At 52.5% G+C, this 242,356-nt stretch overlaps 23 protein-coding genes and 1 long non-coding RNA gene across 54 annotated transcripts; 14 read left to right on the top strand and 10 right to left on the bottom strand.

Annotated features, from left to right (window-relative positions):
• Positions 1 to 20,118: 20,118 nt before the first annotated feature.
• Sapcd2 (suppressor APC domain containing 2) lies at positions 20,119 to 25,703 on the bottom strand. 2 transcript variants are annotated; one of them, XM_015999509.3, is made up of 7 exons: positions 24,775 to 25,703; positions 24,273 to 24,374; positions 22,329 to 22,441; positions 21,155 to 21,301; positions 20,894 to 21,001; positions 20,718 to 20,819; positions 20,119 to 20,628 (listed from the first exon to the last, which is right to left on the bottom strand). In XM_015999509.3, the coding sequence occupies exons 1-7, from the start codon at positions 25,469 to 25,471 to the stop codon at positions 20,500 to 20,502; spliced, it is 1,398 nt and encodes a 465-aa protein (XP_015854995.2). In that variant the 5' UTR covers positions 25,472 to 25,703; the 3' UTR covers positions 20,119 to 20,499. The 2 variants fall into 2 exon arrangements, with proteins under 2 accessions (XP_015854995.2, XP_006981096.2); XM_006981034.4 differs by lacking the exon at positions 24,273 to 24,374.
• A 4,530-nt stretch (positions 25,704 to 30,233) lies between these two features.
• On the top strand, positions 30,234 to 38,009 carry Uap1l1 (UDP-N-acetylglucosamine pyrophosphorylase 1 like 1). The gene is made up of 9 exons (XM_006981035.4): positions 30,234 to 30,847; positions 31,061 to 31,265; positions 31,474 to 31,649; positions 31,882 to 32,054; positions 32,169 to 32,362; positions 32,955 to 33,095; positions 33,640 to 33,825; positions 34,380 to 34,446; positions 34,795 to 38,009. The coding sequence occupies exons 1-9, from the start codon at positions 30,559 to 30,561 to the stop codon at positions 34,885 to 34,887; spliced, it is 1,524 nt and encodes a 507-aa protein (XP_006981097.1). The 5' UTR covers positions 30,234 to 30,558; the 3' UTR covers positions 34,888 to 38,009.
• Positions 38,010 to 43,615: 5,606 nt separating this feature from the next.
• Positions 43,616 to 48,058, top strand: Dpp7 (dipeptidyl peptidase 7). Its single transcript, XM_006981036.4, has 13 exons — positions 43,616 to 43,923; positions 44,010 to 44,123; positions 44,198 to 44,337; positions 44,429 to 44,592; positions 45,347 to 45,482; positions 45,556 to 45,637; positions 45,744 to 45,910; positions 46,110 to 46,170; positions 46,632 to 46,750; positions 46,840 to 46,996; positions 47,118 to 47,182; positions 47,554 to 47,624; positions 47,763 to 48,058. The coding sequence occupies exons 1-13, from the start codon at positions 43,827 to 43,829 to the stop codon at positions 47,878 to 47,880; spliced, it is 1,491 nt and encodes a 496-aa protein (XP_006981098.2). The 5' UTR covers positions 43,616 to 43,826; the 3' UTR covers positions 47,881 to 48,058.
• An 83-nt stretch (positions 48,059 to 48,141) lies between these two features.
• On the bottom strand, positions 48,142 to 68,037 carry Man1b1 (mannosidase alpha class 1B member 1). The gene is made up of 13 exons (XM_006981037.4): positions 67,675 to 68,037; positions 67,089 to 67,197; positions 66,185 to 66,300; positions 62,874 to 63,028; positions 60,324 to 60,433; positions 58,113 to 58,298; positions 56,070 to 56,218; positions 55,586 to 55,774; positions 52,240 to 52,430; positions 51,783 to 51,903; positions 51,081 to 51,278; positions 50,866 to 50,997; positions 48,142 to 50,071 (listed from the first exon to the last, which is right to left on the bottom strand). The coding sequence occupies exons 1-13, from the start codon at positions 67,783 to 67,785 to the stop codon at positions 49,868 to 49,870; spliced, it is 1,971 nt and encodes a 656-aa protein (XP_006981099.1). The 5' UTR covers positions 67,786 to 68,037; the 3' UTR covers positions 48,142 to 49,867.
• Positions 68,038 to 88,673: 20,636 nt separating this feature from the next.
• Grin1 (glutamate ionotropic receptor NMDA type subunit 1) lies at positions 88,674 to 115,070 on the top strand. 8 transcript variants are annotated; one of them, XM_006981040.3, is made up of 21 exons: positions 88,726 to 89,282; positions 90,663 to 90,797; positions 93,087 to 93,263; positions 95,390 to 95,452; positions 96,253 to 96,353; positions 100,777 to 100,898; positions 100,979 to 101,153; positions 103,987 to 104,131; positions 104,229 to 104,312; positions 107,717 to 107,858; positions 107,940 to 108,067; positions 108,337 to 108,501; positions 108,577 to 108,695; positions 108,823 to 108,935; positions 109,017 to 109,165; positions 109,273 to 109,430; positions 109,598 to 109,759; positions 110,100 to 110,209; positions 110,303 to 110,448; positions 111,716 to 111,826; positions 114,126 to 115,070. In XM_006981040.3, the coding sequence occupies exons 1-21, from the start codon at positions 89,025 to 89,027 to the stop codon at positions 114,192 to 114,194; spliced, it is 2,832 nt and encodes a 943-aa protein (XP_006981102.1). In that variant the 5' UTR covers positions 88,726 to 89,024; the 3' UTR covers positions 114,195 to 115,070. The 8 variants fall into 8 exon arrangements, with proteins under 8 accessions (XP_015854996.1, XP_006981103.1, XP_006981105.1 ...); XM_006981038.4 differs by lacking the exon at positions 114,126 to 115,070 and adding an exon at positions 113,762 to 113,989 and having other exon boundaries at positions 88,733 to 89,282; XM_015999510.3 differs by lacking the exon at positions 95,390 to 95,452 and having other exon boundaries at positions 88,674 to 89,282.
• Lrrc26 (leucine rich repeat containing 26) lies at positions 115,056 to 116,325 on the bottom strand. The gene is made up of 2 exons (XM_006981044.4): positions 115,582 to 116,325; positions 115,056 to 115,505 (listed from the first exon to the last, which is right to left on the bottom strand). Exons 1-2 carry the CDS (start codon positions 116,252 to 116,254, stop codon positions 115,186 to 115,188), a joined length of 993 nt encoding a protein of 330 aa, XP_006981106.1. The 5' UTR covers positions 116,255 to 116,325; the 3' UTR covers positions 115,056 to 115,185.
• Positions 116,326 to 117,054: 729 nt separating this feature from the next.
• Tmem210 (transmembrane protein 210) lies at positions 117,055 to 118,138 on the bottom strand. Its single transcript, XM_006981045.4, has 4 exons — positions 117,998 to 118,138; positions 117,701 to 117,836; positions 117,454 to 117,483; positions 117,055 to 117,292 (listed from the first exon to the last, which is right to left on the bottom strand). Exons 1-4 carry the CDS (start codon positions 118,083 to 118,085, stop codon positions 117,097 to 117,099), a joined length of 450 nt encoding a protein of 149 aa, XP_006981107.1. The 5' UTR covers positions 118,086 to 118,138; the 3' UTR covers positions 117,055 to 117,096.
• Positions 118,139 to 118,150: 12 nt separating this feature from the next.
• Positions 118,151 to 133,891, top strand: LOC143272852 (uncharacterized). Its single transcript, XR_013050440.1, has 3 exons — positions 118,151 to 118,271; positions 129,893 to 130,097; positions 133,433 to 133,891. It is a non-coding gene; the product is annotated as an uncharacterized LOC143272852 (long non-coding RNA).
• Anapc2 (anaphase promoting complex subunit 2) lies at positions 121,158 to 135,116 on the bottom strand. Its single transcript, XM_006981046.4, has 13 exons — positions 134,906 to 135,116; positions 134,035 to 134,657; positions 133,460 to 133,592; positions 132,502 to 132,676; positions 129,950 to 130,069; positions 128,782 to 128,899; positions 127,961 to 128,142; positions 127,106 to 127,247; positions 126,797 to 126,872; positions 126,511 to 126,714; positions 122,069 to 122,198; positions 121,592 to 121,827; positions 121,158 to 121,511 (listed from the first exon to the last, which is right to left on the bottom strand). Exons 1-13 carry the CDS (start codon positions 135,068 to 135,070, stop codon positions 121,299 to 121,301), a joined length of 2,517 nt encoding a protein of 838 aa, XP_006981108.1. The 5' UTR covers positions 135,071 to 135,116; the 3' UTR covers positions 121,158 to 121,298.
• Positions 135,117 to 135,131: 15 nt separating this feature from the next.
• Positions 135,132 to 136,563, top strand: Ssna1 (SS nuclear autoantigen 1). Its single transcript, XM_006981047.4, has 3 exons — positions 135,132 to 135,291; positions 135,471 to 135,670; positions 136,009 to 136,563. The coding sequence occupies exons 1-3, from the start codon at positions 135,240 to 135,242 to the stop codon at positions 136,114 to 136,116; spliced, it is 360 nt and encodes a 119-aa protein (XP_006981109.1). The 5' UTR covers positions 135,132 to 135,239; the 3' UTR covers positions 136,117 to 136,563.
• Positions 136,564 to 137,924: 1,361 nt separating this feature from the next.
• On the bottom strand, positions 137,925 to 145,706 carry Tprn (taperin). The gene is made up of 4 exons (XM_006981048.4): positions 143,741 to 145,706; positions 138,768 to 138,999; positions 138,573 to 138,679; positions 137,925 to 138,455 (listed from the first exon to the last, which is right to left on the bottom strand). The coding sequence occupies exons 1-4, from the start codon at positions 145,607 to 145,609 to the stop codon at positions 138,393 to 138,395; spliced, it is 2,271 nt and encodes a 756-aa protein (XP_006981110.1). The 5' UTR covers positions 145,610 to 145,706; the 3' UTR covers positions 137,925 to 138,392.
• A 5,263-nt stretch (positions 145,707 to 150,969) lies between these two features.
• On the bottom strand, positions 150,970 to 151,804 carry Tmem203 (transmembrane protein 203). Its single transcript, XM_006981050.4, has one exon. The coding sequence runs from the start codon at positions 151,587 to 151,589 to the stop codon at positions 151,179 to 151,181; it is 411 nt and encodes a 136-aa protein (XP_006981112.1). The 5' UTR covers positions 151,590 to 151,804; the 3' UTR covers positions 150,970 to 151,178.
• Positions 151,805 to 151,868: 64 nt separating this feature from the next.
• Positions 151,869 to 162,511, top strand: Ndor1 (NADPH dependent diflavin oxidoreductase 1). Of its 3 annotated transcripts, XM_076569261.1 has the most exons (15): positions 151,869 to 152,054; positions 152,333 to 152,410; positions 152,612 to 152,654; positions 155,664 to 155,761; positions 157,063 to 157,161; positions 157,241 to 157,342; positions 157,455 to 157,664; positions 157,903 to 158,024; positions 158,110 to 158,330; positions 158,411 to 158,518; positions 158,699 to 158,813; positions 158,960 to 159,106; positions 159,199 to 159,317; positions 159,389 to 159,483; positions 159,585 to 162,511. In XM_076569261.1, exons 4-15 carry the CDS (start codon positions 155,718 to 155,720, stop codon positions 159,727 to 159,729), a joined length of 1,527 nt encoding a protein of 508 aa, XP_076425376.1. In that variant the 5' UTR covers positions 151,869 to 152,054; positions 152,333 to 152,410; positions 152,612 to 152,654; positions 155,664 to 155,717; the 3' UTR covers positions 159,730 to 162,511. The 3 variants fall into 3 exon arrangements, 2 of the variants coding, with proteins under 2 accessions (XP_076425376.1, XP_006981118.1); XR_001578585.3 differs by lacking the exon at positions 152,612 to 152,654 and having other exon boundaries at positions 151,871 to 152,054; positions 159,228 to 159,317; XM_006981056.4 differs by lacking the exon at positions 152,612 to 152,654 and having other exon boundaries at positions 151,871 to 152,054.
• Positions 161,093 to 162,511, top strand: LOC107401690 (ring finger protein-like). Its single transcript, XM_015999515.3, has one exon. The coding sequence runs from the start codon at positions 161,093 to 161,095 to the stop codon at positions 161,744 to 161,746; it is 654 nt and encodes a 217-aa protein (XP_015855001.1). The 3' UTR covers positions 161,747 to 162,511.
• Positions 162,512 to 163,279: 768 nt separating this feature from the next.
• On the bottom strand, positions 163,280 to 164,077 carry Rnf208 (ring finger protein 208). The gene has a single exon (XM_006981054.4). The coding sequence runs from the start codon at positions 164,075 to 164,077 to the stop codon at positions 163,280 to 163,282; it is 798 nt and encodes a 265-aa protein (XP_006981116.1).
• A 3,498-nt stretch (positions 164,078 to 167,575) lies between these two features.
• On the top strand, positions 167,576 to 168,704 carry Cysrt1 (cysteine rich tail 1). The gene is made up of 2 exons (XM_006981053.4): positions 167,576 to 167,691; positions 168,040 to 168,704. The coding sequence occupies exon 2, from the start codon at positions 168,048 to 168,050 to the stop codon at positions 168,477 to 168,479; it is 432 nt and encodes a 143-aa protein (XP_006981115.1). The 5' UTR covers positions 167,576 to 167,691; positions 168,040 to 168,047; the 3' UTR covers positions 168,480 to 168,704.
• A 1,450-nt stretch (positions 168,705 to 170,154) lies between these two features.
• On the top strand, positions 170,155 to 172,837 carry Rnf224 (ring finger protein 224). The gene is made up of 2 exons (XM_015999415.3): positions 170,155 to 170,591; positions 170,900 to 172,837. The coding sequence occupies exon 2, from the start codon at positions 170,901 to 170,903 to the stop codon at positions 171,369 to 171,371; it is 471 nt and encodes a 156-aa protein (XP_015854901.1). The 5' UTR covers positions 170,155 to 170,591; position 170,900; the 3' UTR covers positions 171,372 to 172,837.
• A 225-nt stretch (positions 172,838 to 173,062) lies between these two features.
• Positions 173,063 to 177,893, top strand: Slc34a3 (solute carrier family 34 member 3). 9 transcript variants are annotated; one of them, XM_076569253.1, is made up of 14 exons: positions 173,078 to 173,135; positions 173,634 to 173,767; positions 173,878 to 174,001; positions 174,260 to 174,346; positions 174,826 to 174,954; positions 175,036 to 175,179; positions 175,259 to 175,370; positions 175,458 to 175,653; positions 175,812 to 175,901; positions 176,035 to 176,122; positions 176,200 to 176,367; positions 176,456 to 176,572; positions 176,648 to 176,772; positions 177,244 to 177,893. In XM_076569253.1, exons 3-14 carry the CDS (start codon positions 173,917 to 173,919, stop codon positions 177,706 to 177,708), a joined length of 1,806 nt encoding a protein of 601 aa, XP_076425368.1. In that variant the 5' UTR covers positions 173,078 to 173,135; positions 173,634 to 173,767; positions 173,878 to 173,916; the 3' UTR covers positions 177,709 to 177,893. The 9 variants fall into 9 exon arrangements, with proteins under 9 accessions (XP_006981113.1, XP_076425368.1, XP_076425375.1 ...); XM_076569256.1 differs by having other exon boundaries at positions 173,114 to 173,243; positions 173,634 to 173,792; XM_076569258.1 differs by having other exon boundaries at positions 173,114 to 173,243; positions 173,875 to 174,001.
• Positions 177,894 to 182,749: 4,856 nt separating this feature from the next.
• On the top strand, positions 182,750 to 185,170 carry Tubb4b (tubulin beta 4B class IVb). The gene is made up of 4 exons (XM_006981058.4): positions 182,750 to 182,934; positions 183,234 to 183,342; positions 183,420 to 183,530; positions 183,965 to 185,170. Exons 1-4 carry the CDS (start codon positions 182,878 to 182,880, stop codon positions 185,023 to 185,025), a joined length of 1,338 nt encoding a protein of 445 aa, XP_006981120.1. The 5' UTR covers positions 182,750 to 182,877; the 3' UTR covers positions 185,026 to 185,170.
• Positions 185,053 to 193,102, bottom strand: Cimip2a (ciliary microtubule inner protein 2A). 12 transcript variants are annotated; one of them, XM_076569267.1, is made up of 10 exons: positions 192,356 to 193,102; positions 190,541 to 191,469; positions 188,552 to 188,635; positions 188,191 to 188,305; positions 186,922 to 187,136; positions 186,561 to 186,823; positions 186,345 to 186,471; positions 185,952 to 186,046; positions 185,586 to 185,703; positions 185,053 to 185,249 (listed from the first exon to the last, which is right to left on the bottom strand). In XM_076569267.1, the coding sequence occupies exons 4-10, from the start codon at positions 188,244 to 188,246 to the stop codon at positions 185,161 to 185,163; spliced, it is 963 nt and encodes a 320-aa protein (XP_076425382.1). In that variant the 5' UTR covers positions 188,247 to 188,305; positions 188,552 to 188,635; positions 190,541 to 191,469; positions 192,356 to 193,102; the 3' UTR covers positions 185,053 to 185,160. The 12 variants fall into 12 exon arrangements, with proteins under 12 accessions (XP_076425382.1, XP_076425379.1, XP_015855011.1 ...); XM_076569264.1 differs by having other exon boundaries at positions 191,326 to 191,469; positions 192,356 to 192,484; XM_015999525.3 differs by lacking the exon at positions 192,356 to 193,102 and adding an exon at positions 192,068 to 192,180 and having other exon boundaries at positions 188,191 to 188,293; positions 191,326 to 191,469.
• Stpg3 (sperm-tail PG-rich repeat containing 3) lies at positions 192,206 to 194,112 on the top strand. Of its 2 annotated transcripts, none has more exons than XM_042275170.2 (6): positions 192,206 to 192,358; positions 192,445 to 192,602; positions 192,714 to 192,848; positions 192,937 to 193,025; positions 193,311 to 193,602; positions 193,711 to 194,112. In XM_042275170.2, the coding sequence occupies exons 1-6, from the start codon at positions 192,252 to 192,254 to the stop codon at positions 193,842 to 193,844; spliced, it is 915 nt and encodes a 304-aa protein (XP_042131104.1). In that variant the 5' UTR covers positions 192,206 to 192,251; the 3' UTR covers positions 193,845 to 194,112. The 2 variants fall into 2 exon arrangements, with proteins under 2 accessions (XP_042131104.1, XP_042131103.1); XM_042275169.2 differs by having other exon boundaries at positions 193,311 to 193,592; positions 193,711 to 194,106.
• A 3,039-nt stretch (positions 194,113 to 197,151) lies between these two features.
• Nelfb (negative elongation factor complex member B) lies at positions 197,152 to 212,800 on the top strand. Its single transcript, XM_006981060.4, has 13 exons — positions 197,152 to 197,459; positions 197,693 to 197,856; positions 198,019 to 198,118; positions 198,563 to 198,793; positions 203,228 to 203,413; positions 204,331 to 204,443; positions 205,270 to 205,372; positions 205,585 to 205,680; positions 206,089 to 206,231; positions 206,332 to 206,438; positions 210,283 to 210,424; positions 210,711 to 210,819; positions 212,016 to 212,800. The coding sequence occupies exons 1-13, from the start codon at positions 197,358 to 197,360 to the stop codon at positions 212,160 to 212,162; spliced, it is 1,743 nt and encodes a 580-aa protein (XP_006981122.3). The 5' UTR covers positions 197,152 to 197,357; the 3' UTR covers positions 212,163 to 212,800.
• A 5,704-nt stretch (positions 212,801 to 218,504) lies between these two features.
• On the top strand, positions 218,505 to 222,727 carry Tor4a (torsin family 4 member A). Its single transcript, XM_006981061.4, has 2 exons — positions 218,505 to 218,672; positions 219,363 to 222,727. Exon 2 carries the CDS (start codon positions 219,399 to 219,401, stop codon positions 220,665 to 220,667), a length of 1,269 nt encoding a protein of 422 aa, XP_006981123.1. The 5' UTR covers positions 218,505 to 218,672; positions 219,363 to 219,398; the 3' UTR covers positions 220,668 to 222,727.
• Positions 222,728 to 231,052: 8,325 nt separating this feature from the next.
• On the bottom strand, positions 231,053 to 233,584 carry Nrarp (NOTCH regulated ankyrin repeat protein). Its single transcript, XM_015999532.3, has one exon. It carries the CDS (start codon positions 233,200 to 233,202, stop codon positions 232,858 to 232,860), a length of 345 nt encoding a protein of 114 aa, XP_015855018.1. The 5' UTR covers positions 233,203 to 233,584; the 3' UTR covers positions 231,053 to 232,857.
• Between the last annotated feature and the right edge of the window lie 8,772 nt (positions 233,585 to 242,356).

Here is a 242,356-nt window from a genome sequence, read left to right on the forward strand (position 1 = left end):
AAGCTGAAATACCTTCAGTAGAAAAACATCCTCAGCAAGGCTCGCTTCCTTCCTTCCTTCCTTCCTTCCTTCCTTCCTTCCTTCCTTCCTTCCTTCCTTCCTCCCTCCCTTCCTTCCTTCTCTTCCTCCTGATCCTCCTTCTTTTAAAAAATTTACTTTTAGAGAGCCAGAGGTATGGATCAGGGTTAATGTCACACACTGCTTTTGCAGAGGATCTGAGTTCAGTTCCCAGCACCCATGTTAGGTGGCTCACAACCTCCTGGAATTCCAGTTCAGGGACCTGATGTCTTGGCCTTGGGCACCTGCATGCTTGTGCAAATACACCCACACACCTACACACATTCACGTGCCGCAATTAAAAACAAAAAATAAATAAATAAAATAAGAATTTCCCCTACTGCCAGGTGGTGATGGTGCACATCTTTAATCCCAGAATTCAGGAGGCAGAGATAGGTGAATCTTTGAGTTTGAGGCCAGCCTGGTTTACAAAGCAAGTTCAAGGACAGCCAGGGCTATGCAGAGAAAGAAACCCTGTTTCAAGAAAAAAAAAGAATAAGAAGGAGGAGGAGAGAAGAAGAAGGAGGAGGAGGAGGAGAAAGAAAAGAAAAAAGACTCTCCTACTGTCTTTATTTGATTTTATTATTGTATGTGCATAGGTATTTTACCTGCACGTATGTCTGTGCACCATGTGCATGCCTGATGCCCATGAAGGTCAGAAGTGAGCATCAAGTCCCCTAGTACTGGAGTTATAACAGTTGTCAGCTGCTGTGTGGGTGTTGGGAATGAAATCTGGGTCCTCTGGGAGAGCAATCGGGGCCCTTAACCACTGAGCCATCTCTCCAGCCCCCTAAAATAAACCAGTTTTAAAAATAACTATTTTCTATTTTATGTCTGTGAGTGTTAGATATATGGATATATGTATGGGCACAAAGATCTAGAACTGGAGCTGGAGAACCTTGTGAGCTGCTGTTTGGGTACCAGGAAGTGAACCTGGATCCTCTGCAATTGCTCTTAACCATGGAGCCATCTTCCAGTACCCACTTCCCCATTAAAAATTTTTTTTGGTGTGGACATGTATGTATGAGTGAGGTGTATATTTATGTGTGCGCACTGATTAGTCTAGGCTGCTTGGCCAACTCGCCCCAGGCAGAGCTACCTGGTATCTCCTCAGTGCTGGGAATTTAAGCACAGGCCACCATTGCCAGCTTTGCTGTTGTTTTTGTTTTGTTTTATAGATGCTGGAGCTCAAACACAGGCCCTCATCCTTCTGGTAAGCACTGCACAGACTGAGCTCCCTCCCCAGCCCAAGGACTTCTTTTCTTTATGAATCTATTCAGTCATTCAACAAATACTTACTGGGTCCAAGTGCAAGGCAAAGATAGGTTTAGGCATACACAGTGAGCCAAGCATGCTTGAACTTCAGGATGTGTGTATATGTGTGTGTGTATGTGTGTGTGTGTATGTGAGAGAGAGAGAGAGAGAGAGAGAGATATCTCCACCTATTCTGAAGAGAGTAGGCTTCACAAAAGCTGGGAGGGAAGGGGAGAAAGGCTGCCTTGTGAAATGTGGCCGGTTTGTAACTGGGTAGGTGGGGCCCAGGGTCAGCTGATAAGAATAACAAAGGTGGGAATTTGTGTGGAAGCACTCACATATTAGACACCTCCACCCCATGACTCTGTGCAGAGTAACCTTTCCCTGCGACAAGAACACACTCTTGACTCAGAGACCTGCCCCCGACTTTTCTTTTTGACCTACGCATCTCTAAATAATGTATTGGCTTCCTGGTTTTCAATTTGAAAGAGTCACTTTATCGTTTTTTAAGTACATGTATTGCATGTGAGTGGAGATGTCCTTGGAAGCCAGAAGCATTGGCTCCCCCAGGAGCTGGAGTCACACACAGGTAGTCGTGAGCTGTCTGACATGGCTCTGAGTTGCATTCAGGTCTTCTGCAAGGGCAGTCCATGCTTTTAGCTGCTGAGCCATCTCCCAGCCCCTGGTTTTCAATTTTATATTGACATTTGTCTCTAAGGCTGAAATGAAACACCATGACCAAACACAAGTTAGGGAGAAAAAAGTTTTTTTGGCTTACCCTTCCACATTGGAGTACATCATTGAAGGAAGTCAGGACAGGAACTAAAACAGGACAGGAACCCAAACGGGACAGGAACCTGGAGGCAGGAGCTGATGCAGAGGCCGTGGAGGGGTGCTGCTTACTGGCTTGTTCTTTATGGCTTGCTCAGCCTGTATTCCCAGAGAACCCAGGACTACCAGCCTGAGGGGCAGATATCCCCAACCACAGTGGGATGGACCCTCCCTCCATCAGTTAGTAATTAAGAAAGTACCCTGCAGGCTTGTCTGCCTCCAGCTAATCTCATGGAGGCTTTTTTTCAGCAGGGTTCCCTCCTCTCAGATGGCTCTAGCTTGTGTTAAGTTGACATAAAACTGGCCAGCACAGCATTGTTCTGAAGAGTGCTTCTTTCCCTCACACTGTGCTTTTGAAAGTAAAGCCCTGTTGACACTGAAGGTGTCGTTCATGAGTTCTCAGTGTTGGTCCTTTCTGATGTATGACTATTCAAATGGACACGGACTCGGAGTTGTTGTCCGGACATTATCTTGAGAGCGCCACCATTGCCCGACTCAGTTACTGTATTTTAGAGAGCCACTGAGGCTTTTTCTGAAGAGAGAACACACTCTATCCTCCCTTTCATGAAGCACCTACTGCAGTCTCCCATCTTCTTTTTAGGGATGGTTCATCCTGGCCTTCCTGACTTGCAGGCTCTGTGTGAAGCTCCCAAGGGGCCCACACTCTGTTCCAGGCTCACTCAGCTGGACTCATGTCTGAGTGAGTTACAGTGAGCTCATGGGATATTCCCTAAAGAGCTGCGCTTGGCTGATAGTGAGCCTTCCATCCATCTGGATGATGTTTGTGTGTGGGATGTGAGGAAACCATTCTAGTTCATGTTTTCCTGTGTGTAGAACTGGGTGTCCCAGCATCACTGTCACCCAGGCCTCTGTAGACTGAGGGCTCTGTCCCCATCCCCCAGCTCTGCCTGAGATCTGCTTTGGGGTCTCCAGGACTCTGCCTGTGTGCACATATGTGACCTGTGTGTACAGGCCTCTGCAGAGGCCAGAAGAGAGTGTTGGATCCCTGGAACTGGAGTTATAGGCAGTTATGAGCCACCATGTGGACATGGAACTGGACTTGGATCCCTGCAAGAGCAGTATGTGGAAATCAGAGAGCAGCTTTCTGGAATCAGTGTCCCGTGTCCGTCGTGTCCCGTCGTATGTCAGTGTCCCGTGTTGTGTCCCGTCCCCCCCCCCTCCCGTGTACTGTGGCCTACAGGAATAGAACTCAGGTCATCGGGCTTGGACAGCAAGCTCTTCTACACAATGAGTCATCTCACTGGCCCAACTCTATTTTTTTCCTACTATGTGGTACATGCAATATGTGTTCACCTTGCAGATTTTTGAAGTGGCTTCCAAATCATAACTGCTTTGATGTTTAAGCACGTACTAAAAGTGTTCTTGGTTGAGATACAAAAGATTTTAGATAGCCAACATTCTGAGCATATTAAATTGGTCTCAGCAGAATTTTCTTCCGATGAATGAGGTGTTTGTTTGTTTTTTGAGACAGGGTTTCTCTGTGTAGCCCTGGCTGTCCTGGAACTCACTGTGGATCAGGCTGACCTCGAACTCAGGGACCTGCCTGCTTCTGCGTCCTGAGTGCTAAGACGAAAGGCGTGTGCCACTGCCTGGCTTAGATGAGTTCTATAAGTTCAAAGCTTTGAAAAGTGAACAGGTTGTAGCAATATCAGGTTGTATTCCAGAGAACACTCATCATAGAGCCACATACATGCTTTTGATTCACAATGACTTTGGGAACCTCAGGTCACACTTGAAAGGGGCTTGGCACTGTGGTAGTCATACATTCTATTCTCATTTCCCTAATTTCTTATCACTAATGCTTCCTAAAACTCATGAGTGCTTTTAACAATATTACTTACAGCCAGGCATGGTGACACACACACCTCTAATTCTAGCACCCAGGAGGAGAAGAATCATTGCAGATTCCAGGCCAGCCTGATCTAAACAATGAATTCTAGACTAGTCAGGGTTACATAGCAAGACCCTGACTCAAAAGATTAGGAAAAAACTCATTTTCAGGTTTTCCATCAGGAACCTACCTTCTAGCAGGTCAATAGTAGTTTCTAGGCGGCCAGCCTCAGCTGCTTGTCGTCGTTATAACTGGCGCATTGGGATTGTCTGCATTAGCAGCAATGATTCTCCCCAGTTTCTGCTTCTCAGTCACGGCAATACTCCTTGAATGCTCACCCCGATTACTGCACCTTGTACACATGCCTTGCTTCCAAGGTTCACGAACATGAGTTAGAACATTGTCACCCTGAAATCCAGGACATTTGTTCCTGTGTCCTGGGTATTTTGTGTCTGAGGGATGGCCCTGAAGTTCCACGTTTATTTCTTCTAAGGGAACAGGTTTGCATTGTAAGGATTTCCTTTCTTTACATCATGTTTAATCAGATTTAAAAGACCTCTTGTTACAATCTCCATTTTTCTATTTGACCACCAAAGAATTTATTCACTGTGTGGAACACATTTTTTTTTTGCTCGTTTGTTTTGTGTTTTGATTTTTGAGATGCTGTCTCTCTATGTAGCCCTGGCTGTCCTAAAACTTGCTATGTAGCTCAGACTGGTCTTGAGCTCACAGAGATCCTCCTGTCTCTGCTTCTGGAGTGGTGGGATTAAAGTCACGTTCCACCATCCTGGTTCCACAAAAAAAAAAAAAAAAAAAAAAAAAAAACAGCCAGTGGTGGCACACGCCTTTAATCCCAGCACTCGGGAGGCAGAGCCAGGTGGATCTCTGTGAGTTTGAGGCCAGCCTGGTCTACAGAACGAGATCCAGGACAGGCTCCAAATCTACACAGAGAAACCCTGTCTCTAAAAAACTAAAAAAAAAAAAAAGGAATATGAAGTGGACAAACATCTTTCTCTTTTTCATATAAAAAACCTTTTAGATCTATTTATTTTATGTGTATGTATTGCACGCATATTTTATGTGCCTGTGTACCACATGCCTGCCTGGTGCGGGAGATCAGAAGAAGACTTCAGATTTCTGGAACTGGAGTTATAGGAGGTTGTGGACCACCACGTGGGTCCAGCTCCTCTACACAAGCAACAAATGTTGTTTGTTTGTTTGTTTCTTTCTTTCTTTTTTGGGTTTTTGGTATTTTCGAGACAGGGTTTCTCTGTGTAGCCCTGCCCGTCCTGGAACTTGTTCTGTAGACCAGCTGGCCTTGAACTCACAGAGATCCGCCTGCCTCTGTCTCCAGAGTGCTGGGATTAAAGGTGTGTGTCACCACTGCCCAGCTGCAACAAATGCTCTTACACGTGGAGCCGTCTCTCCAGCCCCCCCCCCTCCCCGCTTTTGTTGTTGTTTTGTTTGTTTGTTTTGAGACAGGGTTTCTCTGCGTAGCCCTCGTTCTGTGTGGTTAAGGCTAGTCTTGAACTCACAGAGATCCGCCTGCCTCTACCTCCAAAGTGCTGGGATTAAATGCGTATGACACCACCGCCCAGTCTCTTTTTCATTTTAAGGAAGCCTCTGAGACCAACTGTCGGTGCTGTGGGTGAGGCACCAATGTCACAGGGCCTGTACCCAGTGGATTTTTAATCTAACTAATTAATCTATCAACTAATTAACTTTTAGAGGGTCTTGATATGATGCCCAGACTACTCTCGAATTCCTGGCCTCGACTGATTCTTTGACCTCAGTTTGGAGTCACATGTATCAGTGCCGCAAGGCTGGACTTCGTAATCCTGATTGTAATCGCCACCTTGTTAGAGCCTTAACGATTCTGCTTTCTGTGTTTGAGTACTTTGCCTGCATGTATACATGTGCACTTTGTGTGCGGTGCCCTTGGAGTCCAGATGACATTGGAACCCCAGAACTAGAGTTACAGATGGTTGTGAGTAACTGTGTGGGTGGTAGAGACTACTTAGGAAAGCGGGGGGTGGAAGGAATTAGGGGAAAGTTGTGGATGAGTTGGTGTACTTGGACGCATACCCTCTTGATTGTATTAGGTGGTGGACACAGCTTCTGACTGGGGACTGTTCTCTTACCTAGTACTGAAAAACAGAAGGCATGTAAACTGCCCTTCAAATAGAACTAACTGCAGGCCCAGGGGATTCCTGTCAGCCCAATGTGCAGAGCAGGGCTGTGGGAGGATAGAGTCTCCATTTGGCAGCCTCAGTGACAGTTGCCGGGACTTCATGAAGAGCCGGTGGTGGCCGGCAGCAATTCTTGGGCTTTTGCTCTGGGACTGAGGGAGACTCATTGAGTGAAGGCCATGGTAATCCTGGAACTGAAGCCAGATGGACCAAGCTTCTTGGGGGATGTCAGGGGAACCCCGAGGGGACACCCATGTGCAGAAGGGTTCCACAGCAAAGGGGAAGTACCTGTGACTTGGGACGTATAAGCCAAATAAAACTTTGCCCTCAAGCTGCTTTTGTACAATCTTTCATCACGGCAACAGTAACTCTAACTAAGAATGCAAATTCTTGATTTTAAATTTTTCTTAAAAAAAAACAAACAAGCCAGGTGGAGTGGCGCACACCATTAATCCCAGCACTTTGGTGGCAGAGGCAGATGGATCTCTGTGAGTTCTGGGCCAGCCTGGTTTATGTAGCAAGTTCTAGCCTGGGCTATATAATGAGATACTGAAGGAAGGAGAGAGATAGAGAGAGAGAGAGAGAGAGAGAGAGAGAGAGAGAGAGAGAGAGAGAGAGAGAGAAAGAAAGAAAGAAAGAAAGAAAGAAAGAAAGAAAGAAAGAAAGAAAGAAAGAAAGAAAGAAAGAAAGAAAGAGCCAGGCATGGTAGTTCAGGTTCACGATTATAATATAAGCCCACGTGAGACTGAGACAGAAGAATTGCTGTGAGTGCAATTCAAGCCTGAGAGCTAAAGAGTGAGACACTGTCTCAAAAAGTAAACAACATAAAATGAGAAGCAAACAAGCTGGGTATGGGGGCATGCTCCTGAAACCCCAGCTCTTGGGAGGTGGACGTACAAGGTTCAGGAATTCAAAGCTAGACTCACCTAAACATGGTCCTGAGGGCCAGGCTGGGATACATGAGGGTTTTGGCTGTTTGTTTGTTTGTTTGTTTGGTTGGTTGGTTGGTTTGGTTTGGTTTTTTGAGACAGGATTTCTCTGTATAGCTTTGGCTGTCCTGGATCTCACTCTGTAGACCAGGCTGGCCTCGAACTCAGAGATCTGCCTGCCTCTGCCTCCCGAGTGCTGGGATTAAAGACATTCATCACCACTGCCCAACACATGAGGTCTCTTTAACAAGTAAATAAAGAAGATGAATTGAATTGACCTGGAAGCGGTTTTCTTTCTTTTTTCATTTTCTTCTTGTTGTTGTTTTGACACTTGCTTTTAGTAAGTAGCGATATTAAGAAGACACAGGAACGGCCCACATCCTGCCTTTTCGCATACAGTCTTCTGTCATCAAAGGCGCACGGTAACCACCAAATGACATCAATGCACCATCAGGAAGAGCCACCACCACACTTGGCTACTTCTTGTGTGTGCTTGGGATCCATCGTCACCGTGTCATACAGGAGGTGGGGCTCAGTGCTTTAAAGATCCCCTGGGGTCCTACTCTTGACACCTGAGCACCCAGCAACCTTGACCCTCTTCCTGTTTTCATAGTTTGGTCTTTTGTAGAGCAATGGTGGAGAGACCCATTCAATACACAGCCTGTTCAGATGGTTTGTGGCATCTTGACATGTATTTTTAAGTCTCTTCTGTATCTTTTGAATTGCCTAATAGCTCATTTATTTTTACATGTGTGTGTGTGTGTGTGTGTGTGTGTGTGTGTGTGTGTGTGTGTGTGTATGTGTGTGCCTCAGAGTGCATAAAGAGGTCAGAAGACAACTTCCTGGAGTTGGTTCTCTCCTCCACCATGTGAGTACCAAGCTCTGAGTTGAACCTGATGCTTTTCATGCACATTCTGAGGAGGTGATGGGTTTTCTTTTTTCTTTTCTTTTTTTCTTTTTCTTTTTTTTTTTTTGCCAGTCACCTTAGTTCGATCCTAATATATTATAAACACAACTTAGCTGGAAAATAAGTGTAGTTACTATCTTTCAGTTTACAATTAAAATACATGTTTTGAAAACAACACAAGAACAAAACTTGTAGGAATATTTCCTCGGTTTCTCAGAAAAGGCCCAAGTCCTCCACCTTCCATATTTAAACGCGTCTCCCTGTAGAATAGCTGACATCCGTTGAGAGCATTGTTGAAACACGACAACACTCATCGGTTTTAAAAACAGTTCCGTCTAACTTTACCGACTGAGACAGAAAAGGGCAGGACTGGACTTTGGAGAAGCATCCCCAACTCTGCTCTATTTACAATACTGTAGGGATTTCTTCAGGCACATACTGAGTATCACCTAAGCACCTGGACAGAACAGCGTCCCTGGTGATGGGTTTCTTCCCCCAATCATTAGTGTAATACATTACAACACATTGAAAAATATTAAAACAGCCCTGTGTTCCTCATGATTCATCACAGTTGAATGTATGTAGTCCATGCAGTTCCAGGATGGGCACGTGTACTTTCCCTTCTTTGCAGTATCCCTGTCTAGTTTTGATCAAGATCAGGCTAACTTTTTGATACAGGCCTGGCATTTTCTTGGCGTAAGATTTTAAACTATTATTTACTATCATTTCAGTTTCTTTGGTGGTTATATGGGTAGAGAGGTGTTCTATTTCTTCTTGGGTGTCGATTTTGTATTTTCTTAGATATTGACCAGTTGAATCAAATTATTACTTGCCTGGTGCCTAAGCAGGCCAGAAGAGGGCATTTGGATCTCCTGGAAGCAGGAGTTATGGACTGTTGTAAGCCACTATGTGGTTCTGGAAATCAAATCTGGGTTCTCTGGAAGTTGCCAGCGCTCTTAACCACTGAGCTATCTCTCCAGCTCCCCCTCTTTCATTTTTTAAATAATTCTGTATCCACAGGTTGAAGAGACTATGCCTAGTCCTGTGGCCCTCCCCAGCCTCACCGGAGCTGGCCTCTGATGTAGCTAGAGGGCAAGAATGAAGCTAAGAGATGGAGGAGCTACTTTGTCCCGGTCATGACAATGCGCACTTCTTATCACAGACAGAGAGGACAGAAAGGCCCTGTGCACACAGATAAGCCAGCAAAGTTAAACACACAGCTCTCCTCTTCAGTGGAATGAGGTGAGAAGCTGCCCTTCCTGGAATGCCAATGATGTAGTTTTACAACCTGGAGATCCTTTGCTCTCTGATGAGGCAGGCTCTGCCCTTATCTTCCAGAATTCTTGTTTTTCACTTATCCCAGACCCTTTCCTCCTGAATCCCCAGCATTACTTTTAGGCCATAAAACCCACTTTTTTTTTTTTTTTTTTGGTTTTTCGAGACAGGGTTTCTCTGTGTAGCTTTGTGCCTTTTCCTGGAACTCACTTGGTAGTCCAGGCTGGCCTCGAACTCACAGAGATCCGCCTGGCTCTGCCTCCCAATGGTGGGATTAAAGGCGTGTGCCACCACTGCCCGGCTCCATAAACCCACTCTTAGGAGTGATGTCACTTGTTCCTTACAACAGCCTAAGTGACTTCTGTGTTATCTTAGGGCCAGGCCAATCCCGACACCTCCAGGTGTTAGGTTTACCACAGTCAAACTGCCCAGACCCCAAATCTTGGCCACGATCTCTGAGTCAACAGTACCCATTCTTGTGAAAGGAGCCAGATGTACTTTGTAAGGAATCTCAGTGTAAACATTGTTGTGCACTTGGGACTGAGTTACTTGTTATCTGAATAGCTTTACCCCCAAAAAAATGTGCTGTGCTTAAATATTGCTAAAGTAAACTCATCTGGGCCAGATTCTAGAAGTCCTGGTGCAGCAACGATTACAATAAAATCGGGCTGATTTTATTGTAAAATGATTTCCCTGCCTGCTGTGAAGTCTGAAAGTGAATCATCGTGACAGCCTTGTACAACCATCACGCGCCCCCCCCCCCCCCGTGACACTCTGCAAGCCCATGCTAAAAGGCCTCTCTCACTACCCCTTTCTAGCCCAGCCCAGCCCAGCTCCCACTCTCCACTCGCGACGTCATTGACAGCTCCCTTTGTGTCTAATTATAGTATTTCAAGACTGTTACATAAATGCAATAATGCATATAACATTAATGAATACTGTGCCGGCTAGATTGTGTCAACTCGAAACAAACTATAGTTCCTCTGGGAGGAGGAAACCTCGACTGAGAAAACGCCTCCATAAGATTGGGCTGTGGGCCAGCCTGTAGAGCATTTTCTTAATTAGTGATTGATGGGAGAAGGCCAAGCTCATGGTGGGTGGTGCCACCCCTGGGCCAGTGATCTTGGGTTCTATAAGAAAGCAGGCTGAGCAAGCCATGTGGAGCAAGCCAGTAAGCAGCACCCCTCCATGGCCTCTGCATCAGCTCCTGGTTCCAGATTCATGCCCTGTCTGAGTTCCTATCCTGACTTCTTTTGATCATAAACAGTGATATAAAAGTGAAAGCCAGATAAAATCTTTCCTCTCCAACTTGCTTTTTGGTCATGGTGTTTCATCGAAGCAATAGAAACTCTAACTAATAAGACAAGTTGACACCAGTACTGTAGGGTACTGCCGTGACAGACCTGACCATGTTGTTTGGAGAAGATTGTGGAAGGACTTTGGAACTTTGTGCAATAAAAAGCCTTTGAGTGTTCAGTGTTGGTAAGGTCTTCTGTGAGAACTTGGGAGATAAGAATGTTGAGGTCGCCGGGCGCTGGTGGCGCATGCCTTTAATTCCACCACTCAGGAGGCAGAGCCAGGTGGATCTCTGTGAGTTTGAGGCCAGCCTGGTCTACAGAGCAAGATCCAGGACAGACACCAAAACTACATGGAATAACCTTGTCTTGAAAAAAAAAAAAAAAAAAAAAAAGGATGTTGAGGTCAATGCAGAAGATGGAGGCCTGGCTTGTGATACTGCAAAGGGAAGTTTAAAGACTCGATCAGGGCCACTTGTTATTTTAAGATTCAGTGGTTCAGCTGGGCAGCAGTAGCACACACCTTTAGTCCCAGCATTCGGGTAGCCGGGGCAGGGGAATCTCTGAATTCGAGGCCAGCCTGGTCCTGCTGATGGAAGGATTCCCACAAAGCTCTTGCTGGTTTGACACTGGCGTGTTAGCACCTAGCTTTGATGGCCTTTTGTGATTGCTACCCCATCTCCATACCTCCTGTTTGAAGTCTTAGCTGAGAGTTTTCCTCTGGGATCAAAGCCTATGCAAACTTGGTAATAACAACCCAGAAAACTGTGGCATTATTACTGAGAATTCGCATTTGTCATTGTCCCTCGGGGGCTTAGATCAAAGACTTCGGTATATGGAATGGACTTGCTAAAGGTGTGATGTGTATAACAATAAAAGTATCCTTTACTCAGTGAGGGTGGTTCAGTCCGGAGAGGCGAATCCACTCGGCAGCTGGAAAAGGCTAAAAGTTCATCCTTGGGGTGGCTCTGTACTTCTTCCTATGAACCTGCATGAACCTGCACCCACACCCGGTATACAACATTCTAAGAGTGAGTTCCAGGACAGCCAGAGCTACACAGAGATACCCCATCTCAAAAAACAAACAAAGAGGGCTGGAGAGATGGCTCAGCTGTTAAGAGCACTGGCTGTTCTTCCAGAGGTCCTGAGTTTAATTCTCAGCAACCACATGGTGGCTCCCAATCATCTGTAATGAGATCTGGCGCCCTCTTCTGGCATGCAGTTAGAACATTGTATACATAATAAATCTTTAAAAAAAATAAACAAACAAAAGTCAGTGGTTCTGGTTAGCTCAGGCAAGAGAATCAGCTGTAATTAACGATATACCAGAACTACTAAAGTGAAATCTTTCCTTTGCTGGGATACCTAATGCTCGTCAACTGATGCTGAGAAGTTAGCTATGATTAAGAAGAGATCAGCGGGCTGGAGAGATGGCTCAGAGGTTAAGAGCACTGGCTGCTCTGCCAGAGGTCCTGAGTTCAATTCCCAGCGACCACATGGTGGCTCACAACCATCTGTAATGAGATCTGGCACCCTCTCCTGGCCTGCAGGGATACATGCAGACAGGAAATTGTATACATAATAAATCAATCAATCAATCAATCAATCAATCAATCTTTAAAAAGAAAAAGAGACCAGCATCACTGAGGTGAAATCTTCTGGGAAGTGTTTCCTGAGAGTCAGCACACAGAAGCTGTGTTCCAGAGGCGGCCAAGGTTGTACCTCAGGCTGGCAGCTGGACTTGCTAATGTGTTAGAGTCACCCAGATGGTACAGGTTTTGAAGGCATGAAGGGGTCATGGAGAGCAGTTGAAGCTTGGCACTGAGAGGCCAGGAGAGGCCATTGGTGAAGGTGCAGCCTCAGTGGCAGTTGAAGGCCCAGGACTGAAGGGGTCATGCGGAGAAGTTGAGGTTTGGCACCACGAGGAAAGCCTATGAGAGACCATTGGTGAAAGTGCGGCCCAGCTGGAGCAGAGACCCCGGCATTTTGGAGATGCCAGCACCTGGGAAGACCTCCAAGAACAGCAGCAGCAGTGGAGTGGAGCCTGCTGGGGCTGTGTGTGCTGCAGAGGGCGGGGCCGGAGAAGTGACCCAGGCACTTCGGGGAAGCCCAGAAGATTGTGAGTGGATCCCAGACACTGGACACTCCATTGTTTACTCTTTGGGGGATTTAGATTTGCTTTGTTCGGATTGTGATTGTGTCCTGGTTCTTCCCGCTTGAAGTAAGAAAGTACTTAATTTGTTTTTGATTTTAGAGGAGTCCACAGTTGAGAGATTTTAACCTTGTTTAAAAAGAGATTTTGGAGTTTTACAGAGAATTTGGATTTTAAAAGAGACTGGATATTTTTAAGGAGTTCAATTTTGTAAGGCTGTGGGACTTTTACGTTTGTAAAGTGTTTTATATTGTGATGTGTTTATTAACGTGTGATTTCGGGGATGAACAAGAAAGGAAACGTTGTGGTTAACAGTGATGTGTTAGTGTTCCAAGTCGACAGGTCAGTTGTGTGGCTGGATTTGTGTCACCCTGACACAAACTGTAGTTCCTCTAAGAGGAGGAACCTTGATTGAGAAAACGCCTCCATAACATCGGGCTCTGGGCCAGCCTGTAGAGCAGTTTCTAAATTAATGATTGGTGGGGGAAAACCGAGCCCATTGTGGGTGGTGCCACCCCCACAATAGCCACAGGATCCAGGCTGGTGGTCCTGGATCCTAGATGAAAGCAGGCTGAGCAAACCATTTTTGTTGTTGTTGTTTAGTTTTTTGAGACAGGGTTTCTCTGTGTAGTTTTGGTTCCTGTCCTGGATCTCACTCTGTAGACCAGGCTGGCTCTGCCTCCTGAGTGCTGGGATTAAAGGTGTGTGCCACTACCCGCCCGGCGAGAATCTTATGTTTTAAGATCTTCACCTTAACAGGTGGCGCTCCTTCATGTGATAGAGGACACTGTGCTTTACTTAGAGCCCGCTGATTTAATATTAAAGCACTGTTTGACTAGATGGATACCCTACGATAGTCACGTTGACATACAATTAACACCATCACCCATAGACTAGGAATCCTCGTGAGTTTATTTTTAAAAGCCTTTTTAGTTAGTTAAGTATTACTTATTATTGTGTGTATCTATGTTATGGGGGACGCTTGTGCCACAGCGCATGTGTAGCGGTCAGAGGTCAGCTTTGGGGAGCTGGCTCTCTCTTCCACCTTCCCCCATATCCTGGGGGTGAAACTCAAGCAGTTAATCATGAGAAGCCGGCAGAATTCAGGTTGTCAGGCTTGCATAGGAAGTGCCCTTAACCACTGGGCCATCTCACTGACCCCAATTTTAATCTTGAAAGCAATTACCAAACTATTTTATGTGGTGGCAGCCGGTTCTGACACACTGAAAAGTCATACCACGTGCACAGCTGTGTGTAAGTGATGGAGTCCCTCAGCTTCTCACCGCCTGTGATGTGACCAGTGTATTTTAGGCATTCTGATTGGAGTGACAGGGCCTGCTGCTGTCTCCGTTGGCTCTTCTGTGTGGTTCACGGGCCGGCTCTTCATGTCTTCATCCCCTATCTGCACGTCCTCCTTGGATATGTCTTTTGTGTGCTCCAAGAGAGATTCCAAGCCCAGAACTGTTAATCTCTCCCTAAAGAATTGTTTCTTCTTTGTGGGTAGTTGTCACTTTTTTCTTTTCTTTTCTTTTTTCTTTTTTTGAGACAGGGTTTCTTTGCTTAGTTCTGGAGCCTGTCCTGGAACTCGCTCTGTAGACCACCAGGCTGGCCTTGAACTCACAGAGCTCAGCCTGTCTCTGAGTGCTGGGATTAAAGGTGTGCACCACTACCACCCCCTGGTAGTTGTCACTTTCATGATTAGTAACATCTCTTGCCTTAAAACCTATTTTGGCTGAGCATGATGGTGCATGCCTGCCTCCCAGCACTGTGGAGGCCTGGAACTCACCATTTAGCTTAGGTTGACCTCATGGACAAGCAGTGATCCTCTGCCTCCCAACTGCGGGCATTGCAGTGTGAACCACTGTGCCCCCCAATTGTGGGTATTGCAGTGTGAACCACTGTGCCCCCAAATGTGGGCATTTCAATGTATACCACTGCCCACCAACTGTGGGCATTGCAGTGTGAACCACTGTGCCCCCCAACTGTGGGCATTGCAGTATGAACCACTGTCCCCCCAACTGTGGGCATTGCAATGTTTACCACTGGGCCCCCAACTTTGGGCATTGCAGTGTGCACCACTGTGCCCCCCAACTGTGGGCATTGCAATGTATACCACTGTGCCTCCCAACTGTGGGCATTGCAGTGTGAACCACTGTGCCCCCCAACTGTGGGCACTGCAGTGTGCACCACGGTGCCCACTCTGATTTTTTTTTTTAGGTAAATTGTTTTCCTCTTCCTCCCATCTGCATCCCCCTTTGGAAGGCATACATGTAATTATTGGGATGGAACTTGGTTTGCCTAGCTATTTTAACAGGCATGCTTGGGACGTAACGGTAACTGGCACACTGTCCTGCTTGTGAACTACTTAAACACCCGACGTGCCCCGTGCCACCCCTACTTGCCACTGTTGACATTACTGTTTCATCTTGCATTTCTCCCACAAAACAGTACGGCTGTTATTAGCAGGGTTCAATTAGGTTTTCCTATTTCAACTACTTTTGTGTTCAAGTTTTAATATTACGCCTATGGATATGTGTGGGTGCATGTACATGTTCATGTGTTAGTTGGTGCACATAGGTGCATGTACCCATGAAGATCAGAGATTAACTTTAGGTGCCTCTTAGTGACCTAGAAATGACTAATTGGGCTAGACTGGCTGGTCAGGGAGTCCCATGGATGCCCCTGCCTCTGTCTCCCCAGCACTGGGATTACAAGCAGGCACCCCCACTCCCAGCTTTTTATGTGGCTGCTGGGGATTGAACTCGGGTCCTTGGAATGTGCAGCGAGCACTTTACCAACTGAGCCACCTCCCCAACCCTGTGTGCAGGTTTTCAAACACATCCACAGATTATTAGAGCCTGGGAAGGGTGGAGCCCAGTGCCCCTACCGCCTCGGTGCAAAGGATTAGGCTTTGGGCCTCCGTTTCTCACTCAGAGTCTGTTAGAGTGCCAGCAGTTACCTTGGTTAAAACATCATGCAATCCCAAGTCAGAAACCCACAGACGACCAAGATCCTCCTTAGCTGGGTGTGGTGGCACACGCCTTTAATCCCAGCCCTGGGGGTGGAGGAGTTAGGGTGGATCTCTCTGAGTCTGAGGCTAACCTGGTCTACAAAGAGTGTTTCCAAGGCAACCAGAGCTGTTCACAGAGAAACTCTGTCTTAAAAACCAAGAGAAAAAAAAGTTTTTTTGTTTTTTTGTTTGTTTTTTAAAACCATTGTCTGGGGTTCACTTGCTACACAACTCTGTCTTTTTCAATGAACCTTTCCTGAATTTTACCTTCCTCCTCATACACCTGTGGCTGCCATTAGTGATAGCTTTTTGGTGGTAAACTTTCAATTTTGTTTGAAAATGTTTTGGTCTGCCTGTGTTCTGGAGAGATAGCATCTCTGGGCATGGATTTTGAGGTGAATATATTGTTTTTAAATTAATTTTATGTTACTATATAAAACATTTTTTGTTTTTGAGACAGGGTCTCACTATATATCCCTGACTAACCTCAAACTCAGAGATCCACGCCTCTGTCCCCCAAGTGCAGGTAATAAAAGTTATGTGCCACCATATCTGGGCAGTTTATTACTTATGTGTATCCATGTTATACTTGTGTGCCTGAGTTGACATCTGGGTGCTGGAACTGAACCCAGGTCCTCTGGAAGAGCAGCCAGTGCTCTCAGCAACTGAGTCATCTCGCCAGCCCAAATAACAGATTTCTTTCAAGACAGTTTCTCTGTGTAGTGTTGGTACCTGTCCTGGATCTTGCTCTGTAGACCAGGCTGGCCTCGAACTCACAGAGATCCGCCTGGCTCTGCCTCCCCAGTGCTGGCATTAAAGGCGTGCGCCACCGCTGCCCGGCCATTAATGGATTTCTTAATGGCATTTCCATATATGCGCCACTGTACTGTTCTCATCATTTCCCTCCCCCAGTGCCCTTTAGTGACTCCTGTCCCGTCTGCCTCCTTCCCTCCTCAGTCTCCTCCTTACCTCTCGGTGGGTTTTTGACAGGTGACTTGTTTTCTGTCACTGCATTTTGTGACCTTGTAAAAACAACTGTGAGTTTTCCCTCCAAACTTACTGGGATTTGCTGGTGTTCTTGTCAGAACTGATGGCTGGCAGGCAAGTCCAACCTTCTGACATTGGAACATCTACAAGATGTTGTCATCCACAAGTTTCATGTTCCAGAACCACACAACCCCATCACAAGGCAAAAATAAATCATCTCAACAGCTGCAAGCCGCCATATTCAGGGAGGTATGGCCACACACAAAACAAAAACTTGTGTTTAGAGCAAGTCTACAGTTTCGTGTTGGGCACATTCAGAGCTACCCTCAGCTTCACACAGCCACACACAGCTCACGGGGCTGCAGGTTGGACATATTGAGCAGTTTTAGAAAGCTGTATGCCAGTTCTGTGTATGTCCCTATCCTGTTACGTCTCAGGAGGTCCAGCCTCACCCACCAGCCGAGGTCCTGCACCTGATTCATTCTTTCTCCATGTCCTTGCTTAGGGCTGTTCTCTGGATAGTTTTCTAACCTGTCTCAAAATTCACCTTTTTTCCCCCCTGCCCCCCCTGTCTGGGCTAAAAGTGTTCATCTGATGTTTAGTTCATTTGTGGAGACTTTCATTTTATTTATTATTATTATTATTTTTTTTTTTTTTGCGACAAAGTTCCTCTGTGTAGCCTTGGCTGTCCTGGAACTAGCTCTGTAGACCAGGCTGGCCACCAAACTCATAGAGATCTGCCTACCTCTGCCTCCCAAGTGCTGTGATTGAAGTCATGAGTCACCACTGCCTGGCAAGACTTTAATTTATAAATGCAATATTTTTTCACTTCTACAAGTTGATCCATATTGTTTGATATCTTCTTCTAATTCTATTGAAAGATAACACCTTTTGTAAAATAAAGAGTACAGTCCTTGTTCATGTGCTCAAGGACCCCTTCACTTCTTTAGCTGCATAGCGTCATTACTGTCCGCTGTGACCACTCTAGCACCTCGGTCCCCTCAGGTAGTTTTTGTTGGCTTCTGCGGCCTGTGACTTCTTTTTTAAACCTAGCGGAGCTTATCTCCTTGGAACTTCACACAAAATACTTTAGTCTGTTGTGTCTATGTTCTTCTCAACCAGGGGACAAAGTCTCCCTTGAGAACTGTGAAAGTCGTGTCTCTAGACAGTTGGAGTTGTCACAACTGGGAGCCTGTGTGCGCCACCAGCACCAGGGGAGACAGCAGGGGTGCAGCCAAGCTCAAACAAAACAGGTCAACCTGCCGCAGACACTTCCCTACTCCACAGCACTGTGGCTGGGGCTCCAGGGAGCACCCCAGCCTACCAGGACCACTTAAAATTCTCCCTTGATGGTGGCGGTCATGCCTGTAATCCCTGCACTTGGTAGGCAGATCTCTGAGTTCGAGGCCAGCCTGCTCTACAAAGCGAGTTCCAGGACAGCCGGGGCTACACAGAGAAACCTTGTTCCAGGAAAAAGAAAAAAAGTAAAAAAAGTTCTCCCTGGAGGTCTTTAGGGCAATCTGGCTCCAGGCCGCAAACTTCTAAGAAACTATAGTATATTCTAGAAACTAGAAGCAGATGTTTCTCACCCCGCTTGGAATATCGAGGCGATGAGGCCACGTCTGCTGAGTTCCCAGCTGTGTCATCTTGCTTTCATTTACCTCCTCGGATGAGAGGTCTAAAGAGTGTCACCCTAGAGGAGAGCCTGCCTCGCTCCATCTCCTACCTCCAGTCCTGTGATGATATGAGAGGCATGCAGGCCTTCAAGGTGTGCCGGACACTTCAGGGGAAAAGCTGCCCACCTAGCTTGCTGCCCATGTCTCTTCTGTGTGTGGAAGGGGTTTGAGACAGAGTGGCTCTGTGGAGCCCTGGCTGTTCTGGAACTCTATAGACCAGGCTGGCCTCGAACTCAGAGCTCTGTCCGCCTCTGCCTCCTGAGTGCTGGGATTAAAGGGGTGTGCCACCATGTCCATCTGCCACCTGTGGCTTTCTGTTGTGCCATGTGACCTGAGCAAACTTAGGATCTAGTGGACAAAACAGGGACTCTAGTAGATGGAGTGGCTTAGCCTGGGCAAAGCCAAGAGGAAAGTGAGCTTGGCAAGACCCAGAGACCCTGCTGAGACTGGTGTCCCCATGGGACGGGCAATCAGGCCTCAGTTCTGGTTGTCTCAGGCTGTGTCTGGAGAACCTATTAGACTAGTCAAGTGTCCTGAGGGACAGTAGTGCCAAGCCACGGAATGGAAGGGTACCAGGGAAAACCCAAGGAACGAGGCCATCTTGGAGAAGGTGTAGGGGCAGACCAAACCTGTTGCCATGGAGACCTCTCCCTGGACAGCACTGGTCTAAAGGCAAGGTGTTTGGAGCTCATGGAACACAACTGCCTTTTAGAACCACCCAGAAACCACTCTGATTCCTAACGTGGAAGGCTTGGGTGCTGGACTAGCTTGTACCTGAGCTGGGATGCTGTGTAGGCCAAGCACAGAGGGGAAATTAGACCCCATGGGTTATTTCACTGCCAAATGCTCGTACTCCATACTGGAGACTCCAGGCCCCAGCATTCACCTGTGATGTCTCAGTGCCTTGGGTAGCAAGCGCCTGGCCCCATCAGACCAGGCTGAACAGAGACGCCCCTCATCCAGTCTGTACCCATCCAAGCTGTCAGTGGGAGGTGTGAGCCAGGAAACAGAGCCGTATCCAAGGAAGCTAAGCTTCTCCCAGTGCTCCCTGGTTCACTTTTCAATGGCCACACTGTCGGACCAAGTAGGGCATTAAAAGATGGAGGTGTGAGCAGATCCCAGACCCAGGGAATCCCGCATGCCGTGGAATGGGTGTTTTCTGCCCACGGTGCACTCTTAACTTAGCTGGGAAGCCCACACTCACCCATTTGGGGGGATGGGACCTCCCTAGAGGAGGGCCACACCTGAGTTACCTTGATACCATGTACGCTGGACAGTTAGTTAAGGTAAGGCATACAGTAAGGTAGGTAAACTAAGCCACTGGCTTACTTCTAGGAACCAGACTGGCCTGGTCCAGCTGCAGCCAGATTCCTCCTTCCTCAGCCTCTGCTACACACAGACTTCTATCCCTGTGGCTCCTCCAACAGACACAAACAAAGCCCTCTATTAGAGGGCCCCATCCCCCTTCCGTTCCATGTCTCCCTTCTGCTCCCATCTGAGACACAATCACACTGTCTTATGCCCCCCGTGGAGAGCAGGAACTCCTAACCTCTTGGTCTCTGGGCCCCCTAGGCAACCCTCAGTACAAAACATCTACTTGCTCGCTCACTCAGAAACACCATGGTGGCGCTGTAGGGCACAGGACAGAGGGACCCAGCTCAGCCAGCGGCCTCTGCTGGGCATTTTGAGAAGTACAGCCCAGGGTGACCAGTACTTTTTACTAAATACCAGGGATCCCAGGGAGCCCTACAAGAGGGGACAGGACAACTGTAAACAAGCCCCCTCCTTTGTCCAGGGCTGCCTACAGTCAGATAAACCTGGAGGAACGATCCTCTGTCATCCACTGACAATAGAAGTAGCAGCTTCAGGCACGACAGAGCCCTATGAACAGCACCCGCTGTGTCCCGTCAGGCCAGCCTGGACCAAGCCTCAGGACAGTCCAGACTACCAGAGTGGAGGCAGGCGCCCCCTCAAGGGCTCTGAGGGCTAAGCCAGACGGCAGTCTCCAGTCAGAAGACAGGCTCACAGCAGTGCCACGGGGCCGAGGCTTGAGTCTGTGTGCACATCCTAGAGAGGTCCCAGCAGCTAGATGAAAGTGGAGTCCAGAGGCCCGGCATCCTGCTGACTGAGAGCCCGGGCCTCAAAGAGCTGCTTGATGAGCGCAGACTTCTCCTGCTCCAGCTGAGTGATGCGCTCGCTCTTATCCGTCACCTCCTGGGCGGGCGGGCGGGCAGGAGGGCGGGCGGTCAGGTGGTCAGGGCTTGCTGGGCAGCCAGCCCCAGCCCCCCCTTCCCACACCTCACCTGAGTGAGAAGCCGGTTCTGTTCTTTCAGCATGAGAATGGTCTGCTGCTGCCAGACTGGTGTTGAGGGAGAGGTGGGACCCAAGGAAGACGAGGGCAGAGCCTGTGGGAGTACACAATCAGGCAGAGCATCCAGAGCAAGGGCAAGGGGTGCCAGGGAGGCTCCAGGGCACTCACCCGGCCAGAACAGGCTGCAGTCAACAGCTCCCCCAGGCACCGGGCCACCTCCTGCACTTTGGGCAGCAACCTCCCCAGAGGGAGGGGACTCCCTGCAGTCCCGAAGTCCTGGAAGAGAGGCAGGGAACACCAGGCCATGAGGAGATTCCTGCACCGGGCACTCCTGTCCCGTCCCCCCCCAAGTTTCAGCTCAGAGTCTAGAGAGAGCCCACCCAAGGCAGCTTGGGTCCCGACGGCAAGGGTGGGTGGCCCCGCACTCACAGCACCAGCTCGGCTCTGGCTCAGGCGGCGCTGACGATCCCGCACACGCTGCAGCTGCTGCTGGTACCACTCCCGGCCCCGCGCCATCATCTCCAAGCCCTGCAGCAGCACCTCCTGCTCCTGCTCTAACTCCTTCATCTGCTTCAACTAGAACACACACGGGCACGGAGGGATGTACGCCTGCCGGCGAGCAGACTGGCATTCCGCAGAGCTGCACCGCCCGTGTGCTCCAGGAACCCCAGGGGTGGAAGCTGAGGCCTGGGCGCAGGCAGAGCAGCACACGGGCAGAGCAGCACACGGACAGACCGGCGCACGGGCAGACCGGCGCACGGGCAGAGCAGCACACACACAGGCAGAGCAGCACATGGTCAGAGCAGCACACACACAGGCAGACCAGGGCACAGGCAGAGCAGCGCACGCGCAGAGCAGCACACACACAGGCAGACCAGCGCACGGGCAGAGCAGCGCACGGGCAGAGCAGCGCACGGGCAGAGCAGCGCACGGGAAGACCAGCACACAGGCTCAAATACCACATCAGTGCAAAGACACACACGGAAGGAGGCACCAGCGGACGCAGGGAAGGTTATGCCTTGGAGAACACCACCCAGTTCCTCCTCTTTGGATGATGGTGGGAATGGGGCCTGGCCTCTCTCCCGCCCCTCTACTGACGCTTCCCCAAGGGCAATGGAGTGAGCGACCAGACTCAGCACCTTGCTCTCTGTGCACCAGACTGGCCTGCAGAGGTGAGCCTCATGAGGTAGGCGGGGCAGGGGCTCCAGCTGCCACCAGGCCTCCCTAAAGAACCTCCTCTCTGGCGCATGCCTTTAATCCCAGCACTCAGGAGGCAGAGCCAGGAGGAGCTCTGTGAGTTCGAGGTCAGCCCGGTCTACAGAGGGAGATCCAAGACAGGCACCAAAACTACACACACGAAGAAACCCTGTCTCAAAAAACCAAAACCAAAACCAAATTCCCCCCCACTTCCCCACCCCCAAAAAGAACTTCTTCTCCTCCCTCTACCTGATTTTGCCTGTCTTCCCTCTAGTAGATCCAAGCCCAGGAGAGAGAGATTCAAAGCTGACCAATTCTCCTATAGGGGTTCCCCAAGTAACCAGGCTCATGGTTTCCAACCTTCTGGACAACATAGAGAGTCCCTCAGAGTCCTGGCCCCTCTCACCAGGCCACAGTCCACACCGTTGGTGATGGTATGCCTTCGGCGTTCACCTCGGGCCCGTGGAGTCTGCCGGGCTTCACCTTTGCCTGTGTCCAGGGTCTTGCAGGCTGCGGCACCTGTAGCAGACAGTCAGGGTCATAGCTTGGCTCTGGGCCTGCCTAAGGGGCTCCACATCTCATCCCAGCTCCTTAGCCCTTCCAGGCCCCTCCAGCTAACTCTGATAATGCAAACCCCAGGGACCAGGGCTGTCCCGGGAACCTCTCTGTCGGTCCTGATCCCTGAGGACGCTTTATCGGTTGACTTTGGACCTGGCTGGGATTCCGTCTCCTCTTGCCTGTCCTGCTTCCCTGGCCTGCCCTAAGGAGGGCCCTGAGCTCCCTGAAGGGCTGGAGAGAGAGCAAGAATCCAGCTCTTTCCTGCACTCCTCCTCAGTGCCTGAAAACACAGCGGGTACCTCTCACGAGTACCAAAGGATGAAGAGTAAAAGATGAGACGGACAAGGTCATGACGTGGTGGCGCAGGCCTTTAGCCCCAGCACTCAAGAGGCAGAAGCAGGCAGATCTCTGTGAGTTCAAGGCCAGCCTGGTTTACACAGTGAGTTCCAGGACAAACAGAAGTATGTAGAGAGAGAGACCTTGTCTCAGAAAAACAAAACAAACAAACAAAAGGGATGGATCAGCAGAACACTCTGGCTCATTCCACGCCTTTCTCAACTGCCTGGGCCCTTCTGGCACAGCACCTGGTAGTGGAGAAACTCTCCATTGGTGGTGGAGACATCATTCTTGCCCAGAAGCAAATCACACTCTAAAGCAAGTTGTGCATATATGTGCCATAGACTCCTGTGAGCATCATCTAGAGGGCCTCCCCAACTACCAAAACAGGGCACAGCAGGGAGGAGAGGACCTTCCCCCAGCCCCCCAGCCCTATCCCTGGCATCAGGATCACTCCTGAGGCTAAGTCATAGGAGTAACAGATACATTAATGGTGCTTGGATGTGCATGACAGACTCTAGTTCCCAGCAGGCCCCAAAGTTCATGTCTCAGCCTGCAGTGTCAGGGTGAGACCATGGGAGGTACCCAAGGATACTGCCTCCAGAAGGTGGGGCCAGAGCAGGTCCTGGCAATGAGTTCTAGGAAGGAACCCTGGGACACTTGGACCTGACTAGCACAGGAAGGAGCCATACATCACAGGGTTCGGAATTTGGGGCCTTCCGTGTGTTGGGAGGACTTTGCTATGGGGGTGCTAACATGGCTCTGTGGCTCCTCCAAAGCCAGCTTTGTCCAGCATACCATAACCCTTACTGGGCCTTGGCTGACCTATAAAGGAGTGAGAGCTAGAGCCTACTAGCTTACAGAGCAGTGGGAATATTGCCCTGCCACGGGCCCTGAGCACATGACCTTCAGAGAAGTCACCGAGCCAGGGCCACACAAGGTAGAACAGGCAAACCCTGAGCCTGTTGATTACCCACAATCCTACCACATGGACAGGGAGTCAGGGCTGGAACAAGTAACAGTCTGTGTGTGTGTGTGTGTGTGTGTGTGTGTGTGTGTGTGTGTGTTTATATCAATTCACAAGGGAGGCAGGAGAGGTCTGGCGAGGCTGGCGGAGCAGTGGGCGGCCCTGCACCTGGCCGAACAGCGCACAGAATGAATGGGCTGCAGGGCTGAGAGAGCCTTGGGCTCCTGTGAGAACCTGCCTCCACGCTGAGCCATAATGCGGGTCCTGTTCTCAGGGCAGACAGGGGGCTATTCAACAGTCTCCTGTCCCTGCCAACTAGACCGGAAGGAGGGAGAGGAGCCTGGTGGATCCCCAGAGACTGTGGTCTGTGTCCGGCAGGGTGTCTGCAGCAGCTCAGCACAGCAGGTGCTATGGACACCCACACCCCTACACACACACACACACACACACACACACACACACACACACACACACACACACACACGACACCTCCTTCAGCACTTGTGCTGGGTGCTCCTGGGCCACCTCCTCGGCCTGGGTGGAGAAGCAGGCCGGGTTGCCTCTGCAGGGTGTCACACCACTGAGAACGATCTCCAGGACAGGTTAGAGGATGCTTGCTTTTAGGAAGAAACGTGTGCCCAAGCAGTCACACAGAAATGAGGATGGGGGCCCAGGTGTCCCCAGGTCTAGGGCAGGTACAGCAGGTACGTGCCTTCTCTCACCGCGGCAGGTGCTCAGGCTTGAGAAAGAGTGGGCTTCTCCTGGGTGTTCAGAGTCACCGACCTGCCCTTGGCCCTGGGCAAGGCCTCTGCCCGCAGCTCACAGGGGGACAGGCCGAAGTCCCTTTCCATCAGGTGGTCCCAACCTTGCTTTAGGCTCTGGGGCCTGCCCACAGTGGTCCCCATCTCCATCCCTCTGAGGAAACCCTGCCGATCTCGTTTTCAGCACGGGTCCCAGGAATTATGAAGGACTGGGGGCCGCCCAAACTCACCCGCGTCCGCGCTCGGGCTCCGCTCCAGCGCCTTATTCGGGGGCCGCTTGGGCTCCTCAGGAGAGGGCGCCGCCTCCGCTGGGACACACGGTAGCTCAGGGTTCCGGGAGGTGCTACTGGGGCCAGCAGGCGCGGGGCGCGCACTCGGGGGCAGAGGCTTCTTCTCCAGGACAGTCCGCGGCTCGTCGGCCGGTACGAACATCAGGCGCTGCTGCAGCAAAGGCTGGTCCCCAGATCGGGCAGCGACGCGTGCCTGATCCCTCGGGCGCCCGTTGGCGTTCAGCAGCGAGGTGCGCAGACCCGCCACGAAGCGCTCGAAGGTCAGGTAGCCATTGGCGGGGGCCACCTGGCGCAGGCCCTCGAGCACGCCGCAGGGCAGCTCGCGGGCGTCTGCACCCTGCCAGCGGGACTCGATCTCGCGCAGGTGCACGTAGCCGCGCTGCCGGTCGTCCAGGATGTCGAAGAGGGTGCGCAGGCTCTGGAGAAAAGCTCGCGGTAGCCCCTCCGTGCTAGGCGCGGGCGCGGCGTGCGGGAGGCGGCCACTCTCGGCCATCGCTGCCACGGCCATGGGCACCCAGCTTCCATCCGCGTCGGTCCCCACAAGACCAGAAGGCGGGACCTGCACGGCGCGCGCCCCGCCACGACAATAGTTGCTGTTTTTGAATGGAGCTCCCCTCGCCGCCGCGTCAGCGCTCATTAGTATTCACGGCGGCTATTGGTCGGAACTGGCGCATCTGCTCCGGGATTGGCTCGGCAACCACCAGTCCAGTTTGATTTTCCCTGCGGTCGGGGTGGGCGCCTCCGCCACCCGGCCAGGGAGTGGGGCCCCGGAGGTGTGACAAGGTATGAGCGGAACCCGCCAGAGTTCTCACCTCGGCTCCCACGATCCCCCTGCCTCCACGCCCACCATCCCTCCTGCCTGGGTAAAGCCTTTTCTCCCATCCATTTGTGCTCCGCCCTGCCAGCCACTTCTCTGAGGGGCGGAGCGTGGCGCCCTTTACAGCTCTTGTACCCAGGTAGCCTCACGAGTAAGGATGGGAGGGTTCAGCTCCTCTTGCTCCCTTCGGTCCTTTTCACTGAGGGGATGGGCTATGGGGCTCCCTTCCCTTGCATCAGGAACGCCCCAAGAGGATTAAAGGCTCCAGACAGTTGGGCGCTCTCCTTCACTGAGGCCTCTGTCTCTACAACTACCAGCTCTACCTTTGGTCCTTTGGGACAGTCTGCCTTGTCCCGCCAACTATAGGACAAAGCCAAGTTGTCTTGTGTCCCCAGATGCCCGTCCGGTGACCAGCTCCCTTGAGACAGGGTTTCTCTGTGTAGCCCTGGCTGCCCTGGAACTCACTCTGTAGGCCAGGCTTCCCTCGAACTCAGAAATGCATCTACCTCTGCCTCTCACATGCTGCGATTAAAAGCACGCACCACCACACCCGGCTTTCTGGCCTTTTCTTTTATGAATATCTCATCTAGCCATTATCCTGGCCCTCACAGCCGGGCCTAGTTTTCCAGTGGGACCACTTGGATTCTAGGCCTTCACTCTTGAGCCAGAAGCGCATCTCAAGGGTTGGCTAGAGGCCAAGCACCTCCCAGAGGCCAGGAAGGTCCTTAGGATGCCTTACCCCTCACCACCACCTACAACAAGTCCTTTGCTTGGCTCCTATCCTCCACCTGATCACCTTCCCAAACTTCTGAATGTCACAGAAACAGAAATGTAGCCCCTGAGAACAGTCCACATGTTAGCTGCTGCCTCTACACTGGGACACTCGTCAACAACGTTGCTGAGTGCTTCGGGACAGGCTCTTAACTCAGGACCTCACTCCAGCCCATCTGGGCAGGCTTCTGGCCAGATGACTCAGGCTGTGGAAGCAACTTCCTTGGCTCCACATTTCTGGGAGTTACCCCTTCAAAATTGCTTTTATTTGTTTTGTTTGTCTTGAGACAGGATCTTACTATGCAACTGTGGATGTCCTGGAACTTGCTAGTGGACCAAGCTGGCCTGGAACTCAGATCCCCTGAGTACTGGGATTAAATGTGTGCACTCCCACACCCATCTCACTCAGAGTTGTGGTTCAGTCCTGCTTGGGTATGCTGGTGGAGGTCTCTAAAGAACTATGAACCCCGAGTTACTCCCTGGAGCCTAGCTGCCACTTTAGGGGCAGACCTGGTCAAAGACCCTCTGAGGCCTAGGTGCTCCTGGCACAAATGCGTAGGTCTAGGAGTAGCCAAGCATCAAGTGAAACCAATGCTGCTCAGAACAGCAGAGCTAACAAGGCCAGGGCCCCGGTGAACCTGAGTCTACTTGGGGAGAAGATAAGAGCCTGTGGGTTTTGGGGAGGTGGAGCTCGTAAGGCCCCACCCCTTCCTAGGCAGCAACTGGCAGGTAATAGTTGCAGGGGGAGGGAGAGTCATATTCCTCAGCAGTGAAGTCACCAGTAATTACCTTTGCTCGCGTCAAGACCCTCCAACTGGTGCTCATGCTGGCGATTAAATGCAGAGGGACACACATGCACGCACAGACATGAAAGAATGAGGGGCCTTGTTGGGAAGAGGAAAGGGTTTGGAAGGAGGGAAAAGGGACTAAGAAAAGATAATGGGGGAATAGGATCAAGTACATTATATATGTATGAAGTTGTGAAAGAATAAATTAATTTCAAAAAAAAAAAAAAAGAAAGAAAGAAAGAAAAGAAAGGACCTAAGAGCCTCTTATTGCCCAGAGCTCAGCAGAAGGTAGCTGAAGCCCTGGGTCTTCCTTATGATTGATCACTGGAGAAAGTTCTGGAAGAGAGTGGAATCTGCCTAGCTCTGGGTGCAGGGCGAGAATCTGTGCACACCTGCATCTTTTCTGGCCTGAACCCTGAGCACATCCTCCTTCCACTTTTCTCCCAGCCTGGCCTGACACTCTCCCAGCCTGGCCTGACACTCTCCCAGCCTGGCCTGACACTCTCCCAGCCTGGCCCGACACTCTTCTGGCCCTGGGGCTCAGTTCTACTGCCACCCCCAGGGAACTTCCAGAATCCAAACCAGGTGTGACTATGTTCTCCCTGTGCCAACCATGATCCTTGGAGAGAGGTGTGCAGGGGTACAGACGGGGGTGAGGTTGGCAAGACTCCGATGCCTCTTGGTGTAGCTCCCAGCGATGTGGAGAGGGGCCAGCTGTGTTGCCTGGTTCCAGCCCTCCCTAGGTTTCTCTGGTCTCTGCTCTGGCCTTAGTCCTAGGCCCTTGACAAAAAAAAAAAAAAAAAAAGACAAATGGGAAGCCGCTCTGCAGGTGATGCAGAGGGTTGGGTCCAGCCGGACTTTTCCACCCTCACAGCTTCACCAGGATCCAGTGAAGTGTACCTTTGCCTGCCCAGGGAGGCATAGTCTCCTGGTCTTGGAAATGCTTTCAGCTATACACACCGGTGTTTCCAACCTCTGACCTTGATCCACGCCCACACCGTGAGGCAGGATTTAGGATCCATCTGACCGAGCAGGCTCATAGGTCATGCCTGACCTGTCTCCCAAGAGGCTCATGCCCTTCCTTCCCTGCCTAGCCCCAAAGGCGATAATGGCGGCCGTGGACTCTGGCCTGGGATGTGGAGCCTAGGCGACTCACCTGACTCTGTCTGTCTACTGTCCTCACTTCCCACACGTTTCCTGAAGTTGTCTGTTCATTGCCTGGAAGTCATACCAGGGCAGACTGTGTGCTCATTCATTCATTCAGCCAGCGGCACTCCCTGAACATTTTGCTGTGACCCCGTCATGGTGGTGCTTGGCTTGGGATCCAACACTCCTTTGTTCAGTAGACAAACATGTCCCTGTGTCTGCTATTCGTGGAGGAGACAGAGAGTAATGAACCAAACAGTATGCTGCCTGTGAGTTGACTTCTCATGGAGAAGTCAGGCAGCAGAGAATGTAAGAATGTAAGTGTTGTGCTCATGTCGTGAGACCCCCAAGCAAGACCACCACAGAGCCAATATCCAATGCAAATACAAAGGGATTTATTTAAACAAGCAAGCCCAAGCTTGGTCCACGTCCAACACACTGGCTGGCCAAGTGAAAGATGACGGCCCTGAGCTCTCAGAGTGAAGGTTTTTTTTTTTTTTTTTTTTTTTAAGATTTATTTATTTATTATGTATACAGTGTTCTGCCTGCAGGCCAGAAGAGGGCACCAGATCTCATCGTAGATGGTTGTGAGCCACCATGTGGTTGCTGGGAATTGAACTCAGGACCTCTGGAAGAGCAGCCAGTGCTCTTAACCTCTGAGCCATCTCTCCATCCCCCAGTGAAAGGTTTTTAAAGGGGAAAAAACACAAGCCAGGGGGTACAAGCCTTTGCATTTCAGGGTCACACTTCAGTTAACAGGAACATTTAGCCAAGAGAAGAACTACAGAAGACAAAATACAGTTGGAGACCCTCCCAGTACTACTGGAGACTTTGATGGATTAAGCCTTTGTCTTTTTTTTAGAACTGAGGACCGAACCCAGGGCCTTGCACTTGCCTGCTCTACCACTGAGTTAAATCCCCAACCCCTGGATTAAGCCTTTGTTTTAGCTATTTCTTGGCCAGCAGCCTACCCATCCTGGGGTGGGGGGTCACCTTGACCAAAGTCTTAGCTGAGTGTCTGTGTCTCTGAAACTTGGTTCAGCTTCTTTCTTAGTGCTCTTAGGAAAAATGGAGTTTGTCTTGCTCTCTCAGTGCTGTGAAGAAGGGTGTGAAAAAGATGGAAGAAAAGCCATTCATTGCAAAGGTTCTGAGGCAAGGCTAAGCTGTGGCTGTAGACAAAAACCCTTTCTGGGCCAGGAGAATTTGTGGTCTCCATTCTTGCTTTTGGATTGTTGGGTTTTGTTTTGGTGGAGTTTTTTTGTTTTTGTTTTTGTTTTTTTTTACAAGAGGCTTTATGTAAACTGTGTGTTAGGAGTGAATGCCTTTAATCCCAGCACTTGGGAGGCAGAGGCAAGAGGATCTCTGAATTCGAGGCCAGTCTAGTTTACAGAGTAAGTTCCAGGATAGCCAGGGCTACACAGTTAAACCCTGTCTCCAAAAGACAACACACACACACACACAGACACACAGACACACACACAGACACACACACACACACACACACACACCAAAAGGCTTTATGAAAAAGCAAAATAAAGCAGAGCTGCAGAACGGGTCTGGAAATCAAGTCCTTAGGGGATGCAGGTTAAAGCCAGCCTGGGTCTGGCCTCCTCACAGTGCGACAGAAAGATAGGCTGCCAGAGGCTTCTCGGTGAAAGCTTACACGATCAAACAGGCTCCTCAGGCTCAGACTCTACCAGGAGAGGCTCCGAGGCCACCCTCTCGGCTGTGGACACGCAGGAGGGTGGGTTAGGTCTGGCCAGCCCAAGAGAACACCCAACCGGCGCGACCTCCTTCCCTTCTCTGGGCGAGGACAGAACAGCTCCGCCCACATCGGAGGCGTGATGGTATTTAGGAGAGAAACGCCTAGGCTTGGGAGACCAGGAGGACTAGGAGGGCCTGGCTTGAGTACACCTTGAGTTTGGGGTCAGGAGTAGAAAGGACCTGGGTCGTGTGCGCAGCCTGGAGCAGAGTTACAACAGAATGCCAGATCTTGGGCGGGGGACTGTACTAAAAGGGATTGGAGAGGGGCGGAGCCAAAGGGGACCGAACTGAAGCTCTAAAGGAGAAGGGGGCGGGGTCCCGGGTGGAGGTGCTGCGCCCTAGGCCGGCCTCTCCGGGATCTGCACCGCCTGCCTGAAGTCTCGTGATGTTGGTCATAAGGTCTCCAGTGCCAGCTGGGCCAGCCGCCGCGGTTGCAGCATGGCCTCGGAGCAGGATGTGCGGTCCAAGCTGCAGCGCGCGGGCCAGGATCATCTCCTCCGCTTCTGGGACGATTTGGCTCCCGAGCCTCGAGCGGCGCTCCTAGCGGAGCTCGCCTCGCTGGAGCCCGATGTTCTGCGTGAGCACTGCCAGCGTGCCTCGGCCGCCTGCTCGCTAGCCCCGGGCCCTCTGCCGGACCTGGCGGCGCGCCTGCAGCCCCTGCCCCCAGAACGCGTAGGCAGCGCGACCCGCTGCGACCAAGAGACACGCCGGCGGTGGGAAGAGGAAGGTAGGCAGCACCGCACTGGGCGGGGGTTGGGCAGGCGCTGCCCATTGCGTCCGGAAGAGTTAGTTCCTGGCGGGGTGGGAGGGACTCTGGAAGTGCTGTGTGGAGTTATTTGCCTTGCAGCTCCTTCCTCTTGCGCTTAGTAGACCCCGAAGCTGTGCATTAGCAAGCCCTAAAGAGGAAGAGACCTGTCCTCACGATGCGCCTCCCCTCCAGGTTTCCGACAGATTGCTCTGAACAAGGTGGCTGTCCTGCTGCTGGCCGGTGGGCAGGGAACTCGCCTGGGCGTCACCTACCCTAAGGGCATGTATCAAGTAGGGCTGCCCAGCCAGAAGACCCTGTACCAGCTGCAGGCAGAGCGGATCCGGCGTGTTGAACAGTTGGCTGGCCAGCGACTGGGGACCCACTGCACCGTGCCCTGGTGTGTCCTCCCTGCCAACCTCCCAGAAAGACCACCCTTAAGTGACCCAGGCCTGCCCCACACCAAGACCTGAAACCCAGTCCTAGCACAGCCCTAGAGAGAGCCCAGCGCCTGCCCTTACTGAGCCCCATGAAAGGCTTGTTCCCGCCTCACCTGCCGGGGTGAGCCGAATTGCTCTGGAAGCAGCTCACTGCTAGGACATTTACAGGTACATCATGACCAGTGAGTTTACACTGGGACCCACCATCAAGTTCTTCAAGGAGCACGACTTCTTCCACCTAGACCCCGCTAACGTGGTCCTGTTCGAGCAGCGCATGCTACCTGCAGTGACCTTTGAGGGCAAGACCATACTGGAACGGAAAGACAAAGTTGCCATGGCCCCAGGTATGGCCCACACCTTGAATGGGGAAGGGTTGCCCTACCTGGACCACAGAGTGCCGCGGTGGGTCGGGAGGCCCGACTCCCAGGTAGGATGTGCTCAGTCTGGAGTCCTATCTGTCACATGATACAGTCACAAGGCTCTTGGTGGTTTGTGCTCCTGCTGCCTTCCTTCACTAGACCGAGCAGGAGATCAAGCTGGAGTCCATGGGAAGACTCATTCCTTTCTCCTTTGCAGATGGAAACGGGGGCTTGTACCGTGCCCTGGCGGACCACCAGATCCTTGAGGACATGGAGCGGCGGGGCGTGGAGTTTGTGCATGTGTACTGTGTGGACAACATCCTGGTGCGTCTGGCGGACCCGGTCTTCATAGGCTTCTGTGTGCTTCGGGGAGCAGACTGTGGTGCCAAGGTGAGCAGCAAGCCTTTATTTTCCTTGGCACTCGGCTCTGCCGCTTGCCAAACCCTGTCCCTCTTCTCGACCCTGTCACTCCCGGCACGCTGAGTCTCTCCCCGGTGGCTGCAGGTGGTGGAAAAAGCATACCCCGAGGAGCCAGTGGGTGTGGTGTGCCAGGTGGATGGTGTCCCCCAGGTGGTGGAATACAGCGAGATTAGCCCCGAGATTGCTGGGCTCCGAGGGGCTGGCGGGGGCTTGCTCTACAACACAGGCAACATCTGCAACCACTTCTTCACCCGAGACTTCCTGGATGTGGTCACCAGGTGTGTGGCAACAGGTGGCTGTGGCAGCCCAGGCTAGGCTGAATTTAAGAATGCTACGCCAGGTGGTGGTGGCGCATGCCTTTAATCCCAGCACTTGGGAGGCAGAGCCAGGTGGATCTCTGTGAGTTCGAGACCAGCCTGGGCTACCAAGTGAGTTCCAGGAAAGGCGCAAAGCTACACAGAGAAACCCTGTTTCATGTCTCGGAAAACAAAACAACAAAAGCAAAAAAAAAAAAAAAAAAGAGTGCCAGAGCAGCTTGAGCTGACCTAGACCGAGCTGGGCCACTATTGGGAGTGCACGGGGTTGGGTGGAGAGAATTCCTGTCACTACATTAATAAGCCAGATCCCACCAGAGTCTGGGCAGTTGGGATGAGCCCTGGTTAAGGCTGTCTCTTAACCCCACTGCTCATGGCTGCCACCTCTGGCCTGTCATTAGCCTGGGCAGCATTGTGGCTCGTGGTTCCTGGCTTTTGGCCCTGGGGATGCTGGGAGAAAACCTGTATCCTTCCCAGAGATGTAGCTAAGCATCACCTGGCCGGGTAGACAGAAGTACCCTACCTGAACCCACCCCTTTTGCCCTCTTGCTACCAGGGAGTTTGAGCCCTTGCTGAAGCTGCATGTGGCTGTGAAGAAGGTCCCCTACGTGGATGAGGAGGGAAATCTGGTAAAGCCGCTAAAACCGAATGGGATAAAGATGGAGAAGTTTGTGTTTGATGTGTTCCAGTTTGCTAAGTTAGTGGTAGAAGTCGCTTATTTTTCTCTTCTTCCCTCTCTTGGTTCTGGTAGTGGGTTCGGAGGTCCCGGAGGGCAGTAGGGAAGTGGGAGCTTGGTGAGGGGCAGGGGTGGGGGCAGGTGAGGGACTATAGGTTGGTTTGTCCCGGGGAAGTCCACAGGCTGTTCTTGCCCCTAAGAGCAAGAGCAGAGGTTCTGAGGGGACCAGGAGCAACCCCCTGAACCCCCACAATCCTGACCCAAGGTCGGATTTGCTGCGTGAGTCCCATATCCTCTGCCTCTGAACATGTGGCGAGTGGGCGGTGGAGGACTTGAGGCTTCTTAGGATCTCAGGAAAGCAAAGATGCTTTCTGTGCCTGTGGGGCCCTCCCAGACCACCGTACGCATGGAAACAACTCCCGTTTGGGGAAATCTGGCTTACCCTTGCCAGCCCAGAGCAGAGCAGCTCTGGGGATGCAGGGGCACGAATGCAAGGGGGCGGGGATGCAGGGGCATGAATGCAAGGGGGCGGGGATGCAGGGGCACGAACCCTTCTCTCCACCAGGAACTTCGTTGCCTTTGAAGTGCCTCGGGAGGAGGAGTTCTCCCCGTTGAAGAATGCGGACACAGCCAGCACTGATAACCCCTCCACCTCCCGGAGAGCTTTGTTGGCTCAGCACTACCGCTGGGCTCTGCAGGCCGGAGCCCACTTCCTGGATGCACATGGGGTCCAGCTTCCCGAGCAGTCTGGGTGAGGGGCTCAGAGGTTAGCCTGGGGCCTGTTGATGCTGCCACTGTCCAAGCTGGCTTCTAACCCAGCACCACACCACACGCAGGCTTCTATGTTCCCAGCCAGCGACAGCCTGCCTGCTGACTGTTGGCTCAGCCTCTTAGTCTCAGGTTATGCTCAGGGGAGGCAGGGTCTCAGATGCCCCCAAATGTATCCCCATAAGCCCCGAAGATGAGACCTAGGCCTAACCCTGGGGAGACACGGAAGGTCTGACCTTAGAGACCTTTGGTGTTTATCTCCTTTGTTGCTGTGCTGGAAGGGCAGCTCGGCCTGGCTGCCTGAGCTCTGTGCGAGGGCCCTGTGTAGTAATTTAATTTTCTTAGCTGAGCCAGAGCCTGTTACTTGGCAGATGGCGTGCGTGCATGGGTTTGGGCTGTATAGAGGGTGGAGTCTGCTGGGGAGACTGGTGTGTGGCATTGATGCTGGACAGGCACTTGCCTCTTCATGTCCGGAGGGTGCTGGGAGGGCCCCTGGCATTCACTTGAGAGGCGATGCTGACCATTGCTCTCCCCCAGCTTGCTCCCAAATGGAGACCCTCCAGCCATCTGTGAGATAACGCCCTTGGTGTCTTACTCTGGAGAGGTGAGTATCCAGGCCCTGTCCAGGATTTTGTGAAGTCTGGTGTGGGGGAACCGGAAGCAGAAAATGGGAGAAGCAGGCACCGGGCTGGACAGGTCCTAGCCCTGCTTCAGTTGGCCAAAGAGTGCCGTAGACTGAGGTCTGGAGGTCTGGAGGCCTTTGCAAGTCTTGGGAGGGCGTGGGGTACAGGAAAGGACTGAGGCTGAGACCAAGGTTTTGGGGCGTCTTCCTGGACACTAGCCCTCTTCTGACCCTGCCTGACAGGGTAACACTGGACTCCTGTTTCGGGTGGCTGGAGGGGGTATGGGCAGAGGAAGTAGACGCTTAGCCTCTCTAACCCTTTGTTTCTAGGGGTTGGAGATGTACTTGCAAGGCCGAAAACTCCAGTCTCCATTCATTCTGGATGAGGACCAAGCCAGGCTGCTGCAGCCACAGAAGTGCTAACCTGCTTGCTCCCAGCCTCTCCAGCCCTGGGGGCCTGTCAGATGCTGATAGAGCTCTGGCCCAGGCTCTGACTAGAAATGCTGGCCTGCGGGGCACAGAAGGGAGTGTGCTAGTTTACTTCACAAGGTTGGGACCTCTTGGGTCCCGTCCGTCCGTCCCCACCCCCCCGGGGGGGGGCGCTGTGACTGTCTTCTATGTGTGGTGTTTGCTTGTTTTGTTTTTGTCTCATTGCTGACTCTGGGACTCAGCTGATGGGCAAAGGGTTGGGGACCTTGGAAAATGCGGCTAGAGGTAGAGTGTGAGGAGGTGTTGTCTGAGAAGGGACAGGAGACGCCCTCTGTCATCCGCACAGGCCAGCCACATGCCCAGCAGACGGTGAGATGTGCCTCATGGGGATATGGTTAAAGGACCCCTCCTCCCAGTAGCAGACCCAGTAGCTGAGCACGTCACCCCATGTGCCTAGACAGAAGAAGCCTGATGCCCTGGTTAAAACTAGCCTTGAGAACTCTGATCCGCACACTGAGATGAAAGCAGTTCTCCGGGCCTTCCCCAGCTGTCTCCCACAGCCCCAAGTCTCCCAGTCGACACCCACAAGTGGGCCTGGCTGCTGTGTTCTTAAGTCTTTCCCCCCAGAGAACCGGAGGCCACACTGTTGACTCGGACTGGCTGCTGGTTCTGACCCAGTCCGGAGCACACCTCATCCTGCTTAGTTTCTTTTCCCAGAGCTTAGCGCTTAGGCTCTCCGCTGGAGGTGTAGCCTCTGTCTGTCTAGGTGGTGCTCAGCTCTGCCACCCAGCCTTGTTCTGTCTCTGACACGACTCCGTTGACTCATAGCCACTTTCCCATGTGGGAAAATGGTGACACTGGCCCTTCCCCAAATGTAACCGTGGTTAGGAGAGGCAGCCTGCTCCTCAGCCACCCAGCCCCAGATGTGTGGGCTCCTGCTCTCATCCCTGGCCGCTTTCCCAGAGGAGGTTTCTGGGAAGAGTATATTTACCATTCAGTGTGGAAACAGCGGGTCTGGACGTGGGAAAGATGGCAGGATTGGGCCCATGGCCGCCATTGTTGGGACTGACATGTCAAAGACAAACTGGGCTCTGTGGTCATTTGCTGTCGGCCCCAGGAGCAAGCTGTATTTTGGCACCCTTCTCTTGCTGCTCCACACACAAGCTGGGGTCCCTGGAGCAGGAGAGGGTCCCTGAGGGAGATCACAGCCTCAGGCTCCTCCTGAATAAACAATCAGTTGGGTGAATTCTTGAAAGGAGTTAAAAAAAAATTCAAAGAGGCCTCCATGTCCTTCACCCATTTCCCTGGTGAGGGTATCTTACATGATTATAAGACACTATGAAGCTGGCAGTGAGGGGGCGCAGTGTATAGAGCTTTCAGGGGGCTGTATTATTGTACCCAAATTGTTCCCTCACCCTAGAGCTCTCCAGGCACACCCCACCACTCCTAGACCCAGACTGCCCTGAAAAGACTGACTTTTGAGAGACTGGACATTGTTTTCACAGACAGGACATATGCAGTAAATCCCGGCCGGCCACGGGTTGGTTTGTCTTTTTTGGAGGCAAGGTCTTGTGTATCCCAGGCTGCCCTTGAATTAGCTACATAGCCAAGGACGACCTTGGACATCTGAACCTCCTGGATAAGGTGTTTAGTTTATGGGATGGTGGGAACTGAATCCAGGGCTTCCTTTGCGTGGTAGGCAAGCGCTCTACCAACAGCTCCAGCCCCAGGTGCAGTGTTTCATGGCATACAGACGGGGGTGGGTATATCCAAGGGACAGGGCCTTGGGAACAGGAGGCTGCCCAAGAAACCTTTCATGCTTCTATCCTGCTCTTCACTGGGGATTCAGAAAAACCCAAGACATAGGACACTCAGGGAAGTCCACTGGAGTTGGGCTGGAGGCTCACCCACGTGCACGTCCCTTCTTGATAAGCCTGTACTTAGTTACTTCAGGACGCACCGCTTGAGGGCATTGCTGGGACTACCTACAGTTATTTGTTGGAAGACAACCTGCAGGACACTGAATGGGACCTTGAGAAGGGAAGAGTCATGAGTCGTGACAGCACATGCCTTTAATCCCAGTACTGGGGAGGTAGAGGCAGGCTGATGTCTGTGTTCGAGGCCAGCCTGGTCTACAAAGCAAGTTCTAGGACAGTCAGGGCTGTTACACAGACACCTTGTCTTGAAAAACACAAAAAACAAAAGGGAAGGAGACAGACCAGGAGAGTTTTCAAATTCAGAGAAACCAAAGGCCAGGCAGGCTTGCCACATGGGGACCCCTTCAGGCACCCAGAAATGCACACTGTAAATGTGCAGCTGAAACCTGGGTGTGGTGCACACCTTTAGTGCCAGTACTATGGAGGCAGAGGTAGGCAGATCTCTTGAGTTCGAGGCCAGCCTGGTCTGCATAGCAAGTTCCAGGTCAGCCAGGACTACATAGCAAGACTGCATCTCAAAAACAAAAGCTGTGTAGCTGGGCCTGGAGCAGACGAGTCAGGGAGCTGCTTATACTCCACAGACGCTGCTCACACTCCACAGATGCTGCTTTGCAGGGTTGAGCTTGGACTTGGAACCATGTGTAGCAAACGTAAGTAGTTCATTGTGCAGCATAGCTCCCAAGTCCATGGACGGAGTGAAACTTCCCTGTTGGATCCCTTACCGATAGGGTAGGGTAGCAGGGAGGGCCAAGCAGTGTCCTTAGGTGCACAGGGCCCTGCTCTAGCTATAGTTACCTTATGAGGAAGCAGGCTGGGCCTGCTCTGGGTTCCCCACTATAAAAGACAACAGTCTTCACACTGAACCTTACATGGATTCACCCCATTTTATAAAGTAGGGATCTGCTGTATCTGCATCTCTAGTACCCATCAAACTCACTGCGCATCAGGAAGGCCGCCCAGAACACCATCCGAGCTGAGAAAGAACCTTTCTTCCATCTGGCCTGCTGTGTTCTGGTCTCTGTATCTACTCCCTGTTCTTGCTTTCAGCCCGGAACCCTTCAGTCTCTTTAACCTTTCCTAGTGGTTCTATATCATTGTGTGATACAAACAAAATATGTGATCTGAGAGTTGGCTGCTGTTAATAATTGAGATTGGAGTGGAATAAAGGAACCCATGCTTGCTGGTGGTCATGATTACCAAGGAAAATCAAGAGTACCCAGTGAAATAGAGCCAGTGAAATCCAAGTAGCCTGTGAATTATGGGAAGACATAACATGCTGGTCTCTGTTACTGGCTTAACTTGTATTCAATCACTGCCGTGATCAGCAGGATTCCATTCATTAGAAAAGGAATCTAGTAAGCCAGGTCTGATGGTGCATTCCTTTAATCCCAGCACTTGCAGGCAGATCTCTGAGTTCGAGGCCAAATTAGTCTACAAAGCAAGTTCTAGGACAGCCAGGGAAACAAAAGAGTCCTGTCTTTTTTAAAAAAAGAAAGAAGGAGAAAGAAGGAAAGAAAGAAAGAAAGAAAGAAAGAAAGAAAGAAAGAAAGAAAGAAAGAAAGAAAAAGGAAGGAAGGAAGAAAGAAAAAGAAAGAAAGAGAGAAAGAAAGAAAGGAAAAAGGACTCTAGTGAACATGATCCTTCCCCCTCCAAATAAGCCATTTGGTGGTACAGACAAAACACTACCAAAGGCTGGTGAACAGACCAAAGCTGCGTCTCTAAGCAAGGGTCTACTCACAATTATGTGATACACGGATTAGGGTGGCTCCTGACTTTGGTGTGGAGAGGAAGTGTGTGCCTCTGATCTGTGCAGATCAAGGGCCAAAGGCTTGAGAATCAGGAAGGTACATAGCATACACCAGGAAAGGTCTCAACTCATGAGGAATTGATTAACAAAAGAAATACCTGGGGGGGGCACATACCATTAATCCCAGCCCTTGGGGAGGCAGAGACAGATGGATCTCTGAATTTGAGGCCAGGTTGATATACAGAGCAAGTTCCAGGACAGCCAGGGCTACCCAGAAAAACCCTGTCTTGAAGAAACAAAAACAACAAAGAAATATGCAGAACCTAAAGCATCATGAGAGGCGTAAACTTCAGATTACACATCCATCATTACTCACGTCTCAGGTGGACTGTGGAATTATACCGTGTCAACACATAGTTGCATTATTTACACTGGAGGTATGGGCAGGCAGATCTCTTAAGAGTTTGAGGCCTACCAAGGTGCACAATGAGACTCTGAAAAACCAATAAATAAAATAAGTATTTGTTAAGCTTCAAGCTTGGTGGTGTTCACCTTGAACCCCAGCACTAGGGAGGCAGAGTCTGGCAGATCTCTGTAAGTTCAAGGCTAGCCAGAGCTACACAGTGAGACCTTGTCTAAGCAGTTCACCAACTGGGGACTAAGCATGAAAACATGAATCCATGGGGGACATTCTCCTTCAAACAATCATAGGCCGGGAAGCAGTACCATTTGTAAGACTACACAAGGCCATTCAAATGGTCTCGTAATAGCACATTCTTCCAAATGACTAAAACATAATTAACAATAAGGAAAAACAGGAGCAGAAAAGACACCCTAGAACTCAGAGGCAGGAGTGGATAATGAGGAAGGATAGGCCCCAACACCACTTATAAATCTTTAGGAGCCATAAGACCACCAGAAGGTAACAGACTCACATTGTGGCAATAGTGACCCCTGTATCTACATAAGAAGTGCAGACGCTGGGCAGTGGTAGCACACACCTTTAATCCCAGCACTTGGGAGGCAGAGGCAGGTGCATTTCTGTGAGTTCGAGGCCAGCCTGGTCTACAGAGTGAGTTCCAGGAAAGGCACCCAAAACAACACAGAGAAACCCTATCTCAGGAAAAAAGAAAGAAAGAAAGAAACAGATGCGTGACAGGCAGGAGAGACAGGATCATCTGCAAAAGTGGTAATGACCACACGCAGAGTATGTAATTTCTGGTCTGGTCTGTGACATTTGCTACCAGTGAGAAGTTTTTAATCAATAAAATCAGCTAAGGCAGAGCTATGCCTGCCCTCCCACGTGACCAAACCCAACTCATCATTTTTTTTTTTTTTTGTTTTTGCTTTCTTTCTTTCTTTTTTTTTTTTTTGTGATATATATTTTTTATTTTATAATACCATTCAGTTCTACATGTCAGCCATGGGTTCCCCTATTCTCCCCCCTCCCACGCCCTCCCCTTACCCCCAGCCCACCCTCCATTCCCACCTCCTCCAGGACAAGTCCTCCCCCGAGGACTGTGATCGACTTGGTAAACTCAGTCCAGGGAGGTCCAGTCCCTTCCTCTCAGACTGAGCCAAGTGTCCCTGCATAAGTTCCTGGTTTCAAACAGCCAACTCATGGAATGAGCACAGGACTTGGTCCCACTGCCTAGATGCCTCCCAAACTGATCAAGCCAATCAACTGTCTCACCTATTCAGAGGGCCTGATCCAGCTGGGAGCCCCTCAGTCTTTGGTTCATAGTTCATGTGTTTCCATTCATTTGGCTATTTTTTTTTCAATAATTGAGTAAAACTGAAATTTATTATATGCCACAGTCGTCCTAGGGACCTCCATGCTATATATATAGCCTCTATGGTTCTATGGGTTGTGGTCTGATTGTTCATTTTATATCTAGAATCCACCAATGAGTGAGTACATACCATAACTGTCTTTCTGGGTTTGGGTTACCTCACTCAGGATGATTTTTTCTAGTTCCATCCATTTGCCTGCAAATTTCATGCTTTCATTGTTTTTCTCTGCTGAGTAGTACTCCATTGTGTATATGTACCACATTTTTTTCATCCATTCTTCCGTTGATGGGCATCTAGGTTGTTTCCAGGTTCTGGCTATTACAAATAGTGCTGCTATGAACATAGCTGAGCATGTATCTTTATGGTATGTATCAGCATTCTTTGGGTATATGCCCAAGAGTGGGATGGCTGGGTCTTGAGGTAGTTTGATTCCTAATTTTCTGAGAAACCGCCATACTGATTTCCATAGTGGTTGTACAAGTTTACATTCCCACCAACAGTGGAGGAGTGTTCCCTTTGCTCCACATCCTCTCCAACATTGGTTGTCATTGGTGTTTTTGATCTTAGCCATTCTAACAGGTGTAAGGTGGTATCTCAGAGTCGTTTTGATTTGCATTTCTCTGATGATTAAGGATGTTGAGCATTTCTTTAAATGTCTTTCAGCCATTTGTAGTTCTTGTTTTGTGAATTCTCTGTTTAGCTCTTTAGCCCATTTTTTAATTGGACTGTTCAGAGCTTTGATGTCTAGTTTCTTGAGTTCTTTATATATTGTGGAGATCAATCCTCTGTCAGATGTGGGGTTGGTGAAGATCTTTTCCCAATCTGTTGGCTGTCTTTTTGTCTTATTGACTGTGTCTTTTGCCCTGCAAAAGCTTCTCAGTTTTGAGAGGTCCCATTTATTAATGGTTGTGCTCAGGGTCTGTGCTGTCGGTGTTTTATTTAGGAAATGGTCTCCAGTGCCAATGCGTTCAAGAGTGCTTCCTATCTTCTTTTCTATTAAGTTTAGTGTAACTGGATTTATGTTTAGGTCTTTGATCCACTTGGACTTGAGTTTTGTGCATGGTGACAGATATGGATCTATTTGTAATCTTTTACATATTGACATCCAGTTATGCCAGCACCATTTGTTGAAGATACTTTCTTTGTTCCATTGTATAGTTTTGGCTCCTTTGTCAAAAACCAGGTGTTCATATGTGCATGGATTAATGTCAGGGTCTTCAATTCGATTCCATTGGTCCGTATGTCGGTTTTTATGCCAGTACCAAGCTGTTTTTATTACTATAGCTCTATAGTAGAGTTTGAGGTCCGGGATGGTGATGCCTCCAAGGGTTGCTTTATCGTATAGGATTCTTTTAGCTATCCTGGGTCTTTTGTTTTTCCATATAAAGTTGAGTATTTTTCTTTCCAAGTCTAACTCATCATTTTCGTGGTAGGCAAGCGCTCTATCAACAGCTCCAGCCTCAGGTGCCATGTTTCATAGCTGTTCTTCCAGAGGACCTGGGTTCAAATCCTTATACTGATGTGGCTAACAACTATCTGTAACTAGTTCCAACGGTATTAAGTACCCACTTCTGGACTCCATGGGCCCTGCACACACGGCACACTGACATCCATGAAGGGAAAATACTCACATACTAAAAATGAGTACAATCCCAAACACTTTTACACCTAAAAGTGTCTAAGTAGGCATGCACTAGGAAGAAGTATAAAGGTGGAGGGTAAAATACCCAACTCGAAATTAAGGACACCGATAACTGCACATACCACTTTAAAACTCAGAGTGGGAGAAAATCGAGGCTGGAGAGTTGGCTCAGTGGTTAAAAGCACTTGCTGCCCTTGCAGAGGACACTGGTTTGATTCTCAGTACCCACGTGGTGGTTCACAACCACCTGTAACTCTAGCTCCAGAGACTTCAATGCCCTCTTCTGGCATGAAGGCAGCCAAACATGCATGTGGTACATACATGCAGGCGAAACACATCAAATCAAATAAATATATCTAATTTTTAAAATTAAAAAAGGGAGATGACTTGTGGAAAATTCCTAGGATGCCAAACCCTAAAATATAAAGGAAGAGAGCCAGCATTTGGAAGGCAGAGGCAGGCAGATCGAGGCTAGTCTGGTCTACAGAGCGAGTTCCAGGACAGCAAGGGCTACACAGAGAAACCCTGTCTCCAAAAAACAAGAAAAAAAGGACGAGAGAAGTGCATGTTAAAGAAGACTCATGTGTTATGCCACAGGAGAGTCTGTCTCTGGATTCAGAAGACGGACATATGGGAGTGGGCTGTATAAACGGACAGCAGGCGGGAACCAAGATGTAACACGGCATGGAACTCAAGGGGAGATGCAGGACATGAAGAATGTGAAACCTCACTGAAAACATTTCAATACAGATACACAAGCCACTTACAGTTAATACCACTCTGCAGACAGGACTTACCGGGCAACGCAACACCAACACCCCAGAAATACACAATAACAAAGGTAGGCATCTGTGCAGGGTTAGGGCCTCCCTCATCTGTGGCACAGGTTCCACAGCTCTAGGATGTGTGTCCCACTGGACATGTTCCCCCGATGGCTGAGCGGGTCCAAGTCCCATCTCCCGTGATCTCTCCCCTCTTCCAGGCCTGGGACTGGGTTTCAGGGAGTAAACTGGTTCTTTCTTTTTCCTGCACACTCCCTGCCACCAGGTGGAGGGCAGCTTCCAGCAGAAGCCCTGTCCCTCCATCTCCCCCATTCTGTCTGGGCATGGGCACGGTGCCAACAGGCAGGAGAACAGAGCAGCCACACATTCAAAGCTCAGAGATCCCTGACACCACTCAGACAAGCCTCTCTCAAAGACTTCTCTTCTGCAGCAACCCCCACCCCCCTTACCTTCCTGAGGCCACTCTCTTAGGGCAGACAGAACTGTCCCCGTTTCCCTGGCCCTGGGATTACGGGACTGTCACTGAAGTGAGGGTGCTGACCAAAACTGAGGGCTGGGGGCAGGGTGGCCGTTCTGACTGAGTCCATGTTGGTGATGCTCCAGCTCAGCTTTCAGTGCCCAGGGCACCGATGAGCTGACAGGCTGAATGAGTAGGTAGCTCCAGCAGCCGCCGGAAGATGTGGGGCCTGCGACACCCTGCAGTCTCCCTGTGTGGGAGGACCCTCCCATCACTCTGTGGTATTCAGCAACTGGACACTTGGGAGCCCGCACAGCCCTGACACGCCCTAGCCCTGCTGTCTGCCCCCTGGGTCTCCACAGTGATCATCTCTGTGAGAACACAGTAGGAGCCCAGGGAACCCTTAAGATTTGGGTCAAAAGCCCCAGAAGCGGATGCATGAGGGAGTAAAAGTGGTCTTCCAGCTAGAATCCAGCTACATTAGGACAGCCTTTCAAAGCTGTCATGTGATGTTGCCCCGCCTGCCACGTGACCTGGGTCACATGATCACCCGGCGCCCATCTCAGAATCAGGCATGAGCTTCCAGGCTTGTGTCCCTGCGGACCATGGGGTCCCTTCCTGGGTTCTGGTCCTGCTGCTGGCATTGGGACTGTGCAACCTCCAGGCCAGAGGTGAGTGTAGACTGACTGCCCTCCCTCGTCACCCTCCCGGATCCCCGGTGATCCTTGCCAGCCCCAGCCTCCGCATCTGCCCTCAGGTGACCGAGTTCTAGACCCTGACTTTCGGGAGAACTATTTCAAGCAGTACATGGACCACTTCAACTTTGAGAGTTTCGGCAACAAAACCTTCAGCCAGCGGTACCTAGTGTCGAGTGAGTGTTGTCCCCACAGTATGTCTCCTGCCTGCTTATCCCTGGCCTCACGGAAACTCACTTACTTCCCATAGATAAGTTCTGGAAGGTGGGCGAGGGGCCCATCTTCTTCTACGCGGGGAACGAAGGGGACATCTGGACCTTCGCTAACAACTCTGGCTTCATGGTGGAACTGGCGGCCCAGCAGGAGGCCCTGCTTGTCTTTGCTGAGCACGTGGGTATCGGGACAGTTCCTGGCAGTCCCTGAGCTGAAGGCGGTGGGGAGTGCGGAGCAGTGGTTAGCCATCCCTTTCTGCTTCCTGCAGCGGTACTACGGGAAATCGCTTCCGTTCGGCGTGCAGTCCACACAGCGCGGATATACGCAGCTGCTGACTGTGGAACAGGCACTGGCGGACTTTGCTGTGCTGCTTCAGGCCCTGCGGCAGGATCTTGGGGTCCAGGATGCTCCCATCATAGCCTTCGGAGGGAGGTGGGTCCGTGATTTCCCGTCAGGACAGAGGCATGTTTATCCAAATCTGATCCCACACCAGATCTGAAGGATCCCACACCAGATCTCTTACCCCTCCCTGATGCCCAACCTGTTGTACCAGGTGACACCCTATACAAGAAGGGCCAAACAGATGCCTCTCACGTTCTCCACATCCACTGCCCACCCCAGTGTTCCCGGTCTTTAACTTTTTTGTTGTTTTTGTTTTTTGAGACAGGGTTTCTCTGTGTAGCTTTGATGCCTGTCCTGGATCTCGCTCTGTAGACCAGGCTGGCCTCAACCTCACAGAGATCCGCCTGGCTCTGCCTCCCGAGTGCTGGGATTAAAGGTGTGCGCCACCGCCGCCCGGCCTCAGTCTTTAACTTCTTACGCGGTAGGGCTGGGTCCAGCTTTACTTCCCCCTTTACTGGACCTCATAGGCCATGTTTGGTATGTTGCTCACGCTAGTGGGACACTCCCCCTCCTGACTTCAGGCTGTGTCTCAGCGGTGGCTCATGCTGGGTCAGGGCAGGGCCTTTTCCCAGTGAAGGCTGTATCTGCATTGGCCCTGGGGTCAGAATTAGCGGGCCTAGAATTTCCAGGTCCTTCTAGCCACACGTGGGGCTTCAGAGCAAGGAAAGACCAAGGGGAGGGGAGAGGCCCGGCCTAGGACCCTCAGCCTGGAGGACAGGGTGAGGCTGCTGGCCTGAGCATGCAGGCGGCTTCCCACAACCGTAATCCTGTGTCCTGTCCCCAGTTATGGGGGGATGCTGAGCGCCTACATGAGGATGAAGTACCCCCACCTGGTGGCGGGGGCGCTGGCAGCCAGTGCCCCCGTTGTCGCTGTTGCGGGCCTTGGTGACTCCTACCAGTTCTTCCGAGACGTCACAGCGGTGAGTGCGGGTGCTTGGGTACCCCAGGCCAGGGCAGGTGTGGCAGCAACAGCAACCATGGTCTTTTCTCCAGGACTTCTATGGCCAGAGTCCCAAGTGTGCCCAGGCTGTGCGGGACGCCTTCCAGCAAATCAAGGACTTGTTCCTCCGGGGAGGTGAGGAGGTCCTTCTTCTTCGGCTGCCCACTTTGGGCACTCATTCTTGCCTGTCACATTTGCCAGCAGTTCCCTCAGCCTCTTCCCCTGGCCTCTCTCTTCCCAGCATATGACACCATCAGACAAAATTTTGGTATCTGCCAGTCGCTTTCCAGCCCCAAAGACCTGACGCAACTCTTTGGGTTTGCTCGGAATGCATTTACCATGCTCGCCATGATGGACTACCCGTACCCTACTGACTTCCTTGGGAACCTTCCTGCTAACCCTGTCAAGGTGAGACGGCTCTCCCTGGGTGCAGGACCCAGTGCAGACCTGGTCCAGGAGCCTCGTGGCCACCTGCTTTGGCGCCGTCAGACACTACTCTGCTGTTGTATCCATGTAGGCTAGCAGCCCTGACCCACATTCTGGGGCCAGGGAAGGTCAGGCTGGGCAAGGGCCTCTGCTGAGATATTCTGCTGCCCTTCTCTTATAGGTGGGCTGTGAACGGCTGCTGAGTGAGGACCAGAGGATCGTGGGCCTACGAGCACTGACAGGTTGGCCTATACTCCTTGGCCTTCATGGGGCAAGGGTGGAGACCCTACCAACAGAGTTGGGTAGGAAAAGGACCCAAAGCCCTGATCTGGGGCTTGGTCTTGTAGGCTATTTGAGATGTAGGAGGGGACTCAGTACAGCTTTTGAGAGGACAGGACCTGCATTTTGGGATCTGGGCAGAGGCTGAAATGGATGGCATGACTTCCCAGCAGCCCTAGGAACAGTCACAGCTAACCCCGAGGAGCACATTCCAGTTGCCTAGGCCTTTGGAATCCCCATCCACAAAGCTCTGCAAGCCTGTCCTGCCCTAGTGTGGGGCAGGGTGCTGGGAATGGGATAGGTATCTCTGGGCTGCCGAAGGAAGGGGCTAGGCCAGCTGGTGGTCCTTCCGAGGTGGGTGGGAAGTGGCCTGAGCATCGAGTGCCTGCCTGGCTGCTGGTCCCAGCACACTCCTCCTATCCAGGGCTGGTCTACAACTCCTCGGGCACAGAGCCCTGTTTTGACATCTACCAGCTGTACCAAAGCTGTGCTGACCCCACTGGCTGTGGCACTGGCTCCGATGCCAGGGCCTGGGACTACCAGGTTTGTGGACGGAGGGGAGCCAAACTGCCCGAGTGTAGGGGTGGGGGGGTGGGGGTCGCCTGTCTTACTTCACCTTGGGGCACCTGCAGGCCTGTACGGAGATCAATCTGACCTTCAACAGCAACAATGTGACAGACATGTTCCCTGACATCCCGTTCTCTGATGAACTCCGTCAGCAATACTGCCTGGATACATGGGGCGTGTGGCCCCGGCCAGACTGGCTGCGGACCAGCTTCTGGGGTGGCGGTAAAGGACGGGGGGTTGGGAGCTGGGTGCCAGGAAGGACCCTACCCTCTGTCCGGAGCTGGTTCTGCAGCCCCCAGATGCGCTCACAGCTGTATGCCTCCACTTACTGTGTTCCTTTCAGACCTTAAAGCTGCCAGCAACATCATCTTCTCCAATGGTGACTTAGACCCCTGGGCAGGGGGCGGGGTAAGTCCCGACCTGACAGCTGATGGCCCCACACAGGTATTCTTGGCGATGCGTGGACTGTCTGTTGCTGTTCCCCACTTTGCCAGACTCCTCAAAGAACCTTTGCCTTTTCAGATTCACGCTCAGGTTCACTCAGCCATTGTTGCTCTTCTCTTTTGTGTGCTTCTTTCCCTATCACTTAACGTAGTCTAACATCTGGCCTACCAGATTTCACCTTTTCTTACAAAGGAGCTATTTGAAGCTGCACAGTAAGCTCATCATTGCTTCAGTTGCATCCCACAGACACTGCCGGCACCCGTCAGTGCCAGGGTGGGAGAGGGGTTGCCTACCTGTGGCTTGAAGCACAGGCCACATGCCTGATCCCTCCACAGATCCAGCGCAACCTGAGTACATCCATCATTGCTGTTACCATCCACGGGGGAGCACATCACCTAGACCTCAGGTGCAGGGAGAACACCCACCTGGCTCCTCTCTTGAGGAGTCTGGGCCAGTGGTGGGATGTGGGCGGGATGGGCATGAAGCTCACTCACCCTGTATGCTTGCCACCTGAATGGCCCCTCCGCATCTGTCTGCTCCTCAGGGCCTCTAACTCAGAAGACCCTCCGTCTGTCGTGGAGGTTCGTAAACTGGAAGCTACCCTCATCCGTGAGTGGGTAGCAGCAGCCAGACTAAAGCAACCAGCAATGCCCTGGGCCTGAGCAGCAGCACTCTCCCAGCCGAGACACAGCAATTGTGAGCATTGTGACATGACAGCTTGCCTCACATCTCAAGGACTGTCCAGATCCATGGTGGCCTGCCTACAGTGGACTTCAAGCAAGTGGTACCAAGGCTGGTGGTAGACGGAAAGAACTGAATAAACATGGTTGTTAGGCTAGACGTGTCCTTGTCTGGCAGGGTCCTATGTGGAAGGATGAGATCCTGGAATGTGCTCTAGACAAGACAACACACAGCACACAGCCTGCTGAGACCAGTTAGACATTTAATTAAGCACAGACTCCAGCTCTCAGTTTCGTGCTTCTGGGTGACAGGGAGGGAAGTCTGCCTTCCTGGGGACCAGCCTCCCCTCCCAGGACTGTCCCCATGTTGTCTGCTCCAATGTGGCCACCAGCTCCCGGCTTTGTGGGCATCTTCAACCCAGTTATTCTGACCCATAGCAACTCTGGAGGGCCACGGGGCAGTTGTCCCCTTGGTACTGACCACACCCTCCAGAATACATATGGAGATCAAGGCAAGAGATGGAGAATACATACTTCTCAACTGCTGAGGCCTCAGCAAAGCCTAAACATGACCATTCACAAGTCTATGGTGCTCCTGGTCCAGAGGACAGCACAGGGAAAAGCCAACATCAACGGGAAGGGATACAACCCAGTGTGCCTCTAAACATAAGAATGAGGCCTAAGGACATGTCACCAGGCAAGTCCTTTGTAGACACCTTTGGGATTAGAGCTGGCTTGGGGGTACAAGTAGTTGGCAGGAAGTCCCTGGGGCAACTACTGTGCCTCAGAGGCACAATGTGGCTGCCACTGAGATGCTCCGAGCTGCAGATGGGGAGAGAGCATGTCAAACCTCCAGATCTTTGGGTGCACAGAGAACACAGGCCCAGGTGCCTTGGGTTCTGTCCAGTTTACCCTCCAATGCTTCATGGAATTACCCTGGTCTTGGACGGGGGAATCCCAGCCAAGGCCCAGGGACAGTCCACTAACAACAGATCAAAGACAGGGCCTACTCTACCCTCACGTCCATGGGCTCAGACACCAAGGCACAAACATCTCATTACGAGAAAGGGACACACTTCTGCTGGTGTTCCTCCCTCCATACAAGTACTCCTACCAGCCAGCAGGTGATCTTCACAGACCATTCTGAGAGCACAAACCAAGCATTCTGGCCTATTTGCAGAACGTCCCCCAAAGTCTGCTCTTCCCAGCTCTTCCGACCTGAAGTGGACAGCAGTTCTGACTTGAGGGGGCAGTTACTGCAATGTTACCCAGAGAACTTGCTGTCCCTTAAGGTCAGTCCAGACTTTCCAGTCCACAGATACAACCCCCACCCCAACACAGAACCCATTACAGTGGGACCAAGTCCACTTTCATCTCAGCTGAGAAATCACATTATACCAGGGTATCCTGGAAATAAGACATCTGCTGTTCTAACCCCTGTCAGCCCAGTAGGGTAGCCAGGAGGATCCCTGAGTCCAACCCGTAAACACTAAAGCCACAAGGCGCCTTGAGGTCACATGGCCCACCAGACATGTGGGTCAGGACTTGCACAGGCCACCAGGCCACGCCCGGCACCTCACTGACTTGGGCTATCACTCTGAACTCAACACAGGCACTGGGGTCCTGAGTGGTCCCAGGAGGTGATAAGATGTCTTGGGACTACCACGGGGCTGCCTGCAGCCAGCCAACAGGGTCATTCGGGCACAGGAATCAGGAGTCACGATATGAGTTTTCAAGGAAGTCAAAGGCTTCTGGTAGACTAGTCAGCCTAAATCCTAGAATCTCATACCTGCTGATTTGACTCTTGTTCCCCCCACTATCTTCATGAAAAGCTGAGACAGGAGGGGCCTAGAACCGGGCAAGAGTACCACACTTGATGGCTGCCCAAAACTATGTGGGCCCTGTGAAGGCCACAGAGCACTAGGCACACCTCAGCCCTCCATCAGTCCCCAGGCCAGGTGCCATCCTCCTAGGTAGGAGTCCAGATGGGTAGGGGATGGGCTTCGGTGTTGAACACACAGGTGTCCAGGCTGAGCAGCTCCAGGTCATCAGAAAAGAGCAGGTAGAGGTACTTCAGCGTTTCTCCCAAAAAGAAGCTCTCCATCTTGTCCCTGGGATTAGGCTTCTGGGAATCCTGGACGTTGTTGATAGAAGAATAGCCACCTGAGGAGACCTGCATCAGAGCCAAAGCCTTGATGACAAAGGGTGAGCATAGCTTGGGCCCAATATGAAGAGCCAAGCCTTGGGAAGAGCCACTATCCAGAGGTACCACCCAGGCTACTTGCTCAACCCCAGCATATATGACCCCATGGTAGGCTCAGGGCTAGTGACCATCTAAGTAATAGCCAAGGTCAACTACAGTTCCACAAGGACCCTGTAAAATGCCAACAACCCGAGAGGCCAGAAACCAACTCTGCAAGGGTATGGCCATAAGACATGTCCAGGGTCTAGCTTGTTATACAAAACCCAGGGCAGACAAAGGCAAAAAGATGAAGTTGTTAAGGTTTGGGGCAAAGAGCTGGTGTCATACCTACCACGTCTAGCTTCACCACCTTTCCTAACCTTTCCCAGTGAGAGGGCAAGGCAGGCCATGAACTCCAGGTAGGGATGGTGGGGGTGAGGGCAGTATTCTGGGTCACTGTGCACATGTTTAATAAACCATGAGCATCACAGGGCAGGAGAAAGAGACTCTTCTCAGAAAAGCTTGAGTTCTGAGAGTAAGCCCAGAGACAGTGGACATCTGTAAGCCTCTAAAGACAACAGAGCCCTTATGCCACTGACCTCAGCAGGATGACTACACTATCTGCGTCACACACACTTGGGGGGCAGCCGACTAGAGGCCCCAGAAGGCTGGCTCCTCCCAACCTGTGCCACAGCAGTCTCAAGGGTGGGCCTAGCCAGAGCTCTGCAGGACCCCAGCTGTTTCTATCACCAGCCAAGACCTCAGAGAGGTGCCTCGCAGCTCACCCGTGTGTACTTATTGAAGCTCTGCAGGATTTCCCAGCCCCAGTCCTGGTACTTGCGGTCCCTCGTGACACGGTACAGATAGAACAGGCTTTCCACAGTCTCCGGCCGCAGCAGGTTGTGCCTGTCAGCTGGCTAGGGGCAGACAAAGAGGATCAGGTAGTATCCACCCCTGCTAGCAGCACCCCTACCCAAATGCAGCCCAGGCCCAGGCTCACCTTGACCTCCACATCCTTATGATCCGCCCGAGGGTACATGTTGAAATGTGCAATCTCAGGGCTCAGACCTGTCTCCATCTGTCGGTTCATCTGGTAGCAGGTCTCCATGAGTGCCTGAGCCAGGTCCATGTGGTCAGCTGGCAGGCCATGATGGACGCCCAAAGCCAGTGTCCCTGGCAGGAAGCACACCAAGTGGTCCTGGAATCAGAGTGTTTCCTCACGTCTGGACCTAGGCCCATGCTGCCTGGCCAGTACTAAGTACACTTAGCCTAACTGGAGGGAAAAAGCCCCGGGGCAGTGAGGCTAAGCAATTCTTGTCATATCAGACTCAAGTCCAGGCAAAGCATTTTGTGCCCTAGAATCCAGGGGGAAACTACAGTGCAGGCTCCTATTGGGAGCCATACTGACCCAGGTGCTCTCGACCCCTTCAATCTACCACAAATACCTTCAGAGACCTGCTGCACTTCAGGAACCACAGAAGGCACCACAAGGAAGGCAGCTGGCCCTGGGGGAGCCTGTGTCTGCTACTGCAGGGCATGTGGGCCTCTGCTTGTAGGCTATCACGTGAATAGGCCAAGCCATGGCACACAGCCGTTGACCAGATTTCCTTGTTACTTCTGGCAAAAAAGAAAAACCTAAGGCTTTGGAAGCCACAAAGAAAGTAGTAGCTTCCTGAAGGCTCTGCCAGTCCACACAACTTACCATCTTGGCACTGAAGCGGCCATGGGCAAGTTCTCCCACGAAGGTGAGCTTTCCAGGCTGAGAATGCCGTATCAAGTGTGCTTTTATCCCCTCAATGGCTTTAACATAGTCTTCCAGCAACCTGTCAATAGTACAAGTCTGCTTACTCTGAGCATGGCCATGTACCGTCTTCCTCAGAACTACAGGACCAGGAGCTTTGCTCAGCGTGACCCATACATGAGCTCTATAGCCCTTGCCCTCCCTGGGGAGCAATACTGCACACACAGCCCAAGTCAAAGCTTGAGCACCTGCCGTGTGGGCACTGACGCAAGGCAGGCCTTGCTGAATGGCTCGTGCCATGTGGGAAGTAAGTTCACGGAGGGGAGCCGAACCACCTGCACCACTGCGGGCCCCAAGCAAAGGATGGGGACAGAAGCTTGGGGCTCTGCATCAAGGCAGTGAGTGGGTCAGGCCTCACTGTGTCTCCTTCTTGCCACCCTGGATCCACTGCTTCAGTAGGTATTCGTAGTAGCTGTCAGCCCTGGCACCCAAGGTGAACACTCCTGGGTGGGTGAAGAGGCCGGTGTTCGTGTTGATGAACATGGGCACCAGCCCGTCCTTCTTGCCCGAGAGTGAATGGATGTGCTTCGTCACTGTCTCCACGGCCTCCTGCAGCAGACAAGGGGAGTGTGGGCTTACCAAGGGCAGTCAGTTCTTCCCAAACTTCAGGAAATGGAAGGAGGGACACTTCCTGACCTGGCCCACAAAGCCAGCAATATCCTAGCACCAAAGCCACATGAAAGCACCAGCAGGAAGAAAACTAAAACCTAATTCTTTACCAACATGGAAGAAGAGATCCTGCAGACCATGCGAGTAAGGCAATTTAGAAACATATTAACATGTCAGGCCTCTTCCCTCAAAATGCAAGGATGGTTCCATTCAGCACATGAAAATCACTAAATGTCACAAAGATCAACAGGATGATCTCAATTGATTGAACAGTATCAGACTAACCAATGCATGACAGCTCAGGCCTGTAACTCAAGAGAATTGCATCAAGTTCAAGGCCAGCCTGGGCTGCAGACTGAAATCTGACTCAAACAAATGAACAGACAAACAACCCCAAACCATTAGAAGAAAACCAATTCTTTCTTTTCCTGATAAAAATATTCAACAAGGGCTGGAGAGATGGCTCAGAGGTTAAGAGCACTGCCTGCTCTTCCAGAGGTCCTGAGTTCAACTCCCAGCACCCACATGGTGGCTCACAACCATCTGTAATGGGATCTGGTGCCCTCTTCTGGTGTGTGTATACATAATAAATAAATCTTGAAAAAAAAAATTCAACAACATATTCAACCAATGAGAAATAAAAAGGAACTACCTTGAGTTAGATTGTTAACTTGGTAGTATCTAGTATGCATGGACCTAAGACTTGACTCTCCTTGGCACCACAAAAGACCAAATAAACCAAAAAAGGGACCACGTCAACATAACAAAAGCTGTATGCGAGAAAAATCACAAATATTTCATAAATAATAAAATGGGATACTTAGAAATCAATTACAGAAGTGCAAGACTTCCATAATAATGTATATCACAACCCCTGATATGAGTGAGGGTTTATACCTAGTCTTAGTGTATCTTGTTATGCTGTGTTTGGTTAATATCCCTGGGCTGGGAGACCTGCTCATTTCTGAAGGAAACAGAGGAGGAGTGGGGGAGAGGAAACTGTGGTCAGGATGTATTGTATGACAGAGAGCGAGAGAGCGAGAGAGCGAGAGAGCGAGAGAGCGAGAGAGCGAGAGAGCGAGAGAGAGCGAGAGAGAGAGAGAGAGAGAGAGAGAGAGAGAGAGAGAGAGAGAGAGAGAGAGAGAGAATGAGAATGAGTAAAGCTGGAAGACCCACAACCCCCACCCAAAACAATCCTAATCCATTCAGAAAGTGGACTAAGGGGCAATGCAAGATGCAGCTCAAAGTTGGGAGCATTTGGCAAGGGTGTTTAAGGCTCTAAATTTAATCCCTAACACTTAAGAAAAGGTGGCAGCTGGATGTGGTGGCACACCCCGTTAATCCTTGTACTTAGGAGGCACTCTTTGTGAGTTCAGGCCAGCCTGGTCTACAGAACGAGTTCCAGGATGGCCAAGACTACACAGAGAAACCCTGTCTCAAAAAACAAACAAACAAATGAGATGTCGGGTCAAAAGAACTCTACAGAGAAGTTATATAAGCACATGAAAAGACGTTCATCATCAGCAACACTAGGGAAATATAGGTAAAATCAGGCAGGGCAGTGGTGGCACACGCTTTTAATCCCAGCATTCAGGAGGCAAAGCCTGGTGGATCTCTGTGAGACTAAGGCCAGCCTAGTCTACAAAGTGAGTTCCAGGACAGCCAGAGCTGTTACACAGAGAAACCCTGCCTTGAAAAAGAAAGAAAGAAAATGGGTTGATATGGTGTTGAGGATGTGGGGAGACTTGTTATTCCTAGTGGGAAAGTAAAATGGTGCAGTCACAGTGGAGAGCATTATGCTGGTCCTTTGAAACAGTAAACACAGCATTACCCTGTGACCCAGCAATTCCAGTTCAAGTGATGAAGCTCAAGCAATTGAAAGTGAATCTCAAATAGCCACCTGCATGCCACATGCACGGCAGCGTTACTCAGAGAGCTAAGATCTAGAAGAACTCAAGTGTGTACACGAGCAGCAAGACCACAGGGAAGTCATCCATGTGGGATGACCACAGCAGGGCAAGAAAGGACCCCAACAACTGCAGCCACCCAGAGGAAGCTGAATGGAAAAAGCCATCAGGAGACAGCAGAGTGTGGCTTCTACCCACACACGTCCCTTTTGTACATACCCCCTCACAGAGACAGACAGCAGACTGGAGCTGTCAGGGCTGGGGAGCGGAAGCACAGTGTTTTTAATTGGCACAAGTTTCCATTTCACAAGATGAGGAGGCTATTAATAGCTGGTTTTATATAACAGATACTGAAAATCAGTGAGAACCAATCAGATGGCCCAGCAGGTGAAGGCACTTGCCACGCAACCTGGAGACCTGAGCTTGATCCTGGGAACCCATGTCTATAAAGTCAGAAAGACAGAATTGAGTCCACCTTGTCCTCTGACCTCCACACATGCACCATAGTAAGGACACACACACACACAAATTTAAAAGAAACAAAAACTGACATTCACACACACACAGAGCAATTAACTTGTGAGAAGCACTGAAATTGCTTTTTCTTTTTTCCCCTCTTAGATTTTAGTTTTGTTTTTTGTGTATGAGTGTTTGCCTGTATGTGTGTGCACTGCATGTAAGTCTGGTGTACACGGAGGCCAGTAGAGGGTGTCAGAACCCCTGGAACTGGAGTTATAGAGAAGTTTGTAAGAGGACTGGGTGTGGTAACTCACACTTTAATACCGGTACTCTGGAGGCAGACACAGGTGGATTTCTATGAGTTCCAGACTAGCCTGGTCTATATAGTGAGTTTTAGGCAAGCCAGAATGATTCAGTGAAACTATGCCTCAAATCAAACAAACAAATAAACAAACAAAAAAGCACAAAACAGAGGGTGCACTGGGCAGTGGTGGCACACATCTTTAATCCCAGCACTCGGGAGGCAGAGGCAGGTGGATCTCTGTGAGTTCAAGGCCAGCCTGGTCTACAGAGCAAGATCCAGGACAGGCTCCAAAGCTACACAGAACAAAACAAACAAACAAACAACAGAGGGTGGTAAGCCATCACCTAGTTTCTGGGAACTGAACCTGGGTCCTTCTACAAGAGCAGCAAGTGCTCTTAACCACTGAGCCATCCCTCCAGCCCTACCTGGAACTTCGTATCTCCAGTAAGACGAGAGAGTTCCCGGAACTCCAGCTGGATGCTCGTCACTTCTGCCACCGTGCTGTCCGATGTCCACTGGGGTGAGTGGGCAAAGCCAGTGCCAATATTCACATCGGAGTAGGGAATCTTGGAGGGCGTGGTGAAGGCAGGCATCAGCCGACTTCCAAAATCTTCCTAACATAAAAGCACGACAGATTCAAGTCTGAGAGCTTTTTCACATGTCACCCATCTGTACCCTAGTGGAGAAACATAGTTTGGTAGCCCCCTGATAACCCATCACACGGCAAAACTAGGCTACAGCACCAGCACGGAGGGACCTTCCTATACACCATGTAGCCAAACACAGTACCGTGGCAGCTCGTACACACCAATGCAGAAGAAACTCAAAGGTACTGGAAGAGGAAACTGGAAGTAACTCCTCCAAATTCCACACATCAAGTCATAGGAAACCTGAGCCAGGAACACTCACCGCTTTCCTCAGGAAGAGGCTGTCCCCCGATAGGTGGTAGGTACTCAGCAGGCCCCCTAAGATGCGGATGGTACTCTCAAACAGGTTGACATCGACGTTCTTCTTAAAGTCTAACTTCTGTGACACCCACTTCCTTGCTTCCTTAAACTCTGTGTAATGAAAGAGTGAAGGCAAAGGACAAACTTACAACCTGTCCTTCTACGAGGAACAAAGTGTGGTGGCACAGGCCTGTAATCCTAGCACGTGGGAGGCTGAGGTAGGACGACTTCCCAAAGTTCAAGGCCAGGGGCGACATAGTACCTTCCGGGCCAGCCAAAGCTGTATACTAAGACCCTGTTTTTTATTTTATTTATCTTTATGTATGTGGGTGTTTTGTGGTCATATATGTCTGTACACCATGGATGTGCAATGTCTGCAGAGCCTAGGAGAAGGTGTCAGATTCCCCCTAGAAGTGGGGTTACAGATGGGTGGTGGGAACCAAACCTGGGTCCTCTAGAAGAGCAGCCAGTGCTCTTAACCACTGAGCCATCTCTTCAGTCTCCCAAGACGCTGTTTTAAAATATATCTTGAGATTTTAATTTTATGTGTACAGATGTTTTACCTGTATGAATGTCTGTACAACATGTGGGTACCAGGTCCTCTGCAACTGAGGTTACAGACAGCTGTGAGCCGCCATGTGGGTGCTGGAAACAGAACCTGGTCCTTTGTGAGATCAGCCAATGCTCTTAACCACTGAGCCATCTCTCTATCCCCTCAAGACATTTTTTAAAAACCAAACCAAACCAACCAAACAAACAAACAAAAAACCCAGCCAGGCATGGTGTAGCATACCATGGAGGTGGTTAAGCCAGGCATGGTGTAGCATACCATGGAGGTGGTTATCTTCAGCTATACATGGAGTTCAAGGTCAGCCTATGCTACCCGAGACCTGTCTTAACAAACAGGATAGGTGAGGTGGTCAGTTACCCACTTACCACCAAGTCTGACTACCTAGGTTCAATCCCTGGAACCCACATGTTAGAAAGAGAAAACCGCCGGGCGTTGGTGGTGCACGCCTTTAATCCCAGCACTCGGGAGGCAGAGCCAGGCGGATCTCTGTGAGTTCGAGGCCAGCCTGGGCTACCAAGTGAGCTCCAGGAAAGGCGCAAAGCTACACAGAGAAACCCTGTCTCGAAAAACCAAAAAAAAAAAAAAAAAAGAAAAGAAAGAGAAAACCAACTCCCACAAGTTGGCCTCTGACCTATACATGTGTGCTGGAATACACACAGCACCCACACACAGACACACAAAAACAATACATTTAACAAACAATCCCAAAACAAAAGGTTTCTGCAGGGAAAGGCTCTCCCATGGAGCAGCCCTGGAAAGCATAAACAATCCCACCAGACACTGTGACACAAGGAGCCATGAGTGACTCACTGGTGGCTATCAAGCCACTCAAGCAATTAAGCAAATGTTTAAACTACCAGTGTGGGGCTGGAGTAATGGCTTAACAGTTAAGAGTACTTGCTGCTCTTGTAGGAAAGTTCTCAGTACCACAGGGAGACTCATAACTCTGTAACTCCAGCTCTAGAGGATCTGATGATGCCCTGGCTTTGCAAAGGCACCTGTACTCATATGCACATGCCTACACATGATTAAGAATAATAAAATCAATCTTTTAAAATAAAAAAATTAAAATAAAAACAATTATCAATTTAGAAATGGTTAAGGACCCACACTAACAAATTAAATAGGATCTGCATAACCTAAGGAGGACATTTTGGAGAGACAGCCAAGTCCAGCCCCCTTACTGCATCAGAGCAGACTGGATGAGATCCCAAAGCCTCCCTCAGCAATTCAGGAGACAAGAGACAGCTGCTCTGAGTGAGTGGCTGGATGAAAAACGGGCTCTGAACACACCAAGAACACTTTCCTGTACCCGGGACAAGAGAAAACCCAAGTCCACTGGAGTAGCATTCGTGGCCCACGTGGAACACTCACATACTGCTTTGGCTTATGTGTCACACACGGAAACGCAGTCCAATCAAAAAAGAGTCATACCTTGCTTCAGACCCAAAATCCACATGGTATCCAAGGCATCGATCAGGGTGAGGCCCAGGCCAAACCACTCACTGAAAGTTTTGGACACAGGCTTCAGTTCATCATGGCCCCAAGCGAATTTTCGGTAACCCTTCCAAGCATGGAGGAAGGCCTCAATCACCCCCTTCTGGCGCTCATTTGGGGGGGCTAGAGAGAAGAAAGCACAAGAGGTAGGGGACAGTCCCACTCTTGGGGCTGGCAGGGCTTCAAAGACCAACTGTGACCCCTCAGTTAATGAATTGAGACGGATACTGGCCAGAATCATTAGTGTAAAAAAGGGCAGGGTGAGTTACAGTGAAGCAGTGATAGGGGAGGCCAGAGCACAGCCCTAGACCCTCAGCGATATACACAGCGGCCAGTAAGCAAGCCTTCTAGAGGCCACACTCGATGGCACTAGGCCCTCAGGGCCCTCTCTGTTCAAGGGGAATAGGGCAGCATTCCTATGGTCCACCACAACACCACGGAGCAAAGCCCTTTGAAGCAGATGGTGAATGCAGAGCCTGGCCAGCAGAGTGTGGAATGTGAACTTAGGAAGAAGTTAGGAACCAGCAACTGGCACTGTGGCATATACACCCTAGGTGGACACATATTATCCAGCCAGATGAGCTTCCAGAATCCCATGGGGGCAGAGGCAGGGGCAGGGGCAGGTGCAGATACACCAGTACCTATATGGCCTCCTGACAGCGCCTCACCTCCATGGGGAGCTTTCCTCTCCCAAACGAGGCAGCACATAGCAGTCTGCAGGGTGCCACACCACATGCCTCTTCCCACCAGGTTCTAGCGTTCCTGTTGATGGACATGGCTTGACCACTCATAACACAGTGGTCTCTGTATGCCCCAACAAGTGGTACCAGGACTAAGAAGTTCAGCTTCCTGTAAGTGGGCCCCAGCAGGCCTAGCCAGAGTCTCAGTTTCTATATGTACAATGGAGCTATGTAGATATCTCTTACCTCAAAGAACATCGTAACATAAAACAAGCTAGGTACACTATGAGAATGGAAATGGGCTGGTACACACAGAGCTCTTAGCACAAGGCTAGGACCATGCAGACCTCAATAAACAATGCTACACTCCCAGTGACCCACAGACCAGCTCAAAGACCTATTAGGTCTAGAAATAAGTTGATACATCAAGGGACACTTGTGTCTCTTAGTTCCTTTTCTTTCTTTTTTTTTTAAATTTTTATTTATTTCTATTTTATGTGCATTGGTGTTTTGCCTACTTGTATGTCTGTGTGAGGGTGTCAGATCTTGGAGTTACAGGCAGTTGTGAGCTGCCATGTGGGTGCTGGGAATTGAACCTGGGACCTCTGGAAGAACAGCATATGCTCTTAAACGCTGAGCCATCTCTCTAGCCCCTCTTATTTTCTTTCTTTCTTTCATTATTATTATTATTATTATTTTTTTTTGGATTTTTTGAGATAAGGTTTCTCGGGTTGGGGATTTAGCTCAATGGCAGAGCGCTTGCCTAGCAAATGCAAGGCCCTGGGTTCGATCTTCAACTCAAAAAAAAAAGGAAAGAGATAAGGTTTCTCTGTTTTACTTTGGAGCCTGTCCTGGAACTCGCTCTGTAGACCAGGCTGGCCTCTCAAACTCACAGAGATCCGCCTGCCTCTGCCTCCCAAGTGCTGGGATTTAAGGCGTGTGCCACATGCCCAGCTTCTTTTGTTTCTTTAACAAGGCATTCATTTTATTGGTGCCCAGGTGGTGGTGGTGATACACATCTTTAATCCCAGCACTCGGAGACAGGCAGGTAGATCTCTCAGTTTGAGGCCAGCCTGGTCTACAGAGGAAGTTCCAGTATAGTCAGGGCTACACAAAGAAACCCTATCTACAAAACAAAACAAAATAAAAAAAAAATACTTTATTGAATCCTTATCATTAAAATGTATGACTTTAATCTTGTGTATCTTCTTATGCTAAGGAACAACTTGGCCCAGGAGCAGAATGGCAAAATTAAACTTCTCAATTTAAACAGCATCCTCTCTGACAGCTTAGTGCTTAGGCAAAAAAATCGGGGGAACTACGAAGCCAGAGAGTCACAAGAGCTGTACAAAGTACGTGGACAGAGCATGGATACTAAGGGTGAGCTGCACAGGGGTCAGAATGCAGAGTGTCAACCCCCAGGCTCTTGGGCACAGGCTCTGGTGAGGCAAGGGGCAGGAAAACTCACCTGGCTCTTTCCATATCCTAGGTGCCAGAAAAGGAGGTTTGGTGGAGGCTTCGGCTCTTTTTGAAGGGAGTTCAGTGGCCTGTTCAGGCTCAATCACTGCTCCCCGCCAGCTTCAGGGGAGCAGGGGAAAAGCAGTCAGCTAGATGAACCAGTTGATGTTTACACCCTCCAAATCCCACACTGCTCCCAGGGTAAGGCCTGCTCCCAGGGTAAGACCTGCCCCCAGGGAAAGACCTGCCCCCAGGGTAAGACCTGCCCCCAGGGAAAGGCCTGCCCCCAGGGTAAGACCTGCCCCCAGGGTAAGGCCTGCACCCAGGGTAAGGCCTGCACCCAGGGAAAGGCCTGCTCCCAGGGTAAGGCCTGCTCCCAGGGAAAGGCCTGCTCCCAGGGCAAGGCCTGCACCCAGGGCAAGGCCTGCACCCAGGGCAAGGCCTGCTCCCAGGGTCTGCTCTCTCATCTCTGTGGCAGCCACAGTACAGAGTGACAGGAAACCAACCAACCAATTTTGACACACAGTCACCTAGAACATAACTTCCTGGGTAGTCATCTGGACGTGGAGAAGACAATTCCAGGGCAGTATAAGGGAGAGCCTCGATCAGAGATCTAAGCAAGAGAAGCTCCTGCGATCTGAAGGGAATCTCAAGGAGCAACCCCGTGGAAGGATGCAGTGGCTAGAGGCTGAGGCTGAGGCTGCAAGGTAGTGCCTGTAATTTACTGAATAAACCCAAAGTGAAATTAGTCGGGTACAGGAGTCAGGGTAGCTGCCTTACTGGCCCTGTCTCTACTCACAGGCATGCCATCTGGAGAGTCCATCTGGGGTTCTGTCTGATGGCAAGGGACAGGCAGAGGTTTGCCACTGGACACCAGGTTGAGTGTGGACCCAAAGGCTTTCTCTTTTGTTGTTGCTATAGTGTCTTTCTTTTTCTGTCTTTCTGAATTTTTATTTTATGTATATCGAATGTTTGCCTGTATGTATGCATTTGTACCACGTTGTGTACCTGGTGCCCTTAGAGGTCAGAGGAAGAAGTCAGATCCCTAGGAACTGTAGTTATGGATTGTTGTGAGCCACTGTGTGAATCCCGAAAACTGAACCTGGGTCCTTTGCAAAAAAGAACAAGCGTTCTTAACCTCTAATCTATCCCCCACAGCCTTCTCTCTCTCCTTTTTGAGTAGCTTTGGCTGGCCTGGAGCTTGCTACTAAGTAGACCAGGCTGGCCTTGAACTCACAGATGTCCACCAGCCTTTACCTACCAAGTACTGGGATTAAAGGTATGCACTACCATGCTTGTTTTCTTTTTTCTTTTTTTTTTTTTTTTGTGTGTGTGGGGGTGTTCGAGACAGGGTTTTACTGTGTAGTGTTGACTATCTTGGAACTCACTCTGTAGAACTCACTCTGTGGCCTCAAACTCACAGAGATCCACCTGCCTCTGCCTCTCAAATGCTGGGATTAAAAGCATGTGTCACCACTGCCTGGCTTTTTTATTTTTTTATAACACAGAAGGCTTCACAGATTTGCGTGTTATGCTTACATAGGAACCAGACTAGTCTTCTCTGTCATTTCAAAGGATCTCTTCAACAACCCGAGCAGAACTGGGCCCAGGCTCAGCTGCTACTCCTTCATTCCTTCTGTCTTTAAGAGCACACTATAGGGTGCTGGAAAGATGGCTCAGTGGTTAAGAGCACTGGCTGCTCTTCCAGAGGACATGGGTTCTATTCTCAGCACCCACATAGCAGCTCACAACTGTCTGCAACTCCAGGGATCTGACACCTTCACACCAACATACACAAAATAAATCTAAATTTAAAACAAAACAAAACAAAAAAACTCCCAGCACATTATAAGCAATACCAAGCTGAAGTGAATTTTTTCTTCCTACAAACACAACCAAGAGCTTCTCCAGACCACTACTCTCGCTGGGATGTTTCTGCGCTGATATTCCCACACTGTCTCCTTTCCTCATGTGCTCATGAATCTAAGACTTCAGGGTCGACATCATCAGAACAGCTCCCCAGGCTCAGGACTTAGGGCACTCCTCCTGGTAGAGCCGCACCTGATGTTTTCAAGTGTGACACTGAGTAGGAAATGAAGCTGAAAGCCGCCCAGGACTGAGGCATCTGTGAGTCCTGCCACCAAAAGACGTGTTGGGTCAACAGGTGTCAGCTCAGTCCAGGGGACCAGGCCATGCCCTCTCATTCTGCTCACTGCCAAGCCAGAAGTAGCTAAAGTAGGAGGTGCCTGTCACCATTTGTCACCTCCACAGCTGCCTGCCACAGAAAAAGGCTGTCTCATTTCCTCCTTACCTCCATTCCTCTTGACCCTCTACCCTCACACTGCCTTGCTCTCAGATAGAAATGCACACCATGAGAAGGGCCATGGACCAAGTGTGGCTCTGAAATTTGACTGTATAATAAAACTTAACTGAAGCCATCTAGAATACTGTCTGTTTCAAATGGGAAATATGACATGGACAAAATGAATTCTCATTAAAATAAAACCAGATAGGCTGGCATCAGACACTGTATATTCAGACCCATCTCCTGCTATCGTACCTGATGATGGTTCTCTGTGTGTTTTCTTCCTGCTGAGCATTCTCCACGGCTGTTTCCTTCTCCTTAGCATCATCCTGTGTCCCATCCTTGGAGACTGTGTTGGGGGGTCTGATCTGCAGGTGGGGAGGGCCCCGCCGCAAACGCCTTTGCCGCTTCTAAACCAAAACAGTCACATGTGAAAATACATCACCTGTCATGGCCTGGGCGTCTCTAAATGCGTAAGATTCTGTCCCTCAAATGTGTATTCGTATCCAGAGAGGACAGTGCTCTATCAAGTCTCGTGGGAAATTGGTTTCACTTTAGCAGCCTGTAGGTTTGAGAGATGAGCTGCCTAGGAACTTGGAGAAAAACCAAATGGGCAGTACAGGTCTGGATACAGAGTTAAGAGCCCTGGTTGGGAGAGTTTAAGACTGAAACAGTCCCAGAGAGATAAGAATGACAAAGATAAAGACACCGTGGATGACAGCCAAGGTTCCTCACTCTCTATCTGAGAAAGTGTAAAAGGCCTTGGGCTCCCACAAATCACAGGGCTGCAAATGACAGAACCAGGTCCCCACGGCTACCTTCCCCCAGGGCAGGCCTGTCCACGGGACAGTGTACTTCCCAGACTCATTCTGTGCTCCCACAGGATCAGGCACAAATTCATCCTTAGCTTTATTTATATCCTCAATAATGATTTGGTAAATTATGTTAAATACACATGCAATGGATGGCCCAGCTATAAAAATTTACATGACAGAAGATACCAAAAACTCAGGATAAAAATGCACATGACACAGACCTAATTCTAGCACTCCAGAAGCAGAAGCAGGCTAGCCTATGAGTTCGAGGGCCAGCTAACTAACTAACTAACTAAACAAACAAACAAATAAATCCACATAATACCTAATCCCTAGTTGTGCTCAAATGTGTATATCCAAATTAAATCTACTAAGTACACCAAATATTACAACAACTGTCTTGAGTAGGGTGACAATGGATGCTTTCCTATTATATCTGTCTTAGCCTTCCATTTCTCCTTCTTATGACACTGGAATCAGTTAAAGCATCAACATGAGAAAGCTATCTCCTCCGTGCAGAGGAATGCCAGAGGCTCAGCACATGACCAAGTCCATAAAGCTGCACAGGGCAGCACACTGAACCACTGGGAAAAACTTAGAATACTTATCTCTTGCATCTGGCAATATCACAGCTTAAGGGAAAATCTAGAGCAGGAAAGTATGCACCCCCTGCTCCTTAAGCAGGAAGCCCCAAAGTGGACCAGATTCTCTCAGCCCTTCTCTGCCAGAGTAAGCAACGAAAACTGAGAGGCGCTGCAGTGAAGACCCTCAGAGAAGCCAAGCTGCAAAGACGACTGAGACCAGACAAGCTGCCTGGAAGAGGTTTAGATAAACTGAGGCACCTGCAAAGGACACTCTTGAACCTGCTGAGCTGCCTGCAGGCTGTGCACTGTGCTCCAGGTTCCCTGCTTGTATGAGCTGTCACTCATGTGGGGTGGGCTTTGGTGATACAGCTGTCTTTAGGTCACTTCTGCACGGTAAGTAACCTCAGTAAAAGTCATTGGTTCACCAAGTCGGACTTTGGTAGTATCCGTACTTTGGTCTGTTGTGAGATTCCTATCTCTGGAGCGAGCTAATGCATTGCATCTCCCCAGGAAAAGTTTTATCACACAACATGTTTGCATTCCCTCTTCTAGGAGATTCCACGAGCCAGAGGCCAAAGAATACAAAGAAACTGGAAGCATTACCACCATGGGAAACTAGCCTGTGCACACAGACCTGTCTAGAAGCCAGTCTGTCACCCAAAAGCTGCATCAACAGTCCTATAGGGATGGCACATTGATGGTCCTTTTCCAAACTCTACCCGCTCCCCATTATGACCTGACCAAGGGGCTTGCCAGCATAGGCCTGTCTACTCTCCCTGTACTTTCCAGTGAGCTCCAGCAACTTAGTAACAACAAGCTTTCTGAAGAAGAAAAAGTACAACACTCCTAACAGAAAGAAGGCACCCCCAAATTCACCAGGACTGACAACCCCATGCTTGGATGCCTGGCCAGTGTGTGTCTATTTCTTAACTCAGGAACCAGTACTAGGGAGGCAGTTCCCTAGAGTGGCTGTCAGCAAGGGCTTCCTGTTTATATGATACCCTACAGCCTACAGGGATATGAAACCTCCACCTGTGCCCAAGACTCCACCCACAGAGGAAGTTCAAGTCTTGCTAGGTGTAGTCTTGGCTATGTGGAAAAAAAAAAAAAAATTGATAGCCAAAGGCTTCAGAGGTGTAGAGGAAGTCAACTGCTGTGGGCAACTGCCCCAACTCTCAAGAAATCTGGGTCTGGCCCTTCTCTATCACAAGTCAGCTCTCAGCAACTGCCTCTTTGTTGCCTCTGACCTACCTCTAGGCTCTACTCCATCTTCCCCACTCCCCACAATACTAAGCTTCTCAGAGTGGGTACCCCAGGAGGAGGCTGGGCTGTTCCCAAAACCTCTTCTAGACAAACTATGCTGACTCTACCCAGGACTCCCCAGACATGCCTCCCCTGACAGGTGATTCTGATACCACCCACCCACAATGGCTCCAGTGTGGCCTCCTATATACAGCTACACAGCAATACATCAGTCAGATGCACCTCAGTGTTCCTACCGGCTCCCGCTCATTTCTCACAGGCCCCTCTGCATGGGGACCCTCCCTCTTTCCCACACCAGGACCTAGCTGTGCAGCGTCTTCCTCCACTGGGAAGCATCTCCACCTGAGCAAGGCCCTAGTCTCCCTCCTCAGAGCTTCCTGAGCTCACTGTCCACACCCCTCAGGCACCATAAGAACCACATTTGGACAGATCCCAGTCCCTACTCCCCAGCCTGGCTCCATCAGAAGGTCACTTTCCAATGGTCTACCTACTCCAACCATGCTCTGCCCACCCAGATAGAAACAGGGGTTTCATGAACATTTCCCCAGATAGCTCCGTCTCTCAGCACTCCGCCACGTGCCAACTGTCTGATCCTATTGGTTGCTGGCCTCTCACCTGCCCTTCCTATCAGTTCCTGTGGTTCCTCCAAAGAGAAAAATCTCTTTCCTCATAAGTGGGCAGCCAGCACCTAACACAGGAGCTGGACCACACCAGTGTTCAAAGAGAATGAAGCAAGTGTCTGCTTCTTCTTTCCCCAACTTTATACAGACGGCCTCAACTGAGTCAGCGTGAGGTTGAAGGTGATGGGGGGAAGCCTTCAGCCTCTCCGAGGCAGTAACTGCCAACTTGCAATGCTCCAGAACGGACCCCAGTGACAAAACCACACAGCCTATGCTGGAAATACCTGAGAGGCTGTGTCTGGGAACTCTTCTGGCTTAGCACTTTCCTTCTGAGGAGCAGGTAGGACCGGTGGGACTTCTGGCCTCATCTTCTGTTCTTCTGCAGGTCTGCCACTCAGGGCTGTGGGAGAAAACCTTTCACCTTAAGGCCAGTTAAGCTCCACATGAGATGCCTAAACAGGTGTTATTTGTTTCAGGTCAGTGAGATCTCCTAGAAGGTACTGAATGCAAGAAAGTCCAGAGGAATCAAATCTGTTACACACACACACACACACACACACACACACACACACACACACTTTTAAATGCAGGATTTTAGGTAGCTCAGGCTGGCCTCAAACTCCTAATCTCCTGCCTCTACTTCCCAAGTGCTGGGACTACAGCAAGGCTGAATCAATTTTTTTCCCAAGCATTTGGCAGAGTAGTATATCCTTAAGTCCAACATGCAAACCCCCAACCCCATCAACTTAATAGTGTCTAAACTGGAAAGAACAACATGGTGGTAAACAGACGGCTTGATCTGATCAATTTACGGCACTGTTTGGGTCTCGAAGAGCAGCAACCCTCGAGAAGCCCAGAAGGGATCCTCCGCATCCTCTCGGGAAATCTGCTGGTCTTTGGCAAACACACTGTACTAAGTGGTAGGGACGCTTACCTGAGTTGTGCTGATGCTCTTGACTGATAGGCTGACAGAGAGAGGCAGCATTGGCACCAAACACCTAGACAGCAGCCTACAGAGTCAGCCGCACAACCAGCTGGTCCTACTGACCTCCATCCCCTCCCCCCTCCAGCTGCATTTCTTCATCTGTCACCACGCATGCCTCCCGGTACTGTTTCAACTGGATTGCAAGAATGTATCTGACCTCAGCCTGCATCCCACTGTCCTAACACCACTGGTATTTCTGATACCTTTCCACTGGTCAGCCGCCTGGAGATAAGACAGGAATCCACAGAGAATCAGAAAGCCCAGGAGGAAGAGAATCACATTCCGCTGTAACCTTGAAAGTTGCTTCCATTTCTGAGGAAGAGCCAGAAATGACACTTGTCACAGATTCGGAGGAGAGCAATCGGAGAGACCCTGCGGTACGCCCTTACTTAAGGACAGGTAAGTTCCCTGTCAGCAAAGTTTACATTGCTGGGGCCGCACCAGAGGCGACAGAGCACACTAGCTCATACGTGGCAGAAGCACGGTTCACCATGCGTGCAGCTGCACGTGCAACTGTGAAAAACTCCTGAAATCACCATGATCTGGCTCAGGCGTCGACCGAACCCTGCATCTGGCTATATACATGCTGTACCCGTGCCCCTCAGCCCAGGACCACCAGGAACACCTGGCACTCGACAGGGAACCAACAAACAACATCGGGACCCAAGCCGCGGGAACCAGACGTGGCAGAGGAACTTCTAGAAGTTGCAAGAGACCCGGACGCCAGGGTCCAGACTCCAGCTGGACACCAGCCCCCGCAGGACGTCCCCTGCCCGGACCCCGCCTCACCCTCCAGCACGAGCGCCGCCGCCGGCTCTTGCTGTTGTCGTAGCTCTCGCCCAGGCTCAGCGTCACCGAGATGAAGTCCCGGTGAGGCGCCGGCGGCGGCGGTGGGTACATGACTGCGAAGCTGGCCCAAGAGACCTCGCTTGCTGGAGGCGTCAGGAAACCCAGGACTGGGAAGGACCGCGGGCTGCCATAGCGAAGGCGTCCACACCCCGCCCATCGCCCCGGACACCAGTACGCAGGTGCCGCGTCTCGGCGGTCATCGCGCAAGCGCACAGCCCCAGCCTAAGCACCGCGCAGGCGTACGGCCTGGAGCGGTTATTTCCTGGTGAGTCGCTTGCGTCAGGATGCCCGCCCCTGCGCCGCGCTGACGCGATTTCGTCGCGTCCTTACGTCACTGCACCGCGTCCACGTGCGCCGGCGTAGTCGTCCGGCGGACTCCCTGATGGGGCCGGGCCGGCTCCTGCTTGCAGGTGAGGTCCTCGTCGCAGTTCGGCCTCCCTGGAGATGAAGACATCCTGCCCGGAAGGACCCTCGGGGAGCTAGGCCCGGTGTCCACCTGCCGCGCCTGGAGGTGAAACGCAGAGGGAAGGGGCGGCCCTGCCGAGGCTGAGGCCTGGCCTGGCCCTGCGTCCTGAGGCCGCGGCCCTTTCTTTCTCGTCGCTGCGGCCGGAGAGCGGCCCTTTTTTCGACCATTCCACTCCGAGCCCCCACGGACTTGGCTACGTGTGTACAACGACTGCACTTGGCCGTGCGCGTGGTTCCCTCGAGGAAAACACCCAAAACGGCAGAACTGCCCGCTGTCGGGTGGGTGAAACTGCTGCTTCCCCACAGCGTAGCCGTGACATCTCAGGGTGTGTGGAGGGCCCCCTGCTCAGTGGGCATTTGGTTTACAGAAGACTGCTGATCCCGTGCCTCCTTCCCTACTCTGGTCTCGATCTGTCAGTTACAACAGTGCCCTCAAATGTTGGTTATTGAAATCATGACAAATGGTGCGATAATATGGAGGTCTGCATATCTTCCTAAAATTAAGGTGGAGTTCTTGAACCAGGTCTGCGTATTTCCAAGTGCTGCTGCTGCTGACCATGAGATGGCACTTGGAATCCCAAAGGGCTAGTTAGAGCTCAAAGTTAAAGAATAAACCTTGAGAGAGAAAATAGGAAGGAGGAGTTTTGGTATTTTGAGACAGGGTCTCTCTGTGTAACTTCCCTGGCTGTCCTGGATCTCACTCTGTAGACCAGACTGGCCACGAACTCACAGAGATCCGCCTGGCTCTGCCTCCCAAGTGCTGGGATTAAAGGCGTGTGCCACCACCATTGCCAAGAAGGAGGAGTTTGTTAGACTAATAATATGAATCTGTAGCTGAAAATATTACAATAAAAGCCAGGCAAGAATGAATGATAATCCATTGTGGGACAAATTCTTGTCAAGGTTCAGAATTTAGCATCAATTAAGGACTTGAGGGAGTTTGAGAGAAGAAAACCAAGTCGGCCACAGAGGGCAATGATAAGGTAACCTCAGCCTTCTCATTAGTACCCTAATGCCAGCAGCAAACAACACCCTTATCTGTGCCCATATATGGAGGGTGAGGAAGAAGGAGTGCTATAATTTCAAGGCTAGCCTTGAGTTCCAAGCCAGTGGCCACAGAATGAAACTTTGTCTGTCTGTTTGTTTGTTTGTTAATGTGCATTAGAGTTTTGCCTGTGTTGTAGTTCTCTGTAAGGGTGTCAGCTCCCTAGAACTGGAGTTACAGGCAATTGTGAGCTACCTGTGGCTTCCCCTGGAAGAGCAGCCAATGCTCTTAACCCCTGAGCCATCTCCAACCCAGTCTTTTCTTTCTCCCTTTCTTTATCCTTTCTTCCTTCCTTCCGTAGTTATTTGTTTGTTTTTCTTTCTTTTCTTATTTTTTTAAAAAAATATGTCAGATGGCCAGGTGTTGGTGACACATACCTTTAATCCCAGCACTCGGGAGGCAGAGCCAGGCAGATCTCTGTGAGTTCAAGGCCAGCCTGGACTACAGAGAGATCCAGGACAGGCACCAAAAACTACACAGAGAAACCCTGTCTCGAAAAGCTAAAACAAAAACAAAAACAAAACCCCCAAAAAAGTTAGAGTTGTGTAGCTTGAACTTCTTGTGGGACTCCTAACAGTGAAAGCAGGGGCTGGGGCTGGCTCTTTTGTCAGCTTTTGGGACCCTCTTCCTCAAACTGGGTTGCCTTTTCCAACCTTAATACGAGGGGAGGTGCTTAATCTTACCGAAACTTGATATGCTGTGTTTGGTTAATAGCCATGGGAAGCCTGCGCTTTTCTGAATAGAAATGGATAAGTGGATGGAGGTGCAGCAAAGGGCAGGTTGGGGGAGGGACTGGGGAGAGAGGAGGAAGGGGGAACTGTGGTAGGGATGGAGAAAAAATACATATATATACACACACACACACACACACACATAAAATAAATCATTTTTAAAAAAAGGCTGGGCATGGTGGCATTTGACTTTAATTTCAGTAGTTGGAAGGCAGAGGCAGGTAAATCTGAGTTCCAGGACTGTCAGGGCCCTGTCTCAAAAACAAAGCAAACCCATATACACCAAAACTATAAGACAAAACCTTACAGAACTTAAATAAGAAACAAACTTACCAAAACCAGTATTTAGAGCCAGATTCGGTTGTGCTCTGTGCCTGTAACCCTGACATTTGGGAGGTAGAGGAGGAGGACTGGGGGAATTCAAGCTCTGTTGAGGAAGAAACACACACACACACACACACACACACACACACACACACACACACACACACACACACACACACACAGCAGTTTGTCAGAGCATCCCGGCTGAGTAGCAGAGAAAGGAGAGAAAAGGAAGGGGAAGGGCTGAGAGAGAGAAAGGTGAGAGACCAGTCCAGTGCTGGCAACCGTTTGACCTGTCACACTGTCCTCAACAACAGGAAGCTGTACTTTAAGTGCACAGACATTCATCATAGGCCATAAGACCTAAAAGAAGTCCAAATAAATTTGAAAAGATTAAAATCACACAACTTATTTTTAGCTACAGTAGAACTTAAATTAGAAATCAATAAATATTTGAGAAGTTTAAATGAACACCATTCTAAATAAATCAGATTTTAAAGTCACTAAGACCAGGCAATGGTGGCACACACCTTTAATCCCAGCACTCAGGAGGCAGAGCCAGGCAGATCTCTGTGAGTTCGAGGCCAGCCTGAGCTATAGAGTGAGTTCTAGGACAGGCTCCAAAGCTACACAGAGAAACCCTATTTTGAAAAAAAAAAAAAAAGAAAATAACTGAATCAAATGAAAAAAAATAGGAGGGGCTAGAGAGATGGTTTCTCAATTGAAAGCATGTACTACTCCTGTAGAGAACCAGGGTTTGGTTCCCACTGTTGGACCCCAAAGTTTAGGGTTTCAAGTGGGCTCCCCAAGAACCCAGACTCCGGTCCAGTTGATGCAATAGCAAGAGGTTTTTATTTAAACTTCTATATAGAAGGGCAAACTCTGCTCCTAAGAGCAAGAGCCGCATCTTACTGCAGCCCCATGAGGGCTTTTTTTTTTTTTTTTTTGGTTTTTCGAGACAGGATTTCTCTGTGTAGCTTTGCGCCTTTCCTGAAACTCGCTTTGGAGACCAGGCTGGCCTCAAACTCACAGAGATCCGCCTGCCTCTGCCTCCCGAGTGCTGGGATTAAAGGCGTGCGCCGCCGCCGCCGCCGCCGCCGCCGCCGCCGCCGCCGCCGCCGCCGCCGCCGCCACCACCACCCAGCCCCATGAGGGCTTTTAAAGGAAAAACCCACAAGATTACAATTTCCATACAATTTCATTTCACAAGATAATGGTCTGATCACAGAGTGATCACGGAGGGGGTTCAGTTACATCAACAGGTACATTCTTCCTGAAACCTCAAGGGGGGGTGTCAAGGCAGGAGTGGAGTTTACACAAAGGTCACAGTGGTCCTACCTGGAACACCTGCAACTATCCCAGTCACAGTTGAGCACATCTCTTAACAGAAATCTTTTTACATTGTTATATGATTGCAGGGGAGATTGAACAATGGCTAAGTCAGGTTGCCCTTGGAACTAGATTTTTAGTTTCTCATTTCCTGGTGCTTGAAGTTTCTCCTTTCCTGAGGCTTGGGGGTGTAAGCCTGAAGGGCTAGGGTCTTTCACCACATCATGTACCTTACACCATCCTGTAACTCTAGGCCCAGGGTACCTGACGTCTCTGTTCTCTCTGAGCACCTTCACTCATGTGCCCACACACAGACACATATAATTAAAATATATATTGGGAAAAATTTAAGATGCAGTGAGGACTTTTAGAGGGGGAAATTTTGACTATAAACTTTCAAAATAAAAGAGATGGAAAGTCTTAAAATTTTCCACACTAACAAACTTGGGGTGGGACTAGCCATAACCCACACCTATAATGTCAGTGCTTAGGATTCAGACACAGAAGGATTTGAAGTTCAAAGCCAGTTGGGGAGGATGGAAGAGGGCGGGGAAAGAGAGGAAAAGAGGGAAAAAAGGAGAGGGGGAGGGAGAGAGAAAAATAGATAAGAAACTAGGACAAACTATACTCATGCATCAAGAAACTTAGGTGAACTAGGGAAATTCCTAATAAGATACAAGTTGCCAAAACCATCTCAAGAAGTGGAAAATGTAAAAATACCTATATGAAACAGTAATTTAAAATCTGGCAGGAATAATGGCACACTCCTGTGATCCCAACACTCTGGGGGCTAAAGCAGCAGGATTTTGAGTTCGAGTCCAAACTTGGTTGAGACAGGAGACTCACTGAGCTTGAGGTTAGTCTAAAGTACACAGTGAGTTCAGCGTCAGCCTGGGAGACATAGTGAAGCCCTGTCTCAAGCAAAAACAACCACCACCAACAAAAAGACCGTCATCCGATACATCCATCTCCCTTCTCATAAGGTCAAGCCAGTGTTCTTCCAGCTTCTCCGGCCTCTAAACTCTGGAGTTATTCTTGCGTCCTTATCTTCACATTCCACACTAGAAAGAAACACTTCCAGCTGGGCAGTGGTGGCACACGCCTTTAATCCCAGAACTTGGGAGGCAGAGCCAGGCGGATCTCTGTGAGTTTGAGGCCAGCCTGGGCTACAGAGCAAGTTCCAGGACAGGCTCCAAAGCTACACAGAGAAACCCTGTCTTGAAAAACAAAAAACAAAAACAAAAAAAGAAAGAAAGAAAGAAAGAAAGAAAGAAAGAAAGAAAGAAAGAAAGAAAGAAAGAAAGAAAGAAAGAAAGAAAGAAAGAAAGAAGATTCTCAGAAAATTAGGAATCAAACTACCTCAAGACCCAGCCATCCCACTCTTGGGCATATACCCAAAGAATGCTGATACATACCATAAAGATACATGCTCAGCTATGTTCATAGCAGCACTATTTGTAATAGCCAGAACCTGGAAACAACCTAGATGCCCATCAACGGAAGAATGGATGAAAAAAATGTGGTACATATACACAATGGAGTACTACTCAGCAGAGAAAAACAATGAAAGCATGAAATTTGCAGGCAAATGGATGGAACTAGAAAATATCATCCTGAGTGAGGTAACCCAAACCCAGAAAGACAGTTATGGTATGTACTCACTCATTGGTGGATTCTAGATATAAAATGAACAATCAGACCACAACCCATAGAACCATAGAGGCTATATATATATAGCATGGAGGTCCGTAGGACGACTGTGGCATATAATAAATTTCAGTTTTACTCAATTATTGAAAAAAAAATAGCCAAATGAATGGAAACACATGAACTATGAACCAAAGACTGAGGGGCTCCCAGCGGGATCAGGCCCTCTGAATAGGTGAGACAGTTGATTGGCTTGATCAGTTTGGGAGGCATTTAGGCAGTGGGACCAAGTCCTGTGCTCATTCCATGAGTTGGCTGTTTGAAACCAGGAACTTATGCAGGGACACTTGGCTCAGTCTGGGAGGAAGGGACTGGACCTCCCTGGACTGAGTCTACCAAGTCGATCACAGTCCTCGGGGGAGGACTTGTCCTGGAGGAGATGGGAATGGAGGGTGGGCTGGGGGTAAGGGGAGGGCGTGGGAGGGGGGAGAATAGGGGAACCCATGGCTGATATGTAGAACTGAATGGTATTGTAAAATAAAAAATATATATCACAAAAAAAAAAGAAGACCAATAGTGTTAAATCTTTAGAGAAAAGCAGAAACAAACATTTAGGAAGACATAAAATTTTTTAGCTAATATATAGCCATACGCCATTTCACCCTGTTTCTTGAGATAGATGATTTGTCCCTTTTCTTCAGTTGTCTCATTTGTCCAGTGTTCTTCAGATTCCTTAACCTTCATTCTCAAGAAAAAAAAAAAAAAAAAAAAAAAAAAAAAAAAAAAAAAGAAAGAAAGAAAGAAAGAAAGAAAAGAAAAACACTTCAAATACAAAAATAATATCCAAGACTTTATCCTAAGCTTGGTCCTTATTCAACTTCAGAGGAAACCCCTAGAAGTGCAAAGCATGGCCAATCCTCTAATAGTCCCTCAAACCTTACCAAACACCAAAGACTTCCTATGTGATAAAAACTCCACATTAGGAAAGTATGTAGCAAAGCCTTTATGAAGTCCAGTTACTGGAGACCAAATAGTCCATTCCAGAAAGTCTACAAGTGTGGTGGTTTGGATGGAGAAAGTCTCTGACAGTCTCAAGTATTTAACAATTGGTCTCCAGTTGGTGGGGCTGTTTGGGGGACATCGTGGAAACTTTAGGAGGAAGTCTTGCTGGAGGAAGTATGTTCCTGGGGGAGAACTTTGACAGTTCATAGCCTCACCCCACTTCACTTTGTTCCCTGCTTCCTGTGTATGGATGGAGATGTGCTCTCCTAACTTCCGCTCTGGCTGCCTGCTGCCAAGCCTCACCACTACTGCCAGGCCATGGTGTTTTAGCTGAGTAACAAAAAGTAACTGAGACATAAGCTATGGTCCTTAATAGTTATTTACACTGGATTCAGCATTAGAGAATTCATCCTGGGGAAAATCCTATGACCATAAAAAACATGGCAAGGCCTTTAAATCTCAATCCTTATTCAAGTGAACTCACATTTGATAGGAATTTATGCATGTAATTACTCTGGAATAGTAAGATATGAGAAACGTTTTACAAATGTAAGAGAGTAGCAAAACCTTTGCTCAGACCTCAGTAGCTCTCTCTCTCTTTTCTCTCTCCGAGGATATGGCCATTACTGTTGCACTTGTGGAGGCCAGAGGTCAATGAGGCTCTTCTTCAACTCTTTCTCCACCCTGTTTTTTAGACAGAGTCTCTTGCTGAACCTGGAGCTTGCTGATTCTGCTAGACCGGTTTGGTTAGTGAGCCTCCGTGGTCCACCTGTCTGCACTCAGCTCTGTAATTACAGACATATGCTGCCTTGCCAGGCTTCTTCTGTAGCTCTTGGTGTTACCGAGTTCTGACCCCTGGGAAAAGACTATAGACTCAATCCAAGTATAAGTAAAAGATTTATTGATTACTGCTAGACAACAATCTCTGAGCCAAACTTGAGACTGATGTGAGAAGGTGGACAAGGGAAAGATTTTCTTTTTAAATACATCTTTTTTTTTGAGATTTTTATTTATTTTGTTTTTACACTTGTGTTTCTGGCTGTCCTGGAACTTGCTCTGTAGACCAGGCATTTTTCTTTATATGTATATGGAAGTTTTGCAGGCACGTATGGACACCATTTGTGTGCAGTGCCCATGAAGGCCAGAAGAGGGCATTGTTTCTTCTGGGACTGGAGTTTCAGATGATTGTTAGCTGCCTGATGTGGGTGCTGGGACTCAAACCTGAGTCCTCTGGAAAAGAAATCAGTATTCTTAGTCACAGAACCATCTCTTCAGTCCCTGAGGGAAGTGTTAGTTATTATGTGGCACTGTTTACCCTGCGAGAAAAGCCACGGGGCACAACAAAACCCACTATAAGAGTTTATTAGGGCCAGGCATTGGTGGTGCATGCCTTTAATTCCAGCACTGTGGAGGCAGAGGCAGGTGGATCTCTGTGAGTTCAAGGCCAGCCTGGTCTACAGAGCGAGTTCCAGGACAGGCTCCAAATCTACACAGAGAAACCTTGTCTCAAAAAAAAAAAAAAAAAAAAAAAAAAAAAAAAAAAAAAGAAAGAAAGAAAGAAAAAAAGAAAAAGAAAAAGCATGTTAGTTATAACAAGTAGATGGTCACTGCTGTACATTTCTTGGTATGTGTGTGGTGGGGGTCACTGAGTCAGAATTACTGAGAAATTATCTTCCAGGGACTGGAAGTCAGAGAACAGAGACAAACAGCTAGTGGGTACCAAGATGGATGCCTAGGTTTTTGTTTTTGTTTACAAGACAGGGATTCTCTTTGTAGTTTTGGTGCCTGTCCTGGATCTCGCTCTGTAGACCAAGCTGGCCTCGAACTCACAGAGATCTGCCTGCCTCTGCCTCCCAAGTGTTGGGATTAAAGGTGTGTACCACCACCGCCTGGCGGATGCCTAGTTTTTAGCCATCATTGAGGGACGCCCCTCAGATCCACAGTGCTGCTCTACCACAGATCTATCTCCTCAGCCCCTCACACCTCAGTCAGAATATACATGAAGGGGTTTTTGTTGTTTTGTTGAGACGGTCTTGTTGCATGGGTCTCTTAGCTTCTGTCTCCTTGAAGGGAACAATTCAGCCGGAGCCGGGTGTGGTAGTGCACATCTTTAATCCCAGCACTTGGGAGGCAGAGGCAGATGGATTTCCTTTAAGTTTGAGGCCAGCCTGGACTACAATGTGATTTCCAAGACAGCCAGGGCTGCAGAGTGAGACCCTGTCTCAAAAAAAGAAAATTCAGTTGAAAGACACACACAAATTTAAGCATAAGTTTATTTAACAAATCAAAATCAAAGCAGGACATCCTAACAAATTAGAATGGGTTTCCACCAGGTGGAGGAGGGTAGCAACAGAGAATCCTGTTTGGATTTTTAAAAAGATTTTATGAGTATTTATGAAGTAGGTAGCAGTAGCATATTTGTGGGTAAGGTGATGCTTTTCTCTTGCAAGTCTTAGTGTATCCAGGGACTCCTTGACTTCTGAAAGCCTCACAGCTTTGGGGGTGGGGGAGATATGCACAAGAAATGAAGAATGAAACTTGAGATAGTGCCGAGTCTCTGCAATTCTATCTGGGTAGTGGTGGTGCACGCCTTTAATCCCAGCACTGGGCGGGGGGGGGGGGGGGGGGGGGGGCAGAGCCAGGCGGATCTCTGTGAGTTCGAGGCCAGCCTGGACTACCAAGTGAGTCCCAGGAAAGGCGCAAAGCTACACAGAGAAATCCTGTCTCAAAAAACCAAAAAAAAAAAAAAAAAAAAAAAAAAAGAATGAATTCTATTGACTGATAAACAGAGCTCAAAGGTAGGGCCTAGAGTAGCAATTCTCAACCTTCCTAATGACCTTTTAATACATTTCCTCATGCTGTGGTGACCCCCGGACTATAAAATTACTTTCATTGCTACTTCATAACTGTAATTTCACTACTGTTATGAATCGTAATGTAAATGTAAATGCAGGATATCTGATATGCGACCCCTGTGAAAGGGTCCTTCAACTCCTTAGAGGAAGGGTCTGTGATAATCATAAGGATAGATTCTGTTGGTGGAGGATGCAAAGTACGTGGGACCTCTCTCATAGGAATGTGTTCTCTTAGCTGCAGGACTAGGGCCTGAACATCATCAGGATATTGGGGCATTCAGGTGGAGGCTGGCTCCTAAGAAACTAGCAAAGAATCACCAGGTTGACTGACCACTTTTCACTCTGGCATCCCAGGTGACTAGGTGCCGTTTGTTCCCTTCCACCGAAGAACATAAGCCCACATGATTGACAACCCTGGTTTCTCCAATGCTTATTCTCAACTGTGCTTCCTACAATAGTGGGCCACTTAGATCTCCTTTCTAGGGTATATCTTCTGGTGGTCCGCCAGAAAACACTACACTTGGTGTAGTGCAGATCCTTCTTTAGTGCACGTGTGTGAGACAATATCCTGGTGCTTAGATTCTGATATAGCAGGAACAAAACATCTGCAGCTTCAGGGCCAGACAACCACGAAGGAGCCTTCTGACCCTCAGGAGACACAGACACCAAAACACAGCTGTAGTTTCCCATCTAACCCCTTTGTGAGGCTGCTTGAGGTCCCATGTTGGATTTCATGGGTGTCTGCCAGTGAAGAAACTTGATGCTTTATCATGAAAGCTGGTGTTAATCCCAAAGACAGGAGGAAAAAGACCACTGACCCAAATCATCATGGCCAAATTAATTAAAGCAAGCATTTTTATTCATGTACACGGGCTGCCTCCCTCTAAGGTAGGGTTTGAGAGGTCAGCATTGGATGTGAGAAGACAAGGCTCAGGGATAGGGGGTTTTCAAATGGGGGATTTGGTGGGCAAATTTCAAATGGGCAGGGTTATAGGAGCAGAACATAACAAGGTCGTCATGCAACATTTTGAAACAAAGTTAGAGTTGCAAGATGGTTATAAGCAATTTTTTAAACAAAGGCATGGTTGCTATTCCTGGACCAGGCCATACAGAACCATTTGTAGTTAAGGTTCCTGCTGGGGCATAGCACAATCCTTTTTTTTTTTAATTTATTTAATTTTATTTTATATGCATTGATGTGAGGGTGTCAGATCTCCTGGAACTGGAGTTATAGACAGTTATGAGCTGCCATGTGGGCGCTGGGAATTGAACCTGAGTCCTCTGGAATAGCAGCCAGTGCTCTTAACCACTGAGTCATCTCTCCAGCCCCAGCCCAATCCTTGAGAAACCAGAGGTTTAATCATAAAGGGGAATGAACCTAGTTTTTCTTTGCTATAAGATGGTTTTTAAGCCTGAAGGCAGTCTGGTTCTCACTGGGGCCAGTATTTTACAATAGCTCATCAGGTGTACAAAGAGGATGGGACGTTGGCAGTCTTAGGGACCTCATGTCCTAACTCTATCACTCATGTCTGTCTTCTACTTAATGGTCTCATGTATCCAAGGAGAGCTTCAGACTCCTGACCTTCTGCCTAAACTTCTGACTCAACTGCCTAACTGCTAAGATTACAGGTGTGGTTGCAAGAATTCCTTCCCTAGAGAGATGTTATTTACCCCTCCTTATAAGGTCCCAACAACAAACCAAAGTTCAATGCCACAAAAGTTTACCCTAGGCCAGGCGGTAGTGGCACATGCCTTTAATCCCAGCACTTGGGAGGCAGAGGCACATGGATCTGTGAGTTTGAGGCCAGCCTGGTCTACAGAGTGAGTTCCATGACAGTCAGAACTGTTTCACAGAGAAACCCTGTCTCAAAAAAAAAAAAAAAAAAAAAAAAGTTACCCTGGAGAACCAATGAGTTTGTTTGTTTGTTTGTTTCAAGACAGGGTTTCTCTGTGTAGTTTTGGTGCCTGTCCTGGAACTCACTCTGTAGACCAGGCTGGCCTCGAACTCACAGAGATCTGCCTGGCTCTACCTCCCGAGTGCTGGTATTAAAGGCATGCGCCACCACCGCCCGGCTCAAGAATCAATGAGTTTAATAGACTTGTAGAGCATGGATGAGGGGTTACTCTTAACAGGAGTGAGGGTGACCCCAAAGCAGCCGCACTGGAAAGTCTCTATCCTGCATGAATGAAGGTTTTCCACAGAGCTCCCTCCACTAACCTTCTCCTGTCTATATGCTTTAGCTCATCCTTGAGATCCCAGGGCCATGTACAGTTATGGCTGAATTGAATACAAATGGAAGGGAGGAGTAGCCGGATCCTCAGATGAGGATCCAATGACCCTCTCCATTCCCCTCTCCCTTCTATGAGAGATGTCAAGAGTCCACATGCCTGATCTTGATGGCTTCTATCAAGTAGACACAGATGATCTCATGACAATACCAGCTGCTTGGCATTAAAGACTATCACACTACCACACCTGGGATTATTGAAAAAGAAAACACACAAATATATGGCATGGAATAAAACTATAAACTATTACCTATAATTTACTGGACATCTTTGATTGATGTGGTTGGGAACGGGGAATGAATACCATAGATACCAGAATGATACAGATAGCTCCTCTCAGAAAGGATAACTTTGTTATAAATTCAAATGTCCCTTCACTTGAAAACTGTGTAAAATGCAATTCTTTTTTTTTTATTTTATGTATATGAGTGCTCTATCTGCATGTACGACTTTATGCCAGACAAGGGCATCAGATCCCACTATAGATGGTTGTGAGCCACCATGTGGTTGCTGGAAATTGAACACAGGACCTCTGGAAGAGAAGCCAATACTCTTAACCGCTGAGCCATCTCTCCAGCCCCAAAATGCAATTCTTATATCACTGTTTCAGAGGGGAGAAAAAAACTCTGCTTCCTGAGAGTTTGTAGTCTGTATTTTTTCTAGACCTGAAAGTTTATTATAAATCAAAATGTCAATAAACTCTGAAAAGCATTAAAGATGCTCTACACATACAAATATCCAATCTTTAACTAAGACTTAGTTAGTTAATAGTACTTTTTAATAGTACTGGCTGGGCATGGTGGTGCATGCCTTTAATCCCAGCACTTGGGAGGCAGAGGCAGGTGAATCTCTGTGTTCAAGGCCAGCCTGATCTACAGAGAAAGTTCCAGGACATCCAGGGCTACACAGAAAACTCTGTCTCAAAAAAACAAAATTTTAAAAATAAAAAGACTGTAGTTGATGTAAAATTTCTAGTTATTTGTAGTAAATTAAATGGAATGGTTCTATGAAAAATAAAAGGTAGAGACCAGAGCCGGGTGGTGGTGGTGCACATCTTAATCCCACCTACATGGTGGTACAACCATCTATAACTCCATTTCCAAGGGCTCTGAACTTCCTCACCTGGCCTCTGGGGGCATTGTACATTCTCTTAGTGCACAGACACTGTAACAGGATCCCAGATCTTAGTAGGTCCCCAGAGCTAAGAACAGCTGACGCTATGATGGAAATTCCATTCAGGCCATCAAACGCAGCATGTAGACAGCACCACCTACTAAAATGAAAACAAAGACCTAATCCATCAAAGTGCATAGTTCTGGGGAAGTCTAGAAATGTGCTAACCTTGCTTTTTGGCTTTTGTAGTCCCGCTCTGGCTAACTGTTCTTCTTAACTGAAGTATGGCAACCCATGTTATTGTTTTTGTGCTTAAAAGTCACCCTGAGAAAGGCTCAGGGCTCCACTGGGATCCTGAACACTCCATGCAGTTGACGGCTAGCTAATAATAAAGACATTCTTTTGGCTTAAATCCAGGTCTGAGCAGTCTTCTCTGGTAGATACCCCACAACAATACATGTTGGCAAAGCACTTATACACATAAAAATATATAATATATTTTTAAAAACCTATGAGTAAATAAATAACCTCAAAATATTGTGGCTAAAATAGAAAGGAAAGGGCTGGAATATAGTTCAGTGTTAGAGTACTTGTTTAACATGTACAGATCCCTGGGTTTGATCCACAGCACCACCAAAAAATTATAAAAAACAAAAACTAGGTATGATGTACGTCTATAATACTAGCACCTTGAAGATGGAAGCAGGAAGATCAAGAACTCAAGGTCATCCTTGCTACACAGCAAGTTAGAGGCCAGCCTGGGCTCATTGTGACTGTTTCAAAGCAAAACAAAAAGCAAGAAGGCATACAGTGGCTATCCTTTACCACTGTTCATTCCAGCAGAACCAAGTGGAACTGCCCCTCCTCCCGCCAGACTGCTAAGACCCAGCCTTAGCCCTCTGCTTGAATGCCCCTCCTCTGGAGCTTGCTTCACTGGCCACACCAGAGCCTTTCCTGAGTCTTTGGTGTTTCCTGTGGAACATATCCTGGGTAGGAGCCTCCCTAGCAGCCCTAGAGTTCGACCCATGCTTAGCCGTGCCGGGAGTGACTTTGCAGAGCTGTAGCTGCAGTCACTACAGGGCCACATGGTTTGTGATCATGAATTGACCTCCTGCTTAACCAGGGAGGGCACTTAGTGCTCCTAGGGAAAAAGAGGCTTGCAAACTCCCCCAGAGAGATGAAGAAATCCATGTGCTATCTTTTGTATAGGGAGAACTGACCTACAGGACTGTCTCACTTGACTGAGCATTATCCCCAGGTTACAGGGATAAGGTAGTGGTTTAAACACAGATTCTTACATTGGAGATGGGCCAGTAACTGAAGGGGGGGCTGTAAAACATTTGTCAAAAGTGAAAGGTTTCTGAATGTACAGTGACCAAAAATTAGTTCAAAATCAAATACATAATAAATTTGAGGTATTTTTGGTAGTGTTCCTCCATGTTACATAGTGCAAATTCACTGCAGGCTTGTTTAACAAAAACACAAGCACTTTGAATTTCACATGATGTCACAACTGAAGAGGCCTAACTTCACATTAGTACAGCCACTACAGGATGCAGACTAACAATATAGAGACTAGGCTTCACCCTTACAATAACCAGGAAAAGCCACAAACTGTACCCTGCAAGGGACCAATCAGAATTGAGACAAATAAGTACTAGATGCTCCAAGACATAAAGGATCGCTCACATCACTTGTATATAGGTTGCCAATTTCCTCTCAGCAATGCCAGTACCAATCCCTGTTTGACCAGACTTCTGCTGCCCCGCTTCTGCCCAATCAGGACTTCAACCCCATCTGAATCTGGAATTCCTCCATCCCCTCATCCTTTACTTCCTAAAAACCTTGCTTCAACTGAGCTGGAGGCTCTCCCTGATCCAACCGCTGTGTCAGAATGGACGGAGAGCCCAAGCTCAAGCTTGCAATAAAGGCTCTTTGCTTTTGCATACAAACTTGGACTCCTGGTGGTCTCTTGGGGGCTCATAATGGCGGGCATAACAACAACAGGTAGTACCAGCAGGCTGCCTGAAACACCTTGGCTCAGATTTGATGTTATGGATTTCAGGGTTTTTACTGTACACACCAAGCTTTATTTCCATACAGGAACATAGTAGTTTAATTCTGTAAAACAAATACTTTATTGTTTCACTACCATTATTTCTAAACATATATCAAATTTCCGTATCTTTTGATTATATCATGTAAAAAATGTTCTATTTTTTAAAGTTGGATTTAATTTTTCTTTTCTTTTTCTTTTTCTTTCTTTCTTTTTTTTTTAATTTTTTGAGACAGGGTTTCTCTGTGTAGCTTTGGAGCCTGTCCTGGAACTCACTCTGTAGACCAGTCGGGCCTCGAACTCACAGAGATCCGCTTGCTTCTGCCTGCCGAGTGCTGGGATCAAAGGTGAACACCACCACTTCCCAGTTTCTTTTTCTTTTTTTGAGACAGCATTTCTCTGAATAGTCTGGATGTCCTGGAGCTTGCTCTGTAGACCAAGCTGGCCTAGAACTCAGAGATCTGCCTCCCTCTCATTTCTAAGTGTTGGGATTAAAAGTGTGTGCAACTACTACCAGTTGGTGTTGAATGCCTTTGATCCCATCACTTAGAAGGCAGATGCAGGCAGATCTCTGTAAATTCAAGGCCAGCCTGGTCTGTAGAGAGAGTTCCAGGACAGCCAGGGCAACACAGAGAAATCCTGTCTCAAAACACACACACACCCCAAAAAAATAGTGTGCAACCATGCCTGGACTTCCATTTGAGTTTCAAAACAATTGTTAAGTGAATTTTGGCTTGGAATTCGGGCTGATTTCTGACAATTTCTAAATTAGCCCTAAACATACTTCTACCATTTTATATTACATTTACATGAAGCAGTAACCTCAGCATTGATGATTGTAAAATCAAAATGTCAAACAACTCTGAAAAACATTAAAGATGTTCTACATACTGTAATACCCAATATTCAACCAAGACTTAATTTTTTTTTTTGACACAGGATTTCTCTGTGTAGTCCTGGCTGTCCTGGGACTCACTCTGTAGACAGGGCTGGCCTTGAACTCACAGAGATCCCCCTGCCTCTGCCTCCTGAGTGCTGGGACTAAAGGTGTCCCAGCACTGCCCTGCTCAACTTAATTCTTTGTAAAGGGTTTTAGAACTACCATTGTTTGTTTATGGAGAACATCGTGGATGCTCTCTGCCATGGCACATATGTGGAGGCCGTAGAACAACCCACCGTATGGGTCTCAGGGATCATATTCAGGTCGCCAGTCTTGATGGCCAGCACTGTGACCCGCTCAGCCAGCTCACTGACCCAAAGTAGACATTGTCCTCATAGTGGCACACACCTGTAATCTCAGCACTCATGAGGCCATGTGCAGGTGGATCTCTGGGAGTTTGAGACCAGCCAGGGCTACAGAGAAATCCCCAACCCCAGCCTGCTTTCTTATAGAACCCAAGACCACCAGTCCAGGCATGGCACCCCCCATCATGGGCAGGGCCCTCCTCCATCAGTCAATAATTAAGAAAATGCCTTAGAGCTGGATTTTTTTCTTTTCTCTTCTTTTCTTTTCTTTCCTTTCCTTTCCTTTTCTTCCTTCCTTCCTCCTTCCTTCCTTCCTTCCTTCCTTCCTTCCTTCCTTCCTTCCTTCCTTCCTTCCTTCCTTTCTTTCTTTTTTTCAGAGCTGAGGACCAAACCCAGGGCCTTGTGCTTGCTAGGATCCGCCTGGCTCTGCCTCCTGAGTGCTGGTACTAAAGGCGTGTGTCACCACCACCTGGCTATAGCTTGATCTTAGGGAGGCATTTTCTTAATTGAGGTTCCCTTGTCTAAGATGACTCCAGCTTGTGTCAAGTTGACATAAAATTAGCCAGCACTGAGCTATCTTCCAGCCCTAGCAAGCCCCCAGGAAATGCTGTGAACCTGTAGCATTATTTAAATGAGTGGCTTTGTCGGAGGAGCAAAGGACTTTGGGAGCTTGCACAAAAGGGACACATTTAATCCCATTTGGTCACAATCAGAACTGTGATTGGTTTTCATGGGGAGTCCTGGCAATTTCTTCCAAAGTTGGGCCTGAGCACCATAAGTAAACCCAGTGCCCAGGTGTGTGATCTAAAACTGGGCCCTCCAGGTAGCTCTCCCAGGGGAGCTGCCTCTCTCCTGGCTCCAGACTGTCAGGAAAGGAGACAATGGCCCCCCAACCCGGTTACAAAGAGAAAGGAGTTGGAAAAACTTCAGCAGCATCTTTTTTCAGGACCTAGATGCCAGGCCGTTAAAGTACAACCATCCCTTTATACAGATCCCAACTAGACTGAAAGCATCAATGCTCTGACCTACTTATAGGAGCTGCCGGAGGCTGGGGAGATAACAGCCAGTGAAGTGCTCTTGAGGACTCCAGTGTGGGGTGGGTCCCAGACCCACATAAAAAGCCAGGTCATGTTGGCATGAGCCTGTGATCCTAAAGTATGGGTGCTAGAGCCAGGAGGACCCCAGGGACTTGTTGGTCAGCTGGTCTAGTCAAATTGGTAAGCTTCAGGCTCAATGAGAGACCCTGTCTCAAAAAAATAAGGTAGCTGAAAGGCAGGGTGGCTCAGTGGGTAAAGGCACTTGTCACCAAACCAATCCTGATAACCTGGGCTCTATCCCTGAGGCTCACACAATGGAAGGATAGAATCAATTCACACAAGTTGTCCTCTGACCTCCACGTTTGCATAGGCATGCACACATATTAAAAAGATAATGTGAAAAGTGACTGAGAAAGACACTATATGTTGACCTCCAGCCTACACAGATGCGCGCGCACACACACACACACACACACACACACACACACACACACACACGAACTGCTGGGAAAAGTGCCCTTGTTGTCTTTATCTTTTATTTGGTAGCCTTAGCCAGAGACGGTAGAGGTTCCAGTCAACCCTTAAGAGGTCATCCATGTCCAGTTGGCTGATTGGACGTGTGTCATGAAGAAGGCAGCCCAAACCACCAAGTCTGCAGCAGGAGAGATCCTGAAGTGACACCTAAGGACTGAATCTTTACTCTATGCCCAATTCAAAACGTGTGATGACCATAAACTTGACATCTGGAGCACTCAAAGTTCTGAGACTTTTATCCTCTACATGCAGTGCCAGAAAGGACAGGGACAGGGAGGAGAGGGGGTGGTGGAGGAAGGCACTGGAACAGTGTGGGTAACGATGTGTGTCAGGAGATGATACAGGCTGACTCGGAATTCTTGCTGGTAACTGGCTGTTCTCTGTGAGGCCCTTGACTGCCCCAGATCATTTTACCTGGTGGCCAGGCCTACTGCTGGCCAGTCCCAACCCCCAATCCAAACAGAAGCAGCCCCTAGTAGCTGAACATCAGGTGAAGGCCTATCCTCTGCCCACAGGGCCAGTATGGGTAACATCTGCACACGGCTCATACCTCTCCTCTCTTTGGGGACTGTTAGCTTTCTCCTTTCATTCTGGCTCCCACTTGGTGAAAATGTATCCATAGGTTGACCCTGAGCCTGGGTTGCAGGGATTCACCTCTAGAGAGAGTGCAGAGCCCATTTATTATCTCAACTTCTGATCTGAGTTATGAGGGCAGAACCCAGTGAGCCAGCCTGGGTTAGCTAACAATCCATATTTGGCCAAGTGGTGGTGAAAAACACCTTTACTCCTAGCACTTGGGAGGCAGAGGCAGGCAGATCTCTAAGTTTGAGGCCAGCCTGGTCTACAGAGTGAGTTCCAGGATAGCCAGGGATACACAGAGAAACCCTATCTCAAAAAAGGGGTGTGAGTGGGGATTTAGCTCAGTGGTAGAACGCTTGCCTAGCAAGCACAAGGCCCTGGGTTCAGTCCTCAGCTGTGAGGGAAAAACAAACAAACCTCAGCCGGGCGGTGGTGGCGCACGCCTTTAATCCCAGCACTCGGGGGGCAGAGCCAGGTGGATCTCTGTGAGTTCAAGGCCAGCCTGGGCTACCAAGTGAGTTCCAGGAAAGGCACAAAGCTAAACAGAGAAACCCTGTCTTGGAAAAAAAAAAAAAAAAAAAACTCAAAAAACAAATCCATATTTGTTTTTGGTTTGTCTGTTTGTTGTTTTTTATTTTGTTTTGTTTTAATTAAAGGCATGTACTACCACCACCTGGCTCCAATCTGTATTTACCCACGAACTGAGGTCAATGGGTCCTGTTGACTTAAATTAGGAGTTTGAGGGAGAAAATCTCTTCATGATAGGGTTGCAATTGCCAGAGCAGAGAAGGAACATGGACAGAATCATGAGCATCCACAGCCTCCTTCCTAGGTGCTTTTTGCAGAGCAGGACTGCCCACAGTAGCCCACCAGGAGAACTGGGACTCAATCCCAACCTGGGGACCCACCACAGGACATTCCTAGTCATTTTTAGTCATGTTCACAGCCTTTGTCTCCCTGGGACCTAGAGAGGTCCCAACCAGGCCAGTTTGCTAGTCAGTCTGTTATTGCAGAGGGGAAGCAAATTTGGTGCCTTCTATGATGCAGCCAGCCATGATGGGGGTATGGAAGAAGGCCCCAAAGAATAATGGGGAACAGAGTCAAAAGAGATGATGGGTGGGGTAAGCCTCCTTCTTGCCCTCAGTACTGGGACCTTCCCAAGGAGTTTAGACCAAAAGATTAAAGACCCACAGCCTGAGCAGGGCAGTTGTATGCTGGCAAGTGGGCTCTCAGAAAGTGGAGAAGGAAGCCCCACTGCTTGGCAAATCTTCCATGGAATAAATAAGTAACTCTACTACGGTCGATTTCAGATTCCTGGCTGGGAAGAATTGCTTACTGCTCTCTGAATATTCAGTAATCATCTCTGTGGTGGGAGTAGGAGCCGTCTCCAGCCCCCCTGAGGGTCTGTGGTGGACTGGTGGCTCCTGCCCTGTCATGGAGAAACAGAGCCCACCCCTACATAGCCTCCATTTCCTGTCTCTCCAGAAGCCATAGACGTCTGGAGGTAGCCCCAACTCATCTGCAGATGGTGTCACCATAGGCCTCCAGAAAGCTGTTGGAGCACCAGAGCCCTGAGGCTAGGGCTCTTTGCCCTGTGTTCCCCAACGCCAGAACAGAGTATTCAGGCATGTAACCCCCAGGTGGCAGAGAGAAGAAAGGGGACCAAGACGGGGGGGGGGCTTAAACAATGCCACAGGCCTCCCTGTCCTCTGCTCCAGGAAGACAGTTTTAGCAAGAAGAACCGGGAGTGTGACCGTGAGGGTCCAGAGGTCCCCCCTGCACTGCTCGGTACTTAGGTGTGGAGACCACCTGCTTTGTCCCCTAGGAAGCATTTACAGTGCAGCCTGCAAAATCTTTGGTTGCTATTGGAAATAGTGATGTCACTGGCAGGGGCGGAGCTTCAGCTCTTCTTTGAATTTGGGAAGGGCTGTCGTCTTTAGGGCTGAAGGGGGACAAAGAATGAGGATCACCAGGCCCAGAGGAACAAGAGGAGCTCTGAGAACAGCTGGGAGCAGGACCTGACAACACGTTAGAAAAAAGTGAAAAAGAAACAGCAGGAAATACGAAATACCTAACTCAGACATGCCAGGCAGGAGCCGGCTGGGTCCAACCTTGTTCTTGCTGCTGCCAACAGCTCCCTCTGTCCTGATCTCCTAGAAGGTACCACTCTATAGGAGGATGGCCAAATGTCCCACCTATTCTTAACCTCCAGAGGGAAGTCCAAGTCACATATCCAAAAAGGTGTGGCTGCCCTCTCCTCCACTGGCCTGATGTAGCCCAGGCCGGCCTTGAACTCCAGGCAATCCTGTCTCAGTCTCTTAGAGTGCTGGGATTACAGCTGTTCCCAACTCTCTCCTACATTACCGAGCCCTGTCGAGAGGGGAGCACCAATATCCTTTCCCCAGAAGTATATAGGGATAGGGCCTCTCCCTGTCCTTGGAAAAATCAAGTCCCAAAATATGACAAACTACGGGGTAAGGATTTACACGCGCGTGCACAGACAAGCATGCACAGCACACATCCCCTCATGTTGAAATACACGCACGGGTGCAGGAACACGCGGTGATAAGAAACCCCTCTAGCCTTCCCAGCTCAGCTGTTGCGGGTCTGGGTCCACACCGGCGACTGTCCGTGGGTCGCGGCACGCTAACGCGCGTGCACACATCCGCGTGAGCGCTCCTCGCTCGCGCGCGCACTCAAAGCACTCACGCCAACGCAAGCGCGCGCTCGACTCGGCGTCAGGAAGCGGGGGCGGTGGGAGGTGTAGGACGCGTAGGTCCCGCTCATGACTCCGCAGCTGCTGCAGTCGCCGCAGCGTCGGGACCAGTCGCTCAGCCCGCGCCGCTGTCCTTTCCGCTCTTCCGCGCGGGTGTTCGAGCAGCGCCGAACACGCTTCAGCACCTCGGACAGCGTCCGCCGCGCTCGCCCCGGGCTCCTGGAGGACCCGCGGGTGCTTGACCGCTTGGGCGGCCCGCGGGTCGTACACCCGGGTCGTCGCACTCGCGCAACCCGGAACCAGGCCCGCCGCGCCCGGAGCTCATGAGCACCATGCACCTGCTGACATTCGCCCTGCTTTTTTCCTGCTCCTTCGCCCGCGCCGCCTGCGACCCCAAGATCGTCAACATCGGCGCGGTGCTGAGCACGCGCAAGCACGAGCAGATGTTCCGCGAGGCCGTGAACCAGGCCAATAAGCGACACGGCTCTTGGAAGATACAGCTCAATGCCACCTCTGTCACCCACAAGCCCAACGCCATACAGATGGCCCTGTCAGTGTGTGAGGACCTCATCTCCAGCCAGGTGACCACTACTTCCCCTTTCTCCTGCTCCTCCACCGTCCACCCCACTGTCCCAGTTTCATTCCATCTTTTCCTGGTCCTTCTCAGTCTCCTTACCAGACCACTCCAAGCCAACTGGCACCTGGAGAGGCCTGGAACAAACATCTGTGTCTGTCGGTTCCCGCAGATGGTCACCTGCCACCTGGACTGGTCCTCAGACGGACCATGTGTGCTGCCATGTGACTGTCATTAGCGATTTGTCCCATCCAGTCAGTGTGGGTCCAGACATTCTGGGCACAAATGGAGGAGCACTTCGGGGCACTGACGGGATGAGGCCTGGGGCCATCTTTGTTTCTTTCCCTACCCCTCTTCCCTTCCCCCATTCATGAGTCTGCAATGGATGGCCCAGGTGCCAGAGCAAGCAGGCTCTGCAGGGGTGGGAGCGAGGATTGCGCATGCCAGAGACACCAAGGCACAGTGTGGGAGCCGAGCTCAGTGCGCTGCAGGGGAGGACATGTTGCTCTTGACGCTGTCCGCCCCTGGCTGAGCTGGTTGCTGAATTCCAATGAAGCCACATGAGGGTCACTGCAATGCACCAATTTATGTAAGAGGAGGGCAGGAAAGGGGCCATGGCTGTGGATACATGCCATGCTGCATCCATGAACATGTCTGCTCACACACATGTACCTAAACATGGCACCGGCACACAGTGCATCTCAACACGACACAATCAACTGCACATGCTCACTCACACACATTTGCACATCCGTGGACATGCTGCTTTGTATGTTCAATGCACATAGCAACCCTGATTCCATCATGATAGACATATATAAACACAGACATGTTGATGCACATATTGCATACATGTTCCAGCATGTGCTCATACATGTCCCAGCATGCTCTGGGTGCTCACGAACACCTACATAGTCACATGCATGCCTACATACACTAATATGACCTAAAGAGTACAGGCTGGACGTCATGGTAAGGGGATTAAGAACCAGTCCTCACATCTCAGAATGTAGAGGCCATGCCAGAGTTTTGCTCAGAAACCTGCCCCCTCCTCACTTCACAAGAGGTGAGCCCTGGTCAGAGAGGACTGGCTGAGCAAGGATCTGCCGTGTGTGTGTATGTGTGTGTGTGTGTGTGTGTGTGTGTGTGTGCGCGCACGTGTGTTGTCTTCATCCCTAGCGTCTTGCTCAGTGCTGCTCCCTCTCCACGGTGGGTTTATCACCAGAGCATTGAGGTTCGGCTCATTTTCCTGTCTCTCGATGCGGGGACCGAGTGTACAGATGGCACCACTTGGACCTGCTGGCCCAGCTCTTCTGGGTCTCCAACCCTCCTATCGTATAACGTCCACTCCACCGCGTGGAGCTGACTCTGTCTCCTGTACCCACAGGTCTACGCCATCCTAGTTAGTCACCCGCCAACCCCCAACGACCACTTCACCCCCACCCCCGTCTCCTACACAGCTGGCTTCTACAGAATCCCCGTCCTGGGACTGACGACCCGAATGTCCATCTACTCTGACAAGGTAAGCCTGATCACCAGACTCAGACCCTATTATCTTTTATCCCCATGGTCAGTTCCAGGAAGCTCCAGGGCCACATGTAGCTGAGCCAGGTGGATTGACACTGGGCATTGGATACAGGTGGGGTAGGATGCTTAGATCATGGGCTGCCCTTGAGGGACACACTCACTCATAACCACACATGCATACCTCACACTGATTCACATAGATATTGGTACACAGGTTACCCATACATACCCAAGCACACTGACACGCATGCCTGTGACAACTCAGTCACATACGTGTTCATATGTGTTCATACTCACCACGTATTAACATGCACACTCATATGCTCATACTCTCACACAGTCCCACACACACTGTCATACAACACTAGCATCCTCACCCTCCCACAACTAGCATAGTCACAAATTCTCAGTCACGCATACTCAGGCTGGTTCCTGATGACAGTTGACAAGGGCAGTAACACCCCTTTGGGTAGGAGAGGACTTTGTGGGCTAGAAAAGGGGGTTACCGGAGCTTTCCAGGACAAGTGGGCTTTGGATGCAGCAGGGAAAGAGTTGGAGAGAAGTTTCCAGGTGAAGCAGCTGTCCAGATGGAGAAGTACTCACGATAGAAAGGGATGTCATGGACCCCAGCCTTGCCAACTGGAGTGCACATAGCACATGGGAGACAGGGTGGACAGACAGGTAGCTCGTGGCTGGAGACTCATGCCTCAGGGACCAAAGGATCTCAGCTCAGCATTCTGCAGCTCTCTTGTGGCCCAGAGGCTGGGATAGCCTCCATCCAATTGGGCCCAACAGCTGAACAGTGGCTACTGAGTTGTAGAAAACCACAGACTGGAGACACAGGAAACTTGTTCTAGGTCATATAACCTTTAATATTTTTTTTGTGATTTTGTGAAAACCTATCAACTAGAATGTAATCCAGCTACCCAGTGGCCTAACAGGTACCAGAACCTGCTCCCCATATCCTGTAGACTCAAGAAGCCTATAGACATCCAGGAGACACTTGGGGACAACCAGCTGGTGCCTGGACACAGCCAGAAGGCTAGTAGGCTGAGAAGTGGGTCTCCAGGTCTCCACATGCCCTCCAGAGTCTTCCTGCCCAGACCCTATAGTCCCTGAAGAAGCTGCCTTAAAGCAGGGAGACTGGTCATTCAGGCCCAAGCATATGGTGGGTCTGCCCTTCATCGAGAAAAAAGGATCCAGAGTGGGGGTCTTGTAGAGAGCCCCAGAGGGAGGGGACCAGACTGAGATCAAGGACCGTCCGGACCAAGGCACCTAGGCCACCCTTCCCATGCTGTGAGGAACAGACACTCATCCTATGCCTCCTGGCCATTTTTCCCCTGGAATACTTTTACCCCCATGTGTAAAAGAGAGGAGTGACCAGAAGAAGCAAAGTAACCAGGGACAAAAAGCTGGGAGGCCCCAGTCACTGGACCAACCTAGGGACTGACCACAGGCCAACTCAGTCCTGTGTGTGGCCAGCAGTGGGGCCAAGCATCACAGCCACCTTCTGGTCCCTGGTGGTCCCAACTCAAAGTCAGCCCTCTGCGCATCACACAAACCAGCAAGACCACTCAGGGCCGATAGGCAGCGTCAACTGTGACGCAACCTGCCTGCAGCCAGGGGCAGAGGTGGTGGACATTCTTTCACTCCAAAGCACTGTCCCTGGATACCGGGAGGGAATTGTCAAAACAAAACGAAACCCTAACCTGGAAGCGTCAGAGGACCAAGAGCAGTGTGAGTCACAGGGACATGGAAGGAGCCATGTTCACTCAGATAGACATAGACGGTCCTTGGCAGCTAGAGTATTTCAAGCAGCAAAGCAAGCAGGAAGCCACAGCCTCTGGGGTCTGGGGAAGAAATGTTTGACTTCGAGAAAGATGACTTACTAGGAAATGTAGTTGCTATCTTCTTACCTCAGCCTTGGATAGAACCCAGAGCCCTATTTGTACTAGGCAAATGATGTGCCCCTGAGCTGTACCTTAGCCCAAAATACAGTTATTGAAACAGGGGAGGAGAGCACCACGTGAGGCCCATCCAGGCCTTGGAGAAGCTTCTATGGCCAGCTTTTCTGGGGAAGAATTGGTGGGAGGGTGGCAGTCACCCTAGGAACAGAGACTCTTCATCCATGACGGGGTGCTGCTGGGGAAATACCACAGCTCTCCTCTCACAGTAGATGCTGCAGGGGAAGGGAAGGGCAGGTGGGCGAGAGGGTCCCCATCAACGGGAGAGGGAAAAGCCACCGTGTTCTGGCCCTGCCTCAGCCTCCCGGTCCTACCCACAGAGCATCCACCTGAGCTTCCTGCGCACGGTGCCGCCCTACTCCCACCAGTCCAGCGTCTGGTTTGAGATGATGCGCGTCTACAACTGGAACCATATCATCCTGCTAGTCAGCGATGACCACGAGGGCCGGGCGGCGCAGAAGCGCCTGGAGACGTTGCTGGAGGAGCGTGAGTCCAAGGTGAGGCCCTGGCCCTGGAGAGGTCCTCGTTGAGCAGGAGCAGGCGGGCCATGCCATGTCTGTGGCTCCTTGTGAACACTCTCTCTCCATCCTGCATGCTCAGCACCACCGCGTCTGGCGGCGCCCGCCCCGGCCTGTCCTCGGCTCATTTCACTTGCTTTTGCCATTAGTCGAAATCTCCTTCGTGTCAGTCCCTGCTGCGCGAGGGCTGGACCACCTGGAGCTCTGCAAACACCCCCGTCCCGCCCCCCCACTAGTTCAGGCCTCTCTAACCCCAGCTGAGGCCCAATCAGACTCAAGGACCGCTCAGCCACTCTCTGCCAGATACCGAGTCCCAAGCAACCTCTCAGGAACACCCTCTACAGAGGGTGATCCACCCCAACATGTCTCCTCCCCAGAGCCCCGGGATCCTGTACTGGGATACAATCCATGTGCTCACAGAGGCCTTATCCGTCTAAAGCCTGCTGCCTCGTGGCTGCCCGTGGCCCTAAGTGAAGCCCCATTCATCTGCAACCCCATCCCCTCACCTTGTGCTTTCCTTCAGGCTTACACTGTGCCCCGCCCACCCCATGCCCCGCCCACCTCAGAGCTGAGCTCTCATCCCCCAAGGGACTATGTAGACATTGACCCCAGGATACACATACACTCCCATCTCAGCCTGGCCTCTGATCTATGGAACTGCCAGAGACCAGAGCCAGGATTTGGGGTGGGGGGTCAAAGTGACCCCTATGCCCTTCCTCGCCAATGCCCATGGTCAGCCTAATAAGGATCTGTCCCCTGACCCCACCTCAGTCCCAGGGCCCAGAGCACCAAGACCCAGGTGGTGCTTTTCAGGTAGCAGAGAGGAGGAGACCCAGGCTGGGGAGGGACCCCAAAAGGCAGATGGGGGAGGGAGATGGGGTGGGAGCATGTTCTGCCTGCAGAATCATAGCTGGCCTCATCATATTTAGCACCAACCATTGTCCCCCACACCCAAGGTGCCGTAGGCCTCTGGAGGGAGTAGAGGGCATGGGCTGGGGTGGGGGCATTGAGGCTAGAAACAGGCCCAGAGTGAATCCTTTATGGCAGTCCATTGAGTCTGGGGAGGAGGGTTGGTTATTGGCACCAAGGGCTCCACCTCTCTGAAGATAGAGTCCCACTGTCAGCCTCTGGCAGGTCCCTTCATACTTCTGCCATGTCTGTCATAGCCACACAGACCACCACCAACATGCTCACATGCTCATCAGCCTTAACCCTGCACACCCAACTACCTGCTCACACACTCGAAAGCACATACACACTGTCATTCCATTCTTGGATATTTTAGTGGCGTGCCACACCTTTTCGAAAGACAGACCTCACTTCCCTCCATGTACCTCTGCACTGCCCAAGGGGATCACATACAAGTGCTTCCTCTGTGCCCCTGCTCATCTTTACTTGTAACTACACGCTTAAATACACACACACACACACACACACACACACACACACACACACACACACACGCCCAAGCACATATACTTAGACCATACTGCCCTTCCATTACAGACTGTCATAGATTTACCTTCTGTGAGGGTGACAGGAGCATATCACCCCTGCAGGCATTCATATACACATCCAGTCACCCCCAGTCTCAGACACAAATGTGGGCATTTGGGTGTGAGCATATCAGTTAGTGACAAGAGGACACCTTGGTCTCCAGAGAGCAGGAGGGAGAATAAGGGGGAGGGGGTAGGAGGGTCATGGGGACAGGGCCCCCGCAAGCTGCTCCCCTCTCACTCAGGACTGATGCGGGTGGGGGTGGGTCCTGCTGGGGCCACACAGGTGCATGACAGGGGAGGGGGTGGCAGGCGGGACCCCTTACGGGTGGTGTGGACAGGGCGGCCCTCTCTCCTGAAAGTGACTGTTTCCAAGAGTATAGCTCCACGGCAGGGAGCCTCCGTGGCCCCTGCCCCTGTATCCCCTCCACTCTCAGCTCCACTCCAGCCCCCAGCCCCGCCCCGGGTCTCGGTGTTTGCGAGCTCCAGGTACGCGCCCGTCTGCAGACGTGCCGAGGAGGTGGTGTGATTGCTTTAGCGCCGTCATTTTCAACCGTTTATAATCTTCTTCTGTGTCTGCATATTTTCTCTGTGCACATTATTCATCAGAGTAAAAAAAGGAACTATGAAAACCTCGACCAACTGTCCTATGACAACAAGCGCGGACCCAAGGTATATATGCATGGACGTGCACGCCACCCACCGACTAGCGAGTCCCGGCCTGCGGTGCCTCAGCCACTGGGTGCTACCTGGCCCCACCGCGCCGAGCCGAGCCGCAGGCCTGAGTAGTGAGGAGAGACAGGTGGTGAGGCAGGCAGCAGTCAGGCAGGAGAGGGCAGGGGTGGGCGGTGTGGGTGCCCATGACCCACCCGCCGAGACCCTGGCCTGCATCCTCAAGACAAGCACGGCCACAAGGAGGCGCTGCTCTGGGAAGTGCATGCGAATCTCCAGGTCCGCCAGGGTTTCCTAGTGGAACCCCGGGAGGGAGCCTGCCCACCTGGTCACTTCAGGTGTCTGGGCCACTCCTAGAGGAGCAAGAGGAATCAGGTCTGAGCTGAGCTCTCCCAAGGTTTTGGAAAAGTCAGCCCCATCTCTGTTCCCAGTTGCATTCCAAAACTTTTCTATTTCCTGTCCGCTGCACGTCTCTTTCTGAGTCTCGGTCCACTTCAGCTTGCATGCTCAGTGCAAAAATGAGGACAGGAATGAGATGGAAAGAGAGACCTGGAGCAGGCATAAAGAGAGAAGAGCAGAGCGTGAGTGCAGGACGTCAAGCAGGCTGAAGGAAGGACAGGCAGCAAGGTCAGGCCGACGAGGAGTGAGGAGGCAGGTGCGCAGTGCAGGCGGCAAGGACAGGCCACGGCGGCTCTAGCTGAGCTGCCTCGGGGTTCCTAGCAGCTTTGGCCCCACTCTGGCCACTGAGGCACCATGTTCCCTGTCCCAGCTGCCTGCTAATGCTCCTGCTCACACCACAGGCCGAGAAGGTGCTGCAGTTTGACCCAGGAACCAAGAACGTGACGGCTCTGCTGATGGAGGCACGGGAACTGGAGGCCAGGGTCATCATCCTTTCTGCAAGGTGAGTAGGCTGGGTCCCTCATCACACCATCGTGGTTCTGCCTGGGGCACAAGTCCAGCATCTGGGGTACCACTGAGCAAAATGAGCTTCAATTAAAAAAAAAATCTTCACCTAGGAGAGCTGTACTCCACCCCACCCTCCTCCTACTCACCTGGTAGCCTAGGTAACTCCCCATCCTCTGTTCATCCCTCCCGGGATTCTCACCTTGCACAGTCACATTGGACCGTTTGCCCTAAGTGGAGCTTTGGGGGTTGGAGATACAATGCTAGGAAGCAGGGAGTCTGGGACACATGGCTAGGTAAATATCCCGAGGGCTGAGGACAGAGAAGGAGCCCAGAAAATGATATGCAGCTGTTCAGGTGAGCCCGAGGCCCCAAACCAGTGATGGAGAAAAACAGGCTGGTCCTGCACAGGGCCCACCCCCCAACCCACTTCCACATTGGGAAAGAGTACACAGTAAAATCGCCCTATTTGTGAACAACTGGTTTGTCCTGTAAAGGGAGAGACATGGAAAGGAAGAATGGGAGGGGAAGGGTGGCAGGCCAATGACAACAGGGAGGTCCAGGTGGACCTAGTCCACAGTCAGAGCTCCAACAGAGTGGAGAAAAGACCACTATGACATCCAGCTTGGAGGACAGTACCCCAAACCCTGCTGCCCTACTGACAGGAAAGGACCAACCATGTTCAGGCACAGGACAGATGTCTACGTGTAGATTCAGTCAACAGACTCTGTGTACACAGCCTGAGACACACCCACTCACTGTCCACAGGTTGCAGGGTGTGGAACCAGGACTTAGCCTGGAAAGCAAACCGTTTCTTCTCTCAGATGGCGGGGCTGGGAAGCTGCCTCACTCTGAGGGTGACTGCAGTCAGCTGTTGGCACTGAAGGAGAGCCTCAGCTTCACCAACTCCTCCAGGAGCATCAGCGAGCAGCTGCCAATTGTCCCACTACCAACACACACACACACACACACACACACACACACACACACACACTGTGGCAGGCACGTCATGGTGCAGAGACACACTGCAGAGTCAGGGACCATTGCCTTACAATACAAATCATAACAGTAGCAACATTACAGTTATGAAGCAGCAATGAAATAACTTCCTGGTTGGGGGTCACCACAACATGAGGCCACATATAAAAGGGTCACAGCATTAGGAAGGTTGAGAACACTGTTATGATTTGTAATGTAAATATCTGATCTGCAGGATATCTGATACACACACCCCCAAAAAAGGGGTCATAACCCATAAGTTGAGAACCACTGAGTCTAACTGAATACTTTGGGGTGAGGGATGGTCCAGGGCTTCTAGAGAATGGATTAGAAATGCATCCATGTAGGGTTAGGGCTGTTGCTCAGTTGATAGAGCATTTCCCTGGCATGAACAGTGCCCTGGGTCCAATCTTCAGCACCAAATAAAGCCAAGTACAATGGTGCACACCTGTAATCCTGGCACCCGGGAGGCAGGAGGATCAAGAGCTCAAGATCATTCTCAACTACTTGGCAAGTTCAAAGCCAGCTCCAGCTCCATGAGACCCTATCAGAGGGAGAAAGGGAGGATGGCATGGAGGGAGGGAAGGAGAAGGGGAAATAGAAATGTGCCCCGAAAAGGGAGCCAAGAAGGAAAAGTCCCTTGGAAGGCAAGCCCAGCCCAGGATACCCAAGGAAAGCCCTGCTCAGGAAAAGGCCCACCACACCTTCCTATTTTCTGATTGTTTTTACATCTCATCATAGGGCTTGAGGGAGATTCGCTCAAGTTGGATAAAAGAATGTTCAGGATGGTGGGCAAATGAATATACACAGCAGTCAGGCAGGAAGGCTCTCTTAAGGTCAAGGCTACTTAAGGAAGCCATTCTCTTAAAACATGCCTGTTCAACTGTCAGGCTCTTTTGTAATGGACAAAGCCAGGCAGTGCTGCTCGGTTTATGCATTATAATGAGGGTGAACAGGACACAAGGCCAAGAACAACCATTTGTAGAATCCCGCCACACCCAGGCTCAGCAGTGAACACTTGCACTTCATGGCCAATAATTCCCAGTAGCACCCACTGCAGCTGAAGGGAGTCTCCCCTTTGGCTGGACACAGGGTGAGAAGGGCCTCTCCATGCTGAGCACCCGAGGGTTAAAGACAGGCTTGCCTGCCGGGCGGTGGTGGCACACGCCTTTAATCCCAGCACTCGGGAGGCAGAGGCAGGCGGATCTTTGTGAGTTCGAGGCCAGCATGGGCTACCAAGTGAGTTCCAGGGAAGGCGCAAAGCTACACAAAGAAACCCGTCTCGGGAAAAAAAAAAAAAAAAAAAAGACAGGCTTGCCAGACATGGCTCTGGCAATGAAGGCAGTGGAAGAAGGATTATGGTAGAAGGGGTCCTAACAGGAGTAAGGGCTGTGTGAACACCACCCATTAGTGCACATGCACACAGCACACATGCACACAGCACACATGCACACAGCACACATGCACACAGCATTCACATACGAACACGCCCACATTGGCATGCACTGTATTCGCGCCATTTATACCCTTATGCCTCACTGCATGTCACACACACACTGAGTTAGAGCCACAGTTAGATGTTTTTTAAACCCTGAAGAACCTGTGGAACCTCAAGCTTGCATGTGTTAAGTGAGTGAGACTCCGCTGCTGAGCAACTACTCAGTCCTCATCACATGTCGGCTCCTTCACGGTAGAGATTAAGCTGTTTTGCAGACTTTATTAAACTGACCTTATTATTTGGTCAATTGTTCATCGGATACACAAATTTCACTTCCATAACTGTTCATCTTTATTTTCCTCACGTTGTCTTTATTGGCATCACTATTTTGACGGGTTGAGCAGACCTTTTTGTCTACAGCCATTTCATTGATCACAATCATTCCACCAAATGACATCGTGTAGATCTGTGTTGGGGAGATGGGGTTCTCTGTTCGATTTGGTGGGTGGAGCTGACATCAGACATGCCCCTTGACATGTGTGGCGCTGGGTGACCTCTTCCATGTTCAGGACACAGCACCTCTGTCATACCTTCTCTTGTTTCGTTTGTTTGTTTGGAGATGGGGTCTCTCTATGTTCTTGAACTTGCTGTGTAGACCAGGCTGGCCTTGAACTTGTGGAGATCCGCCTGCCTCTGCCTCTCAAGTTGTGGGAGTAAAGGCGTGTGCCACCACATTTGGCTCTGGCATATACTCTTGCTGAGGCACTGCCTAGGTGTTTTTAGTGTTGCCTACATTCACCAAGAGCATCGTCATGGTTAAAATCATTGAGAACGTTGGGAGCAGGATTCTCAGGAGAGTGGGTGTGATCTTGGTTATGAATCAGCTGGTATAAAAATAACCCAGTAAGGAAGGGCTGGAGAGCTGGCCCTGTGTTTGTAGAGCATCCAGGTTCAGTTCTCCGCATCCGCAGTGACTCACAACCATCCCAAACTCCAATTCCAGGGGATCCGACACCATCTTCTGACTGCCACCGGCACTAGGCATTTGTTTGGTGCACATATATGCATGGAGACAACACTAATACACGTAAAATAAGTTTAAAATAAAAATATTAGAAAGAAAAAGAACCCAATATCAGGTTATCACTTGGCTTCCCTGTACCTATAAACATGCACAGGAGAAGCAAAGCACCAGTCATGGCTGGGCCTTAAATGGAAGAGTGTGACGGGGCAGGGTGAGGAGAGGACCCTTAGTGGCTACTGGAGCCCCAGAAGACCTCAGGGTCATTGTTACGACTAGGGAGACCCAGCCTCAGGGGACTAGGTCCCCTGTTTTTCACTGTCCACAGGAATTACTTATGAGGCTTGTCCTGGTGGCCCTGGCCTTGGATGTCAAGGGACATACTTAATGTGATAATGTGAGAGGAGCCTCTCTTGTGTCCAATCATATCTTCAGGATGCTCAGCTCAGCAACTAGGGCCCTGGATCCTACTGGCATTGCCGCAACCCAGAGCCCTCACCTTGTCGTTTCACACCTTTGAAGGTCCACCAGACCTGTGGCTTGCCTAGAGCTGACTGGTTCACAGGTTCCTGAGTGGACTGTCCAGGCACAGATCCTCCTCTGCCACTTACCACTATTGTGTCTTGGTTCCCACCCTGATCCAAACGCTTTCCCCTTAAAGATGCTGAGATGGTTCCGGGAAAGCATTTGGAGCACAGAGCAAGTGCCCAACAGTGAGCCATCATTATCCGAGTTCAGAAAGTCATCTGGTACCCTATCCCTGCCTCCTAAAGGGAGGAGGCCGGTAGCTGAAAACTGGAAAGGCCCTGGTCCAACCTCATCGCCTGTGCAGCCCTCCCGGCCTGACCGCAGGAATGGTGGTGGGCGTAGGCACGCTCCCCCGGAGCATGCGAGAGGGAGATACTGTGGCCAGGGGGTAGGGAGAGCTGGAGTCCTGGCTCGTCACCCGGGTCTGCCCCACAGCGAGGACGACGCTGCCACCGTGTACCGCGCAGCCGCGATGCTGAACATGACGGGCTCTGGGTACGTGTGGCTGGTGGGGGAGCGCGAGATCTCGGGGAACGCCCTGCGTTACGCCCCAGACGGTGAGTGCTGGGCTGTGGGGTCGCCTGGGGCTGAAGGCCGGTCCAGTCTCTAAGCCGCCGCCGCCGGGTCGGTCGCGCAGGTATCATCGGACTGCAGCTCATCAACGGTAAAAACGAGTCAGCGCACATCAGCGACGCCGTGGGCGTGGTGGCGCAGGCAGTCCACGAGCTGCTGGAGAAGGAGAACATCACCGACCCGCCGCGGGGCTGCGTGGGCAACACCAACATCTGGAAGACAGGACCGCTGTTCAAGAGGTGGGCGGGGCTGCCTTCAGTAGGTGGGAGGAGTCATCCCTTAGGAGATGGGAAGGGCTGGGGGTTTTTGTTTCATTTTCTTTTCTTTTTCTTTCTTTCTTTTTGGGCGGGGTGAGGGGAGTGTTTGTTTTTGTTTTTGTTTTTTGGTTAGTTTGGTTTTGTTTTTTTGAGAAAGGGTTTCTCTGTGTAGTCCTGACTGTCCTGGATCTCACTCTGTAGATCAGGCTGGCCTCGAAACTCAGAGATCCGCCTGCCTCTGGCACCCAAGTGCTGGGACTAAAGGCATGCGCCACCATCGCCCCAGCAGAAAGGTTGTTCTTTTTTTAAAAAAAAAAAAAATTAAGAAATTTTTTTTCATTCATTTTACACACCAATCAAAGATCCCCTTCTTCCCTCCTCCCGCCTCCCCTCCCAACCATCCCCCACTCCCTCCCACGAGAAGGCAAGGCCTCCCATGTGGAGGTACATTCAGTAGAGGCAAGTCCAAGCCCTTCCCCCTGCCTCAAGGCTGCACGAGGTGTCCCATCATAGGTAGCGGGCTCCAAAAGCCTCCTCATGCACCAGGGATGGATTCTGATTGTACCACCAGGGGGCCCCCCAAGCAGATCAAGCTACACAACTGTCTCACCATGCAGAGGCAGTCCAGTCTCATGTAGGCTCCACAGCCATTGATCCAACTTTCATGAGTTCCCTCCAAACTCAGAAGGACAAACATGGCATGTACCCACTCATAAGTGGATACTAGATATAAAGTAAAGGATAATCAGACAACAACCCCCAACTCCAGAGAAGCTAACTAACAGGGAAGACCCAAAGAGGGACGCATGGACCACCCTGGGAAGGGGAAATAAATGAGATCTCCATGAGTAAACTGGGGATGAGGGGTGGGCAATGGAGGGTAGGGGATAGTGGATGAGAACATAAGGGAACAGGATGGTTGAGCTGGAACAGGGAGGGAGGGAGAATGCAATGAAAGAGATACCGCCGGGCGGTGGTAGCACATGCCTTTAATCCCAGCACTCGGGAGGCAGAGACAGGCGGATCTCTGTGAGTTCGAGGCCAGCCTGGGCTACCAAGTGAGTTCCAGGAAAGGTGCAAAGCTACACAGAGAAACCCTGTGTCTCAAAAAACCAAAAAAAAAAAAAAAAAAAAAAAAAGAAGAAGAAGAAGAAGAAAGAAAGAAAGAGATACCATGATAGAGGGAGACATCATGGGGATAGAGAGAAAACCCGTGCTAGGGAAGTTGCCAGGAATCCCCAAGGATGATCCCAGCCTGGGCTACTAGAAAGAGTGGAGAGGGTGCCTGAACTGAACTGGCTTGCCCCAGTGACCAGACCAGTGAATACCCTGTCATCACAGAACTTTTCTCCAATGTCTGATGGAAGCAGATGCAGAGATCCACAACTAGTCACACAACTAGTCACTAGACAGAGCTCCAGGAGTCCAGTCAAAGAGAGAGAAGAGAGATTCTTTTTTTTTTTTCTCTCTCTCAGTGATCAGAAGGGTTTTGTTTTATTTTGAGACAGGATTTCTCTATGTAGCCCGTCCTGGAATTCTCTATGAAGACCAGGTTGGTCTCAAACTAAGAGATTGTCCTGCCTGAGAAGAGGGATTCTATGAGCAAGTGCATCAGGATCATGATGGGGAAACCTGCAGGGACGACCAAACCATACTAGAAGGGGTGTTCTTAAGCAGTGGTTCACTCTTCCAGGAGTGGCCTAGCCGGGTTTTTGTTTGTTTGTTTGTTTGTTTGTTCTTTTGAGATAGTTTCCTCTGTATATTCTTACCTGTCCTGGAACTCGTTTTTTTGTAGACCAGGCTGGCCTCGAACTCACAGACATCCAACTGCCTCTGCCTCCCAAGTGCTGGGACTAAAGGCGCACGCCACCACCGCCCGGCTTCCAGCTGTTCTTATCCTGGACATAACCATACTGACATGGTTAGTCACCTCCATCACCTGTCCACATTCCTAGCACCACGTTCTGTCTTTACTCTGATAACCATCCCTTTCCCCACAAGTGCCCTTTTTTCTATTGTCACTGAAGTTGTGGCTGCCTCCCCTTCTCCACCTCAGCCTGCCCACACCGAAGATTTTACCTCACTCCCCACAGTGCCTTGTGCCCTAGAAGGATGCTCTTGCTTGCAGATGGGGCCTGGGACCCTCTAAGGACCCAGAAATTCAGAGCAGACATCCATGGACGATAAAAGATTCAAGGTTGACCAAAGGAATGGCGGCAGAAATTAACCCCAGAGCCACTGTCCACGGTGCCTACCACAGGTCCCCATGTGTCAGGGCAGTTATAGGCTGCACACACGTGCACACAGACCAATGAATGCACACAGAAACTCAAAGAGGAACATGACATATCTGTGTCACAAGCACACTCACAGGGGTGACCCCTACATTTAGGTTGCATGCACACAAGTTCACTGATATGTTCCAGTGAGCGAGCAAACAGCCAGGTAAGCCATTCAGTGGCTAGAACTAGGAGCAAGTTCAATCTACACCCACCTTTGATAGCAAGAGGGTCCGAGGTCCTCTGGGCTTCTGCCTCCCCTGTAAAGCCAGGATGGTGGCTCTGACAATCCTATGTCCTAATCCAGGGAAGCCCTTGACATGGGGCCTGGCATCCAAGACCCACTCAGGTGCTGTAGCTGTGCCGGCCATCTGGTGCTGGGAGGCACGCACCATGTCATCCACTCAGTGTGAGGAACTACCATCTGCTAATCTTTCCCTTCTCAAGACCAGGGCAGAAGGGACAGGAGCTGGGACTTCTCAGGAGCCAATCAGAACAGGTGCTCTTGGTAAGCTTAAGCCATGCTCTCTTCCCAGGGTACTGATGTCTTCCAAGTATGCGGATGGAGTGACTGGCCGTGTGGAATTCAATGAGGATGGGGACCGGAAGTTTGCTAACTATAGTATCATGAACCTGCAGAACCGAAAGCTGGTGCAAGTGGGCATCTACAATGGCACCCATGTAGGTGGGGGTCATGAGGGGGTGGGGGCTGGGGCCTTAGGGTCCTGGGGCCAAGACCCCTGCGTGGCCACCCTCCATCTCATACTCCCACCCCCAGGTCATCCCAAATGACAGGAAGATCATCTGGCCGGGGGGAGAGACAGAGAAGCCTCGAGGATACCAGATGTCCACGAGATTAAAGGTGGGGGACCCTGTTGAAATACTCCAACATTCCCATCCCCAACACTTCATCTACTCCTTCAGGCCAAGAGGAAAGGGGGTGAGGTCACAGGACACACATAAAGGAAGTGGAGATGGGTTTTGCTGGCAGCTGGCTCTGGCACACATGGCAGGGGAAGCAGGAGGCAGGTGGTGGAGAAGCAGCAGTTTCTACCCAACAGGCTCTCCTGGCACTTTATCCTGTCCCAGCTCCAGCTAAGTCTGAGGAAGAGCTGATTAGTGGGGGCAGAGGGACAGGGGTGGGCACTCTGGGCCCCAGTGTAGAGTTCAGATTAGGACTCAATGCTCTTGAGTGTCCCGTTTCTTCCTGGGCTCCCAGGAACCACTTCTTGAGCTGACATCCTCCTTTATAGCCTCTTCTCAGCCTGATTTACACACTCCCTGGGTTCATCCATGGGCCCTTCCCTCTGCCTATGGACCATTCTGGGAGTTCCTCTTCCTGTTGAGCCACACCACATGGAGCTCTGATACCATACGCCACCAAAGGCAGGATCTGAAGTGCCATGTGCCTGGCCAACCTGCTCTCAGTGTCGTCAAATAGCTCGGTCCTGCTAACTCTCTGAGCTCACCTCTGCAGCCTGGGGCCCACGGCCTCACTTGGTGAGTGCCTGCCCCCATTCCTCACAGGACAGTTAGCCTGTCTCCTTGCAGAGCCAATGTAGTATCTCTTTGCAGTTCAGGCACCTGATGTTGAAAAGTCTGAAAGCACTGGGTGGTGGCTCACGCCTTTAATCCCAGCACTCAGGATGCAGAGGCAGGCGGATTTCTATGAGTTCAAGGCCAACCTGGTATATGCAGCTAGTTCCAGGACAGCCAAGGCTATACAAAGAAACCCTGTCTCAAAAAACAAAAACAAAACAAAACGAAAAAAAGAAACGCTGATCCAAACATTGCTAACCAAGGGGACCCATCAAGATGCAGATGGCTATTAGCCATGTTTCTGGGCTCCCTGATTTGTTACATTTTATTTTATGTGTATGAGTGTTTTGCTTGTATATATATATATACATATATACACATATATATGCATTTGTGTGTGTGTGTGTGTGTGTGTGTGTGTGTGTGTGTGTGTGTACACCGTATGTCTGGTGCCCTCAGGGCAGAAGAAAACGCAGGATCAGGATCCCCGTAATAGGAATGGATGGTTGTAAGCCACTATGTGGGTGTTAAGAACAGAACTTGAGTCTTCTGTAAGAACTTCAGGTGCTCTTAACTGCTGGGCCATCTGTCCTGCCCCTCACCAATTTTTTTTGACAGCACTAGCATACATATTTGTATACTAGGAAAAAGAATATGGTCATGTCATCTCCTTCTCTTGACTCCTCCTTCTCAAGACTCCCAGTTCAGTGTTCCTCCTCCTCTGCCTGTCACCACGCCTGGCCTTGCTGTCCAGTTCTTCCTGGGTTGACTACCCCTCTGCTCTCCGCATCCCATAGAGGCCCTCAGCAATCGACTGTGGTCCACTCCAGCATCCCCCAGACTTGTACCTGTCCCCCAACTCCCAGACTGTGGGTCCTAGAGGACAGGGAGGGAAGAGTGTCACAGCTGAGGTCTGGGCTGAAGAGGCAGCCTGAAAGAGGAGCATTAACTAGGCATGGTGGAGCATGCCTTTAAACCGAGCACTTTGGAGGCAGATGAAAGAGAAACAGGAGTTCAGGGTTATCTTCAGCTACATAGCAAGAGGCCAGCCTAGACTATATGAGGCCCTTTCTTTAAAAAAAAAAAAAATCTGGAATGCTGGGCGGTAGTGACGCACGCCTTTAATCCCAGCATTCAGGAGGCAGAGCCAGGCAGATCCCTGTGAGTTTGAGGCCAGCCTGGTCTACAGAGCGAGATCCAGGACAGGCACCAAAACTACACAGAGAAACCCTGTCTCGGAAAAAAAAAATTGGTAGGACATGACTTTAATTCTAGTATTTAGGACTCAGAGGAGTGTCAGGTGGATCTCTGTGAGTTCAAGGCCACCATGTCTACCCAGTGATTCCACATCAGCTATGGGGATTGGTAAATAGCCCAATGAGTAGCATGAATTTGGATTCCAGCACCCATGTCAATGTCTGGGCATGGCTGCACACTGTACTTATTGTAACCTTGTCTTTAGTGGAAGAAGAGGCAGAGACAGGCAGATCACCAGAACTTGCTGACTAACCAGCCTAGCCAATTACAGTTCTCCAGGGTTAGGGAAGAAAACTTGTCTCAGAATATAAAATAATAATAATAATAATAATAATAATAATAATAATAATAATAATAATAGGCCTGGGGAGATTGCTGAGTGGTTTAGAGCACTGGCTGATCTTCCAGAGGATCCAGGTTCAAGTCTCAGTACTCAGTATCTATATGGCAGCTCACAACCATCTGTAACTGCAGTTCGAGGAGATCCAATGTTTTTTCTGGTCTCTGTGGGCACTGTATGCACCCGGAGCACAGACATATGCCAGCTAAACACCCATACACATAAAATACAAATAAATACATCTTTAAAATAAAAAGGGGGTTTGAAAGATAGCCTCTCAGAGGTTAAGAGCACGGGCTGCTCTTCCAGAGGACCCAGGTTCAATTCCCAGCACCCACATGGCAGTTCACAACCATCTGTAACTCCAGTTCCAGGTGATCTGATGCCTCCTTCTGATTTCTGTAGGTGGGCTCTTGCATGTATACACTCACATACACATACATACACTCAGGCACACACATAAAATAAAATAAAATAAAATAAAATAAAATAAAATAAAATAAAATAAAAATGCTTAAATAATAATAATAACTAAAAGATAGACAGTGATAGAGAAAGACACCTGACATTGGCCTCTGGCCTCCATGAGCACTTGTACACATACATGAACACACAGGAACACATGCATAAATCTAGACATACCTTAAAAATTAATTTTTAAAAAAGATAAGGGTCAAAGACTGAAGGCTACGGGCCAGTGGAGGCCAGGGTGGCTCTGGCAAGGACACAGAGTTTCTCCTCTCTGATTGATCAGCGATCATGCCCAGTACACACAGCAATTACTACACAGTGATACTCAGATAGAGTGATGTATAAACTAGGACCCGAGGAAAGGGGGCCACAGGAAGAGGACGGTACTGCAGGAGGCACTTCTGATGAGTCAGGGTGGATGGCTGGGGAAGTCTGGGCCCCTTCAGCACCTCCCAGACCCAAGGGCAGCAGGCAGGCAATGCTCACCATGTCTGAAAACCAGTGGGGAGGCTCCAGGCTTGGGACAGGGCCCGGGTGTGGGATTTTACAGAGCACTGGAAGAGAGGTGGAGAAGAGGAGCGTCTGTGTGCTCAGAGGAGGCCAGCACCCGGGCACAACCCAGGGCAGGTGGCCCAGGCTGGTTCTTGTCCTTCCCCCAGATAGTGACAATCCACCAAGAGCCCTTTGTGTACGTCAAGCCCACACTGAGTGACGGGACATGTAAAGAGGAGTTCACGGTCAACGGTGACCCCGTCAAGAAGGTGATCTGCACAGGACCTAATGATACATCGCCAGGCAGCCGTGAGTGCTGGGCAGGGTGTGGTAGGGGTACCGGGCGATGAAATCAGGAACCCACTGTCACTGTTCCCTAACTGCCCACAGCACGCCACACGGTGCCTCAGTGCTGCTACGGCTTCTGCATCGACCTGCTCATCAAGTTGGCACGCACCATGAACTTTACCTATGAGGTGCACCTGGTGGCGGACGGCAAGTTTGGCACACAGGAGCGGGTATGGAGTGGATGGCAGGGGCGGGGCCTGGAGGGAGGCGCTGGAGGGAGAGTCCTGTAGGCTGAGATGGAGTAATTGGAAAGCCTATGGGTTGGGTAGAGCCTTTTTAGGAGGGGCCTGGTTGGCTGGGGCTGGGCTTTAGAGGTGAGCCGGATGTGGAGCGGGAGACGTAACCCCCCACGTGGTAGGACCGGGATGGTGCAGGGGTTCTTGTTCTAGGAACCATACCCCGCCCTGTCTGCAGCCCTGCTGGCTCCGTCACTTTGCAGGTGAACAACAGTAACAAGAAGGAGTGGAACGGGATGATGGGGGAGCTGCTCAGTGGCCAAGCGGACATGATTGTGGCACCACTGACCATCAACAACGAGCGTGCGCAGTACATAGAGTTCTCCAAGCCCTTCAAGTACCAGGGCCTGACCATTCTGGTCAAGAAGGTAGGCAGGGATCAGGCGGGGGCGGGCTGGGGGCACGGAGGAGCCGGGCAACACTGACTCCGTGATCGCCTGCAGGAGATCCCCCGGAGCACACTGGACTCATTCATGCAGCCCTTCCAGAGCACGCTGTGGCTGCTGGTGGGGCTGTCGGTGCACGTGGTGGCTGTGATGCTGTACCTGCTGGACCGCTTCAGGTGAGCGCCACGCAGAGAGCTGGAGCCCTCCATCTGTGGGGTGGGCAGAACTGGGCAGGGCTGGGCAGATCTGCCTCTCCTGTCCTCTCTCCCGCTCTCTCTCCCACCTTCCCTTTGCACTCTGCAGTCCCTTCGGCCGGTTCAAAGTGAACAGTGAGGAGGAGGAGGAGGATGCACTGACCCTGTCCTCTGCCATGTGGTTCTCCTGGGGTGTCCTGCTCAACTCTGGCATTGGGGAAGGTGAGGTTAAGCCCAGATCCTGCCTGGCCGCACCCCCCCCCCCCCCGCTTTCTGGGAACTGACCCGAGTCCCTGCCCACAGGTGCCCCCCGAAGCTTCTCTGCACGGATCCTAGGCATGGTGTGGGCTGGTTTTGCCATGATCATCGTGGCTTCCTATACTGCCAACCTGGCAGCCTTTCTGGTGTTGGACCGGCCTGAGGAGCGTATCACCGGCATCAATGACCCGAGGGTGAGGCCCCTGGGCTGCGGGGGAGGGTCAAGAAGAAGGTTGAGAGGAAATATTTTTCCTGGTGGGGTCTGGGGCGCAGCCATGATCTGAGGTCTCTGTCCCTGCAGCTCAGAAACCCCTCAGACAAGTTCATCTATGCAACTGTAAAGCAGAGTTCTGTGGACATCTACTTCCGGAGGCAGGTGGAGTTGAGCACCATGTACCGGCACATGGAAAAGCACAACTATGAGAGCGCAGCGGAGGCCATCCAGGCTGTGCGGGACAAGTGAGCACGCAGACAAGGGCCACCCTGGCTGGGTGGGGCAGTGAGCGGACAGGCAGAGGGGAGTCCACTCACACAGGAAACACAAGCAAGGAGTGTCTTACTGCAGTGTGAGCAGGGTGGGGCGAGCAGGCTCCGTGGGGCTCCTTTGACTCGACCTCTGCCGGCAGCAAGCTCCATGCCTTCATCTGGGACTCAGCGGTGCTGGAGTTCGAGGCTTCGCAGAAATGCGACCTGGTGACCACGGGTGAGCTGTTCTTCCGCTCAGGCTTTGGAATCGGCATGCGCAAGGACAGCCCCTGGAAGCAGAATGTTTCCCTGTCCATACTCAAGTGAGTCTGCCCTGTGCTGGACACCTCCTCTCCCTTCTCCGCTGTGCCCTAAGGTTAGACCTTGTCCCTAGTGCCCCAGTGGCAACACACCAACCTGCTTTACACCACGCTGATGTCATCTGGTCCAACTGCCTTGAAGGATACTCCACCCAAAGCGACATCAGCCCCATGGGAGAACCTTCCCACTCCAACCCCCAAAGCCCCACTCAGACTATTCCGTCCCACAGTACTGCCTCCCCGTGAGCCCTGCCCGTTCCCAGTCCTCCCCCTTGAATGCCCGTCCATTCCCAGCCCCACGCCTGCTGCCAGCCCTGCCCTCCCTCTCCCCTCCCCTACCCAGGTCCCACGAGAATGGCTTCATGGAAGATCTGGATAAGACATGGGTTCGGTATCAGGAGTGTGACTCCCGAAGCAATGCTCCTGCGACTCTCACATTTGAGAACATGGCAGGTGGGCCTTCCATGTTGCCTGGGTACTGGGGTGGATTCTCTAGGGGGCTACAGCCTCTGGGCAGCCCGCTGAGGCACTGGGTACTTCACACAGGGGTCTTCATGCTGGTGGCTGGAGGCATCGTGGCTGGGATCTTCCTGATTTTCATCGAGATCGCCTACAAGCGACACAAGGATGCCCGTAGGAAGCAGATGCAGCTGGCCTTTGCCGCAGTGAACGTGTGGAGGAAGAACCTGCAGGTAGGACAGGCCACCCTCCGAGGCCTGGCGTCCAGGGCCCCGCCAGGCCACGGCCCTGCTCTATCCCTACAGGCCGTGGCTCTGGCTCTGGCTCATGGGCAGGACTGGTGCTAGGAGCCATGGCCAGGGGCAGTGGTGAGTGTTCCCAAGACACAGGGGCAGCACAGGCAGGAGCTGCCTGCAGGTGGCCACCCACTGCCAAGCTGGGCCAAGGGAGGCCCTGCACCCTGCTCCAAGCTTCTGCCTGGCCCCTCTGTTTCCAGAGTCACCTACTGGCACCCAATCCATAGGAAGGCAAACAGGCAGGGTAAGACAAGGGCCCACCTGTGTGTAGCACGTGATCTGAGATGCACTTGGCCCTCTACCATCCAAGCTCCTTTGATACCCCTTCCGGAGACCCCTTTTCTTACTGTGTCCAGCTCTGTGACTCCAATCTAAATGGGGCTGGTCTGCCTCTCCCTGGTGCCTCAGGCCACGTCCATGTGGATTTGTGGCTAGCTGCATGTGGGATGGTCAGAAGCCACCAGGGAAAAGGGCAGGGTGGGCAGTGAGGTTCACGCAGGCCTGAGGACTAGTGGCCAATGGCCAGGTTCCGATTCACTTGTCTCTTCTCTCTCTCTGGGTGTCTTGCTGGAGCTGTGTCCTGAGCTGACATTGACATTGCAGTGAGGAGTGTGTGGGGACAGGGCTATTGGAGCCCCCACATCTCTCATCCACCCATTCTTGCTTTTGGCCCTACAGGTCCCCTGGGGACCTGGCCACAGCTGTCCAGGGCCATGCTGGCCATCAGACTCCAGGCCAGTGCCCCCGGATCTGCCTCTGTCTATCAATCACTCCAATTCCAACCGGACACCTCCTCGGGTCCTTGGCCCCGTCCTGGTGTGTGCCTTTTGGGGTCGGCAGCCTCTGCACAGAAGGGCTGGTGTGGCCTGAGAGGAAGCTCTTCCTGTCCTCAGGGGCTCCTCCTCCTCAGGATGCCTCTAAGCCAGGGCCACCCGGGAGCCAGGGAGCCAGGCGGACATCCCAGGAAGCGTGCCAGCAGGACCCCCAAGCCCAGCCCCAGCACAAGCAAGGACAGGCTCAACCCCGGGCAGAAGAGGCCACTCTCGAAAGTCTGGCTGTTGGTCGGTCTGTTCAGCACAGTGAGGCAGGCAGGATTCAGGGCCTGAGTGGCCGGCCAGGCCTGGCAGCGGCCCCCAAGGAGCAGGCAAGGGCAGGTGTGGCCGCCACCCTTAGCCATCTAATCACTTATACATATTCATTTTAGGATAGAAAGAGTGGTAGAGCAGAGCCCGACCCTAAAAAGAAAGCCACATTTAGGGCTATCACCTCCACCCTGGCCTCCAGCTTCAAGAGACGTAGGTCCTCCAAAGACACGGTAAGGGGGAAGCACCCCAGTCCCGCGTCTCTGACTCCTCCCTTGCCCCATGTCTGTCTCCCTCTCCCTCACCATCCCACCCCTGCCCCCCGCCTCCAACCCTGGCCATCTGTGCCGATGCCCCGAGTCAGTCCTTCACCCACCCTCCACCCATGCAAGGGTGCCGTCCTTTAGAGCTCTCCAGAACGCTCCTCCAGCCCTCACTGGTCCTCAGCTTCCCCATGTGTCTCCACGTTAGTCCGCCCACCTCTCTCCCCATGCCATGACCCACACGCCATCCGGAAGCCGTGTCCTGTCGTTGGTCAGTCAGTCAGCCTCACCATCTCTCCGGGCTGCCCAGACCCTGGGAACTAGAGTAGCCCTGTCCCAGGTTGTCCCTGCCAGGCCACACCACGTCTGTTTCATCCCTGTTTCTCTTGCCTCCACAAGGGGCTCGATGCCCTCCTTCTTGACCTGCAACAGCTCTGGAGGGTGTAGCTGTGATGTCCCATCCCGTCCGTCTGTCTGGCCGCTGGCCCCGCCCCCCAGACACCTGTCTCACCTGTCTCACCAGAGCCATGCGTGTTGCATCTTCCATGTGGTCTCTGTGTGGGCCGGGGGCTGGGGGCTGGGCCTGGGTCCATCTGGGTGGACGACTGGGGCCTAGCGTTGGCACTGACCCTGGGTCACAGGGAAGACTGTCAGGTGGGGAGTGGGGTGGGGCCAGGCTGAACAGGTCCCTGATGGAGGTGTGGCTGCATCGCCCAGGTGGTCTGAACGTGGATAGGGTGTCCCTGGAAGTCCTGGCCTGAGCGCCCAGGGCAACCCTGACGTCCTCAGAGGGAGGCCGAGGAAGGGGAGGCTCAGACCCCCAAGCACTGCCACAAGGCCACTGTCAGAGCCAGAAGCCCTGTACCCTGCCTTGCGCAGCATGGTGCTGCACCAGAAAGGCATGCTCAGAAGAAAGTCCTCCAAAGGATCCCCGTTTTGCCAGTCACCCTGGTCCTAGGCAGCTACCCTCTAGCCTCCAGGAAGCCCCTCTAACCCGTGGGCAGTGTCACCACAAGGGGCTCGTGTCCCATGAAGAACCTGGAGGGGTAGTTACAGCACCCTATGCCCTGGAAGGAAGGCAGGCACACAGACAGGATTTGGTACAGAGCCATCCAAGTTCCAGGCTGAAACTACTAGCGTGCTCCAGAGAGACGCATGAGGCGCGGCTGCTCAGTTCTCTGAGGGCCTTGTACAGCAAGAGTGGACGGAGCGTGAGGGTCTGTGGGCTGCACCAACTTGAGGCTCCAGGAGCTGGTGCAGACACAATCTCCAGGGTCCCCCCAGACCAGGGAAAGTGGGCACGGCCTATGCTACAAGACCTGAGCCAGGATCCCCACAAGGGGGCGCAGGGGAGGGAGAGCAGGGCTGAGGGCGCTGGGGCTGGAACTTGTGTGGGAAGCGAAATCTGACAGAGAAGAGAATCTGTACTTTTGGGGCCAGGTGGCCAAAGTTCCTGCAGGTGGCAGGCCATTTTCAGAGGGCGTCACTCAGTCTTGGGGCCCCATCTGGAGCTGGCCAGGTACAGCTCAGAGATCTACACGGTTCCTTTTTCTGGGCACTTGTTCTCAGTTCAATCTTTACCTGAGCCTCCCTGGGCACCAGGGACCCGTTCTTCCGGGCCATCTGAAGCTGGCCCCACCCTGCAGGGTTGACCTCTGGGCATTGCCACTGTGGGCGGGGTGGGGGAGGGTAACCCAGCTCCCACCCTGTCTCTGGGGCTGGGTGCTGTTCAGAGGGAGGCCTGGGTGGGGGCTCCTTTGGGTGGGGTGGGGTCGGTCCAGCTGCTGAGATCCTCTGCCCCTGTCCTGTGGCCGGTCCGGGCCAGGGCAGCACTGGGCGCTCAGGGCTGGGATCCCTGGTGGCCGGCGGGGCCAGCAGGTATTGATTGTTGGTTCTTATTTATAGAGCACCGGGGGTGGACGCGGCGCTTTGCAAAACCAAAAAGACACAGTGCTGCCGCGACGCGCTATTGAGAGGGAGGAGGGCCAGCTGCAGCTGTGTTCCCGTCATAGGGAGAGCTGAGACGCCCCGCCCGCCCTCCTCTGCCCCTCCCCCGCAGACAGACAGACAGACGCACGGGACAGCGGCCTGGCCCACGCAGAACCCCGGAGCACGACGGGGTCGGGGGAGGAGCACCCCCAGCCTCCCCCAGGCCGTGCCCGCCTGCCCGCCGGTCGGCCGGCTGGCCGGTCCACCCTGTCCCGGCCCCGCGCGTGCCCCCGACGTCGGAGCTAACGGGCCGCCTTGTCTGTGTATTTCTATTTTACAGCAGTACCATCCCACTGATATCACGGGCCCGCTCAACCTCTCAGATCCCTCGGTCAGCACCGTGGTGTGAGGCCCCCGGAGGCGCCCACCTGCCCAGTTAGCCCGGCCAAGGACACTGATGAGTCCTGCTGCTCGGGAAGGCCTGAGGGAAGCCCACCCGCCCCAGAGACTGCCCACCCTGGGCCTCCGGTCCGCCTGCCCTGCTGCCTGGCGGGCAGCCCCTGCAGGACCAAGGTGCGGACCAGAGCGGCTGAGGATGGGCCAGAGCTGAGCCGGCTGGGCAGGGCCACAGGGCGCTCCGGCAGAGGCAGGGCCCTGGGGTCTCTGAGCAGTGGGGTGAGGGGCCTAAGTGGCCCCGGTCGGAGAGGTCTGGAGCGAAATGGCAGCCCCATCCTTCCTCCAGCCACCACCCTAAGCTACAGTGGGGGCCCATGGCCCCAGCTGGCTAGGTCACCCACCCACCCCTCCTCCAGCGCCTGCTCTCTGCAATCTGAGTTCCACCTCTCTCCTGCTGCACCACCCTCCCACGACCCTTCCCCACCCCATTCGCAGGGCTGGCCCTGACCTTTCCCAGAGTCAGCCCTCACTGCCCTACTGGCAGCGCTTCCCAGGGGTGCTCTCTGGCTCCCAGCTGTCTACGGCTCCAGACTCCAGGAAGGCTGACCCTTCTCTTCTGCCTGCAGCCACAATAGGCTTCCTCAGACGCTGGCTCGCAACGAGCCCCGCACCTTGGGCACCAGGGAGCGCCATCGGCCTCCCATTCGGGTGTCACTCACTCACCCACCACCTTGTACATGACCAGCTCTCCCAGTGTCCAAGCGCGTGCCTTCCCCGTGCCGCTGGTGCGTAGCCGCGCACTGCCCCTCTGCCCCAGGGACACCGGGCGCGCACAGCTACCCCTAACCCCGGTATTCAGTGGTGATGCCTAAAGGAATGTCCAAAATTTTCCGGTTTTTTGTCTATTGTTGACGCCTACAGGGAGTTTGAAGGGAGGCCAGGGATTTGGGGAGAGTTTTCAAAGTGTGCAGCACTGCGGGAGAGCTAGAAACAACCGCGGCCCCTTAGGCTTGGGTTGCTGCAGCTGTAGGGCTCCCAGCACCCTCCTGGGAGGCTGGGCCCTCCGGGTCTAGCTGTCTCCTTAGTAAGGGGCGCACCGTGATGCGGCGGCGGCGCCGCCGTGCACCACAGGCAGTGAGCACGGAGCCCAGTGCCAGGCAGATGGCCAGACTGGCGAGGAAAGAGACCGGCCCGAGAGCGTATACTACCGCCAGGTCTCGCGCTGCGAGTGGCCGAGCGCAGTGTCTGAAGGCCGCATCCGGAAAGGCTGTCAGTAGGCTGAGCGTCTGGCGTCTTGGAGACACGCAGAGCAGGGTCTCAGTTTCTGCGGGACACAGGAGCGGCATCAGATGGCAGCAACTGCACCAAACATTATCTGTCCTGCGCCCCAGATGGCTCACCTGAAGGGGGACGCGGGTGCTTGCGCAGCCAGGTGCAAAGCGGGCGCAGCGCGCAACTGCACGTCCAGGGGTTGCCATGCAAGCGCAACACGTCGAGCGCGGGCAGGCTATTCAGCAAACCCGCCTCGAGCGCCGACAGTGAATTGTCCTGCAGGCTGAGCACGCGCAGTAAGGGGAGCGCGCCCAGGATCGAAGGCTCCAGGAGTGTCAACCGATTACCCGCTAGGGAAAGGAAACGCAGCGCCCGCAGCGGCGCGAAGGTGCCAGGAGACAGAGTTTCCAGCTGGTTGGCGCTCAGATCCAGCCATTGCAACACGCCCAGACCCCAGAAAGCTCGAGCGTGCACCGACCGGAGCTGGTTCTCCCGCAGGTCTAGGTATAGCAACGAGCCTGCCCCAGCGAAGGCCCCTGGAGGCAGTGCGCTCACGCGATTGTGATCCAGCAGTAGCGAACATACTCTCCAGCTCAGGCCGGCTGGTACCGCGGGCAGCTCGAGTGCGGAGCAATTGGCCTTGCCACCTAGCGAACATGAACATGCCTCGGGGCACTCTGGAGCCCCCGGGGATCTAGAAGGGGCAGTTCCTACGTGCTCCTGGGTCCAGGCTGGCCTCAACGACAGCAGCAGCAGTAGGGACAGTTGCGGCGGAAGCCGCGAGAGAAAGGAGGCCCGCATGGGGGCAGCTTGAGAACACAAGGGGACCCAGATCCCTGTGCGGCTTCGGAGTCCAGGTGACTCGGCGTTTGTCCCTGCCTCACCTACAAAAGTATTAACTCTCCTGCCCAAGCACAACAATTTCTGTCCCACAGCTGGTTCCTTGCCTTGGGCGGGGGCTAGGCACAGAGCCAATGCCCAATACTGCCAGCCACCTGTCCAGAGCTCGTCTTGGCTTGGCCCTGAGCCTGTAGTGGAGCTGGTGAGACCACTGGACTCCCCACTGAGACCTAAAGAGCAGGATCAAACCCATCGGCTCCACACAGAATGCAGCTCACAGTGCCTTGCTCCATACCCCAGTTTCAAAGTCATTCCTTTTCAGCAAAAAGACCCCATAGAGGCTGCTCAGTCCCTGGACAGAGGATAGATGGGGGTATAAGCACATGATGGGCCTAAATGCAAAGGAAAGATCTTGAAGTGTAGTGATCTTTAACCTGAGGCTAAAGAGGGAATGTAGGAGAGCAGTTGCTTCAACCCCCTCCACCTTGGAGCCCTTGAGGCTGTGACAGTCAGTGGAAAGGAGTGTGCTGGCCCAAGTCTGGTCAGTGCAGCTCCCTTTTGACTTGCCAGCTGCAGGTCCTGTCTTGGGGAATCTGGGAAGTAGGAAGAGCCCAGGGTCAGTCATCTTTGTAAGACCAACAGTAGGAAGATGAAGAGAAAAGCTGAACTGGCCAGGTGGGCTCAGTGCCCCTGGGTGGAGACACCTCCCATGATCCATGACAAACACTACCCGGAGGGACTTGCAAGAAGGACAGCACACGATCACTAAATACTGTTTAATTCCCCAGCCTAGCTGCCCTCCACTACTCTGGCGGTGGAGGCGGTGGAGGTGGTGGTGAAGGCGGCTCCTCTAGAGGAACCTCCATGGGGATGGTCATGAGGTCAGTGTTCTCCAAGGACGGCATGGATACCTCCAGGTCAGGGTCCAAGAGGTGGGACTCCACGCGCACCGAGTGCAGGTCTAAGTGATCTTCCTGGACCCCAAAGGGTCCCATCAACCTGTGTGATGGGCTAGGTCAGCAGGATCTGGCAGGGCCGTGGCCACCCAAGAGAAGCCGGCCCTTGAGGACATTGCTCTGGATGCCACTGTGACCTGTACTTCCAGGAGTGGGCAGAGAGAGGACACAGCTCCCCCTTGAGGATCCCCCTGGCACACTTACCTGTCTTCCACGAGTCCGGAGCACGAATCACTGAGGGGGGCAAAGACAGGTGTGAATTCTGGAGAAACGCTCATTCCAGGTGCCTGGAAGCCACTGGAACCTCCCTCTTCCTGTCACCCCCACACCCCACATGCACTCTGGGAAACACTCTCCCCAGCCTCTCGTGACATACCACCCTAAGAAGGGGCCCCTGGGAGCACGACCAACAGCCCAGGGCCCCGCTGTGCCCGACTCCGAGTTCACGCACCCCTTGGACCGAAAGATGCCGATCGCCACAACGACAAGAGCACAGAAACAGCTGGCGCTGACACCAGCCAGCACCACGATGAGGGCAATGAGAGCCTCGCGGCTGAGGCCGAGGCTGCATTCGCAGTAGGTTCCAGCTGCAGAGACAAGGCCGCGAGCCCCGGGGGCCGGTCACCTGCCTGTGGACACCTCACATCCGCACCCCGCACCCCGGTGGCCCTCAGGACACAAATGGCTTGCCCTGCCTGGAAAAGGGAGGGACTCTGGCTGGGGGGGGGGGGCTAGCGGGAGGAGGCACCTGCAGCAGGGATGAGTAAAAGGGACAAACATATCAGGCCAAGGGGGCTGCCAGCTGGGCAGGAGTAAGGCCGGGGACAGGGGGCCATGTCCAGCCCCCAGCCCCACCACACACCTCTAGACGGAACTCATTGGAAGGTGCTGACCTCACAGTGGGGCTGTGAGGCAGAGGGTGTGGGGGCAGGGCCTCAGAGCACCCAGGCTGCCTTGAACTTCATTCCCACTTGGATGCTGGCATTCCAGGAGTCCTGGGCAGACGACCCTGGATGGAGCAGGTAAAGGAGACAGGGTCTGCAAGCTCCCGCCAGATCTGAGTCACGGGGTAGTAGGGCTCCAGTTTTAAAGACAGACAGCACTTGTAGTTAAATGGGGGAGAACCCTGCTTTGCTCTCTGGTGTTGGGGACCAAGGCCTCGGTTTGCTTTTTAACATCAGAGCTCTGAGTTAGGGCTCTACCAGGCTTCCTGTCAACAAGACCTCCCCAAGTTGAGGCAGGTAGGGGACAAGGAGGCAATGGGAGGCAGGGTAGGTGCATGTGCTCGGTTGCTCCCCTTGTTTGCTTCGGAGGACTGAGCTCATACAGCCTTTAAAGCCCAGATTAGAGGACCGCTGGCATCCTAAGGAATCCTTGATCATCCACTGGGATGGGAGAGTCACTGGCTACATAGGCCTGAGCAGAACACCACACCATATCCTTAGACTCTTACCCCCAGGGAGCAGGCAGCTCAGAAAGGACTGCAGTCTCTGGCTCGTGTCTGTCAGGCCTCAATGCCTATAGGCTGGCATGGTCAGGGTTAACGACACCTCTGTCCTGAACCTGGAGTCCCAGGCTGGCATGGTCAGGGTTAACGACACCTCTGTCCTGAACCTGGAGTCCCAGGCTGGCATGGTCAGGGTTAACGACACCTCTGTCCTGAACCTGGAGTCCCAGGCTGGCATGGTCAGGGTTAACCGACACCTCTGTCCTGAACCTGGAGTCCCAGGCTGGCATGGTCAGGGTTAACCAACACCTCTGTCCTGAACCTGGAGTCCCAGGCTGGCATGGTCAGGGTTAATGGACACCTCTGTCCTGAACCTGGAGTCCCAGGCTGGGATGGTCAGGATTAACCTACACCTCTGTCCTGAACCTGGAGTCCCAGGCTGGCATGGTCAGGGTTAACCGACACCTCTGTCCTGAACCTGGAGTCCCAGGCTGGCATGGTCAGGGTTAACGACACCTCTGTCCTGAACCTGGAGTCCCAGGCTGGGATGCAGTACAACCCCACCCTACTGCCACTCTCCCCTGAGGGATCTGCCAAGCAAACTAAGAGGCAGAAGGAGGAAATGTCAGCCCCGCAGCTGACTAAGCCCAGCCTCCTGCCAGCTGGGGCCAACAGGGTGCCAGGAGGGGAGGGCACAGCTTGAACCCAGTGGCCCTCATCACTGGGGACACCCCTGGCAGTAAACACAGGTACCCTTCTAGAGTTGGCCGTCAGGAACAGCTCCTGACATGAGCGTTTGTATTGGTTAAATGATGAGAACCGACTTCCTCTCTGGTCTTTAAGGCACATCCACAAACTTAGTCTAAAGGACTGTAGGGCAGAAGGTGTGCCTGGGGCCCAGTGGCTGGCACTGTCACCTGCCGGGCCAGCCTAGCAAGTTTACATCCTGGTTAGGACAAAGACACACCCATCTGTGGCTAGGTGGTGTGTACCAGATAGGAACACCTTCGTGGCCTCTGCTGTCACCAGAACTCAGAGGGATAGTTCTTCTTGTGGCAACAGCACTTTCGTGGGGTAGGGGGCAGGGTCTGAGAACCGGGACTAGAGGAGAACAAACCTCATTCCTGAAGTACTGTGAACAAGGCTTCCTGGGTTTATGGGAACCCCGTATGCTATGGCCAAGGTCGTGTGCCTAATACCCACCTCCACCCCTTTAAAACCTGAGGTGTACAGCCAAGGTCATGTGCCTAATACCCGCCTCCACCCCTTTAAAACCTGAGGTGTACGGCCAAGGTCATGTGCCTAATACCCACCTCCACCTCTTTAAAACCTGAGGTGTACGGCCAAGGTCATGTTTCTAATACCCGCCTCCACCCCTTTAAAACCTGAGGTGCGATCCCTCTAGAACAGGAAGAGGTGAAACCCTTGAAGGGGATTTCTGCTCAGGACCCAAGTACAGAATAAGTCAAAGCCAGTAGCTGAGGATGAAAGGCGGGGTTCTGCAGTGTCAACTGGGGCTGAGGGGACTGGGAAGGGCATCTGGGGTAGTGGCAGCAGCTGAAACTAGGTGTGGTTTGTGGTCTGGGATCCACCTTGGGCAAGGATCAGGATGTGTAAGCAATGATTCCAAAGGGCTTTTGTTCCCTTGGAGGATGATGCCTCAGGTCAGGGTATTTCCTGCTTGAAAACAGCAGTTCTGGGACAGCGAAGCAAGAGCCCATACTGTGCTCCACCAGGTTCTAGTCTGTCCTTCACAGGGCTAGCCTGTCCTCAACTGGTATTTGAGACACAGCCTGCTTGCTCTCAAGGGTGGCTGAGCCCTAACTTGAGGGAAAGGATTGAACTGGTTCCTGGCTTCTCCTCTCACCCCTGCCCTGGTCCTGTAATTCCGACTGCCAAGTCTTGAGGACATGAAAAAATCTAAATATATACATGTAAGCTTCAAGCAGTATGGCCATATATACTGGTGCAAGAAAGGGGAACAAAGACCTAATCCTTTGGCCACCAGGGTATGTCCTTAAGTGGCCCTTGACTGCTAGACACAGGAATGTATTTGACTCAGATTGCCTCACCTTGGAAGATCTCATGGAGTGCTAAAGTCCTAACAGCACAAAGCCTGGAATTAACTCCACACAGGCTACACAGAAGAGAAGACCCAAGAGTTCCTTTAAAGGCCACAAAAGCAGGCTGGGGCTACAAGCCTAACTCAGTAGACTCTGGGCAACTAACCCTATTGACTCTCATCCCAAACAAGTCCCAGCAGGGTTCCTGGGCAGCTTATAGATGACAGCTTCAGGGGATCTATTGCCCAAACACAGAAGTATAGGCTGGGGGTAGGCCTGGCTGCGTAGCGTAGCCCCATTACCTGCTGCTGGGAACACAGGCCCTGTAGAGCTAAGGTAGGGTGGCCACAGAGGACAAACCTGTATGTGTCCATGGGGTTCAAAAAACTACACGAAAGGATGAACCAATCTACTTTAATTTGTACTTTAGGTTTTAGGCAAGGAATGGACAGGGACTGGGCACAGGGACATGGGGTCAGAAGGTAACCGAGCTGTCTATCCAGGGGCCACACAGGCATGAATACTATGGAAGGGGGACATCAGCTGCAACTCTTGGGCAGGCGGTAGACACCTGCAGAGTAGATGAGCTGCTGGTCACGGACCTTCTTCTGCAGGTAGCCCTGGAGTTCCTGCAGGTCGATCTCAGCCAGTGCAGGGCCAGTCATCACAAACATTCGGAGCATGCTGTAGATGCGCTCCAGAGAGAGGCTTTCCAGGTTGGTCAACATGGCTTGGATGTATGTCCAGAAGAGCTGGGAACAGAAGCCAGGCATGGTCAGTCAGCCACCTGCTTGCCCCCCGCCCCCAGCCCACTATGGAGCGGCCAACGCACCAGTAGCTCCTCTTCCTTCTGGTCAGCCTGCGAGGCCATGCCTGAGTCGCTCTCGTCGTCACTGTCAATCAGCACCATGTTGTCTCTGTCCTGAGGCCGCTCCTCCTCAATAACGGAGAAGGTGCCAGGGGGCTCCTCCCGCAGCACACCCTGCTGCAGCCACACTGACATCCGCCTCCGCAGCAGTGCCACGGGCATCTTCACCACCTTGCTCAGCTCCTCTAGGGTCCAGCTGGCTGTGCAGAGCCAAAGGAATGCAGGGTACACTGGAGTTTATACCTTCTCCAGTTCCTGGTAGCCAGCTGGGCCCCCGCAGGGACATGCATCGTCCAGCTTGACTCGGGTTAGAAGAATGGTTGCTACCCCTAAATCCTACCCACACGGTAGGGGGGTGAGGGCGGGGTTGTGTGTCACCTCACAGCTCACTGGACAGCAGTGCCTAGCACTGGCCCTAAGAGACGGGTTCTAGGGACTCACCTTGGTCCTGGAAATAGAGCAAGACCACTGCCTGCACTGGGGTCACTGCCACAGACAGGGTGCGGTCAGCCAGCTCCACATCCATTGTCACCAAGCCCAAGGTGTGCTTCCAACTGAGGGTCCGCATAGCCTGGGCAGGAATCAACAAGAATAATCCAGTGGGTTCCAGACAGGTCCAGATGAACAAGGCACAGGCTCATACGGCATGCTACCTGGCAAGGAATGGCTCCTGCACCAATGGCCTGCACCAATGGCATCCCTAGCAGGCAGCAGCAAGAGCAGGAGACTTGGTTCCAGTGCCGGCTCCTGAGCAGCCATAACAAAACTGTGGCACTGCTGATAAACTGTGTCCCTCTCATGTCTGACCCCTCAGTACCTCAGAACGTGAGCTATGTGCAAACAGGGTTGACGTAGAGGTAATTAGTTACGAAGAGGTCATACTGAAGTAGGACGGGCCTTCATCTAATAAGACTGGCATTCTTTCAAGAGAAGGTTATAACAGAAGGTAGCGGCTATGAGGCATAGAGTCTGTCATTTACCAAAAGCTGGGAAAGCCAGGGAGTGCTTTCTTTTAGGTGTCAGAGGGAGCACAGCGTGGCCAACACCATGATACTGAACTTCTACTTTCCAGAACTAAAACAACAAACTTCTGCTGTTTAAAACTACCCAGTGCCCCTCTGTGAGTTTGAGGCCAGCCTGGTCTACAAATCGAGTTCCAGGATAGCTAGGACTGTTACACAGAGAAATCCTGTCTTGAAAAACCAAAAAAATAAACTAAACTCCCCAGTCCCTAACACTTTGTTACAGCAGTCATAATAAATGTAGACTCTGCCAGGTGGTGGTGGCACATGCCTTTAATCCCAGCACTTGGGAGGCAGAAGCCAGCCCGAGTTTTGAGGTCAGCTGAGAATACTGAAGAGGCTTTGGGACTGGACAATAGGGAAGTATGTGAAAGTTAGAGCCTAGACTGGTGGGAGACAACTGGTGTAATATGGAAGATAAGATGACGCTGGCGAAGGCTCGGAAGGGGAAGAGCTGTCATCACCCTAGAGGATGCATAACCATGGAGAACAATGTGGGTAGAAATGGGGGCGTTAAGGACCTTTCCTGGTGAGGGCTCAGATGGAAATGGGAAACACAATACTAGACACTGAGGCTAGTGAACACTGCCAGATTGTAGCCTGACATTTTTGACAGTCTGTGTGACTTGTAGATCCTACTGATCATCTCAGCAGACATCAGTTTACTGATGGGCTCTCCAGGAAGACACCGCTCCTGCGACTTTTTTTCTTCGTTCTTTAGTTTTTAGACTGAGCTTTACTATATAGCCCTAGTTGTCTTGAAGCTTGCTCTACAGGCTAGCCTCCACTAGTAGCGGCCGCTGTGCCTGCGTTCCAAGTGCTGGGATGCCAGCCATGCCCCGCCACAGCTGGCTCAGGACCCTCCTGTCACCTGACAGCTTGACACTGAAATATTAACCGGGATCCACCAAGGTTTTTGAGTTTTTTGCCAGCAGTACCTAACAGTTTGAATGAAAGCGACAGAGACAACACAGAAGTCCATACTGACATGTGGGGTTGCTTGGCAAGCCCAGAGGACAGCACTGAGCCAGAGGGCTGTTATCAAACTTCAGAATTTCTCTTGTTGGGCTTCAGATGTGCTTTGGGGCTCCTGAGCCCTCTATCTGCTTGCTCCCTTTGGGAGTGCCTGTTTCTAAACTACCCTTCTCACCTCTGTGCTTTGGAACAAGACAACCTCACAGCATCAAGCTGGAGAGGGAACCTGCTTCACATGGATAAGCCTTTTTATGGGGGCGGGGGGGGGGGGGCGGGGAGAGGAGGTCTCATTATATAGCCAGGCTGGCCCTGAACCACTTATCCTGCTGCTTTAGTCTCCTGAGTGCTGGGGTCACAGGTGTGCACCACCACACCTAGATTAAGAGATTTAAGAGTTGATGCTAGCCGGGCGGTGGTGGCGCACGCCTTTGATCCCAGCACTCGGGAGGCAGAGGCAGGTGGATCTTTGTGAGTTCGAGGCCAGCCTGGGCTACCAAGTGAGTTCTAGGAAAGGCGCAAAGCTACGCAGAGAAACCCTGTCTCGAGGAAAAAAAAAAAAAAAAGAGTTAGAGGTATTGGCTAAATGTACTTTGCTCATGGGAAGACAATTAATTTTAGAAGCCACAGACAGTCATGGGCCAAACTGTTATCTTCAAAGAGATAGTGAAGCCCTAACTCCAGTGATGCTCAGAGTCCTATCTCCAAATATAGGCTTATTTGGAAATGGGAGTCATTAAATATGTAATCTGCTAATGAGGTTGTCCTTAATCTGATATAACTAGTATCCTAAGAAGAGAGAAACAGCCGGGCGGTGGTGGCGCACGCCTTTGATCCCAGCACTCGGGAGGCAGAGGAAGGCGGATCTCTGTGAGTTCAAGGCCAGCCTGGGCTACCAAGTGAGCACCAGGAAAGGCGCAAAGCTACACAGAGAAACCCTGTCTCGAAAAACCAAAAAAAAAAAAAAAAAAAAAAAAAAGAAGAAGAGAGAAACAGACATAGAGACATAAGAGAAAACTTGGACATAAAGAAATGCTACTTAGGGGCTGGAGAGATGGCTCAGTGGTTAAGAGCACCGACTGCTCTTCCAGAGGTCCTGAGTTCAATCCCCGCAACCACATGGTGGCTCACAACCATCTATAATGAGATCTGGCACCCTCTTCTGGCCTGCAGATATACATACAGACAGAATACTGTATACATAATAAAAAATAAATCTAAAAAAAAAAAAAAAAAAAAAAAAAGAAGAAATGTCATTTAACAGTGTAGCAGTGGTGGCGCATGCCTTTAATCTCAGTACAATGGAGGCAGAGGCAGGCAGATCTGTGAGTTTGAGGCCAGAGTGGTCCAGGACAGAGTGAGTTCCAGGACAGCTAGAGCTACATAAAGAAACCTGTCTCAAAAAACAAAACAAAACAAAAGAAATAATGTTTACCAAGATCAGTCAGGGCTACTGGAAACTACAAGAGGCAGGAAGGTACTTTCCCCTAGAGAATTCTTCGTGGAGGCACAACCCAACATCAACACATTTCTAGTCTGGTAACCCTATCATCTGCAGTTTTTCATTAAGGTAGTGCCCAGGACCCTGATTCTACCACTCTGCTGGCCAAGGGATGCTCTGAAGTTCCCCTGGGACCCCTGCAGCTCTTAAGGGAGAGGCACCAATAAACCCAATCCAAAGACAGAAAAGGAGGCAGTATCAGTGGCTGCCCCTGGTTACAGCCAGTTTAGCTTCCCAGTCACAATACATGGGCCACACAGTCAGTCACCACAGACCAGTAAGATCCCCTGGGAGCTCTGTGGTGAAAGATAAAGGAATTGTGGCCATAGGCCTGACCTCTAAGCATAGCCCCGGGGTTTACCAGAGCCATTCCAGTGTCCAGCAAAAATTGAGATAAAGGACACTAGAGTATGGCTACCCTAACTCCTTGGGCCTGAGCAACAAGATGTGGCTAAGCCATGTCTGGGACTCAGGGTGAACACCCAGCCAAGCCAGCAGGCACCTCTTACTACCAAGCAGTCAGAGGACAGTGGGAGAGGACACTGAGAACACAGGACCGGCCACTGGGACCACTCACCCAGGAAGTGGCGGCACTGTGGTACTCAAAAACTCTAACTAGACACATCACCGTGGAACGGGCCACAGTAGGATGTACTGTTGCCAGGAACCCCACTTTCATCAGGTGTCAGTAAAGGTCACAAACACCATACCTAGACTCTTCCAGAAACGGAGCCAGGGTTGAGGGCAGCAAGGTTCTCATACCTACTGGCCAAACACTCCCCTTTAACTCCCCCTGTCAGGGCCTTCCATCTGGGTCCCACTTTGTTGCCCCTTGAAGGAAACGTGCTTTCAAGTTCTCAAAGGGACTCCTCATCCAGGGCACAGATCCATAGCCCAAAACAGAACAAGGCCTTCCGATTGCAGGAAGAAACACATCTAAACTCAGCATTTCCCCATCACTAACAAGATGCTGCAGATGTTCCCATGCCACACCTGTCTGTACATTCACCTAGTTGCTCCTAGCCTGACCCCTACAGGGTCCCACATGCTCTTCCAGTTAGGGTGCCTGCCATGTGGATGCCTGCACCCCACAACCTTCTCCTCTTAGCATCTCTGGGCCAGAGCACTCATTAGGTTGTCTCCTATGGTCGAGAGTGGGCATCTTCACCTGTGGAGTGTGTTGGACTCTTGCCTCCCCTGCAATAACTGACCACAAGCTCAGGAGCAAGAATCTCTGAACTTGGCCATACCACCGACTGGAACTCCAGCTTCCACATCGTTTGGTCTCAGCTACGCTACCTGGACACATGTGCCACATGGGCAAACTCCATGTGAGGTTTGATGGCGTGACCAGAGACACAGACTACCAAGAGGACTACTGGCTGTACCTTCAGCTTCTCATACTTCTTGCAGTAAACGTCAAGGGCTGCCCTGATGTCCTCAGGGACTTCCAGCTTCTCATCTTTGAAGGGGGGCCAAAATTCACTGGACAATATGACAGCATAGACACCAAATGGTGGTTGTTCTTCCACAGGCCTCTTCTCATCCTCCTCACGGATATTGGCATTGATGCGGCGGGAATCTGCCATGTCCTAAGAAGGGGCATCTCATCAATGTCCTGGGCTGAATGGGGGGTGGGAGGGCACAACTGGCTGGGGAGTCCTGGACACTTACCTTGAGCATGACCTCACAGAAGTGCATGGGGGCTTCACCAAAGCGCAGCTTCAACAGCTCCACATTACGGATCTCCCTGGAAGGACAAGTTTCTGGGAAGGGCTGCAGTGTGCCTCCATTTCAACTGGCACCCAGGCAACCCACTCTGCCCAGGACACCCTGGGCTGGAGGGAAGGCAGGAAGCACTCGTGCCAGAGTTTGGTCACCTTGGCCAATAAGGGCAGTAATGGTCATGTGTTTTCCTCCAAATACAGAATGAAGGCTTTATGCCTCAGCGCCCCCTGGAGGTCAACCGGCCCCTTGCCTTACCTCTCAGGGCTGAAGCTGAACTGGTGGAGGAGGCGGTCAGCAAGTAGGGAGCGGTACTCATTGATAAAGAGGTCCTTGCTGCCGTAGATGCTGACCAGCAGGCTAATGATGTCTGAAGAGCGCCGCTTGGAACTCGACTTCCCTGCACAGCGTTGGGGAGAGGGGCAACCATTGGCACCGTGACAAGGACAGTGACACCTCAGAGTTCATCTGCTGAACACAGCAGTCTAGCATGGCCTGGAAGGCTTGCTCTCAATGTCCCAGGCAGCTGGGAGTAATATGCCTCCCAGCGGACCCAGGGCTGGTTGACCCAGGGCTGGTTGACCCAGGGCTGGTTGACCCAGGGCAACTGTTCTGATCCACAGTGCCTCCTATCTCACAGGCACCTTCCTGAGTCCTCAGTCAGCATAAGGAATAAAAGAAAGGTCCTTGGATTTTCCTTTGAAAGCCTAAAGATGCAGAGTTTATGCTAAGACCTAAGAATATACAGACTTTGCAAACCCAGCAGACTGTGGCCAAGCAAGAGATGGGACTTGGCCAGAGGATGCCACGTTAATACACCTGAGGAACAGGACCAAATCACAGCCAGAAGTGGGGTACACAGACTCCCATGAATCTGTTCTCTCGTGTATGACCCACAAAGGCACCTACTATAGCTGGCTGGGGTGGGCAGACAGTGAGGAAACATAGCAAAACGGCCAGTGTTAAGCAAGGCCTTGACCTCTGACCCCTCACGTTTGAGACAATGCTGATTCTAATACAGCCAGGCATGGGTAGCCACATACATGACAGAACCCAACAGACCTCCAAAGAAGCCTAGGAGAGGGCCAAGGTGAAGCTAATAGGTAAACTGACCTGGATCAGCATCCACAGGGTCAGGGACCCAGTCCTCAGGCTCGCCAGAATCATCCTCACTGTCCTGGCCGGTCTCCAGGCTAGCCGGGTCGGTCTTAGACAGCTCAACAGCCAAGTCCCCAGTCCCATCCGAGTCCCCTGTCAGCCCAGCCACAATCTGCCGCACTGTGTCCTCTCGTGTCCTGCCAGGGTTGAATGTCGCTGTCACCAACGATGTACATGGGCATCATGACACCTGCAGCCCATCCTAGTGTGGCCAGTTCTAACTGGCATGTACTAAAGACAGGCCCATCTGGTTTCACAGAAAGAAAAAGAACAAAACAAAAAACACTACTCTGAAAAAAGCAGGGGCTGAGATACTGAGAGGGACTGAATGACCAGGAAGCAGAAAACTTGGTAACACTATCAGCTTCTCAGGTACTAGAGTCACTAATGTGGCACCTGGTTCACTAATCCCCAAACCTACAAACTCTGCTGCCTGAGGGCTTTCTGGCCAGCTTTGCCAAGGAATCCACCAGAGAGATCACAGAGGTTCCTAAGGGTGAAGCTGTAGACCCTGGATAAGCTTCTCTCCATGGGAGGGTTGGGAAAGCAGGCCCAGACACACAGACACACAGAGACACACACAGACGCACACATGCACCCCCACCCACAGTGACACTGTGTTAGAAAGGACAACTACCTAGCGCTAGCAAAAGGAAAGAGACCTGCTGCCCTGATCCGACCCATGTCTGTGGCACATCAGGACTGTCTGTCTCTCTGGCTTCTGCAGACACCAAACAGAGCTCAGCAGGAGTGAACCAAGTGCTAATGGCACCTACCTCAGGTAGCGACGGATAGGCTCACAAGCCACCTCTAAGATGACCATAGAAGGATCAAGCACTCGTAATGCCTTGATGGCAGAAATGTAGAGAGTGATGATGTCACATGTGTTGACACCTACAGTGGGAAAGAGGAGCCAGAAATCATACAACCGTCTGGACAGCAGGCTCCTGAATGCTAAAACCTGAGTATTCAGCAGGCCACACTGGCTGGGTGACTGGAAGGTTACCATGTGATACTCATTCAAGGAGATTGCAGATTACCTCCTGCCCCTACCGCATTCAATTGACTTATAAGACCAGTCTCCAGAATTTTCCAAGGAGCAGTCTGTTAGGGTTTGAATCAATGTCCCCTCTAGGCTCATTTTTGTTTGTTTGTTTGAGACAGGGTTTCTCTATGTAGCCCTGGCTGTCTTGGAATTCATTCTGTAGACCAGGCTGGCCTCAAACTCACAAGTGATTCACCTGCCTTTGCCTCCTGAGTGCTGGGATTAAAGGCGTGCACCACCACCGCCCGGCTAGATTCATGTTTTGAAGGCTTGATTCCCAACTTGTGGTGTAAATTTAAAGGCCCAAGAGCCTTTAGCAAACCGTATGTAGTAGTGTGTGCCTTTGATCCCAGCAACTGGGAGGCAGAATCAGGGTGATATCTGCGAGTTCAAGGCCGCCTGGTCAAATAAAGAGACCCTGTCTCAAAAAAAAAAAAAAAAAAAAAAAAAAAAAAAACCAGGAACACACACACACACAGAGCCTTTAGCAGGCAGGGTTTAGCGAGTGGAAGTACATTACTTCCTGAAGTCTTGGCGTTCTTGTCTATTGTGTGACTATGCCATCATATATTTCCCATTACGATGGACTGTAACCTTCTGAGACAAAGAGAATAAATCCTTCTGCCCTTAAGTTGATTCTGTCATGCATTTGGTCACAGAAACACAAAAAGTAATAATACATAAACCTTCCCCTTACCAGGCAGCCCATTCTAAAAAGACCACATACAACCTGTAGACCAAGTCAGACAGGCTCTGACTTCCTCCAAAGATGGATAAAGCTCAAGTTAACCCAGCTCTCCCAAGAACTTCAAACATTGCTTCTTAACCTGTTCCTTTCTCAGGAACTTCATGTGAGCCTGAGGGCTACTTGGCTAGTCCACAGTGGCCACACATGGTACCTGGGTGAAGGAGTCGAGTCTCTAGGGCCACCTTGAGGGACACAAGCAGCTGCTGCCTCTGATCCGTCCTCTCCAAGCAGTACTTAAGATCCTCAATGGCTGGCCGAGAATCTGGGAAGTCTGTAAGAGAACCATGCCACAGGAATAGGTAAGTACAAAGGTGTAATAAGCACTAACGGGTGTGTGTGTGTGGGGGGGTGTAGTACAAGATACACAACCTGGCAGGGGCACAGACAAGAGTCACCCATCAGGTACAAAATGTTGTAATTTTCAATGTAACCTTCACTAGAGGCCAATCTGACCGGAGATGACAGTTTCATCTGACCAGAGGCACAGTTGACTGTTTCACTGATCTCAAAGACTATCATACCCACAGCTGCCTTAACTCTCACAACAGTCATCCCTCCTGTGGTGTACGGTGGTAGACAGCTAAACTGTCCCAAGGTGGACATGCTGTGAAATTTAATTTGAAATCAATTTAAGGCTCTTGGGAAAAGAGAAAAACAATTTGTCAAATGAGTCCCGCAATTACTGAGGACTGCCTTCAAATCTTTTCAAGATTTAAAAATTTTGTATGTATGAGTATTTGTTTATAAGGAGTGTTTGTCTGCCTGTAAGTATATGCTCCGTGTGCATGCCTGGCAGCAGTGGAGGCCAGCAGAGGGCTTGGGATTCCCTGGAATTGGAGCTATAGATAGCTGTGAGCTGCCACATGAGTGCTGCTAACTGAACCTGAGTCCTCTGTGAAGAGTAACAAATCCTCTTTTTTTTTCCTGAAAAGCCTTTTGATCACTTTTAGATTGCTCACTTACAGCCATTAACAAAAAAATGGCGTCCACAGCAGGCCTCCCTCTAAGCTCATTCAGTTGTTCCTAAGAGAACTGTTTTTTTTCTTTTCTTTTTAATTTTATTTATTTATATTTTATTTATCTATTTATCTATTTATCTATCTATCTATCTATTTATTTATTTATTTTCTATTATCAGCTTGATACAGTACAAATTCTTATCCTAATAGTGAAATGTTTCACTGAAGCTTGCCCAGTGATTGAGTAAAACCAAAACTTATTATAAGCCTCTGCTATGTAGCCTCCCTGGTTCTGTGGGTTGCAGTCTGATTGTTCTTTGCTTTATATCTAGAATCCACTTATGAGTGAGTACATACCACGTTTGTCCTTCTGGGTTTGGGTTACCCCTCACTCAGGATGATTTTTTCTAGTTCCATCCATTTGCCTGCAAATTTCATGATGACATTGTTTTTCTCTGCAGAGTAGTACTCCATTGTGTAGATGTACCACATTTTCTTAACCCATTCTTCGGTTGACTGTCATCTAGGTTGTTTCCAGGTTCTGGCTGTTAGGAATAATGCTGCTATGAACATAGTTAAGCATGTATCTTTGTGGTATGATTGAGCATTCCTTGGGTATATGCCCGAGTGATATTGCTGGTTCTTGAGGTAGATCGATTCCCAATTTTCTGAGAAACAGTCATATTAATTTCCACAGTGGTTGTACAAGTTTGCATTCCCACCAACAGTGGAGGAGTGTTCCCTTTGCTCCACATCCTCTCCAACATAGACTGTCATTGGTGTTTTTGATCGTAGCCATTCTGACAGGTGTAAAGTGGTATTTCTCTGATGATTAAAGATGTTGAGCATTTCTTTAAATATCTTTCAGCCATTTGAGATTCTTCTTTTGAGAATTCTCTGTTTAGCTCTTTAGCCCATTTTTTAATTGGACTGTTCGGTATTTTGATGTCTAGTTTCTTGAGTTCTTTATATACTGTGGAGATCAATCCTCTGTCAGATGTGGGGTTGGTGAAGATCTTTTCCCATTCTGTAGGCTGTCTTTTTGTCTTACTGACCGTGTCTTTTGCCCTACAAAAGCTTCTCAGTTTCAGGAGGTCCCATTTATTAATTGTTGTGCTCAGGGTCTGTGCTACCGGTGTTATATTTAGGAAATGGTCTCCGGTGCCAATGTGTTCAAGAGTACTTCCTACTTTCTCTTCTATTAAGTTTAGTGTAACTGGATTTATGTTGAGGTCTTTGATCCACTTGGACTTGAGTTTTGTGCATGGTGACAGATATGGATCTATTTGTAATCTTTTACATATTGACATCTAGTACATTTTGCCAGCACCATTTATTGAAGATGCTTTCTTTTTTCCATTGTATAGTTTTGACTTCTTTGTCGAAAATCAGGTGTTCATATGTGCATGGATTAATGTCAGGGTCTTCAATTTGATTTCATTGGTCTGTATGTTGGTTTTCATGCCAGTACCAAGCTGTTTTTATTACTATAGCTCTATAGTAGAGCTTGAGGTCAGGGGTGGTGATGCCTCCAGAGGCAACAAATCCTCTGAACTGATGAGCTATCTCTCCAGCCCTGTCTTACACACTTTCTACAAGTTGACACTTGATCAATAATAACCACACATGACAGAGTGACACACAGGGGCCAGTCCCAAGCAGGAACCAAACTCACCACCCTGCCAACAAAACCACAGGAAGTCACTGGAAAAGGAAGGTTCTACAGGTAAGAGGCAGGACCAACCTCGGATGATGCTGAACAGCTCCTCAATCCGCAGGCTGGCGTAGATCCGGTAGAAGAATCTCTGTACGTGGCAGCGCCAACGTCGCAGTGTGTTCCCAGCTTCTGGAGAAGTTGGCCTGGTGGGGTTGTCCTGAAGGAACACTTTGCCAAGCCAACCAACCACTCTCTCGATCCACTGTGGACGATCGTTACTGTGTGAGGTGTATGGCACTTAAAAGCTCCAGCCTGACTCAGTAACCGCACACCTTTGGCAGGAACCTGGAGGAGCCACCACCTATTTTTGAAGGCCAGAAGCATCAAACCTACACTCCACTGCCCACTTCTCAATGTGGTTGCTCCAACAGTTTCTAGGCTCATGACTCCAGGTCATCACTGCAGGGATACCCACTCCGATCACTCCCCATCAAGCCTAATATGCATCCACAGGGGATAGACACTTGAAAGACGGGAGGTCAGGAATGAAGCAGAAACAGGGTGGACAGCTTCATGGGGCTGAACCTAGCTTTTCCACAATGCTGGGAACCCCATAGCAGAATTACACACCATACCTCCACAGCATCGCCAACCAGAGGACTTCACTGGGACACCCTAACTCCATGCTAGGGTACAGACTGGTGGTAGGTTAATCCAGAAGAGAACTGTTAAGTGAGCACACATTTTTGTAGAGCAATGGAAAGAAGAGAGTCTGGTGGGCCTGCCTTGCCATACTTGCCTGGGGAAACTCCTTGGAGCCACCTCTGGCCCAGGATTCTGCTTCTAGCCACAGGACTCTACACAGACCGATTCAGTAAATACCAGATTTGTCCTTGTCACCAGACCCAGGACTGGCCTCTACACAGCACCAACATAACCCTCCACCATCACTACTCCTGGTCAACCTGCCTACTGCTTGGTATCAGGTCTGCCAAAAATCCACTTTTGTTCTTCACAGGACACAGCCCAGGGAGAAGATTCTCACCTTGTGGAACTCACGAAGAAAAGAGCGCTCATACTCTCCTCGGCAGCGGTCTTCCATCCTTTCCCGGGTCACTTGATGCAGGGTGGTTGTAACAGCCTCGGCGCTGACCCGCTCCAGCAGACTGAGCCTATGCCTGGAGGAGATCTCTGCTCATGAAGAACCCACAACACACACCCGCCCCTAACTTAGGAGGGCCCTTCCCTTAAGGATACTCAGTGCATACACCCCATAACTGTGTCCAGGACAGAGTGTAAACTTGCCACACAATAACCCCTGGCTATATTGGGCAGTGGTGGCACACCTTTAATCCCAGCACTTGGGAGGCAGAGGCAGGCAGATGTGAGAGTTTGAGGCCAACGTGGTCCCAAAGAGTAACAGGACAGCCAGGAACACACAGAGAAACCCTATCTCAAAATAAAATAGATAGATAGATAATACCAAAAAAAATTTTCTTGGCTACAAGTACAGATGGAAAAGACCTCATCAGTTTGCTAGCTCTATACAGATGTCTACTAAATTCAGGACAAATGGGGTATCCAAAGAAATTGGGGCATGGCCAAAGGGGCAGTACTCACAGGACCTGGCTGAGTTGGTGGAACTGCTCCAGTGCCTGTCGGCACCAGCACTGCTGCTTGTCACTGCCACATCCTGCACACAGAGGGCTCTGCAAGAGTCGGTAGTACCTGCGGCGGGCATACCGGCTGTCTAGCTCACCCTCTAGCTCGGGGTCTGTGCCTCCTTCTCCTTTTCTCTTGCTCTGCATATAGACTCTCAGGAAACGACCATAGAGGCGCTGGACCATGTCCTGGAATGTCCTGGGGGTGGAAAAGAACAGGACTCCACGCAACATGGTGTGAACTTTCTCCCGAAGCCCCTGAGCTCCAGTGCCCATCAGCAAGCCCAGACGAGTCCATTTCTCTAGGAGTTCTAGGCTATGCAGGTAGGGATCCAAGCGGCTTTCCAGCAGGCCGAACGCATCCAGGAGCAGCAGGAGGCATTGGGGTTCATCGACAGAGTTTTCGCGCTGGGCGATGGCATTCCAGAACTCCGGGGCAATGTTGCCCTGCAGATCGTTCTGCAGCACCTCCACGAACCACTCCTCCAGGACAGAGTGCAGACCGTGGCCCCTTAGAACCTCCACCGCTGCGCGGAGCTCTTCTTCCTTTGGCGGGACCGCACCGCTGGTCCGGGAAGATGCCTGGAGCACGGAAAACCGTGAGCAGAGGGGGCGGGGCAGGGGTAAAAGGAGGGGAGGGGAGAGGAGGGGAATGAAAAACCTCCGCAGCCAAAGGCTGCTGGGGGAACCAAACGAATCAGATAGCTGAGGAAGGCGGCAATCCTACTACAGAAAGCTCGCACGGAGCTGTCAGGACACAAGGGTGGACTTCCTAAAGCATGCAGAGTCGCGACCTCCATACAGGCCCGCCAACCTTCCCCAGGCCTCACCAGGCCCAGTGCGGCCGGCGGCACCAGACCAGTGCTCACGGTATTCCAGGCAACCAAGAGCTCCTGTCCAGGCCTAGAGTCGCAGTCATCGGCGGCGGCGGCGGCGGCGGCGGCGGCAACTGCCACCGCCTCGGCCGCCGTCACCGCCACAGCCTCGGCCTCCATCCCGTCCACCGAAGAGCCCCGCCCAGCGCAGCGCACGCTGATGACGCCGGCAAGGGGCTGGCGCGCCGCCGTGACGTCGGCGTGCCCACGCGCTGGGGAGGCAGGCAGTGCGCAGGCGCGGGCCTGGCCGTGCGGGCGGCGGTTGAGGCTTCCGGACGCGGCGCCGACCATGACCCAACAGGGCGCGGCGCTGCAGAACTACAACAACGAGTTGGTCAAGTGTGAGCAGCGGGCACGGGAGGCCGGGGGCCGCGGGCCAGGGGCCGGCCGGCTCGCCCGGGAGGCCGCGCGGACACGCCTCACGAGCCCCGCTCGGCGGCCTGCCCGGTGGGTCTGGTGCTGGTCGGGGTCCGGAGCTCACGAGCCCCAGCCCACCGCTCTGCCTTCCCGCCCGCCCTAGGCATCGAGGAGCTGTGTCAGAAGCGAGAGGAGCTGTGCCGGCAGATCCAGCAGGAGGAGGACGAAAAGCAGCGGCTGCAGAATGAGGTGAGGCAGCTGACGGAGAAGTTGGCCCGCGTCAACGAGAACCTGGCGCGCAAGATCGCCTCTCGCAACGAGTTTGACCGGACCATCGCGGAGACCGAGGCCGCCTACCTCAAGGTGGGGCTCTCAGCTGTGCGCCGGCAGTGCCTCCGCACACAAGGAGCTGGGGCTGGGGCCCCCGCCGCGGCTCCGAGGCTGCAGGCGGGACCGTGGAGCCGCCTGTGGGATCCCAGGGAGTGAGCTGCGGTGTTTGGGGAAGAGTGCGTGGTGCGGGTCGGAACTAAGCCAGCTTGGCTTTGCAGGGAGGGCGGGAGCGAGGGTGGTCTCCTTCCCCTGTGGCCCGTTGGTTTCAGCACGGGCCAGGTGGAGATGCCCACTCTCCAGTGTGAGAGAGGCTGAGGCGGTGGGATCTTCCTGCCAGAGAAGTAACGATTCTTTGATTTCTCTGGCTCCAGATCCTGGAGAGCTCTCAGACTCTGCTCAGTGTCCTCAAGCGGGAAGCTGGGAACCTGACCAAAGCCACAGCCTCAGACCAGAAGAGTAGTGGAGGCAAGGACAGCTGACGAGTGCCTGTCTCAGCCGTGGCCTGTGGCTGCTCAGTCCCCAACATGTCTGTCCTAAAGCATCTTTGTTCTTCGTGGCCTCAGATGCCTTCTCACTATCACAGGAGCCCAGAGGGGCAACTTCTGACCTCCACCTGCCTTGGGTGACAAGAAAAGCCCTAGGACAGTCCAATAGGAAAGGAATTCCTCGCTCTGTACTCACAGGTGCCATGGGGACCCTGAGCTCCTGGTTAGCACCATGACTGGCCTCTCTCTGAAGCCCCCAAATCCCCTTGGGCTGCCAGGGAGGTCCTGGTCCTGGTCCAGGTCCTGTGGGAGCCACTCACTCTGCTCAGCCACTAGGGGCCCAGGCCAGGCATGTTGAGGAAAGAATCTTGACTCCAGAACTGAACCTTAGGGCCCATCCCCATGGCCTCTGATGTTTCAATAAAGGTTGTTTTGCAAAGACTTGTGGCATCTGCCAGCTACCATGTATCCTGTTGGTAAGGAAGATGGCCTGCCATTTCCCCTGGTTGTCCTCTTCAAAGCAGAACTGAGGTCAGCCCTATCCCTTAACTCTCCTAGTCTTTTCCCGGAGTCTAGCGCGCACAAACCACTTTCCTGTGAGGGGCTTTGCTATGCCATGGTGGTCAGCACAGAGCCTGAGACAGCTGGCAACACTCTATCCCAGCTGTTCTGGTTCTAAGGCTCAGCATGGACTGGGGTTCTTCAGACTGTCCCTTCCTCAGAGTTGTTTGGTCCCGTATATTGCCGCCACCAGGACCCAGCTCCCAGCCACGGTGTTGCTCACTCCTATTTCCATGTGTCCTGTGGCCCCGCCCTTTGCCACAGCTTCCCAGCAACAAGTTTGGAAGTATTTGTTGACTAAGAAGATCCAGAAAACAGGCTTGGTAGTTTACACCTATAAACCCAGCACTAAAGAAGAAAGGTGGCCTTAAGTTCCAGGCCATTCTAGGTTGCATAGTGAACTGTAGGCCAGCTTGGGGTACAGTATGAAGCCCTTTTTTTAAAGAAAAAGGATCCATAAAGCTGGACTTATTCTCTGAGGGAAACATATAATACTCCTCCAAGTCAAGCACTTTGTCTGTTCTTAGGTGACAGGAAAAGAAGACACTTGTATTCCGTGCCTGTGACAGTTTCCCTGTGTCTGTAGATAGCCCTACTTCTCCACTGGCTGCCTAGGCCTCTGAGAGCACAGCTTCCAAGCAGGCAGTTCTGCATCTCCCCAGACTCTTGGGAGTTCTCAGTTGCTACAGCCTTGTTAAAGTCTCGCAGGTCAGGAGGTATCCAAACCAGCCATGAGAAAAGATGTCCCTCTGGGTGGTGGTGATGACACCACCGCCTGCCTTTAATCCCAACACTCGGGAGGCAGAGACAGGCAGATCTCTGTGAGTTTGAGGCCAGCCTGGGCTACAGAGTGAGTTCCAGGAAAGGCGCCAAAGCTACAGAAAAACCAAAAAAAGAAAAGATGTCCCAAGTTCACTTAGCCCCATTCCTATGCTGTACACAACTAGCTACATTACTAGGCTCCTGGCCCCGTGGTGAATCCTGTCATTTACAGTACTCACCTTCTACCCTCTGGCAGCTAGGCCCCTGGGACATGGAGTTCCAGACCCCAGAGGTCAGGACCACTTCCCACTGTACTGGTGTAACAGGATTGGGGTGGGGAGAGAACAGGAGCCTGGACCAGCAAGACTTCAAGATGTGAGAACACCAGACTCTGGCCACCTTTTGCCTCTTTGCACAGGCACCCAAGTTAGGCCCCACCTTGTTCTCAGACTGAGGACTGTAAAGAAGGCAAAGGCAGCCTTGGTACAGTGCTGTTTATTGAGTCCAATATCAGGAAGGAAAAAAAAAAACACCCTGCCATCTGTCATGAGGGTAGCTGAGTTCCACCGTGGCAGGGTCATGCACTGGGGGCAGGAGCCTGGGGTTCAGCCAAGAGCAAGTGGCTAGGACAGTCTCTCACTCCCCAGAAGGCAGGAGCTGAGAGGCAGGACAGAAAGCACCCTGGGGCCCCCCACCTCATCACAAATGGGATGTTACACAGATGTCAGCCTGTCCCAGAGGCAATTCCCACCTGTTCTTCCCTGGAGCCCTCAAACAGGAATGAGATTCAGACCTGGCCCTAAGGGCAGCAGGCAAAAGGGAGAGAGGAAGGCTGGGAGAGCCAGATGGAAGGGACACAGAATAAAGTCAGGGCTCCTGGGCGTTGACTTGCTTCCAGAACCACCACACTTGGGGCTAAGTCTTGGCCATCCTGGCAGCCCCAGGGGTCAGAAATAGAGGGCTGGCTCGCTGCGGAAGTCCGAGAGATCGTTCTGACTGGCAGGTGTTAGCTGAGAGAAAGAAGAGAATATAGCCACTAAGCCTTTTCAGGCATCAACCCCTTCCCAAGCAGGCCCCAAGCAGCCCTTGGGGGGCCGGGTGTTCACCCCTAGCTCCACCGGGCTTACCATGACCTCCTTCGGTGGGAGTTCCACCTCAATTGGAGTCTGCACCACTGTCTGCTCCTGCCACTTGCTGAAGGCCACAGAATGCTTGGGAGTGTAGCTGGACAGGCCTGTGGACCAACGAGAATAGGCATGGGCACCTGGAAAATGTGGCCCAGGCTCCACTCCAGCCTGCCCATCCCAACACGCGGTGATTACCTGAGCTGCCATCTGGGAGTCGGGGGATCTCAGGGCCCACACTGCTTACAAATGTGGCCCGGGGCAGGAAGAGGGTAAAGGGCTTCTCTGAGTCAAGCCCTACTTCCTCCTCTTCGCCATCCTCCTCTCCCTCTTCCTCCTCCTCCTCCTCTGCTTCTTCCTGTGCTAGGGAGCTCTCCGAAGGGTACTCAAATGTTGTATGCAGGGTCTTGTCATTGAAGGATATCTTCATCTAGGAGTAAGAGCCATGTGAGCAGGGACCCTTCCACCCAGTTAAGCCGAGATGCTAGCAGGGAGAGAAGAGCCTTCTACCAAGAGTTATAGGCCCCACCTATCCCACCCTCTGCCTGCAGTAGCTCCTAAAGCTAATTCCATGTGCTGGGAATCTGTGCCCCTAAAAATTTCCTGAGCACCATCATACTGTCAGGGGCCTGCTTAAGAGGTTAATACCCAGGAAGTTGGTGCTAGGCATCATCGCCCATTTTTCAGGCTAGTGGGGAGTCCCACTTCCATAGAGTGGAGGGTACCAGCAATACTATCAGTGACCCCCAACTCCTACCCTACTGTGTACCTCAGTGGCTCCAGAATTTCATATTCAAGCAAATTCTCCCTTCTCTTCCAGTGGCCTGGTTCTGAAGGACAGAAAGCTGTGGGGCTTGATCCTCCTGTCTTCTACCTGGACTGGGAGTACACCACCACCCCCGCCCAGCACCTCAATTTATGAGAGCTGAGGTTCTCTAGCCCTCTCAGCTGAGCTCAGCCTGGTGGGTCGGTAATGAACATGAGCACTCATCTGAAGCAGATGGGGCAGTCTTGCCGGGCTCGAAATATTAAACTCCCAGGCACAGGACACCAACAGCCAGCTCAGGTTCCCCCTCTTCCCCTGGAAGGAGCCAGAGGCCTAGCAGGATGGAAGAGGGACCTGGCAGGAGGGCTGAGCCTGTCCTGAGGCAGCAAAGTGACCCTGGCACAGGCCACAGAACGGACTAGGAGCCAGCCATGCCCGTGTCCCTCTCAACCGGTGGCCACACTTGCCCACATGGCTATGAACACCCGAGCCCTCTCTGCCCATTGGGAGATTTCCCACCCCCGGGGAAAGGCCCCAGGAATCGGAGCTTCTAGCTTCTCCTCAGCCTGCTCAGAGAGGTCTCTTCTCGCAGGTCCTCCCTACTCTGGCCATCTACACACATGAACAGGAGATGGGAAGACTCCCCTGGGTCAGACAAACACACAGAGATGTCCACTCCTGTCCTGTGAAGGCATGCTGGCCTCAAGGCCTATCTAGTCCTGGAAGACCAGATTGCACTGGAGACAAGGACCCTAACAGGAGGAGCCCAAGACAGTGTAGGGTCGGTCCAACAGGTGTGAAGTCTTCTAAACCAAAGTGGCCCCTGGATGGAGCCCTTGCGGCCCATCCCCCTACTACTGAGAATACAGGTCGGGCTGCCAGGGCCCAGCTGGATTAGCACACCCTCATTAGTCTGCATGACCAGTTCCCAGAGGGAGGCTGAGGGGATAGATACATGTGGGTATGGTGCCTGGCACAGCCGGGCCAGGCTGGGGGTGGGGAAGTGGCTCATAAGCCTGCCTGTCTTGGCTGCTCCCCTCCCCCCCAGTCACTATCTCCCTGTCTCCTCTGCCAGGCCAGTGTTCAGAGGCCGCCTCCTCCCTTCCAGCATAGGTCAGTGGGTCACATGGTGACTCATGCTTATGACCCCTGCCAGGGGTGGAGCTGCCAGGACAGGTGGGGGAGGTACAGACAGGGATTGTCACTGTATAGACCTGGTCACCAGTATCTGGGGGACTTTACCCAGCACACCTAATACAGCAGGCAGGTGATGGAACCTCCGGGCTTTCCCAGGGCCTCTGGTGGCAGAACCTCCCAGCTTTACAGGGCTCTTTTGTTCTCTTTCAGCCGGCCCTACCCACACACACCCAGTTTGGGTTACCGAACGGTGTCCACCCCGGGACTCAAAGCAGGCAAAGAGCTCCACCGGCCCAGCCGGAGGTGAGGTTCAGGCAGACCCTGCCCCCACTGCCTTCGCACACGCTGTCTGGCTCCCATCCCCCACTGGCCCCCAGCCAGAGTTCCCAAGGGTGACAGGACAATAGATCAGAGCCGCCCCACTGGGACAGCCACAGTGGCTTCCTCCTGAGGGCAGACCCTGTACCAGTGAGATTTCCCGACTAAGGGTCCAGTCCCTCGCAGGGGTCTCTGGCTCCAGAAAGACCATCTAGGGGTCACCCATGAGAAGATTTGGGGGGGGGGGGAGAAGACTCCCAGCTTCAACTAGGGGAGGCCGCTGCAGACTAAAGAAGATGATGTTGCTGGAAAGAGCCGAAAGGATAGACACACCTTCAAATGGGAGCCAGACTGAGGCCACAACTAGGCCACAGAGGTTAGGGCGAAGGTTAGACCTGCAGGGAAGGTGGGAGGCCTGAACCCTGAGGACACTAACATGCTTGGGTGTGGCACAGGAACAGGAGGTGGGAAAGCGGAAGGAGCAGCCAGACAGGTAGGAGCCACTGGTGCGCCCGGTCAGGGAGGGAGGGGTGAAAGGACACCCCACTTGCCAGGAAAACAGTGGGGGCTGGGAGGCTGCAACAGGCTACAGCAGAGAAGAGAGGTGCAGACAGGGAATCTCTCTCCCCATAGGTAAATTCAATGGAAATGCTTCCGCCAAGCTGCCTCTCAAGGACACTGGTCATTAGAGGTAACCCTCGCTACCTACAACAGGGCTGAATCCCTGTGAAGTCATGGTACCCTCTGCCAAGCTGACAACCCAAGGCAGGCTACCCCACACCATGCCCTGCTGCCTGGAAGGCCCAATGAGGAGCAATCCCTCACCTATACCCTAGAAAAGCACCAGCATTGCCTTGGGGTCACCCAGTCTTAGGGGAAGGGGAACCAAAGTATTCAGTGGCCCCCAAGGTCCTCTGGGCCTACCTACTCCCACCAGGAAGAAGCAGGAGTCTGGGCCAGGCCAATGATTTGAGTCTCAAAACAAGCACCCCTTAGCCGAGTGGTGGTGGTGCACGCCTTTAATCCCAGCACTCGGGAGGCAGAGGCAGGCAGATCTCTGTGAGTTCGAGGCCAGCCTGGGTTACAGAGTGAGTTCCAGGAAAGGCGCAAAGCTACACAGAGAAACCCTGTCTCGAAAAAACAAAAAAAAAAAAAAAAGCACCCTGGGTTTCCTAGGGGCTGCAGGCAGGAGAAATGTCATCGAAAGGACAAAGTACATGAAGGCCTCACCCTGCACACTGCTCTGAAGGTTGGGCAGCTTTGTGCCCTGCCTCCTCCCACAGGCATCCTGTGTCTTGCTGGGCAGGGCAGCTGGTGCATGCACAGGCAGGACAGCACAACCAGCAGGTTGTTCTGCTACAGAAGGTCCTGCCCAGGCCACTTGGCCATAATAAGCATCATCCATCTGGACCCCCAACTACCTCAGACTGGCCCAGACACCAGGCTGCTGGCCAGGGCCCTACCCCCACCCCCGATCGTATTTGGGCCTTGCCTTGCTTTTGTTTTTGAGATCTATGTGAACCACCACACCTGGAACTCCTGCTCGTCTCCCTTTAACCCAGCCATGAGTGACTCCCATAGTTGTCTCTAGACAGGGCAGCATAGGCCAGGCTCTTAGCAGCAGCCTTTCGGTCTCAAGGTGGAGGGACTATCCCAGGAGAGGAGCAAGGCTCTGGAAACAGGAACCGGAACTCAGCTCCTGAACCTCCCAAGCTTCAGCTTCCTCATCTACATAAGGGGCACTTACATCGCTTCTTGGATAAGCATGGGGATGGGTCACCCCACAGAGATGCCAAGGTCAGGATCAGGAAGCATGGAAGGAAGGAGCAGAAAAGAAGGGGAAGGAGCCTGGACTAATGTGCCCAAGAACTCGGGGGACAGAGCTCAGATGAGAGCGGGAGAGACATGGTCTCATGTGGCAGAAACTGCGGCAGCCCTGAGTCCCTCACCAGAATCCCCCCAAGAAAGGTCACTGCGGACTCCTGACCCAGCGGATGAATTGGCAAGAGGGATGATGCCAAGGCCAGTGGTGACAGGAAGCAGACAGTGGGGGAGAAAATGAAGAGTGAGGAGGTGGTGTGGCTCATTACAAAGGGTCCCCAAGGAAACTGGGGCTGGAGGTGACAATCGAGGTGAGCCTAGCTCCTAGCTGTTCTGAGGCACAAACTGTGGATGCCATCTTGGCAGAAGGAAAAGGTGCACACACCTCCCTGTACCAGCTGAGAGTCATGTGTGGTTGGTCTTGGAATTTGCCCCAGGGGACAAACACAGACCCTGGAACAACCAGGAAGAATCTGAGGAACGCTTTCCTCGTGCCCAGAGGGTTCCAAGCCACTGGCCAGAGGTAGACAGGAAATATGGCTCACTCTGGCCAGCTATGAGCCTCTAGGGGATTGTTCTTGAGTCTCTCTGCCCAAGGCCCTCTTGACTAAGTCTGGCATGAAGCCTTGGTGCTCAATCCATGCTTGCAGAAGGCAAAGGCCTGCCAAGCTCTGGCTCCAGTACCTTCCAGGGTGCTGAGAACCTCCAGTTGGCTTATAGGCTGTGTGTCCAGGCTGACCTCAGGGTGAGGAGGATCTGCAAAGAATGACTGGCCTGCCTCCTTCTCATTTACACCCAGGCTCTGGATATCTTTCCGAACCAGGCTCCATCGGAATATGCCAGGCTGCCTTCAAATCAAAGACCTAGTCAGAGCCAACAGACCAGGCTATTTCCTGAAGGCAGACCTCCAATTAGATGGAACCAACCATTCCAAAGGGATGCAGGAGCTCTGCACTGCCTGGCCAGCTCCCGCTCCCAAATCTCTGGGGTAAACAGTAGGCTGACCAACCCCAGCCTTGAGCCATCACAGCTCCACAAGAACCCTGGGCCTGGCACAACCACACAGCCCAATTCTTCTGTCATCTGTCTAGAAACCGACCGTGACAGCAGCCCTCTCCCTGCCACTTACCTTTTTTCTTGAAGAGCCAGCCTTGATGAGGCAGGACTTCTGCAGGGCCAGGTAACCACCGATCACTTCAATCTCATGCACAGTGGGGTAGCGTTTCTTAAGGGTGTTCTCCAGGGCAGTGTGGGGTCCTGAGAGGCTATCAGCATCCTGTTCCTCAGCCTCCTGTTGCTGGGACTGCCCATTGGCCTGACTGAAGTGTGGCTCCTGAAGGGTCTCTGGCTTCCTCTTGGGCACCACTATGAAAGTGTTGCTGCCTCGGTGTGGGAGTTCTGAGGTGTGCCCAGGCCTGGCAAGGTGCAGGTGGTGCTGGGGAGGCACACCAGCTGCCGAGGAGGGCAGTTTGGCTTCTTGAGAGGCTTCCTCTTCTGAGTCGACTTCATCAATGAAGGTGACTGGAAGTCCTGGCCTCCCAGGCTCCTGGCCATTCTTGGCCAAGCCAGGAGCCCCCAAGCCCTCAGCCGGCTCAGCTTCAACAGTGGCTGGTAGAAATGGAGGTGGTGAGGATGGCCTCTGCCACCTAACAGACTGGTCTGTGACAGCAGTGGCTGGCCTGGGGCAGCCCCCGTCCCTAGCTGCCCACTGCACCTCAGCAGCCAAGGGACTCCTCTCTAGGGCGGGTGAACCATCCGCTGTAGACACCAGCTGGGCTCTGAGCCCCTGGCTCTGAGAGGCCCAGCCTACCTCCCCGTTTGGCTCCTCTGACTGCCTCCCCTCCGAAGGATGGTTCCCAAGGGCCTTGCGCTTGGGGATCAACACGAAGGAGTTGCGGGAGTTAACACGGAGGTTGGCCAGGGCCCGGGCCTGAAGGTCCCCGATTGGGATAGTTTCCACGTCTGGCTTGGGGGCTGGCCTTATTTCGAAGGAGTCATTGGCGCTGGTGGCAGAGGAGACCCACCGGCGCTGGCTGGGAGTGGCACTGGCTGCACTGGGCGCCGGGAAGGCAGGGGGCCCAACTGGAGTGGCACTTGGGGTCCCAGGGCTTGGGGGTGGGTGGAGGGAGGGTTCCTCTGACTCCACCTTTGGCTTCCACTTGCCCGGCGCTGGAGGAGAGCCCGACAACCCATTGGCAGGGCCGGCCGGGGACTTCTGGGTCATGGGTCCATTAGAAAGCGAGCGATTGACCGCACCGCGGGGCAGGCCCCGGGGGTGAACAGTGAAGGAGTTGCTGCCGGTCTTCTGGAGGAAGTCGCTGCGCCGGGCCCCAGGGCCTGCGGTGCCATCGGGGTGCGCGGGCTCGCAACAGGCGGGGCGCTGACCCGCGCGCGGAGCAACGGGGACAGGCGAAACAGGGAGTGCGGGCTGGCTGAGAAGCACCGATGGGCCAGGAGCCAACGACCGATTGGTGGGAGCGCGCGTGGCAGCAGATGCAGACGCCCCGGGAAGCTGAGGGAGCCCAGGGCGGGAGCGCTCCGGGCTTCCGCGGCTGCGGGGCGCGGCTGGAGAATCGAACTTCTCCAGCAGGCGGCTGACACGGCCCGGCTGAGGCGCCTCGTACACCACGACCTCGGCAGCGCGGATTCCCGCAGCAGGCGGCACGGCGGGCGGGAAGCCAGGCGCTGACTCGATGATGAGGATGTTGTCGGCTCGGATGGTACGTACGCCGGGCACGCGACGGTACAGCTCCAGCAGCTGCTGCGCCGGCCGTGCCCCTCGCCGCCGCTCCGATTCAAGTCTCATGAACGGGTTCTCGCTTAGCGGACCCAGACTCTCGGCCAGAACCAGCTTCTCGTTCTGTCCCTCCGGTGCCGCGCCGGGTCCCGGACCTCCGCTCAGGGCGGCCAGTTTAGCTCGCCTCCGCTCAAGGATCTCCCGCTTCCAGGCCGGCATCGCGGTGCGCGGCCCCGGGCCCGGCCGCCCCAGGCCGGCCATGCTGCGGACGCAGCCGCCGACGGGACTGCACAGGCGGCCGCTCGCCCGACAGACTCTCAGCTACCTGCCTCGGTACCGCGCCGTGCCACGCCCCCCTTGGGAGCCGCCAATTGGGCGAGCGCGCTCTGACCCAAGGGCAGAACAGACCGCCAATGGTAGAGGCATACGGCCTAATTGATTGGCGAACACTCACTTACACCCTCCCCTATAGAGTTTTTATTGGACTACGACCGGCACCGGCCAGTCTCTATTGGCGAAGATCAGTGAACACGGCTCAATGGCTGCCCCTCACTTCCGCCTCTGCGCTCTGGACCCGGCACCTGTGGACCACAATTAGGCAGGGCTGGTCTTGGCATATCGCCTAGCGGACCCTTGCGACCTAGATGACCTTGGTACAGTTCCGACCTCCTCGACGCTCGGACGGCCACTGTTTCATGGGAAAGAGCCCTGCGCGGAAGCAGAGCGGTCCTTGCTTCTGTGGACAGTACACAAGTGCATGGGCCTTCCACCTTTGGTCCCAGGCCCTGCTCTAATCCAGAGTCCTTGATCCTCCGTGGGCAGGCAGGCCAGGGGCCCTTCAGGACCTAGAAATGCTGCTTCTGAGATCCATCCAGGCATAAGGAAATTTTTTTTTTTTTTTTTTGAGAATCTCGTTTTTGTAGATCCCAGACCTGTTGATTAGACCTATGTAAGTGAATCTCTGGCACATAGCTTGCCATCTGTGGTCCTGCCAGGTATCCATAGGTGTAGGAGGTACCAAGTAAGCAGCCTCATTTCTACACACAAGTAGGTCACTCGTACAAGGAGAGCTTCACACACTTAGGCAGTTCTGTCATGCAAATGTGCACAAAAATTAGGGCAAGGGTAGTCCCACTCACTCCTGTTGACTCCCTACCTCGGAGAATGGGTAGGGGTTAGTGACTCGGGCACAACCTCACAGCCGACAAGTCTTTAGGAAAAGACTCTGGACAGAACTGCATAGTGTCCAATCCACACCCTTTCCCAGGGTACATACACAGTAGGGCAACTGCCTGGAGGCATTAGAAAATTGGGGACCACAAGCTGGGCAGCAGCACACGCCTTTGATCCCAGCACTCAGGAGGCAGAGGCAGGTGGAGCTCTGTGAGTTTGAGGCCAGCCTGGTCTACAGAGTGAGGTCCAGGACAGAGCTGCACAGAGAAACCTTGTCTCGTAAAAAAAAGAAAAAAAGAAAACTGGGGACTACCGTCTAGGAGTCTGTTCTGTTCTTTCTTTATCTGCCCTACAGTCAACAGCCAGCTGAGGCCCGGCACTGCTGCCCTCTGGTGCCACTTGCCTTCGAGGGACTCTGCTTCATGGAATGTGGGTCTCTACAAAAACAGTAGCTCCAGCCTAGGGGTGTGTGCCTTTACTGGCTTCTGGGCCACACAGCAGTCTACAGCTGGCATCTCCTTATCTGTAACTCTGACTTACCTTCTTGCCCACTCCATTAGACTGGAGATCATAATCTGAATTTCAACTCCTCAGACGGACGTCGTTCCCAAACCACGTTTTATTTTTTCCCTGGGTAGTATCAGAGCTTGAACCTAGAGCCTTTTGAATGCTGGGTAAGCACTCCACTAGTGAGCTACAGCCCCTCAAAGAATCACTTCTCCAAAGGAAGCTTCTAATACTCAAGGCTTCTATACTCAGATTTCCCAGTTCCAAACCACCAAAATAAAACAGGAACGCACAATACAAAATCTAAAAAGTGTTACAAGGAAAACCACTCCATAGTTCAGCTTGTAGCTTGCCTGGGTTGGAGACATTTTCTCCTAGCTGGGGTAGCAGACAAGTTTAAGTGTTCATGCCCAGACAGAGGAGTCACAAGCGGCTGTGCTGGAGCACAGGGAAGCATGCCCATTCTGCAAAGGGCCACACTCAGACCTTTGCCTAGTGATGTGCAACAAAGACAATTTTGTCACCAGGAAACATGGCAATGTCAGAAGAAACTTTCAGTTATTACAAATGAAGGCTGTTACTGACATCCAGTAAGCAAAGACTAGGCACACAACTAAACATCTTACATATCAGGACAGTCTCTTCATCCACAATAAAGAATGCTCCAGGGGCTGCTGAGCTAGCTCAGTGTCAAGAACATGTGACGCTCCACCAAGGACCTAGATTTGGTTTCTTGTACCTGTGTGGCTGTAACTCATTCCTGGGGATCCAACACCCTCTTCTGGCCTCCACAGATATTGCACACATGGTGCACATCCACACATAAATCTTTTTTTTTTTCTTAGCAATCTTTTTTTTTTAAATGATTTTTTTTTGCGGGGGGGGGGGGGGGGGGGGGGGGGGGGGGGAGGATTCGAGACAGGGTTTCTCCGTGTTGTTTTAGTGCCTGTCCTGGATCTCGCTCTGTAGACCAGGCTGGCCTTGAACTCACAGAGATCCGCCTGGCTCTGCCTCCCAAGTGCTGGGATCAAAGGGGTGTACCACCACTGGCCAGCTTTTTTTTTTTTTTTTTTTTTTTTTTTTTTTTTTTTTTTAAGAATTATCTAGCTGGGCGGTGGTGGCGTACGCCTTTAATCCCAGCACTCAGGAGGCAGAGGCAGGTGGATCTCTGTGAGTTACAGGCCAGACTAGTCTACAAAGGAGAGTTCCAGGACAGTCAAGGCTACACAGAGAAATCCTGTCTTAAAAAAAAAAAAAAATCCTTCAATAAATGGCATTCGGCAAAAAAAAAACAAAACAAAAACTAAGAACACACACACACAAAAGCTGTGCTGAGGAACACTGTACTCTGCAGGACACATTAGATCTATCAACTATTAACTTTTGTTGATTTTTTTTTTTTTTTTTTTTTTTGGTTTTTTGAGACAGGGTTTCTCTGTGTAGCTTTGTGCCTTTCCTGGAACTTGCTTTGTAGCCCAGGCTAGCCTCGAACTCACAGAGATCCACCTGGCTCTGCCTCCCGAGTGCTGGGATTAAAGGCGTGCGCCACCACCCCCCGGCCTACTTTTATTGATGTTCTTTTAGACTCTCCCACCCCCTCGTCAGGCGGCTGCATCTCACAGCCCAGGCTGACTTCCAACCATGTTATCAATGATGACATTGTAGTTTTAATCCTCCTGCCTCCACCCCACCCAAAAGAGGATTACAGGTAAACATTCTATCAATGAAGCTATAGCCACAAGTCCCTTTTCTCCTCTTTCTTTCTTTTTCCTTTTTTTTTTTTACAGTCACTTCAGGAAACTCTTGTGGTATCCTGGTTTTTTTTGGGGGGGGGTTGTTTTTGTTTTTTGAGACAGGGTTTCTGTGTAGTTTTTGGTGCCTGTCCAGGATCTCACTCTGTAGACCAGGCTGGCCTCGAACTCACAGAGATCCACCCCTGCCTCTGCCTCCTGAGTGGTGGGATTAAAGGCGTGCCCTATGGCTGCTCGGCAGCATCCTGTTTTAAATCCTTTAAAAATGTAAAACTTAAAAGCTTATGAGATGGCTAAGCATGTAGAGGCGCTTGTAAGCAGGCCAGACTGAGTTTGTTCCAATATCACAAGGCTAACAAATAAATGCCTAAGTGGTGTGGCACGCATGCACCTGTATTCACACACACACACACACACACACACACACACACACACACACACACAGAAATAATTTTAAAATGTAAAAGCTGTAATGTAGCTCAGTTGGTAGAATGCTTGCCTATGTCAGTGGTGTGTGCCTTTAATCCCAGCACTTGGGAGGGAAAGAAAGGCTGGCCTCTACAAGTTTGAAGCCTGGTCTACAGAGGAAATTCCAGGCCAGTTACATAGTGAGTTCCTGTTTCAGTAGTAGTATTACTATTACTACTGTTACTACTAATAATAATATAATGTTTGCCTAGTATGGTGGATATCTGAGTTCAAGGCCAGCCAGGTCTACAGAGAGAGTGCTAGGACAGTCAAGGCTATATACAAAGAAACCCTGCCTTGAAAAACCAAACCAGGGCTGGAGAGATGGCTCAGCAGTTAAGAGCACTGGCTGTTCTTGCAGAGGTCCTGAGTTCAATTCCCAGCAACCACAGGGTGGCTCCCACCATCTGTAATGAGATCTGGCGCCCTCTTCTGGCATGCAGGCATCCATGCAGGCAGAACACTGTATACATAATAAATCTTTAAAAAAAAAAAAAAAAAGAAAGAAAAACCAAACCAACCAACCAACCAAAGAAGCCCCACAAAACTAAAACGAGTTTGGGGCAAGCCTTGGCTACATGACACCCTATTAAAAAAAAAAAAAAAAAAAAAAAAGGCCGGGCGGTGGTGGCACACATGCCTTTAATCCCAGAACTCGGGAGACAGAGGCAGGCGGATCTCTGTGAGTTTGAGGCCAGCCTGGGCTAACAAGTGAGTTCCAGGAAAGGCGCAAAGCTACACAGAGAAACCCTGTCTCGAAAAACCAAAAAAAAAAAAAAAAAAAAAGAAAGAAAGAAAGGTTCTCAGATCTGGGCCAGGCCTCAGGCCATCACTTGTCAACTCTATAGGGCGTCATGAGAGCTCACCAAGGAGTCAAGAGCTCTGGTGTCACGATCTAGAAAGCAGAGTCTGTTGTTCTCAGCTGGGATGGGCAGTGGTACAAGGTACCCATCTTCTAAAATAAGGGACTTTCCAAGTCCACCCCCCACTGTGCTCTAGCCATACACTCTGGTGCACCAACCAACTCAACCCTGTGACCAGCTGTCCACATGGCAAAGAACATCTTAGCATTCACCTTACTCAAACATTGAGATGTCTAGGTATATATTGTTGATCTCAAGAAACATTTTTTTCCATCTCAGCAAAAGGGTATCATTTGGCACGACTGACATAAAATCAAAGACCGTAGGTCAATAAACTCAAGCTGTTCACAGGCTCTTATGTGTAAGCATCCATTTCCACCAGCATGTGAGCACCTATTCCTGTCTTTGGTCCCTTTGGGAGGTCTGTCTGTCTGTCTCAGGTGTACTAATGATGCCTGCCACAAGGTGGTGGGAAACTCCGTGAAACTGCAATCTGTTGGGCCAAGAAATCAAGCAATGTCTTGAGACCAGAGTTTTTTTCTCAGATTGCAGATAATCACACAGGGTCCTACTCATGCCTTTTTCAACAGTCTCTATGTGGGATGGAATGAAGAAAAGGCTAGTCTTCCCCCGGACACAGAAAAGTGATGCAAGCTCTGTCACATCATCAATCGTATAGAGAAGTCTGGCCTGGACCGATGGAGGGGTAAGCTCTGAGGTCAGTGCTGCTGAATCAACAAGCTGTTACAAAGGGGTACATCACCATGGGAAATTTTCAGGGCCTATCGGGATATTTTACTTATATGCAGTTTCCAAATGTCAGACAAGTTCAGTATTGTCTGGCAACTCAGCGCATAAATAACAGGAAATAAATTTTAATAATCGAGGCTTCACTTTTAAGTTTTGCTGAGGAAACAATCTTAGATATAGGAAAAACTGGACAGTAAACTGGGCACAAGCAGACACTGATTTCTGACCAAAGCTGCTCCAGTGGTGCCAAGCAGGATCTGGACTGGGAGATCTAGCACTCCAGCTGCGCACTGCTCCATTTCCAGCCCCTGCACGAGGCTAGTTGACGCGACAAGCCCGGATCATGAGCAGCTGCAGGAGAATGAAGACCGGAGACGTGATCAGGCCGAACCAGAGCTCTCGAGTCTGCTCCACTAGCTTCTGGCACAGCAGCATCTCAAAGACAAACTTGAGGCTGAGGACTGTGAGAACCCAGAAGAGGCGCAGTACAGCCAGTCGTTTCTCCCCATCTTGGAAGAGGCGCACCGACACGATGGTGGTGAAGTAGGTGCTGAGTCCGTCGGCGGCGAAAAAGGGCACAAATACGTTCCACCAGGAGAGGCCCGGGGCCAAGCCGTCCACTCGTAGTGCCAAAAGCACGGAAAACACCAACAGGGCCAGCAGATGCACGAAGATCTCAAAGGTGGCGAAGCCCAGCCACTGCACCAGCTCCCGCAGTGAGAATAACATCGCGCCTGTTTAATGCCGGCCGACGGCGCCCCGCACCGGGCCGTGCCCACTTCGTCCGCGGGCCTGGCTACCGCCTGCCGCCGCCGCTGCACATGCGAGGCAACAAGCGGCCCAGCCCTCTCTGGACCCCGGCCCCGGCGCTCGGCCGCTCTCCAGACCCGGAGCCTGAACCCGGAACGGGATGCTCGGGGACGCCCGCGGTCTAGACGCTATCCCCGCCCACCCACGTCCCACCCACCTCGCGCTGGCGCAGCCTAAATGCGTCATTTCCTGTTGATAGCGGAAAGGGGAAGTCAGTGGAGTGTACGGTTCTGGCCGGCGTGTGCAGTAATGCAGGTTCCGCAGCTACTTGTGCTTTTCGGCAGCCAGACTGGCACAGCCCAGGATGAGGCGGAGAGGCTGGGCCGCGAAGCCCGGCGCCGGCGGCTAGGTTGCCGCGTGCAGGCCCTGGACTCTTATGCGGTGGTGAGGCTCGGGTGTGACGGCGGAGAACCTCCCCCGGACCTCGCGTCCTCCAACGGAGGACGTTAGAGTGCGGCCCTTCGGCCCCAGGCGGCTTTAGGGGAAAGGGAGGCTTGGCACGAGGCTGAGGCCTGTGAGAGAGAAGGCCCGGAGCCACTGGGAATAATTCTCCAAACACTCTACTGTTGTCGTAGATGAATGAAGGGGGTGGGGAGCGGTGCAGGGAGGGGACTGATCTGGGCTGTCAGAGTCCTTACACATACCCGTGTCTTGTCCTTGAGGCGAATCTCATTAGAGAGCCCCTGGTGATATTTGTTTGTGCGACCACGGGCCAAGGAGACCCTCCTGACAACATGAAGGTAAGGCTGGCCTGATGTGTACCCTCACCCCGTTTTCATTGCTGTGAGAGTCCCAAAATGCACAGAAAATAGCTGCCCTTCAGTGCATGTTGTATATGAGAGGAGACTTTGAGAAGTATTCTTTGAATGGATCTGGGGAGAGAAATAGCTCTTAAGAGCTACTCAGTAGCCTTGATCTCTACTTTTTTATTGTTTTCCCAGACCTACATAGGAATCTGGTCTGAGTCATGTATTGAACTTCAAGGTTTGTAACATTCAGAAAACATTCATTCTTCTTCTTCTTTTTTTTTTCAAGCACATATATATTCCTGGCATCATCTGAGGCACAGAAGACACATTTCTCCTTCATGGAGCTCAGTGGTTAAAAACAGCAGGTTTAATGGCCAATTACCAGGAAAATACCAGATGTCAGATGTTCTGGGAGTGAGGGGGTCATGGAATTGGACACAACTTTTTGGAAGAAAGGAGCACACCTTTAATCCTAGCACTTGGGAGGCAGAGGCAGACGGAGCTCTGTGAGTTCCAGGCCAGCCTGGTCTACATAGTGACTTCCACGCTAACCAGTGTTACATAGTGAGACCCTGTCTCCAAAACAAACAAACAAACAAATAAATAAATAAATAAATAAATAAAAGGCAGGGGCAAGTGGTGGTGAGAAGCAACCTGTGTGAAGGGCAGAAAGTTGAGGATTTCCCAGCCACAGACTGCTGGCAGAAAGAGGGAAGGAAGAAAGGTTCATTCAACAAACCTGGGTGGTGAGCCAGGAGGTGGTGGCGCACACCTTTAATCCCAGCACTGGGGAGGCAGAGTCAGGTAGATCTTTGTGAGTTCGAGGCCAGCCTGGTCTATAGAGTGAGATCCAGGGCAGGCACCAAAACTATACAGAGAAACCCTGTCTCAAGCAAGCAAACAAACAAACAAAAAAAGCTTGGGTGGCCACAGTGAAACATGTGGGTTTAAGATGAAAGCTATAGCCGGGCGGTGGTGGCGCACGCCTTTAATCCCAGCACTCGGGAGGCAGAGCCAGGCGGATCTCTGTGAGTTCGAGGCCAGCCTGGGCTACCAAGTGAGTCCCAGGAAAGGTGCAAAGCTACACAGAGAAACCCTGTCTCGAAAAAACCAAAAAAAAAAAAAAAAAAAAAAAGATGAAAGCTATAGAAACCATGGAAGTGACACAGTAGCCCTGTGCATTATAGCAAGACCACCACGTGTCTGCAGGTGGCAAGGACAAGGCTGGAGAATGCACCACCACAAGCCAAAGATGCTCACATCATTTGAGCTGGGTGGGACACAAGGCAGAATAAAGCATGCACGTTCCAGAGAGGCCAAAAAGATAGAGTCATCAGGGGGATCTAGGAGATGAGGAAGGACAGAATCACAACACAGGAAACAGGATATACTGTAGTTCCACCTGTAGAGTGAGTGGATCTGGTTGGGCAGGTGCCAGGAGATATCCAGAGGAACTGCAGTTAGCTGTGTAGTAGTAGGAGGGTCCTGACTAAGAGTCACTGTTGAAGCAGCCAAAATAAAATTGTGAGAAAAAAAAAAAAAATTCAAGCCCCTGTCTCCTCCAGGACTGCCATCTAGCGTGGTCATTGTCAGATAGGAGTTCCCCCTAAAGGTCAGTAAGAAGGTAGGAGTCAGCCGGGCGGTGGTATCGCATACGTTTAATCCCAGCACTCAGGAGGCAGAGGCAAGCAGATTTCTGTGAATTCAAGGCCAGCGTGGGCTACAGAGTGAGTTCCAGGTCAGGCTCCAAAGCCACAGAGAGAAACTCTTTGTCTTGAAAAAAAAACAAAAAAAGGTAGGAGTCATGAGAGGAGTAGCAGCCATCAAAGGTGAATCGAAGTAGAATAAAGACCAGTCTGGAGAGGTGTCCCTAGGGTGATTGTTAAGGAGAGCAGTGTATGTGGACAGAGACTATAGTCTCAAACACTGGAGAAGCTGAAGTAGAAGGATCAGGAGTTCAAGGCTGCCCTCACCCACATGACAAGTGTCTCACTGTTCAAAAAATATCCGCCAGATATGGTAGCATTCAACTGTAATCTCAGCATTCCAGAGGTTGAAGCTGAAGGACTATTGAGTTTGAGGCCAGCCTCAAACTGGTCTCGAACAAAACTGTACCTTCAAAATGAAGAATTTAATAAAAATTAGCTAAGAAAGTGCCAAGGAGGTGAGTTGAGGGAATAGAGATCTCCCTCAGGTTTGAGGTGTTCTGGTCTGTGGACAGATAAGGTACCCAGCACCCCCCACATAAGAGCAGGAGTCAGTAGTTTCTGACTCAATCACAACAGGAATTGGAAACCTTTGAAGAGGCTATAGATCCAAAGCCCAAAAACACATGCAGGGGCATGGTTCCTCAGTGACTTACAGACTGCTGAACAGGAAGGCCTTGGCCTCTCTCCCCTGATCTTTAAAACACATTGGAGTTATTGAAAAATAACTGAGTCTCTGCCTATCCCCTGCTGGTGAAACCCACTGTAGGACAGACATGTCTTAAAGCTTTTTCATCAGCTTCCAAGTACAAATAGGTCACACACATACACAGAAAATGAATGAATGAATGAACGAATGAATGAATCTGCTGGAGTGAAGACTCCAGTGGAAGGTAAGTAGTGAAAGGACAGGACTGCAGCCTGAGACAGTGACCACATGCCTACAAAGGGTCACTCACAGAATGGGTTTCACTATTGGGAACAAACAGTATGACCCGATGGCCAACAGGACACAGGGCAACAAGTAGGTAGCACTGGCTTCTCAGCAATAGTCACCAAACTGGAAAGGTCAGTGCAAACCCAGAGTTCAAGGGCATGAACCAGTAAGTCAACACCTTTAGAGTCTGGCCCACCCTTCTGAAGTGGACTGGCTGGCCACCACTACAGTAATAGGGAAGCAATTGGTGGGTGGTTAGTGAATTCACCCCTTAGACCAGAACAGGAAAAATAGTTTATTGAGTATACTGCAAGAGGGCATCCGGTTGCCCTAGTAACCAGATTACCACTTACAGCATGAGGCGTTGAGCTACAGGTCACCATTTATGAGAAGTACTTACACAGTTAGGGTAAGTTTTCTTTGTGTGCAGGTTCCTGGTCTGTAATTTGTACCATGCAAAGGAAAGGTACACTTTCTGGCCAGTGTACACTTCTGGGCTCTAATGGTCTTCTACACCATCTCCTCCCTGCTGGGGCCTCAGACAGACAGACAGAAAGCTGGCCTGAACAGGGCTCCTAACACGGTTTCCTATGGTTTACAGAACTTCTGGAGGTTCATATTCCGAAAGAGTCTGCTGTCCACCTCCCTCTGTCAAATGGACTTTGCTGTCCTAGGCCTCGGGGACTCCTCATATGCCAAGTGAGTAGAGGGTGGACATGCTGGCCAGATAGGGATAGTTCTCAAGATCAAGCAAGAAATGAGACAGGCAGCTGAGCCCCCAAGTGCCCATCCACTGTAGACCATGTGTCCCCGCACTGTGTTAGCTGGTCAACCTTATCCACAGATAGCCCCTGATGGGCACCCTAATCCTAATAAGGACTTGGCACAGAGGAGACCACAGTTGGGGAAGGAACAGGGTAGCAGAGTACCACCATGTAATTCAGGGCATGATGAAGCTCAGACCAGCCAGCATTACATTACAGCACATGGTGAAGCTCAATGACATCCGATTTGTCCCTGTTCCTCACAGGTTCAAATTCTACCATGAAGTATCGAGAACTTGAAAAGAGCACTTAGATGGACAGCTTATCTTTAAGTGCCTTGTTAGACAGGAGACAGCTCAGGGGTTTTCTCTTGCAGGATTTGTGCATGGCTGTGTCCCTTTACAAGTAATGCTGTTTGCACCATTTATTTCATGGGGTGAGAATGAGGGATTTCTGCTCCAAGGTGCGACTAGATAGCTAGTACCTGGGACGAGCACTTTGACCACTTCCTGTCTTCATAGGGCCCAGTGTCATCCAGCATTGAGGGCCACTCCAGCACCATAAAAAGCTGTGTGCATCGCAGTGTTCTTAATCACTTAGATAAAAAGAACACGCAATGGAAACTGGGCTTGATGGCTCACTCACCTGAGATGAGGACTGCCAGGATCTCCAGGCCAGCCTGGGCTACAGTGTGGGCCCCTATCTCACTAAACCAAGTATAGGAAATAGGGAGATGGGTGGCAGCATGGCCTTGCTCTGCTAGAGACTTTGCTCACTGCTAGTGTGTGGTTGCACAGAGCATGTGGGAGGGAGTCCAGCTATGGATGTCCCCCAAAGGACAAGCTGGTGCAGGGACCAGTGTGTCTTTTACAGACCAAAGAAAGGAAATCCTCTTACATGAAAACATGGCTATCTGTCCCCTTCCCCAGTCTCAAATGGTAACTGGAGGTCTGGCCCGAGTCCAGAGCCTTGGTCACTCCAGAAATATGGGTTGATAGACTGTCTTCCACATGGCACCTTTTTGAGATCAGGAACCTACCATTTGTTGTCCTTGTTGCTCCAATCTCTCATCCCCTGAATACTGAATACTCTCTCCTAGGATGCTGCCAGTGTGCACTGCTGAGGAGGAGTAACCAACCCTTGAGGGAAGCCCTGTACTATTTGATCTGCCCAGGAGGTCAGCTAAAGTACTCTCCTCACTGTTGGTTATTCCAGCCAGTCTTGCTGTTTCCACAGGTTCAACTTCGTGGCCAAGAAGCTACATCGTAGGCTGCTGCAGCTAGGAGGCAGTGCCCTCCTGCCCCCATGTCTAGGTGATGACCAGCACGAGCTGGGGTAAGTGGTTGCAGCGCCCCTCCCCGGCACCCCGTCTTGGCTCTGGCCAGCAGAGGCCAACGCCTGTGTTCTCTCCTAGACCTGATGCTGCCATTGACCCCTGGCTGGGAGACCTTTGGAAGAAGATAATGGGTCTGTACCCAGTGCCCCTCGACTTCCCTGAGATCCCTCTTGGAGTCCCGTGAGTCTGCACCTTGGGTGTATGAGTACCAAGGGACTTTGAGCTGGTTAGCACTCCCTCAAGGTATGGTTGGGTGGCCCTACACATCTGATATTTCCACTTTCCCCCACAGCTTGCCCTCCAAGTTCATCTTCCAGTTTCTTCAGGAGGTCCCCAGCGAAGGGGCTGAGGAGCCAAACATAGCCAGCTCAGCCCCTCAGAGACCCCCTTCAGAGTTAAATCCCTTCCTGGCTCCTGTGGTCACCAACCAGAGGGTCACTGGCCCTCAACATTTCCAGGATGTTCGGCTGATTGAGTTTGACATTACAGACTCGAGTATCAGGTAAGGGGCCAAAGCCCTCAAGCAGTCAGGCAGGGTGCGGGTAGGGATTCAGAAGGGTCTCCCAGAGCCCAGGACTAGGCAGCTCGGTGGCTCGGATATCTCTACACACAGACCCCCAGCCCTCCATGAATATTCACTTTCTTCCCTCTCCTTAGTCCCTTCACCCTCCCCCTGCCCCTCCCCTCAGCCCCTTTGTCCTTCCCACACCACTCTGACACCCGGTGGCTTTCCCACACAGTTTTGCGGCTGGCGATGTCGTGTTAATTATGCCCTCTAACTCGGAGACCCACACCCAGCAGTTCTGCCAGTTGCTGCGCTTGGACCCCAATCAGTTTTTCATGCTTAAGCCACGGGAGCCAGGTGAGTATGGGAGATGCACCACCTCTTAAGGTCCAAGGCACCCCCTGATGTCCCTACCCACCAAGTCTTCATGGCATTCCTGCAGGTGTCCATTACCCACCAGGGCTGCCTCAGCCCTGCACTGTGTGGCATCTTGTGTCACAGTACTTGGACATTGCCAGCGTGCCTCGCCGTTCCTTCTTTGAACTCTTGGCTTGTCTTTCCCCACACGGGCTGGAGCGGGAGAAGCTGCTGGAATTCAGCTCTGCCAGAGGTCAGGAAGAGCTCTGGGAGTACTGTAATCGGCCTCGCAGGACCATCTTGGAGGTGGGCTAGTGGGCAGGTAGGTGGGTATGGACCCTTGAGCCCTAGCACACCACCGCCATGCTAAGACTCTCTCTGTCCAGGTGCTGTGTGACTTTCCACACACGGCCGCTGCCATTCCTCCAGACTACCTTTTGGACCTTATCCCTCGGATCCGCCCACGGGCCTTCTCCATTGCTTCCTCCCTGCTGGTGAGGGACTCTTGAGTAGAACTGAAGACTGGCTGTGGGAAAGCTGGGACTGGACAGGGTGTTTGCAGACAGGGGCCGCCTTCTGAACAGGGACTGTTTCTCTACCAGGGACGGACCCTGGGTGGGGTTGGTAGCAGGTAGGAGTGGGTTAGCAGGGCAAGGCCCTCACTGTGCCCCTAGGCTCATCCCCGGAGGCTGCAGATTCTTGTGGCTGTGGTACAGTACCAGACTCGCCTCAAGGAGCCCCGCCGTGGCCTCTGCTCTTCCTGGCTGGCATCTCTGAATCCTGAGCAAGGTAATGCCTATTTCCGGGGGTGGGAGAGGCTATAGCCTCAAGCTCCTACTTCCCCTGTGCCTCCTGCCACAGGAACTCAGGCCCCACCAGTGAGCACCTCGGCCTTGTCTTTTGACCTCCTTCATGCCATCTCCCTTCTGCAACAGGACCTGTCTGGGTGCCTCTGTGGGTGCGGCCTGGGAGCTTCACGTTCCCAGAGACACCAGAAACACCCATTATCATGGTGGGGCCTGGAACTGGTGTGGCCCCCTTCCGAGCAGCCATTCAAGAGCGAGTGGCCCACGGCCAAACTGGTGAGTATAGGAGTCCCAGGGCAGTGTGACCACTGAGACTGGTCTGGCTGAATCCCTGCATCCCGACGGGGGGGCCACCCTCTGTACCCCAGGAAACTTCTTGTTCTTTGGCTGCCGCCAGCGGGATCAGGACTTCTACTGGCAGACTGAGTGGCAGGAGCTAGAGAAGAAGGGCTGCCTGACCCTGGTCACAGCCTTCTCCCGGGAGCAGGTGAGTAGACTCACGGTAGACGGGGCAGGAGTCTGGACGGCTGAAACTCAGCCTCTGACACCTGCCTGCAGGAGCAGAAGGTCTATGTGCAGCACCGGCTCCGAGAGCTGGGGCCTCTTGTCTGGGAGCTGCTGGATCGCCGGGGTGCCTCCTTCTACCTAGCAGGGTAAGCCAACGTGGGAGTGGAGGAGTGGACCAGCCTTCAGAGGTGGGAAGTGGGGCTTGGGGCCACAGGATCACTGAGCTTTCCGAGGTTTGCCCCTCCAGCAATGCTAAGTATATGCCTACGGACGTTGCGGAAGCCCTGACATCCATTTTTCAAAAAGAAGGACAACTCTCCAACCAAGACGCCGCTGCCTACCTTGCCAGGCTCCAGCAGACACTGCGCTTCCAGACTGAGACCTGGGCCTGAGGAGCCGCTTGCTAGCTCACATCCACATTGACAGCTCCACTGGAGAATCTGCTGGATGGAGTCTGGAGGGCCCATTGTTACCTCCTATCCTCTGACCCCAGAACACTTGTTAGACCCATGGTGGAGCTTCTTGGCGCCAGCTGGGTAGGAGGGCACTCTGAATACAGCCAAACTCCACGGGACCCAGTGTTCCACCCACACTTAGCCCCAACCCCAGTGTAAGTCCTGGTTTCCTCTCCGTCCCTTCCATTGTGCCCCAGATCTGCACTGTGGTCCATACCACCAGGGTCCTGCTGAGGCCTCCAAGAGGCATGGAGTCCTGTGAGGGCCGCGCTGTCCCTCTGCTCTGGTGCTATTTCCATTCACCCCCACAGCATCTGTGGGGCTCAGGTGAGAGGCCCCCCAGGGGCTAAGTCTCCTGAGCATTGAGAATACGCACACAAGTCAGTGTGTCTTCAGGTCCTTAAACATCTTCAGTAAACTGCCTGGGTAGCTGCTCCTGCTTCTTTGCTTCTCCTAGATTTGAGGGTAGTGGGTGGGACATGGATGATCTGCATCTGCTAGTGGTGGCCAGAGACCTTTCCAGGGCACGTGCACAGGCTGTGTACACGTATGTCCTTGTTAGTTACCTGTGCTTGAGTCACACTACACCTGGGTGTGTGATGTGTAAGTTCCTGCCGGTGTCCCCTTTGAGTTAGAGGGCAGGCCTTGGCTCTGTCTGATCTTAAACCTTAACAGCTCAGCCAAGGTCATGCCCTGTTTGATGGCCAAGCAGGCCCAGAGAGCCATTGGAAAGTCCCAGCCAAGGGCTGGAACACTATTCTTTCCTTCTCAAAGAGTTAGAAGAATGAGCAGGTGGAGGGGGCGTGATACAAGTTGGCCCGCCCATGGGCAGGGCCTCTACCCCTGGAAAGAGAAACCCTGTTGGAGGAGTCAGACAGGTCCAGGGCAGCTGGGAGGTGAGGAACCTCTGTTTTGTCCGACAACTGCTGGAACAGAGACCAGGCCTGCCAATACCACTCTTAGGCCTGGGACACCAGGAGCTGACGACGCTGCAGGGATCCAAGTGAAGCTCACTTCCAGTGGGGTCAGCAAGCCCAAAGGTGTATCAGGAGGTCAGTGCTCCAGTGACCGGAGACCAAGCTCTGCCTGGCTCCTGAGGGCCACCTAACCTTCACACCCCCCAACAATCCCTGCTATCACCCTGGAGTCGCAATCCACCCATCCTGATTTCTGTTCTGGTGGTTCAACCCTGGGGTCTGATGACACCAGCTCTGCACCCACCACTTCACCTCGTGCCTCTTTGAGTCCTGAGCTCCTGGACCCACTGTGCCAGCTACCAGCAGATGAAGAAGATAATCTCATGGCCCCCCAAGGTGCCAGGACTCCAGACAGTAAGCCTGAACTGGGGGCCAGAGATCCAACTGGTGCCTGGGCCCTGTCAACTATGGAGGAGCAGGAAGAGGGTGAGGGACAGGCAGAGGAGGAATGCCCCATCTGCACTGAGCCTTACGGGCCTGATGACCACCACCCGGCCTTGCTGAACTGTGGTCACAGCCTGTGTGTGGGCTGCCTGCACCAGCTGTTAGGAATGACCCCCAGAGCTGACCTGGGCCGTGTGTGCTGTCCACTGTGTCGTCAGAAGACACCCATGCTAGAGTGGGAGATCTGTCAGCTGCAGGAGGAACTGCTTAGAGCTGATGGACCCCAGCGCCCAGTGCCCGCTGCATCCACCACGCCCCTGCGCCCAGGCCCTGGGCCTTGGGGATCCTTAGAACACCGCTACCGGCTGCGTTTTCTGGCAGGGCCTGTGGGAGGCCGGAGCTGCCTCCCCTTCCTCCCCTGTCCTCCCAGCCTGGGTACCTGGCTGTGGACACTGCGGGAACGTGGCCCATGTGCCCGCCGTCTATCACTGCTGAGCCTGCTGGCATTAGAACTGCTGGGCCTGGTGCTCATCTTCATGCCACTCATGTTACTAGGAGTGTTCTTCATGCTCCTAGACCGTTCCGGCCGCTAAGCAGAGCCTAGGATGTTGGCCAAGTTTTGAAGCCCATGCTCAGAGTCTGGTAATCAGCAAAGACTTGCTATCACCAGTCCCAAGACCAGGCCTGCCCAGGTGCCTGAGCCAGCCAGAGTGCTTACACACCCCTGCAGCCCAGATAGTGGCTAAAGCCAAGGACATTAAGCCAAGGACAGCCTCTGAAGGAGATTGGCCCAACAAGAAGGGCTGTGAACAGAACCCCGTGTGCTCGCCATGGACAAGCACTTTGCTAGCCACAGGCATTGGCTGGGTCATAACACCAGCTCCTGAGGTCCAGCTGGTGAGGGTGAACACAAATGTGAACAGCGATCTAGCAGTAATTGTTTATAGGAGAAAGCAAGGGCTGCAGGACCCTCACCTGTTCCAGACAGAGGTTGGGGTGTGTCCCTGAAGGCCACCGTAGCTAGCAGGAGAGGCCTGCACTGCACAAACCCAGCCTTCAAAAGCTCACCCAACCTAAGACCCTCACCAAACAGGGTATCCCGGAGCAGCTGGGATCAACATTGGCTTTGTCCTGAAAGGACCAAAGTTCAATCCAGACCCTGAAGCCTGCAAATGCCCAGGGTCCAGCTCTGTTTCTAACTGACTGCAATTTGTGTCACAGGACCAGGAGTCCCCACTTGGGAGATGAAGACAAATGTCAGCCCACCTCATGGCTTGTTAGTGACACAATGCAAGGTGGTGGGATATTTCGGTCTCTATCCAGCATTAGAATGGCTCTCAATAAACAGTTGCTACTGATACCATTGTTACCACAGTCCTCATTCCTCCATCTCTGCCATCCAGGCAGCTCTCCTCAGCCTTCAGTGGTACCTGCTCCAATCACAGGCGGCCCAGAGCCCCACAGCAGCCTGCTGGGTCCTTGTCCCTGCCATGACCTCAGCCAGCTGTAAGCCTCTACTCCTGCTATCCAAAGGCCATTTCTACACATCCTTGGCCAGAGGAAAGGTACTTCTCCGGGGGGAGAGGGGTAAGATCTCACTGTAACCCATGCTGACCTCACCATCCTCCTGCCTTAGCTTCCCGAGTGCTGGGATTAGCAGTGAGCATCACCACACACAGCTGAAGATTCTGTCTGCCTAGCTGGGTCACAGCCCCATGTGCCACACACAACTAGCAGTCTTTTGCACCAATGTGTTCACAGCTAGTCCCAGGCCTCCTGAGCAGCACACTCGGCCCAGCTTCGCCTTCAGCAAGCAGAGCCGGCCAGCCTTGAATGGAGCTGGGTGGCCCTCTGGCAGCTCCTAATTAGACCCTGACTGGGCTACAGCCCTGGGAACCTACCCTGGGCCCAGGCCTGGGCAGAGCCCACAGGAGTAAGCTTCAATCAGGGAACACGTGCAAACTTTGGCAAAGAGTTTTAATGGCAAAGTTGGCTGCAGCGACAATGCCACGCAGGGTAGGGCCAGAAGCCACAGTGGGCAGGAGGGTCAGCGGGCGACAGGACAGGGCCAGTTCCCTGAAGAAGCGGCGAGCAAGGTCCGGCAGGCAGTAGTGGGCAGGTGGACACTACATGATGGAACAGGCTGACAGTGGGTTCCGCACATGGCAGGTGCATGCAGCCCCACAGTACTGCCGGAAGGTCTGGTAGCAGCTACCTTCAGACTCACCCCCCCACTGGCCACCGGATGGGGCAGTCAGGGCTTCGGGTGGCAAACGGCTGAGGATGGACGTGTTGACAGCCAGTGCAGCCAGGCCATAGTCAGTGAAGAGCACAGTCTCACGGTGGCAGGTGGGACATGAGATAAACTTGTACTTGGGGCAAGACTCGTAAAGAATCTGCAGGCACTGCTCACACACAGAGTGCAGGCAAGACAGCACACGGGGCCGCCGCTGAGTGACGTTGTATGTGTGCCCACAGGTGGGGCATTCCAGGGGCTCACCTGCTACCACGGGCCCGGATGATGAAGGTGCAGAGGCTGTCGGGCCAGGTCGAATCACATACTGATTTACAATGACCTCATCCACTGGTGCCACCCGGGGGAAGCCCAATTCAGAACTGCCCTTGCGGGGCCGCCTTGGCAAGGGTGGAGTGTGGGGTGCTCCTTCCAAGGAGGGCATGTCCCCCCCACATGCCTGGTTGACAATGATCTCTGTGTCTGAGGGCCAAGCACGCTTGGGTGCCAGCGTGGGAGTGGGCCTGGGTGCAGGTGGGAAGCAGGGGGTGGCCGCCGGGAGCTCAGGGAACTTTTCAGGGTGGACAATCTTCATGGCCTCCATTTTGAGGATGACATGGGGGCCTTTCAGGCAGGACATGAGGAGGCCCGGCCATCCACTGCCCACCTCGGGCCCAGGGTCAGCTGGCATCCGGCCCTCTACCGTCAGACCGGACGTTGGCACAGGTGGGGGTGTCGGGTGGGGCCGTGGGGGAAGAGAAGGGGCTGCATCCTGGTCCTGCCAGGCCTGGTGAGGACCCCGGTTACTCCGTGGGCTGCAAGGGGCAGCGGGTGACAGGTTGGGGGGCAGGGCCCCCCCCAGTGGCCACAATGGCTTATCTGGTTCAGTCCGAAGAGGAGGAGGAAGAGGAGGGGGAGGGGGAAGCAGGCGGGGGCAAGGGGGTATGGGAGGCTGTCTTGGGCTGTGGGGCTCACCCAGCGGCTCACCCAGGGTCTCTGTCTGCTGAGGCTGGCAAGGGGGCGTGGAGGGGCCTCCTCCTGCAGCAGAGGTCAGCAGTCCCTGGGCCGGGACATCTGGGCAGGCAGGGGCTAGGTGGGCCCCATGGCTCCAGGACAGGGCGCCCAGGGAAGGCAGCTAGCCTGTTCCCTGGCTGCCGGAGGACCTGGGCTGCAGGCTCCGCGGCAACAGCAATGGAGAGGCCTGCACCAGGCCCGAGCTGCGGGTGAGAGACAGCGTGAGGGCAGCACGGGGGCCCACCTCACTTTCGCCCTCACCCCCACCCTGCACAAAGGACAGGGTGCCCGACCTCTGACCCTGACCTCATCCGTGCGATCCAAGCCTTCACGGAATTCTGAACCCAACCCCCTCCCCAGTATGCCCTCCGAGGCCAGATTCACGGTCCGGAGGACTGACCCTACGAGAGTGGGAGGGATGATGCGTCTGACCCCCGCCCCTCCCCCCCAGCTCACCTGCCCCAGCCTGGCGTTCCCTGGCTGCGCCGCCGCAGCAGCAGAGGTTGTCTCAAAGGCAGGCCCGGATGCGGCGCTCGCACCTTGGCTCTCCGGCTCTAGCGGCTCCGCTAGCTCCCGCGGCTCCAGAGGCGACCTCGGGCGATGGCGGGCGAAGGCGGCACCCAGGGGCGCGAGCGCTGGTGCTGGACGCAAGGCTCGGCGCGGCGGCGGCGGCGGCGGCGGCGGCGACAGCGGCGACGACGGCAGCGGCAGGTGCGTGCGGAGCGTGGCGCGTTCTGCGGCGGAGGCGCGGGGACCGCAGTGCGCGCGGCGCCCGCCCGCGCCCGCAGCGCCACCCCCCGTCTGGGGACCCGCGCGGGGTCCACGGGGCGGGGCCAGTCTCCTAGCCGCCCCTCGATCCACTCCTGGCCTGGCGTCTGCTCCCAGGGTCGACCTCCCAGCTAGCTACAGGCGGATCAGGATCCCCGTGTGGCCAACGTTCCCTTCCTTCTTGGCTGACACTCGGAGGGGGCCAAACGCTCGGCCGAATTTTCTAGGGGAAACCTTCACTTTTTACTCCCTCACATATTGAGCCTCACAATGCCCGAGCAGGGAGCAGGGGTCCTAGCGTTCCATCAGCGTCTCGTCTACCTTTCGAGCTCTGAAGGGGCAGGGTCCTTTCATTCCAAACCTCGACACACCCCCTGTGTGAACGCCCGGAGTTTTCCAACTCACTGACGTATGCACACTGCACCCAGGACTCATCAACTCAAAGAGGGCGATATAAGGGGTTAAGCGGATACCAGAGGAGTGGACGGAGGGGACGGGGGCAGTCGCAAGGAGGCTCAGCCGGGGCACTGACCGGAGGTGGAGGGTTGGAAATGCCTGGACAGGCTGGCAGTGCACGTGTTGGGTGGAGGGCCCACTGAGCGCACTCCCCTGCCTAGGGTGGAGTGGCCCTTTCTTGTATCGCATCAGGTCAGCACGTGCTTCTATGTCTCACAGTTCTGTGCTAAAACTGACCCCACCCAGCAGAGGCCCCATTCCACCTCCTACCTGGCCCTCTTCTACCTGGACTACACCTTTGCCTCAGGGGAGCCCTCCATGAGGAAAGGACAAAGGACACGCTGGTGACCGGAGTGTCTACGTGTTTTGAGTGCCATTCTCTACTACCTCATGGCCGCCATGCAGCATGGTGGCATACCTGTGACCAGCACGGAGTCCTGTGCCTGACTCTGGACAACCCAGATTCTCTTCAGGCCACAGTCCCTCTCTGTAGAATCCAGACGAAGGGAACAGTGGTCCTGGGGAGCCAAAACTGGGCCAGAATTTACAGCTCTATGGAACCAAGGGCGCACATCAGGGCTCCTTCCAGCAAGGCCAGGTGAGAGAAGGGGTCAGGTGCGGGGGTGTGGAGGGGAGGCGTCTCGTGGGATCCTGGCATCAAGCTGGGGTAACTCAGGTAGCTGTGGCCCGAAAAAGGAATGAGCCCACCCTTTCCGGGAGGGCTCTGCTCACTTACCCACCCACTCCGCCCACGCGCAAGGCCACCTACGGCCCCACCCTTCGCCCAAGGTCCCGCCCCGTGAAATGAAGCCACGCCCCGTGGTAGAATAAGCCTTCCCGCCGCACCTCCCCCCCGCCCCCCTCCCAGCCACTTTTCTGAGCGGAGCGGAGCAAGCCAAGGATCCATCCAAACCGGGTCTTTTGGGAAACCCTGGAGCGCGAAGGCTTCTGGGGAATTAAGTTTCCACTGGGCACCTCGGCCGGATTTACGCATGCTCGCGGCTAGGGGCGGAGCCTACAGGGGCAGTGGGCAAGGTTAAGGGTTCTTCCGTTTTCCACCTCTTAAGCATGTTTCCCCCAGACCCATTTGCTTCTACTTGCTAGGTTGCTCAACCTGCCTAACTGGCTCTAAGCAGGCTACTCAGTCACCCTGGCTTGCAGTCCCTGTCCTGCTTGGTCTCTCCTTCCTGGGGTTTTCCGGAATGGAGTCCAAGACGTCCCACTGTAGTGTAGACCCAGAGGAGCCCACTGGTTGGCCCGTAAACTTGCAACTGTTGTTTCCCCCCCCTCGCCCCCCTCGCCCCACGGTCGTTCTTCATGTCCCCTATGGGCGAGGAGGTGAAGCTACTAAAGCAGAGGGGTGCCAGGGCCAAGAATGGGTGCGGGGGACAGAAAACTTTGGGGAGCTTCACCCCAAGTCACCAACACAGGGAAACTGCAGGTTTAGAAACAAGCTGAAAATGTCACTTGTGTCTGATGCCCATGTAACTGTAAGATAAGTAAAGTGTATCTACAAAGTTGTGTCAAACTTTTTTTTAATTAGGAATGTGGACAATCCTGTAAGTAGTCTCAAGCATCCCAGTGTCTGCTGGGTATGGGCAGTAGGTGGCAAGGAGGAACTCTGGACAGTAGCTGTAGAGGTGTGAGCAATGGCTGGGTGACCCCAGCCCCTCTGAAGGCCCCAGAATCTGAAGGCCTGCCTCCACTTCCTCTCTGGGGCCATGACCCAAGGAGGTAAAGCATGCTCGGATGAATCGTGATTGAGTCACCCCAGATTGGCAAATGCCCCTTAGAGCTCAAACCTTGGCCTCCACCCATCTGGGAATGAGGGGTGACTGGCTGCTGTGCTCCAGTTGCTAAGGCCTCTGGGGATCTTGAGAACCCCATCTTTGAGCTCCGCCCCAAGGCCCCACCCCTCTCTAGGAGGGAAAAGGCACCTGCTGGTAGCTCTACTCACAGGCACTGGGACCTGGAGCTGGAGGACTAGAAGTTAGCTGCTGCTGCTGCTGCTGCTGCTGCTGCTGCTGCTGCTGCTGCTGCTGCTGCTGCTGCTGCTGCTGGCTGCAGGTGAGTGACCCAATGCCCCAGTGACTGACCTGACTGAGAGGTACCTTCCCAACAGCCCCTGCTCTCCCTTGGACCACCTCACCTGTGTTCCCTAGCCTTTTATCCCCATTCCCAGCTGCATCCAGGAGCATTTCGTGGATACTTGGTGGATGGTGGCAACTGGGTACTCGGGTCTACCTCCAAGACATGTAGACCTTGCATATATTCTGATGTCTCCACATCTGCACGCAGTGATATGGCTCTTTACAAGGCAGACTCCTCCTAAATGGGTGTCTTCTTGGGCTACAGGCTCTCAAGCAGCTTTCCTCTCCTCTGAGTCCATACATGTGTCTCTGCTCACCCCTGCAGCTTGGGCCATGGACCCCCATGAGATGGTTGTGAAGAACCCATACGCTCACATCAGCATCCCGCGGGCTCACCTGCGGTCTGACCTGGGGCAGCAGTTAGAGGAGGGTCCCTCTTCATCTTCCGCCTCTGAGAGTCAGCCTCTGCCTTCAGGAACCTGTGCCCCAGAGCCAGCAGGCCTCTTGCAGACTCCTGAAGCTCCAGGGCCCAAGGGTATCAAGGGTACCAAAGGCACCGCTCCTGAGCAGAACCAACAGACCTGGCAGTCACCCTGCAATCCCTACTGCAGTGGGCAGCGTCCATCAGGACTGACCTACGCTGGCCTGCCGCCTGTGGGGCGTGGCGACGACATTGCCCACCACTGCTGCTGCTTGCCTTGCTGTTCCTGCTGCCACTGTCCACGATTCTGCCGTTGTCACAGCTGTTGCTGTGTTGTCTCTTAGCCTGACTATCCAACCTCGGGGCGGTGGGGCCCAGGCCTCTGCTCAACACCCAAGTGGTGCTGGACATCAGGAGCGGCCATGGGCATGGGCATCAGCCACTTCTGGACAGGGGAGCCTGTCCACCAGGAAGGCTCAGCGGGTGTCCCAGCCACTAGCCATGGTGGCAGCAATAGGGACACCCTTCACTTCCTGCGAGACTTTGGCAATAAAGCAGGGTGAGCAGTGTGCCGATGACTCCTTTTTTTTTTTTTTTTTAACCAGGGTTCCATTTGGGAGAGGGTCCTAGTCTGGGCAACTATTTTTGTCCTCAACATACACAAATACAGTCTCCCTAGTAGGCTCCCAGACTCTGTGGGTCCTTCCAGAGACTAGAAAGCCACTGCCTCATGACCACCATAATTTAGGGGCCTTGCGGGTCTCAGCCCACCCAGGGGCTTGTAGGTGGTAATATGTCTCCTGCCCAGGGCCAGTTCTCTGTTCTCCCTAAGGCTAAAGCTGAGATCGTAAACAAGGTTAACCCTGAATCACAAGGCAGGAGGGTACCATACTTGCCACTGTGGGGGGCCCCAAGAAAATACTCTGAGGGAGGATCAGACTGGAGGGCTGTTGGCGGGTGGGGCTGGTGTTAGCAGGTTTCAGGGAGTGGGAGCTCAGGATCCAGGGCCCAGAACCCAGCCCTGCCCAATGTGAGTCACCTCCAAGCCTCAGCCAGAGCATGTTTCTGGTTTCCCACAAAAGATAATTCCTACAATCCAGAGCTCTGCTGTTTAACCTATTTCGAGTGATGTGTACCAGGCCTTGAAGGGCTGAGGGGAGTGTTCCCTTCTTGTCTGTCCAAGCAGTTGTAAGATGCCTGCTGGGGGCCGTGCATGAGATGCCAGGGTAGGGAGTGTGGGAGGAGGGTCAGCTCTGGGCAGCCAGGTGTTTCCGGGGCAGGGCAGAGCCACCACGGCACCACGTGAAGAGGGCGGAAGAGCTGGCCTCACAAGACAAACGAGTCCTCCTGAAGTTGGCCCTCCCCTGATGCAGAGACGGGTCATATACGCGGGCAGGCTAGATGTGTAGTGTGGAGAAGTCTCCAGGTATGGGCAGATGGGTCATGGCCCTGACTCTCATCTCCAAGCTCCTTGTCCCCCGTTTCAGTGGGGGCCAGCACAGGAACCCGTTTGGCCAGTCTTAAAGGCACACTGCCAAGCAGGTGGGTAAAAGTGAGTCAGGAGGGCTTGCTCCTTGGCTTTCTCCTAGCAACCCTGTGTGCGGTCCTGGGGGCCTGCCAGCCTCTCCCAACACAACCCAGTCTCCCTAGTTCTGTGCTCTCTCCAGGCCTCATCACAGGGAAAACTGATCCCACCTCCCTGAACTGTCTCCCTGGACTATTACAAAGACTGAGGGTCAGCTAGGCAGTCAACTGGAAGGTGCTTAGGATGGGCACGGGGCGGGGTGGGGTGGGGAGGGGGAGCTTCTGGGATGATGGTTGGTTGTGTGAGGGAGATGGGCACACATTGTGCCACCTCAGGGCCGACGGGTGGGCTACTGCCTGTGACATTACAGGATAGACCTAGTCTAGATAGGGAGGAAGGTCATCCTGAGAAGTACCACAATTTAACAAGATGATGCACCCTACCATGGAGCTGGTAGGGGGTGGGGGCAGGTCCCCTGGGAGGTGGCGTGGGCGGGGCCTGAAGAGTGGGCGTCCCTCAGGCCAAAGCAGGAAAGCATGACAATCAGATGAGAGGGGTGAGGGCTTGATGGTATGAGAGAGCGGGGAGGTACAAAAGGCTGAGGACTGCTAGGGTGGAGAAGACGAAGCCGGGTCTCCAGGAGTTACGGGGTGGGGGGGGGAGTGGTCTGAGCAGCATCCGTTCTGCAGGGGGCTGGCTCACCTTATCTCCAGCCCAGTGGGTGGTGCCTCAGATCCTGTTGCAGGCGCTTTGTGGCTGAAAGGGGAGCCCCACTCTCATTTGATGCCGCCACCACCTGCCTCCTGCCGCCCTGCCCGTGTGGTCAGTAATGCGAGCCCAAGGAGGGAGCCATGAGGTGGCCCGGGTCCCCACCCCCTTCTCCCGAAACCCTCTAGCTGGGAATATCTTTCTGGTGGAGTGGATGCAGCAGGTAAGAGAAGCCTGGGGTTCAGGAAGGCTAGGGGTGGGGGGCAAGCAGGAGGGGCCGTGGAAGGGTCTCTACAGGGGGATAGGGCGCTGTTTCAGCCAGTGGCCACAGAGACAAGAGATGTGCCCAGACTTGGTGTGCCCAAGGCCACCATCTTCCCGCCAGGTGTGCAGACACTTACCGTCCGTCTGTCCCATAGCCCTGTCTTCTGTCTTCTGGGGGACAGCATGGACCAAACACATCCCATAGATGGGCAGAGGTGGACCGTGCCTTGTGCTCTTGCCCTGTTGGTTCCTTCACACTTTCCCTAGGATGCTGCAGCCTGAAGGCCCCGAAGCCTTGGAGGAAGGGGCAGCCCTGACAGCCCCACGGAATGACTGCGTCATCTGCTACTCTGCCTATGACCTGTCAGTACACTTGCCTCGCCGCCTCTACTGTGGCCACACCTTCTGCCAAGCATGCATGCGGCGGCTGGACACCCCAGCCCATGAACAACACTGGATCCCCTGCCCACAGTGCCGTCAAAGTACCCCTATGCCCCGAGGAGGGGTGACCATGTTGGACCTGGACCTAGCTGCCTTTTTGGCAGTCAAAGCTGAACGGGAACCATCAAGAATAGAACCCAGGTCCTCTGTCCCCCTCAAAGTCAGCGCTACCATCACTCAGCAGCCAGCCGAACTCTACCCCACCTTGCGCCCCCAACCCCACTTTCCTCAGCCTGGATGCTGTTGCTGTGGCTGGGGAAGACTGTGCTGGTATCCCCCCGGGAACGCTGAGGTCTAAATTCTGGCTATCTCCACCTGCACAAAGGAAACTGTGCTAGCAGCTTGCCTGCCTTGGAGCCACTGATCATACACAGTGCAAACAGAACAGTTTGCTAGCAGGGCATCCTTCTTACAGTCCTGCGTGACCCAGCATAGTGGTATCACCCTGACCAGGGACATCTCAGGCTATAGCCTAAGGTCAGAGTCAATGGCCATAATGCCACAGTAGGCTGGTGACTTCCCATTATACTTGTCTAGATTCCCATACCCCAAACTGGCCTGACTTTGTTTGGCCAGCCAACATTCTGCTGTCTACGTCACCTGTAAACCCAGGACTTAGCATAGAGAATGGTTCCTAAGAGTCTGTGGGGCTGAGTGCGGGGGCCTGGACAGGGTCAGGCTATGGCTGTACGAGAGTGGCTGGCCTCAGAGCAGGTCTTCCTCTCTGTAAGCATCCAGAGGTATGAGCCAGGAGGCAGGCTACCTCCTGGAGTCTTATGTATTCATCTATTCCACAGTGGTCACTGAACTCCTACCATGAGCCAGACACTGTTCCGAGAGAGTCTGCTGCAACATAAAGCTACCTCTTTGACAGGCATCAAAGGGTGCCATAGAGAGCCAGCTCCGACAAGGGTCTCGCCTGAGGTCTCACAGCTCATTATCCTAATTCAAGGCTCCCAGCCTCCTTCCACCTCTGGTGACCCTAACACAGACCTTCTGTAGGTGCTCTAGGTTACAAATTACTGACAATCCCCAGGCCAAAGCTGCAAACCTCCATCCCTCTAGGAAGGAGCTGTATTCAGGAGCCCCTGGGAGGGGCCTCCTGGGGAGTGGTTGTAGGATGGGGAGGAAAGAGAATTTGCTGAATAGACATTGGGAAGACTCCTTCACTGGGCAAAGTCCCTCAAGCACCCAGGGACAGAGCTGGGCAGTGAGCAGAGCAGGGTGCTGGAGCTTGCAGGGCCCCTAGGGAAATAGCTTGCAGGGGAGGGCCTAGTCCCCATCCCAGGGGCTGGAAGGGAGCTGACCCATCAGAGAGCACATTTCACAGACACGTGGGCACAGACAGCCCTCATCTGGGAAAAGACACTCAGATAGGGTTCAGGCAATGAGCACTGTGGGATGGGGAAGGGCTCGGCCCTCCCCCCTCCCTCTGCAGATAGAGACTCTGAGTCCTGGTCTGCCTCCACAGAAAGCCCTTCAGGATCTAGCCCTACCCTTAAACTCAGATTTGAATCTGCTGACCCGAGAGCCTGGGTATCTTCCCAGGCCACCTGAGGAAATTCGTCTTCCACACCCACCTGGTGCAAAGGGCTTCTCTCTCATCTCTGTCAGGTGCATGGATGAGCACGATAAGGTTTGCAGAGTTCAGAGGAACACAGGAAGAGGAGGGCAACGTTCTCCTGGGGTCCCTAGGCTGCCCCAGCCAGAATGAGAGCGTCTCGCCTGGGTGGTGTAGAGTGTCCATTAAATGTATCTGGTGCCTACTGGTGGCTTCAGTGTCTACCTCTGTTATGCTCCTGGCCAGATGTTGCCCATCCCTAGAAGAAGTTCCACCCCAAGAGATTTGAGCTGGGGGCTCAGAACTCCTAGCCCCAGGGTGACAAGGGCCTGAATAAGGCCTCGAGGCCAGGCAGGGTCTCCCCTTGGGGGCCCCAGCTCCTGGGTAAACATTAATGGGGCTCCACACACAGCAGGTCATGTGCGCACTGGGCAGATCTTTGACCTGAAGCTAGTCCTGCTGTGCCTCCTCCCTGCTGGTGCCCCCTCACCACACGTGCAGGTAGGAGCTCCCAGAACTTAGAGCAAGCTAAGGGACACTGGACCAGAGCGGAGTGACCACCAGGTCCAGGGGAGGGGCACCACTCTGAACCCCAGGACCTAAGAGCAAGTGAGAAGAGAGCCTAATGGCAGGCCAGAGGGAAGGGACACAAAGGGCCCCTGGGCCTGAGCCCAAGCACTGGGGAAGGGGTCAGGGTAGACTAGGATTCAAAGAGTTCCAGACCCCGAGGCCCACGGGGTCAGTGCTGCCAGAAGGGACCTGATGTAGGCAGGGGGCTCCCAAGTCCTGCTTCTAAGTTGGGGGTGGGGTGGGGTGGGGCTCTTATCAAGCGAAGACGTCACTTGTTTGGTATCAAATACCAAAGTCTAAGCTGGGACCATCTGCGGTGTCCTCATTGACACTTGATAGGAGAAATCCCAGGGTTCTCTAGCAACCGGCGACTTCCAGCCAGCGCCCCAGAACCCTGTACCCTCAGTCAGCTGTCAAACCTTCCTCTAGCCAAGACCAGTAAGGGAGTGGAGATCCAGTGGCCCCCCGTCTTCTGCCCCCTGAAACTAGACTGGGCTCGCCTGACAACCACCTGAGGTCACTGCAGCCATCTGTCCGTGGCCAGAGCCACCAAGACCTGCAAGGTGTGGGGCTACGGCTGAAGTCCAGGTCATGGGCCTGACTTTGGACGGGTTGGTGGGGTAGAGGCCGAGTAGGAAGAACGACCGACCCTTACCTGCCTTGCCCTCAGCAGATCTAGGATTGGGCCTGGGTCTCTCTCTGCTTGAAATCCATGCCGAATTCCCTCGCTGGTGGCCAGTTCCCCAACCCTACCCTGGATGCGATTGACCTGGTGGACCGGAATCTGAGAGATGCAGGTATCAGGCACCCTAGGGCTCCTACTTCTGGACAGCTACGCTAGGCAAAACGAGGTTTCTCTCTCTAGCTGCCCTCTTGAAGAGTTCTGGGGTCTCCTCACACCGCTGGCCTGAGCCAGACTCACCCTAGCCCTTTCCCTTCCTGCTTCTGCGCCTCACCCATAGCCCCTTGTGCCCCAGCCTCTTCCACCTCTGGCTTCCTTTTGTCCCTCTCCCTGGGAGTTCGACAAACAGCCCTCCTTGACTTGACCCCTGCAGGGACCTCCAGTTCTATCCCAGGCTCGGAGGAGGGAGGCACAGACCCCCAGGCCTTCTCTCAGCTGAAGAACACTGGCCAACTGAAAGGTAGGTCTGGGTGCGATGAGACAGTGTGCAGGCCCCTGGCTTCCCATTTCTTAGCAGAGTATAAGCTGGGACTTAGAGCACATCTCAAAGAAATTCACATTCATCTGCTTGAGACGGAGTGGAAACTCCCTTTCCAGCCTCTTCTTTTCCTTTTACTCCCTGCTGATGGCTCCAGTTCTGGGACTCCCCCTCCAAGGTCATGGGTTTAGCTGTATGGCCAAGGATCAAGGGAGGGCCAGTGAGGGGGTGCAGACTCTGCTCTGGGGAACACAAAAGGAGTCCATGGATTCCTACCCAATGGGACAGAAGGGAGATCCTGTGCTACTCATGAGAGGTGACAGGAAACACACTCCCTGTTTTCAAGGAGCAAAGTGTGTGTGTGTGTGTGTGTGTGTGTGTGTGTGTGTGTATGTGTGTGTGTGGTGCTACTGCTGGGCAGTAGCCAGCTGGTCAAATATAGTCCTACCTGGTGTCCCTAGAGGTCAGCATGGCCAGCAGGCTTCGCCAAGTGGTCATCAACTTCCTTAAGGCATGTGGACTCCTGGGAAGCCTCTACTTCTTCATCTGCTCCCTGGACATCCTCAGCTCTGCCTTCCAGCTGCTAGGCAGTGAGTGACCAGGTGGGAGGCCAGGGTGGGGTGGGGAAGTGAGCTCTCTACAGCCTCGCTGCATCTCTCTGTGGGCAACAGGCAAAATGGCTGGAGACATTTTCAAGGACAATGTGGTGCTGTCCAACCCTGTGGCTGGCTTGGTCATTGGTGTGCTGGTCACAGTCCTTGTCCAGAGCTCCAGCACATCTTCCTCTATCGTGGTCAGCATGGTGGCCTCTAAGTGTGAGTGCGCCTCTCCTTCCCAGGGCAGTGGTGGGTGGGTTGGTGAACAGGCAGGGCTGCTGAAATGGCACCCCTACAGTGCTGACTGTCCAGGTATCTGTGCCTATCGTCATGGGCGTCAACGTGGGCACTTCCATCACCAGCACCCTGGTCTCAATGGCGCAGTCAGGGGACCGGGATGAGTTCCAGAGGTGAGTCAGGGCTGAAGGGCCAGGCTGGGTCTACCTTGGCCTCGGTAGAGGCTACTCAGACAGACAGCCTGCCCTGTGTGACTGCAGGGCCTTCAGCGGCTCGGCTGTGCATGGCATCTTCAACTGGCTCACAGTGTTGGTATTGCTGCCGCTGGAGAGCGCCACGGCAGCATTAGAGAGGCTGAGTGAACTGGCCCTGGGCGCTGCTAGCCTGCAGCCAGGGGGGCAGGCCCCCGACATCCTCAAGGCACTGACGCAGCCTTTCACACACCTCATCATCCAGGTGAGGACAGATGTGCCATAGGAAGGTGCCTGTGCCTGGCTGATGAGGAACAGGAGGCAGAAGCCCTGTCCTGGATGGCGACAGAAGAGGGTTTAGGCTTGTAATAGGCTGAGGGGTGGGAGTACCCGACACATAATCATGCCCCCTCTGTCTCCCAGCTGGATAGCAGCGTGATTACCGGCAGCGCCACGAGCAACACCACCAACAGCAGCCTCATTAAGCAATGGTGTGGCGTCAAAGGGGAGACGGTGAGGTGCCTCTGACCCCGTCCCTCATTTCACCTCTGACCTGCTGAATCATCCCGCCCACTTGATCTTGAGCCTTTTACCTTCTGTCTGTCTGCCTGCTGTGAGCCCGGCCTGAGTCCTCCCTGTCCCTCAGTCCCAGGAGAGCCATGAGGAATGCAGCATCTTCAACCCCTGCACGGAGATGAACGGTACAGCATCTCCAGAGGAGAACAGAGTGCCTTGTGAGTACCTGCGCCAGTCCTACCCCCTGCCCTGCTTCCTGCTCCGAACTCCTACTCAACTCCCCACCCTGCCACAGGCCGGCACCTGTTTGTGGGCACAGGGCTCACGGATCTGGCTGTGGGCTTCATCCTGCTGGCGGGCTCTCTGCTGGTGCTCTGTACCTGCCTGGTCCTCATCGTTAAGCTGCTCAACTCTGTGCTGCAGGGCCGCATTGCACAGGCCGTGAGAACTGTCATCAATGCAGGTGGGTGTGCGGAGGCCCTGGACCTGGGATGGAGGAGAAGGCAGGAGGTTGGAAATGACCCCCTGCCTTCCACCTTGCACACCTGCAGATTTCCCCTTCCCCTTTGGCTGGCTCAGTGGCTACTTGGCCATCCTTGTCGGTGCAGGCCTAACCTTCCTGCTTCAGAGCAGTAGTGTATTCACAGCAGCTATTGTGCCTCTCATGGGTAAGCCAAAGTGGGCAGTGGGCTTGGGATTGGGGGAGCTGGGCTGGACCCCTTGGTGACCCTTCATTCCTCCAGGGGTTGGGGTGATCAACCTGGAACGGGCCTATCCCCTCTTCCTGGGCTCCAACATTGGCACCACCACCACAGCCCTGCTGGCTGCCCTGGCCAGCCCTCCGGACACGTTGCTCATTGCAGTCCAGGTACTGCCCTCAACCAGTTCCCTGTTCCCAGCACAGCCAAGGCTGGGTGCAGCCCCAGCTCTTCTCAGGCTCCTCAGACTCCAACCACAGGCCTGTAGCCCCAGATCCAGGGGGACATTGCAGGCATCTCACAGCCCTAGCCTCAGTTCTTCCTTTCCAGGATTCCTTTCCTTTGTTTTTTGTTTTTTCAAGACAGGTGGAGTTATTTTGGTTGTTGTTTGGTGTGTGTGTGTGTGTGTGTGTGTGTGTGTGTGTGTGTGTGTGTGTGTGTAGCCCTGGCTGCCCTGGAACTATCTCTGTAGACCAGGCTGGCCTCAAACTCAGAGATCTATCTACCTCTCCCTCCTGAGTGCTGGGGTTAAAGGCATGCGCCACCGCCGCCTGTCAAATGGCGTGGTTTCTAAAGAGCCCAGGTGGCCCATGTCGTCTGGTCCAATCTCCTCACCCCTTCTTGCCCTTCCTGCCTACCAGGTTGCTCTCATCCACTTCTTCTTCAACCTGGCTGGCATACTTCTGTGGTACCTGGTGCCTGTCCTGAGACTACCCATTCCACTGGCCAAGCGCTTTGGGGACCTGACTGCCCAGTACCGCTGGGTAGCCATTGTCTACCTGCTATTCACCTTTCTGCTGCTGCCCCTGGCAGCCTTTGGACTTTCCCTGGCAGGGGGCTCAGTGTTGGCTGCAGTGGGCGGTCCTTTGGTGGGGCTGATGCTCCTTATCATCCTGATTAATGTCCTGCAAAGACGCCGGCCCTCCTGGCTGCCTCACTGTCTTCGATCCTGGGCCTGGCTGCCTCTCTGGCTCCATTCTCTGGAGCCCTGGGACCGCCTGGTGACTGGTTGCTGTCCCTGCAGAGCTTGCAGCAACTCCAATATGACCAGCAAAGTGGCTAACTGCTACGAGAACCCAGAGGTCATAGCTTCCCAGCAGCTGTGAAAAGTGGGTGCCATAGTCCATATACTTAGCTCCACCAGCTTCAGGGCACTGTAGGCTGAAACGACTGCCTGCCAGTCTTCCTTGGGGTGGAGGGGAGGGGCTCCATATGGACTTCCTAGACTCCTGCATGCCCTTCTTTGCAAATAAAGGATGCTATTATCAAGGAGTGTTGACCTTCTCTCCCAAATAAGGCCGCCTTAGGAGGCACCTATCCTAACACTGAGTGGAAGTGGACAAGCAGCGCCATGCTGCCCCTAGTGGAGACTCGGTATTAGGGTTCCATCTAGGCCGCGACCGGTTTATTTCTGTGGTGGTTGGTGACAGCCGGTTCCTTCGGGCCGGGGACTGTCTGGGTAGGCTGGGTAGGGCAGAGAGCCCAAGTTCCCGTTGAGAGGAGGACCTGAGATCCGGCAGGCGATGTGTGTGAGAGACCTGCAGTAGAGTATATGACTGTTACCGAGTTTTTAAAGAGGGGCTAGGTTTGCATCCTGCCGGCAAGCTCGGTCAGGCGTGGTCTCCCTAGCCGCCAGAGGGCACCCTTCCTCCTGCCGGGCTCCTAAACAGCACCCTGCCTCCTCCGCTCCCTTGGTGCCCAGACTTGTCCAGGAAGCCAGCTAGGACTTGCCCATCTAGGTGAAAGGCTATAAGGGCTAGACACCATTTTCTCCGCCTGAGTGCCTAAAGAAAGGCTCTGGGAAAGGATGGGCCCTGGTGGGGGCTCCTGCCCTTCTCCGTGCCTCCCGCCGGCGGTCTGGTTTTCAAACAGGAAGGCTTGTCCTACAGCCAAAAGGTAACTGAACACCAGAGGAGAGGCAGAGGCCTCTCACCACTTCCTACAGCTTAAGGCTGCTCACAACCGTATCCCTACCCCTCCCACACCACCAAAAGGCCACCCAAAACTCAGGCACATCATATCAATCAGACCCATAGAAGAGCTGACCCTGGACTAGACAGGGATACCTTTTGATCTGTCCATTACAGCTTTTTTTTTTTTTTTTTTTTTTTTGGTTTTTCCGAGACAAGGTTTCTCTGTGTAGTTTTGGAGCCTTTCCTGGATCTTGCTCTGTAGACCAGGCTGGCCTCGAACTCACAAAGTTTCGCCTGCCTCTGCCTCCTGAGTGCTGGGATTAAAGGTGTGTGCCACCACCGCCTGGCCCATTACAGCTTTTAAGTGTGTCCAGCCTTTGACATTGAGACATGATATTGTCATCTACAAAGCTCATGATTCAGAGCTGTGAGGGAATTTCAACAAACCCCTCCATGTTTTACATAAGCCTGACAGTTTGAGGTGTTTCATTTATAACTACCTTTGCCCACATGCGGCTCAGGGCATGTCCATGTGAATTTTCTTGGCTCCAAAACTTTCCCAGCACCTCTCCCCTCCTCCAGGTTTGTCTAGCCAGACACTGTGGTCAACAGGTGTGGCCTTTAGGGAGATGAAACCTGGAGAGCCCCTAGGTCCTATCCCTGTTTTTTTCTTTTCTTTTTTTTTTTTTTTTTTTTTTTTTTTTTTGGTTTTTCGAGACAGGGTTTCTCTGTGTAGCTTTGCGCCTTTCCTGGAACTCACTTGGTAGCCCAGGCTGGCCTCGAACTCACAGAGATCCACCTGGCTCTGCCTCCCGAGTGCTGGGATTAAAGGCGTGCGCCACCACCGCCCGGCTTTCTTTTCTTTTTTTTTAAAACATTTATGTAGATTTATGTATTTTATGTGTGTGAGTGTTTTTGTTGTTGTTTTGGGGTTTTTTGGATGTATGTATGTATGTGCACCACTTGTATGTGGTGCCATTGAAGGTCAGAAGGTGTCAGATCACCTGGAAAGATGGATGGTTGGAGCACGAATCTTAACAGATCATATTAATAAAATCAAACCCCCCCAAAAAAAGAAAAAGAAAATCAAACCCAAAGCCAGGTATTGGGGTGAATGCTGGAAGATCAGAGAAGAAGAACAAGCCATAACTTCCTCACCTTGCCAGTTCCTCACCTGATCCTGTTTCCTTAGACTGGAAGCCTCTGAGTCCTCATCCAAATGGATCTCAGCTGAACTGCTGCTCAAAGCCTATAAGCTTAACCAGGCTCTAGTTCCTGGTCCTATGCCTTATATACCTTTCTGCTTCCTGCCATTACTTCCTGGGATTAAAGGCTCTTGTTACCACGCCTGGCTGTTTCCAGTGTGGCTTTGAACTCGCAGAGATCCGGATGGATCTCTGCCTTGGGAATGCTAGGATTAAAGGTGTGTGTGCCACCATTTTCTGGCCTCTGTATCTAGTGGCTATTCTGTCCTCTGACCCCAGATAAGTTTATTAGGGTGCACAATATTTTGGGGAACACAATATCACCACAGATGGTTGTGAGCCACCATGTAGGCACTGAGATACAAACTTAAGCCCTCTGTAAGAGCATCAGGTGCTCTTAGTGCTGAGCCATCTGTCCAGCACCCTTTGTATTTTCTGATTCCCTTCGATCCTTCACACATACATTGTGGGTGTCTCTGTGGTCCTTTCTGTCTATGTTTAGAACATCCCAGGCCCTCTTTACCCATAGCCTCTAATGTCACCCAAGTTCTGTGCCATCCCCTCCCTATCCTAGATCCTAGGCTTCCTAGGCCTGGAATTCACTCTGTCTACCAGAGAATTGACTGCCTGCTCTGGGAGCCAAGGACTTGCGGAGATGAACTCGAGCAGACAGAGCAAGGTCTGTGCACTGCAGCCTTAGTTCACCCACCCTTGTGATTGATTGCAGAGTGCTTTTACACAGCCTCACGGTGTTCTCTGATGTTCCAGAGGCGGGGCGGAGCCCGGCTGCTTCCCTGGAAGACCCACTGAGCGAGTCAGTGAGGCCTAGTCCACCTTGGCACCTCTCCTTCCGGGGTGAGGGAAGGCCTTCCACAAAAGCTGACCACAGGGTCCTTTAAGGCCGCAAAGACTGTCTGCCTGCCGCTCCTGCCTGGCAGTAATGTACCCTCCCACTGGGACCATGGCCACCAGTAAACAGAGCCTTCCTTGTGCAGCCTCCAACAGCTGCAGGCTGGGGAGGGAGGGCGGGCACCCAATGCTCCCACAGCCCATTCTGCCTCACTTCCCTGCTCTTCTGGCTGGCTCTGTGCACATGCCCTCAGGCTATAGGCTCCAGGCCTTCTTGGGTCTTCTTTCTCACTACTAGCACAGGGGTATTCTTGGTTCCTGGTGAAGATCTACAGTGTCTTCCCTTACTGGCTGTGGGCAGCCACTGTCCTTGGTGGGCTTATGCTCAAGAGCCACGGTTATGCTATGTTATTCATACCTATTGCCCAGCTTGAGACCCAAACATCTCAAAGAGAAGCTCTTGGTGTTAAAGCTTAGAAGTTCTGCTTCCTTCATGGATATGAATGTGTTGGCGTTGAGATTCAAGCTACTCTGTGAGGATGAGTCAACTTAGAAGATAATCTGGGCATTGAGATAACTCTCAGCATGCCCAAAAGTGACCTGGTGTACCTCACACACATCTAGCCCTCCTGATATATGGGTCCTCTAAGTGTGGTCAACAGAACCCATGTTCTGCTTTCTGAACTACCCTTTTAGGGAAGGGGGCAGGAAAGTCAGATCTTGCTGGAGACTAGCACACTGGTTAGGATGGTAAACATGAACAATAAGACTCCATCCAACAGAATGCTGCTGCTTAGGATATAGGATTCTGCTTGTCCTGATGGCTTTTCCCTATGACATTGGATACCACAACCAATAGGGATTGCCTAACACACTTAGATTTGAAGGTAATTCATACCAAAAGCCAGACCCACAGATGCCTGGTGGCTGGACTAGAACAGACCCCATAGTGTAATATTCCTTAAAAAAAAGAAAAGAATTACAAAGCCAGGCATGGGAAGGCCTGTAAATCCTTGCATTCCTTGAGCTGAATTCCAGGTTACAGGTTAGAAGACCCTGCACAGAGAAACAACCGAACTAAAAAGATTTGTTTTTTTTAGTTCCATGGGCAGAAAGATTTATTAGGGATTAAACTGTCAAGGCCATTGAGGGTGAGGGGGGAAAAAGAGCAAATGGCGGAAAAGAATTGATTCAGAACTCCATGCTTTGACAGAATTGACTTTAGGGGGAAGGTTAAGGGAGGGAGTTCCTGGTGAACCGAAAACACCTTAAGAGACTTACTTTTCTTGTAAACAGGAACTTTTTAGGCTTGTTTACCTGGCCAAGTCATGTTTAGGACAAAGTCAGCACTGCCATTTGAGGGTAGGGGGGGCTTTGAACCTGACACCTCAGAAAAAAAACTTGTAGAAATATATAAATGGATTGTTCCCTAAGCGATCCACTACAGGGTAGCGACAATTTAAATTTCATACGTTAGTTTGTTTGTTTTTCCCTCTCATAGAGTCATGGCCAGGCATGCCCAGCCCTGCAGTCTCCATGAGCTCTGCGCGCACTTAGAGCGAAGGCTCCAAGGAGACCGGCTCCCGGCCAGCTGGTTTCCACAACACGGGGCGCAGCCGAAGAGGCGGAGGGAGGGCCCTCCCGGGAACAAACAGACCCCGCGCCTGCCCAGTGCGTCCCGGGAGGACCCAGCTGGGCCGGATTTCATGGGTGCAATCAGCTCAGCCTGGAAGTCCCCAAGCTGGACCGAAATGTGTCCCGGAGTGCAATGTCTCAGGCTCTTTTCTCTCCCCACCAGCAGCACACAGACCCTCGTACCAAAGCGAGCCCACAAAACTCTGAAAAGAGACCCCCTCCCTCTCGGCCGGAAGCTTGCTTTCCACGTCCCGCCCGCGCGCTGCACTGCGGCGGTTACCAGGACGCCAAACCAGCGCAGCCAATAGTGTCAGGCTTTCGGCGTGCTCCCAGGAGGCAGCCAATGAGGGTGTAAATCAATCATTTGAAACACCCAATGAATTGAGCACTGCGGCGCCAGGGCGGGGATTGTGATAGGGAGAACCTTAGACAGTACTGGCCAATAATGAGCGTCTATCGTTGGGAAGGCGGGCCCTAGACCGCTTGATTGACGGGAAAGCCGCCAATCAAACAAGAGTGTTTCTTGGCCTCGTTCTGGGAGCCCAATCGTAGGCTTGCGAAGGCGGGCTATGAGGGGTATATAAGTGCTGGTAGAGCGTCGGTTGTAGCACTCTGTGCGCCTGCTCCTCCCAGCTCGTTCCTCCTCTGCAGCCGCTCCGCAGTCGCCGCCGCCATGAGGGAGATCGTGCACCTGCAGGCTGGGCAGTGCGGCAATCAGATTGGCGCCAAGGTAAGCGGCTAGGGCTCCGCTGGACGGGCGCCAGCGGTACGGTCAGCCGGGGAAGATGGCGGAAGCGGCGGCGCTCTCACTGCGTCCTGGATACCGGCGTACGCTGGGCCGGGACGTAGAAGCGGTGGCTGGTGGCGGTGGGGGCGGACCGTGCGGGGCCCTAGGGACCCGTCGCTCGGGCGCTTTGGAGACGGGGGTGGTGTGGGGTGGGGGGAAGGGCCTGCCGCACCCATCCGGGGCGGGGCTGCCTTGGAGCGCACCGGCCGCCGTGACTCAGCTAACGCCCGAGTCCCTTGCAGTTCTGGGAGGTGATCAGCGACGAGCATGGCATTGATCCCACCGGCACGTACCACGGAGATAGCGACCTCCAGCTGGAGCGTATCAACGTGTACTACAACGAGGCCACCGGTAAGACTCCCCTCTCCGTACACCGTCCCGATCACCCCTCCGGGTTGACCACGCTTGACGTCCCCCTGTCCCACCAGGTGGCAAGTATGTTCCCCGTGCCGTGCTCGTGGACTTGGAGCCGGGCACCATGGACTCGGTGCGCTCGGGGCCCTTCGGGCAGATCTTCAGACCTGATAACTTCGTCTTCGGTGAGTGCGGTGGGGGGTGTGGGCGGAGCTTGCTACCCCCTGAGGCTCAAAGGTCAAGGGGCTGACCTAAAGTCCCTGCTGACTAGCCGGCCAGGTGTAACACTTTTCCTGACCTCTGAGTCACTCAATCCCTTGGTCAAAGCAGCTTTGGGAGGAAAGTCTGTCTGCCGGCAGGCTAGTTGCTGGTAGAGAGTGTGAGCAAGCCTGACCTGGTGGCCGGGGTCCCTGTGCCGTCCTTGAATATTGGCAGGGGTGCCTAGGGAAGTGTTACTGTCCTAGCTGTGGTCCCCCACCCGCCCTTCTTTTTCCACACATGGCAAGTTGTTGTGTCATTTCAGGGGTCTGTTCACTTTTTTATTATAGAGGTGACAACCTCAAACCATTTGGCCTTTTGGGCACGTACCTAGTGAGTGACCAGCTGTTTTCTCTTCCAGGTCAGAGTGGGGCTGGGAACAACTGGGCCAAGGGGCACTACACAGAAGGCGCAGAGCTGGTTGACTCGGTGTTGGACGTTGTGAGGAAGGAAGCTGAGAGCTGTGACTGCCTGCAGGGCTTCCAGCTGACCCACTCCCTGGGTGGGGGGACTGGGTCTGGGATGGGTACCCTCCTTATCAGCAAGATCCGGGAGGAGTACCCGGACAGGATCATGAACACCTTCAGTGTGGTGCCTTCCCCTAAGGTGTCGGACACAGTGGTGGAGCCCTACAATGCCACCCTCTCAGTTCACCAGCTTGTTGAGAACACAGATGAGACCTATTGCATTGATAATGAAGCACTCTATGACATCTGTTTCAGAACCCTAAAGCTGACCACACCCACTTATGGCGACCTGAACCATCTAGTGTCCGCCACTATGAGTGGGGTAACCACCTGCCTGCGATTCCCTGGCCAGCTAAATGCTGACCTGCGGAAGCTGGCTGTAAATATGGTGCCCTTCCCTCGCCTGCACTTCTTCATGCCTGGCTTTGCCCCCTTGACCAGCCGAGGTAGCCAGCAGTACCGTGCCCTGACAGTTCCTGAGCTCACCCAGCAGATGTTTGATGCCAAGAACATGATGGCTGCCTGTGATCCCCGCCATGGGCGCTACTTGACAGTGGCTGCCGTGTTCAGGGGCCGCATGTCTATGAAGGAGGTGGACGAACAGATGCTTAACGTCCAGAACAAGAACAGCAGCTACTTTGTTGAGTGGATCCCCAACAATGTGAAAACAGCTGTCTGTGACATTCCACCTCGGGGCCTAAAAATGTCCGCCACCTTCATCGGCAACAGCACCGCCATTCAGGAGCTGTTCAAACGCATCTCAGAGCAGTTCACAGCCATGTTCCGACGCAAGGCCTTCCTGCACTGGTACACGGGTGAGGGCATGGATGAGATGGAGTTCACCGAGGCTGAGAGCAACATGAATGACCTGGTGTCCGAGTACCAGCAGTACCAGGATGCCACGGCTGAGGAGGAGGGCGAGTTTGAGGAGGAGGCTGAGGAGGAGGTGGCCTAGAGCTGTCTTACGCAGCTAACGCATGGGAGCAGTGTGAACTCTTTATTCATTCACAGCTTGTCTGCTAGCCATGTCCACTGTGCATTTGCTGTCCTGTCCTGACATCACTTGTACAGATACCACCATTAAAGCAATTCATAGTGTGTGGCTTCGCCTCTCCAGTTCCTTCTGATAGGCCTTGCGGGTGCTGTTACCGAATGTCAGTGCGTAGTTGTCCTGCATGGCTGCAAGAGAGAAAGGCTTAAGCTGAGTTCCTGGGGTTAGCAGTGGGAGAGGTCAGTGCAGGCTGTGAACAGAGCAGCCTCTAGGATCTTGTGGTTACCCTCTTCAAATAGGCATGGAGCAACCTTGCTGGCTTTGTAAGTTTATGGGAAAGGCTGCTGAGCCCATACTGACTGGGTAGTTAAGACAAAACCGGGACTCTGAACAGTGGGCCAACAACTGATTATCAGGTAGGTGAGGCGGGACCCCAGCCATTTGATCACGTCATAGGTTTGGTGTGTAGTATGATCTTGTCCTTTTGAAGTGGGGATGGGCTTCTGGCAGGGAGCAGTACTCACATGGGATGAAGCCCATGTAGAAGGGAATCAGGCCTTGACTTCTGTAGATGGTGGTGCTTGGCCAGTGGGTCTTGGGCAGCCTTTCCCCCAGAGCACAGACTGGGTGTCTGAATATGAACTGGAGAAATGGATATGTGCTGAGGAGCGCTGTCTCCCCACATGGGTGACCAAGATCTTGCTTCTGAGAGTTGTTATCCATCTGACTGAGCACCCAATCCCCCTTACCAGGGTAGGGAATCAGCCCTTGTTAGGATGTGAAAAGGCCTTAAGGGTGACCCCTGGGGAATGGATGCTTTCAGCTGGGAGCAGAAGCAGAACCAGCCCAGCTGAGGCACCTGGAAGCAGGCTAGGCCCATGTTTTCCTACCTGGTTCTTGTCAAAGTCATCCATAGCTTGTGTGACTCCATCACGGTAATTCATCCCCATCACCCAGGCAAACCGGGGGACAAAGCCAGCATAGCCTGGAGATGGGTGGGATGTCAGGGTTTTTCCCTGGCTGCCTTCCGGGCATAACCCACGCTCCCAGGTGTGTCAGAAATGCTGAGCCCTTCCATCCCTACAGGTTGGTTGCTGACTCTTGGGGCCAAATTTAGCTCCTCATGGGGGCAGCTGGGCTGGCTCAAGGAAAAAAGTCTTAAGCGTGAGGCCAAACACACCCTGTTCTAGGGTAGGTAGGAGCCCAGGTAACAAGCCTTGTTCTCACCATCTCCTCTGGACCCTGTCCCCTCACTGGGAACAGCCCAGGCACCCAGCACATACCTGAGATGGCCTTGCGTTGGATTAGGTTGGGGTGGTCTAGCTGGGGTAGTCGCTGGAACCTGCCCACATCTAGTGTCTCCTGCGGGGGGTGTGAAGGCAGGTACTCGTCCCTCCTGCAGTGGTAGAGCTGGGACAAGGAAGTGTAAATGACCACACAGCTTCCACCTGTGTGTGTGTGTGTTGGGGCCAGGAGCCAGGCCAGGTGTCTCCACTTACCTGGTACCTCCCTGGGGTCTCCTGAAGAGGTGCTGCGTTCTTCCAGGCCTCTTCCCCATATGCTAGCAATAGACCTGGGTGCCCCAGGTCTTTAGCCTCTCCCTTCCTCCCTGGAGGGAATGGTGGGTAGGGAGGATAAGGCATGAAGCCTGCAGGCATTGAAACCTGTCTGGATATGTTCTCTACCTGGGGCGGCCCCTGGGTGTCCATCTCCTGGCGTGGGAGCTGGCCCAGGATCTCAAAATTCTTGTAGGGTTTCAGACCTGTACAGACAGGACAGCTCTTGAGCCATATAGGAAGGAGGGTGGAGTCCCAGAGGAGGCAGGCCTGGGTGGGGTCCCACCCTGGACCTGAAGCTCACTGGTATAGTGGGGGATGTAAGGCTCTGTCAGGTCCTTGCAGGGAATCCATGGGGACTTAGATTTGCTGAAGTCCTCGATGAACCTGGGCTTGGACATAGGTGACAGAACAGAGCAGGGGCTCTTCTGTACGCTGGGGTCTGTGAGCAGCTGTGCAGTAGTGCGGCCATAGGTGTTCCCCACCTGGTAGCGCAGTTGAGGATAGAAACCAGCATAGCTGTGGAGAGAAGCAGGGGAGATACCACTCCTGTCTGTCAATTAGCAGGCATGGGGCCATGGCTCACTTTAGATGACGGTAACGGAAGCACTCGCTCTCTGGGACGCCTAGGATTCGGGGTAGCATGTGTCAAGTCTGACAACACTGTCATCACTGCGATCAGATCGTTCTCCACAGTGGACCCCTACACAGTTATCGCATTTTCTGTGCATGGGTGTTTTGCCTGCATGCATGTCTGTGTGCCACATGTGTGTCTAGTGCTTGCGAAAGTCAGAAGAGGGTGATGGAGCCCCTGGAACTGGAGTTACAGTTTGTTGTGAAGCTACCGTGTGGATACTGAGACTTGAACTTCTGAACCCTGCAAGACCAGCAAGAGCTCTTAACAGCAGAGTCATCTCTCCAGCCCGGCACCCATCCATTCTCAACGCTCCCTCCCTCACCCCATTGACACCTCCAAAAGTGGCCAATATTGAAAGGAGGTATAGGTCCTTCAGTTTTCCCCCTATTCTGTGTCCCATGTTGCACTTGAGTCTAGGTAGGTAGGCACACACACTTTCTTTGGAAGGTTTTTATTTTTATTATTTAGTTTGCTGTGCTGGAGATCAGACCCAGGACTTTGCATATGCATGTTAGGCACCCTACCTCTGGGCAATACCAGAGGTATTGTCTGTTTTTAACTGGACTATACTTCTTCTGATCTGAATCATCTATTCCTATGGAGGGCAAGTCCAGCATTTGCTTATCCAGTCTCTGCCAGATTGTTTGGCTGCCACAGTTTTTGCCCTTGACAGACACACTGGCCACCTAGTACTGCATTCAGGTTTAGGCCACAGCGAAGGGCAAGGCCTAGGCCTTCATCTGGAGCTCCAGCTCGGATTTTCCTGTCCCAGAGCTCTTCAGCCCCAGTGGTCTCTATTCCACTCCTTGGTAACCCTGACTTTGGGTCTCTTCAGCATTGGTCCTCAGCCTCCTGGAGTCCGGGTTAAACCCCAGCCCTCCTGCTCATCCCTCTCTCCCGACCCCAACCTCGCTCTGTAGAGCTCCCAGCTCTTACCCAGGGATGTAGTGGGGTTCTGGAGTGAAGAGGCTGTGTTTCTGAGTAGCTGTCATTTGCTTTGCCTTGCTGGTTCAGCCCTTTCTGCGTCCACCTTCCTTCCCTGAAAAGAGACCTGTTGCCTGGTAACCATTGTGAAGGGGCCAGCCATCTGTTAACCCTGTGAGTGCTCCCAATCTCACAGCATCTCTAGTTCAGAGACCAGTTAGGAAGGTGTCCTGAGCCAGGCAGGGTGTCCTGGAAGGAAGCCCCACGCACCCAGAGTTCAGGAGCCAGACATGGAAAGAGGCTGGACTCTCACCACTCCCCGAGGCCAAGCCCCACTGACAAGCAGTCCCTGCTTCCTGGTGGGGTTCTTTACCTAGTCCTTCTCCACTGATGAAGTCAGCACTGAGTCAGGTTTCCCAGATGACAGCTGTGTGGACTCTCCAATAGGCTTGTTCCCCTGTAGTAAGACATTGATTTCCATACTTAACAAAGCCCCTTTCTGTTTGGTTGGTTGGTTGGTTGGTTTGGTTTGATTTTGGTTTTTCGAGACAGGGTTTCTCTATGTAGCTTTGCGCCTTTCCTGGAACTCACTCTGTAGCCCAGGCTGGCTTCAAACTCACACAGAGATCTGCCTGCCTCTCGAGTGCTGGGATTAAAGGCGTGTGCCACCACCGCCTGGCTCTTCTATGTTTTTTTAATGTAGAAAGAACTTTCAGGGCCGGAGATATGGCTCAGTGGTTAAGAGCACTGGCTGCTCTTTCAGAGGACCCAGGTTCAATTCCCATGGCAACTCACACCTGTCTGTAACTCCAGTTCCAGGGCTTCTGACACCCTCTCCTAGACATACATGCAGGCAAAAACACCAATGAACATAAACTAAAAATTAAAAAACAAAAAACTTTCTTTGATGCTGGTGAGATGGCTCAGAGGTAAAGACTGCTCGTCATGACAGCTGACAGACTGAGTTCAGTCCCAGGAACTCACCAAGGGAAAGGAGAGAGCTTCCTCCCAAAAGTTGTCCTCTGAATTCTACTAACACACTCTAGGCAAATAAAACCCTATTTAATAACAAAAATCCTTTGTTTTTGCATGTGTGTGCAGACACGCCCAGATGTGTGCAGAGCCCAGTGGCTGTGTTCTAGCCTTCCCCTACCTAACACTGTCAACCTTGGTTTCTTCTTTTCTTTTCTTTTTTTTTTTTTTTTGAGACAGGGTTTCTTTGTGTAGTTTTGGTGCCTGTCCTGGAACTCACTCTGTAGACCAGGCTGGCCTCAAACTCACAAAGATCCACCAGCCTCTGCCTCCCGAGCGCTGGGATTAAAGACATGTGCCACCACCGCCGGGCCGCCAACCTTGTTTTGTAAGGCAGCTTCTCTCACTGGTCTCTGAGGCTTACTGATGAAGCTAGGCCAGCCAGGCAGTGAGCCCAGGGATCCCCCTGTCTGTGCATCCCCAACACTTGCTTTATAAAACAGTTTTTTAACTGTGTACACACGTGCTATGGCACTCCTATGGAGGTCTGAGGTCAACTTTGGGGAGTTGGTTATCTCCTCCACCATGTGGCTTCTGGGGAGTGAACTCGGGTTGTCAGGCTTCGGTGGCAAGTCCCTTTACCCACTGAGCCATCTTGATGGCCCAGGCATGCCACCAAGACAAGCTTTTTCTGAGTGTGCTGGTGAGTCATACTAAAGTCCACATAACTTGCACAGAAAGCACAACTGAGCTCTGTCCCCAGCGCGCAGGAAGAACTTTATAACCATGAAAGTGAATGTGTCACAAAGGGAAGACCAGCGTAGGCAATAATGGAAGGCAGACTAAACTTTGCAACAGCTGTGTGAGCAGATAAGTCCATGTAAGGGACTGGTGGAGGGCTGGGGACGTGGCTCAGAGGAAGACCACTCTCCCAGAGGACCTGAGCTTGGTTTTCAGCACTCACATCAGGCATCTCGTGACTCTAGCTCCAGGGAATCCAACACCCCCGGCCTCCGGGCATCTGCACTCAAGTGCACATACCTACCCACAGACACATAGACAGTTAAAAATACTAAGGAAAGCTGGTCTGTAGTGGCGCAAGCCTTCAATCTCAGAATTCAAGAGGCAGAGGCAGGCAGATCTTTGAGTTCCAGGCCAGCCTGGTCTACAGGACAGTCAGGGCTACACAGAAAAACCTTATCTGAAAAACCAAAAAATAAATAAATTCAGATGATTGCTTTAGAGTCTCATTAAAAATAAATCTTTTAAAACATCTTATGAAATAAAACATTAAAAATTAGCCCCCGATATTTTTAGTGTGGGTCGCGGAGGTACACCTGGAGCACAATTTGCTAATATAGATCAAGTCCAAACAAGACACTGCTCTCACCACCCTAAAGAAGTGCTCTGAAACTGATAGCCAAAGATACGTGGTGGTTGTGGTGGGGACTAGACAGGTGTTTTAGCAGCTCTTGTTGATCTTGCAGAAGATCCAGGTTCAACTCCCAGCATCCACATGGTAGCTCCCAACCATCTGTAACTCCACTTCCAGATGAATCTGATGCCTTTTTCAGACCACCGCATCACTAGGTTTAAATGTGGTAACACACACGTACATGTAGGCAAAACACACATACACATTAAATAATTCCTGAAGCAAGAAATATACATGTGTGACACCATCACAACTACATCTGTTTCTTGCTTGCTTGCTTGCTATGTATCCCAACCCGGCCTTGAACTTGCAGCCATACTCTTGCCTCAGCCTCCCCAGGGCTGAGGTCACAGGTGTGGCCACCATACACGGCTCCATAGCCGTAGGAGTGTGTGCGAGAGGCCAGGAGCTGGTGTTGGGGTTCTTCCTCAACTGCTCCCCATCTTAGGTTTTTGTTTTTGAGATATGGCTTGTCTCACAGAACTTGGAATGCATCGGTTCAGTTCAACTGGCTGGCCAATGAACTCCGGGGATCCTCCATCTCCCCAGTGCTGGGGGTGCAGAGGCCCACCCCTGAATTTTATGTGGATACTGGGCATCCAACTCAGGTCCTCATGAATGCACAGCGGGCCCGTTACTTCTGGAGCGCCAGTATCCCCACAGCAGTATTTACTGCAGGGCGGAACTGGAGACACCTTAATGTCAGCAAGTGCGTCTTCAGAACCCTCCGCACCAGGTACCTTAACACCATCAATTACGTTCTCAGAGGACACTGCACAATGCGGGAGGAGGCTCTGGGCAGCCTGTGAAACCTTCGTCCAAATCAAACTGGTTTCCTCATGTCTCCATCCATCTGTCCAGAGAAGTGTCAGCCAGGGCCAGTGCTAAAGGGAGAGATCAGAAAGGCAGAGGCCCAGTCACGGTGGAGGAGGGCTGGAGGAGACTGTGGAGAGGGTGTCTTTAGTCTCGAGTGCTGCCTGGGAAGTGTGGGGGCCAGGGGCAGGGCTGGGACAGCCAGACCAGCCAGCACCAGAGGCCACTCTGCAAGGGCCTTCGTGCCCAGATGGGTTCTTGCTTCTTCAGGCTCAGTATTCCTTTGTTCATCTAATACAATCTGGCCTTCTGGCCTCGGTGCAGGCAGGCAGAGGCAGAAGACAAGGGCTCCTAACTAGCCCTGCCGGAACTGGCCTGACTCGGAAGGCAGGCCCGAGGTACTGTGCTTTGTCTCCCCATGACAGGGTCTGCTGCAGGGCCAGCAGCTCTTCCTCTTCCTCCTGACTGTCTTTCTCCTGTTAGCTGGCCCTCACTCTCCCACCTAGCCATACTGCAGGACTTGGCATGTACTCACACGCCCCAGCCCCTCTTCACCTAGGGTGGGGCTCCAGACCTCCCAGAAGTACTGCTAGAGTGGACCCAAGCCCCCAGGAGAGGAAAAAAAAAAAGGGTTGGGACAGGTTAGAGCCTATCTTGACCAAGGCTGACCTGGATGACGGTCTCAACAGGTAGGGAGAGGGGCAGAGGATGGAGGCCTTGTAGGAGAGTCCCTCCTGATCTGGACAATGTTCCTTTCCTAGGGAGCTCCCAGCAACAGAGGGGAGGGGCATGACCCAACAGTGAGGTCACAGAGCCCAGCGGTGCCCTCTGGAAAGACAGCCCGAGACCTAGAATGAACTTTGACCAGAAGGCTGTGAAATTCCTGGCAAATTTTTACATCAATGGAGGCAAACACTGGACCCGGGGTCCCCTGAGTCAGCAACCTCTTCACCCTACCCAGTAATTTCAGAGGGTGGCGGACAGGTGGGGACTCAGGAGGAAAGACCAGTCGGACAGGTGGACAGCGGTTGTTGGCTTCCTTGCAGGCCCGAGGCTGCTGTGCTGTGGTGGGACCAGGAGCTTGAGGCAGCCTGGAACGAGATGTGGCCCCCAAAGGCAAAGAGGGCCCCAAGTGGCTTCAGGTCAAAAATGAGCACCCCCAAAGAGTCCACATCTAGCTGCGTAGAGAGCCTGAGGAATCTGTGTGAGTGAGGTTCTTGGCTACCTCACTCCCACCCCAGGCCAGTGTGGGGAGGGATAAGGGGAAAGCAGTTTTCTGGGAAGAATTGGGTCTAGAGCTTGCTTTTCACACCAGTGCAAGAGCGACGGCCCCCGATCCTGACGGACCTGGATGTCCCTGGCCCCACCAAGTATGAAGTGCCCAGTGCGTCTCTTCGGGAGTCCTCTCCACATCCCCAGTACACCATGGGCCACAAGAACCCTGGTCGAGGTGCATGTCCCCACAACCCTGCCTATACCTGGGGAATGGGGGCCTCCTGCCCCGAAGACCTCCCCACCAACTATCCGCCCCACTGCAGAGGGTGGTGGCCGTAGGGCATGGCAGACCTTGTGGCTCCAAAGTGAAAGCCCCTTCACGCAGAAGACCGACTTCAACCGAGAGCGAAAGGTAGACACACTGGGTGGGCCAGGTAGAGGGAGGGTGGGAGGAGATGCTGAGGGGATTCCTTGCGGAAGGTGGGGGTGCTGCAGGTGAGGAGGAGGCGAGGAAAGGGGTCAGGGGGCTGGTGGGAGGGGCTGGAGGGAGGGGCTACGTGGCTGGGCTTGGTGATGGGCGGGACTAAGGGGATCAAAAAAAAAAAAAAAAAAAAAAAAAGCAAGAGTTAGGCCTGGAGGATGGGGTAAAGCTAGGCAAGGAGATTGCAGCCCCGGGTCGCATCCTGACTCCTCACAGTGGCCATCGCCCGCCGAGTACAGGCCGCTGAGCCAGCCTGCCTTCCCGGCCTTCAGTTTTGGAGGCCGCCGCCGCTCTGTTGTCAAGATACCCAGGGATTTACGCCCAGGGATGCTACGAGCCCGAGGTCCTTGCGCCTATACCCCACTCCTGGCTGCCTCGCAGCCCTCTGGCGAGAAGCGACCTAGTCCCAACACCTATAACATCCTTCCTGGGTACCGTCTGCAGAGCACACGCTCACCTGCCTTCTCCATGAGTCGCTCCCCTGCGTTCGTCTCCTGGGTCAGCTCCTGTAAGGAGGCCTAGGAAAAGAGGCTTGGCCTGAGGGTGGAGCGGGGCTCGGGCCTCATAGGGGGGCTGCGGGGGGAAGGACTAGGGTCAGCTCACTCTCTCTCTGCAGCCCGAACCCCAGGCCCGGCTGCCTACTACGTGGAAGACTGCTACAACTCTCGCTTCCCATCTTCGCCGGGAGTGGTCATCCAAGGAGTGCGCAGACCCAAGCGTCACGACACAGGCCCCTTCTGCACACTGTAGGCCCATCGGGTAGAGACTGCAAAGCTGACCTCCCTTGAAGTTTTCCTGGGTTTCCTTTGGAACTCTGTCTGCAGCCTGGCCTTCTGACCATCTAGACACCCCTCACCCACTCTTCTGGCTTACACTGTGTGCAACAAGAAGAGTCTTTCCAGGGCCCTCCTCCCCCTACTATACTCAGATGCAAATGATTCTTTTGAACTGTGGTCTCTGGTTGCCCATCCTTTGCCTAATGGGCTATTTTGAATATGTGGCTTCCTGCTTATTTCTAGCTTTCCTGGTAGTCCTGGTTTTCTCGGCTCCTGCATGGTGCTCTTTTCTTCAGAATTGAGATGGCAGCCTGGGAACTAACCCTAAGCTGCCTGACCTAGGATAGAATAGGAAAAGGATCCTGTGGCAATGTCACCCAAGGCCCAGCATCTACCGGAGGGTCAGGCTGTTGGCTGAGCTGAAGGACTAGTGGGATAAGGTGGGAGGCCAGAACCGGGAGTATGGCCGTCCTCACACAAGCATAGCCTTGTCTAGCCCACTGAAGGCAATGGTGTCCGTTCACCAGACACTGGCCCCATTTCCCTGGAGCTTTGACATGAAGGTTCAACCGGGCTTGGTACCCTGTGTTCTGAGAACCTAAGCCCGAAGCCTTCATCCCTCTCCCCCACAGTAGCTGACTGTCGGTTCCCTGAGCACCGCTGGCCTGCTTTCCTACTCAGAAGGAGCCCCCTGCAGGCGCCTCATCTTACAGCTAGTGACAGCTGTTTCTCCAAGGGCCCACTCCATCCTTTCTTCCTCACCCAGGCACACACATCACTTTAAAACGTTAGTTACAATTTTTATGTTTTTTTTTTTGTTGTTGTTGTTTTTGTTTTTTCCAGACAGGGTTTCTCTGTGTAGCTTTGCGCCTTTCCTGGAACTCACTTGGCAGCCCAGGCTGGCCTCGAACTCACAGAGATTCGCCTGGCTCTGCCTCCCAGAGTGCTGGGATCAAAGGCGGTAGTGGCGCACGCCTTTAATCCCAGCACTCGGGATTTTTTTATGTGCACGGTGTTTTACTTGCATGTATGGTATGTGCACCTTGTGTACCTAGGGCCCAGAAGACTTTAGATCATTTGGAATTGGTGTTACAGATGGTCACAAACTGCCCTTAGGTGCCAGAATTGAACTCAGGTCCCCCCTGCTAGAATGGCAAGTGCTCTTAACTGCTGAGCCAGCTCTCCAGCTCTCAGAGCTGACTTTTATGTCTTTCTTCCTCTCCTCCCCCAGACACTATGTAGCCCTGGCTGTCTTGGAAGTGACTATACTATGCAAACCAGGCTAACCTTGAACTCACAGGGATCCGCCTGCTTCTACCTCCCAAATTCTAGGATTAAAGATATGCATCTTTGCTGAGTGTGGCTCGTGAGCCTTTAATCCCAGGAGTCAGGAGACAGAGGCAGGGGGTCTGAGTTTGAGGCCACCTGGTCTAAATGGACCCTGTCTCAAGAAAAAAAAAAGTGCATCACCAACCCTAAGCCAGAATTCACTTAATTTGTATATTCTATATATTTCATGTAATACAATTCTATAAGAATTCACTTAAAAAAGTGATTTCATCTTATGTGTACGAATATTTTCCTTTTCTTTTCTTCTTCTTCTTTTTTTTTTTTTTCCCCCCGAGACAAGGTTTCTTTGTGTAGCTTTGGAGCTTGTCCTGGAACTCACTCTGTAGACCAGGCTGGCCTCAGAACTCACAGAGATCTGTCTGCCTCTACCTTCCAAGTGCTGGGACTAAAGGTGTGCACCACCATGCCTGGCTATGTGCATGAATGTTTTAATGTTTTGTCTGCATGTATGTCTGTATACCACATGCATGTCTGTATACCACATGTATGCCTGGTACTTGAGGAGGTCAGAAGAGGGCATCAGATCCCCTGGAACTGGAGTTATGGATAGTTATGAACCACCATGTGAATGCTGGGAACCAAACCAAACCAAAGGTCCTTTGCAACAGTAACAAGTGTTCCTCCAGAGATTTTTTTGTTTGTTTGTTTGTTTTCAATATGTACCACTGCATTCACATGGAAGTCAGAGAACTAGAACAATGTCAGCTTCGGGGATCCAGCTCAGGTCTTCAGACACGGCAACACTCACCACGGAGCTGTCTTGCCGTCCTCTGAGTGCTCACTCTTGTAGTAGTTTTGCCTTGCTGTCATCACCATCCCGTTTGCAGAGTGGAAGTCTTGAACAGTCTAAGTAGGCTGTGTGTGTCTCTTCTGACTGCACCAGATGGTAGCTGAACCAAAATATTCCGGTGGGGAATTAGAGTGAGGGGACCTTTGCTACGGGTCCTGTGTGGAGCCATTCAGCTGGCAAAAACAGGAGCAGAGGTGTGCAGTCCTGGTCTTAGGCACTCAGCCTCAGTGGGAACAGGAGCTCTGTTTATAGCCACAACACCAGGCATCCTAGTGCCAGACGTTCGAACAGGAGTGATCACCCTTTAGTCGGGCTGAGGGCCCCACAAGGATGTGGTGGGCAGCAGGGAGGGAGTTTTAGCAGAGTAAACCTCAGCAGCAAAGGCACATGAAAAAGAGAGGTGTGGTGTGCAGGAGGTGTGTGCAGGTGGGATGAAGGGTGAGAGATGGACCAGTGTGGGAGGCTGCAGAGAGCTAAATGCTGAACCCAAGAGCATACACACCAGACAGCTTGAGAGTCAAAGCAGCTGCTTTTACTGCCAAGGACAAGCGACACTGCGCAGCAGCCTGGACTCTAGCTCAAATATCGATCTTCACATGCCTATAACGAAGGTGTAGCTCCCACTGCATACCCAGAGCTCTCGCAAAGCACCTGTGTATGGTGCCACTGCAGGCACATTCAGATTTCAGTCCAAATGAAGGCAAAGGTGTGCGCTTTGTGAAGATCACGTTATGCCTTACACCCGTGGGCACGAGAAGAAAAATTCTCAACATCAAAAGAGTGCTATATCGATAGTCATATAAAAATGTACTTGGATACAACTCAGTTTTGAAATTCATAAGGTAGGTGATTTCTACCATACGTCCATAGAGAGGCCCGCTACCACTCCACCCTTTCTCCTCTGGGGCTCAGCGTGTGGGTTCTGGTTTCCAGGGAGCAGACGAGGTGAAAAGCGGAAGATTTCGTGGCACTGGCGGCAGCGGCTAGAGTGGCCAAGGTCTCTCGAGAGGTGGTTGCGTCATCTCGACACCGCCCCTTGCGCACAGTCTCACTACCTCTTACTGGGTAGCAAGTCGCTGCCCGGAACCTGTGCGTGGCGGCGGCGTTTTCCCGGGACCTATTCGCTGCTGGACCTAAGCAGTGAAGGGCGGAAGTGGGAGGTGTGGGCCGGTGCAAGCGGCTCTGCTGGGCGATCTGGCCACGCTGGAGGCTGCGGGCGAGCGGGGTTCGGGGGGTCCCCGTGGCACCGTGGAGAGGGCTTCTGGCGCTCCTTCAGCGTCCGCGACGGCTCCGGGGGAGCGCGGCGGGGATGGGGTACACAGCCGGGCGGCAGCGGGAGCCTCGGCCATGTTCGCGGGGCTCCAGGACCTGGGCGTGGCCAATGGCGAGGACCTGAAAGAGACCCTGACCAACTGCACGGAGCCACTCAAGGCCATTGAGCAATTTCAGGTGGGCAGGAGGGTGCCGGGCCGCTGGGGAGGTCGGACACAATTCTGCGCTCTCCCGACGCTTGGATGGAGGCACTGAAGGTCCTGAGCTAGGAGTCCACTGAGTAGCTTGAGTGTTTTCTCCTTTTTCGCGGTTACCACCTCGGACCTGTGTACTCAGGGCATCCATGGTGCCCGAGCTGACTTGGCTGCGGCCAAGCAAAATGCATACGCATTGACCCTCTGCTTTCCCAGACAGAGAATGGCGTGCTGCTGCCCTCCCTGCAGTCGGCCCTGCCCTTCTTGGACCTACACGGGACACCGCGGCTGGAGTTCCATCAGTCAGTGTTTGATGAGCTACGCGACAAACTGCTGGAACGAGTGTCAGCTATCGCCTCTGAGGGAAAGGCAGAGGAGAGGTGGGTCTCTGCTGGGGAGCTGCTTGTCTTTGTGGGTAACATTCATGGCCCCCACGGCTGCACAGTCGTACTTGTACATACGACCTGGAATGTGTTTGAGGAGACTCCTCTGTATGTCCTGCATGTGAAGACCCACTTTCTCAGCTGAGCAAATCTGCCCAGGTACAAGAAGCTAGAAGACCTTCTGGAAAAGAGCTTTTCTCTGGTCAAGATGCCATCCCTACAACCAGTGGTGATGTGTGTCATGAAACACTTGCCTAAGGTAAGAGCTGTGGAGCCAGCCCTCCTAGGGGAGGCCAGTGAGCCTGTGATACACACTGCTTAGCTAGCCTGCCTCATACACTTGGTTGGTGGAGGTCAGACTATTGGTTTGGTGTAGCCAGTTGCTTAGCTCCTGGGAAGTTGTATGAACTTGGCCTCCAGCAAGCTCTGGGCACCTTCTCTGTATCACAGAATTCCCCTGGGTGAGCCAAGTGGAGACACATTTATCCCTTGAGTTGGAGGGTGGGTCTTTCCTGGGAGAGGTCCGTAGGGATTCTGGATGTCTGAATTCACCTGCTAAGACATGGCGATCCATCACAGGTGCCTCTCTTGGTGTGGCTGGGCTCTACAGGTTCTGTGGGCAACTGAGGCTTCTCGAGCTATCCTGAGGGAGACTTGGGGACACAGGCGCCTCTTGCAGGGAGCTCTGGTGTTTGCTGTGTAGGTTCCTGAGAAGAAGCTGAAGCTGGTGATGGCCGACAAGGAATTGTACCGAGCGTGTGCCGTGGAAGTCAAGAGGCAGATCTGGCAAGACAACCAGGCCCTCTTTGGTGATGAGGTCTCACCACTGTTGAAGCAGTATATCCTGGAGAAGGAGAGTGCGCTCTTCAGCACAGAGCTGTCCGTCCTGCACAACTTCTTCAGCCCTTCCCCCAAGACCAGGCGCCAGGGAGAGGTGAGGAAGTCAGAGTGGGGCAGATGACCCCAGGGGTGTGCGGCCAGCCCCTTCCTTGCTTGCCTCTTCCCTGCGAGTGTGTATGTTAGTCTGTTTCTATAAGCATGAGCTTGTATATGTGGCTGGGAAAAGGTTGGTTGGCAGAAGGTTGAGGCAGGAGGATTGCTGTGGAGATTGAGGCTAGTCTGAGTAACGTAGCAGATATCCTCTGAAAAAAATCAAAAAGAGCCAGGCGGTGGTGGTGCACGCCTTCAATCCCAGCACTGGGGAGGCAGAGCCAGGCAGATCTCTGTGAGTTCAAGGCCAGCCTGGGCTACAGAGTGAGATCCAGGACAGGCACCAAAACAACATGGAGAAACCCTGTCTCGAAAAACCCAAAAGACAAAACAAAACAAAAACCCAAAAAGAAAACACTGAATTTAACATTTTACTTGTTACTGATGTTGGCATTTTTTAAAATTCAAATCTGCTTATTTATTTATTTTTCAGACAGGATCTTTCATTGTAGCCCTGTCTGGTCTGAAACTCGCTATATAGACTAGGCTGGCTTTGTGCTCACAGAGATCCACCTGCTCTGCTCCCAAGTGCTGTGTTTAAAGAAAGGCATGACTACTATGTCTAGCTCATAAGTGGTGTCTTTAGCCAGGTGGTGGTAGTACAGTTCATGCCTTTTAGCCCAGCAGAGGCAGGTGCATCTCTGAGGCCAGCCTGGTCTACAGAGAGAGTTCCAGGACAGACAAGGACTGCTAAGGCTACACAGAGAAACCCTGTCTCAGAAAAAAGAAAAAACAAGAAAAAAAAGTGGCATCTTTAACATTTTTTTAAAATTAATTTTAATTATGTTTATGTGTCTGTGTGTGGGTATGTACACATGTATTGGTATGTGCCCACAGAGGCCAGGGTTGTTAGATGCCCATGGAGTTGGAATCTGTTCATGAGCCACCTGATGTAGGTACTGGGAATTGAACCCACCTCGTCTTAGAAGAGCAGTATGTGCACTTTACTGCTGAGCCATCTCTCCAGCCCATAACTGACATATTTTATGTTGAAGTTTTTTGTTTCTTGTTTTTGAGATAGGATTTCTCTGTGTAGCCCTGGTTGTCCTAGAACTCGCTCTGTAGACCAGGCTGGCCTCAAACTCAGAGATCCATCTGCCTCTGCCTCCCAAGTGCTGGCTGGGATTAAAGTCATGCGCCTCCATGCCTGACTGAAAAAATTCTTTTTTTTTTTTTCTGAGATAGAGTTTCTCTGTGTAGCTTTGCGCCTTTCCTGGAACTTGCTTTGGAGACCAGGCTGGCCTCGAACTCACAGAGATCTGCCTGGCTCTGCCTCCCAAGTGCTGGGATTAAAGGTGTGTGCCACCACTGCCCGGCTGAAATTTTTTTTTAATTGTTATTTATTGTGTATGTGTGTCAATGACCATGTTGTTTGGAGGTCAAGAGACAATTTGCAGGAGTCAGTTCTCACACCTTGTGAGTTTTGGGAATTGAACTTAGGGTTGTCAGGTTGGCAGCAGATGACCTTACCCACTGAATCATCTTGCTAGTTCTTAAGTCAAGACTTTGTAAGTGGCTTCCTTTAGGCTAGCACTGGTTAATAGAAAGATAAAGTGAGTTATGTAAGTCATTCAAATTTTCCTAGTGTCTACTTTGACAAAAATAGGTAAGATCATTTTTGATGTTTTTCCTTCACCTAATCTATTCAAGGTTTTGTCTTTCAACCTGTAATTGATGTGAGCCGTTATTTAGCTATATTGCCTTCATTGGAGGAGTTACTAAGTTTGAAGTCTGGTGAGCTTTTCAAGCTTAGGGCATATCATTTGCCACGTTCCACATGTGAAAGGCTTTGTGTGGCTGTGGTTGGTTTTTAAGGCTCCACCATGGATATTGGTGGCTGCCGTGTTGGAGGGAGTCGTGGCCCTTGCCGTTCCTGCCCTGTGCTTGCTTACTCCTTCCTGAACGTTTCTCTTTCCATTGTTGTCAGGCAGAATGTTCTGCCCACCCTGTCCCCCAGCCCTTCTCCCACCTCCCGTTTCTTCTGGTGATCGACCACAGACAGCACTGACTTCTGACTGTCAGCGGACTTGCTTGGTGGGCCTTGTCTTGGGTTGATTTTTTTAAAAAAGTTGCATTCTTAGCCGGGCGGTGGTGGCACACGCCTTTATCCCAGCACTCGGGAGGCAGAGGCAGGTGGATCTCTGTGAGTTTGAGGCCAGCTTGGGCTACCGAGTAAGTTCTAGGAAAGGCGCAAAGCTACACAGAGAAACCCTGTCTCAAAAAAAAAAAAAAAAAAAAAAAAGCATTCTTATGTATATAAGCGCAAATGGAAAAATGTACAGAAGAGCAGAAAACTGCAGGGAAGAGATGGGAAAATGGCTTTCTGGGTAAGATTGTTTGCATGAAGACCTGAGTTTGAATCCATAACACGCATAAGGAAGTCCAGTGTAGCCACAGATTGCTGTAACCCCAGTGCTGGAAGGGAGGAAGCAGAGACAGGAGAAATCACTGGGGTTTGCTGGCCTGCCAGTGTAGACAGAAACGAACAGAACCTGTTGAGCTGCAGGTTTAGTGAGGGACCCTGTCTCAAGTGTATAAGGTAGAGAATGGTAGGAAGGTTTTTGCAAGTGTGGGCTCAGATGTACACACTTTCTAGGTGTCTAGCTGTCTGTCTGTGGCCAGTGGTATGCTGGCTTCTTCCAAGGTTCTCCTGGCTCTCTGATCCTCTGGCCTTCTGACTGTCCTGCTTTGACATGCCAGGCCACACTAGGTCTGATTTAGCCCAGTGTCCTGTGTTGATTGGGCTATTCTCCAGGTTTCCTCTCCTTTCCTGCATTTCCTTCCTGTTGGCTGGATTTAGAATTACAGTCCTAAGTGCCAAAGACCTTTCGTGATGTCTCTGTTGCTGGTTTCTGCGGATGAGTCTGATCTATGGCACTTTGATGCTGGCCTGTTTTTCCTCTTGGAAACTTCGCAGACTCTTCTTTCTAAGAGCTCTGTGATTTTACAGCACTGGGGACATCAGGCTAGTGGGTCACCCTCTCAGGCTTGGCTGTAGGACAGCTGTCTTGCCTGTGAGCAGGTGGTCCCAAGCTGGTCATGTGTGAAGCAGGCACACACTACATGTCAGGGTTAGATTATCTCTGTGCTCTGTACCCAGTGAGTGAGGGACCCTTGAACCATCCACATGGCTCGAGTGATGTCAGCAGTGAAGATTTTGTTCCTGAGATAAAGATCCAGGGCAGTCCAAGAGTTCTTGGCAGGGGTCTTGGAGAGTGAGCTACCAGACCAACTACCAGCTCTTGCCACCCTCCTCCTCCTCCCACTGACATTATTACTTGCTGAGTCTGGCCTGATGCCTTTGGGCTTCCTGGGATAACTTCACCCTGGGCTAACCTAAATGTTCCTTTGTACCATAGGCCTGAGACTCAGTTAGCCATGGCCAGTTCGCAGCTGAGCAAAACTTCTTTGTATTGGCTGGAGCCGTTATATTGAGCAGGACTGTGTGGTTTGCCTTTGTTGGGTAGAGGGGTGGGTGACATCTGCCAAGGGAGTAGGCACTGGTGTCCCTGCATGGCCCTGGCTTAGAGTACAAGGTAGAGCTGAATGTCACTGTGTGTGGTTTGACACCAGGTGCCCTGGCCTTCGTTCTGTGGTCCTGCTACTAGTGTTGGGACAAGGATGGTCACAAGCTTGGGAAGAAGCCAGGGAAGCGGAGAACCCAGGGTGGCCTCATAGGCCTTACTGTCAGCCCAGGGGCAGCGGCAGTACAGCGTGAGCTTCCTGTGTGGGGGCCCTTTCTTCAGATGGGCTCTCAGCATGGCTTGTAGCCCTTCACCTGACAGGCAGGTGCTTGAAGTCACAGTAGATCACAGACCAGGCTGTCCTCAGGATGAATGTAGAGTTACGCCTTGAGTAGCAGAAGTCGGCCCCCTAGAATACCGTGCCAACTTTTCATGGCAGAGAAAGAAATGTCTCATGCCAAAAAGAGAGAGGCCAGCTCTGTATATAGGACTAGAGCACCCATGTGTTGTTGCCTGGGTGGTGCTGAGGTGGGGATTTATTTATTTTTTTTCTCTTTGGTTTTTTCGAGACAGGGTTTCTCTGTGTAAATTTGTGCCTTTCCTGGAACTCACTTGGTAGCCTAGGTTGGCCTCGAACTCACAGAGATCCGCCTGGCTCTGCCTCCCGAGTGCTGGGATTAAAGGCGTGCGCCACCACTGCCCGGCTTTGTTTTAGTTTTTGAGAAGATTTTTTGTTTGTTTGTTTTTTGGTTTTTTAACTAGCCCTGGCTGTCCTAGAACCTGGTCTAGCCGAACTCACAGAGATCCACGTGCCTCTGCCTCCCTCCCGAGTGCCGAGATTAAAGGTGTGTGCCACCTCTGCCTGTCCTAGGGTGGGGATTTTGGAGTCCGTCTGTCTGTCTGTCTTGCCCCAGGTGGTCCAGAAGCTGACGCAGATGGTGGGGAAGAATGTGAAGCTCTATGACATGGTGCTGCAGTTCCTGCGCACCCTGTTCCTGCGGACCAGGAATGTGCACTACTGCACGCTGCGGGCCGAGCTGCTCATGTCCCTGCACGACCTGGACGTCAGCGACATCTGCACTGTGGATCCCTGCCATAAGGTAGTACTGCGTGGCCACCTGTGCACTTCCCCTGGGTCGTCCTCTGCTGAATTCATTAATCCAGGAATGCCCTCATCTAAGCTTGCTTCCGGACTTCCAGCTGTGTGTCCCTGAGCACCTCTGGGGGATGAACAGGTCCTGGCTGTGCAGCCGCCTCTCTTGCTGATCCTCCAGCTTCCACTCTCTAGCTGTAAGTGGCAAGCCCTGTGGCCATCTTTCCATTAGGCTTCTAGCTTCTTCTGCCCCAGAGCCCTCGGGGCGTCTTGCTGGTCAGTACCAAGATAACCTAGGAATGGGGTTTCCTGTACTTCCCTCCGTCCCCCACCACGAGCACAGACAATCTGAGGCCATCTCCTGGGTACCGTGTGGTGTTGCTTATTGCCAAGCACTGAGCTACACCATAAAACTGCCGTAACGTGTCCGCCCAGCTGCCAGCCCGGTTAGTTAGTTCCCTTTAGGAAAACAATACGCTTCCTCCATGTGCTGTCCTGATCCTTGTTGCTTTGGGGACTGAGGAGGTCTCCTGCTCCCTGTAAGCCACTGGTCCCCCATGAAAGCTCACTGGTGTCTCAGTCCATGCCATGTTTCCTTCTGGACACTGGGGAATGAGTACTGTGTTTCTTTTTCTTTGTTAATATCTAGTGATTGAGTGAGGAGGCACTGGTGGGCTTGACGGGCTGAGCCTGAAGACCTCTGCTGCCCCGCCTTCCGCATGGCCCCCTTCTTTCTGCTAATTGCCATTTTCTCTGTCCTCTCCAGGGACCCTTTTCTAACCTGGGCTTGGCCTAAGGTGGGGCCGTGGGCCTTGACTTGTGTTTATCGGAACTTGCCATTTCCACAGCCATTTGGGCAGTGGCAGAGTTTGACTGAGGGGTGAGAGTCGGGGTTTACCGAGATCCTGTACTTCTTTCCTGTAGTTTACCTGGTGCCTGGATGCCTGTATCCGAGAGCGGTTTGTGGACAGCAAAAGAGCCCGGGAGCTACAGGGATTTCTTGATGGTGTGAAGAAGGGACAGGAACAAGTTTTGGGGTGAGAGTCAGCTCTACAAGGGCTCTAGCCTTGGGATCCCTTAACAGGCATCTGGTGGGGCTTGCTGTGTACTGTTGGTAGTTGGGCTCGTTCCAGCCTGTTTTGGGGCAGTCAGGCTGGGTACCAGGCCACTGCTAACAGGATTATAACTCACTGCTTGGAATGAGTCTCAGTAGCGAAAGGATCCATACCCGAGAGGCATGGGGTTTGGGGCCTGCTGTTCTTGGGGGAGCTACCACAGGGGGCTTAGGCAGGAGGGGACTGCTCTCTGTAGCAAGTTAGGGTGTGCTGTCTGAGCGGCCCGGTTTCCAGCATCCTCTGTGTGCCATGAAGATGGAGTGCTGCTGGGGCAGCCCTGCCATATTTCTTTATTGTATTCTTCCACTGGCTAAACCTAGCGTTTAAGCTAGAGTGTGTGTTTTCCTTTTGAGATAGGGTTTTGTGTAGGGATTCGCTGCAGATCAAACACTGTGTAGTCCCAAACTCATCACTGAGGTCCGTCTGTTTCTCCCTCCTGAGTGCTGGGATTGAAGACGTTCCACCACCGCTTGCCTCTCAGTCAGGGTTTTTGAAACGAAGTATGAATTTAGGCTTTTTGAGGGGCGGGTAATTTTTTTTCTTTAGCTCTATAGTTTAGAAGATCTTTGAGTAAGTTATGGATAAATTATGAATTCAGTACAAAGAGAGGCTTGTTTTCTGGGGTCAGTACCCAAGCCCTTGCATCCCAGTCTGTGGCTGTCCCTTCAGTGGGCCTGACATTAATTACAGCTATTAGAAATGGAGTAGCCAGGCTTCTCAATTTATACCAAGGTCTGATTCCTTCTAGGGATTTGTCTATGATCCTGTGTGACCCCTTCGCCATCAACACACTGTCCCTCAGCACCATCAGGCACTTGCAGGAGCTCGTTAGCCAGGAGACACTGCCCAGGGTGAGCATAGGCGTGGCTGGTGGCCATGCAGAAGACATACTGTCTGTTGTGAAATTGGGATTCACTCAGTGGGTGGATATTGGCACATGGGTGCCTTATGATGGCTCTCCTAAGGTCCTGGCCCTGGAAAGCAGAGACCCTGCCTTGTTCAGTGGGACCAGAGGATGGCAGAGTCCCCGTGAGCTCTTGCTGAAGCCTCTGTCTTCTTTCAGGATAGCCCCGACCTCCTTCTCCTACTTAGGCTGCTGGCGCTGGGCCAAGGTGCATGGGACTTAATAGACAGCCAGGTCTTCAAGGAGCCCAAGATGGTATGGGGTCTAGTGTCCTCTTCTACTAATTATGGGGCGTGGCAGGGTGGGGCCCTCTAGAAGCAAAGCTCGAGTCTTTAGGTGAGCATCCATCAAGGATGTTTGGGCATCTGGGTAGACTGGCTACAGGGGTAGCTGCTATTCCATGGAGACTGGGGCCCAGAAGGGGCTTTGCAGGTGCAGCCATGATCATGCCAGATGAGAGGTGCACGAGAATACCACTGGACATGCGTCTCAGAGAACAGGAAGGAAGGATTCTGGGGACTAAAGCCTGAGAGAGCTGAATTTGAGGAATGTGTAACGGGTGGGCAAGGGCAGGGTGTGCACTGGGCAGAGTGGGCTAGGGTGTAGATTAAGAGCAGCCGGGGTCAGTGGGACCTTAGTGGGCTCAGACACTCCTTCTGCCAGGAGGCAGAGCTCATCACCAAGTTCCTGCCAATGCTCATGTCCTTCGTGGTGGATGACTACACTTTCAACGTAGATCAGAAGCTTCCAGCTGAGGAGAAAGCCCCAGTCACGTACCCCAACACGCTTCCTGAAAGTTTCACCAAGTAGGACTCCAGGGCAGTGTTTGGGGGGGCAGTAGAGCGGGGCTGCAGGTGAAGGTGCTGCGGGGTGGGCTGGTTAAAGGCCGTGGCTTCTTGCATGCAGGTTTCTGCAGGAGCAGCGCATGGCTTGTGAGGTGGGACTGTACTACGTCCTGCACATCACCAAGCAGAGAAACAAGAATGCACTCCTGCGCCTGCTGCCTGGCCTCGGTGAGTCCTGATGGCCGTGCTGGCCTGCCTGCCTGCCTGCCACCTGTGACCTGAGCTCCCAGTGTCCCTCTGCCTTCACCTCCAGCCTCCAGAGCTCCAATTCCGTCGTAGGCACTCGGTGTTTGTTTGTAGGCGGGGCTTATCTCTGTTTCCCAGACGCTGCTAGCGGGTCTTGTGATTTCCTGCAGAAGGGATTCATAGCTCTATTGCCAGGTATGGTGGCATACTTAATCCCAGCACTTAGGAGGCAGAGGCCGCCAGATCTCTGTGAGTTCAAGGTCAGCCTGGTCTACATAACCAGCTATCTCCTTCCAGCTTTATGTGGATTCCAGGCAATCAACTCAAGTCTCCAGGCCTGTGTGGTTTGTTTGTTTGTTTCTTTGTTTGTTTGTTGTTTTAAACCACTGAGACATCTCACCAGCTCTTATGTTTAGTTTGTCCATGACAACCAAGGCTACATAGAGAGACCCTGTCTCAAAACAAAACAAAATCATCTCTATTTTGTTCTTATAGGTAAAAAAAAAAAAAAAAAAAATCATAGAACTCCTTGGGTGTTCAGACAGTCCCCTTATCCAAGGAGCCTACTTTCCCCTAGCTACCTGGGGTGTCACACACACACACACACACACACACAAAAGGGAGTTCTGAGTGGGCTCTTCAGTAGTAAAGCTGCGGGCTATAGTGTATAAGTGTATAGTGTATTCAGTGATAAGAGCACTTACTTGGCATGAATAAGATACTGGATTCTATCCCCAACAAAAACAACTACCTAAAGCTACACTCTTACTGGGGAAGAGATGCCCAGTGGCGTCCTGTGCCTTTGTGATGATGGCCCCAGGCATTTGCTGACTCATCCTTTGTCTGGAGTTTAGAGGATTACACCTGGAAGATGGAGCTTCTTTTCTTTTTTCTTTTCCCAGTCAGAGTCTCACTGTGTAGCCTTGGCTGTCAAGGAACTCACTCTGTAGACCAGGCTGGCCTCGAACTCAAGAGATCCGCCTGCCTCTGCACCACCCCCCCTTACCCTGCCAGTGCTGGGCACCACTGCCCGCCTTCTTCACGTGTGTTTGTAAGTCACTGGTGAACCTGTTTCCTGAAGCTGTGTGCATGCTGGTTATGCAGCTTCCGTCTGACCGGATTTACCTGGCTGGGCCTTTAGTTTTCTTTTCAACAAGTTACCACAGACTTAGCAGCTTGAAACAGCTCAGTCTTACTGTCTGCTGTTATAGAGGCAGGAAATTTGAAGTGAGCCTTGCTGAGCTAAAATTGGGTATGGCCAGACTCCTTTGATATACTCTGTGCCCTCTCCAGCTGTAGGGGCATCAGGACATTCTGCTGGTCACGGAGTTAGCTTGCTTAAGACCTTAGGAACACATGTGGTACCTTTGATTTGCCTTTTCCATGCATTTCAGTCTGTCTGTTGTCTGGTATGTTTCTGTCTGTCGTCTGGTATGGTACCAGTAAACTGGCAGTGTGGCCTGTCCTTCTGGCTAGGGCATCTCTACCTGGGATGTACCTGTGGTGTACCATTCAGTCATGTTTAGAAAAATCTTAAGAAGGTTGGAGAGATGGCTCAGTGGTTAAGAGCACTGGTTGCTCTTCCAGAGGACTCCCAGTTAATTCCCAGCATCTACATGGTGGCTCACAGCTGTCTGTAATTCCAGTAGTAGGGGATCCCATGCCCTCTTCTGGCCACTGTGGACACCAGGCATGAAAGGCATGTGCCACCACACCCAGCTCTCTGAGTGCTGGTATGAAAGGCTCGTGCCACCATGCCTGGCCCCAAGTAAGAACTAAATTTCCTGATCTTGCCTCTACCTCCCATCTGCTGATACTATATACTGCCATGCCCAGCTGTATTAGGTACTTTGTATTGCTGTGACTCTAACAGAAACAACAGAAAAAACAAGTAGTTTTTTTGTTTGTTTGTCTTTTGAGACAGGGTTTCCCTGTGTTGCCCTGGTTGGCTGGAACTCACCCTGTAGCCCAGGCTGGCCTCAAACTTACAGATATCTGCCTGCCACTGCCCCTTGAGTGCTGGGATTAAAGGCATGCACCACCAAGCCCCAGCTAAGAGTTTATTTTTATTTTATGAGTGTTTTGCCTGAAGGTATATAAGTGCGCCAGGTGTGTGTAGTGCGCACAGAGTCCAGAGAGGCGTCAGGTCCCCTGGATCTGGAGTTAGAGATGGCTGTGAGCTACTGTGTGGGTGTTAGTAATGGAATCTGGGTCCAATGCAAGAGTGCAGTGCTGCTACCACCCCCCCCCCCAGCCACCACCGGTCCCAGTTTTAGAAGAAAGAAGGTTTCAGTTCATACAGCGGGAGTGTGTGGCAGAGGCTGTTCACAGCACAGCAAAGCAGGAAGCAGGGTGTGACTGGGATCGGGACTAGTTCTGATCCTTAAATACCTGCTCTTAGTGACCTACTTCCACCAGCCAGGCCTCTCCTCCTAAAGGTTCCTTCAAAACAGCACCACCAGCTGGGGACCAGATTTTCAAAACATGAGCTCATAGGAGATGCTTCATAGTCAGACTAAGACACTTGTCTTAACAGTGTGGTCGGCATCCCTACCAAACAAAGATGATGATGTTAAGAACTTAGACGAGGGCCCCCTCTGACGAGCCTGCTGTGAGCTTTGTGTCACTGGATGGATGATGGCTGAGTTCCTGTGTGTCAGCGGGGTTGTATGGGCTCAAGTCAGGATTTAAGGCCCCTTTACACTCTGCACGCTTGCTTGCCTTTCAAGTGCCATGGTTATTTGACGGTGAGAGAATACAGGCATCTCAGCCTCTTGGTGGTGATCAACCACGTGGTCAGGCAGGGCGTGAAGTGGCTGAGATGCATTAAATCTGTTTGAAATAGTGTCCCCAGAACACCTGAGCCTCCCTGAAGGGTTCCAGCTTTCCCATAGGTTCAAGTGGTGTCAGCTGGGTTTGCTATCAAAACATCTGCTCCCAACTGTCAGGAATGGTGATGGTGGCCGGAGAGATGGTTCAGGGCTTAAGAGCACTGGCTGGTCTTCCAGAGGTCCTGAGTTCAGTTCCCAGCAACCATATGGTGGCTCACAAACCATCTGTAATGAGATCTGGTGCCCTTTTCTAGTCTATAGGCATCCATGCAGGCAGAACACTGTATACATAATAAATCTTTAAAAAAAAAAAAAAAAGTGATGGATCCCAAGGCTGTCTGCACTGTGTCTATCCTGTCATCTCTTGTTCAGTGACTACTGTCTGGGCATCAGTCTGCTCTGCGGTCTGCCTCTGTCAACCCTGCCTGTGGTATAGCAAGTGCTCTTTGTTATTGGTTGTGAGCAGGACTCATCTGCAATTGCCTGGCCATCTGTCTGTCCTACTTTGATGTCTTCGAACAGGAAGTTTGGCAGTGTTTCTTTGTGTGTATGGGGGGTGTTTTTGTTTTTGTTTTTTGTGTTTTTGAGACAGGGTTTCTCTGTGTAGCCCTGGCTGTCCTGGAACTAGCTCTGTAGATGAGGCTGGCCTCGAGCTCACAGAGATCCTCCTGCCTCTGCCTCCTGAGTGCTGGGATCAAAGGCGCGCACCACCATGCCCTGTGTTTCTTTTTGTTCTTAACTGAGGAGTCATTGGGAGGGCTGGTCAGAACCCCCTCTGTTCTGTCTGGGGAGACCAGTTCAGACCAGAGCTTCTGGCTTTGGGCAGAGCATCTTTCCGTTACCATGCTCTAGCTATGGGCTGCTTCCCTGCTGAGAGACACAGACCACCTATCTACTGCACCTGGTCAGCTCTCTCTGCTCACCTGAGTCCTGTTCAGACCTTGGGACAGTGGGGAGACTGAGGGCAGAGGCCGAACACCCTGTTGTGTTTACAGTGGAAACCTTTGGTGACCTGGCCTTCAGTGACATCTTTCTCCACCTGCTCACTGGGAGTCTGGCACTGCTGGCTGATGAATTTGCTCTGGAGGATTTCTGCAGCAGCCTCTTCGATGGCTTCTTCCTCACTGCCTCTCCCAGGTAGACATACAACCCACTGGACCTTCATTTCTTATCAGTTCTTGTGCTTGACATCGTGGGCGGGGAGATGCGGTCCCATCCTGCTGAAGGACCACAGATGGGTCTTGGAGCACTGGGACCTGTGCTAGATCTAGTGAGTAACTCCTAGGTGTAGCTTGGGATGTCCCAGGGGTCAGTTCCTCTAGCTGGTGTGGGAGGAGCTGAAGGCACATGCCAAGACCAGGTGGGCTGTGCTTAGGAGGGAAGTAGCTGTTACGGCCCCTCCAGTCCCACTGATCTCTTCCAGGAAGGAGAATGTGCATCGTCATGTGCTGAGGCTCCTCCTCCACTTACACCCAAGAGTGGCCCCTTCCAAGCTGGAGGCTCTGCAGAAGGCTCTGGAGCCCACAGGCCAGGTAGGTATCCTCGATTCCCATTTTTATAGAGCATTGCTCTATGAATGTGCCTGGGTGGTCTAGCTGTGGCATGGGTGTCCTTGGTGGGGTTTTTGTTGTTGTTTTTTACCTTAGTGTTCTTCTTCTTCTTTTTTTTTTTTTTTTTTTTTGGTTTTTCGAGACAGGGTTTCTCTGTGTAGCTTTGCACCTTTCCTGGATCTTGCTCTGTAGCCCAGGCTGGCCTTGAACTCACAAAGATCCGCCTGGCTCTGCCTCCCGAGTGCTGGGATTAAAGATGTGCACTACCACTGCCCGTCACCTTGGTGTTCTTAATGGTTGATCTTGCCTATAGGTTCACTCCTCCAAGTAGGCTCAGACCACCTGCCCTATTGATGCCTGTCTTTTTTTTTTTTTTTTTAAATGTACATTGGTGTCGAGTCCCCTGGAATTACAGACAGTTGTGAGCTGCCGTGTGGGTGTTGGGAATTGAACCTGGGTCCTCTGGAAGACCAGTCAGTGCTCTTAACCTCTGAGCCATCTCTTCAGTCCCCTTGCATGCCTGTCTTAGGGTTTCTATTGCTGTGAAGAGACACCATGACCATGGCAACTCTTATAAAGAAAATATATTTAATTGGGGTGGCTTACATTTTCAGAGGCTTAGTCCATTATGGTGCGACATGGTGGCAGCAGGCAGATGTGGTGCTGGAGAAGTAGCCGAGTGTCCTACATCTTGACTTGCAGACAATAGGAAGTGGTCTGTTTTAATGGGCATGGCTTGAGCATATATGAGACCTCAAAGCCCATCCCCACAGCGACACATTTCTTGTCCTGACCACCTTAGATATTACATTTAAAGTTAACCCATATTCCTTATTTACGCTCTGCTATGGGGCAGTACCTTTATTAGGATGGCATGTTCATTCCTGTTCTCTCTGCATCTGCTGACAGCTTCTGACTATGCCCTTCTCCTTCCCAGCAACCTTAGTTTGGTTGCCCTGCCTATACTTCCTGCCTGGCCACTGGCCAATCAGCATTTTATTAAACTAATTCCAGTGACAAATCTTTACAGTGTACAAGAGGATTATCCCACAGGAGACACACTTCCTCCAACAAGGCCACACCCACTCCAACAAAGCCACACCTCCTAATAGTGCCACTCCCTTTGGGGGCCATTTTCTTTCAAGCCACCACAGTGCCCATGTCCGTTTTTCTCACAGAGTGGGGAGGCCGTGAAGGAGCTCTACTCCCAGCTTGGTGAGAAGTTGGAGCAGTTGGACCATCGGAAGCCCAGTCCCACCCAAGCTGCAGAGACGCCAGCGTTGGAGCTGCCCCTTCCCAATGTGCCTGCTCCAGCTCCACTCTGAGGCTCTGGGAGACCGTTTAGCGGTAGTGCCCTATGGCAGGAGGCCCTGGTCAGCTCGGAGCACAGGGTGAGCTGAGGGCTGTCCCTTGGCAAGGTCCTCCCTCCCTCCTCTGAGTTGCTGCCTGGAACTGGTTCTGAGAGGGCCAGAGTGGTGTAACGGAATACCAGGGGAGGCCCATGATGGCATGATGGGGCTTGGCCCCTGCTTGACCCTGGCACAGATGGATGGTGGTTGGTAGTTTAAAAAAAAAAAAAAAAAAAAAAGCCAGTTAGTTTTCCAAGGGCAATGGGCAGAGGCCTGACTTGATCTTCAGTCTGGACAAAGCCCAAGGAGAAGGGTGTACTAGGTTTGCCAAAGCAGATTTGCTGGGCCTGATCCCTCAAGCGCAGGAGTGGTCCCCTCCACAGAAGCCAGGTACAAAGTCTGCAGAAGCCTGAGGCCGCTGGTGTCAGGCACAGTCCTAGCTGACTGAGATCTGTAGGCAGAGCCCTCCCTTCCCTGCAGTCCCCTGCCTCAGTGTGTACCTTGGTAACAGAAGCCAAATCCTTGCCCAGCTACGTGTTTTGGCCCTTGAGTCGGGGACTATGGGTATACACGCCGAAGTTTCCACTTATGTAAATAAAACACATTTTGATAAATCCACGGTGAAAGGACTCTGTGCGTCCTGGGGCTGAGAACAGGGGTGGATGCAACCTTCTTTCTTTCCTTTTTTGTTTTTGTTTCTCTGTGTGACCGCTCTGACTGTTCTGGAACCTGCTTTGTAGACTAGGCTGGCCTTCAGCTCACAGAGATCCGCCTGCCTGGCACTAAAGGTGTCTGCCGCCACACCTGGAAGGTGCAGCCTTCTTCTGGAGAGTCAATGCTTTGGCCTCTGTGCCTGGCAACCCTGCTCTGAGTGACCTGGTTTAGGGCCCAGCTGCTGGAAGATCTCAGGGCCTCTCAGAAGGCCTTGATCTCTGCCCCAATATCTAGGTGTGCAGTCTTTCACTCCTTTCAAAACGAGAGTAGGAATCCCTAGGAGGACCAAGCAGAGTCCTAGAGTGATTCTGAACATCAGACTTTACAGCCATATGGCAGCTTAGTTATCCCCTAGGAGGCTAGGGAAAGTCCAGCCAGGCATTGGGCATTACTGTCCCCTTCAGGACATGAAACACCAGACGATGGCTGAGCAGGACAGCTCTCGGAGGCATAATAAAAGCCCCCTGGCTGTGATGGGGTCAGGCAGGTGCTGGTGGTTGCAGGGCCCTCAGTCTATGCCTAGCTTTTCCCAGCTGTGAATGAATGAATGGTATGTTCCCTGCCTGAGTCTGGCTGTTTGTCACCAGGTGGGGGGAGGGGCAGGCAGTATATCTCTGAGCTGAGGAAGGGGGATGGGGTTGTATCAGTTCAGGTTTCTGTTGTAACACTATAGGCAAGATGAGTCATAAAGAAAGTGTATTTATTTTGGCTCCAGGACCTGGTCCAAAGTCCAGGGTGCATTTGATGATAGCATCTTTCTGGGAGAAAGGCCCTGAGGCAAAGGGTACCTCACAGTGATTTTGTGTGTGTGTGTGTGTGTGTGTGTGTGTGTGTGTGTGTGTGTGTGTGTTCTCTTTTCAAAGCCATGGGACTGAGGGTGCCAGACCCATAACCTCATTTGGTCCTAACCACCCATCTTGGAGGTACACCACAGCTGATTGAATTTTCAGCCTTCCACCCCCTCTGATTGGGGGACTGGGGGCGGCTTCGGGGGTGGCTTCACATGACACCACAGCCACATCACTGTGGGACCACAGGAACACTGCTAGGTTTCCAGCTGAGCAGCGCTCACAAGGCATAGATGCAGGCCTTCAGTTGGGGAAAGTGCTGCTGAATCCCTTCATTTATTATTTGGATTTTCTGCTTGTTTTGTTTTGGAGACGGGATTTCTCCATGTAGCCCTGGCTGTCCTGGAACTCGCTCTGTAGACCAGGCTGGCCTCAAACTCACAGATCCACCTGCTTCTGCCTCCCGAGTGCTGGAATTAAAAGTGTGCTCCACTGCTTGGCTTATTTGGTTTGTTGAGTCAGGGTCTCCATGTAGCCCTGGCTGTCCTGGAACTTGCTGTAAGGAGTCGGTTCTTAATTACATCATCAGCCTTCGACTGCGTCTCAGCCTAAAAAGCAGGTGGGCCCTCTGTGCGCCCCTCTCTTTCCTTTCCGCTCCTTCCTTCCGTCTGCCCCCCTCTCTTTCTCTCTCTCCCCGCTTTCCCAATAAAGCTCTAAAAAGGTAACCATGGCTGTGATTCTTCCAATCAGCACTCTCCTCCTCCATGAGGAGCAGCAGCGTCACAGTGTAACCAACGACTCGCCCTAACTCACCTTTACCCCACCCACTCATTCTCAAACTGCCTTGAGAAGCACAGATGGGTCTGGAAGAGGCTAAGATCCATGCAAATAAGTTTACAGTAGTCAGGATGGCTCTTAAGCCAAAAATCAGCTTATAGCCTCAGACAAATCTTCCAAAAAGATCGGTTTATAGTCTGCCTCCTGGCAGATCTTTCAAAAGCTGTCCTTAAGCCCTCAATCATCAGGAAAAAAATTCAGGACACGGAGTAAAATCCGTCTCTTGTTCCCCAGACTAAAACTTAAGCATTTGGAGAGCAAGGCTCCTGACCCCACAGGCAAAAGAGTCATCTGTGGCATTTAAGGTGTGCCAGGGAAGAGATAAAAGCCAGAAAACAAAATTGCCAAGTGCTGGCACTCGCTGACTCCCAAAAGCTGTTGGGTACCAGTTTTAAGTGAGGAAAAGGCCACGGGCTAGTGAATGCCCTGCCAGGCCATCAACAGCCTTGTTAAAAGTGCCGCCTAGAAAGACAAAGAGTCAGCTGACTGCCCCCAGGCACCAAGATGCATGGGTACATCAAGCTAAGACCTCCAACAGACCTAGGCTTGGCTACAGACATGGCAGGGAACCCAGAACGCAGCAGGGAAGCGATCTGTTTCTTTACTTCTGGACACCAGAGCCACTGACTCAGTCCTGGGAGTTTTGGGATGCCACCTCTTCTTTATTGTCGGGTACAGAGGACAGCCTTACCACCAGATTTAATCGCACTTTCAGAGTTACTTAATGAAAAAAGATTTCCACCTAAAATAAGAGCTCATTGCTTCACTCCAGATCCACTGCCTGTGTTTCTCACGTGCATACAGACAGGGCCCTGATCTTTGCCTTGTTCCTAATTCCAAAAAAATAAATTCTCATGCACCACAAGCTTTTCTCTTCCCAGTTCCCTGTTCTAACTCACTGTTCAGCTAATGGTACAGGACCACCACAGAACTGGAGTCCAGAGATCATCAAATAAGAAGCTATAACAGCTAAAAGGTATTTATACACACACCCCAGACCCAAAAGCATCTGGGTGCTACAAAAAGACTTTAATGTAAACATCTATTACTATGAGATGCTTTTAACAATTGATCACCTGTCTCCTGGATGTTGAACTAGTAAAGGACACAGGTGCTTTAAAATAATCTGTCTCTGATAAAGCTTAACATGTTTCAAAATCCATAGGGACAAGCCGGATCTACCTCAGATAAATGTCAACATAAAATAATAATGATTCTTTTATCTCTAAGTTTTTTTCTGTGTCACCAGCATCTTGTCAAACAGAAAGTTCCCAGCCACAGCCAAGAGGGATACATGTCTCCAGAGCAAACGGATGACAGACAGCATCCCACAACGCCTGTCTACCTCGGAAGACTCCCCTTCTCCATCCCCCCAGAGCCAACCAATGTCCAAGAGTCAGCTGGAAGCAGTTTTTGAGAGGAACGACGCCCCTAGTTCCATCTACCTGCTTTTTTTTTATAGTAAGGGAAAGTCTGGGATGTAAGGATTCTGTCCTTAATTACGTCATCAGCTTAAAAAGCGGGTGGGCCCTCTGTGCGCCCCTCTCCTTTCCGCTCCTTCCTTCCGTCTACCCCCCCCTCCCTCTCTCTCTCCCCCTCTCCCCCAATAAAGCTCTAAAAAGGTAACCATGGCTGTGATTCTTCCAATCAGCACTCTCCTCCGCCAGCATGGCCCCGCCAGCCACCAGGAGCAGCGCCACAGCGTAACCAACACTCGCAATGTAGACCAGGCTGGCCTCATACTCGGACCCATTCACTTCTGCTTCCCAAGTGCTGAGATAAAGGTGTACTCCACTGGGCATGGCCTGCTTGATTATTTTAAAAATGGAGGAAATGCCGGGCGTTGGTGGCGCACGCCTTTAATCCCAGCACTCGGGAGGCAGAGACAGGCGGATCTCTGTGAGTTCGAGGCCAGCCTGGGCTACCAAGTGAGCTCCAGGAAAGGCGCAAAGCTACACAGAGAAACCCTGTCTCGAAAAACCAAAAAAAAAAAAAAAAAAAAAAATGGAGGAAACATGGCTTGTGGTGATGGCAATGATCCAATAGTAAAATACTTACGATACTGGGGGTTTGTGGGGTGTCAGATCCATAGCACAGACATTTCAGAAGGGGCAAGCTGTGAGGTCCAGACACTAGGGCTCTTGGGGCTGTTTCCATGTGCTCAGAATGGTGAGTGGGGCTACCTGGAGTAAGCAGGAAAGAGCGGGGCCGTGGACAGAGAAGCTATGTGTGGACTGTTTGCTTGGTGAGGTCATTGGGCAGAGTGAAGAGCTGCTAGAGGCTGAGGTTCAGGACAGACACAATGGTCAGTGTGGCTAGACTCCACTAGTGTGGGTCAAATGTGCCTTCAAGGAGCTGTGGGGGGCTGGGCCGTGGTCGTTCACACCTGTAATAACAGTACTCAGGCCGTGGTCATTCACACCTGTAATAACAGTACTCAGGCTGGTCGTTCACACCTGTAATAACAGTACTCAGGCCGTGGTCGTTCACACCTGTAATAACAGTACTCAGGCCAGTGGTTGTTCACACCTGTAATAACAGTACTCAGGATGTGGTCGTTCACACCTGTAATAACAAACAGTACTCGGGAGGCAGAGGCAGGCAGATCTCAGGTTAGCCAGGGCTACACAGAGAAACTCTGTCTCAAAAAACAAACAAACAAAAAACCAAAACCAAAAAAAAGGTGTGGAGGGCAAGGGCCTGGTGGGTGAAGGGGATCTGGGTTGGGGCTAGTGAGGTTGGACTTTACACTTGGTTTGGACAAGGGAGTGGGCAGTCGGACTTGAGGGTCTTCTGTCTAGGAAGGCCTTATTCCTGCAAGATTAACTATGGGACATGAGTTCCTTGAATGTGACACTTCTCTTTAGCAGATCTTTTCCTTACCCCAGAATGGGCACTGGACCCCAGAGTTTGACAGATGAACCTCCTGCAAAAGTGACTGGCCAACATTAGGCCCATTACGCCCTGTCTCTTTCCTTCAGAGCCTGGTCAGCTGCCTCAGGGCCCACTGACCTTCCGGTCAGAAAAGTCTTACAGACCAGAGAATGGAGGTTCCTAAGAGCCCCTCCCCCTCCCCCTCGGGGGGGGGGCCTGGTCAACCAGCCGCCTGCAAGGATATTTCACACGGTCCGAGATGTGCAGATGGGTGGTGGACCATGGGAGAGCCTGAATTGTCTAGAGGGGTCTGGAAACACACTTGTCCACCCTGGCCACTCTTTGAACTTTGTGAGAGTTCTGGAAAGTTCAGGAATCCCAGGCTGGCCAAGGAAGCAACCAGCTCCCTCTCAGAATGGGAGGAGTCTGGGGCCATCCAGGCAGGCCCCTTCCTGCGGAGACGGACACGGAGGTGGGCAGGGCTACAGGCAAGCAGGTTGCCACGAAAAGCCCGGAGCTTCTGTCTTCCAATTCTTGGCCCAAGGACGTTTCTAAATGTGCACCCCCCTCTGCACAAAGGACTCTAGCCACCTGTGGCCTTCTATCCCTAGCTCTAGAACTCGTCTCTCCTGTCCTGCCTTATGAGAGGTCTAGCCTAGTGGCAAAGGGGTGGTGGTTAGGTGGTGGAGTAGGAGAAGGAAAAGAAGCAGAGAGGAAATGAAGAAAGGGTTAGGAGGCACCCTGCTGAGCAAATGGTCTGCTTTCTACTTGTTTACACTCAGCTGAGAGCATCCCTAGAGTCTCTAGGGTCCCTTAGTTTTGCTGGGTCCAGGGAAGGACTCTCCTGGCGGAGGCAGGGTCAGCAGAGGGCAGACTGAACTTTCAAGAGCCCAGGGGACCTACAGGAAGAGCTGCTGGAAGGGCCCCTCCCTCCCTCTGTTCCCCGGCAGAGCCACACCGCCGAAGAGGGGGTGAGCTGTGGACTGGGGTTCTAGACCGGTCAGCCAGGCCTCCCCCACCCGCTCACCCATCCAGCCCAAGCTCCGCCTGCCAGCACCCCTGACTCACTTCCTTCGCTTCTCAGCGGAAACCTCCCCAGAGCTTCCTCCGCTGCGGTCCCCGGGGACCTGCAGGAGTCACTGCCCCTTTCCAGCCCGAGCAGGGCCAGGCGGACCCTGACCCACCCACCTCACCTTTGGTGGGGAAGACTAGCATTTCCTGCTTCCTGGCCTTGGAAGGGAGTGGCTGAGCTGGGGAGCCTGAGCAGCTGCAGGTAGGGGGGGATGAGATGGAGAGGTTCAGGCCAGCCTCCTCAGAGTCAGGGCTTAACCTTTCCCCTGCTCTTCCTTTGGTTCATTTTTCTGCTCTGTTGTGTTCACTGGGAGGATGTTGAGGGACCCCCGATTTGGTCATGAGTGGGGACTAGGGTTGGGGGCGGGGTTGAAAGGGGGGCTAGGTTGTGACTGGGAGAAGTGCCAGGGTCCATTCTCAAACACATGAAAGTTTGGTCTGCACATTCCTTTCCACCAACTGCCCCTGAGTATGGGGACAGTCTCAGCTCTTAGGGGTACTGAGTCGTCTGGTCCAAGGGGCCAGGGTCCTTGGGACCTGTAAGGCCTTTGACATAGTGCTGGGGGGTGGTGCAGGGTCCAGTTTAACTGCTCTGCACCCCTAATCGGTGACTGTGTGACTCCGAATCCTCTACTTCTTCCTCCCAGAGGGAAGTCAGCAGCCTGATAAATTATACAACACCCCCACCCCACCCCCGCACTTCCTCCAGGCCGGGGCCTTTTCTGAGAGGACTCAAGAGATTTGCATGCATTGGGGCCCTCCTGCTGAGCAGCGGCTTCCTGGTCATTGGGGCGAGGCGAGGCGGAGCCAATTTCTGGCCGTAAAGTACCTTAAGGGACCCCCAGAGGTTAAGATCAGGGCCTCAGGAGATCCTCCCGTTTTCCTATTGCAGGGAGGGGACCTGCATGCCCAGTACAGCTCCTACGCCATGGATCGCGGCCAACCTAGCCTAGAGCCCCAGGCCAAGGGGCCATGCGTGATCGCGCCGGTGCGCGCTGTGCTCCGTCTGCGCCGCCGCGTCTGCGTCCTGCGCAAGAGGCGCCTCTTGCAGCCAGGCACCGAACCGGACGCTGGGACAGGGGCACTCCGGCCCAGCGGCAGCTCCGGGACTCTGCGTGCAGACCTAGACCAACCTAAATTCTTCACGTTCGACAGCCTGACCGAGTTGTCTTCCAGGACACCCCGCAAGAGGCGTAGGCGTAGTCGGGTAGTGCTCTACCCTGAAACCTCACGGAAGTACCGACCACGCACTGAGCGCAAGAGCCGTGCACAGCGTTGCCTGCTGCTGCTCGTAGCCATTGTGGGGTTCCAGGTTCTTAACGCCATTGAGAATCTGGACGATAATGCACAACGTTATGACCTCGATGGGCTGGAGAAGGCGCTGCGGCGTTCTGTGTTTGGCCAGCCAGCTGCTGTGGGCCGCATCATGGCCCTGCTGCGGGACTACCTGGCTACACACGTGCACAGTCATCCTTTGCTCCTGGCTCTGCATGGGCCCAGTGGTGTAGGCAAGAGTCACGTGGGGCGCCTGCTGGCACGCCACTTCCACTCAGTGCTGGAGGATGGCGCGTTGGTGCTGCAGTACCACGCACGACATCACTGCCCAGAGCTGCGCCCCGTTCAGGACTGCCGGAAGGAGCTGGCACAGCGCGTGGCAGATGTGGTGGCGCAGGCTGAGGCCGAGGAGAAGACCCCTCTCTTGGTCCTGGATGAGGCCGAACTCTTGCCGTCTGCTCTTCTGGATGAGCTGCACGGCTTCCTGCAGCCACAGCGCTCGCACCATTTCCACAACGCCATCTATGTGCTCCTAAGTGGCGCTGGCGGTGTAGAGATCACGCACTTCGTGCTGCAGAACGCATCCCGTGTGTTGCCCCCACACCTCCACAGTGCAGGCAGCACTCAGGCCGAGGAGGAGTTACACACCAACCTGCGGGAGCTCCTGGCCCGAGAACACCCTCTGTGGCACACTGCAGCCATCGTGCCCTTCCTGCTGCTAGACAAGCCAGATGTGGTCAACTGCTTCCGAGAGGAGATGGCAGGGGAAGGCTTTTTTCCCGAGCAGGCGCTGGCAGAGCATCTGGCAGAGCAACTCAACTACTACCATGTCGCTGGACATGAGTTTGCCATCACTGGCTGCAAGCAGGTCGTAGCTAAAGTCAACCTCTTGCAGCACAAGCCTGCCCATGCTGGACACTAGGCAGTGGCCCCAGGCATTTGCGCTGTTGAAAACAGGAAGAATATCAGGTGATTTGTGGCCCCCAAGCTGGTTTCACTCCAGGAGCTAGAGAGGCTGAGCGCTGAGCTCCCCACTTCCCCTTCCACCCCTGAGCCTTGAGATTCCCTAGGGTCACCAGGAAAGCAGCCACTTTCCTATCTGTAGTCTGGTCCTCCCCCCCCCCCCCAGCTCCCACTCTGTCCATCATGTCCCAGAACGTGTGATAGGGCCTCCCATCACCCTAGGAAGTGGACGCATTCACTCATGGTACAGATTATCCCAGAGGGTGAGTAGCTGCCGTGGGAACCTGGTCCTGTTGGAACATGTGGTAGTCCCCATGCTTCTCACAAGCGCTCAGTTACCCCTCGAATGCCTCCTTAGCTTAGAGGCCACAAGGTGGGGAAGGCTTCTCAGGCCCTCCTGAGAAGGCACTAGGGTGGATAGATGTCTGCAAGCCAGTGAGCAGATCCAGTGGAATCCCTCAAACGTCGTGGGGCATGGACTTGGTTGAATGTGGACCTACGTGGAGACCCAGACTCTTGAGACTGGCTACCTGTTTCCTCCAAAGACAGACATGGACGGCGACCTTGGAACCAGCTACAAGGTTCAGGGTCCTGCTCACCAGAAGAGCTTAGAAAGGAGGAACCCGACCCACCCTGGGAAGACCTGCCGGGAAACCAAGCTCAGGTTCCTTAGAAAGGTCACTAGAGCCTGTCTTACTGCAGAGGGACACACTCCCTCCACCTGGCCCTTTCCTGCCACCAGCTCTGAGTGCCAGTGCTGGAGTCCACAGCAAACCATGGCAGCAGTGACGTGAACAGGGCCTTGACGCTTCTGTTTGCAGGAAGCACCAGGCATGTATGAGGCCCAGTGGAGTCGGGTGGCGAACAGCTCAGGCACTTGGCTGGACCTACAGGGTGACCACAGGAGGCGAGGCTTCTGCCTGCCTCTGCTGGGCTGGATGTGGGGACCCCTTTTCCTGGACAGTGTCACTGTCTGGTTACCACAGTTACAGCCTTTGGTGTCCCAGGTTCAGCCCTCTCAACTCCCATCTGCATGCACATGCTCCAGAGCAAGGTTCTGTGGAATTTTCTTAGTAGGAGGCTCCTTGGTGTTCCGGCAACTTCTGTGCTGCCCCCTGGTGGCTGCACCCAGCCCTTGCCTGTGAGTGACCGTCATTGTGAGTTAGAAAGGGGGGGGGCACATCCAAAAATGGGGCTTGAGGGTACAGCAAGGGATGATCCTAGAAGAGATTAGAGAGGAGGAACCCCCCCCTAGGGGGTGATGTGCCCTCCCCACCCTGGGGGGACCTGCTGGGAAACCACCCATGCTCAGGTTTCCCTAGATCACAAGCCGGCATCCTGAGCAACCGGCACATTTCTCGTCTCCTGTTCAACTTGCTCCAGCTGTGGTCTGAGGAGCTGTGTGATGCAGGGACCAGGAGGACTCTGGGGACGGACACCCCCACCTGTGGAGCCCTGCGCACGGGTCTTATCCTTCCTCGGGCCCCAGGACTCCTTCCTGCTCTGAGGTCTTCCTGAGGTTGGAAGGTTGGGCCAGGGTTGCAGGGGATGCAGAGGGTAGGATAGCCAGACCTGGGAATCCAAGAGCTTCACCATCCACCTTAGTTCACCTGCTTAGCCACAGGGAGGGTCGGGGCTCTTGCTCTGCCTGCCGTCAGGAGTTTGTGTTGATGCTTCAAGGGGTACGTGTGTATGACCTGCTGAGTGGGGTGCTGGCCAGTCCTTGCAGAATGGTGCTGGGGTCCTCAGCACTCCCCAAGAAGGCCCCCAGGATTGTCACTTGAAAACCACCTGGAGGTGTCTCCTGCCCAGTGTTGCTTGTACTCACTCACTTAACATCTGCAGAGCATTGATTTAGTGAGGATCCAAACCCACGCAGAATTTTCTTTTTATTTATTTATAAAACAGTACATTTATAAGATAATTGCATTGAGGCCAAGTTCTGGTCTTAAGAGGCCTGTACACCCAACACTGAGCAGGTTGTATCATGCTTGTGAATAAACTACAGCTCAAATCTAACAGTCCATTGGCTTCTGGTTTGGTTTGCTTCCCCTATGAATCGAGAAAGGCGTACTGAAACCTGTCAATGGTAAATTCACCACCTTCTCTCTCTACAGCCTCTATTTAATAATTCCTGAGTTTGGAGATGGTCGTGGTAGTGCATACCCTTAGTTCCAGCACTCAGGAGACAGATGCAGGCAGATCTCTAAGTTCAAAGCCAGCCTGATCTACAGATTCAGTTCCTAGGACAGCCAGGGCTACACAGAGAGACCCCGTCTTAAAACCCCCCAACACCGCCCTCCCTCCACCAAATGATAATTCATGTTTTCAGACAGGGTTTCACACTTGTCGCCCAGGCTCACCTTGAACTTGTGGGCCTCCTAAAATGCTGGAATTACACTTGTGTACCACCATGCTGGTCAAATGATTTTCTTATGTTTCAATATTTGAGAATTTCTGGAGAGGGAAGTGTAATAGGAAGCCGAGCCTCATAGCTCAGCCAGCAGAGCTGTGCAGGAAGTCCATAAATAACTAGTTTTTTAATGTTTTTATTATTTTGAGACAGACTTGCTATGAGAACCTAGCTGACCCAGAACTCACATTCCTTCATGTTTTCTCTTTTTGTTTTGGAGACAGGATCTTGCTATATAGCCCAGGCTTGCCTTTGAACCCTTTGTAGCCCAGGCTCACCTCAAGCTCTCAATTTGTACTGATCCCCCCTATGATCCAGAAGCAGGAAGCAGAGAGAATTAGCTCCAAGTGGCCTCAGTCTTTTGAAACTCCAAGCCCTGGTGACACACCTTCAACAAGGTCACATCCAATCCTTTCCCAACAGTTCCACCAACTGGGGACCGGTACTCACACGTATGAGTCTACGGGGACCGTTTCCACTCAAGCCGCTGTGTGTGGCCTTTACCACAGCAGACCTGGAGACAGAAGTTGGCGGAGGAAATAGTGTTATTCAACTCTAGGTTTGGGAAAGTGGAGTAAGCATATCCATCACGAAGGAAAAAAAATTCCCATTTTCCAAAATGGATAGGTCTCAGAATGTTGGTGGGTGTGATGGATGGACAATTCCAGCACTGGGCAAAAGTCTTTGTCTTCAAAACATGTTCTCTGACCTTGACCCACAAACCTGGAGGGTAGAAACAAGCCTCATCAGATTTAGGTGTCGTCCTTTGTCCTTGGTAACACACTAATCTTAGAAGTGTGAACAATGACAGCTGAAGGAGACATATCACAACCAGCCTCCTGAGAATCTGAAATAACACACGTAAGATTTGGATATCAGGCTGCATTTGGCTCTAAGTCATGCCGTAATTACCAAACTGGCTTCTAGGCTGTACCTTGCCTTGATTTCTTTCATTTTACAAATCAGAATTTGGCTCCGTTTTGAGAAATCAGAGACAGAATGACTCCGCACTTCCCTGTGCACGTAGAGATGCCACCACCTGCTCAGCAGTACCCATGGGGCACATACTGGTAAATAAGCCTCCAAGTAAGGAAGTGCCATATGAACACATACATGTGTTAAAACCTCATCAGAAACACGAGGCTCCCACGTTAGTGAACACAGCCAGATTAAGGAAAGGCGCACCACCTTCCGCTGGATCACAGAAAGAGGGGGACACCTGCACCACACCACAAGAGCCCCACTTGACCCATCATTTGAACACCCAGTGGGTAAAGGAACTCCAGTCTGTCTTTGAGCTTCGGTTCAGCGGGGTCCCCACTGCTGACTCAAATTGCCATCTGTCTATCATCCATTCAACCTAGTCCTGTACCTTGCCTCTGAAGGTCTGACCAACCCTGGGGCTGGGCTCAAGAGTATCACCCTGGGCCTGGATTTGTGGTGGTGTCCCCACCAGCTGCCCTCTGACTTAGAGATTTTCTTTGTTACCAGCTTTGTGCCTCTGCATCTAATAAGACATCCCTGAACAACTTGAATTCTGACGCAGCCTCTCTATGACCTATATTTGTACACAGATATAATTACCATGTGATGTATAATGTGTGATCTGAGATTAATATTGGTCATTAAGACTGGAACAGAAAACCTGTGTTTGCCAATGGCCAACTGTCAGGGAAGTCAGGACTACCTGGCCATGCAGCTACAGCAACTGACCTAGTTGGAGTTTTTTTTTGTTTTGTTTTTAATTTATTTATCTACATGCCAGAAGAGGGCGCCAGATCTCATTACAGATGGTTGCGAGCTGCCATGTGGGTACTGGGAATTGAACTCAGGACCTCTGGAAGAGCAGCCAGTGCTCTTAACCTCTGAGCCATCTCTCCAGCCCCCCCCCCCCCCCCCCCCCCCCCCGTGAGTTTATTTTTATCCAATGAACTCTGACATTGCGGAAAGGCGCAGAAGTGGGCATCCGTGTCTCTGACATAGCGTCCTCACGACAACAGGAGAGCCATGGACAGGGATGAAGGTGGAGGTAACCAGGCTTTGATGCGGCCCATCAAGGGAACACTATTCCTTTCTGACAAAACATTAGCTTTTGTAAAATCCTTTTAAAGGTTGATAATTTTAAAGTTTTGTTTATTTATTCTATGTATATGGGTGTTTTGTCTGGATATGTCTGTGCCCTACATGCATGTCTGGGGCCATCTCTCCAGCCCCAGAGAAGCCAGTGTTCTTAACCACTGAGCCATCTCTCCAACCCACCCCGCTTTTTAATTTTTTTTTTTTTTTTTTTTTTTTTTTTTTTTTTGAGACAGGGTTTCCTCTGTGTAACAGCTCTGGCTGTCCTGAAACTCACTTTGTAGACCAGGCTGGCCTCAAACTCATAGAGATCCTCCTGCCTCTGCCTACCAAGTGCTGGAATTAAAGGCATGCAACCATCACCACCAGGCCCAATCCCTGTTTTTTAAAAGATCATTTTACATTACGCTAATGTGAGTGTTGGTGTCCTAGAGGCCAGAAGAGGATGTTGGATCTTTTGGAGCTGGAATTCCAGGCTCTGTGAGTGGCCAGACATGGGTGCTGGGAATCGAACCAGGGCCCTTTGCGAGAGCAGTACTGGCTCTTAGCCGCGAAGTCACCTCTCCAGTCCTGGAAAATCATTTTTTATTCTCTTTCTGTAACTTTTAAACTTTTGACCTTTTTTTTTTTTTTTTTTTTGGCTTTTCAAGACATGTAGCTAGAGTTTTCCTGCCTTGCCCACAGTCAGGACAAATCTCTATCACCCGCCAGTCCCACAGCCGCTCAGACCCAACCAAGTAAACACAGAGACGTCTATTGGTTACAAACTGTATGGCCGTGGCAGGCTTCTTGCTAACTGTTCTTATAGCTTAAATTAATCCATTTCCATAAATCTATCCCTTGCCACATGGCTCATGGCTTACCGGCATCTTGACATGTGGCTTGTCTTGGCGGTGGCTGGCAGTGACTCCTTCTGCCTTCCTGTTCTTTCTTTTCTCCTCTCTGTTAGTCCCGCCTATACTTCCTGCCTAGCCACGGGCCAATCAGTGTTTTATTTATTGACCAATCAGAGCATCAGAGCAACACATTTGCCATAAGAACATCCCAAAGACAGGGTTTCTCTGAGTAATAGCCCTGGCTGTCCTGGAACTCACTCTGTAGACGAGGCTGGCCTCAAACTCACAGAGATTGGCCTACCTCTGCCTCCTGAGTGCTGGGATTGAAGGTATGGGCCACCACCGCCTGGTCTCTTTCTTTAACTTTTAAAAATGACGTCTCAGTAGGGTGGTAGTGGTGACGGCAGCTGCGGCGTGGCCCACGCCTCTAATCCCAGAATTTGGGAGGCAGGGGCAGGCAGATCTCTGTGAGTTCAGGGACTACCTGCTCTACAGATTGAGTTCCAGGACACCAGGGCTACACTGAGAAACTTTGTCTCAAAAACAAAACAAGACAAAAAACAAAAACAAAACAAAACCAACCAACCAAACAAGCAAGCGTTTAGTTAGTTTATGGTTTCAGAGGTTTAGGATTTATAAGGGTAGCAGGTAGCAGGCAGCACACTGGTGCCAGCCACCATTGGGCCCACAGGGGTCTTGCCCACATGGCTCCCTGCCAAGGCCCCAGGCTCTAGACCCAGAGGCACCCTCTAACCTATCCTAATGATCATTTTGAGTGTCCTGTAAGTCCTTAGAAGTGTGGCCCTTGTGTGCAGGGCTACATCTGTGTTCTGCTAACCGCCTTTGAAGTCTTGGGCCTTAGAATATACTCTTTTTTTATATCTGGTCAAGACAGCACATCATCAGGCCAACAGCTTGGCAAGGGTCACCACTCCAGGCTTGTTTGGGTATCCTAGGGACTGCAGGAGTGGTCCTGGGGTCTCAGCTGGGTAGTTGGCCTCGATGGTGTAGTGGTACATCCTTGGCTGCTCTCCCACCAAGGCTGTACCTTCCGATCCATTTGCTTACCTAAGCATCCCACAAATGAGCAGTCTCCCAACTTCAGCAACACTGACAAGGTCTGATGGGCTGTCTCTCTCCGGTCCTTCCTTATTTCTTTCTCTCCATCCAACCTGCTTGCTATACACTAAAGCCATCGCCCATTGCTGTAGTCTAGGATGCCTAGTCAGTTGGCCTGTCTGGTTCTGGGGTCACCTGTTCCTGAGAACTTGCCCGTCGGGCCCCAGTTTCTCAGGCCTTTCCGACCTGTGCCATGACAGATCTTCTCTTTCATGACCTAAGCACTTCACCTAACCTTCTCTGCCTGCCTCCCATGGATGGAGGTTGGAGTCCGAGGTAACACCGCCATACACCTAGTGCTTGGCGGGCACCGCAGTGCGGGCCGTGGCCACAGGGCGGCAGCACAGTCTCGTAGGCCAGCCGCAACCGCCCCTTCCCCAGCTTCCACCTCTTTCCCCCTATCCCCGCTTCACGCTCCTGAACTCCTGTACAAAGTTGTTCGACAGGAAGGGCCGTGATCATCAGAGGCTGGGGGAGGTCCCGGCTGGACAAGACACGTCCGAGATCCAGAGAGTCAGGCTTGTGCTGCAACCCCCCACAGCCCCCCCATCCCTGTCCCTCCAGGCCGAAGGGGAACCCCGCCAGCTCCCATGAGGTGACCGGAGATCTCTGCTCCTGTTTGGACCAGGGTTCTCAGACTCGACTTGGGTCTTATCCAACCTCCTTGTCCTGTGCAGGGCGGCAGTGTCACCATTGGTATCTACTAGCCACGCACACGTGCACCGACCGAGCGTCCCCGAGCCTCGAAGGGGCGTCTGGAGGGCGCAGGCAGGTCCTTCTAAGGGGCTGCGGGTCCCAGGCTGTGACCTCGAGCAGACGACAGCTGGTCTCTGCCCTCACACCGCGCTCGGCAGTGGGTGCCGGGGCAGCCGGTGCGCCCGAGGGCGCCGCTCCCCGCCGCCGAGCCTGGCGCGCTCGCAGGAACGGCCCCGCTGGCTTTGAATGTAAAGACTCTGCCTTTGTGAGTGCCTGCCCAACCCACCCGCCGCCGCCCTCATTAGCATAGCAGCTGCTCGCCGAGCGGGGACCAGCTCAGGAGAGGGCAGAGGCCTCGGCAATGAATAGGGCCTCGGCTTTGGTGCAGGCGAGAGAAGAAAGACCGACAGACGGACGCGCAGGGGACTGTCGGAAGGACAGCCAACCAGAAGAATGCGCCGCCCCGGGGCGGGGGTGAGGCGGTGGGGGAGGGCGGCCTCCAGGGACCCTAGAGCCCCAGGAGGGTCTTGCCAAGGCCTCAGAAGGAGCAGTTGCTGAGGTTCCCAGACCTTCGACGGCCCCTCCTATGGTCTAAGCCCTTACACAGAGGCCTTGGGCTTTGTTCCTCAGCAGTTCCAGGCACAGGGCCCCCTTTCCCGTCCTTCAAGGCCTATGGATGTCGCCTCTTCCCCTCAGGGTTCGTGGGAGACCCAGGAGACAGCTGGCCTCCCCAGGTCAAGGGGTGGCCGTCCCTTCATCCGTGGTGCACGCCTCCTCTGTCTTTTCTTGTGATGAGCTACCAGGCCTCTGGGGACAGGCTGCCCTATAACCCCATCTCTTCCCCTTTACTGGCCTGCTATGTGCCCCGGTTCCCACCTGTGGGCTTCGGCACTTTTCTGAGTTGACGATATTTCTGCATTTCTGGCAATAAATGTCTTCTATGTAATGAGTGGGATCAGAGATGGATAGGAACCAAGCACCCTCCTGAGAACAGGGGGCAGGCCTTGACCTTACCGTCCTGTGTGTGTCTTTCCTTCCTTCCTTCAGGGTTTCCCAGGGCTTCTTCTGGTGTACAATCCCTCTCTGGGTCCTCCCAATGCCTTTTGGCCTGTACCCTCACCTGGTGACGGGTACATCTACAGCTCTGGAAGGTCAGGACAGAGGAGGACCTGGGTCACCTACGGCTTCTTTTCACCTGCCCTAACCTGGACCATCTTGGGGAGAGGTGGCTAGCCAATCCCACGGCCAGCTCCACTGCACTGGGCATGTTGTTGTGCTGAAAAGGTCACTGGCCACTATAGTCCAGGGAAATGGGCACCAGAGACAAGGCAACTGTAACCTGGTCATGACTAGGAAGCAGAGACTTCTCTATGTCTGCTCCTACCCCACAATGTGCCCTGCCACAGGATCCATGCTCCAGGCCACTCCTTGCTGAGCCTTCCTGGTCCTTCCTAAGGACTCGGCTAAATCCCAACCTGCTCTGTACATTGTCACCCTGCTGTACATCATTATACTGGAATTACATTACTGCTGTACACCACTCAAAATGCTGCCCGTGGTCCCCTTAAGACAAGATGGCCAGCTATGTGCGCCTGCACTTTTGTCTGGGGACTCGTGGGCCTTACAAGCTGGAATTCTCTTCAGTTCTGGCCCCACCAGGGGGAACGACTATGATTTTAGAGTGTGTCTGCCTACCTTCTAGAGTGCTGCATTGTGAAGGAGACGTGTGTCTTCAACATAGCCCAGACAGTGCCTTCCTCTGAGGATAAGGATAAAGACAATGGGTTCCACTAGGTCTCCACCCTTGGCCATCTCTCTCTCTTTTTTTTGAGACTGGGTTTCCCTGTGTAGCCCTGGCTTTGTAGACCAGGCTAGCCTCAAACTCAGAAATCTGCCTGCCTCTGCCTCCCCAGGGCTGTGATTAAAGGCCTGTGCCACCACCCCTGGCTTGGCCATCTTCTCTTAGCTCCATTCCGTTCAATGGGCAACACAGTCTGAACACCCCCACTGAAAACTTAGGGAGTGGCAACGCTAGAGCCTCTCTTTAGGGTGGGAGAATTTTAAGGGCGCTGCGAAGGCAAGGATTCTTGTTGAACTGCCCCCCCTCCATCTCCAAGTTAGTACTTGAACCCGTCCGAGGAGAGGGTGGGAACTTGAGAGACGCGGCCGCCGCCGGCCAATTCCTTCTAGCTCCACTGCAGCGGGCAGTTGCTGAGCCGGGAGAACCACTGACCGCTGTCCTCAGGGGAATGGACATCAGCAACAGCATCGCTCTGGCCTTGTCTCACCCCCCGTGCAAACAGTGCGGAGCAGAGGGAAGATGTGGGTACTCCCGGGTGACACCAATAATTCCTAGGGCAGGACTTCCTGAGGAAGATCCTGTCCCTCTGCAGAGTATCAGCATCACCCTCTGCTCGCTCACTCCCAGGAAGTTTAATAACCTTACTGATGACGGGGAGAAAACATCGAGACCTTGAGTAGGAACCTGAGGTGTGGGGAGGGATTGATGGCTGCCTGGAGTTTGTATCAGAGGAACGGCCACTTAAGACATGACTCCTTCTTCAGAGCTCCTGTGATGGCTGCTGCTGTTCACCTATCAGGCCCCTCCTCCTCGGCCTCCCATCCAGGATCCTTGGAGTGGGCTGACTCTGTATGCACCTTCTCAAATCACATGCATGGGAACCCCGGCCCTAACTCCTCTGCTTTCTGGTGAGTGGCTGGCCCTGGACTGTGGGGACTTCCACAGAAGCCAAAATCTCCAGAGGCCTTTTGCTTGCCCAGGAGCAACCGGAATGTTTCCCCAAATCTAAGGTGACCCTACCTGTGCAGAAGTTCTTCCAGGACTCTCAGGCTGGGTAGGAATCACGAAGATCTATGAGCAGATATTTCCCTGGGGAGGTCTCAGCCACTCTGTCAATACTGGAAGTAGTTGAGACACCAGCTCCAGGAGCTCACGAGGTGGCCAGTGTTCCTAGCACCAGGCACAGGCTGGCATCTGGGTTCCCATATGACCCTGGGTTGACTTAGACTTGACAGTTGAGTTAGGCCGAGCTCCCATTTTACCCAAATCTGTCTTTGGATTCACAAGCCAAGCACCCATCCTTCATTAGCTGAAGATAGCATGCTGTGGCCCAATCTTCATCCCCATAGAGGGTATCCATGACTTGTGCCAAAACTAAGAACCAATTTTTTTTTTTTTAAATATAAAAAGATCAATGAAAAATTTATTTATAAATTTTTCACGCTGGGCTACAAGTCTATATTGTACGCTCAGGAGTGTGCCACAGACTTCATACAAGACAGAAGAGACCAAACCAGGACCCATTTGAAGTTTCAACATAGGCCTAGGAAGTCTTAACATTAATTAACATAATTAAAAAGGCATTTGCATGTAGAAAAAACATACAGAACTCCTTTTGAAGTAATCTGTGCTTGTCTCAATGTCTGCCAGTTTCGCGACATTATCACTAGTCTTCCCACACTGGCTCATAAAAGCTGCAGAAGGACCAAAGAATATGACCAGGCGGCACAAAAGGCCTCCACCCACCTGTGTCCTCAAGTGCTCCCCATTTTTGCACGCAGGGTCAGCAGCACTTCTACGAAGGGGAAACCTCATTTAAATTTGAATAATTCAGCCTCCCTTTTATTTCCCGGGATCAAAACAACAAGGGGTGTGGGGTTGCATAGAAAATTGGAACCACAGAAACCAGGAAGTCTCCTTTCAGGGACAGCAAGGGACGCCCCAGCCCCTCCTCCAGCCCCTCCCTCATGGCAGGATCCTCCGATCATAATGGGGTCCTGGAGCCGGGAGAGGGCACCGCAGCCCTTGCACTCACTCAGCAATAGCATGAGAGATTCACAGTCTTGATAGGAATTTTATAAAAATATAAATATGGGTACACAACAGCCTTCACAACGCTGGATACAACGCCCTTTAAAATTGGGTTTATAACCAAGATTCAACAAATACACCTAAAACTTGGCTTAAAATATGTTAACATTTTATATTCTGTCATAAATGTTATGACATTTAATCGTGGCAAATTCATTTACTTTTTTAAAAAAGTGTGCAACCGACTATTAACTATAATAGAAGTCACTAGGAAAGGGTAACATCCTCTCAAAAATCCCCACGTCCCAGCCACGCGGGCTTCAAGGTCCCACTGGAACTTTGCTAAAGTAGCCGGTGTGGGGAATGGTGATCTCTCACGGGAGGGGGAAGGGAGACAGATCCTGGGCTTCCTAAACTCACTCAGAATCCAGGGAGAGGAACCGAGGAGAGAGGTGTGGAAGATCAGGGATTTGGTGGGGGAGGGGCTAGCAAATGGGAAAACCATAGGGCTAGGCGGTATTTTCAGTGCAACCAAGAAATGGTAGACTCAAGTTTTTAGTTTTAAGAAAAAAAAAATGCATCTTTCTCCCATAACCACGCACAATATTTCCAAACAAAAAAACTCAGGCGCACAAACTTCACCCACAAATATACACACACGTGATAAATAGTTTAGGACATCAGGAACCGGGAGCGTCCCCTTCCTCGCGCGAGGGCGCGCAGATGGTGGAGCCCGGTAGTGGCTGCTTGGCGGCCGCCAGCGGCGGGAGCCGCAGTGCGGGCGGGCGGGCGGGTCCCACGGGCGGCGGCGGGAGCGCGAGTCCGCCCGCGCCTTTCACCTTCCGGAGAAAACATTTCAAGCGGAGGATCCGGTATCTCGGGATTCCGAAGTCTCCCGGTGTGAGACTCAAATTTCAAAATGGGCTGGAGCCTGCGCCCCGCCCCCACCCTCGAGGCGGTCGGGGGCCGTGGGAAGGCTCTGGGGCCCCGCGAGGCTCCGAGGACCGCCGAGGGGAGGCGCTCTCTGGCGGAGAGCCGAACCCTAGGGGCCACGGACGTGGAGACCTAGCCCGATTTCCACGCGGGCCAGCAAACCTGGCGCACACCGAGGTAGTTGGCGGGAAGGTACAGCAGAGAAGACACGGGCGAAGGTCAGGGTCCGGGGTCGGGGCGGGCATCACCGGCCGCTGGCCGCGTACTTGGCCTTGGTGATGAGATAGAGCACGATGTCCTGGTGGCCCCCGAAAGCGGCGATGTGCAGCGCGCTCCAGCCGTCGCGGTTGGCTAGGCGGATGTCCGCGCCGAACTTGACCAGCAGCTTCACCAGCTCCAGGTTGCCATCGATGACTGACTGGTGGAGTGCTGTCTGGCCCTCCGGCCCGAACGAGTTCACGTTGAACTCGCAGTTAGTCATGTTCTGCAGCAGCGACTGCAGCTCCTGCGTGTTGCCCTTGCGCACCGCTTCCTGGAAGATGCGCTGCGTCTGCGGCGCCGAGCAGGTGGACAGCTCGGCTTGGCTCATGCTGCCGCAGAGCTAGAGCGGCGGGCCGCGCCCCGGCTCAGCGCGGGCGGCGGCTGCAATGCGGGCCCCGGGCTGTCTCGGGGCGTGTCTCGAGGCACGCCTCGGCGCATGGAGGGCGCTTCGCCCCCGGGCCCCGCACGCTGCCCCTGCGCGCTCCGGGCGCTCGGGGCCGAGGGCCGCCGGCGCGGGACCCCTGCTGCATCCAGCCACGCCCAGGCGGGCGGGCGACAGAGCTGGGTGCTGGTTCGTAAGGGTCTGGAGCAGCCGGAGGCCGCGACGCTTGCAATCGTGGTGCCTTCGGGGTTAGGCTGTGCTCCCACTGAACTTCACTCGCGTCCCTTTGCAAAGCAGTTCTAATTCGCCCGCCGCTTCCCGGCGTCTTTTACGGCCCTTATATTTGCATAACAATGGACGCTCTTGACGCGCGCACTAGGGCACTTTCGATTGGGCCGTGCCCACGTGGGGGCGGGGCGGAGGCGGGGTCGTGCGGCTAAGCCGTACACGACAGGGGGCGCTGGTCTCGGCCAGCCCCAGACGGGGTGGTCCGCCGACGGACCACAGGGTTTTTCCAGTGCTGCTGCCATCCTGGGTCCGCTTGCCCCGGGTGTATTAACCTGCAGCTTTCCTCTTTCTTCATAGATCTCGGGAAATGCGAGTTCCTCGCTCAGCCACTCCGGGGTCTGGACCTGGCGTTCACGGGTGGCCCTCCACCACCTTGGCCCTTTCTCCTCCAGTGTTACTTCCCAGGCAGCTCGGGCTCCTCTTGTGTTTGGCCCCATCCACACTGATGACAGGAGCTCCGTGCCCAAGTCACCCCAGAAGGCTGGGACAGGCTGTCACTCTCTCTCTCTCTCCCTCCCTCCCTCCCTCCCTCCCTCCCTCCCTCCCTCCCTCCCTCTCTCTCTCTCTCTCTCTCTCTCTCTCTCTCTTACGGTGGGCAGCCTGTCACCACTCCTCCAGTTGTGTGCTGCTGCTGCTGCTGCTGCTCAGCCCGTTGGCACGTCCATAGACCTGCCTAGTGCGGTGGGCGCACAGCACTGCCCTGTAAGGGAGTTCTGAAAATGACTCATTTCCAAACCGTAAGCCCCACGTTTTATTGACCACTCTTAACAACTGACCAGGAGGCAGGAGGAGGTGCTGGCACTGGCTGGGGAGGCAAGGCTCCACATTTCCTCATTATGTTTTACAGCTTACAGCTTCGCTGTGGTTGCTGAAAATTAAGGAGGAATGATCTTGAGACTTGACAGAGCAGGAAACAGGGCACGCCAGGGCTTGATTTCTGCTGAAGCCTAGCTGGGAATTCCAAGCAGGCAGCTGAAGGCCTCAGCTGAGGAGACCACCCTGCCAGGCTCCATCTGGGCAGCTTCTTTTGGTGGATGCGTCTACCCCTAGACTCAGGGCATGCCCCCAACCCTACTTTGTGTTCTGAGAGGAACTATGGCTAAACTAACCTGAGAAAGTAGGCAGATGCCTCCCGGGACTGTCCATCTTTGGCCAGTTACCTTCAGGCCTGACCCTGGCTGACTTGTTTAAGGGCCGCATTCTCCCTCTGGTAGCCTCGGAACCTGAATCCCTTGTATGTGCTGCTTGGAGGTCTCTTGGGTCTTCCAGAGATCCCCAGTCTATCGGGTTCTGCCCGTTGGGTCCCCTGTCCCCACCTTGTGCCCCGCTGTTCCAAGATCTTGAGGGGAACCCTTAAGGTTCTCTCCACCGTGCAGGTAGATGGAGGCTTAGTTGGGGTATCTTGATGTTGGCTGTGTCCTAACTCAGAACAAGATGGGCATGGAAAAGAGGGAGTTCTGGGAACAGTCAGGAGGGCAGGATCTTCTCCCTGGTTGGCCCATGGTTGCCTGCATCTGCAGAGGGCTTGGGGGGCATTGGACAGGCAAGAGACAGAGACCACACCTTGGGGTGAGCAGAGCGGTTGTTACTCTCGCCAAGCCCAGGGCTGTCCCTTGAAGGTGAGTGGGTCCCCAGATGGGCCCCTGCTTAGGTGGGCTTCAGCCTGGCCTGAGGAAGGGCATCTGAGATGCTTGCCCAGTGCAGAGCCTGGGAGAAAAGTCCTGTTGACATCCGCAGCAGGCGGCAGACAAAGGGGCCCTGTGTGAGCTCAGTGTGGGAACGCAAGGCCGTCACCACAGGGGCTGTGAAATCAGCGGCAGCCCTGGTGAGAGCTGGACGGCCCAGCTAGTTCTGGCAGAATAGCGTGGCCGGTGTGGCAGTCCTGTCGTGGTGAAAGTCTATCCTGAGGAACCTCTGCCCTGTGTCAGGCTCAAGGGACATGGACTTGGTCTGGCACCTCTTGCAGCTGATTGGGAGCCCTATGACCAGCTTCCTGAGGGACTTAGGTGATGGCTACAGGATCCCCTCCTGGCCCAAGTCCCTTCACCATGGCTGTGCTCTGTCCCACACCCATGTCTTCCTGTAGCTGTCTCATACGAGGATGGGCTTGGGGAAGGCCCCGGGGCATTTGGTTCCTAGTAAGCACCGCCCAAGTGTTTGCTGGAGGACACTTTCCAAAAGGTGAACATTTGTTCCATGTTATTGAAGGGAGGGCGAGGAGGGGACTCACAGAAAGTCTGAGGTGACCCAGTATTAAGCTCCAGTTTTTGTGATGCTTGCTTGGGATTTAAGGAGACCCAATTCTGGATGCGATCCTGGCCCCTGACCTTTATTCTCTGAATGATCCTAAGAATGTTGGTCCAGGAGCATCCTGACCACCATCTGCTCATTCCTAGAAGGCAACAGTGGACAGGGGCACCCTTCTGCCTCCGGATGCCCCTCCCCAGTTCTTCCTTAGGTGGGTGCTTGGCAGTTGGCAGCTGTGAAAGCAATGTTGTGGAGGGGTAGCGTGTACCACATTCTGGAGTCCCTGCTGGGGACATCTAGGTGGGGTAGTCCAGGCAGTCTGAGAGGCCATAAGAGGACAGCAGAGATGCGGCAGCTGGCCAAAGCTGGGCCAGGCCTGCAGCCACCTTAAAGGCACTGAGCAGGGGAGGGAGGCCAGTGGGCAGTGGGGGGGGCGGGGCTTCCAGCTAATTCATTAAAATGTGTTGGGGAGCGTGGGAAAGAGGAGAGTGTTTCTTCCCAGCAGCCCAGACACCTGGTAGAAGAGAGAGGACAGGAATCAAATAACAAACACTCAGCTCCAGCCAGCCGGCAGAGCAGAGGAAGGAGGCCGGGCAGGAACTGCAGCAGACAATCGCTGCGCTGCTCTGGGACCAGGGCTCCTGCCCGGGCCACTCGGCCTGGCCGGCCAACACTCGGTATATCATAGTTGCCCTGTTAGCACTGCGCCTATCCCCAGCCCTTGAGGCAACCTGTCTCTCTCTGCAGCTGAAGAAGGCACCCTGCAATTGGCCTCCTAGGTTTGGAGCTTGTTGCCAGCGCCCGAACCTGCATGAGGCCGACAGCCTCCGACCCCTTGCGATGCCTAGGGTGGAGGTGCTTCACAGCGAGTAAGCCCTGTGCTTAGAGGCAGAAAGGAGGGGGCAGGAGCAAGTGGGGAACATGGGGCAGTAGGCATGGCTGTCCCGAGGCGGGGGCCTAAGGGCAGGACCTGGCCTGACCTGATCAAAATGGATGGCATGGTCTGCCTCTCCTCCCATTTCACCCTTGGTCCTGCAGCTGCCCAGGACACAGATGAGTTGGGAAGCCATCAAGTCCCCCTCGATGGTTCTTTGTAACCCCAGAGTGGGGAAGAATGTGGTCAGGAACCCTTCCCAGGACAGGACATAGAGCCGGGAATCTCACGTCTAGAGGTGGCATGCCAACGCTGATCCCCTGGACACTCTGATGCTCAGATCAGACTCCGGCAGGTTGGGTGGAGGGTCTGGACTAGGGGTGGCTCAGAGGGACACTGGGAGGGGCTCCAGTCCCTGCCCATCTCTGAGCCCAGCTCTCCTCATTTATGAAATGCCAGCCAGGTTTCTGGGGGCTGAATGGGCTGGGGTGCAGGTCCCAGGCATATTTGGGACAGTGGCATGTCACAGTCTCTAGGGAAGCCCCGGGTGAGCTGTTCCAAGGAGAATTCCAAGAGCAGACATGATCCTAATACCACACGCCTAGGTCTGTCGGTGTTCCCCGTACCAGGCAGAAATAGCACTCAGGACCTTGTTGCCTGGAGGCATCTGCTAGGTTCTTCAGCCAAATCTGAGCTGGTTTCCGCTTGAGGCAGGAAGCAGAAAGGAAAGGGATGTGAGCAAGGGGGTGGAGGTGGCACATTCCTGGGGAGTGAGAAAGGAGGCAGGCCACTGTAGCACCGAGTGTGTTGATTGCAAGCTGGCTGCATGAAGGAGCCTCCACCCTGGGTTTTCTCTGGGTTCCCTTCCTCCCTTTAGTTCCCATTGGCTTTCCTACCTCAAGGATCCCTGGCATCAGCATCCTCAGACCCTCCAGGGTGGCTAGCCATTGTTGTGGGGACATCAGCTTCCTCAGAGAGCAGGGACAGCAGCGTCTCCTTTCAGGCAGCTGTGACTAGGGATGGACCCATGATGTGGGTGAGAAGTCTACAGCGTCCGTCGGTAGCCAGGTGCCTCCAGCCTCCCACTAGGTTAGAGTGGCTGCCTTTCTCTCTCCCTGGAGAGCCACCCTTGCCTAACCCAGGGTGACAGAGACCTTGGGGGTCACATTTGGACCTAGGGCCTAAGAACCCTGGCTATCTAGAAACCCAATTGTCTTTGGTGTCTCTAGCAGCTTGAAGGCGTGTGAAGGGGCTCAGGATGGGCAGAGGGGATAGACTGAGCAGACATACAAGGCTCCAGCCTGAACCGCATAGATTAAACGTTTTTCAGGTTTATTGTTTGGCTGTTTCTGGCTGCCTTGCCCTCAGAAGGGGCTCCTGGTTGGGCCGAGGGCTTGGCTTGGCCCACAGGGGCTGGGGGGAGGGGGGGCGACAATTCTCTAGGACCTCATGGAAGTGTGTGATGATGTGGTCCAGGTGGGAATCATCCCAGAAGATCTTGTCATATTGCTTAAAACAGAAATGGTGCAGCCAGGGCTTCCTTAGCATGTCACACGGGACTCCTTCCGGCTGCCGCAGAAAGCCATTGCTCAGGGTGGCTGGAGCATTGGCCTGTACCTCTGCCTCTGCACAGCTTCAAGGACGATCATAGGTTCATACGCACGCACGCACGCACGCACGCACGCACGCACGCACGCACGCACGCATGCACGCGCACACACACAGCCTCTGGGGCCAGGCCTAAGAAGGGAGCCTGTGCCCGATTTCTCAGCTGGTTCAAGGCGTCCATTAGTTGTGCCCAAGGTCCTGCTCCAGCAGCTCCTGCTCCTGCCCACCCTAGGCCCACACTTCCTCTTAGGTAGGGACCCTTGGCTCTGTGTTCTCAGTGCCCATTGACCCCCTTCCCAGAGCTTCTAGGCCATCCTCTTGTAGAACCGACACCCCGCCCCCATCCCCGTCTTGGGGGCAGATCAAGATGCTAGGACCCTATGGAGAGCCGGCTGTGTCCATGGTGGGTGGTCATGGAGCTCACCTGGTTCCCTTGAGTCTTTGCTCCTGATGGCCTCATGACCTATTAATAAAAGGTGATAGGGCATGAGGGAACTGTCCTAAAGGGCACAGAGCCACCTGCGCCCACAAGGCCACTGTGAGCTGGATCTCTGTTTCAGTGCCTGGCTTGTCCCCCACCCCCACCCAGTCCAACGGAGAGGCCAAAGAGCCGTGGCTGAGAAGTCTTGGTGCCTCTGGGTTCCTCCCTAGGGAACTCAAACTTAGGGACGTTCTTAGGGCTCAAAGGTCCCTGGGAAACAAGTCCTGGGCATGAGATCTGGTGATTAGGGATCCAGGGGCCTGAGAACCAGTGGGTGGGGGTGGGGCAGACCTTTTGTAGTGATGAACAGATAAGCCCACTGCCAAAGAGCCCATTTCGAAATCAGCCAGTACCAGGGCGGGGCCCCCGGGGCCTCAAAAGAACGTTGGGGATGGTTTTTGCTGGCCCTTGCAGCAGGCCCCGGCCCAACCGTGAGCAGAGGGCAGAGGGGCCAACGTCCAGCCGAGGAACTCCTGCGGGACTGAGAAGAGCCGAAGGGAGTCTGGGTAGCAGAAGGGAGGGGCAGCCCCCCACTCCTGTGGACCCCTTAATTCCTGTGTCAAACGTTTATTTACAGAAGGTCCCAGATTAACCATCGGTAGGGCATGGGTGGGTGCAGCTCTCCCTCACTAAGTGGAGGAGGGCTCTTCCTTGAAGTCTAGGAGGTCATGACCTCTGTCTGGTCTTCCTGCCTCCATCCAGCCTGTTGAGCCCCATTTTCACTCTGTAGCCCCTTGGGACATCAGCTAATCTGTGTAGTTGCCGTCTTACAAGGAAATGGATGGGGGTCTCTAAGTGGGGCCATCCACCAAGGTGCAGTCTTGGACCCCAAGAGAGGAAGGCGTCACTCCACCTACTCCTGGGGCATTAAGGCTGGCTTGTGGAGAACTGAGAGCTAATCTAGACAGACTGAAGAAGCCATATACCTGGCCACTGCATGGGGGACAGGCCCTGTGCCCTAAACTTCAAGGGAAAGTGACTGGCCTGTGTGCAAAGCAACCAGCAGTCTGCAGACCCACAGAAATAGAGGGGATGGTTGACTTGACCCTAGAGGGGTGCTGAGTGTCCCAGCTTCCTGGTCTCCGGGGTCAACTGCATGGGGAACAGGCCACTAGGCCTCAACCCTTACCTTAAGCACCTTCTACATGCCATCGCCCAGGAAGCTCAGGCTTAGAGGGGCCCTAGACGCCTCCCCCACCCCCTTGAGATTCAGCTCTGAGGGCCCCACCCCAGACCCGCCCCATCTGCTTCAGAGATCTCCTCACCTGCTTTGCTGAGGCTCTCCTGGCCACCCAGCTGTATCAGTTGCCTCATCAACTCTTTGGAAATAAATCTTAAGGTCACTGTTACAGGCCCGGGGGACCAAAAAGGGTATTGAGTCATGATTAGGACTTCCTTGCTATATCTTAATCCCAAGCCCATGGAATTGTGAGTTTTCTCACCCCTTCCCTGTCTCCATTCTACATACTGTCTGGTCTTCAGGAGCCCTCCCTGACTTTTCTGGCCTCTCCTGGGCCATGAGTTGCCTCTTCCATTTCCCGAGGCCTTGGAAACTCTGTCTAGGTCCCCTCCAGACCCAGAACCTTTAGGGAAGAGCCAGGCTTGCCCATCCTGACCAGCCAGGCTCAGGTGTGGGACAAAGGGTTACTGTGACCAGCTGTAGGCTTCCTTGGGTCCTTTAGCCTATCTGTGTCTAGATTTTATAACAATATGTGGGACACCTGCCAAAGCCACAGGGTCTGGTGTGGCCCTCAAGCCCATGGTAGGTCAGGAGCAAACTCCACTTTGGATCTTTTTAGGGACCTTGTTCCTGGATATGCAAGGGACTCGTAGGGCATCTGAGTGGTATGTGAGTGTGAGGGTCCAGTTAAGTCCTGTTAACCTGACTGCCACCATTGAGTCAACCAGGGCAAAAAAGTTAGGACTTAATCCCAGGTGACTCTGTTCGTGACCTCCAACTGGTTGCTACCTGCACAGATAAATGAGTTTGGATTTCAGGACAAGCCGGGGTGGGAGTCCTGGGCAGGCGTGTATATGCCTAGGGAAGTATGCACCTCTGGGTGTCAGAGCAATTGAAAGGAACTAGGGTCCCTGAGCCACCAAGTAGGGCTAGAAGAAGAAGGTGACTGAGAGCTTGCTGTCTAGTGATCGTGCTGGGCCCCCTGCCCACTTGGGGGCTTTGGGTGAGCCAGGCAGGTGCCCTGGAATAACACAGTTGGAGCCTCAGGGTGTGCCATGTTGGGCGGCACCTGCCCCACCCACACATCCTTTTCCCACGGGCCTTTCGACACCACGAGGATGCATTACCTGTGGCCTCACTGCCACTTCAGCTCTGCTGCCCCCGCTGGCCAGGGGCCTGGGCTGGGGCTGGGAGGGAGCTAGGACCTGCCCTTCCTTTGCTCCAGCTCCCGGCTTTCCCACCGCGAAACCCCCTTTCTCATAGAGGGCACCTCCTGAGTCTCCAATCACTTCACCCAGCCTGGTTCTGGGTACAGCTCCCTGTAAGGACTTCCTCCAGGAGGTGTGCAAGCAGAGAGCCATGCACCTGTCTGAGGCCACTGCCTGATCTAGCTGGGGCACTTGAACCTCTGTCAAGTGCCCAAGGCTGCCATCAGAGTGGTCCACGTTCTGTTTTTCCATGTCCCTCTGTGTGGGGGGGGGGGCAACAGTACGTCTCAGCAGGGCTAGGGCTGCATGCCTCAATGCAGGGTTCCTAGCCCTCCTAGGATCTGGCCTGGTGTGCAGTCTGGGTGAGGCAGCTGGCTCATGCTGAGTCACCGCCATGCAAACGCCTGGTACTGTCCACAAGGACCTGGCCCCACCTTCGGGAACCATGGGTGCTGGTTTTCCCACGGTCCGTTGCCTGCTCTTGGGTCTTGCTGTCACCCTTGTGGGGCCCAGGGAACCCTGCCCCCGCCTGGGCTGGAAAAGCCAGTTCTACACTGTTCACAGCACCGGCCCGCCCTCCACCGCCAGGCTTGGAGTCCGCATGAGGGCCAGCCACTTGGGGCCATCATGGCCAAGTGCTCCCTAGGCCATTAGGACAGTGACCATATCTGAAGTGTTTAGCCTGATGCTGTGAGATCCTGGCATCCAGGGGCTCGACTTCTCCCTTTTTGCAGAGAGGAGGCTTGTAGCAGCTGACTCTTTCGAACCATCCAAGGCCTCACACCAGGACCTTTATATTGCCTCTCCATTGGTGTGAGGCCAGGAGACTCTAGCTTTGGGCTGTCACTGGACCTGGGGGTGGGGGGTGTGCTGAGCCTGAATCAGCACAGCTCTGTGCCTGGCCAGGAGGCCAGCCTGACTGGTAGGGAAGAGCACCTAGAGGGTGTGGGAGGTGGAGACAGGAGGAACTGGGAAGACTTGCAGCTGCTCGGTCTCAGGGGTAGCTGTGAGGTACCAACAATGCATTCAGCCCTGACTCAGGGTGCTTCTGCCTGGGAGTGTTGCTGGTAAGCCAGGAGCCCCATGGGCAAAGCTGCCTTTTTGAACCAGCCACAAGCTGGGTACTGGTGGGCCTGTGGAGCCACAGCCAGACACTAATTTGACTCCACTCTCTGCAAACCTGGGCAGGGATAAGAGAAAGACCTAATTGAGGT

Source organism: Peromyscus maniculatus, chromosome 4, assembly GCF_049852395.1.
Source record: "Peromyscus maniculatus bairdii isolate BWxNUB_F1_BW_parent chromosome 4, HU_Pman_BW_mat_3.1, whole genome shotgun sequence".
Taxonomy (NCBI): Eukaryota; Metazoa; Chordata; class Mammalia; order Rodentia; family Cricetidae; genus Peromyscus; species Peromyscus maniculatus.

What these genes read in the sequence shown, in the direction of transcription:
- Uap1l1 (XM_006981035.4), top strand. Translation starts at nt 30,559, where the DNA reads ATGGCCTCGGAGCAGGATGTGCGGTCCAAGCTGCAGCGCGCGGGCCAG. An exon ending in CCGGCGGTGGGAAGAGGAAG is followed by an intron (nt 30,848 to 31,060) that starts GTAGGCAGCACC and finishes CCTCCCCTCCAG; the next exon opens with GTTTCCGACAGATTGCTCTG. An exon ending in TTCCTGGATGTGGTCACCAG is followed by an intron (nt 32,363 to 32,954) that starts GTGTGTGGCAAC and finishes TCTTGCTACCAG; the next exon opens with GGAGTTTGAGCCCTTGCTGA.
- Rnf224 (XM_015999415.3), top strand. Translation starts at nt 170,901, where the DNA reads ATGCTGCAGCCTGAAGGCCCCGAAGCCTTGGAGGAAGGGGCAGCCCTG.
- Anapc2 (XM_006981046.4), bottom strand. Translation starts at nt 135,070, where the DNA reads ATGGAGGCCGAGGCTGTGGCGGTGACGGCGGCCGAGGCGGTGGCAGTT. An exon ending in GCTGTTCAGCATCATCCGAG is followed by an intron (nt 130,070 to 132,501) that starts GTTGGTCCTGCC and finishes GTTCTCTTACAG; the next exon opens with ACTTCCCAGATTCTCGGCCA. An exon ending in GCTCTATTTCCAGGACCAAG is followed by an intron (nt 121,828 to 122,068) that starts GTGAGTCCCTAG and finishes GGCTCTGCACAG; the next exon opens with CCAGCTGGACCCTAGAGGAG.
- Man1b1 (XM_006981037.4), bottom strand. Translation starts at nt 67,785, where the DNA reads ATGTACCCACCGCCGCCGCCGGCGCCTCACCGGGACTTCATCTCGGTG. An exon ending in TCCCAGACACAGCCTCTCAG is followed by an intron (nt 63,029 to 66,184) that starts GTATTTCCAGCA and finishes GTTTTGGTTTAG; the next exon opens with AAGCGGCAAAGGCGTTTGCG. An exon ending in ATAAGGATGTGGAGGTCAAG is followed by an intron (nt 50,998 to 51,080) that starts GTGAGCCTGGGC and finishes GTCTGCCCCTAG; the next exon opens with CCAGCTGACAGGCACAACCT.
- LOC107401690 (XM_015999515.3), top strand. Translation starts at nt 161,093, where the DNA reads ATGGCCCCCCAAGGTGCCAGGACTCCAGACAGTAAGCCTGAACTGGGG.
- Ndor1 (XM_006981056.4), top strand. Translation starts at nt 151,920, where the DNA reads ATGCAGGTTCCGCAGCTACTTGTGCTTTTCGGCAGCCAGACTGGCACA. An exon ending in CCCTGGACTCTTATGCGGTG is followed by an intron (nt 152,055 to 152,332) that starts GTGAGGCTCGGG and finishes CTTGTCCTTGAG; the next exon opens with GCGAATCTCATTAGAGAGCC. An exon ending in ACCCTCCTGACAACATGAAG is followed by an intron (nt 152,411 to 155,663) that starts GTAAGGCTGGCC and finishes TATGGTTTACAG; the next exon opens with AACTTCTGGAGGTTCATATT.
- Tmem203 (XM_006981050.4), bottom strand. Translation starts at nt 151,589, where the DNA reads ATGTTATTCTCACTGCGGGAGCTGGTGCAGTGGCTGGGCTTCGCCACC.
- Cimip2a (XM_042275161.2), bottom strand. Translation starts at nt 188,246, where the DNA reads ATGACAGCTACTCAGAAACACAGCCTCTTCACTCCAGAACCCCACTAC. An exon ending in GAACCCCACTACATCCCTGG is followed by an intron (nt 187,167 to 188,190) that starts GTAAGAGCTGGG and finishes ATTGACAGACAG; the next exon opens with GAGTGGTATCTCCCCTGCTT. An exon ending in TTACATCCCCCACTATACCA is followed by an intron (nt 186,824 to 186,921) that starts GTGAGCTTCAGG and finishes CTGTCTGTACAG; the next exon opens with GTCTGAAACCCTACAAGAAT.
- Rnf208 (XM_006981054.4), bottom strand. Translation starts at nt 164,077, where the DNA reads ATGCCAGCTGACCCTGGGCCCGAGGTGGGCAGTGGATGGCCGGGCCTC.
- Sapcd2 (XM_015999509.3), bottom strand. Translation starts at nt 25,471, where the DNA reads ATGAGCGCTGACGCGGCGGCGAGGGGAGCTCCATTCAAAAACAGCAAC. An exon ending in GAGCCCGAGCGCGGACGCGG is followed by an intron (nt 24,375 to 24,774) that starts GTGAGTTTGGGC and finishes CCTGTCCTGGAG; the next exon opens with ATCGTTCTCAGTGGTGTGAC. An exon ending in AGAACCGGCTTCTCACTCAG is followed by an intron (nt 20,629 to 20,717) that starts GTGAGGTGTGGG and finishes CCGCCCGCCCAG; the next exon opens with GAGGTGACGGATAAGAGCGA.
- Nelfb (XM_006981060.4), top strand. Translation starts at nt 197,358, where the DNA reads ATGTTCGCGGGGCTCCAGGACCTGGGCGTGGCCAATGGCGAGGACCTG. An exon ending in GAGGGAAAGGCAGAGGAGAG is followed by an intron (nt 197,857 to 198,018) that starts GTGGGTCTCTGC and finishes AAATCTGCCCAG; the next exon opens with GTACAAGAAGCTAGAAGACC. An exon ending in GGACAGGAACAAGTTTTGGG is followed by an intron (nt 204,444 to 205,269) that starts GTGAGAGTCAGC and finishes GATTCCTTCTAG; the next exon opens with GGATTTGTCTATGATCCTGT.
- Tmem210 (XM_006981045.4), bottom strand. Translation starts at nt 118,085, where the DNA reads ATGGCCCCCTGTCCCCGGCCTTACTCCTGCCCAGCTGGCAGCCCCCTT. An exon ending in GGCATCTTTCGGTCCAAGGG is followed by an intron (nt 117,484 to 117,700) that starts GTGCGTGAACTC and finishes TGCCCCCCTCAG; the next exon opens with TGATTCGTGCTCCGGACTCG. An exon ending in TCCGGACTCGTGGAAGACAG is followed by an intron (nt 117,293 to 117,453) that starts GTAAGTGTGCCA and finishes CCCATCACACAG; the next exon opens with GTTGATGGGACCCTTTGGGG.
- Tor4a (XM_006981061.4), top strand. Translation starts at nt 219,399, where the DNA reads ATGGATCGCGGCCAACCTAGCCTAGAGCCCCAGGCCAAGGGGCCATGC.
- Stpg3 (XM_042275169.2), top strand. Translation starts at nt 192,252, where the DNA reads ATGAACTTTGACCAGAAGGCTGTGAAATTCCTGGCAAATTTTTACATC. An exon ending in CAACCTCTTCACCCTACCCA is followed by an intron (nt 192,359 to 192,444) that starts GTAATTTCAGAG and finishes GCTTCCTTGCAG; the next exon opens with GCCCGAGGCTGCTGTGCTGT. An exon ending in AGAGAGCCTGAGGAATCTGT is followed by an intron (nt 192,603 to 192,713) that starts GTGAGTGAGGTT and finishes TTTTCACACCAG; the next exon opens with TGCAAGAGCGACGGCCCCCG.
- Tubb4b (XM_006981058.4), top strand. Translation starts at nt 182,878, where the DNA reads ATGAGGGAGATCGTGCACCTGCAGGCTGGGCAGTGCGGCAATCAGATT. An exon ending in GCAATCAGATTGGCGCCAAG is followed by an intron (nt 182,935 to 183,233) that starts GTAAGCGGCTAG and finishes AGTCCCTTGCAG; the next exon opens with TTCTGGGAGGTGATCAGCGA. An exon ending in GTACTACAACGAGGCCACCG is followed by an intron (nt 183,343 to 183,419) that starts GTAAGACTCCCC and finishes CTGTCCCACCAG; the next exon opens with GTGGCAAGTATGTTCCCCGT.
- Dpp7 (XM_006981036.4), top strand. Translation starts at nt 43,827, where the DNA reads ATGAGCTTCCAGGCTTGTGTCCCTGCGGACCATGGGGTCCCTTCCTGG. An exon ending in GTGCAACCTCCAGGCCAGAG is followed by an intron (nt 43,924 to 44,009) that starts GTGAGTGTAGAC and finishes ATCTGCCCTCAG; the next exon opens with GTGACCGAGTTCTAGACCCT. An exon ending in CCAGGGCCTGGGACTACCAG is followed by an intron (nt 46,751 to 46,839) that starts GTTTGTGGACGG and finishes GGGCACCTGCAG; the next exon opens with GCCTGTACGGAGATCAATCT.
- Tprn (XM_006981048.4), bottom strand. Translation starts at nt 145,609, where the DNA reads ATGGCCGGCCTGGGGCGGCCGGGCCCGGGGCCGCGCACCGCGATGCCG. An exon ending in ACTCCCAGATGGCAGCTCAG is followed by an intron (nt 138,680 to 138,767) that starts GTAATCACCGCG and finishes GTTGGTCCACAG; the next exon opens with GCCTGTCCAGCTACACTCCC. An exon ending in TCCCACCGAAGGAGGTCATG is followed by an intron (nt 138,456 to 138,572) that starts GTAAGCCCGGTG and finishes TCTTTCTCTCAG; the next exon opens with CTAACACCTGCCAGTCAGAA.
- Lrrc26 (XM_006981044.4), bottom strand. Translation starts at nt 116,254, where the DNA reads ATGCGGGCCTCCTTTCTCTCGCGGCTTCCGCCGCAACTGTCCCTACTG. An exon ending in GCACCCGCGTCCCCCTTCAG is followed by an intron (nt 115,506 to 115,581) that starts GTGAGCCATCTG and finishes TGTGTCCCGCAG; the next exon opens with AAACTGAGACCCTGCTCTGC.
- Nrarp (XM_015999532.3), bottom strand. Translation starts at nt 233,202, where the DNA reads ATGAGCCAAGCCGAGCTGTCCACCTGCTCGGCGCCGCAGACGCAGCGC.
- Ssna1 (XM_006981047.4), top strand. Translation starts at nt 135,240, where the DNA reads ATGACCCAACAGGGCGCGGCGCTGCAGAACTACAACAACGAGTTGGTC. An exon ending in CAACAACGAGTTGGTCAAGT is followed by an intron (nt 135,292 to 135,470) that starts GTGAGCAGCGGG and finishes CGCCCGCCCTAG; the next exon opens with GCATCGAGGAGCTGTGTCAG. An exon ending in CCGAGGCCGCCTACCTCAAG is followed by an intron (nt 135,671 to 136,008) that starts GTGGGGCTCTCA and finishes CTCTGGCTCCAG; the next exon opens with ATCCTGGAGAGCTCTCAGAC.
- Slc34a3 (XM_006981051.4), top strand. Translation starts at nt 173,917, where the DNA reads ATGCCGAATTCCCTCGCTGGTGGCCAGTTCCCCAACCCTACCCTGGAT. An exon ending in GAACACTGGCCAACTGAAAG is followed by an intron (nt 174,347 to 174,825) that starts GTAGGTCTGGGT and finishes TGGTGTCCCTAG; the next exon opens with AGGTCAGCATGGCCAGCAGG. An exon ending in GAGAACTGTCATCAATGCAG is followed by an intron (nt 176,368 to 176,455) that starts GTGGGTGTGCGG and finishes GCACACCTGCAG; the next exon opens with ATTTCCCCTTCCCCTTTGGC.
- Grin1 (XM_006981038.4), top strand. Translation starts at nt 89,025, where the DNA reads ATGAGCACCATGCACCTGCTGACATTCGCCCTGCTTTTTTCCTGCTCC. An exon ending in TGGAGGAGCGTGAGTCCAAG is followed by an intron (nt 93,264 to 95,389) that starts GTGAGGCCCTGG and finishes ATTATTCATCAG; the next exon opens with AGTAAAAAAAGGAACTATGA. An exon ending in CAACTCTGGCATTGGGGAAG is followed by an intron (nt 108,936 to 109,016) that starts GTGAGGTTAAGC and finishes CCCTGCCCACAG; the next exon opens with GTGCCCCCCGAAGCTTCTCT.
- Cysrt1 (XM_006981053.4), top strand. Translation starts at nt 168,048, where the DNA reads ATGGACCCCCATGAGATGGTTGTGAAGAACCCATACGCTCACATCAGC.